The sequence below is a fragment of the Podarcis gaigeae genome, assembly GCF_964106915.1.
Source record: "Podarcis gaigeae genome assembly, chromosome: 4".
NCBI lineage: Eukaryota > Metazoa > Chordata > Lepidosauria > Squamata > Lacertidae > Podarcis > Podarcis gaigeae.
In genome coordinates, this window is record NC_139677.1 from 87,678,219 (window position 1) to 87,937,226 (window position 259,008).

Consider the following 259,008-nt stretch of genomic DNA (forward strand, 5'->3'; position numbering starts at 1 on the left):
CATCTTGGAGACCGTTTCAATAAAAGAGATGCGCTTAATCCGAAAGGTGCAGATATGAATATTGCACTTGGACTGAAATACAGACACTGCTAGCTGTAATGAGATTTAAGAAAGTGCTTGTGGGGCATGCAACAAAAGGATGGAGTGTGCAGTGCTCCTGGTCAGAATTCTAGCAAACCTGTTTCATTCTCCCTCTCTCCCCAGCCTGGTTTTCCATTCCTTATCCCAGGCCAGCCTGAGGCCAAGAACAAGATGGCGTCACCACCATTCCTTGTACAGAAGCCAACTAGACTAGGAGCTGAGTCTTACTTTAATACTGGTGAGTGAATTGTCAATACCCTCCAACATTCCTCTGATGGAAAATAGGGACTTTTCTCCCTTCCCCCCAAAAGTGACCCTCATTGGCTGCCCATTTTTCTTCCTTTCCCCCTGCAGAACACTTCCTGTCAGAAGAAGGATGAGAAGTACCACCGCTACCCCAAAAAGACACAGCACACACACTCTCCACCGTCTTGAGAAAACCCCTTAATCCCTGGCGGAAATGACTGGCAGAATCCGAGACCAGGGAGAAGAGTCGGTGGAGGAAGATTGGAAGAAATTTAAAGATTATTTACAGAAACATTGTAAAATTAATGAATGTTAGAAGGATGTTGGAATGAAGTTATTTGGCTTTAGCAGAAATGTTATAAAGGATTAAGTAAAAAATAGATTGTTAATTGGCTAAATGAGGAAAAGTAAAGTTAGATTATGTCAAGACAAATTATAGGGCAAAAACTGAGAAAGATGGAAAGGATTTGCTGAAATAGCTAACTGAACTAGAATACAAAAAAGGGAGGTGTGAGAAGGTCAATGAAACAAGCAAATGAAAGATAAGTTATGGGAATATTCGTTGTGTTTTTAATTGTTTCTGTCTTTGTTTTTGTTTTGTTAAGATAAGTAGTGTTTTCTGTTTTTTTCTTTATTGTGATGTGTTTTTTTGTTTTGTTTAATTTTGCGTTTTATTTTTTTTCTTTCTGTAACCCTTAAACCTTTAATAAATATTACTTTAAAAAATAATTTTAAAAAAAGAGAAAACCCCTTAATCCCAATTTTATTTTATTTTTTATTTGGTAGATTTGCAAAAAGAAAAACCCATACCAATTTTATTTTATTTTTTTTAGAAAGGGGCAAGATTAGACGTGGATGCACAAAGCACCTCAATGACCCCCCCTCCGTGCAAAATAGCTCACTGAGCCATAGGTGGCTTCAAGGTCTTTCTCAATTATTTGCTGTTTATCATTCCAGGACATGTTGAAACCCTTTGCATTTATTTGACTACACTCTCAGAGTTCTTGCTTAGGCTGGCTCTGCTCCCCCTCCCTCCCCCCTTTTTGCTGGGGTTGTAAGATAATCTTACTGCTGCCAGCTCACCCTTACCCTCAAAACATGGGGTTGACATTCCTAGAAACTCAACTTTGCCAGGAATGGCAACCACAAAAATTGTCGCTGTCAGTACTTTGCAGTCAGGAAAGGCAAACCACACATTTCTGTCCTTCTCCAAGTGGGAAGTGGAAACGGTAGGCCTAGGCCACCTCAACCAAGAGGTAACTTGGCTTCTGTGTCATGCTGCAGGTGGGGAGAAAGACATCACCCACAGGAAATAACTGATTTCCCAGTTGCCAGGAAAGAGTGAATAGAGCATAGCTTCTTATCTGGATCATGGAACTAAGAGTTTTTCAAGCAAGGCACAGAAACCATTGGGGCATTTTGTGTACAAGTCCCCCGAAATCAAACAACGGGACCTGTGAGAGGCTTGGGTGGAAAATTGAGAACCTGTCAAATGATGTTCCTCTTTTTGAAGGGTTGTCCAGTCCATAAGAACATAAGAAGATCCCTTTTGGATTAGGCCAAAGGCTCATCTTTTCCAACACCCTGTTCTCACAACAGCCAGCTAGATGCCTGTGGGAAGCCCCCAAGCAGGAGCCCAGGCATTTTCAAGATGAAGAACCAAAAAATGGGAGAGCAGAGGCCTGGATGTTGCCCGTCAGCACCTAGGCAGCAGGCAGAGGCAGCACACGGGTTAGGTCACATGATCACAGCCTTCTTCACAAGGGCAAGATTTCTCTTTATTAAATCAGAGCCTATGACTTGCCAATCAGAAGGTTGGCGGTTCGAATCCCGGCGACGGGGTGAGCTTTACCTTTACTCCCGGGTCCTATTCTGCCTCTCTAACCACTACACCACCCTGGCTTTCTCAACATTTTACGGGATGATGATATCACTCCCCCTTCTATGGCCAAAGCTGTAAACACATTTTATTTTACTTGTGTAAAAATGTATGTTCTGAGTGGTGTTCCGCTTCCTCTATGCGGCATTGCAATAATATTATTTGTGTTTGTGGTTTTTGCTCCGGTTCTTATTTTCGTTTGGTGGCATTTCATGGCGGCTTGCCAATGTTGTCTCCGAAACATGAATGTGACTATTAGCCTGAGGTCACCATGAATTGAAGATGAGCCAGCCGTGCAGAAAGAAGATATCTGGGGGAGATTTTGTGCATGTTTATGTTATTATTTCCAACATCTGGCAAAAATGCAGAGTCAGAAAATATTCCCTGCTGGGAATTTCCAATGCATGGAAAAAGACTCCAGTCTTTCTACATCCATAGGAGAGATGCCAGCCAACTCCTATGCAGCAGAGCTGACTGGGTTTGACTGGGTGTCAGCTGACTCCCAGATGGCATTGTGGTTTTTGTATACAGAGAGAGGCAAGTTCCCACACATTTGCTCCTGGTCAGATTAGGCAGCAATTTAAGAGCTGCTGGAACATGTCAGTTGGTATTAACAAGCATGGCAGGCACCACTTTCTAACTAGGGATGCGGGTAGATCAATACGATTCATATCTGAAGGAAAACTTATCTACTGTATTTTTCTCTCTATAGGACGCACCGGACCACAAGACGCACCTAGTTTTTAGAGGGGGAAATCAAGAAAAAATATATATTATTTCCCCCCCAGCCCCAAAGAGCAGCGGAGAGGCTGCACGCAGCCTGTCCACTTCTCCCAGAGCTTCTTGGGGCTGTAGGGGAAGCCCAGGTTCCCCCCCCCCAGCCCGAAAGAGCAAAGAAGCCAAGACAGTGAGCGGGATCCATCCCGCTGCCTGTCGTGGCTTCTGCCATAGCCACACAACCTGTCCAGCCGGGAGCTAAACCTTTTCAGAAGTGTGGCTAAAGAAGCCAAGGCAGCAAGCGCGATCCATCCCACTCGCTGCCTTGGCTTCCTCTTTAGCCTTGCACAGCCTTCCCCGGCTGGAGAGGCTGTGCGCGGCTATTGCAATTCCCCCACCTCCCGCAAAAGCCCATAGGAGCCCCGCACCCTTTAAAGAGTGTGCGGCTCCTGCGGGCTTTTCTACGAGGAGGGAGAAGGGACTGACTGGCCACGTCAGTCCCTTCTCCCTCCTGGGGAAAAGCCTGCAAGAGCCGCGCGAAACTTGTGTTGGGGGCTTTTCCTGCCTGCCTCCCCCCTGCATTCGCTCCATAGGACGCACAGACTTCCCCCCTTAGTTTTTAAGAGGGAAAAAGTGCGTCCTATGGAGCAAAAAATACAGTAATTAGTAAAATGAGAAATATGTTGCAGCCCTGGCAGCATACCTCTATTTTCTCGCATCAAGAAACACAAGAAGGGCCTTTACTCTAGCCAGAAGCTTGGCCTTGCCTTCGCTAGTTTTGAAAGGAATATTTGGAAAAGTCCCGTATGCTGAGAGACTTTGTACCTGCCCATTAGTGGAAATAGGAAGCCCCGAGAATTTATTCTTTAGATGTACCTTTTATGACAAGATATGCAGCGATACCATTGACCCTCAGCTGGAGAGGCTTGCTAACCTTTGGATAAGTCTAAACTCAATTTTCTCCTCTTAGGTAAAGACCACAAGACAACCTGGATGGTCGCCAGATTCTGCACGCAGATTTGCAGGCGCAGACCACCCCCTGAAACAAATTAGTTCACTAGGAAAACAGTCCAAGTCGGCCTCCATGGTGGCAGGGCCAATTTGTATGGTAGCCCAAATTTTAGGTCTTTATGTGTATATGCGTTTATCTCAAATTTTAATCTTTAAGCTGTTGTTGTACAATGTTTTAAATGTATATTTTATTTTTGTGAAAGCTGTCCTAGTTGTGCTTTTCGAGCTGGTCTTTGACCGTAATAAAATTATGAAATTACCTAATAAGTACTTTCCGAAACAATAGGTGAAGCAAAACACAACCATCCTTTGACATTCATCTGAATGGTGCAATGCAGTTTTGCAGCAAAGTAATGTCTACGAAAAGGCATACACTAAATAAGGTGTGCATAAAAGAGCACATATTCGTGAACATACTATAACAACTGCTTATATTGGAGAAAACTGCTTTGAAAAATAGGTGTATTGGGCTATATTTGGATACAAGATATTGTACCTTAAGAGAAATTTGCTTTGAAATGAATTTTCACAAACCAGTGTGAAAATGTGGAGAGCTGAACTGAAAACTGGAAGAAAGGGAAACTGGAAGAAGCTGAAATTGGCACATGTGCCCACCCTTGTCTGAAGCGTAGGTGAAAAGTATTCTTTCCCCTTTCCTTCTCCTTCTGAAATCTATCTGCAACACATCAAAGGACAGGAGTTTTTTAACCTCACACTGGGGCAGTATTAAAAACTGAGATAGAAAAACTAGGAGCCAAATAGCTTCTGGTTGTGGGTGCCAAAACAGAATGTCTAGGTGCCACTGGGGGGGTGGGTCAGTGACACATTTAATTAATTATTTTGATAAGCATGAAATAATATGCATTTCACATAAGTCACACATAGTTAATATCACATTTTTTTAACAGAAATTGTTAATACAAGTTTAATTTGGTGTTGACAATAAAAATATTGGTACCATACTTCAGTTTTCAAAACACTCTTTATTGTTGAACTCCTTAACATATTGTCTGTTCTTAGCATATTCTCTGAGGCTTCAAAGCAAATACATTTCAGTAATCCTTCAGTGTCAGTCAGGCACACACAAATGGCACCCAGACTTTTAGAGGTGTTCGCAAATGGAAAATCTTTAGGCACAAAATGCATCCAGCGCCCTGCTAATTTTGAACCCTGCTCCAGGGATATTTGAGGAATTTATTTTTTTGTAAATTGAGATGGGAACTGACCTGACTCATCCCTCCCAGACTAATGAGTGGATTGGAATGTATTTATCCTTCAGATTTTGCACATCTCCACATTTTGCAATTTTATTTATTCCTTGGAATTTAAACAGTCCAGAGTTGTCCTCTCCTACCAGTATGAGTGGTAAGAAAAGCCCAGCATAAATAGCAGCAGAGGCAATAAGGAGACAGGTACGCATTCTATTTAAAGGCTGTGGTGTAACAGTAGACAAGCCACTGCCCCACAAAGCAGCCTTTCAGGAAGAAACGAAAACAGCTGAGGCTTGGCATTCAGCTCTTGCTCAGAGCATGACCTTGTTCCTTGACCATCCTAGCCTTCTCGACATAGGTGATGGTGTGTGACCTACATAGGCCATCTCTGCTGGGAAGCAATGATTTTTATCAGCTACGCTTGCCACAGACCAGAGATGGCCGGCTGGTGATCCCTGAAGCCAGACTTGACCCCTGAAGCAATGATTCTGATCGATGGGATAGAGAGGTTTGTGAGCATCTTATGCGGCTTATTAAAACCAGATTATGGGACACGGGTGGCACTGTGGGTTAAACCAAAGAGCCTAGGGCTTGCCAATCAGAAGGCTGCGGTTCGAATCCCTGCAACGGGGTGAGCTCCCGTTGCTCGGTCCCTGCTCCTGCCAACCTAGCAGTTCGAAAGCCTGTCAAAGTGCAAGTAGATAAATAGGTACCACTCAGGCAGGAAGGTAAACGGCGGAAGGTAAACTTGAAAATCATAAATCTTTTTTTTAAAAAAGACAAAATGTTTGCATCTATTTTGGGATGGGACAGGTTGGTGCAATGGGGCAGCATTAAATGGCTACTCTCCCAACACACCAGGTTGGGGCGGGCGTGGTGCAGGGTGGTTTTGGCTCAGTTCAAAAGTTTTGGTTTTGGTGCCATCAGTGAGTTATTTTTAGCTGTGGAAAGCCCAGTAGTGAATCACAGATAAATGACCACGTGGGAGAGGTATCTCACATACTTCTTTTCCCCTCAGGGAATATTAGAAGAGGGAGTTTCAGGTTCCATTGGACTTCCTGTTGTTTGACAAGATTAGCCGAGCATGGTCTGACTTGATTCAAGATCTTACATGACTCAGGTTTCCTTGTAGTACGGCCTTATCAGTTCGCAAGAGATTAGATGCAATGAATGCTAGGTCAGCATAAGTGAAAACAAAATAATGGCTGTGGTGCTGAACTGGGTACCTCACAAAGGTTTGATTTTAGGTCTCAGTTAGACAGCATCTTAAAAAGCAAAGACATCACTTTGCTGATAAAGGTCCATATAGTTAAAGCTATGGTTTTCCCAGTAGTGATTTATGGAATGAGAGCTGGACTATAAAGAAGGCTGATCGCCGAAGAATTGATGCTTTTGAATTATGGTGTGGGAGGATACCCTTGAGAGTCCCATGGACTGCAAGAAGATCAAACCTATCCATTCTGAAGGAAATCAGCCCTGAGCCCTGAGTGCTCACTGGAAGAACAGATCCTGAAGCTGAGGCTCCAATACTTTGGGCGCCTCATGAGAAGAGTGGACTCTCTGGAAAATACCCTGATGTTGGGAAAGGTGGAGGGCACAAGGAGAAGGGGACGACAGAGGACGAGATGGTTGGACAGTGTTCTCGAAGCTACCAGCATGAGTTTGACCAAACTGTGGGAGGCAGTGGAAGACAGACGTGCCTGGCATGCTCTGTTCCATGGGGTCATGAAGAGTTGGACACGACTAAACAACTAAAAAAACAAGCAGTTTCTTTGAGAATTTTAATTTGTTTAAAATATTTTTACAGCATGATTTAGGAAAAAAACTATTAGTGTGGCATATAGAGTTGAAATGAAATACCGTATTTTTCCTTCTATAACACGCAGATTTTTTCTTCTAAAAAGGAAGGGGAAATGTCTGTGCGTGTTATAGAGCGAATGTGTGGTCCCTGGAGCCGAAAAATCATGCAAAAATCAAATCGTGGCGCTGCACGCTGCACGGAGAAGCGAAACCTGAAAAGAGGAAGCGGCTGCTTTCCTGCATTCTGCCTCAGGGTCTTACTGCCCACCCTCCTCTGTTTCGTTGCTGTGTTTGCTGAAACGGAACAAAGAGCAGGGAAAGCCCCTCCCCTCCAGGCAAGCTCCAGTGCTGCTGGGGGAGAGGGAGAGAGAGGGGGGAAGGGAGAGAGAGAGGGGGGAGGGAGAGAGAGAGGGGGAGGGAGGGAGGGAGGGAGGGAGAGAGAGAGAGAGAGAGAGAGAGAGAGAGAGAGAGAGATGGCTGGCTTGGGTGGGGGGAAACTTTTGCCTTTCTCTCCTCCCTCCCGTTAAAACCCTCTCCTGCATTCTTAGCCAGCTGCTTCTCTGCAAACCCCTCTAATGTCCCTTCTTTGTTTTTCCTTCGCTCCCCACTTAAAATGTGGTTACAAAGCATGGATCCTCAGGATCTTTGCATTGGGTCACCCCAAATTCACCATCAGATCACATAGCATGTCCATGGCTACAGCCTGCACCAAAAAAATAACGCACCCACTGTTGCCTGGGGCTGCAATGGTGCAAAAATGTGGTTAAAAAGCATGGATCCACAGGGATTCTCAGGATCCTTGCATTGGGTCACCCCAAATTCACCATCAGATCACATAGCATGTCCATGGCTACAGCCTGCACCCCCAAAAATCACACACCCACTGTTGCCTGGGGCTGCAATGGTGCAAAAATGTGGTTAAAAAGCATGGATCCACAGGAATTCTCAGGATTTTGGCATTGGGTCACCCCAAATTCACCATCAGATCACATAGCATGTCCATGGCTACAGCCTGCCCCCCCAAAATCACGCACCCACTGTTGCCCGGGGTTGCAATGGTGCAAAAATGTGGTTAAAAAGCATGGATCCACAGGAATTCTCAGGATTTTGGCATTGGGTCACCCCAAATTCACCATCAGATCACATAGCATGTCCATGGCTACAGCCTGCCCCCCCCCCAAATCACATACCCACTGTTGCCTGGGGCTGCAATGGTGCAAAAACGTGGTTACAAACCATGGATCCACATGGATCCTCAGGATCTTTGCATTGGGTCAGCCCAAATTCACCATCAGAGCACATAGCATGTCCATGGCTACAGCCTGCCCCCCAAAAATCACGCACCCACTGTTGCCTGGGGCTGCAATGGTGCAAAAACGTGGTTACAAACCATGGATCCACAGGAATTCTCAGGATTTTGGCATTGGGTCACCCCAAATTCACCATCAGATCACATAGCATGTCCATGGCTACAGCCTGCCCCCCCCCAAATCACATACCCACTGTTGCCTGGGGCTGCAATGGTGCAAAAAAGTGGTTACAAACCATGGATCCACATGGATCCTCAGGGTCTTTGCATTGGGTCAGCCCAAATTCACCATCAGAGCACATAGCATGTCCATGGCTACAGCCTGCCCCCCAAAAATCACGCACCCACTGTTGCCTGGGGCTACAATGGTGCAAAAACGTGGTTACAAACCATGGATGCACAGGGATTCTCAGGATTTTTGCATTGGGTCAGCCCAAATTCACCATCAGATCACATGTCTGTGGCCACAGCATGAAGCACAAAAATGATACATCCACTGTTTCATTCAGAATGTTTTTTCCCTTGTTTTCCTCCTCTAAAAACTATGTGCGTGTTATGGTCAGGTGCGTGTTATAGAGCGAAAAATACGGTAAAATAATGATTTAAAACAGAAAGCAGTGCAAAAGCAACAGCATAAAAACACAATGTTAAATTGAAAGCAACGTTAAAACCACTTGGCATAACATGCTGGATGTCGGGTGAGATACAAGCTCCTCTTTACCTTGCCCTAGAGTGACATCAGAATTGGTGCCAGGTGAGCGTCTCTGGGATGGGCAATCCATTAATGGGATGCCGTGGCTGAAAGGGACCTCTCTCCAGTCACCTGATTTCTTTTTTTGGGGAGGGGAAAATCCAGAGTAGAGCCTCTGGATGAACAGAGTGTTTGGCAGTACCAGTCCAGCCAAGAGGCAAGGTGAGGTGGCTGCCTCAGGTGCCAGAATCCACCAGGGCAACAGATCCCGATGTCCATATTTCTTTCTCCCCTTGTTCCTAATGTCGATCCTCCCTTGCCCCTTCTTCCCTGGTAGGAAGGGGGATGCCATTTTGATGTCCACTTTAGGTGCCAAAATGTATTGGGCCATCCCTGGTGCTTGGGTTAGGCTTATGCAATAGATCATTGGTAGGCAAACTAAGGCCCAAGGGCCGGATCCAGCCCAATTGCCTTCTAAATCCAGCCTGTGGATGGTCCAGGAATCAGCATGTTTTTACATGAGTAGAATGTGTCATTTTATTTAAAATGCATCTCTGGGTTATTTGTGGGGCATAGGAATTTGTTCATTTTTTTCCCCAAACTATACTCCGGCCCCCCACAACTTCTGAGGGACAGTGGACCAGCCCCCTGCTGAAAAAGTTTGCTGACCCCTGCAATAGATCATGGAGATCTAATGCTGCATGTTTGGGAAGTGCTTGTGGTTGATCAAATTGTAAGGACAATTTTATATAGGACATGTAGCTTGATTCATCTCTTATCTGCAAGAAAACAGCACAATCTTTTTCCAGGCCTAGGCATTGTATCACATTGTTTAACAAAAAAAACCCCATGCCTGTGGTTAAGAGATTATTATTCAAGGCCAGTTGCTGACACTACAGCAAGATACTTTTGCAAGACCGAGCTTCAAATAAAATATCTTACCTTAGGTGCATGTAGTTTTTGTGACATTTTTAAATGTCATGTCTATTTTTACTTAGGGAGATTTAACTACTCAATTTCAGGCCTTTTCTCTCACCAGGTTATGAGTTGCCCACACAAATGGGAATTGTTTATTGTAAAAAATAGTTTCACAAAGCACTCTAAGAAGTTCATCATCTGTCCTAAACCCAGATTCAAACTGTCCTCTTTGCTATCTCATCACTCAACCATACACCTGGATGGGACAAGGCAAATCCATTCGCCTCCTAAACAGTAAAGGATTTGTTGTACCATACTGCATAGCAATAAATCACATAAAGATAGTTGTAATCCTAATATGTCTTTCTTGGCATATATGTTCTGTCAAGAAATAGCAACAAATGAGTCAAAAAGCTAAGACATACAGAGATTTGTCCTAACCTGAAATCTGTCTCGAATCTTCCAACATTCAGCTTTATACTAATATTATAAGAGGGCATCAAAACATTTCCCTTGTGCTTTGTGAATGGCAGTCATGCCGATTAAGTTTCTCTCAGCTTTCCATTTTTCCAGCCTACATTTCCACATCAACTTGCACTATTTTTTTTAAAGTCCTTATTACAATTCACCAGCATTTTAGTGGATATTTCTCCTTATACTCTTTTGAAAATGCAATTTCCCCTAAAATGCACATTTTTGCAAGCAATTTCCCCTAACATAATGCCTTAATGTGTGTGTTTTGTGCACACCTTATGTATGCATTATGTGCCTCTTATTTGCTTGGAGAACTGCACCACAAAATTCAAAGAGTGAATTTCAAAGGATAGCTGTGTTTCGGTTCACACCTTGTTTCAGGAACTGTGCATAAGGCCGTTTCACGTTAAAATGTGAACTGAACCGGATTTCTCCCCTATCCCAAATAACTGGAAGATTAAAGGATGTGGTTTCTTTAATCTGCAGCCATGTGTGAACTGCAGTAAAACAAAATGACCATTTTGCCATAAGCGCTTTCAAAACCAGAGTATAACAAACCACCCAAATGTGGTTTCTCTGCCATGACAGTGCATCATATTTACACCATTGCAGCACAGCACCGTGTTACTCATGATTGTGTGGCTAATGTGGAGCTCAGATCTCTGCCTGGATCTTTGGCAATACATATCTGTCCCAGACTTCTTTAACCTAAGGCTGACCAGTCTTCCTTTCTTCCAACTTTGCATCATGACCATCTGCTTTGAAGTATCAACTCTACTTTTTCTCTCTCTCAGCAAGACAGAGTCATTTTCAGAAGTTCTTAGAGCAGCTGCAGGGACACTGCCCCAGGGCCTAGACCAGGGGTAGGCAACCTAAGGCCCGTGGGCCGGATGCGTCCCAATAGCCTTCTCAAGCCAGCCTGCGGACGGTCCGGGAATCAGCGTGTTTTTACATGAGTAGAATGTGTGCTTTTTTAAAAAATGCATCTCTGGGTTATTTGTGGGGCATAGGATTTTGTTCATCCCCCCCCCCATATAGTCTGGCCCACCACATGGTCTGAGGGATGGTGTACCGGCCCATGGCTGAAAAAGGTTGCTGACCCGAGGCCTAGACATATACAAAGAAGGTGGCTTCCATTGCATTTTCTCCAACCAGATACCAGCAATGGTTCCCCTCTTATAACCTGCATGGAATTATGGAATTGTAGACTTGGAAGGGACCCCAGGGGTCATCCAGTCCAACTCCTTGCAATGCAGGAATCTCAGCTAAAGCATCAATGACAGATGGCCATCCAACCTTTGCTTGAAAACCTCCAAGGAAGGAGAGTCCACAACCTCCCAAGCAAGACTGTTTTAATGTTGCACAGCTCTTCACATCAGAATGTTCTTCGTATTATTTAGTCAGAATCTCCTTTCTTGTAACTTGGACCCATGGATTCAGGTTCTACAACCTACTGAGGAAGTCCATTCTACTGTTGGAAAGCTCTTACTGTCAAAACATTCTTCCTGATGTTTAGCTAGCATCACCCTTCTTGTAACTTGGAGCCATTGGTTTGAGTCCTACTCCTCCAGAGGAGGAGAAAACAAGCTTGTTCCCTCTTTCATGGGATAGCCCTTGAGATAGCCCTTGAGATATCTGAAGATGGTTCTCATATCTCCTTCCAGTCTTCTCTTTTCCAGGCTAATCATAGCCAACTCCTCCAACTGTTCATCAATACAGCTTTTTTAAATCCCAGTTTCAATCAACTCAAATGTGGCACAGGTGATAGTTCTTTGTGGGAATTTTGTAATTACTTTTTGGATCTGACTTTTTTCTTTTAATAACTAGTACTAATACAGCAACTTAGGATTTTCCTCCTTTCCACCATCCTCTCACAGACCTCTTTTGGGGACAAAACATTGAGTAGTGCCCAGTGATATGTTTTCCCTCCGGAAAAATGCTCTCCTCCCCGTTCTCTCAGATATTTCCCATCAATCCAGCTGACCGCACACACGTTCCAAATACTACAGCTGCATCAATATTTTGCTTACCCAGATTTTGGGAACTTCCAGTTTTTCGTAATGTAAGATGTGTGGCTTTCTTTTTCACCCTGGGTAATGTTAACCGGTTTAGAAAGACCCAATGTGTAGTATATGGACAAGAATTACTGGTATGCTTAATGCGTACTGAAGCTCCATCTCTGAGTTCCAACAGACATGATCCAAAAAATGCATTGATATGTGGGTTGACCCCAAAACAGCCTTAGGCTAGGCTAGGCTAGGCTGTTAACTAAAAAGAAAAAGACAGAACTGCATTAAAATTCCATATGATAACTTATATGTATAAATGCAAGTTTAGAAATAGTGACTACAAATTAAATGGAAATGCAATAGATCTCACCATAGTAGGAAATGCAAGAAGTGGTCAACCAGCTGCCTGTGGGAAACCAAGGAGCAGAACATGAGCACAAGGGCACCCTCTCTTCCCATGGTTTTCAACACGTGGTATTCAGAAGCGGGATGCGGGTGGCGCTGTGGGCTAAACCACTGAGACTCTTGGGCTTGCCGATTGGCAGTTCAAATCCGAGCTCCCGTTGCTCTGTCCCAGCTACTGCCAACCTAGCAGTATGAAAGCATGCCAGTGCAAGTAGATAAGTAGGTACCTCTGTGGTGGGAATGTAAACAGTGTTTCTGTGCGCTCTGGTTTCTGTCACGGTGTCCTGTTGCACCAGAAGTGGTTTAGTCATGCTGACCACATGACCCAGAATGCTGTCTGTGGACAAACACCAGCTCCCTCGGCCTGAAAGCGAGATGAGCCCCGCAAGCCCATAGTCACCTTTGACTGGACTAAACCATCCAGGCACCCTTTACCTTTACCTATTCATAAGCACTGCTGCCTCCTGCCATTGATGACCTTCCCCACGAATTTGTCTAATCCTTCTTGGAGAACTTTAACTTTATACTGGACTTAAATTGGTGGGAAGACTGTCCTCTGTAAAGCAGGACACACAGCCACCCTAGCTTAGGTAAACGAGCTATATGGGCCATCTAGGTATGCAATTGTTGCAGGATTACTTGCACCAAAAGTACATGAAAATGGATGAAGAATTGCAGGCTGGGACACCTGAGGCTGTTCTGCACCTGAGGCGGTTGCTGCCTCATGGGCTGGCCAGCCCTGAAAATGATGCCGTGTCCCGGTTGTTTATTTGTGTGCAGACTTGCTCTTTGGCAATGTCTAAACAAACTGAGGCTCTTAATCTCAGGGTTGGGGGTTCAAGTCCCATGTTGGGCAAAAGATTCCTGCATTGCAGAGGGCTAGATGCCCCTCATTGTCCCTTCCAACGCTACAATTCTATGATTCATGAGGACTGCCTTGAGCAGGTTGCCTGACTGCACTTACAGAAATAATTCCACAGCAATACCCCAGAAATGCAGTACAAAACCCACACAGAGATTGCGATCGCAGACAGGAAAATGACACTCCTTCTGAAACCTTAAGCCTGATACAACTGCTTCCCATTACTTTACGCTAAGGCAGACCCTCCCAAAGGTTAATGTAGTGTAATGAATAAATATAAACACCTATGACTCAAGCAAATGTGGAGTGATAAAAGAGGGAGTGAGCACACAACCACTCTGTAAATCTCCTATATTGTCCAAATTCCTTCCCTCTGCAAACATATGGAGGGGAAATTCATGATATGATTGGTGATTTCCCTGTATAACTGCTATACGTAATGCTGAACGAAACTAGAAAATTAGCCCGTTGATTAATTCTATTCCCCTTCCATTGTTTTTGCTCTTTTGGCATGACTTCATATAAGGCTGTTATTATCCAAAAAGTTGGTTGAAGTTTAACCACTACTGTTTCCTGTCTGACTATGGTTTTGTCAACAGTCTGGATGTATAGCGGGCAGCAAAATACTTAGTGACTAAATGGGGAATAATGGACAAAGTCCGGAAGTAATAAAAACAATCTTGATGTAATATACACAGACCAACAGGTTCAGCCTTTGATAGGAAATCTTAATTCTCAAAAGAACATCATTGAACAGAAGTGACTATTTTCACTGTATTGGAAGTTTTGTATGCAAAAAAGGGCCACACACAAAAACATTCAAAGTATTATGGGAAGAAGCATTAAATTTGCTTCATCTTCTGACTTATAGTCAAAACAAAATTTTTACAGGTTTATTCATTTCGTTTATTTATTAATTTCACTTTTGCATTGCTCATCCTCAAAAGGAGCACAGTTTTGTAAAAGAAAATAGCCAACACAAGGGAACTCAAACAAAATAACTTGAAGCACACACACAAGCACATGATATCTTGGAAACCTTCCCATAGCGCAGTCACAAAATCAGCCCATGCTGTTATGCATTAGCAGGCCTTAAATTTGTAATAGCCCAGGAAAGGGTCTCACAGTCCAACCCAGTCACACTGACATCTACCACCCTCTCTCCTGCCACCTCCTGAAGGCGCTTAACCAGCGCCACTTTTGAATGGGAGCCAAAAGTGCAATTAATAAAACAGCGAAACAAACAAACAAATTTGTAAATATGTTATTCTGACTGTAAGGCAGAAGGTAAAGGTACGTGAAGAAGTCCTTTATTTTATCTGTCTTGAATCTTCAAATATTCAGCTTCATTGAAGGTCCATGAGTTCTAATGTTACAAGAGAAAAGGAACCTTTTCTCTACCATTTCTCTACTTCTATCCAGTGCTAAAAGGGATGCAGGTGGCGCTGTGGTCTAAACCACTGAGCCTCTTGGGCTTGCCAATTGGAAGGTTGGCGGTTCAAATCCCCGTGATGGGTAAGCTCCTGTTGCTCTGTCCTAGCTCCTGCCAACCTAGCAGTTCGAAAGCACGCCAGTGCAAGTAGATAAATAGGTAGCGCTCCGGGGGGAAGGTAAACAGAGTTTCTGTGCACTCTGGTTTCCGTCATGGTGTCCTGTTGTGCCAGAAGTGGTTTAGTCATGCTGATCACATGACCCGGAAAGGTGTCTGTGGACAAACACCATTTCCCTTGGCCTGAAAGCGAGATGAGCGCCACAACCCCATAGTCGCATTTGACTGGACTTAATCATCCATGGGTTCTTTACCTTTTACCTTTTATCCAGTGCTATTTTTCTAGAAAAAGAGGTGCCGGAACTCACCATCAACACCTCCCTTGTTCTCTTATAATGACAATGGCACCTGCCTGAGAGGTGCTGGAACCGAGTTCCTGTGAATTCTGATTGAAAAAAGCCCTGCTTCTGTCAAGCCACTTTTCTCTAAACTTAAATGTCCCAAACGCTGCAACTTTTCCTGCTAGTGGGGAGCTGCTCCATCCCCTGGATTATATAGGTTGTCCTTTTCTGAAAGGTTTTTCAGCTCTACAATATACGTTTTGAGGCAAGGCCACCAGTGCTGACTGAGAGGCTAGGGGCATTTGGAGTTTATGATCACACGAGAAAATCCCCGTGCCCAGATGTGGAAGTCAGAAATGTGGTGAAAAATCCTTTAAGCCAAGCTTCTGGCTCCCATATTGCTTGCAATGCAGTTGTCTATTGAAAACAAAAGGGAAGAAGGATGGTTTCAAGAGAGAGAGAGAGGTCAAATAAAGTTATTGCAACATAATCAAAAATGCTGTTTGCCCCACTCAACTCTTCCCACAGCACCTGGGAATATGCTGAGACTGTGTTTATGTGAAGTCATGGTTTCTGCACCACCAGTAGGTCAACAGATTCCTCAAACCAAGACTTCTTGGGAGGGAGGTGGTGGTGGAGGAGGAGAAGAGCAGGGAAAGAGTCTTGCAAGCATGTTTATTTTACAGTCACTCGGAAGTTGTAACCTGTCCCTGAGAGATGATGAATCACCAGTGCAGCTCTATAAAAGCCAAAGCACGTTATAAGCTGAACCATCAGAGCTCCAAAACCTTGGCATTCATCATGAAGCATCCAAGCGCTGCAGCGGCCTTCTTTCTCTTGCTGGGCATATCATGGTGTTTGGCCCTGCCGATATCCATATCAGACGAAGACGACAGCGATGAATTCACAAGGGAGAAATTCGAGTTAGCAGAGGTATGACGTAGGACCTAGAATAGGCTCTGTTCTCTCTGTTGTCTTCTCTTCTATTAAAACTGAGATTCTGAGCTCTTCAGAGCAGGGGCTTGTCCTTTTCCCTTATGTGAGTCTGTAAAATTAATAAATAGCAGTGAATTAGAAGTCTAACTGGTTCTCTCTCCCCCTCTTTCTTCCCAGCGCTATCTAAAGAGGCATTACAACCTCCAGTCCAACCCAGCTGGGATACAGAGGAAGACAGGTGATACAGTCACATCCAAACTTCGAGAAATGCAGGCGTTTTTTGGACTGGAAGTAACGGGCAAGCTCAACGAAGAGACGTACGAACTAATGCAACAGCCACGGTGCGGCGTTCCTGATATTGGGGAATACAACTTCTTCCCTCGAAAGCTGAAGTGGTCTCACACTAATATAACATACAGGTAATGAACCTGGCTCTGGGTCCAGATCCATTTGCGCTGATGCTTGACAGTATCTTCATGTGGCACAAGTGGTTATGAGTGGTAGTCTCGTAATCTGGGGAACTGGGTTCGCGTCTCCGCTCCTCCACATGCAGCTGCTGGGTGACCTTGGGCTAGTCACACTTCTCTGAAGTCTCTCAGCCCCACTCACCTCACAGAGTGTTTGTTGTGGGGGAGGAAGGGAAAGGAGAATGTTAGCCACTTTGGGACTCCTTAGGGTAGTGATAAAGCGGGATATCAAATCCAAACTCCAAACCTCTGCCATGGTATTTTTTAGAGACTTTGGTTTGGCACACTCGTCACTTGAGTGCTCTGCAGGATCTCGGGGGGTTTGCTAATTCTGATCTGATATGTGAGACTTATAGCAGGAATGGGGAACATGTGACCTTCAAGGTGCTGGTAGACTCTGGCTCCCATCAGCCCCAGCCAGCCTGGCCCATAGTCAGGGATGATGGGAATTGTAGTCCAATGCTACCTGCAGAGCCTCAGGTTTCTTATTCCTGGATTTTAGCCTACCATGGGGCTACAGCTAATCTCCTAAACAGAATATAAACTAATGTGGAAGTAAGGCCCATTAAAATCAGCTGAGTCAGTACATAAAGGATTTATTTTTGTAATATGTTTAATAGCATGACACTTTGCAACATGGAATCACAGAAACATAGAGGGTCGTCTGTTCTACCCCCTGCAGTCTGGGAATCCTGCCCACAGCTAACCCTGAATGGACTTGAACCACCAACCTTCTGGTTATAGCCAGATGCACTACATTTATTTATTTTTTTACAGCAGGGTTAGGCATTTAGCATGTATTTTGTGTCATGAAGTCAACCTGGTGTGCTGCTTTTTGCAGACTAACAAGATGTGGAATAAGGTTATGTGCAATGTTTGGAAATCTCATGCCCTGTTTTACTGTCTCTAGAACATCAAAGCCTATAAGGTTCAAGTTCATTTAATTTGCCCCACACAATTTCCTTTCAATTTCCTTTTCCAAACAGCGGGTGAGGAATCAGACAAGAGAAACACAGTACAGTACCTTTTGTGAATGAGGTGCTCAGATGTATCTAATAAAAGCAGGAATGGAAGTAAAGTTTTAAATATCTAGCTGAACCAGCAATATGTCTGACTTTATTTTTATTGTTTAATACCCTACCTTCTTAACATAGAATGAAAGTTACACATTTAAATGCTTGCGTTCTAAAGCAAGTCGAAATAAACCTATTTTGCATTGGGCCCCTGTTTAAGTAGAATCAAAAGGCTGGAGAAACTATCATTATGTCTCGGTCATTGTCCTTTATCAGTACTTCCAAAAAAGAAGGTGAATTTATTATAACTCAGCAATAAAAACTACACATTCTCTAACAGGAAAGGGGCATATATCTGTATGCTTGCTATATTTGCTAAATTGGCAGTGGAGAGAGATGTGTAACGTTTGAAATATTGTGATAGGGGATGTTTTGCAACATGTTTTGAGTTTGCAGAGAACCATCTGAAGGTATTTGGATTTTTTTTTGTTGCGTTTCTCCTAGGATTCTAAATTACACCCCTGATCTGAAAAAGTCTGAAGTCGACAGAGCATTCAGGAAAGCATTCAAGGTCTGGTCTGATGTGACGCCACTCAACTTTACTAGAATTCGCAATGGTACTGCTGATATCATGATTTCTTTTGGAAGGAAAGGTAACTAGAGTGAAATTGCTGTCTTAATGGCTGTGTTACTTGTTTCCTTGATTTGCAATTAAGCATGCTGATAATATTTATTCCTGTTTCAAACATTTACAGAGCATGGTGATTTCTATCCCTTTGATGGACCTTCTGGATTATTAGCCCATGCTTTTCCTCCTGGGCCAAATTTTGGAGGAGATGCTCATTTTGATGAAGACGAGCTGTGGTCAACAGATTCCAAAGGTAATGTATGATTTGAAGATAATTTTTATTACCACTGTGTGGGTTGTTAGTTCTAAATAGCATCCACTATTTATGTTTGACCAGTGAATTACTTAGCAAGCAGATTCTCCTGTCTTGTTTTGCTGCGTGATTCATAATGATTGAAATTAACAATTTCACAAATAGTAAATAATGACTGAACAGGTTGTTTTGAATATTGCTTCTTCTGCCATTCCTTACCCATATTGCCTGTGCCATACCTTAAGCAACCCAGGCACTCCGAGCCTTCCATATTAACTTGGAAGTGTGCTTCACTGAATTCAGTGGAACTTACTCCCAAGCAAAGATACATAGGGTTGCAGCCCAAGGCTAAAGGCGGATAAAGCAAAGCTGGGAAACTTGTGACTCTCAAAATGTTGCTGTTGAACTACAGCTCGCATCAGCCTCAGCCAGTTTGGCCAATGCCCAGTGATTCTGGGAGTTGTAGTCCTATAACATCTGAAGGGATGCAGATTCCACAACCCTGGACTAAACCAGGGATGTGCTACCTTGCTGTTCATTTAATTAACATATGACAGATACTATTTCTGTTCTCTCTGTAATGCAAAGAAAAGAGTAGTAAATACTATCAGGTGTAATATTTTAATACATTGCAAAAGGAGGTATTAAACAAAAGAATCAGGCTAAAGCAGCCTAGTGATATAAGCTTTGTAGCTTTCATAACAAGATGCACATGCTGTTTTCTAGGATATAATTTGTTTCTTGTGGCTGCCCACGAGTTTGGTCATTCGCTGGGACTTGAGCATTCCAGAGACCCAGGAGCTTTGATGTTTCCAATTTACACATACACGGGAAATAAAGGCTTATTGCTTCCAGATGATGACGTACAAGGGATCCAGATTCTATATGGTATGCCTGCATCCCCCCCCCGTTTCCCCCCTATGTGTACATATGCAATGAAAGATATGAGTAATAAATTTCCCTGTTGTTTCTGTTCGCCAGCCTGACGCGGCAAGATCTGTCACCGTATGACTTTACATTGCACATATAAAATCACAATTTTCTACAACCATTCCATATATTAGATCCCATGAAATGCTGCGTACCAGTTCAGATGTTAAAATAAAGGAAGGACCATTGCTCAATGATAGAGCTTCTGCTTTGCATACAGAAAGCCTCAGGTTCAATCCTCATTTCATGCAGGTAGAGACTGAAACCTGGGAAGCTGCTGCCAATCGGTGTGGAAAATGCTAAGCTATATGAACCCATGATCATCTCTGTGTTACTAACTACAGTCAACAGGCTTATAGTTTCCTGCATAACACATGTACTTTTCTGGACAGGTGCAGGAGACCACGACCCCCATCCCGATCACCCCAAAACACCTGAGAAGTGTGATGCAAACTTGACACTAGATGCTATCACGGAGCTTCGAGGAGAAATGGTGATCTTCAAGGACAGGTGAGGCACAACTGAAATACGTGCATCCATAAACTTTTTTGTCTAGGGACAGAGCAGGCCTGTGCAACTTGAAGCACACCCAGTCAGATGCACTCTGCCAGCCACACACATCCTCCAAATATTGCAAAGGTTGAATAGGGCCACCTTTGTAAAAACAACCCAGTTCTCATCTTAAGGGTCATTTATTCATTCTATTATATCCGTGACTGCAGACAGTTTTGTAGGCATTGTACAAATAAAAGGAGAATAACAGCACTGCAAGGCAACCACAGTGAGGTTAAGAAACAACATATAAGCACTACTCTGTTTTCTCTTGTTTTGAGTTCTCTTCACTTTAATCCCTACTGAAAATTTTCAATTATATATATATATATAGAGAGAGAGAGAGAGAGAGAGAGAACATACAAAGCCACATTCAAAAACCAGTATAATATGTTGCAGTGAATAGCATACGACTGAGTAGCCAATCCCCAACATAAGTCCTGGGAAAAGAGGAAAGTCTGGTGGTGTTGGTGCAAGGCTAAGGAGAGCATTAACACCCAAGTACTCCCATTACCCAGCGCTGAAGCCATGATGACTGTGCTCTACCTCCACTGCCAGAGAGTGTATGCCAGTTGCTGGGGAAAACAAGGGAGGAGAGCACTGTTGCACTTAAGTCCTACTTGGAGGCATCTCAGAGACATCTGTGGTTGACCACTGTGAGAGCAAAATGCTGAACTAGATGGGTCATTGGCCTGTTCTAGCAGGCTCTTCTTACAGGATGAATCTGGTTCTCCTGTGGTACTGAGATTTCTTAGGAGGCCCTATTCCCCTCACAGAGCTACAGTTTCCAGAATGGTTTAACAAACAATTCCTCTTCACAGGGAACAGTAGCTCCATGAGATGAGTAGGGTCTCCTAACAACTACCCTTAATAGTGCCCATGATTCTTTGGGGGTAGCCACGACTGTTTAACATTTTATGATACTACTTTAAATGTATAGTGCAGAGGGAGCCCTTATTAGTGGGCTGCATTTGGCTTGGTGCCTCACAAATTACTTTGCAAAAAGGAATGTTGTGAAGACCTGCTCCAAAACACTGAAGATGAGCCAGATTAGTGAATCTGTTAACACAAGCTCTTGGGAATAGCTTCCAGGCAAGAAACATGCTTTGTACCTTGAATGATTGACTTTAGAATTATTCGTCAACTATTATATTTGTATATTATTTGTGTTGTCTGAGAAATGGCTCCAGCAAATTAATTTCTGAAGCACTTTAAGGACTATTCAATATCTTTCACTTCAGTAAAAATGCTAGCCTACCATGTTAAAACATCCCTCTTCCTATCATAGGTTCTTTTGGCGCCTACATCCTCAGATGGTTGAGGCGGATTTGGTACAAATTAAGTCGTTTTGGCCAGAAATCCCAAGCAAGATTGACGCGGCTTATGAGCATCCTACCAACGACCATGTGCTGCTTTTCAGGGGTAGGTCTTCTGCAGAAATCTCTCTGCCTGATCCTCAAGACTCTTCTCACACCACACACCCTTCCCCCCCCCCCACCGGCCTCAGTGAGAGGGGCATGGGAGTCTGTGCAGAAACAAGCCTATTTGTTGTTCTTTCCTCCTCTGACTTGGGCCCCCAGAAGTTTTCTCGGAAAGGAATGCCACCGACAAGGCTTTATAATTGTGTGAGTGTACCAATCCCACCCATCCTAACTTCATTCCAGTTAATTAAATCCTCCTCAGTCTAATTTTTACAGAAGGGGAACTAAGGGTGAGACATCAACATGCCTAAGACAATCACATGGTTGAATCCTAATACATTACTTCATACTTATCCACAGGGAAGAAAGTCTGGGCTTTGAATGCCTACGACATAGTAGAGGGCTACCCTAAAAAGATTTATGAACTGGGCTTTCCAAGATCAGTGAAGGGAGTCGATGCTGCTGTCCACATCAAAGACACTGGCAAGACTCTCTTTTTCGCTGGAGAAAAATACTGGAGGTATGTTGAAAATTCTTATCTTCCCCATAGTTTCTCTCTCATTCTTCCCCACTATTCCAATGATGTAAGAACGACGTTTTGCTTATAGTACCAAACAACTTTCAATGTACAATGAACATTTCAATGTACTCATGTGTTAGACCAGGAGCCCTCCGTATGTTGCTGGACTCCAGCTCCCATGAGCCCAAGCCAGCATGGTTCATAGTAAGGGATGATGGGAGTTGAAGTCCAATAGTAATTGGAGGCACCACACTGACTAGCGCTGTAGTAGACCAATGGGCAAACAAGGGAGGACCCACACTGAGGCAACTTTTTTCCACTTTCACAGCATTTCCTTACCCAATGTTCCCAAGTTTTATGTGATTTTTCACATTAGGTAAAAGCCACTTCTGAAAAACTAGCAGAGCCTAGTGGACATTTAGCACACATTTCCAGGTTATTTGCTTCTGGGGGGAAATTCGTTGGCATCCCGGTTAACCCAGAAAATTGTAGTTTTTCATTTTAATTTCACATGACAAAATTGGGGCAGTATTCCAGCATACAGTATTTAAAATTTAGCACAACATGGAGGTATATTGATCCCGATCCATAATGTAACAAGTAGTGCTGTGTGAAAGCAATGTCAGAACCCAGGATTGAAGCCCTAGCATTATGGTCAGGAAAACTAACACAATTATCCCCACGTAGGATTGCGCCATTAATAGTTGCATCCTTGATATTGCACATGCTAGCTAGCTTGAGCTTCTGGCATCCGCACTACGTAACATTTCTGAATAGGGCAGAACAATGTCCTTCAACCTTGGGTCCCCAGATGTTGTTTGACCACAACTCCTATCATCCCCAGCCAACTTAGCACAGGTCATGGATGGTGGGAGTTGGTCCAGCAACAACTGGGAACCCAAGGATGAAGACCCCTGGGGTTGGCCATGTGTCTCCTACCTGTTCTGGAGTGCGAGGCATTGTGGGGAAGAATTCTCTTGCAAAGCAGCACCTGCTTCAAGGAACTTCCCTCCATTTCATGCTCAATATTGTATAGAGATAGATGATGCGCCCTCAGCCATTTTCAGTATGTTTTTGTTCTAGCAAGAATTTATAGGTTTCTGCTAGAAATGCTGACCCTTTTTGTATCCTGTCTTTTTAGTTCTATGGTATCATTTATTGGTCTAGATTTTAGACTTGTTATGTTTGTGTTTTGTCGTCAGCTGCATTGAATTGGAACAGAATTGCAATGCATAATGCTATACATAAATAAAACACTTGCTTATTTACTTTATTTCCCCCTCAAATGAAGTTATGACGAACAGAACCAAGTTATGGAGAAAGGCTACCCTAGATATATTGAGGAGGATTTCCCTGGGATCGGTCACCGAGTGGATGCAGCTTATGAGAAGAATGGTATGCATTTTATTTGTGTTGACACCTGGCATTTTGGGGTGAAAAACCAGAGTCCCAGATTGGCCTCTAAAGTACTACAATACCACTTTAAGGACAACTGCTTTCCCCAAAATTATTCCAGGAGCTGATCTTTGTTAAAGGTGCTGAGAGTTGTGAGCAGACCCCTATTTCCCCTCACAGAGCTACAGTTCTCAGAGATCCCAGTGAAGAGAGATTTAATGCTAATCCTCTCTCAGAACTGTAATCCTGTGAGGGGAACAGGGTTCTCCCATCAACTCTCAGCACCCTTAACAAACTACAGCTCCCAGAATCCTTTGGGTGGCGGCAGGGGAGCCATTGCACTTGGCACCCGGTTTGGGGTCTCTGAAGTTTCATCACAAAGTGTTATTGTGGACACTTAGATTGCAAACAGGCAAGAGTGGGCATAGAGCTGAATAAAACGTACATATGTTAATTTATATGTATATATTAAAATTTAGAAATTGTTATGATGACGACATCTTGCCATGGTGGGAAACGCTGTTAGCAGGTGCCTTGTGAGCCTGCTCGGTCTACAAGCCAGGTGTGCCCAGGTCTTCCTCTCCTCGCCCCCCATTTTACTGCCTTATAATAATAATATTATTATATTATATTATATTATATTATATTATATTATATTATATTATATTATATTATATTATATTATATTATATTATATTATATTATATTATATTATTTATTAATATATAATACAATATAATTATTATTATATTATATATTATATTATATATTATAATTATTATAATGATTAAAATAATTATTATAATTATTTATTATTTATACCCCACCCATCTGGCTGGGTTTCCCCAGCCACTCTGGGTGGCTTCCGACAGAATATTAAAATACAATAGTCTCAGTGCCTAGGACTTGCTGATCATAAGGTCGGCGGTTCGAATCCCCGCGGTGGGGTGAGCTCCCGTCGTTCGGTCCCAGCTCCTGCCCACCTAGCAGTTCGAAAGCACCCTTAAGTGCAAGTAGATAAATAGGTACCGCTTTATAGCGGGAAGGTAAACGGTGTTTCCGTGTGCTGCGCTGGTGCTGACTCGCGAGCTGCAGCTTCGTCACGCTGGCCACGTGACCCAGAAGTGTCTTCGGACAGCGCCGGCTCCCGGCCTCTTGAGCGAGATGAGCGCGCAACCCTAGAGTCGGTCAATACTGGCCCGTACGGGCAGGGGTACCTTTACCTTTTTATTAAACATTAAATGCTTCCCTAAACAGGGCTACCTTCAGATGTATTCTAAAAGTCTGGTAGTTGTTTTTCTCTTTGACATCTGGTGGGAGGGCGTTCCACAGGGCTGGTGCCACTACCAAGAAGGCCCTCTATTTGTGCATCTATTTGTGAGGCATGCATTGTACTAATTGGAGTTGAGCAATTTAATCTTGGACATAACAGTGGGTCTTCATTTGGGGCTCCTGGAGTGCAGGGGAGCATTAAATAAACTTCCTATAGATGGTTGATAGTAAAGGGAAACCCTCCAAGCCCTTGCTTCCTAACGCAGGGCACACGCCCCACAGAGGGGCAATTTGATTTGGGGGGGGGGCAATTCAAGAATGAATTATTAATAGTGAGTGGCCTTTTAGGCTTCTTCCACATGAATAGGAGTTCACTTTCTGAATAATAAGAATTATATGTCACTGGGGGTGTGCATGAGGATTTTAGATATGTTTAGGTGGGGCATGGCCAAAAAAAGTGTCGATGGGCAACATCAAGGTACCTGCCTCTCTCTGTCCTAAGGGTTCCTTATCATTAAAACCAACTTGAACACAATAGAGGATATCTTCAAAGAGAATATTGTCTTCCAAACAGAACTGCTTCCTGTAAAGTGGGACAGGTGATCACCTTACAGTTGTACATGCCTGCCTCACAATGCAGTCCTCAACTTGTCTGCTCATAAGTAAATCATATTCGATTCAGTGGGGCTTGTTAGCATCCATCTCAAGAGACAATGGAGTTTGCTTCTCAGGGTGAAGTCAATCCAAGGCTCGGAGTGCAGCCTTAATCAACAAATTGCTTTGTGAGCAGGGGGTGGGGAATGATTTTTGATTTACTGTTTTTAAAAAGAAGTAACATAAACCAAAATAAATAGCAGCAACATGAAGCAGGAATCTTATCTGAATGGTTTCCTTCTTCTGCAGGTTACATATATTTTTTCAATGGACCACTGCAGTTCGAATTCAACATCTGGAGTGAAAGAATTATGCGGGTCTTGACCACCACCTCCATTTTCTGGTGCTGATTGCTCTGGATCAGGTTCTGAACTGTGGGGAAAATGCATTCCATGAAAAATTATACTGCAGATGTTTGATTTTATATGTGTGTGTGTGTGTGTGTGTGTGTGTGTGTGAGAGAGAGAGAGAGAGAGAGAGAGAGAGAGAGAGAGAGAGAGGCAAGGTAAAGGTAAAGGACCCCTGGAGTGTTAAGTCCAGTCAAAGGCGACTATGGGGTGCGGCACTCGTATTGCTTTTCAGGCCGAGGTGAGTGGGCTCAACTACATTAGTCAAAAACAATGATTTGAATGCATTATAAACATGCAACACCAGATGGCACCAGAGAGCAGATTTTTTTTTTCTACGCGATTTTCCATAGGTTTTTTTTTCCTTTTGTTATAACAATCTAATTTCTGACTTATTTATAGCGGGGGTTTTCCCTGTGTGTAGATCCACCTAGTGAGTGTGAGAGTCTTTGTGTGTGTGTGTTTTAACCAGTCAGCTTGATTCTGTGAACAAGCTCTTTGCCATTCTTCCTTTGACTTTGTTTTGTGTATATGAGGCTGTATAGCACTATGTCCATCAGTCTGGAACTGAAATAAAAAAATGTTTTTAAACGAGAGCATTCATATCTTGTGGGACATTACAGTTCATAAAAGATGACAGAAGAAGCAGGCAACATTCCAGTTACGTGCTGATCAAAAAACTGGCCCTGTAGAATTATACTACTCGAAAACTCAACGTGAACGAGCAACTTTCTGTTTGTTTATTTGTGGCATTTGCATCCTGCCCTTAAGTCAAACAGGCTCTCAAAGCGGCTTGCCAAAAATCAGTACTTAGATGGTCCCTGGACTCAAGCTTACTGTCAGGGGCTCAGGAGCAGAGGCAAAGGGAAGAGAGGAAATGGAGAGCGAAGGGGAAGAATCCGAGGGGAGCGTAGGAGAAGAGGACAGTGGCCCGAGGGATTCCATGAGCCTCTCCAGCGAATCGGAAGATTCACAGAAGGGGGCGCCAGTGGCCAGGGGCAGGGGGTTCCCAAGGGGAACGCCCCAGGAGCAAGGGGGCAGCAGGGACTCCCAGAGCAGTAGTTGGAAATCAGGACCAGCTTCCCCACCAGAGCAGAGTGGGGGGGGAAGAGTCCCAAGTATCGGGGCCAGTGCATTCCCCACCAGGGAGAGAAGACGAGGCAGGGCTGACCACGCCTCCATCAGAGAGTCAGACAACGGAGGGGAGGTCAGATCCAGCCAGTATCACGGAAGAGGGAAGCAGTGACAGAAGTAGTGTAACGGTTAGGAGAAAGGTCACTGGGTTGGCGCGAGAGGCAAGTTCAAATGTACAGGAGCGCGGGACAGCAGAGAATGGGGATTGGGAACCGGGTCCTAAAGCCCGCCGGAGGCAGGGGGAGGAGCTAAGCGACTCAGCGTCGGAAGAGTCCAGAAAGGGCAATGCCCCAGCGGGCAGGAGGACCCAGAGGAGGAGAGAGCAGCGGAAAAGGTGGAGCAGGGCTAGGATCTTAAACTGGTGTCAGAGGGGAGGAGACTCAGACGGGACTTCGCCGATCTAGGGTTTAAGACGTAGGGCTGCACGCTGCGGCTTTGAAATGGAAACTGAACTTCAATAAAGACTTTTGTACATTACGACAGCCTAGCGTTGGTCCTCTGTGAGCTGGGACCTAGAGGCAGCTCTGACACTTACGAAATACAAAAAGACACAGCACACAAGGAAAAGGGAATGGGCAGGAGAAGGGAAGGGCAAGCTCAGGTACACATAACAGTTCTTACAGTGCAGCTGAGGGCATCAACACTTGACTGATGCCAGTGGTGGTTCTGGGTGTCTTGCCCCGATAAAGAGTGGATCTCCACAGAAGCACCATTTCCTCCCAGTACAGATCTTGAAGCAGGCCAGGAATTGTGGGCTGCTCCTGTCATGTTGCTATTCTCTCAGGCAGCTTGTGAAAGAGACTTGGCAGCTTTCAGGATGAAGTCCTGAAATGCGATAGACAAAGGCAGAGCTTCCAACTCCAGGATGGTTTTAACCCATGGTTTTAAAGATGCAGTGCACAGGGATGCTACCCTGCGGAAGTGGTCCATTTTGTCAGCCTCCTGTCCATTGGGGAGATACCCTTCAGTCATGACTTCCAGGGCAGCGTACAGATAAAACACTCGCAATTCCCCTACAATTCTCAGAGTGGTTTAACAACCAATACCTCTTCAGAGGGAACTCTAGGAACTGTAGCTATGTGAGAAGAACAGGAGGTCTCCTAGCAACTCTCAGCACCCTTAACAAACTACAACTCACAGTACTGTACATTTGTGGCAGTACATTTCTTTTTGCCTTTAACCTCATGCTGTTCACGGTCAATTTCTCTTGCCCCATTCTCAGTTAGAATCTTAACCGCTGACGACATTGCGAGGACAGTTGTGGTTACGAAGGGATATTATTTTGCTAGGAGGTTTATTCCAAGGATGTGGTGTCAGAGTTTTGATGACAACATTATTTTCTCAGAGTTTAGAGAGAGAAGGTTGTGTCATAACATTTCTCCCTCCTGCTGTCCCCATATGCTCTTGAAAGGAAGAGGAGATATGTGCTTTACAAAGAAATTTGTTGGGGCAGACAATTTCACAATATAGCTTTTCATAGGCAAATCCCTTCCTCAATGTCTCAGCAACTAATGATGCCCATTTCACTGTTCCCATGCGCAGTCTTCATTTCTCCATTTTCTTTTTCTTTTTCTAAAATCATTTTTTATAAATCCATAACATCACAGCATCATACAATATACAATTCTAAGAAGAACTTTAGCGTAAGCACAACAATAACTATACAGTGCCCATCAATTCACAACATGTTAAAAGAGAAAAATCGCAAACACACAATATCTATCCCCTTAGCAACGGCCATAAGGGGCTGCTTATCCAGGGAGGTGTCTCAGTAATAGATCTAATCCAAAAGATTTCTGGAAAAGTGGAGGTTGCATTGCACCTCTCAGACTGGCCACATAATACAAAAAGGGGCCCACATTTCTGCAAACTTTTCTCAGTTTTCAGCTCCTGGTTTGAAGTACACTTGCAAACATTCATGCCACCCAAAGGGCCTAGACTGTGTGAAGGAGTCATGTTTTAATTCCATTCATTCATTTCTACATTTATATCCTACACAACCTTCAAGGAGCTCAAGAAGGTGTCCACGATTCTCCCCCTCCCTATTTTTGCCTCACAATAACTCTATGAGGTAGGTAAGACAGGCATTGCCAAACTTGGCCCTCCAGCTGTTTTGGGACTACAACTCCCATCCTCCCTAGCTAACAGGACCAGTGGTCAGGGATGATGGGAACTGTAGTCCCAAAACAGCTGGAGGGCCAAGTTTGGCCATGCCTGCTCTAAGAGGATGTGTCTGCCCCGAGGTTACTCTGTGAGCTTTGTGGCTGAACCCTCCTAGCTCATAGTCTGACACTTTAACCTCTATACCACACAGTTAGCACTCATGCCCTCCCCATAGCCATGACTGTCCAGACCTTTTCGCTTGGGATGGGGGAGATACCAGAAAAGCAAGGGGCAAGGTTGGATCTCACCTCCCAGCTATTAATTTTGCACTGGGCGCCATCACACACACTCAAAATGTTTGGTTTTTCTTGTAGGCGCCCAAAAACAGGACCAAAAGCCTTTGCTTCTGGCTTGTTCTGAGCTCCACCCTCTGGTCTCTTTGCTCAATAGGTTCCCAGGCTGTAGGGTTTCAAGAGCTGCCTGTTCTACTCCTAACACACAAGTACAGAAAGCTCAGGCACTCCTGCATCCTTTGCACCTGAATAAACTACCAAAGCCACCGAGTCTGCCATTGCTCTCTGCACATTAAGTTGTGTGTATGCTTTGGGTGTGTGGGGGAGGGACCTTGCCAGACAATTCAGGGTGCGGCTGGCAAAAGTGTCAGAGCTGAGTGAGGGCTCCCCATTTCTGTGTCAGGAGCATAGAAAGCTGCCTCATACTCAGTCCATCCAGGTCAGTATTACCTAACCTGCCAGGGGCTCTCCAGGGTTCAGACAGGAGCATGCCTAATCCTACGTCGAGATTTGGGGTACGGAACCTGTGACCTTCTGCATGCAAAGCAGATGTTCTACCATTGAGCTAATGCCAGTACAGTGGTACCTCAGGTTAAGAACTTAATTCGTTCTGGAGGTCCGTTCTCAACCTGAAACTGTTCTTAACCTGAAGCACCACTTTAGCTAATGGGGCCTCGATTTCTGTTCTCATCCTGAAGCAAAGTTCTTAACCCGAGGTACTATTTCTGGGTTAGCGGAGTCTGTAACCTGAAGCGTATGTAACCTGAAGCGTATGTAACCTGAGGTACCACTGTATTCCCTCCTCTCACATTTACCAGCAATCTGAGGGCAGCACACATGCGCACACACACCACAATCCGACACCCAACATGTTTTGCAGGTATTGCAGGAGATGAGGATTTTAAAAAGCAGGATTTTCCTGCATATTTCAGTGCCTCCTCCCTTCCTTGGGGTCCCCCACCCCTTCCTTTCCTCACCCCCCATTTTACTGCCTAGTGCATCTATTTGTGAGGCGTGCATTATACTAATTAGAGTTGAGCGATTTAATCTTGGACATAACAGTGGGTCTTTGTTTGTGGCTCCTGGAGTGCAGGGGAGCATTAAATAAACTTCCTATAGATGGTTGATAGTAAAGGGAAAGCCTCCAAGCCAACACTAGGTGTCACTTTCCACTTCTTAGTTAACTTGCAACCAGAAGATGTGCTGTAACAACAGCCACACCATGAACAACCACAAAAAGGGCAGGCAGGCATCGTTAGATGCCTGCTAAAACCTTTCTTTCTTTCAGAAGGTCTCTCCAGACATATCATTTCTCCTTTACTGCCCTCCATTGGTGCAGCACAGAATTCACTTCTCCACCTGCCAAACATGCAGGTGGATAGGATCCTTGTTAGTGGCAGCCCATGAAAAGTCCCCATACCGGCCATCCCAGGACAGAGGAGGGGAATCAGCCAGCCCTAGGCGGGCACAATAATTTGCCAGCTCCTGCCTTCTGCCTCAGCCGGAATGAGTGGCAAGGCTGCTGATAAAGTAATGGCTCTGTCACTTGCTAAACTCCACCAGTCTCTGGCTGGGGACTGGATCGCAGCCTTAGTCATGCACCCTGGTTTTCAAAGCCTGCTGATTTTATCTGTATGCTATTAAAAATTACCTTGTAGTTTAATGTACAGAGTTCGATTGTCTACGGGCAGCATAATGGTTCAGGTTTGTACATTTGGAGTTAAGTCGCCGCAATCGCAGCAAGGCAGACTGAGCTTAATTCATCAGCATGGTAAACATTGGTTTGCCAAGTTTTAAAATTGGTAATATCCGAAGGCAACACGATGACCAAGTGCAACAATGCGATGTCAATATAAACTATTTATATAATCTATACATTGAACAATATGAAATATATGAAATATGCACTCTCTGCAAAACCAAATAGGTAAAGGTAAAGGGACCCCTGACCATTAGGTGCAGTCGTGACCAACTCTGGGGTTACGGCGCTCATCTCGCTTTATTGGTCGAGGGAGCTGGTGTACACCTTCCCGCCACAGCGGTACCTATTTATCTACTTGCACTTTGACGTGCTTTCGAACTGCTAGGTTGGCAGGAGCAGGGACCAAGCAACGGGAGCTCACCCCATCGTGGGGATTCGAACCACCAATCTTCTGTTCGGCAAGTCCTAGGCTCTGTGGTTTAACCCACAGCACACCCGCATCCCTCTGCAAAACCAAATAAATTCTTCTAAATCTCTGAAAGTCACAGAATATCCACTCTTGAAAACATAGAACCAAATAAACATAAATCTTATAGGTCTCTGAAAGTCTTTGTGGGCTATGCAAGTCTCTGAAAGAAGCAATGGGTCAGATTCTTACCTGGAGGAAACAAGCCAACGCTGCCGAAGTGGTCCACAAACAGACATAGTGAACAGTGATTCTGGATATACCCATTGTTTTGTGGAATTCTTCAGCACAGCAGAAGGATTCAGAAATGCTTCATCTATATGGTGAATGAAATTGCATAACAACAATTGCTGTGGATCAGTGGTCATAAAGTTACGCAGCAAGGCAAACTGAGCTTAATCCATCTGCAAGGTAAACATTGGTTTGCCAAGTTTTAAAATTGAACATAAGAAGAAACTGCTGGGTCAGGTCAGTGGCCCATCTGGTCCAGTACCCTGTTCCCACAGTGGCTGAACAGTTGCCCTATGGAAACCGGCAAGCAGGATTTGGGCACAAGAGCACTTTGCCCCTCTGTGTTTCCCAGCAACTGGTATTCAGAAGCATTGTTCCCTCCAAGAGAATAGCCATAGTGGACAATAGCCATCAATAACTTTTTCCTCCATAAAACCTCTCCTCCATTCTTGTACCTGAGCGACTCCTGAATTTGGAGCATAAAGGGCAATCCTATGGCAAGATCTGCTGAGATGAGTAGCTTAGGATGCAGCAGATTTCTCTCGTAGTATTATGTCTCTGTCCCTGTCTCAGGTAAAGATAAAGGGACCCCTGACCATTAGGTCCAGTCGTGGCCGACTCTGGGGTTGCGGCGCTCATCTCGCTTTACTGGCCAAGGGAGCTGGCGTACAGCTTCTGGGTCATGGGGCCAGCATGACTAAGCCACTTCTGGCGAACCAGAGCAGCGCACAGAAACGCCGTTTACCTTCCCGCCGGAGTGGTACCTATTTATCTACTTGCACTTTGACATGTTTTTTGAACTGCTAGGTTGGCAGGAGCATGGACCGAACAACGGGAGCTCACCCCGTCGCGGGGATTCGAACCGCTGACCTTCCGATCTGCAAGTCCTAGGCTCTGTGGTTTAACCCACAGCGCCACCCGCATCCCTCAGCCGAAGATAACACACCATAATTTGCTAATTCTGGTTCACCTAGGGCTCAGCCAAAACTGGCTGAGCCAAGGCTACCGTAAATCACAAACCAGGGACGTGGCAGTGGTGCAGTGTGGTGAAACAAGAGTAGAGGGACTTAGGCTGGAGCCTATGCCCATTCAGCTTGGCCATGTGCCCTGGCAACCCAGCACAGAACACTGTTTTAAAGGCTTGATTTCCCTCCACCAGCTCCGTTGCTGAATGGGACTTGGATCTTATGCAACTTTATCCTGCCTCAACTGACAGTGGCTTGCTTTACAACAACCTTAGAGTAGTTCTGGAGACAGAAGCAGAGTCCTATGTTGTATGCTGATGATTCAGTGGGTGGAGTCCAGCACAAAATCTGTCTGTTCACCTAAAGTGAACATTCCTTTGGAGTGGCGAGTGTCCTGGGCCCTTGCTATTCTGACAATAATCCCCAAAGCAAACAAATAGGAGCCAGGCTTGTCAGTTGGCATGATGTCTAGCTAACTAGGTGAAGAGGGTAGTTGTCGGAAGAACATAGGCTATTGTCAGGGGTTCAGAAGGAGAGACACAGGAGGGGGAGCAAATGGAGAGTGAGGAGGAGGAGTACGAGGGGGGCGCAGGCAGTGACAGTGGCCAGAGTTATTCCACAAGCCTCTCTAGCGAATCGGAGGACTCACAGAAGGGAGCGCCGGTGGCCAGAGCAAGGGAGATTCCAAGGGAGAAACCTCAAGAGGGAGGGGCCAGCGGGGAGTCTCTGAACAGCAGCTGGAGATCAGGGCCAGCGTCTCCACCAGAGCGCAGTGGGGAGGGGGAGTCCCAGGAGTCGGGACCAGTGTCCTCACCACCAGAGGGAGGAGAGGAGTCAGGTTTGGCAACACCCACATCAGGAAGCGGGGAAACGGTCAGAAGGAAAGTCACCGGCTGGGCGCGCGCGCCAAGTTCAAATGTACAGGAGCGCGGCACAGCGGGGAGCCCGGGAAGGGAGCCAGGTCCTAAAGCCCGCCGGAGGGAGGGGCAAGACTCAGGAGGCTCCGCGTCAGAGGAGTCCAGGAAGGAGGGAACCCCAGAGGGCAGAAGGACCCAACGCAGGAAAGAGCAGCGCAAGAGGTGGAGCCGGGCTAGAATCTTAAACTGGTGTGGGTGGAGCAGTGAGTCAGAGGGGACTTAGCCGGTCTAGCGTTAAGACGTGGGCCTGCGCGCCCAGAGCTTGGAAATGGAAACTAAACTTCAATAAAGACTTTTGTATATAATATCCACTGGGCGTTGGTCCTCTGTGAGCTGGGACCTAGCGGCAGTCCTGACAGTAAGTCCCCTCACTATTTTCACCAATTTTGCAACCTCGTGGAGTGCGGGAAAGCAGCGAGGGGTGAAGATTGGTGCTTCGCGAGCTCACGAAAAACAGGGAAATGACTACCGAAGAGAGGATAGCGAGTTTGCAAAACGCAGTGACGCAGTTGACTGCAGAAATTGCGGCTTCCAGAAAGAAAGAACAGGAAGCAGCTGCTGCCTGCCAGGATCTGCGAACCAGGTTAGAAGTGCTAAGTACACAGAGGCTACCAGCCACCAGACCAGAAGGGATTGGGCTGGGAAACAGAGGAGGGAGCCTGGTATCTCACTTCAATGGGGACCTGCAGGAGTATCCTAACTTCAGAGCAGATGTGATTTATACATTGCAGCTGCTTGACAAAGACTTTAAAAATGAGGGAGAGAAAGTGGGATTTATTATTTCGCATTTGCGGGGGGAGGCAAAATCGTGGCTGCGCAATCTATGGAGAGACAAGGATCCAGCCCTCCAAAATGCGGCTGCCTTCATTAAAGTGATGGATGCGTGTTTTTTATCTGAGATTGATGTGGATATCGCTAGGAGGGAGATTCACGGACTAAGACAAGGTAAAGCCACTGTGAGGCAATATCATGCACGTTTTTTCGGATTGGTGAATGTACTAGCCTGGGAGAAAGAATCGCCTGCCGTCAGAGACCTGTTCTGGGAGGGGTTGAGCGGAGCTGTGAAAGATGAGATCGCAAGGGGGGGAAGACCCCAAACCACCAAGGAAGTGGTGGAACGGGCACTCTCCATTGGGGTTCGGTTGGAAGGACGCCCTTGGGGCAGGGAGGAAGGGCATTTGGGACGCACGCCAGCGAGAGGACTGCCTCCCTTCCCCAAGGAGGCGGCGCGCGCTCGATCCATGCCTCCGCTGGGAGGGGGAGAGGAGCCGATGGAGATAGGTGGTGCTAAGGCTCACTCCACAGTCGGAGCCCTAACTCCGGGAGCAGTCAAGATGAAGCCTCCTAGAGGAACCAGGAAGTGCTACATCTGCGACAGTGCTCAGCATATGGCAAAAGAGTGTCCCCAGCGGTTTCACAAGCATACTGCAGCCGCAGCGACAGTAACAGACGCAATTCAGCAGAGGGAGTCGCAGCAGGAAAACTCCACTGTCTGGCTGGAGATGGCGTCTCTGGGGACCAGCCAGACAAGTCAGTGAAGCAATCCCCAGGGATCTTACAGCCCACCGACCCCCTCCCACCCAAACCAGTAGTGCAGCTCACCGCATCCCTTCAGCTCCCCAATGGGCTACTGGTGGAAATTCCCATCACCGTCGACTCGGGGAGCAATGCAGATTTTATAGACATGCAGTTCCTCCAGCAACATGGCATAGCCCTTCTGCCAGCGGCGGTACCTCTGAAAGTCGTCACAGTGGACGGCAGGGAGCTACTGGGAGGGCAAGTGCTACAGCAGACGCCGCCAATGGTGATGCGCATTGGAAACCACCGTGAGGTCATCAGCTTCAACGTCACCCGCCTGTCAGACACGCCCATAGTGTTGGGAATGAGTTGGCTGGATAGGCACAGCCCGGCATTAGCTTGGTACCAGCGGCAACTGACCTTCGGCTCCTCTTACTGCGCAGAACACTGCATCCTGGCGGACTTGGAAGATGAGGGGCACGAGGATGGACCACAGCTGAACTTGGGCATGTTGCAAGCGGTGCCTAACAAATACAAGGAGTTTTTGGAGGTCTTCTGCGAGAAAGAGGCGGATAAGCTGCCACCCCACAGACCCTACGACTGCAAGATCGACCTCCTGCCCGGGGCGACGCTCCCGACGGGGAAACTGTACTCCATGTCTGAGGATGAATTGCAAGAGCTCAGGGAGTTCATAGATCACAACCTGAAGCGGGGATTCATCCGGGAGTCCAAGGCGGCAGGAGGCAGTCCCGTGTTCTTTGTAAAGAAGCGGGACACGCCCCAAAAGAGGCTGGTCGTTGATTTCCGCTTCTTGAACCTCAAGACCAAGCCCTCAGCATTCCCTATGCCCAAGATCGATGACCTGCTGGCGACGGTGAGGAAGGGTCGCATCTTTACCAAGTTGGATCTGCGCGGAGCGTACAATCTCATTCGCGTACGGGAAGGCGACGAGTGGAAAACAACCATGTTTACGCCGCTGGGCACTTATGAATACAGAGTTATGCCTTTTGGATTAAAAAATGGTTCCCACTGCTTTCAAGCCTTCATGCATCATGTCTTGGCGGGTCTCCTCTACAAGAAGTGCGTCTGCTTCCTGGATGACATCCTAATCTTCTCGGAATCGCCGGAGGCTCACGAGAGAGATGTTAGGGAAGTTCTGCAGAGGCTGCGGGAGCACAGGCTGTACGCCAAGCTGGAGAAGTGCCAGTTCGACAAGACGGAGGTGGATTTCTTGGGCTACAAACTGTCCGACAAGGGACTGGCTATGGACGGTGCCAAGGTACGTGCAGTACTGGATTGGAAGAGCCCACGCAATAGGAAGGAAGTACAGAGGTTTGTCGGTTTTGCCAACTTTTATCGCAAGTTCATCAAGGGTTTCGCCATGCAGACAGCGGCCATCACCGACACCCTCAGTTCCAAGAAGAAGAGGTTCATCTGGACGGAGCAGGCAGAGCAGTCCTTTCAGAAGCTCAAGCAGCTCTTCGCTTCCGAAGAGAACCTACTGCACGTAAATCCCAGCAGGCCCATGAGAGTGGAGACGGACGCCTCAGACAGGGCCTTGGGAGCCGTTCTGTTGCAGCAAGACCACCAGGGGGACTGGAGGCCGTGCGCTTTCTACTCCAGAAAACTCAGCAAAGCGGAGCAGAACTACACCATTTGGGACAGGGAGTTGCTGGCCATACATGCAGCCTTCAAGGCGTGGCGGCACTTCCTCGTCGGAGCCAAGCACACGGTGCAGGTCCGCACAGACCATAAGAACTTGGAGTACTGGTGCACGGCGAGGTTCCTGAACCAGCGACACATCCGCTGGGCGGAGTTCTTTGCAGATTTCGACTTCAGAATTGAGTACATCCCAGGAAACAGCAACGTCTTGGCGGACGCGCTGTCCAGAAAACCGCAGTATCTGGAGGCAGAGGCACCGGCGGCGGCCAAGCACATTTTCACACCACAGGCGTGGGCATGCGCGTCAGCCACGGTGGACCTGGACGCGGTGCGCCGCGTGCTGCAAACGGACTCGTTCGCCCGAGCCAAGATGGAGGAGGTGTGCAGTGGCAAGGCGAGGGGCGACGAATTCCAAGTGCGAGACGGCCTGCTCCTACGCAAGGGAGTCCTCTACGTACCAGGAGACAGCCTCCGCGCGAAGGTCCTGCAACAGCTGCACGACGCGCCCAGCGCGGGGCACTTCGGCAAGGAGAAGACGGTGGACTTAGTAGCCAGAGACTTTTGGTGGCCTAAGATGCGGGGGGATGTCGCGGACTATGTCAATAGGTGCGACACCTGCCAAAGGGCTAAGCCTGTGCACCAGCCGCCGGCGGGCCTGTTGGAACCGCTACAGACACCGTTCGTACCGTGGGAGAGGGTAGCCCTGGACTTTGTCACAGATCTACCCAGCTCAAGGGGCAAGACGGCAGTGCTCGTGGTAGTGGACCTGTTCACCAAGATGGCCCACTTCATTCCGTGCGCGAAGGTGGCCACGGCCGAGCAGACCGCTAAGATGTTCATAGACCACGTGTTCAAGGTGCACGGCCTACCACGGTCTATTTTGTCCGACCGGGGGCGCCAGTTCATCTCCAACTTCTGGCAAAAGCTGATGGGATTCCTGAACGTCAAGGTCAGCCTGGCGTCGGCGAGACACCCGCAAACTAACGGGCAGGCGGAAAGGGTCAACGCCATCATGCAGCAGTACCTGAGATGCTACGCGAACCAGCAGCCATCGACCTGGGTGGACTATCTACCGTTGGCCGAGTTTGCCTACAACAACACGAAGCACGGGTCCACGGGGGTGACCCCATTTTTTGCCAACTACGGGAGGCATCCCAGAACCTTCCCGGGTCTGGACACAGTGCGGGAGGGGGAGCCACAGGGAGCAGAGGAAGTGGCAGCGGAGTTGCAGGAGATCCACGAGCAGCTCAGGAGGCAGTTAGAGTTGGCAAAACAGGCTTACAAAGTGCAGGCAGATCGACGCAGGAGGGTTGGGGAGGACATCCAGGTGGGAGACTGGGTCTGGTTGGCAGCACAAGCAGTTCCAGCCAGATCGTTAGCCAAGAAGAAACTAGGGCACAAGCAGCTAGGGCCTTACCAAGTAGAGGCGCAGATCAACCCAGTGGCCTTCCGGTTGACACTCCCGGAGGGTTCCAGAATGCACCCGGTCTTTCATAGATCAGTGCTCACGCCCTACAGAGAGCCCCACAGGTTTCAAGCACCGGGGAAGGCGCCAGACCCGCTCAGAGAAGCGCCCAAAAAAGGGGGGTCGCCGAAAGGGGAGCCACTTAATGAAGCCACTGAGATTTTAGACTCAAGGTGGGGGGAGGACGGGATTGAATATCTTCTCGCCACGGAGGACACCCCGGCCAGCGCCAACAGGTGGGTGCCGGATTACGCAGTGGAAGAGCAGTTGCTCAAGGAAGAATTCCACACACTTTTCCCGCACAAGCCTATGCCGGCGGGCTTTTTCGAGGATTGTTTGTTCACACCCACACTCTCGGCCAGCACTTTCCGGGGTTTCTCGTCAGCTGAGGACTCGGCTCCGGGAGGCAGCTCTCCGGAGGGATCACTTTCAGGTTTTGGCACGGGGGGATCTTATTGGTGGGAGGACCAACCCGAGGTGGGCTGGCGCAGAGACATGCCGAAGGGGCCCTGGGAGGTGGACCCCCATCAAACAACAGGGGGAGGAGGGCTCTTGGGTGATTTGGGGTCGAGCGCAGATTTCGAGCACACCGCGCAGGAGATGGAAGCGGAGGAGGTCGTCGTCGACGAGCCCATGGGGGACTTCCCGGACTTATCTCGATGGTTGCAAGCCTCAGGGGACGAGCTGTATCCTGGACTCACCCCTACAACAATGGAGCACCCGGAACCCGCACCGGAAGAGGGGGAGGGGGGAAGGGGGGCTTCGAGGGGGGGATGGATGTCAGGGGTTCAGAAGGAGAGACACAGGAGGGGGAGCAAATGGAGAGTGAGGAGGAGGAGTACGAGGGGGGCGCAGGCAGTGACAGTGGCCAGAGTTATTCCACAAGCCTCTCTAGCGAATCGGAGGACTCACAGAAGGGAGCGCCGGTGGCCAGAGCAAGGGAGATTCCAAGGGAGAAACCTCAAGAGGGAGGGGCCAGCGGGGAGTCTCTGAACAGCAGCTGGAGATCAGGGCCAGCGTCTCCACCAGAGCGCAGTGGGGAGGGGGAGTCCCAGGAGTCGGGACCAGTGTCCTCACCACCAGAGGGAGGAGAGGAGTCAGGTTTGGCAACACCCACATCAGGAAGCGGGGAAACGGTCAGAAGGAAAGTCACCGGCTGGGCGCGCGCGCCAAGTTCAAATGTACAGGAGCGCGGCACAGCGGGGAGCCCGGGAAGGGAGCCAGGTCCTAAAGCCCGCCGGAGGGAGGGGCAAGACTCAGGAGGCTCCGCGTCAGAGGAGTCCAGGAAGGAGGGAACCCCAGAGGGCAGAAGGACCCAACGCAGGAAAGAGCAGCGCAAGAGGTGGAGCCGGGCTAGAATCTTAAACTGGTGTGGGTGGAGCAGTGAGTCAGAGGGGACTTAGCCGGTCTAGCGTTAAGACGTGGGCCTGCGCGCCCAGAGCTTGGAAATGGAAACTAAACTTCAATAAAGACTTTTGTATATAATATCCACTGGGCGTTGGTCCTCTGTGAGCTGGGACCTAGCGGCAGTCCTGACAGCTATGCTTTAAAAATAAACAAATGCATTTTATTTTATTAATAAACCAAATAAATCAAAGATAAAGAACATAAATACATACTATTACAGCAGGTTGAAAGCAGCTTTGAACATGTTGTTCCAAAATATTACAAAAAATGCCTATTTTCCTATAAACCTATTAGGCTGATTTATATGAATTATTTTGTAATAAATTAGCTGAATCATAATTACTATGGACCAAATTTTCTCAATCCATTCAGCTACAGCAGGAGATATGCTCACCTGCTCAACCATTTTTAGCTATTACAATCTTTGCAGCAGTTATAAGGTTAAACAAGATTGCTTGGCCATTTCCCAGAGTAACATATTTTAGATAATCAAGTAGAAATATTCTAGGTCCCATACGTATATGACATCCTAACATATTGGAGATATTAGCCTAAACAGATTTCCAGAATATTTCTACCTGAGAACAATTCTCAAAGGTAATCTGCTTTATTTAATCCACATCTCCAGCATTTATCCGATCCTAATATATATTAAATTTGATTTATAAGGTGTTAAATTTCATTGATAGAGGCCTTTTTGTGTGACAGTACTCACTGGTATAGAGAACTACCACTTCTTCCTTTTCGGTCTCTGGGAGCCATTTTGTGCTGCCACTTTTGCCAATGTCTGAGTACCAGCATCTCGTGTGTGTTTTTACCTCCAAACTCACTGAACATATGGTTGTATCCAAAGCTAGCACAATGCAACTTCTATTTCCTTTTCTCCCCCTGAACCCTCACCCTCTGAAGCTGGAGGGCTCAGGAGGGGAGAGGAACTCCTATTGTGTGCATGAAAGTCCTTTGCACCAGCAAAGCTGCAGCACTGGATATGTCTCAAAACCAGTAGCCTAGGGCAGGGATGTCCAACTCCCAATAGACAATGATCTATCCATTGTCGCTGGATGGACCAAAGTGGTTGAGCTTTTTTTTTTTAGGAAGCCAAAATTCTTGAACTTTTGGGGGAAAGGCAAAGTTGAGTTGTCCAGCTTTTTTAAGGAAGCCACAGATGTTATTTTCCCCCTTTTTGGGGGGATGGGGGAGGAGATCACTAAGGGGCCAAAGATCTAACAGGATCAACCAGGAACAACCTGCAATCTACTAGGAAATCACTATCTACCTGTTGGACATGCCTGGCCGAGGATGTATTACAAATACAGATACCCAGCATCTTCTGGAATGTTAGCAGTGTCCTTAAAGTACCCATAGCAGAAGCTACGGGTGAGAAAAATAAACACATTGTCCTTGTCATATCAAGAGTTATGGCCATATTAAGACTGCACATGGCAACAGATTGATAATATTACGCAGCGACTTGCTCGGTTTATGAGGAAGGGATTTTGTCATGAAATCTTTCATAAATCATCAAAACACACACTTAGTAAAAATTTCCTTTTTGTAACCACAGTTTCCCTCTTTCTCAGTATACAAGATAGGTTATGGGGGGAATGAAACATTGTAAGCCGTTTTTGAGCCTTTGAGGAAATCAGTTATTCTTCCTCTCATGGGCATATGAGGACAAGGCATTGTGATATACTGCAATCTGTTCCTGAGAGACTTTGAGGAAAGAATGTTGTCATCGACAGCTAGTTTCCTTCTAGGGTCATTCTCACAACAAAATGAAAATTTCCTTTCTTGACCACAGTTTCATCTTTCTCTCAAGAGCTTATGAGGATATGTATAGAGCGGTAATGACATAGGGACAAATTTACCACAAACAGGAATCATCTGAAGGCAGACAAATCTCCCGTTGTGTTTCGCCATATTGACTCATGTTGTTGGCATCCATCTGTCTTGAGAGACAATGGAGTGTGCCTCCAGGGTTGAAGTCAAACCGCTGGAGAATCACAGCGCCTGCAGTGGCTGCAGAGGGTCCTTTTCCTGAAACATACATGTGGTTGCCTGTGGAGAAATTCCAGTGTGCAGCCTCCAGACCACCATCACTCAACGGAGTGCTTCCCAGGAAGTCCGGCTCCAGCGGTGGGGAACCTATTTCAGCCCAAATCACCCTGGTGGAATAGGAAACCATCTTTAATCAATATAAACTGTCTTGAGAACAAAAAGCCACAGAGGGGTTAATATATCTGGAGGCTGGGTAGCTTTCTCAAGTTGTGAGCCACATTTTTTTCTTTCCTCTTCTTCTTTTTTAAAAAAATATTATTTATACTTTTCAGATATATATATTTCACTGATTTTACAATTATTTTGTAAACTTGACTTCCTTCCCCCTCTTTCTGCGGTTCCTTAAATTTATTTTTAAGATCTCCTGCATATCCAAATTCACTTAACTTATATAACTGCAAGTTATTACAATAATCCTGCCAGTGTTTCTATCTGTTTACAATTTATCTGCAAATATTCGATAAACCATTTCCATTCTTTTATAAAAAGTTTGTTATCTTAATTTCTTATTCTTCTGGTAAGTTCTGCCGTTTCTGCATATCCCATAAGTTTTTGTATCCATTCTTCCTTTGCTGTGACTTCTTCTTCTTTCCATTTTGGGTGAGTAACATTCTTGCCACTGTAGTTGTATACATGAATAAGTTTCTATGCAATTTAGATACAGCGGTACCTCAGTTACATACGCTTCAGGTTACAGACTCCGCTAACCCAGAAATAGTGCTTCAGGTTAAGAACTTTGCTTCAGGATGAAAACAGAAATCGGGCTCCGGCGGCACGGCAGCAGCAGGAGGCCCCATTAGCTAAAGTGGTGCTTCAGGTTAAGAACAGTTTCAGGTTAAGTACGGACCTCAGGAACAAATTAAGTACTTAACCTGAGGTACCACTGTAGTTCTGTCCCTATAATTCCCAAGCGAATGGCTTCTGGGTGTTTTCTTTTTACAAACTTTATTTTAAACATCTTTTTAATTTCATTGTATATCATTTCCCAGTAAGCCCTAACCTTACTACAAGACCACAACATGTGATAAAAAGAACCTTCTTTCTCTTTACGTTTCCAACACTTATTGTTTCCCCTTCCGTGCTCGCTTCTGTTTGAGACCTGTCATGGCTGCCCATCTTAAGTAAAAGAAGCTGTTAAAACCTTGTCACTGTGTCTGTCTTTCCTAACAATAAGACAAAAGTTCTGCTCTGCGACGTACATAATACCATAGCTGTCAAGCGTCCCTTATTTGGTGGGACAGTCCCTTATCCCAGCGCCATGTCCCGCTGCTCTCCCTTATTGATGATGTCCCTTAGATAAGCTACTGAAGGTAATGGGGCCCTTTTCTATGTCCAGCTGTCCTTTGTCAACAACAAATTGTTGCTTTTTTTTGGTATTGAATATATGCTATACGGTAATTTATGGACCTAATAGGTATCTAAAGCCATTTGCACGCAACAAAATATGTATTTTATTAAAGTATTTGCTAATCCATTATTTTCGAGGCTGCTGGTCCCTTATTTTCAACTCTGTAAGTTGACAGCTATGCATAATACCCCAGTCTATATGTACCTAAGCAATAACATGCCAGGTTATTAAATAACAGGAAGCCATGCTTGCTGCTACATGCAATCTGATTAGGATGGTGTGCCAGCTGAAGTGAGCATGGCCTGGAGATAAGCAAATGATGATGAGCCTTTTTAATCTCACATTCCTAGCATTTGGACCACACTGCATTCTGTCAATCTTCCTTTTCCCCTCTCAAGGCCTTGGGCAGTTCAAATGAAGCTCCAAAGCAAGACAGGAGCTCAAAGTGCCATACCTGGTTCTCGCACACCCAGTTTTAACCCCACAACAACCCTGGGAGAGGGTTCAGCTACAAGACTGTGACTGGCCCTAACATTATCCAGTCAGCTTCATGGCTAAGTGTGGCATTTAAGAAACTTGCAGGTACGTGAAGAAGCTCATTCCATCACAAACTCCTTCTTTCAGTACAATATTTCTACTTACTAGAATTCTGTCCACAACCTCTCTAAGACGATCTGTTGAACAGGAAGATAAGAAAAATTAGGAAAAAACTTATTTTTGGTACAGTGGTACCTCGGGTTACAGACACTTCAGGTTACAAATGCTTCAGGTTACAGACACCGCTAACCCAGAAATTGTACCTCTGGTTAAGAACTTTGCTTCAGGATGAGAACAGAAATCACGCAGCGGCAGCGCAGTAGCAGTGAAAGGCCCCATTAGCTAAAGTGGTGCTTCAGGTTAAGAACAGTTTCAGGTTAAAAACAGACCTCCAGAACGAATTAAGTTCTTAACCTGAGGTACCACTGTAATTTGCTTTCTAAAAAGTTTGCTTATTTCCTCTTTTCAAGTACATCTAGCAAAGGAATAAGTATTAAGCCGTCATTTGAAAATGGGTATCTTGGAATGTGCTATTTCATACAATATTGGTGGTTGTGAGGTTTTGTGGTTTGTTTGTTTGTTTTTAAACAACTTAATGCAGACCAGCAACAGAAGCGCTTGTCAGTTTCGGTTCTCTCACTTCCTCATGTTTCCATCATAAAGCTGGTTCTCCACATCTCTGTAACGATCTGAAAATTCTCTTTTTAAAAATCCTCATGGAAACTATTCAGTGTTTTGGTGCAAATTTCTCCTCATAAACACATTTTTGTGTACAGTTTTGACTGACGTGCACATGCTTGCAAGCAATTTATCCTAATATCATTCATTTTCACGCATTGTTTTCACTACTATATTCACTTTTATGAACCCCCCCACCCAATATATCCATTTTTGTAAACGTTGATTTGTCAGAGAACTGCGATACAAAATTCGGATAAGTGAAAATTTAGAATAGCTGTCCTCATAATGTTTCAGAAAGTGCAATATTGATGGATTTGACTTTAAATGTGAACTAATCCCCAATGCCTAATACTGACCAAGGTCTTCCAAGATTTGACATCTACTGTGATTGCAAGTGTAATGTGGATTGTGCTTCAAGGGATGCCAGGCCCACATATTGGGTAGGCCAGAGCCTGAGGAATGGACTGATATGGTAGCAGATGGCCCAACAGATATCTGGGTTCTAAGTTGTGTAGAGCTTTAAAGGTTTCAAGTCAATTCAGAAATATACTGGGAGCAAATACAATTGCATAAGCGTAGGTGAGGTGTTAAGCAGCCCGCCATCTTGAAACTGAATAGTCAGAAATTTCTCCACTCTTTTACCATCATGTCAGGAAAAGCTGACCACCCAAACAACGAATCTGTTTGGTCTGAACACCTCGCAAACGCGTCCTGATTTTGTTGTTCAGAAACCAGAGTATGAAGCATCCCCTCTGAAAGCAACAGGCAGAGCCTATAAAAAATATCTAGCTTCCTTTCAATAAATAACCATGGGCTGCCTTCTCAGGCAGGACAAACCATTAGGAGTGCACCAAGCATTCATTTGTTTCAGTGGCGCCAGTATTGAGAAAGGGAGCATTTGGTCAAAAAGCTTTCCCATCCCACCTCACTTGCTGGGAAAGCCACACCCGAGCTCAGGAGGGGGGGGTTGCGGGGCTCACGCCCACAACCCACGTTCTCGCGGAGCCGCGTCAGCTCCGCGTGACTTTAGGGATTCCCTTTAGCGTCCGCCCAGCTACAGCATTACCAGCCAATGGGCTGGGTCTAGGGGCGGGCTTAACTGGGGGCACTTAAGGTCGGGGCAGCCCGGTCTCGCCCCTCTTTCCTCTTCTCCAGCAGCGAGGTTTCCCCGCCCACCCGCCCTTTAGGTTTGCGTTCGGACTTTGCTATGGGCTTCGGCTGGTCGCCGCAAGGGGCCTGGTAGGAGTTTTTCCACTTGGCTAATTGGCTGAATTTGGAAGCCACTTGGTTTTTTCGCCTACCTCATAGCAAAACGTCACAACTCCTTGGTTTTTGGCGGTAGGCATCGGCAGGGGTATTGTCATGCAAATGAGGCTGGGGGGGAGGTTCGCCATCACCTCCCCCAATTCATGAAGGGTGGTTCGTTAAAGGACTCCGGGGGGCGTCGCCTTGTCCGAAACCTACGGAGGCTAGGGCCTAAAGCGCGCCCCCGAGCGGTAACCCCTCGGGGAGCGCTCAGGGATGTGCATTTCGGGGGCTCCCCCTGTTGGTGATTAACCCTTCCTGGTTAGACTGGTTCCTCTGTTAGGGCCGATGCCTATAGCCAATACCGCTCTTACCTGTAATCAATAAAGTTGTGGCCATTTACGCCCATTAAACTAAATTCTGTTGTCCTGTGTCTTTATTTCTCCTTCTCTGAAGCTTTGTGTCTCTTTTTTGCTCAGTGGTGCTGTTCAGACAAGACTTTAGGGCAGAATCCCAGAGCCCCACTCGGAAGAATGAGCAGGAAGCTCCCACCCCCAGGCCTGGTATAAACAGTGTGATGCTTTGCTTGAACCAAAGATGCAAATATTTCCCCAGCACATGATGTTTGATACCATCAAAGTACAAATGAGTCACTTCAGCAATCTATTCCTCTAGATTTCTGCAGGGCATTGAAACCGTCTGTAGGACAAGATATGCCAAGGAAAATAAAGAATTTATTTATGTATGCTACAACAGCGGCAAGAGTCTTGATAGCACAAGGATGGAAGAATGAGGAAACCCTGACAAAAGAACAGTGGCGAGAGAAATTGATGAACTATGCCGAACTGGCGAAATTGACATACAAATTGCGAGATAAGGACAACTGTGACTTCAGAGAAGAATGGGAACTTTTTTACAAATTACTTAAAAAGACAACAAAATGTACTGGACTCCTTGGCAGGTTTTCAATAAACATACACAAATTTATCGAGGGTTAATGTGGTAGAGAGATAATAAAAGGATATATACAATTTTACAGTATGCAGAGAACAACATGAGAAATCAGAGAGAGGAGCTGAGGGAAGCCTTGGGGGGGGGGACTTTTTTTAAAAAATAAAATTTTTAAATTTTAAATTTTAATTTTTTTAAAAAAAAAATAAACCATCTGTGGAGCAAAAATGTAACAAAGCACGTTCCACGTAGGGCTTGTCGGTGAAGTATGCTGGAGAAGGAGGTGGAGAACACAGAAGGAGAGCCTGCGAGGAACTTGAAACGACCATTTCTTGACCACTAAGGGAGGGCTGCTTTCCACTAGTGAGTTGCTGGAAGAACCTTATGCATAGCTGTCAAGTGTCCCTTATTTGAAGGGACAGTCCCTTATTCCAGCGCCATGTCCCGCTGCTGTCCCTTATTGATAAATGTCCCTTAAATGTCCCTTAAATGATGTCCCTTAAATTTCAAATTTCCAGGGAGGAGGGAGGCTCCAACTGTGTTGCTTGGCTGTGTTGCTCACCCAATAAGAAGTCTAAGAACGACTGGGTGGGTGGAGCTTGAATGCCTTGTGTGTGGCTAGTTAATGCAAGCTGAGGGAGTTTTTGAATGCTGGACGCTATTTTGTTGCACGTGCTGCTGAAAACTTTGCAGTGCAATGCCAGGCCGGGGAGCCATCTTAAGTTGAGGCTGCATAGGCCTTGTGGTACATGTGATTCAGATTCTATTCAGTTGAACCTCTGGTTACAAAGTTGGTTGGACAGTGTTCTCGAAGCTACCAGCATGAGTTTGACCAGAATGCAGGAGGACAGGAAGACTGGAGTGCCTGGAACAGGTGAGGCTGTAGGTCCCTTATTTTGGCTGCTGGTCCCTTATTTTCAAGGCTGCTGGTCCCTTATTTTCAAATCTGTAGGTTCACAGCTATGACCTTATGCTGGTTCACCAGAGTTATAGCAGGGGGCACTGGAAACATCATAGAACCAGAGAATTGGAAGGGACCTCAAATATCATGAAGTCCATCCTCTGCTGATGTAGCAAACCCATGGCTGCAGCATCCCTGATAATTGGCCACCCAGTGGTCATGAGCTGAGATGGCTGAAGAGCTGTAATGAGCTTAGGAGAGATGTGACTTCCAAGTCAGCTGGTTCCCTTAGTAAAAACACACATGTATCATTTATTTCTCTTTATAAAAACATGTATATCTCAGTTTTCTCAATGTGCCCAGAGAATCTCCCTCTCTTTAGATCAGAACTTAAAACAGCAATGAGCTGCCACGGTGTTTGACTGGCTCTGCTGCTGCACCTGCACTGCGCCAACCTCCCTGTCCCGTCTCCATGTTCCTCTTGGTTACTGGCAGTAGGTGAGCGATGCAAAACCAGGTGAGCGATGAAATTCCACCCCACTCTGCTCCACTAGCTGCTGCTGGAGAGCAGAAGACTAAATCCGTCCGCTTGCACTAGTTTTCCATTTCGAATGGTTCTCTCCTGTTGTGTTTATTTTGGAGCTCTGCATGTGTCCTGATGAATGTGTTTGGTCACGATGACTGGCTAGAAGCCGCCTGATGACTGAATCTTCCTTTTCATTGGGTGGTGATTGGAAGGTTTAAGATTTCCATGGGTGGTGCAAAGGGACTAGTGAATCCATTTAAGAGAAAGAGGATTAGAAAAGAACACATTCCTGAATAGCATATGCACAAACATAAAACAACACAAAGTTTTGAAGTGTACAGATTTTCCAACTGCATTTTATGAAATTTCTACGTTTTTATACAACCCAATAGACAATTTCATTTTTTCCTTTATTTTGTGTTGACCCCACCCCACCCCATTTTCCATGGAGTTGTTTCTCCTCTTCTGCTGCCCCCTGTAAGAGACTGTTTGTTAAATCATAACCACAGTTCTATCATCTAGTTACAGTGGTACCTCAGGTTACATACGCTTCAGGTTACATACGCTTCAGGTTACAGACTCCGCTAACCCAGAAATAGTACCTCAGGTTAAGAACTTTGCTTCAGGATGAGAACAGAAATCGAGGCCCCATTAGCTAAAGTGGTGCTTCATGTTAAGAACAGTTTCAGGTTAAGAACGGACCTCCAGAACGAATTAAGTTCTTAACCCGAGGCACCACTGTACTTCTGTTGCTCATAGTTCAAATCCTGATCGCAAATTCATCCTAACTATAGTATTTCTTTAATTATCAGTTTTGAAGTGTACAGCTAGTTAGGCATTGACGAATATCTGATAAAAATTCTGTCAATTAGCTACAAGGTGAAGTTTAAGGTGCTGGTATCAGTGTACAAAGCCCTAGAAAGCTTGGAACCAGGCTACCTCAAAGATCGCCTCATCCACATCATCTTCTTTTTATATGCAAATGTTTAAACTGTTTTTTAATATGTGGAATTGTTTTATATATCTATTTATGTTACTTAATTCACAAAATGTATACACCACTTAACTGTTAAATCCTCAAAGCAGGTTACCGTCCTCAAAACGGTAAAATAAGCAAAAATTCACAACCATCCTTTAAAATATACATGTTAAAATATTAAAACAAATTCATCTTTTGAAGCATCTGGGGAGACTTGTCGAAGCAAGAATGTTTTTAGCAGGCACCAAAGATATATGTCATTATATTGTACATCACAGGTGGCTTCATGAAATGAAATGAAGTTATTGTTGTTGTTGTTGTTAGCCAAGTGTAGGTACCTCATAATGCATTCTTTGTATGCACAATGGGGCTGAGAATACCATGTATTCCCAGCAGCAAATATTTTAGCATGGGAGATGTCCACATGAAGCCTTAGAATCACATTCAGAAATGAAAAATCTGCTTTTTCCTGGTGATCCCATCTTGCTGATTCAGCTTAGGCACTTGAGTTAAGTCCTTGGTTATGCTGTGCAACTCTCCAGGAAAACAAGCAACTGATATTTAACAGAACGTAACAGAGGTTGTGGGTAGCTATAGAAAAAATGCCCTGCAAAATAACTATAATTTGGTTTTGTTTATTTGGAACAAACTTTTGACTAAGTGCTAAAGTCCACCGTAACAACAGAGGTCATGAGGTGAAGGCCTACCTTCTGTGAATGTTGCTTACATGAAAGTGGCAGGAACAGAGAGACTGAAAACATTTCTGTTGTCTCTCAAATACGGTACCCTTCAGTCAGCTCTTCAAAAGCCATGTGAATCCAAGCGAAATCTATGCGACCGTCAGCCCACTATTACACAAATATGTGTTCTCAGTTGCCTGCATTTGCTTGGCAACATAGATTGCAGAAGTGGAAAAAGAAAAAACCAGCAACACCCCACCCCTAAGCATTGGTGCAAAATGTCTCAGTGAGCGCTGAGCATGCTCACTGGACACAGAATGCCATTTCTCTATTGGCAGGGGGACATAAATGGAGGCAGCACTCAACTCTGCACTAGTGTGGATAATTCAAAGAATACAGAGCAACACCACCACCAAGGCAACAACAACAACAACAATTTATTATTTATACCACGCCCATCTGGCTGGGTTTCCCCATCTACTCTGGGCATCCCTGAGCCTGCACCCCTGGTAGGGGACCACCTAGCCCACCTCTAGGTATCCCTCTGATTGTCTCCTGCCTATTTCTCCTTCCCTACCCGCCCTCCAGCTCAGTCATGTTTTCCTTGCATCCAATTTCCGAGATTGCCTGCAGGGAAATGGCAGGCCTTACAGGGGGTGGTCAGCAGAGGGGAAGATTTAAGCACATCCCACCCAGCCAAGTAAAGGTGAGCTCCTTTACTTCAGCCTTCCGCATCCTGGTGCATTCCAAATGTTTGGACTACAACTCCCATCAGCCCCAGCCATCATGACCAACAGCCAGGGATGGTGGGATCTACATCCCAAAACATGTGGAGGACGCCAAGCTGATCAAAGGTGCCTTGCAGGGGAAATACAGGATTGAGAAACTCTTGTTTGCATCATAATATGCTGTATATATAGTGCCACCCTAAATTAAGTGGGGGATTTCTTTTTGAGTAAATGACTGGTGATCGTCTCTGCCAAATCTAAACACAGTGACAGGGTGTTGTGCTTTTAGTGAACTTCTGACACATGAAGGAAGGCTGGAAATTCCATGACTAGACGCCAGGACTTCCACTGTCAGGATTCTACCCTTTCCTTTAAAGCCCTCTAGTGCCTGCCATCTTGTGCCTTCCAGTTCCTTGTGCTATTTCTTTCGAGGTTTGGGAAAGATACTTGATTCAGTTCATATTTAAATGTGAATCTGCTGAATCCTTACTTTCTGAAGCAATACATGAATTGAAACAGCCACCCTTTGAAATTTGCGCTTCTCCGAATATGTTGCACTTTTCCGAGTGTGTGTGTGTGTGTAAAAATAACATACAAAAATGCATTCTATTGGGGAAATCACTTTGCAAAAATGTGTATATTAGGAAACCCACATTAAAATGCTGACAATTTTTCACGAGATTTCAAAATAATAAATAAATCGCATACAGTGGTACCTCGGGTTAGGTACTTAATTCGTTCCGTAGGTCCGTTCTTAACCTGAAACTGTTCTTAACCTGAAGCAGCACTTTAGCTAATGGGGCCTCCCGCTACTGCTGCACCGCCACTGCACGATTTCTGTTCTCATCTTGAAGCAAAGTTCTTAACCCGAGGTAATATTTCTGGGTTAGCGGAGTCTGTAACCTGAAGCGTCTGTAACCTGAAGCGTCTGTAACCCGAGGTACCACTGTACTAATATGGAAATGTGAAGAACTGAACTGATCCCTAATCACTTTGGGGATGAGACTAATGTTTAATTATGCTCTCTAAAACCCCAATTAAACATACGGTCAGGATGAGAAAGACAGAGAGCAGGAGGCACCATGGTAAAACATCTGCCTTTTGTCCTGGTAGTCTTGGGTTCAATCCCTGGCATCTGCAGATGGGGCTGGGAGAGACCTGATGTAAGTGGCCTAATTCAGTGTAAGAGAGCTTCCTATATTCCCAATCCCACTCATAAACAGCCACAACCAGGAAGCATCCTAATTCGTCAGAATTACATTTCAATTTTTCATTTAGCCTAAATCCAGGACAGCACTACATTCCATGTGGCTGTGGTAAACGCCAATGCTTTCTCGAGGTGCCCACTGCAATTCTTTATCTGTATTTAGGCGGTCAGTTGAATAAAAGGGAGCTGGGATATACTGTACACCATCCTGATTTCAAAAGGTCATCCCAACTGCTGGGTGGGATCACCCAGAGTTCTGGAGTGTGTTGCCAGCGATACGCTGATGATTCACGGCTCTGCTTCTCCTCTACATCTGCAGGTGTGGCAGTGGACGTGCTAGACCAAAGTCCTGCCCCAGTCATGGGCTGGATTACAGTCATTCAGCTGAAGCTAATTCTAGATAAGGCTGAAGTGCTGTTAGCGGGTGCTTCCCTTGGCTGGCTGGTGCACGGCCTGCCTTGAATGGGGTTACCTACCCTCTGAAGGAGCATGTGCCAGTGTAACTGGATATCCAAGCTGCTTCAGTCGCAAAGTGCCTTCCATCAGCTTCAGCTGGTGGTGCAGCTACTTCCCTATCTGGCCAGGGATAGCCTAAGTTCTGTTGTCCATGCCCTGATAGGATAGATTACCGCAATGGATGATATATGGGATTGCCTTCAAAGATACGTTCGGAAACTGCAGGTGGTGCAGAATTTGACAGTCAGGCTCTTGAACAGGGCAAAACAGTCCAAGCATAGAAATCCAATTCTGGCACAACTGCGCCCAATTCAAAGTGCTGGTTTTGACTTCTTCTTCTTCTTTAGTTCTTTTCATCAGTTTGTTTGTAAATTTTATTTTCTGTTTTTTCATTTTACAATTGATGTAGTCATGACAGTTTTTGTCTTTTACAATCTAAAGAGAGAGAAAAGAAGAGAAAAAGAACCCCTCCCACCTCGACTTCCTTCCCCTCCCTTCTGTGGTTCCATGTAATATATCTTATTCCTACCACACCTCCAAGTTTACCCTATTTATCATTTATTCTTTTAATTTTATAAAACAAATAATTACTGCGAATGTTTGCATCAGTCCTGCTAATGTTTTTAGTTGTGTCCAACAGATTTTCAATTGTTCAATAAAGCATTTCCATTCCAAATCAAAATGTCTGTTTTCTTGATTTCTTAATAATTTCTTCTCATAAGTTTTGCCATTACTGCATATTCCAATAGTTTCTGTTGCCAGTCTTCTTTTGTTGGGTCTGTTTCTTCTTTCCATATCTGGGCAAACACCATTCGAGCAGCTGTGGTCGCGTACATAAATAAAACCTTTTTTTCTTTTGGCATCTCTATTCCTAAAAGGAAAGCTTCTGGCTTCTTTACAAAAGTTATTTTTATTTTTTTTTCAATTCATAAACCATTTCCCAGAATGCTTTCTTCCTCTTACATAGGAAAAAATGTATCTTCTTTCACCTTACATTCCCAACAAGTATCTGATTGCAATTTATATTTTTTTGCTAGCTTACTAGATGTCAGGTACCATCTATACATCATCTTCATATAATTTTCCTTTATTCCAAAACAAGCTGTAAATTTTAAGTCTACATTCCACAATCGCTCCTATGCTGACAATTCTATATAGTGTCCTATATCCATTGCCCAATGTATCATTGTTGACTTTTGTTTGTCACACCATTTTATACATTTTTGACATTACCTTCTTATTGTTATCTAGTAGATCTCTTTCTCTCTGTGTGTCTTATAAAGCCTCTCCCCCTTTTTTCTTTTTTAACTGGTGGCACTGGTGCTATGGAATTCACTCCCGACTGGAATATGAGATAAGCCGTCTGTACTAGCATTCTGCCAGCTTTTAAGCTTCAATGCACATGTATTCCCTTAATCACTCAAGTTGAGTCTCCTGTTTTAATTGCTTTGTTGTTTTAATGGGATTGTTTTATTGCATCTTTTACTTCTAGAGCTTTATATTTTAAGATTTTAATGGGACAGTTTTATTGTACATTCTAATTATGGATGTTTATAATTTAATACATGTCTGGTTGATTTTTTACACATTTAAGCGTGCGCTTTGTGTGTGAGGATGCTGTCAGTGGCTCCCGGCTGGTTGCCCAGGAAAGCATAAAGACAAGGAAAAGTTTCTTACCATCCTTTTTTATCCAATAATTACAGAAAGAGGCTATAGAACCCAGCCTCTTGGACGATGGCAATCGTCCCAAGTGAATCTCCAGCCACCCGTCTCTCCCACTTCCTCATTCGCCAATCTCAGCATCTCTTCTATGGGTGCTGCTACATGCTCTCTGTCTTTGAGCTCTTTGCTCTCCTACTTCTAAGGCTCACCAGGTTCTGGGAGATGGAGGGTCTGGAATGCTTTCTAAAGACACTGTATCAGTCAGTTGCTGTTCCGGTCCTGCCTCCTCTTCTCCAACTATTTCCCAACTTTCTCCCTCATCTCTCCTCTGAGTTGTAACCTCCCTCAAACCCCTGATGTAAATCTATACTGTCTTCCTCTTCCTCCTCCCTGGAAGGGTCAGGATGGGGAGGCGGTCTCCACCATGCCTCCTCTGCCCAGTCCTTAACAATATATATAATTTATTATATGGGGTTCTGGTTTGAATGGAGTGCACCTCTTAACCCAGCTTAGGTAGGCTTAAGCCCCACTTAGTTCCTTCTAGGCACAGTTAGAATTTCATTGTAAATCTCCCCACCCTGCTCTAATCAACCTTCTCTTCTTTCTCTTGACTGGCCTTCTTATTATCTTCACTGTGCCAATACATTTCTCGTCACTAAACCTATCATAGTTACTTATTCAACTGTCCTGAAAAAACCAGCACATCCTGTTTTTTCTCGTGAGAGGACAGTGGCCATTTTGGGTGCCTCAATCTCTCGTGATTTCGCACCGTGACACCCCCCTCCCCCGGAAAAAGTGATTTTTCAGGGCTGCAATCTTGCACAACATCCCAAAATGTGCATTTTAAGGCACTGTGACACAAAACTCTCACTTTTTGAGGGTGAGGGGAATCAGGTGAAATTTACATGAGACTATGGCACCCCAAATGGCTGCTGTTACCTCGTGAAGAAAAAATGGGAAAATGTTGTCCCAAAAGATGGCGTCCTGATTTTTCCCTTCGGCATGTTGGAGGATATATTCTAAGTTTCACACCTGCCCCAACCCCATGTTTTCAATTTTGCTGCCCTTTCTCTCTGGGGCTTACTGCTTCCCAGCATCCATACCTCTCTCTCCTGGCACTTGCCTAAACTGGCCAGTATTTCTTCAATTTAATCTAATACCTACGCAGATGTTACCTGTTGATGCATGTAAATATGATGATGATGGAGATGTTTCAAAGCTTTGGATATTTGGTTTAAATCAGCTATTGTTATCTGCTAATCCACCTTGGGCACTGTGACCAAAATCTGAGCATGAGTTGAATTGAATTAACGAATTAATGGAACCAAACAAAACACACCACGATACCTGAGGCACATGGGTATTTCCAAGCATGGAATTATTTTAATGAATGAATGTTTCCAGGCCTTTTCTGGCATTTCCCAAACCCAGCATCATAGATCAGATGTCTTCTTTGGAAAGGATTTTGGCAGAAAAGACCCTGTCTGGCAACCCTTCTGGAACTTGACATGTTACTCAGATGCTGATGACAAAGATCGGTTCTCATTAATAACGGCTTACTGGATCTCTAAAATTCTGTCGATTACTAAATTGTCTGGATTTTTTATCCTGCAGCAATCATGTGTCCTTCACCTGGGACCTACAGGAAATATTTTCCTTTTTCTCAGCTGGTAGAGCATGAGGCTTCATCTTAGGGTCGTGGTTCAACCCCAAATTGGACGAAAAGATTCCTGCATCCATTGAAGGGAGAGTTGAACTACATGACTCTTGTGGTCTCTTCCAACTCTATGAAATAGAGTTGCCATCCAGCTCAGAGCTGGTGAAGCTGAATGCTGAAAGACCTAGGGCTGGCAAGAGAAAGTACTTTTTTGAACAGTGCATAAACAAGGGGTAGTGCTGATGGCCAACAGTTTGGAGGGCTTTAAAAGAAGATTAGAAAATTCGTGGATGTGAAAGCTATCAATAGCTACAAGCCAAAATGGCCTATTCTATCTCCAGCACTAGAAGCAATACGATTCTAAATATCAGTCACTGGAAACTGCAGGAGGGGAGGCTGGTGTGGCATTCAGATCCTGTTGCGTGTCGAGGTCCCCAAGCCACCCCAATAAAGCACAATTCACACAGAATTTTTGTTTAAGGCTTTTGGCATAATTTTGGCCACAACTTTATTAAAATACAAAAAATGTGAGTGGTTGCTTAGGCATTGGTTGTGACTATCTGACCCCGCATGGGGACAGACAGACATTCTCACGCCCATGAAGTCAGAAAGGGAAAACATTTTGGGGAGAAAGATGGAGCTGGGTACCATGCCCTCACCTCTCCCCAAATGCTCCCAGGGGCTCTTGCGAGGCCCTAGCCACTTGACAGGGGTTTGAACAAAAGCATGGTGAGCCCCTGGATTCCTTTAATGGAATACCCTTGCAGCAGCAGCATTGGAGGGGCAGGCACATCCAATCCATGCCCCTCCAACAACCAATTCATAAAGCCAATGCCTAACCACAGCCTTACAAGTTGTGACAATTTTCTACACAGTAGGCAAAAACCAAATGGCACCAGCCAATCAGCCAAATGGACAAAATTCCTACTGGGCTCCTGCCCCCAAAGCAGACGACCCCATGAAAGGCATAGCAAGGTCAATGTGAACAACCCTAAATATAGGGAGGGTGGGCAGGGGATCCGATGCACGCAGCGAAAAGAAGAAGCTCAATGCTCTGCGCAGGGAATAAAAGCCTTCTTGGCTGTCAATCGGAAAATGGCAACATCAAATTCTCCCCAACGACAAGAGGAGCCCAATCGCAAAGGTGGCCAACTACTTTTTCCCGCCCAGCAACAGTGAGGTGTCTTGTTAGACCCCACTGCAACACGCGCTCTCCATGAAGGAGAACACGCTTTGTGAGAAAGGTCCCCATTTCCCACAAACCTGGCAGGGCTGGACACCAAGAGCTGTGAAAAGGGCAGAGGCACCAACTTTCTGCTGGGTAGGGCAGAGTTTAGGCTAAAAGCAAGGGCTTGGTGCCTGCTTCTTTGGAGCCCAGACCCTGAAGGGGGACAGAGTTGGTCTGAAAAAAGTGTCCCCACACAGTTAAAAGTTATAGAATTATAGAACCATATAATTGTAGAATTCTAGAGTAGCTAGAGCATCCATGACAGATGGCCATCCAACCTCTGCTTAAAAAGCTCCAAGGAAGGAGAGCCCACAACCTCCTGAGGGAGACCCTTCCAGTGTCGAATGGCTCTTACTGTCAGAACATTCTTCCTAATTTTTATTCAGCATCTCCTTTCTTTAACTTGAAGCCGTTGGTTCGAGTCCTACCCTCCAGAGCAGGAGAAAACAAGCTGGTTTCTCTTCCATGTGACAGCCCTTAAGATATTTGAAGATGGCTATCGGGGTGCCAACTTGAATAAAATATTGGCAGGGGGATGGACAGGTAAGTCCCACCCCACATAATCAATCACATGATGCAGTGCATGCACACCATTTGAATGGCAATGCCCCGGCCCCCTCAATTTTTTTATTGGTGGGGCAAAGACCCCTAGGAGTTGGCTCCTATGATGGCTATCGTATCTCCTCTCATCCTCTTTTGCAGACTAAACACACCCAGCTCCTTCAACTGTTCCTCAAGTCTTTAGGGGAGAGAAATAGTCTTGAATTTCTTTAGTTACTTTAAGGAATTTCAGGGAGAAGCACCCATCTTCCAAGGCGCTGTTGAACGTGGTGAGATACTGTGCTTCAGTACTTATTTCCATTGTCTTAGTAAGGTACCTCTCTCTGTCCCTTTCTTTACATGACTACCGGCAAATTAAGATTGCCAGCTTCTGAAGGGGTGTGTGTGAGGAAGAGTCAAGGCTGCGTTTTCCAGTCCTCCACACCTTGCAAACTGCCTCACCTGCTCCCTCGCTGACTCCCTCCTTGGCACCACAGGTGTGCCAGGAAGAGGCGTGAGGGGATTTCTGGCCCTATCCGAGCCTCCTGAGCAGTCAGAAAGGGGTTCCTCTGAGTCAGTTCCTGCATGAAGAGGCCTGTGTTTACATGCTGCCATCTGTGAAATGCTGCAGGCAGCCACAACTATGCTGACTGTAAACTGTGAGGCTCTATGTGTGTATTTGTGTGTGCCTCTTCATGAGTATGTTGTCATCTTTAGGTGACCTTTTCATGTACGAAATGGATGTGTAGAGTGTGGGCACGCACTTCTGGTGTCCTCTTGGACTGCTGCTTGAAAGGCTTGCCAATTGTACATTATCTATTGGGGGGGGGGGGGTAAATTACATTTGATAGGCTTCAGCTTGTACCCTTCTAGACAAAAACAAAGGGCGAGATCCAGAGCTTTGTCTCAGCTGGAACTCAGTTCTGGCACCTCTCAGGTGGGAGCCATTGCCATTATAAGAGAACAAGGGAGGTGTTCGTGGTGAGTTCTGGCAACTCTTTTTCTAGAATAATAGCACTGGCAAGATCCAATGTCAAGCGAGTGCCTAAAGCAAGAGAGTTGGCGTTGTTGTGCAAAGTACTTTCATTGCGCCATCAGTGGCACAAGAGGAAGTAGTGGAAGACTACAAAACAGTACAGATGTTTACACTGGTCCAATCTGTCCAATGGATTTGGCTGTTTCGCCACACTAGGAGAATAACTCCGGCTAGTATAATGGCTGTTGCATTAGTGGACTGTCCCAATTGGTTCTCCATTATTTCACAAGGTAAACACACACACAGAGACACAGACACACCTCATAAGGGGGCCTAATTTGACCCAAGGCTCAGCTCTAGAACGCAGGAAGTATTTTTCTTTTTAAGTCTTCATCTGAGCATGTGCAGAGCGCATGCCCTTCCCCATTTTCTCATCTTCATGAATTTGGCATTAAGGGGCTTCTAGCTGGTTCTGAGTGCTCATACTTTTCTTTTTACCGATTCATCTTTGCCACACAATCTTTCTACAGTGATGTTTGGAAGGACATGTGTAGGGAGACTAGCTGGGAATGACAGACAGCTGCTATGCTCAGGTCCGGCTTGTCGGTTTCCCATAGGCATCTGGTTGGCGACTGTGAGCACAGGATGCTGTTCTAGAGAGATGTTTGACCTGATTTAGTTCAGCTCTTTCTTGGGTTCTTATCTCCCAGTCGGAAGTTTCTATACTGCCTGTGTCTGGAATTAGTCAGATCCTCTCCTGATACTCTTTACAAAGTGCAACCTGTGGGTGTTGCCAAAGCCTTTTCAGCCTTGGGATGGGCGCATTCAGGTTACTGGATTGCTGGACATGAGGCTCTCCATGAAAGGTCTCCAGAAACAGCCTGAGGGCAAAGTACATATTCCACAGAATGAGTTAATGGAAAGCAGCCAAAATGATAAATGGGTTGGAGCGGCACTCTTATCAGGAAATATTTGTGGCCTTTTAGTTTAGAGAAAAAGGGACGCGGGTGGTGCTGTGGGTAAAAGCCTCAGCGCCTAGGGCTTGCCGATCGAAAGGTCAGTGGTTCGAATCCCCGCGGCGGGGTGCGCTCCCGTTGCTCGGTCCCAGCGCCTGCCAACCTAGCAGTTCGAAAGCACCCTTAAGTGCAAGTAGATAAATAGGGACCGCTTACTGGCGGGAAGGTAAACGGCGTTTCCGTGTGCTGCGCTGGCTCGCCAGATGCAGCTTGTCACGCTGGCCACGTGACCCGGAAGTGTCTCCAGACAGCGCTGGCCCCTGGCCTCTTAAGTGAGATGGGCGCACAACCCCAGAGTCTGTCAAGACTGGCCCGTATGGGCAGGGGTACCTTTACCTTTACCTAGTTTAGAGAAAAAGCAAGTAAGAGGGGACATGGTATGGATGAATAAAATTATGCCAAAGATTAAAGTGTGTGTGTGTGAAGTGATAGAGTCCAAAATCAAAGAAAATATTTGCCCCCAAACTATGTCATGACTGTCTATAATACCTTTCAAGACAACTGAGTATTATTTTCATGAAACCGTAGCGGGTTGCCTCCAGACTAAGAGAGACAGTGTTGTGCCACAGTTAAGTTGTTGGACTAGTCCCTGTTAGACCAGGAGTCAAATCACCACATGAAGCTTACTTGGGACTCAGCTAGATTGGTAAAGAAAAAGTGTTTATATGTGTTGTATATGCATTCTAACACTAGTCACAGTGCCTCAGTCTAACCTAGGTTGTTGTGAGGATAATATGCAGAGGGGCAGAATCATGTATGCCACCTTGAGCTCTGTGGAGGAAAGCTGGGATATAATTGTAACAACATCAACAGGTCAGTTGGAATTCAGTCCCATTGAAACCCATGTGAAAAGTGAGTCGTGATGTATGCTGAGGTCCATGAATTTCAATGGGAAACGAATATTTACAACTTCCACATAATGCAACTGATTTAGCCTGACCTCTCCCCACCAACCTACTCTGTTACTTACTGGTAAAATGGGGGAATGAAGGAGGAATTGGCTCATTTACAAAGCATACCTAAAGTTTCTTGCCTTCTTCAGCTGAACCAGGTGTCTTATTGTGGTAAACGGCAAATCCTGTTCTGTACTGGGAAATGGTAAACAAGGCCACCTGTTTGGCCTTCAGATCCATGGGTCAGTGTTAAAATTACTCTAACTATCTCTGCTTGTTTCCTAAGAAGATTGTCCAAAATTTCCAGAACCTGCTGCAACGGAAAGGCCTATGTTATTTATTTCAGCATATCTTATATTTACAAATTAATGTTTTGTTCAGTTCTGCATACAATTGCTCTAATGATTTCTAATTTATATAGATCATAAGAATTCAGTCTTTTGGTCAAATGTGAGCCTGTCAAATACTAAATAGCAAATGGATGGGTGGTATTCAATCCTAGTTATACTCAGAGTGGATCTATTGATGGATCTATTGATCTGACTAATTCCTTAATTTCAGTGGGTCTATTCTGAGTAGGACTTAGTTGAATGCAACCGAATGTCTAGGGAGGATTGATAATACAAATAAGCATAGTATTTGAGTCGTGGAAGGGCTTGTCCTTATATTTTGTTTATCTTTTAAAAAGAACTATTTCCCCTCCCTTTGGTGAAAAAGTCCCACTTGACGAATCTCAGCCACCTTCATAGTAATTGCCAAATCAGGGTTTTCACACTTGGCAGCTCCTGCTGTGTGTCACACTGCTAAAAGGAGCATTTTCTGTGTTTGGCTAGTCAACGGATGTTATAATGTTGTGAGTCATGCTTCTGTTGATTTTATAGAACAAACACGGAGTATATATAGAGGTCAATTGGGAGCACACAGGCAGATCCATTGACAGAGGGACCAAAGTGTTCTAAGGCTCCAAGGCTGGGACGCAGAAGCGAGAGAGACAATGAAGAGCTTCCTACTGGCGATTGCGCTCTGTGGAGCACTTTCTTGTGCTTTGCCCTTAACCCAAGAAGCTGATCAAGTTGCAGAAGCGGACCTGAACTTTGCCAAGGTAATGGCTGATGGTAGCACAGAGGGGAAACAGAATTCTGCTGGTAGATTGACTAGCAGAAAAAAGTAGACAGTTGCTAAATGCCTTGTGCAAAGTGGAATTCAATGTGATGCTTGTAGCCTGGGGAAATGTAGATTCAGTCCTCTCCTCCTCAGAGCTGCTGGATGGGTTAATTCTTCATGCATAAATACACCTTGGAGCAACTTCCATTCAGCTGAAGAGGCATGCCTAGGACTGCATTGTTAATGTCTGTGAGCTTCAGTTCCTTTGTCGGTAACATGGGTGCAATGGTGAATGACCTTCTTCGTTGCAAACGAAGGCAGAAAGTATGAATGGCTAATTCTAAAATGTGAATGGATATATGTGAAAGTAGTTCTATAAGCAATCAAATATATCTTTTCTTCCAATCAGAAATACATAGAAAACTACTATCCTGATTCCGCATCGACGCCTGTCATAAGAAGCAAAGGAAGTGACGATATTCCTGCTGACAAAATAAGGCTGATGCAGGAACGCTTTGGGCTGAAAGTGACAGGCAGATTGGATTCAAACACTTTGGCTTTAATGAGGAAGCCCAGGTGTGGGGTTCCTGATGTAGCAGAATACAGCACCTTTCCTGGGGATCCAGCATGGAAGAAAACAAAACTGACATATAGGTAAGGTTTCAGTACACTTAATTGATTGGAAGATGCCATTGGAAGATGCTAGAAATGTTGGCATTCCTCAGTAAGAACAGTAAGGGTCTTTCCTCAAAATTGTCTAGTCCATCATGATTGATCTTCCTGCATAATGAAGAGTTGGGGCACAATTAATTACCGTGCTCCCTTGGTTCTCAAATGACTTGGAACTCAAACACCTTGGTTCTCAAATGCCGAAAACCCGGAAGTAAGTGTTCCGGTTTTCAAACGTTTTTCAGAAGTCAAACATGGCTGTAGCTATTGTTTCCAGGGCACCTGCACCAATCAGAAGCTGTGCCTTGGTTTTCGGACATTTTGGAAGTCAAATGGACTTCCAGAACGGATAAAGTTTGGCGGTTTTGTTTTTGCTACTTAATTTGCTTTTTTATTTTTGAAGCTTTTTTGGTTAATTTGTTTTTGTGACTGTGTGGAACCCAGTTCAGCTATTGATTGATTGATTGACTGATTGTGTGACTGTGGAAATAGATAAAAGCCCCCCATCCAAACAATGACTATCATCAGTGCAGGTAAGAAAAAATAAAAATTTTAATTTTAATCATCTACAATACTATCTTATTTATTTTATAGTACAGGACATTGTTGATTGCTTTCATTTTATGGATCAATGGTCTTGTTAGATAATAAAATTCATGTTAAATTGCTGTTTTAGGTGTTGTTTTTAAAAATCTGGAATGGATTAATCCATTTTGCATTACTTTCTATGAGGAAAGCGCTCCTTGGTTTTGGAACGTTTTGGTTTGGGAACAGACTTCCGGAAGGGATTAAGTTTGAGAACCAATGTACCACTGTAGTTCATAGTTTGCAAGAAGCATAAAAGCCTGCTCATCATTTCATCGCTTTGATGCACCTAGAAATAGAAGGAGCATGGATTTTGTGTCAGATGTGCTGATATGTAGAAAGCTGTCTCTCTTTCACCAGAGACTTCGAAAGCTGTGTGGTGCCATTTCTTTCATACGTCCATTTTCTTTACAACTCTGTGTTTCACAGCGTTCTGAATTACACGCCAGACATGGACCGCGCTGATGTGGATGTTGCGATCGAGAGAGCTTGGAAAGTTTGGAGCGATGTGACTCCCCTGACCTTCACCAGGGTTTATGGGAAACCTGCAGATATTGAGATCTCTTTTGCTGCTAGATGTAAGTAAACCACACACAAACAGATACAGGTAGTTTTACTCAGGCTCCTGGCCGGGCGACTTATCCACATGTTCTTTGATTTATTTATTTTTAAAGCTCATGGTGACTATATCCCGTTCGATGGACCAGGTGGGCAATTGGCTCATGCATTTTCACCTGCTTACGGTGGAAATGCCCATTTCGATGAGGATGAATCCTGGGTGCGGGATTTAACAGGTAATTTGTTTACAGTACTTTTGTCTCAATATATTCAGCTGTACACTTGCTTGTAATGGCTTTCAGTGTGACTCTTAGTTACATATGCTGCAAAGTAGTGAGACACCGATACCATTCTAATCCTAGGGTATAAAAATGCTTACCGTATTTTTCTGTGTATAAGATGCCCCCATGTATAAGACGACCCCTATTTTTTAAACCCAAAATTAAGAAATTAAGTTGTTTAGCTTTTTGGGGGGTGGGGAGGTCACTTCTGCCAATCGCTCACCCACCTGCCTGCCACTGCCAATCGCTTGCCACAGCCACTGCCGATCACACACCTCACTGCAGCCGCCAATTGTCTGCCCTCTTGCAGCCCACCCGCCCACTTGCCGCAGCTGCCAATCGCCTGCCCGCCTTGCCACAGCCAATCACCAGCAGGCCTTGCCGCAGCCACCAATCACCCACCCAATCACCACTGCCAATCTCCTGCTTGCTGTCACCATTAATCGCACGTCCCCCCTCTGCATTCACTATCAGTGTATAAGACGACACCCAATTTTTGCTGGATTTTTAAAGCAAAAAGCATCACCTTATACATGGGAAAATATGGTGTGTGTTTAGGGGCCTTCCTCTATGTTTCTGACATACAAAAGCAACCTGTCTTCAGATGGCCAAGTTATGGAAGTCACTGCTACAAGATGCTACAATGGCCCCCGTGTGGGTGGCCTTAAAGGGGATTAGACAAATTCATGGGGGATGAGCCTATTAATGGCTTCTAGTGCATCCCAACTTCATGACTCTAATAGCAGTTGCTAAGAATTGCAAGTGGAAAAGGCACTGTTGCTCTCAGATCATGTTTGAGGCTTCTAAAGGCTGCTCCATTAGGACAAATGGAGGGCTGCCTCCTTCGGGGCCAACCTTCCTTCCTTTTGACTTGCAACCATTCTGACGGGCGGCCCTGCCTTTCAGCTTCCCGCTCCTTAATCTCAGTGCCCTTGCAGAACTCAGCAGGGAGGTGGGTGGGGACAACCCTGGGATTAGTGAGCTCTGACTGTCATTGGCGCTGGCCGCGTCTGCTGCTTGCCCTTCTGACTCCCACTTTACCAGTCCCAAGGAGTGACAGTCACCACTGCCACTGTGAGCACAGCATGTGAGTTTAGATGGGTCTTGGGTGCTTATCTAGCAGGACTCTTCTGGTGTTCATGGTGTTTATTACTTCAAAAACTATGTCTGATAGGAGCTTTTTCTTCAGAAGCCTAATATGTAAGGATGGAGAAATGTATTCTGGTCCATGTCACTTACACATTTGTTCACTCATGGGGCTGTTCCATCCAATATTTCTGTTCTTCTCAAAAAATATTAAAGCTACAAATATATATATATACACACACACGCTTAAATGCATATATTTGAATGCGCTGGTAGCGGTTTAGTCATGCTGGCCACATGCCCCGGAAAGCTGTCTGTGAACAAACACCAGCTCCCTGGGCCTGAAAGCGAGATGAGCACCGCAACCCCATACTCACCTTTCACTGGACTTAACCGTTCCGTGGTCCTTTACCTTTAAGGTAAAGGTAAAGGTACCCCTGCCCGTACGGGCCAGTCTTGACAGACTCTGGGGTTGTGCGCCCATCTCACTTAAGAGGCCAGGGGCCAGCGCTGTCCAGAGACACTTCCGGGTTACGTGGCCAGCGTGACATCGCTGCTCTGGCGAGCCAGAGCCGCGCACGGAAACGCCGTTTACCTTCCCGCTGGTAAGCGGTCCCTATTTATCAACTTGCACCCGGAGGTGCTTTCGAACTGCTAGGTTGGCAGGCGCTGGGACCGAGCAGCGGGAGCGCACCCCGCCACAGGGATTTTAACCGCCGACCTTTCGTTCGGCAAGTCCTAGGCACTGAGGCTTTAACCCACAGCGCCACCTGCGTCCACACCTTTACCTTTACCTTACCCCTAAATATATGTTGCAGAACATATTACCTCTCAATAAAACACAATTTAAAATGCAGAAAGGCATCACATTAGAAACACAAAATCTGCTGGCTATATACATTCTGCCACACATGAAACCAGAAGAGGGTGAACTGGGTCATTCCCTAGTGGAATTTGCCAAAATCAAATCCCTAAAGTCCCCCGAGTGATAGATATTTTCCTATCTTATACCCAGGTGAGCTTCACAAGTACTCACAATCTTCCTGTTTCTTTTTAGGAGTCAACCTTTTCCTTGTTGCTGCTCATGAGTTTGGCCACTCACTGGGTCTCAGGCATTCTGGCATTTGGGGGGCTCTGATGTTTCCAACTTATCAAGCTACAGATCCGCAAAACTTCCAGCTTCACCAAGATGACATTGAAGGCATCCAGTCCCTTTATGGTAAGTACAGGCTCCCAGATGATTGTGTGGATTTATTCCATGCAAGAAGAGCACTGGCCTGGACATTCCCAGAAGGGAAATTGCCCATCACTTTCTCCTGCCTGCTCTTCCAGCAGAAGAAACTCTGGAGAGTGGCCTTCTGAACAATATGGTATGGAGAGACTGTGGAAGACAGTGGCAGGAAACTTGACTTCCATGAAATTCTTTAAAGTAACTTAGAGTCTGAGGACAATTCCTCCTCTTCCTCCCAGCACCCCCCACATGCTCTTTCTCATTTATTTATTTTTAGGAAGGCCCTTTAAACCTCAAGAGAGGCTTTTCAGGGGCACCGGTGGCTGGGCAAGAGAAGGGATTGGGAACTCTCCTTCTGTGAATTTCCTTAGTTTAGGATTCTAGTTCAGCTCACCACCTGATGTGAATTGGCAGAGCCAACCTGTTATTTCATCCATTATCAGGTTTGGCCATCATCCAGTGAAGCCTCTTGTTCTGAGCTGCATCTTGCAAATCTTGCTTGTTCTTCAGTTCTTCTCTTTAACCCCTTTTCAAGGACCCCCTGAAGGTGGTGAGGATGGTGATGGTGATGGTGATGGTGATGACAGTTCGTCAGGAAACCCAGAGCCAGCAACAGAGGCACCATCCACAGACTTGTGTGACCCTCGCCTGGCTTTTGATGCTGTTTGCTCTCTCCGAGGGGAAACCATGTTCTTTAAAAACAAGTAAGTTACCTACAAGGGACGCTGGTGGCGCTGTGGGTTAAACCACAGAGCCTAGTACTTGCCGATCAGAAGGTCGGCAGTTCGAATCTCCGCAACAGGGTGAGCTCCTATTGCCCGGTCCCTGCTCCTGCCAACCTAGCAGTTCAAAAGCACATCAAAGTGCAAGTAGATAAATAGGTACCAATCTGGCGGGAAGGTAAATGGTGTTTCCGTGCGCTGCTCTGGTTCGCCAGAAGTGGCTTAGTCATGCTGGCCACATCACCCAGAAGTTGTACACCGGCTCCCTCGGCCAATAAAGCGAGATGAGCGCCGCAACCCCAGAGTCAGCCACAACTGGAACTAATGGTCAGGGTTAAGTTACCTACAAAGCACTGATATCTTTCATTTCTAATTCAAAGTCATGCCCAACCCCTCCAGCTACATTTCAACCCAAAGCACTGGAAGATGATATCTGGATGTTCCCTTTCGTTTTGTTGGGCTTTACTGCTACTTCAGATGGGTTTAATTGTTGGCCTGTCATCTTGGTGTGCCATTCCTTGTCTTCTTTCAATCTCCGGGCTACTAGCATCCGGGCGGCTGTTGTTCCGTACATAAAAAGTCTATGCCGAAATGACAAAACTGACCGGAATACTCAGAAACCAAGAGGATAAAAACTTTATGAAAGAACGGGGGGGGGGGGGATTATAAATTATCTAGGAGACCACTCTAAGCAGATGGGACCACATGGGGGAGGGGTTCCAAAATTCGGAGTAATCTCTGTTTATGGATATATATTTGAATTTTTAAAAAATCTATAATTTTGTATTTGTAAAATCAAATAAAAATGATTTCAAAATAACAGTTAAAAAATAATAATTGTTGACATGTCAGTAGCCCAGTGAATTTTACATATTTGTAGAGCTTGCTACAAATATGTGTAATAAACAGAGAAAACCACCTTATACTGAGTCGGACCACTGGGTGACCTAGTTCAGTACTGTCTACACTGCTGAGTAAAAGCTTTCCTGGGTTTAAGACTGGGCAACTCTCCCAGACCTATCTGGTGATGGCAGGGGTTGGATCTGGGAGCTCCTGCATGCTAAACTGGTGATATACCACTGAGGTTCCTGCATTGCAGGGGTCAGACTAGATGACCCTCGGGATCCCTTCCAACTCTACAATTCTATGATTCTGTGTTTCTAAACATCCACATTGTCTCCCCCAGCTTTTTCTGGAGAAAGAATCCCCAGAGAAGAGATGTTGAAAAGGTTCCTATTTCTGCTTTCTGGCCAACTTTGAGCAAGGGCATAGACGCAGCGTATGAAGTTAAGGCTGATGACACAGTGTTTCTCTTCAAAGGTAAATGTTCCGGGTCCCTTGTGAGTGTTGGTGAATGGCAAGTAAAGAAGCTAAGAAGGAGTTGAGTGGAGGGTGTCATGTTATTAAGCAGAAATAGCTCTGTAAGAGGCTATAGAATGTTACTTACCAAATCCTAAGCTACAAAGTGTGGCTGTTAGAAGGCTGTAACCTTGGGAGGCTAGAGTTGAAGTCCTAACCTATTTTACAGGATTACTGTCAGGGTTTTAAATCTCTTTGAAGGAAAAGGTGGGATAGAAACACAATAATACTGTATATAAATAAAATAAATTCTGGGCTGCTGTTACTGAAACTACTTCATGTTTCTTAGGAAATCAGTCCCAGATGTTGTTGTTGTTGTTGTTGTTGTTGTTATTTCTACCACACCTATCTGACTGGTTCGCTCCAGCCATTTATTTATTTATTTACTAAAACCACATCAATGCTATTTTTGACATACCCATCATGAGGTTTTAAAGAAACATTATGACAATATGACCTCAATATGTAACTTGCAAAATAAATAGATGAGCAGCCAGCATTAGGCCAAAAGAGACATATTATTATAGTCAAGTGGTATCAATATCCTGGAAAGGCCTAAGGAAATCAATAAGTTTCTTACCAAGGTACACAAATACCACCTGTATTGCCTTGATTCAGAGGAAGGATGATTCCAAACAGGATCTTTCTTGTGTAAGCCAATAAAGGCTAGTAGATTATAACAAAGGGGATTATTATTATTATTATTATTATTATTATTATTATTATTATTATTTGTATACTGCCCTATACCCATAGATCGCAGGGTGCTTCACAACATTCAGGAATCCTTGACTTCCTCATTCAGATTTGTTCCATCTTCATGCAAAGCTCTCTCAATCATTTTTCTTTCTGTCTGTCTTTTGCTTAACAGGACACAAGTATTGGGCCACCAAGGGAAATATTATACAGAGAGGCTTCCCCAAGAATATTCACAGCCTGGGCCTCCCGAAAAGTGTTAAGAGCATTGATGCAGCTGCTCATGACAGCAACTCAAAGAAGACATATTTCTTCTCTGGAAACAGTTACTGGAAGTAAGGGGAACTAACCTAGCTCACGTGGAGCAATCCGGAAAGTTCATTGAGAAGCTCTTTAATTCAGAAATGAGGAACTGGTGGTCCTCAAGATGCCATTGGACTCCAAAACCCATCAGCCCCAGCAAAAGTTGCCAATGGGCAGGGATGTTGAGAGCTGTAGTCTCAGTAACATCTGGAGGACCAGCCCTCCTTTAAATCCTTTGCAACTGAAATGCAAATAATGTACAGTGGTACCTCAAGTTACATACGCTTCAGGTTACAGACTCTGCTAACCCAGAAATAGTTCCTCGGGTTAAGAACTTTGCTTCAGGATGAGAACAGAAATCGTGCTCTGGAGGCGTGGCAGCAGCAGGAGGCCCCATTAGCTAAAGTGGTGCTTCAGGTTAAGAACAGTTTCAGGTTAAGTACGGACCTCAGGAATGAATTAAGTACTTAACCCGAGGTACCACTGTATCACGTTGTTCTTGCTGCTTTGCCACACATCCCAGAACCCTGCAAGACACCTTTGTTTAAAAACTCCCAGTGTAGGAAAGTCCTTACACTTTACATATGTAGGTTCACGTATAAGGAGTTTTCAACGTAGCTGTTTCTGCTGGTGCAAAGAGCAATGAATTCTCAACCCATTCATTTCTTTAGATATGATGAAGCCCAGAAGTCCATGGAAAAAGGCTACCCAAGAAAGATATCAGCTGACTTCCATCAGGTTGGCTCCAAGGTGGATGCTGCTTTTTTGAACCATGGTGAGCAGATGACCATCTTCATGGTTGTTGTTGTTTAGTCATTTAGTCGTATCCGACTCTTCGTGACCCCATGAACCAGAGCACACCAGACACTCCTGTCTTCCACTGCCTCCCGCAGTTTGGTCAAACTCATGCTGGTAGCTTCAAGAACACTGTCCAACCATCTTGGCCTCTGTCGCCCCCTTCTCCTTGTGCCCTCCATCTTTCCCAACATCCTTGTATTTTCCAAGGAGTCTTCACTTCTCATGAGGTGGCCAAAGTACTGGAGCCTCAGCTTCACGATCTGTCCTTCCAGTGAGCACTCAGGACTGATTTCCTTTAGAATGGATAGGTTTGATCTTCTTGCAGTCCATGGTACTCTCAAGAGTCTCCTCCAGCACCATAATTCAAAAGCATCAATTCTTTGGCAATCAGCCGTCTTTATGGTCCAGCGCTTACTTCCATACATCACTACTGGGAAAACCATAGCTTTAACTATACAGATCTTTGTTGGCAAGGTGATGTCTCTGCTTTTTAAAATGCTGTTTAGGTTTGTCATTGCTTTTCTCCCAAGAATCAGGCATCTTTTAAACAATATTTTCTTCAGTGTGGTGGTGAGATCATAGGAGGACTTGACCACATCTGCGAATGTGGCAAGTTGCTCAATGACCTGAGCATCTCAGGACTGCTCCCTTGGCCGTGGTCCATGTCAGGATCTAAAAAGGATCTAAAAAGCAGGTCTTAGCTCAGAGCCAGGTTGGTAGCTGAGTACCAAAGTTCCTAGGGTCAATCCCTAGTGTCTCCTGTTCAGCCTGGGAAAACCTTCTGTCTGAGACTGATAATTTTCTGTCTGAGACTGATAACTTTCAACGTAACAGGAAAGAAATGGGGGGAGGGACATTCTTTTTTAAGACCATTTCACAGATCCCCTGTAGCCCATCCATGGACCCTCTGGAGGTCCACAAAACACAGGTTAAGAACCACTGTCATAGATGACTCTGTGCAGACTACAGTGCTTGCTTGGCATGTGTGCTATTGCAACTGAGTGTGAAAGTTCCCCAGAGGCAGTACATTTCCGAGCACAATTCAAAGTGTTGGTGCTGACCTTTAAAGCCCTAAATGGCCTTGGCTCAGTATACCTGAAGGAGCGTCTCCACCCCCATTGTTCAGCCCAGACACTGAGGTCCAGCGCTGAGGGCCTTCTGGCAGTTCCCTCACTACAAGAAGTGAAGCTAAAGGGAACCAGGCAGAGGGCCTTCTCGGTAGTGGCACCCGCCCTGTGGAAAGCCCTCCCATCAGATGTCAAGGAAATAAACAACTATCTGAGTTTTAGAAGACATCTGAAGGCTACCCTATTTAGGGAAGTTTTTAATGACTGATGTTTTAATGTATTTTTAATCTTTTGTTGGAAGCCACCCACAGTGGCTGGGGAAACCCAGCCAGAGGGGCGGGGTATAAATAATAAATTATTATAAAATTATTATTATTATTTTGAAAACGACTGATCAGGCACTGACTCTACTCAGTGGATCTGAATCCTCTTGGTCCTACAATTGGAAACTACTTTGCTGTTTATGTTGGTATCCATTGACAAAGAAATAATCAATAGCAGAAAGCCACTGAGAATATTGCTGCTGGGTATGGTCCCAAAGGGAGGTATTTCCAAGCACAGGGGAAACTCAAGGTTTGTAGAAGTACGAAGGAATTGTTGGAGGAGGATGCAGAACAGCTGAAGGCTGACGTAGGAAAGAAGGAGAAAAGGAAATTGGCAGGGGGAGGTTGGGTCGGAATGGAGCATTGTGGTGGAGGAGAGAGATCGGGAAGCAAGTCTTACTGGAAAAGTGAGTACAGTGGTACCTCAGGTTACAGACGCTTCAGGTTACAGACTCTGCTAACTCAGAAATAGTACCTCAGGTTAAGAACTTTGCTTCAGGATGAGAACAGAAATCGTGCTCCAGCGGCGCAGCAGGAGGCCCCATTAGCTAAAGTGGTGCTTCAGGTTAAGAACGGACCTTCGGAATGAATTAAGTACTTAACCTGTGGTACCACTGTAGGCTCATTCTACACTGAGGTGTTTTGTAGGGTTTTGAGAGCTTCCGTCATCCATTAGATCCACAGTTTTCACTCTCCCTCATTTTTCTTTTCAGGTCATTTCTATTTATTCATTGGCTCAGAGCAATATGAGTTTGACAGTGGAACCAAAAGATTTATCGGCATCAAGAAGAGCAACAGCTGGTTCGGGTGCCAATGACACGGGACAAAGAGTGATGGAACCCAGAAGAAGGGAATCTCCTGGGCATTGTGTTTGTTGGCCTGTCCTGTGGTTGCATGAGCCACGGAACAAGCTGCGTTTTGAATAAGGAGCTTCTAAAATGGAAATTCCCCACTGTTTTTAAACTTACGATAGATCTTAATTTTTTTAAAAAAATAATAATAATCCTGTTTCTATCTTTGTCTTTTATTTCAACGTTCATTTTACTTTTTGTAAACTGTTTATAGGGTTTTTTTAAAAATCAAGCAGTATATAACTTTTGTTACATAAATTAATAGATATTTAATATAAATTATTGCAGCAAAGAATATGTATGTTGTATGCTACTTTGTAATAAAGTGAATTTTTATTATTATTGTTGTTGTTGGTATATGATTACTATTGTTATCGTTAATCGTGGTTCATCATGAGGTCTTAGGGCAAATTACAAGTATTTAAAAATACAATTTGAAAATCAGTTAAAATGATTTCATTTATGAGAATACGGTGGATTCTAAAATACATATCCCATGTGTAAAGGGTCAGGGTTAGGTGGGTCTTCAGCAAAAGACAAACTACATAATGAAGGTGTCAGGAAGAGTTCTGCCCAAATGGCCAGCGCTGGCTCTCCTCAATCTCTTCATGGGATCGAAAACTAACTCAGATTTCTAATCTTAAATTTAGTCCTCCACATTCCTCATATTAACTTGACTGTGTGACTTCTCCTTCCCTGTAGGGTCGTGGGTGAGCTTTTCCTGAATCATCACTTTATCTTTTTGCCAAAAGAAGAAACTTTCTTTTCAAGAAAAAAAGGGAAATGTCTTTAAGTTAAAGAAGTAACCCATGAGACCATACCATTTATGGATGTATGAAATGTATTACACAGAACAGCCCATAGGCTGTACCAACAGCTACCAGTTATACATATTTTTTACATTGGAGAAAAAGATGTTTTTCATAATAAAATTTCATAAATGTCATTTCATGCAGATGCTCTACCACTGAGCTATAAGCAGCTAGGAAAAACGGATTAAAACTACGTCAACTTTCTAAACAGCTGGTTAGGCTTATTTAGAGCATAATATTTTTCTCAAGTGCCGACAAGAGGTGCCTGCTTGATCTCAATAAGCAGGAAGTTCCAAAGTCTGGGCACTGCGACACTAAGCCATCAAGCTCTTACAATGCAGAACGGGTATTATTTGGCACCAACTCTACCGATCAAAGTGATCAAGAGTGGCACATGGGGGGGGGGGTAAAAGCCTTGCTTTCCGGACCAGTGACAACACATGGCTACCCCACTTACCAACCTAGCAGCCCCACAATACAGTAATTCAGATGGGAGGTCGCCATAACATGAACATCAGCATCAGAATTTGTGCATATATGTTTCTATTCTTTATGTTTTCATAGTTTTTTTTTTAAATTCATTATTCCAATATATATTACATGAGCAGAAAATGTGTATATATAATGTGGACTATGGGGTGGTGCTGTGGGTTAAACCACAGAGCCTAGGACTTGCCAGTCAGAAGGTTGGCAGTTCGAATCCCCGCAATGGGGTGAGCTCCTGTTGCTCAGTCCCTGCTCCTGCCAACCTAGCAGTTCGAAAGCACGTCAAAGTGCAAGTAGATAAATAGGTACTGCTCTGGCGGGATGGTTAATGGTTTTCCGTGTGCTGCTCTGGTTCGCCAGAAGCGGCTTAGTCATGCTGGCCACATGACCCGGAAGCTGTACGCCGGCTCCCTCGGCCAATAAAGCCAGATGAGCGTCGCAACCCCAGAGTTGGCCATGACTGGACCTATTGGTCAGGGGTCACCTTTACCTTTACCTTTTACTGTAGTATTGACAAAATAACCAGTAAAATAGAAAATAGAAGAAAAGAAAACCAGTGCCTCTACCTAGTCCTCTGCTACGTCACTTGCTGGAGTCAATCCTTCCTCCCAAGGAGGCCCCTGCTCCTCAGAAGACCCCTGTCAATAGTGCTGTGTAGCGGCCAACACAGTGCTCCACCTGCAACTTTGGACTTCCTGTCTGGTCCACCACCATCTTTGATTCCTGAGCCTTGGGCATCATGGGGGTGAATCAGGGATCAAAGCAAGGCTTAAGAAGGGGTCACTGGAGGAGAGGCTTCTCTAAAATGAAGTTCCTCAGCCTTTGGACCAGTGTGGGTTTCTCCACGTCTTCAGTGGGAGTTGGGTGTTGTGTGAAGCCCCAAGTCTCTCTCTCTGAAGAGGTCTCTCCAAGGTCTGGATCACTACAATGCATTAAATGTAAGTCTGCCTTTTTAAGACAGTTTGGAAACTTCAGTTAACACAAAATATGCCTCGAATGTGGGAGATGATACCCATCTTCAAATATCTAAAGGGCTGTCACATGGAGGATGGAACAAGCTTGTTTTCTCCTGCTCCAGAGTGTGGGATTTGAACCAATGGATCCAAGTTACAAGAAAGTAGATTTTTGACTAAACATCAGGAAGAACTTTCTGACAGTAAGAGCTGTTGGACAGTGGAACAGACTCCCACAAGAGGTGGTGGACTCTCCTTTCTTGGGGGTTTTAAAGCAGAGGTTGGAAGGCCACCTGTCATGTATGGTTTAGTTGAGATTCCTGCATCGCAAGGGGTGGACTAGATGGCTCTTAGTGTCCCTTGCAACTCTACAATTTTATATTTATTTGAAGCCCCTCTTCTCAGGGCACCCTAAGTCAGTGCCATTTTTTTCAAAGTTGGACTGTGTTGTCTGTCAGTATTGCTGAGGCAACTTCCAAGTGTATACGCCTCCCTGCAAAAAATGGGCCTGGTGTTGGCATTATACACTCAGTCTCATAACCTAGGGCTACAAGGTTGTTAACAAAGAACCATTATGTTTTCATTGTTCAGTCACATTCGGCTATCTTGTATGTAATGGTTATAGGGGTTGCTCGTGCGTAAGTTGCCGCCACTCCTGGCTAGGTTGCCTGGTTAAACCTTTTCTGTCTGGACAGCCCTTCACTTTGTGGCTGTCTCAGTCGCTAGCAGAATCCGTCAGTGGGCGTTTCTTGAACCTTTTCCAGCAAAGAAGTTCTTTGACGCCAAGTCTCCGTCTACTCTCCCTGCGCGGAAGTCTTCTGCGCAGGAAGGGTGTGGGCAGCAGAGGACCCGTGCTCTCCCCGCTGGTCTCCGGCGAGGAGTCCTGGAGCCCCTTCGCCGATTCCCCCATCTGCCCCCCTTTCTCCCTGGTGTTACGCTGATTTCCTTCCCCAGCCGACGAGCTTCCTCTCTTCCTGCTGGGCCCTTCTCCAGCATCGCTTTGGAGCCTTGCCTCCACCTCTAGCTCCGATGGCAGTTCCCTGACATTGTAGGAAGTGATTCATTAACAAATTAAAGTAAACTTCTGCATCCTTTCATTACATCATTTTCTTCTAGTTTACTATGAGTCTGAATTTGTCCTTGTTTCTGTTGAGTTTTTCTTCAATTAAAATTGCTACAGATTTTTTTTTTTTTTTTTTGTCATCCCACCACCAGCTTCTGTTTCTAGGAGGGATCATTCCAAATCGTCCATTCTTGGCAACTGCAAAGTTTCCTGCTGGACATGGTGTTTTACCCACCAACAGACTCATTTTCTGTATTCAAATAACAGATGAATGAACTAGGAATCCAAGTTAGGTTGTTTCCCTGCAGTAAAGCATTTATGCATTTGTGTGTGCAGAGGGAAAGCCATAAATTGTAAGTGTTTGAAACTTGAGAGCAATGTTTACTCCTGTGCTGTTGACAAAATCCCAGAAGAGCAGCATTATAGGTCTACTTCTGTGTAAATTCTGCAAAGGAAAGAACCCCAGGCAAAGGTGGACTTTGGGCTTTAAAATTTCAGCTGCACCCTGTGAGACCCCAAAATTTCTTTTCTTATGCTGTAGTGGGAGAAGGCAAATACTGTTCTGTACCCAAAAATGATAAACAACGTCACTTCTCAGACTTAGATGTGCTGATCAATGTCAGAATTATTCTAACAATTTCTGCTGATTTCCTAGTAAAATTGTCTAGAATTTCCAGAACTTGCTGCATTGAAAAGATCTGCGTTATTCATTTCATCATATCTTATGGTTAATGTTTCATTCAGATAATGCCACAATTGCTATAATTATTTCTAATTTATATAGATAATAAGATTTCAGTCTATTAATTGACATGATCCTAATATAATGGGATTCTTTCAACTAAAAAGAAAAAGTTCAGTGGTGTTCACCGCCAGTCCTACACAGAGTAAACACTTTGAGGTTAAAGGATATAGCTAATTTGGGCTCATTAATTTTAGGGAGTCATTCTAATTAATTAATTACTTGGAGGCAAAACCCTATGCAATGAACCCCACTCACCTTCTCAGTAATTGCCAAATTAGGGCTTTTGAATTTAGCAGACTCTGCCGCGTGTGTCACTCTGCTAAAAAGGACACCAGGCTCCACCTCTATTGAATAAACTGAGAATGATGCCATTCTAATTATTTAATTATTTGGAGGAAATGTCCAAGTCACTTTCTTGGTAGTGGCCAAATCAGGGCTTTTGAACTTAACAAACTTTGTGCGTGTCACTCTGCTAAAAGGGACATTTTCTGTGTTTGGCAACTCAACAGATGTTATAATGTTGTGAGTCATGCTTCTGTTGATTCTATAGAAAACCATGAAGTACCAGTATATATAGAGGTCCATTGGAGCACATAGACACATCCATTGACAGAGAGACTGAACAGTTCTGGGACTCTAAGACTGGGACGCAGAAGCGAAAGAGACAATGAAGAGTTTCCTACTGACAATTGCTCTCTATGGAGCACTTTCTTGTGCTTTGCCCCTAATCCACGAAGCTGATCAAGTTGGAGAAGCGGACCTGAATTTTGCAAAGGTAATGTTCGATGGTAGCACAGAGGGGAAGCAGAATTCCACTAGCAGAAAAAGTAGTCAGTCACTAATTGCCTAGTGCAAAGTGGCACTCAGTGTAATGTTGTGCATGCTTATAGACTGGGAAAATGCAGATTCCGACCTCTGCTCCTCCATAGCTGTGCTGAATGGGTTTGGGTAAAATAGACTGCAATTCTACATACAACCCTACATCCATACATCTTGGAGTAAGTCCCGCTGAACTGAGAAGACGTGCATAGGATTCACTGTTAATGTCCGTTAGCTTCAGTTCTTATGTCTGTAAAATGGGTGCAATTAGACAAATGACTTTCCTCACTGGGGGGAAAAGGTAGAAAGATCAAAATCCTACAATGTGAAATATTATATGTGAAAATAATTCTGCAACACTCAAATGCATCTGTTCATCCCCTTCAGACGTACATAGAAAACTACTACCCTGATTCCACATCAACACCAGTCGCAAGAAGCAAAAGGAGTGATGAGATTCCTGTTGACAAGTTACAACAAATGCAGAAACACTTTGGGCTGAGAGTGACGGGCAGACTGGATTCACACACCTTGGCTGCAATGAAGAATCCCAGGTGTGGGGTTCCTGATGTAGCAGAATACAGCACCTTTCCCGAGTCACCAAAATGGGGACGAAAAAACCTGACATATAGGTAAAGTTTCAAAACACATGCCTGAATCGAAGATGTAACTTGATAATGCTTATTATTGGCTCCTGGCTGAGGAAGAAAACTTCTATCTGGGGAGATAATGGAATGGATGATCTTAAAGAGGGTATGTCTGGCCGGCTGTCTGGAAGCCTGATCAGGAACACACCAGACTGCAGATTTTGGGTAGTACAGATCCCACTTGCAAGCTACTGTTTTCAGCTTGTATTCATAGGAATGCTGGAATTCCTTTGTCAGATCAGTAATGGTCTTTTCTATAAGTTGGCTAGTCTACCATTATTGATTTTCCTGTGCAACACAGAGTTTAATTCTAGTCATCGTTGCATAATTTTAACGCATTTAGAAATACAAGGGGCAGGTATGTGGAGATGCTTTGAGATGTCTCGTCTTGCACACACACTTTGAAAGCTCTATGAACATTCTTTCAAACATGCATTCTTTCTACCGTGTGTTTCACAGTGTTCTGAATTACACGCCAGACATGGACTGCACTGACGTAGATGTTGCAATCGAGAGAGCTTGGAAAGTTTGGAGTGATGTGACTCCCCTGACCTTCACCAGGGTTTATGGGAAACCTGCAGATATCAAGATCTCTTTCGCTGCTAGATGTAAGTAAATCACATGCAAGGAATTATAGTAGGTTTACCCAAGTTCCTGGCTGGGTGATTTATATATATATATGTTCTTTGATTATTATTTTTTAAAGCTCATGGTGACAATATACCCTTTGATGGACCAGGTGGGCAGTTGGCTCATGCATTTTCACCTGCCTTCGGCGGAAGTGTCCATTTTGATGAGAATGAACCCTGGGCACGGGATTTAAAAGGTATTTTCATTGTTTTGTCTCAATATATTTTATTCACTTGCTTGTGATGACTGTCAAGGAAGCTTAATTACTTTTGCTGACAAACATTGAAACCCCAGCACCATTCATGTCCCAGGGGACTTACTCTAGAGTTTTAAAATAGTATCATTGTTATTAAGAATGACATGAAAAAATACGAACAAAAAACAAATGTTGGTCACCAGCTACAAAGCAAAATATCGTCATGATGTGTACAAGGCAGAAAATAATAGCAGCATGTTTAGTAAAACAACCAAGCCAAAAATATGCATGAGGTACTGGGGGTCTGGGTTCCTCCATATGACAGTTAATAAAAGAAATAAATATAAACTAATCCACATAATATATATATATTTTTATTTCTCCATGCATCGCTCTACAGTGTTGCTAAAGTTTATCTGGCACACAAAGCAAGTCTTTTTCACACAGCTCAGCTATAGAATTTGCTGCCGCAAGATGCCACAATGGCCATCAGTATGGCTGGCAAATTCATGGGTGTTAGATGATTGGTGGCTACTAGTCTTCATGACTATGTTGCATCCCAACTTCATGCCTCTAATAGCAGTTGCTGGGAATCACAAGTGCCAAAGGCACCGTTGCTCTTGAATCATACTCGGGGCTTCTGGAGGGCTGCCTCTTCCAGGGCCAACATGCCTTCCCTTTGACTTACAACCAGGCCAGTGGGCGCCCCTGCTTTTCAGCTTCCTGTTCCTTCTCTCAGTGCCCTTGCAGAACTCAGCAGGGAGATGGATGGGGACAACCCTAGAATTAGTTGGCTCTGCCTGCCATTGGCCCTAGATCCTTCTACTCTTGGCCTTTCTGCCTTCCAACCCACCACTGGGAGCATAGGATGTGGGTCTTCGGTCCTTATCCAATAGGACACTTCTTGTGTTCATGACATTCATTTATTACACTCCACTTGTATATCATATTGCTCTCTGTCACATTACTGGTCTATTTGATTGTGGTTCTTGTATTTGCATTCTTTCTATGAGCTGCTTGGAGCACTGTTCGGTGGGATACAAACCTAACAAACAAATAATCAGGACTTGCATTGAAAGCAGTCATTGCTGTAAGGAAATCAGTGATAATGATCATGTTTGCTAGGACCACTTATGACCAGGAGAGTGATCTTTTAGCCCCTTCTGACTGCAAAGAACAGGAATGTGGCTGATGAAATTTAATTATGAAAAGCACCATTTTTGTCAACGTTAAAATAATAATAATAATAATAATAATAATAATAATAATAATAATAATACCCCACAATGCTCATTGGTACATCCTATGGACAGTTCTGTACATCCATAAATGGTATTAGTAAACTCACTCGGGTTATTCATAAGATTAGATTACATTTCCTTGTTTCTGGCGAAAGGGCAAGTGTGCTCTTTTTTTTAGCATGTAGTTGAAATGGTTTGACACAGAAGGTTCCATGTGAAATCCCCAGCATCTCCAGAAAGGGATTGCAAAGACCCATCTGAAATCCCAAAGAATTGCTGTCCTCCTCCTCCTCCTCCTCCTCCTCCTCCTCCTCCTCCTCCTCCTCCTTCTTCTTCTTCTTCTTTGGCGATCACTCATAGCTGAGTAAGATTGTGCCAGTGTGGTGTAGTGGTTAAGAGTGGTAGTCTCGTAATCTGGGGAACCGGGTTCACGTCTCCGCTCCTCCACATGCAGCTGCTGGGTGACCTTGGGCTAGTCACACTTCTCTGAAGTCTCTCAGCCCCACTCACCTCACAGAGTGTTTGTTGTGGGGGGGGGAGGGAAAGGAGAATGTTAGCAGCTTTGAGACTCCTTAAAGCGAGTGAAAGGCGGGATATCAAATCCAAACTCCTCCTCCTCCTCCTCCTCCTCCTCCTCTTCTTCTTCTTCTTCTTCTTCTTCTTCTTCTTCTTCTTTGTCTTCCATAAACACGGTTTTAACAATGAGTCCATAAGTGACTGTGGAGGCCAATTCTGGATCCACACGTCCTTCCACAATGGGGACATTGGTTTCTGGATGGGAGTTGATCACGGTGTGGATTTGTCAAGCATGCCTTCCTCCTAGCATGTTTCTCCCTTGCGTCCTGAGTTCGGGTGTCTTCAAAGCTCATGACACCTTTGGTAAAGGCTGTTCTCCAACTGGAGCACTTGCAGGCCAGTGTTTCCCAGTTGTCAGTGTTCATACTACATTTTTTTTTATTTTTAGATTTGCTAAACCCATTCCTGTTTCCTTTATAGGCACCAACCTTTTTCTTGTAGCTGCTCATGAGTTTGGCCATGTACTGGGCCTCAGGCATTCCAACAATCCAGAGGCTCTGATGTTTCCAACCTACAGAAATACAGACCTTAAAAATTTTGGTCTTCACACGGATGACATTGAGGGCATCCAGCAGCTTTATGGTAAGTACAGACTCCCAGATGATTATATGGAATGAGGCCATGTAAGAGCACTGGCTTGGATCCTAAGGTCAGTTAGCTTAAGAATGTTCACAATGAAGACTCAAATAGATTCTCTGGAGGATTTGGGTCGACCTTCAGAACAAGGTAGGACGTAGTAACAGGAAACTTTATTTCCATGAACTCCCTAAAGTAGTCTAAGATTCTGAGGGGAATATTAACTGATGCGAAAGAAAGAGGGGGATTTGCCCTGCCAGACTTGAGGTTATATTATGAATCTGCAGCCTTCTGCTGGTTGAAAGATTGGATTTTACTGGAGAACACTGACGTCCTAGATCTGGAAGGGTTTGACAATGCGTTTGGGTGGCATGCATATTTGTGGTATGACAAGGTTAAAGTGCACAAATTGTTTAAAAATCATATCATCAGAAGAGCAATTTTGATGGTCTGGACAAAATATAAAGACTTACTGGAGAGTAAGACTCCGAGGTGGCTCTCACCGGTGGAGGCCAAGGCACGTAAGAGACTTAACATGGAGGCCCATTGGCCTAAATATTGGGAAATAATTGAAAAAATTGGAGACAATTGGAGGTTGCTGAGCTTGGAAAAACTGAAAACCAAGGTGCGAGATTGGCTGCACTATGCGCAAATTCAGGAGGTCTTTAAAATAGATAAAAAGGTTGGATTCCAGGTGGAAAAATCGAAACTAGAGACTGAATTGTTAGAGCCAAAAAATAAATTACTTTCGAGAATGTATAACTTGCTGCTTAAGTGGAATACACAGGATGAGACAGTCAAATCCGCCATGATAAAATGGGCGCAGGATGTGGGGCACAACATTATGTTTGTAGACTGGGAAAGGTTATGGAACACCGGTTTGAAATTTACGGCATGCACTGCCTTGAAGGAAAATATTATGAAAATGGTATACCGGTGGTACATGACCCCAGTCAAGCTAGCTAAGATATACCATCTGTCTGACAACAAATGTTGGAAATGTAGAGAGACGGAAGGGACATTCTTTCATCTCTGGTGGACCTGCCCGAAAGTGAAGGCCTTCTGGGAAATGATCCATAATGAACTAAAAAAGGTACTGAGATTTACCTTACCTAAGAAACCAGAGGCCTTCCTTCTGGGCATGGTGGACCAGAGAGTGTTTAAGAAGGACAGAACCTTTTTCATGTATGCTACCACAGCAGCAAGGATCCTGATTGCAAAATATTGGAAGACACAAGATTTACCCACGCTGGAGGAATGGCAATCACAGTTGATGGACTATATGGAATTGGCTGAAATGACTGGCAGAATCCGAGACTTGGGAGAAGAAACAATTGAGGAGGACTGGAAAAAGTTTAAGGACTATTTGAAAAAACACTATAAGCTGTATGAATGTTAAAAAAAAATGCACCTTTTAGGAAACTCTAGCTTCAGCAAATGTAAGTTAATGAAATGAAAATTAAGACACAATAATTTAGAGGTAAAATAATGAAACAACTTTATTGTGTTTAATACAAAGCATACAAGAATTGGGTTACAGTAAAATTGAAATCAGGGAACATGATAAAATGGAAGATACAATAAGTTTTGAAATAAGTTAACAAATTGCTGATGTTTTATATGACAGAGAATGCAGGGTTTGGAGGATGTGGGGAAGTCCTTTAGATTTGATGGAAAAAGAACATGGAAATTTGTTATTCTTCTATTCTATTTTCTTATAACTATCCTTTATTCTTTTTTCTGTATTTCTTAAAATCAATAAAAATATTATATATAAAAAAAATTAAGATTCTGAGGGGAATTCCAGCCCTCCCTGCAGGAACACCCCCCATGCCCCATCTATTTTAGATGCCCCCTCAACCCTCCAGAGAGATTTTTCAGGGGGTACCATGGCTGTGGAATGGGTGGGTGAGAAAAACAACTGAAAATCTTTCTGTGAACTTTCTTATTTGGGGAGCAAATGATCGTCCAGACCACCTGATGTGAATTCGCAGAGCCAATCTATTATTCCATCTATTGTTGTATTTCATTGTCTTCCAATAAATTATTACTCATTATTATTATTATTACCATTTATTACCCAGCCTTCACCCTAAAGTCCCAGGATGGGTTTCAACAATTAATACACAACATCAATATTAAAACACAATATTACATGATATATTTTTAAAAACAGTTTAAATCAACTTAAAATGAAGTCTCTTGCAATGCCTCTGAACTGCCTATTCTAAATCCTGCTTGTTCTTCAGTTCTTCTCTTTACCTCTTTTTCAAGGACCCCCTGAAGGTGGTGACAATGAATCAATTAACCTCACACCCACAACAGAGGCACCACCCACAAAATGGTGTGACCCTCACCTGGCTTTTGATGCTGTTACTTCTCTCCAAGGGGAAATCCTGTTCTTTAAAGACAGGTAAATAATATCTAAACACTGAACTTTTTACGTTCTACTGTAATTCAAAGTCATGCCCTACCTCCAAGAACATTTCTACTCAAAGAGTACTCTGCAAACACAATGAATCAGCAATGACTTTTCCCTTATGATGCAAATAACCATCCATACTAAGCTCAACATACTGCTCATTAAATTCATTCAACATGCCCTCCTTGGTACGTAAGGTAAGAACAATTGCAAATAGTACTAGTCAGTATTGACAAGGCATCCTGTAGTTTTTTGTGATGGTTCTGGAGATGGCTTTGTCTAGGGTGGCTCCCGGGTTATTGAATGCTCTCCTTTCCATGGTGCATTTGACTCCATTTTTGGCTCTCTTTCTACAGTGGGCCAAGATGCATCCTTTTTTACCCAGGTCCTTGAGGCTGGAAGATCATCTCTAGGTGCTCCTTCTTCCTTTGCTGGTCTTTCTTTTTTCTATTTAAAATAGTTTTAATGGCTGTCTTAGTCATAATAAGCATTGTATGGCTTCTTGTGGGTAACCTTCCCTGGGACTGCTAAAATATGCACAATAAATAAATAGGCCGACAGGTAGGACTTAAACCTTATACACAAAACATTACCCAGAAAGAATTTTGATACAGTGAAAATAAGGAAACAGAGGAAATTGTCTTATACTGATTCCAGCCACTGGTCCACATAGCTCAGTACAGTGGTACCTCGGGTTACATACACTTCAGGTTACATACGCTTCAGGTTACACACTCCGCTAACCCAGAAATAGTACCTCAGGTTAAGAACTTTGCTTCAGGATGAGAACAGAAATCGTGCTCCGGCGGTGCAGCGGCAGCAGGAGGCCCCATTAGCTAAAGTGGTGCTTCAGGTTAAGAACAGTTTCAGGTTAAGAACGGACCTCCAGAACAAATTAAGTATTTAACCCGGGTACCAATGTATTGTCTACATTGACCAGCAACTGCTCTCCTGGGTTTTATACTGGGGGAGGGACTTTTCCAGCCCTACCTGCATGCAAAGCTGATGATCTACCATGGAGCCACAGCCCTTCTTCTGTAAACATTCATATTGTCTTCCCCAGCTTTTACTGGAGAAAGAATCCCCAGAGAAGAGATGTTGAAAAGGTTCCTATTTCTGCTTTCTGGCCAGCTTTGAGCAAAGGCATAGATGCTGCTTATGAAGTTAAGGCTGATGACACAGTATTTCTCTTCAAAGGTAAATATTCCAAATGTGAATAAACAGCAAGTGAAGGAGCTAAGAATGAGCATCTTGTTATTAAGCAAAACGACCTGTGCAAGAGGCTGGAGTTACAGAATGTTAATGACCAAATCCTAGCTGTTCAATAAGTTACACAGTATAGCTACAAAGACTTTATTATTATTATTATTATTATTATTATTATTATTATTATTGGTGGTGGTGGTGTAATATTGAAAACTGATGCTACAAGGGGGGATGGGATGTGAAACTGGACAGATTCTCTCATCTCTACCCAAGCAGATTTTTTTATTTCCTTTATCTCTTTTTTCTTCCTTCATAGAACTCAAAGTTCTTTAAATAAGGTTGCCAGGTAGTTCCCCATCAAGGCACTGACCAGACCTCAACTTGCTTAGCAGGAGCAAAGGGATCACATCATGTGCCCTCAGTGTGCAGGATATTGCTTCCAAATCCCCATTGCCCTAAGCAGAAGGAATAAAATGGATTAGGAATGGCCCTGCCCAACAATTGTCTCTCCAAGTTTGTTCCATCTTGATGGATTGGGCCACCAAAGGAAATACAATACAACTTTGGTGGCAAGTATTGGGCCACCAAAGGAAATATAATACAGATTGGTTTCCCCAAGAAAATTCACAGCCTGGGCCTCCCGAAAAGTGTTAAGACCATTGATGCAGCTGCTCATGACAGCAACTCAAAGAAGACATATTTCTTCTCGGGAAACCGCTACTGGAAGTAAGGGGAACTTACCTATCTCATGTGGGACAATTCTGAAAGTTCATTGAAAAGCTCTTTAAATCAATGAATTCTCAACCCATTCATTTCTCTAGATATGATGAAGCCAAGAAGTCCATGGAAAAAGGCTACCCAAGAAAGATAGCAGCCGACTTCCAAATAATTAGCTCCAAGGTGAACGCTGCTTTTCTGCATCATGGTAGGTGGATAACCATCTTCATTAAACAAACCCCCTAATCCAGTATGACCATACAGTGGTACCTCGGGTTAAGTACTTAATTCATTCCAGAGGTCCATTCTTAACCTGAAACTGTTCTTAACCAGAAGCACTACTTTAGCTAATGGGGCCTCCTGCTGCTGCCGTGCCACCGTAGCACAATTTCTGTTCTCATCCTGAAGCAAAGTTCTTAACCCGAGGTACTATTTCTGGGTTAGCGGAATCTGTAACCTGAAGCGCGTGTAACCTGTAGCGTCTGTAACCCGAGGTACCACTATATATAGTTGTAATGGTGAGATAGAAGGACTTGACCACAGATGTGAATGTGGCAGGTTGCTCAACCACCTGAGCATCTCAGGACTGCTACCATAGCCATGGTCCAGAAGATGGAACAAACCTTAACCCCTGCCACAGCTCTGTTCAGAGAACATATAGGTTTGCAGAAGCAGAAAGGAAAATGTGAGGGAGGGGGTGCAGAACAGACCAATGAGGACTGAGCATGCTCAGTGGCTTACTTCAGTAGTTGAGGAATAGGATATCTGGTGTGGGTGGGTGTGGAATGAACCATTGTGGGAGAGCAGGGGTGCTTGACTTAATGGAACGGTGACTAGGAGCATTCCACACTGAGGTATTTTGTAGGTTTTTGAGTTTCCTTCATGCATTCGATTCACAATTTTTACTCTTACTTTCTGTTCTTTTTAGGACATTTCTATCTATTCAGTGGATCCAATCAATATGAGTTTGACAGCAAAACCAAAAAATTCCTTAGCATCAAGAAGAGTGACAGCTGGTTTGGGTGCCAGTGACACAAGACAAAGGAAAAAGTGATGAGGCCCAGAGGAAGGATATCTCTCTTGTTCTGGGCATCAGGCAATGCTCACTGGACACCATCTTAGTTGGCATGACTTGGTCTCTCCTGTGGTTTCATGAGCCATGGAACAAGCTGCATTTTGAATAAGGAAGTTCTAGTATATATTTGTTTTTAACCTATGGTAGATTGCAACTATTTAATGATTCTATGATTCTATTTTTATATTTTAAATTATTTTAAATATAATTTTTAACTCTGCCTTCATTTACAGTCTTAACGTTTGCTTTACTTTTTTGTAAACTACTTGAGTATTTTATTTAAAACTGAGCAGGACACCATTTTTTAAAACAAGAAAATAAATAGATATATTTAATATAAATTATTAAAGAAAACCATATATTTTTGTACAATACTGTGCAATAAAGTGATTTATTACTATTATGGTCAAAGTTGCTGTTGCTATTATTGTTGTTGCTATCATTATCCACACTTCACCATGAGGCCCCAGGACAGGTTGCAACCGTTTAAAAATACAATATTTAAATCAGTAAAAACAAACAACAATCAAAGAAATAGGGTGGTTCCTGAAATATATCATGTGTAAAATATATACCTCATGGGCAAAAGACCTGGGTAAAGTGTGCTTTGAGCATATGAGAAAACTACATAACGAAGGTGTCAGATGCACCTCCATGGGGGAACACAATCTGTGGGAGGAAACTCCACAATTTAGGGGCCACCACAGAGAATGCCCTCTCCCTGGCTGCCATCCTGTGAACTTCTGAGGGCTGTGGAACTGCCAAGAGGGCACCGGATGCTGATCTTAACACCTGAGAGGATCTAAAGGGAAGGAGGCAGTTTTTCAGATGGGGCTCCAACTCCAGGGGGCTGGTTGCTTTTTGGGGGCCCCTCCATAATTCTGGGGGGAGGATTCCCCAGTGTTCCTTACCATCAGTGAGTGGAGGAGGCTGAGCGTGGAGCTGCCAAGCACAAGAGAGGAGGGCCCCCTACCCACAGCATTTGACTTCATTCCTGACTTCTCCCAAAATGTCATGTGACATCGCATGCTGCACACATGACATCACCCGGTCACCTCACTCTTCGGCGCAAGTTGGCGCTTTCAGATATGTGGGGCCGAAGTCATTTAGGCCTTCAAACAATAACATAAGCACCTTGAGTCGTGCCCAGAAATGACAATCAAACACTGTAACTGTTTTAGAGCAGGTATTATATGAGTTCTAGATGGAACCCAAGGCAGCAATGTGGCTGCTGCATTTTGGGCAAGTCATCTCAAGGGTAGTCCCATCTAAAGTGTTTGTAGCAATAATCCAGTATGGAAGTTACTAGAGTACAATGGCAGCTATACAGTGATATAGTTTACAACCATAATCCGTTCCGAAGGTCCGGTTGTAAACCAAAACAGGTTGTAACCCAAGGGACACACACTTCAGGGTTTGACGTGGTTGTAATCCCAAACGGTTGCAAACCAAGGTACTACTGTAATTGGAACTAGGCACTCCAAGACACCAAGACCACCTGAGTCTGGATCCAGGAGTTTTCCCAAGCTGCGATCTTCCCAAGGGAGTGCAACTCATAATCCTCCCAGGGAAGTAGTATACCTCTACTGTACATGGGGGGGGGGTCGGTCCATTTAGCAAGCATGGATGGCACTGTGGGTTAAACCACAGAGCCTAGGGCTTGCTGATCAGAAGGTCAGTGGTTCGAATCCCCGCTGCGGGGGTGAGCTCCCTTTGCTCAGTCCCTGCTCCTGCGAACCTAGCAGTTCAAAAGCACATCAAAGTGCAAGTAGATAAGTGGCAGGAAGGTAAACAGTGTTTCTGTGCGCTGCTCTGGTTTCGCCAGAAGCGGCTTAGTCATGCTGGCCACATGACCCAGAAGCTGTACGCCAGCTCCCTCAGCCAATAAAGCGAGATGAGCGCTGCAACCCCAGAGTCGTCCGCGACTGGACCTAATGGTCAGGGGCCCCTTTACCTTTACACATTATCACACTGAGTAGTACTGAATTCGGCAATTGCTCATTTCATGTTCACAACCTACCATCAACATCTTCCACTGCGTCTGAAGGAACCCAACCATGGGGACATAAATGAAGAAGAGTGTAAGCAAAAACAACTCTGGATTTTTTTTTTTATTGTCAGCGAGGATTCTGAGATCAAGTTCTTCCATGCCTGTTTTCTCTTATTTTGCAGTTACCTTCTGGTTGCATTTCGGTCTCTGTTTACTGATCTTAGGTTAAAGTCTAACAGATCATGCTTCAATGCATAGAATAATCAGTTGCTCCTGTAAGATAGGAGTATCATCCTGCATGAATGAGTTTCACCACTGGAAAGAAAGAACTACATCTGGTTTGGTTATGAGCAAAGGGAAAGGGAAAGAGTAGTCAAGAACAACAGGTTCTGTATTTTACTTTGCATCAAACATTGGTCCTTTGGCTGTCCACAAAAAGCTAAAACTTTCAGTGGAAAATATTATTTTGAACTATATACCTATTGTATAGAAGTTAAAAACAGGGCAACGAAAATGGATTCTACGGATTCTAATGGTAGACAAGAGACTGATATTGATGAATTGGAAGAATAAAGATATGATCCCCTTTAATAAATGGATTAACCATATGATAACACACACAACTTATGAATGGACAGCTTACAGATGTAGACTTTGACTAGATAAATATGACAATATTTTGAATGCGTTTATACAAAATGTAGCAGGCTATCAATATTTACAAGTGTATTAGGATAATAATATGAAATTTATATGAGAATGTATGGGTTAGGGGATTTTTCGTATTTTGTGCATCGTTTCTTTCCGCACAATTTGTGCCTTTTAATTCTTCTTTTCTTTCTCTTTTTTTTCTTTGCATGACTTCATTTCTTTAGAATTGAAACCTTTTGAATAAAATATAAATGGCAAAACAAGAACATTGGTCATTTTGTTGCCTCAAGGAATAACTGGGTTCCCTGAGTTCTCCTGAACTACAGGAGAGCTGCATTGTACATTAGAGTGCATTGACGTGCTAGCTTAATGGATAGGTTAAAAACAAGATATGTAAATATATATAATGATTTATTTATTTTTGCTGTGTTTACTGTATAAATATTTAGAAGTGCACTTAGTCCTTCACAGGACTGGAAAACTGAAGAGACATCTTTCTAAAGCTGTTTGGTGCTTGGCAGCTATAGAATTGGTTATTGGTGGAAGGGCAGGGGCTTTGTCCTTCAAATTTGGTTCCCTGATAAGCTGTTTGGCTCTGTGTAGTGCCTTCCACACTAAACATGCTTTTTATTGGTCTTAATTTTATTGGTCCTGTTCAGGCATTTGGGGTACGATGATACCCACGCCTGCATCAGGGTGACAGGTTAGACCCTTTTATGTCATTACACTGGAAGGTCAACACTTTTAGTCAATTAATGCTCTTTTATCTTTTCACTGTATAAGCAAACATGATGCAGAATTTAAAATATAAGTCACTTTGAGATATTTTGTAGTAAGTGCCAAATAAATACTACTACAGTGGTACCTCAGGTTAAGTATTTAATTCGTTCCGGAGATCCATTCTTAACCTGAAACTGTTCTTAACCTGGGGTCTCCTGCTGCCACCACTCCGCTGGAGCATGATTTCTGTTCTCATCCTGAAGCAAAGTTCTTAACCTGAAGCACTATTTCTGGGTTAGCGGAGTCTGTAACCTGAAGCGTATGTAACCCGAGGTACTACTGTACTACTACTACTACTAATAATAATAATAATTTTTTACATTAGTAGCAGGGCAGGGATATCAAATCACTGGAAGACCCAGATGTATGAACTATGGCTCCTTTGCTATCACATTGACCTATAATTGTTATTGTGACATCACCACTTAGAGACAGCAATGTGGATGGAAAATGCACCCCTTTGTGATTGGGCTACATGGAGCATGAGGCCTTGCACCATTCCTTGAGGATGGCAAGTCATTTTCATAGAGAGGGTCACATGCCCCTTCTTCAGAGAGGCCACAATATCCACCCACATGACCGCCTCTGATTGGAGAAGGGACTCACCCCCCTTCTCCAATCAGAGGCGGTCATGTGGGGGATTGAGGAAGACAAGGATTTCAAAATTGTGACGGCTTTTAGACTGGGAAAATCGATAAAGAAAGACAAGTCCAGAGACTGTTTGGTTATTTTGAGATCAAGAGAGGAAAGAGACAAGATACTAGGCCTACATTTTAAAAAATCTTTGGAGATAGAAGGTAAAAAGGCTGAAATTTATAGAGACATACCCAAACATCTTTTTGGATCTTTTGGATCTTAGGACCACTTACACAGATCTGACCAAACTGCTGAGATATAACGCAATCCCTTATAGGTGGGAGTTCCCGCAAGGACTATCATTTACTTACAAAGGAAGGAAAGTAAGAATTAAAACACCTGAGGACCAGCAGAAGTTCCTACACAACCACGAGGAGGACCTCCAGAAAGGAGCTGCAGCTTCTTGGCCACCACCACCACCGGGACCATCTCCAAAACCTACACCGTCTGGATCTGGACCAGCACTACCACCTCCGGGATCGGAGGGAAACCTAGACACCCCATTGTAGGACCCACCAATTAGACCAGGATGTCTTTGCAGCTTCTTAGTTGGAATATAAATGGCGGAAATTCTCCGGAAAAAAGAAGAAAAGTATTTCATATTTTGAAAAAAGAACAATTGGACATTATTTGCCTGCAAGAAACACATGTGACAAGGCTCCACAGAAAAGTGCTAATTAACAAAAGATTAGGCCAAGAATTTATTTCTTCGGATAAAGTCAAGAAAAGAGGAGTGGTGATATATGCAAAGGAGAGCCTGTCACCGAAATTTTTATTTAAAGATGAACACGGCAGAATTTTGGCGATTGAAATCCAGACACAAGGAGAAAATTTTTTGATATTAGGAATATATGCCCCAAATGAAGGAAAATCGGATTTTTTTAGGAAGCTGCATGAGATTATGCTGGACTACTTAGATTACAACAACATCATAATGTTGGGCGACATGAATGGGGTTGTGTCTGTAAATATGGATAAGTCGCAAAGCGCTAACATAACGAAAGATGGTAGACTACCTAAAACTTTTTTTGAAATGACTGACAATGTGGACTTAATTGACATATGGAGGGTTAAGAACCCCCTAGGAAAAGAAGGAACTTTCTTTTCTGAAGCTCATCTGACATGGACACGAATCGACCAAATATGGATAACTAGAGGACTGGCACCCAAGACTAGAAAGGTGGAAATCTGCCCAAAAACCTGCTCCGACCATAATGCTTTGAAAATGGAACTGAGACTAAATACAACCGGATCCTTTAGATGGAAAATGAATGACACCTTACTAAGGGACGAGAAGATTGTTAAGAAGGCCCAAAAAACCTTAAAGGACTATTTTGAGATAAATTTAAATACCACTGTGGAAAAAAGAACAATCTGGGACGCAAGTAAAGCAGTCATGAGAGGGTTTCTAATACAACAAAATACGATCAAGAAAAAGCTCTGGATTGAAAAGAAGGAGAAGATATTGGAAAAAATAAGAGATGGAGAGAAAAAATTAAGATCCAGGCCCAAGTCGAAGGAAGTGCTGAGAGAAGTGAAATTTTTCCAAGCACAATATTTGAAATTGATAAATCAAGAGGTGGAATGGAAAATTAAACAAATGAAACAAAGATCTTTTGAATCAGCAAATAAGTGTGGGAAACTGCTAGCATGGCAGTTGAAAAAGAGACAAAAACTCAATACAGTTACAAATCTAGAGATTGAAGGGAGAATGGTTCAGAAACCCGAGGAAATTAGAAAGTGCTTCCAGAGATATTTCAAAGAACTTTATTCACAAGGGCCGCAGAAAGATTCGGAGGTGGACCAATTTCTTAAAACCAACGGATTACAGAAAATACCTCAGGAAATGAGAACAACCCTGAATAGTAATATCACACAGCAAGAAATTGAAAGTGCCATTCAGAACCTTCAATTAGGCAAATCTCCAGGCCCCGATGGACTTACCTCCAAATATTATAAGGTTCTGAAGGACTATTTGATACAACCTTTGTTGGAGGTCTGTAACCAGATTATGGAGGGGAGGAAGGCACCGGAAACGTGGAAAGAAGCTTTCATCACATTGATACCCAAACTAGAAACTGAAAAGACCCAGCTTAAGAACTACCGCCCCATCTCACTCCTAAATGTGGATTACAAAATTTTTGCAGACATTTTGGCAAGTAGGTTTAAAAAAGTGCTTAATGAAGTGATCCATAAGGACCAGGCCGGCTTTCTCCCTGGTAGGCATTTGTTTGATAACACAAGAAACATTATCGACATTTTGGAACTTCTACAAACAAATCTTAACACTTTGTTGTTGTTGTTGTTTAGTCGTTTAGTCGTGTCCGACTCTTCGTGACCCCATGGACCAGAGAACGCCAGGCACCTCTGTCCTCCACTGCCTCCCGCAGTTTGCTCAAACTCATGCTGGTAACCTCGAAAACACTATCCAACCATCTCGTCCTCTGCCGTCCCCTTCTCCTTGTGCCCTCCATCTTTCCCAACATCAGGGTCTTCTCCAGGGAGTCTTCTCTTCTCATGAGGTGGCCAAAGTACTGGAGCCTCAGCTTCACAATCTGTCCTTCCAGTGAGCACTCAGGGTTGATTTCCTTCAGTATGGAGAGGTTTGATCTTCTTGCAGTCCATGGGACTCTCAAGAGTCTCCTCCAGCACCATAATTCAAAAGCATCAATTCTTCGGCGATCAGCCTTCTTTATGGTCCAGCTCTCACTTCCATACATCACTACTGGGAAAACCATAGCTTTAACTATACGAACCTTTGTTGGCAAGGTGATGTCTCTACTTCTCAAGATGCTGTCTAGGCCTGTCATTGCCCTTCTCCCAAGAAGCAGGCGTCTTTTAATTTCGTGGCTGCTGTCACCATCTGCAGTGATCATTGAGCCCAAGAAAGTAAAATCTCTCACTACCTCCATTTCTTCCCCTTCTATTTGCCAGGAGGTGATGGGACCAGTGGCCATGATCTTCGTTTTTTTGATGTTGAGCTTCAGGCCATATTTTGCGCTCTCCTCTTTCACCCTCATTAAAAGGTTCTTTAATTCCTCCTCACTTTCTGCCATCAAGGTTGTGTCATCTGCATATCTGAGGTTGTTGATATTTCTTCCGGCAATCTTAATTCCGGCTAGGGATTCATCCAGCCCAGCCTTTCGCATGATGAATTCTGCATATAAGTTAAATAAGCAGGGAGACAAAATACAGCCTTGTCGTACTCCTTTCCCAATTTTGAACCAATCAGTTGTTCCATATCCAGTTCTAACTGTAGCTTCTTGTCCCACATAGAGATTTCTCAGGAGACAGATGAGGTGATCTGGCACTCCCATTTCTTTAAGAACTTGCCATAGTTTGCCGTGGTCGACACAGTCAAAAGCTTTTGCATAGTCAATGAAGCAGAAGTAGATGTCTTTCTGGAACTCTCTAGCTTTCTCCATAATCCAGCGCATGTTTGCAATTTGGTCTCTGGTTCCTCTGCCTCTTCTAAATCCAGCTTGCACTTCTGAGAGTTCTCGGTCCACATACTGCTTGAGCCTTCCTTGTAGAATTTTAAGCATAACCTTGCTAGCATGTGAAATGAGTGCAATGTTAATTTTTATTGATGCGGAGAAAGCCTTTGACAATATCTCTTGGATGTTTATGAAGAGAAACTTGGAAGGGATGGGAGTGGGGCAGGGGTTTGAAAATGGAATAGAAGCAATATATTCAGAACAAAAAGCCAAATTGATAGTAAACAATGTGGTGACAGAGGAGTTTAAAATTGAAAAAGGGACACGGCAGGGGTGCCCTCTATCCCCCCTATTGTTTATTTCAGTTCTGGAGATGCTATTGAACATGATTAGAAAGGACCGGTTGGTACAGGGAATTGAAGTCGGAGTGAAACAATATAAATTGAAAGCATTTGCAGATGACCTGGTATTAACATTACAGGAGCCAGTCTCTAGTACTAAAAGAGTGTTAGAATTAATTTCTGACTTTGGTCGGGTGGCGGGATTTAAGCTGAACAAGCAAAAAACTAAGGTTTTAGCAAAAAATTTGACAACTACAGAAACAGATGAGTTCCTGAAAGAGACAGAACTAAATGTGGTTAAAAAAGTAAAATACCTAGGGGTGTATCTGACCTCCAAAAATTTGAATTTGTTTAAAGACAACTACGAGAAATGTTGGTCAGAAATCAAAAGAGATTTGGAAACATGATCAAGATTGAAACTTTCCTTGTTGGGCCGAATAGCAGCTATAAAGATGAATGTATTGCCAAAAATGTTATTTTTGTTTCAGGCCCTACAGATCGTGGACAAGGTGGAATGTTTTGGAAAGTGGCAAAAGGATATTTCTAAGTTTGTTTGGCAGGGCAAAAAGCCCCGAATAAAGTTTAAAATATTAACTGATGCGAAAGAAAGAGGGGGATTTGCCCTGCCAGACTTGAGGTTATATTATGAATCTGCAGCCTTCTGCTGGTTGAAAGATTGGATCTTACTGGAAAACACTGATGTCCTAGATCTGGAAGGGTTTGACAATGCTTTTGGGTGGCATGCATATTTGTGGTATGACAAGGTTAAAGTGCACAAATTGTTTAAAAACCACATTGTTAGGAGAGCAATTTTGATGGTCTGGACAAAATATAAAGACTTATTGGAGAGTAAGACTCCGAGGTGGCTCTCACCGGTGGAGGCCAAGGCACGTAAGAGACTTAACATGGAGGCCAATTGGCCTAAATATGGGGAAATAATTGAAAAAATTGGAGACAATTGGAGGTTGCAGAGCTTGGAAAAATTAAAAAACAAGGTGCGAGATTGGTTGCACTATGCCCAAATTCAAGAGGTTTTTAAAGTGGACAAGAAGGTTGGATTCCAGGTGGAAAAATCGAAACTAGAGACAGAACTGCTAGAGCCAAAAAGTAAACTACTTTCGAGAATGTAGAACTTGCTGCTTAAATGGAATACTCAGGATGAGACAGTCAAATCCACCATGATAAAATGGGCGCAGGATTTGGGGCATAACATTATGTTTGAAGACTGGGAAAGGTTATGGAACACCGGAATGAAATTTACGGCATGTAGTGCCTTGAAGGAAAACATTATGAAAATGATATACCGGTGGTACATGACCCCAGTCAAGCTTGCTAAGATATATCACCTGTCTGACAATAAATGTTGGAAATGTAATGAGGCGGAAGGGACATTCTTTCACCTCTGGTGGACCTGCCCGAAAGTGAAGGCCTTTTGGGAGATGATTCATAATGAACTAAAAAAGGTACTTAGATTTACCTTACCTAAGAAACCGGAGGCCTTTCTCCTGGGCATGGTGGACCAGAGAGTGCTTAAGAAAGATAGAACTTTTTTTATGTACGCCACTACAGCAGCAAGGATCCTGATTGCAAAGCATTGGAAGACACAAGATCTACCCACGCTGGAGGAATGGCACACGCAGTTGATGGACTATATGGAACTGGCCGAAATGACTGGCAGAATCCGAGACTTGGGAGAAGAAACAATCGAGGAGGACTGGAAAAAATTTAAGGACTATTTGAAAAAACATTATAAGCTGTACGAATGTTAAAAGATGCACCTTTTAGGAAATTCTAGCTTCAGCAATGATAAATTAATGAAATGGAAATTAAGGCACAAGAAGTCAGAGGTAGAATAATGAAATAACTTTATTGTGTTTAAATGAAAATGTACATGATTTGGGTTATAACACATTTGAAATTAGGTAACATGATAAAATGAAGGATACAATAAGTATTGAAACAAGGTAACAAATTGCTGATGTTCTGTACTACAGAGAATGCAGGGTTGGGAGGATGTGGGGAAGTCCATTAGATTTGATGGAAAAAAGAACACGGAAATCTGTAACTTTTCTATTTTATTCCTATAATCTGTTTTCTATTCTTTTTTCTGTATTTCATAAACTCAATAAAAAATATTATTAAAAAAAAAATGATTGGAGAAGGGACTCACAGAGCCAATCCCAGGTCAGCAGAGGAATTCTAACTCCGGCACATGGGTTCATGGGTGGGCTTTCTGGTGTCACAAGGTCCATGACTCATCCTTTAAGGTTGATGTTCCAGTAGTTGGCCGTACAGTAAATTATCCCATATCTGCTATTCAGATTCTATCCCTTCTTCATGCTCTTCTGTGTATAAACAAATATTATTTATATGCTATACGCAATCTCTTGTCTTTTCTTCCCCTCACCCTTTTTTGTTGTTGTTGGCAAAATTAAATTACAAATAAATTCCAGTGGTGCAAGTCATTAACACCTTGTTGCACCACAAACCTGGATGATATTCCTGTTTTAAATGAGAAAAATGGCTGTTCCATGTCTGGAAGCATAAACCTTCCGTCTTTATCCCAAGATCAGTTACTTAGTCATAGAAGATAAAGATATACAACCTAAGGGCAATTGTATTGCAAAATACAAGGAAGCAGGTATAAAGCCAATGGTCTCCAGCCCTGCAGCTTATCTTCGCGTTAATTAAATCTGAGGTCCCTGACACACTTTTTAAAAACAAACCTCTGAGCCATGTGCTAACATTTCAGTCTGTTGTGGCGGTGTGTTTGATGCTCAGCTCGCCATTTTGATTTGCCAGAAATCAGCACATAGCTCCTGGTTCCTACTATGAAAAGTGAGTCTGTTGTTTTAGCTGAACATTGACTTTCATGTGCATCCACTCAGCTGCTAATTTGGCCTGGTCTGCTGGGTGACTGCTTTCAAGCCAGCTGTGGGATATGGGGGCCACAAGAGTCAGCCTGATGTGTAAAGGTAAAGGGACTCCTGACCATTAGGCCCAGTCGTGGACGACTCTGGGGTTGTGGCGCTCATCTCGCTTTATTGGCTGAGGGAGCTTCCGAGTCATGTGGCCAGCATGACTAAGCCGCTTCTGGCAAACCAGAGCAGCACACGGAAATGCTGTTTACCTTCCCGCCGGAGTGGTACCTATTTATCTACTTGCACTTTGATGTGGTTTTGAACTGCTAGGTTGACAGGAGCTGGGACAGAGCAACGGGAGCTCACCCCGTCGCGGGGATTCAAACCGCTGACCTTCTGATCGGCAAGCCCTAGGCTCTGTAGTTTAACCCACAGTGCCACCCATGCCATATTTGTAGTGTATGTGTAAATCTACCACATCCTGGATCCATGTAGCTCAGTATTGGGCTGACCATCTACACTGGTGTGGAGTCAAGGGGCACTGAGCGGTGGTTCAAAATCTCACTTTGATCAGGAACACTGATTGTACAGAAGAGCCAGTGTGGTGTAGTGGTTAAGAGCGGTAGACTTGTAATCTGGTGAACCGGGTTCGTGTCTCCGCTCCTCCACATGCGGCTGCTGGGTGACCTTGGGCTAGTCACACTTCTCTGAAGTCTCTCAGCCCCACTCACCTCACAGAGTGTTTGTTGTGGGGGAGGAAGGGAAAGGAAAACGTTAGCTGCTTTGAGACTCCTGAAGGGGAGTGATAAAACGGGATATCATATCCAAACTCCTCCTCCTCCTCGTCTTCTTCTATTTCTTCTTCTCATTATTATTATTCTTCTCGACTATGGGGAACCCCTGCTCCTAAAAAGTTTGACCTCTCACCCTTGGAATGCCTGTGCAGGGAACACTCTGGGTTTTTTAAGACCTTTCTTCTCTTACACATCAAATGGCAATGCTAGAGTGCCCTCCCAGCCTTCACACAAACGTGCACACACAAAAACCTTACATTGGCCAGTGCTAGTTTTCACCAGCTATATTGTGCAAATGCTTTCTGAAGAAGCAAATATGGAGGGCAGGTGAGGGAAAAGCACAAATCTGCTTAGTCATAGCCCAATGCACAAGCAGTGCATTCCAGAGGCCTGAGGCTGACCATCTCTTTAGGGAACAGATATTCTTTTCAATGGGGGCCGAGGCAGAGATGAAAGAGGGTTTGGTTTGGTTTGGTTGTTATGCCCTACCTCGTCATTTATAACCCTGGGATTTCTAACCGTACTGCAAAAAAATGGTATTTAAAAATACTTTTGACTTTTTTATCCCAATATACATCTAAGAAGTTCAAGGTAGCAAACCTGGTCCCTCCAGGCATCCACAAATTCACTCATTTGATTACAAGGAATGAGTGGCCCCAGGCCTCTGGAAAACAGGGCAGCCACACAAGCCCCTACCCCCCAGAAGGCTCATTTTCACTACTGTTTTCATGTCGGCAGAAAACAGCAGAGTCCCTTCTGAGAAACTCCTGTTGTTTCTTACCTTCTCCAAATCCTCCCATCAGATGTCAAGGAGATAAAGAACTACACAACTTGCAGAAGGTATCTGAAGGCAGGAAGTTTTTAATGTTTGAAATTTTATTATGTTTTTATATGTACTGGAAACTGCCCAGAATACATATGGGCGGGGAATAAATTATCATCATCATCATCATTATCCAAGGAGAGAGGACTGCTATCTTAGCAGCAGGGCCTCAAGTGCTTGTCAAGGATTTGGAGCACAAACTCAGTGGTGATGACCACAAATAATGCTTGGCTAGGAAGCCAACTCCTAGACCCGTGGACCCCTGGTTATTCCGCCTTTTCTCCACTCAACAACAACCCTTTAAGCTTTCGAGGATCTACACCAAAAGCACAGTCAACACACATTTAAAGAGCATAGCTTCCACAAAGAATCCTGGGAACTGTAGTCCGTTAAGAGTGATAGGAATTGTAGCCCTGAGAGGCGGGATTGCAGTTCCCAGGATTATTGGGGCGGGGGCAATTGTATGCTTTAAATTTATGGACCTGCCCTTAGGTTAGTGCCGAGGAAGTGTGACTGACCTGAAGTCACTCAGTAAGCTTTGTGGGGATATGGGGATATGTACCCGGATCTAAATCTGAACCTCGAATCAATACACAACAGTGCGTCTCAGTTTTAAAAGAAATGCTTAACAATGCAGTATTAAATACAAAGAAAAAAACTGTCCAGTAGCACCCTCAAGACCAACTAAGTAGTTGGTCTCAAAGGTGCTACTGGATAGATAGATGATAGATAGATGATAGATAGATAGATGATAGATAGATAGATAGATAGATAGATAGATAGATAGATAGATAGATAGATATAGATAGATGATAGAGATAGATGATAGATAGATAGATAGATGATAGATAGATAGATAGATAGATAGATAGATAGATAGATAGATAGATGATAGATAGAGAGATGATAGATATAGATAGATAGATGATAGATAGATGATAGATAGATAGATAGATAGATAGATAGATAGATAGATAATAGGTAGATAGATAGATAGATGATAGATGATATAGATAGATAGATAGATAGATAGATAGATGATAGATAGATAGATAGATAGATAGATAGATAGATAGATAGATAGATGATAGATAGATAGATGATAGATAGATAGATAGATGGATGGATGATAGGTAGATAGATAGATAGATAGATAGATAGATAGATAGATGATAGATAGATAGATGATAGATAGATAGATAATGATAGATAGAGAGATGATAGATATAGATGATAGATAGATAGATAGATAGATAGATAGATAGATAGATAGATAGATAGATAGATAGATAGATATAGATGACAGATAGATAGATGATAGATAGATGATAGATAGATAGATAGATAGATAGATAGATAGATGATAGATAGATGATAGATAGATGATAGATAGAGATAGATAGATGATGATAGATAGATAGATAGATAGATAGATAGATAGATAGATAGAGATAGATAGATAGATAGATAGATAGATAGATAGATAGATAGATAGATAGATGATAGATGATAGATAGATAGATAGATGATAGATAGATAGATAGATGATAGATAGATAGATGATAGATAGATGATAGATAGATGATAGATAGATAGATAGATGATAGATAGATAGATGATAGATATATCGACTGCGTCAGACCAACATGGCTACCTATCTGAATCTAAAAACAAGGAGACAGCTAGTTCCAGCTACATACAAGCTATATCCTGCCTCATGTGGATGTTGTTAAATATAAGCATCATAAAATGGAGTGCATAATACTTTCTCTACCACTCCCATCCTGCGTATGATTGCAGATGTGTACTTACATAGACTGGCCTCAGGGTCTGGCAGAAACAGTCCAAATTATCAGGTGATGTCAACCACTCTAAGGCCAAAATCACCCCTGGCAGTAATGTGTTCACATTCAGAAGTAACATAGATATTATTCATTTTCCTCCTGAAATTTCTTCTGCATTTTACTGCAAGTGTATCCTGATAAACACTTTTTTGCAGTTTCAACACATTTTTGCAAGCAATTTCATCTAATAAAATGCATTCCTGTTTGTTGTTTGTTGAATAACAGCATCATTCTGTATCATTTGATAAAGGTATCAGACACCCTTGTAAGCTTTGAAATGTGCTCTTTCTGAGCAAGAAGCCATCTGAACAGGATCCCATCCTACCAAAGTAACAGAAATGCCTGCTCCATCTTTCCATCCCCCCAAAACAGGAGATGTTCAGAGGAGGTAAAAGCACAGACACTCCCTGTGACCAGGACCTTGCAGGGTCAGGGGTTGTGAGTGTATGGACTGTCTCTGCTCTTTGACTTTCCCATAAGAATGTAAGAATTGCCCTGCTGACTAAGCCCCAAGGCCCAAGAAAAGTGGCAGCTATGTGAATCAGAGAAATGACAGGATGCAATCAGTACTTGAGATTTCGAAGGAATGATTTTGTAATCAAAAGCTCCCTCCCGGAAAAGTCTCTTGAAAACCATAGTGAAATAGCCTTTTGAAAACCACAAATTTCCTCTTTCTCTCATGAGAAATGAAGGGACATAACAACAGGGAGATAATACGATTCAATTTGTTTCCTACACTTGGAAGAAACAATTTTGTCACCAAGAGCAAGACACTTTCTAAATAAGATCTCCCACTTTATTTAAGCAGTTAAAGGTAAAGGGACCCCTGACCATTAGGTCCAGTCGAGGCCGACTCTGGGGTCGCAGCACTCATCTCGCTTTATTGGCCGAGGGAGCCGGTGTACAGCTTCCGAGTCATGTGGCCAGCATGACTAAGCCGCTTCTGGTGAACCAGAGCAGTGCACGGAAACGCTGTTTACCTTCCCGCCGGAGTGGTACCTATTTATCTACTTGCACTTTGAGGTGCTTTCGAACTGCTAGGTTGGCAGGAGCAGGGACTGAGCAACGGGAGCTCACCCCGTCACGGGGATTCAAATCGCTGACCTTCTGATCGGCAAGTCCTAGGCTCTGTGGTTAACCCACAGCGCCACCCGCATCCCATTTAAACAGTTATATGACACCTTTTTCCAACAAGGTCAAGACGCACCTAACAGCATACAGTGGAAATGAAACAGTAATATAAGAAATGCAACAACCATTTTTTAAAAGCAACCTCAGCAGTTAAAGCATATTCAAAAAGAGAGTAAACATTTAGGGCTTGAAAGCGTTCCTAACATGGAAGGTTTTTGCCATCTTCTGGAAGGCCTTTAGAGAAATCCAGTGAATATATCCTCTTCCTGGTACTAACTAGCCATATTTCTTAGGACGTTGGGACATAGAGGAGGACCTCAGTAGGACAGGTGCATTCAGGAGGTGATATTCTTGTGATAACCTATTAAAATGGGCTTTGAGGGTCATTACTAGCCCCTTGAATTGAGCGTGGAAACAAAAACGAGTTTAATGATGTAGAATCATGAAGCGAGTTCTTCCTAGGTATGTTGTGTGTGTGTGTGTGTGTGTGTGTGTGTGTTTCTTTGTGTGTGTTGGGCAGTGCAGTCCTGTGCATTTTTACTTGCCGGATCAACCCAAAGGTCCATCTCATGTAACCTTGTTTTCCACAGTGGTCAACCAGCTGTTTCCCAACCCACATACAGGACATAAAGGAAATAGCCTTCTTCTCTTGCCATTCCATAGAAAATGGTGATGAGAAAGAAGACCTTCTTGGTGGTGTCCCCCCCCCCCAAAAAAAAACCTTTGGAATACTTTGGAAGCTTCTCTGGCTGTAGCAACGGGCAGATCTTGTCAATATCCATTTCTCTCTCTCATTTTTCCCGAGTCTTCAGTTCGACACAGCAAATGGTGCTTTTTAAAAAGTTTTAAGTTTGAATTTCAGTGCAACATAAGAAGAGTCTGCTGGATCAGGCCAATGGACTTTTTAGTCCAGTATCCTGTTCTCACAGTGACCAACCAGATGCCTAGAGGAAGCCCACAAGCAGAACCTGGGTACAATAGCAGTCTACCTACCTGCAGCTCCCAGCAATTGTGGAGTGGAGGAAGTGACTAGGAGCTGCTGATAGTCATGTCCTTCATGAATTTATCCAATCCTCTTCTACAAGCCATGCATTTTTAAATTTTTATTTTTAAATTCAATTTATTTCTTACACACCCTTTAGCAGGACAGGTTTTATACAAGTACAGAACAAATGAAACCGTTGCAACCATAAAACAAAAAAGTGAAAACAATTAGAGGCAGTTTATTTATAAAAATATTTCTATACTGCTGTATCATAGAAATGTGTTCCAGTGGTTTGCAGCAACATAAAAACACAAAGTTCCATATATAAAACAGCTAAAGGCAATGTCATCCTTTAAAGACGCAACACAAACGCTTCCATATATATATTTTTTAAAAGAAACTGTTTAAAAATATTTCCAGTACAGGTGCAGACTGGGATAAAGATCTCCACTTAAAGGTCTTGGTGACTCCAGCGGGCGCCAATGAGGAACAGAGACGCTACCTGTAAATATTGATCCTGCAAATATGTGGATATATTTTTTTACTGTAGTGGTTGCAAGCTGCTCTGTAGAGGGATTTTCAATAAAATAAAATCAACAAAGGCAAGGACGAGGGAAAACAATTTACGTCAAGTTCACTGTAAATACACCAGGTATTATTAATGGTGCAAAGCAGAGTATGGAGAGGAGAAGTGGGGAGCAGAGATCAGAGAATTTCCCCAACAGATTGAAGAAAAAAATTAAACAGGGTTGCCATGCAAGTAATAAAGAAACCATATAGAAACTTGGCACAGTGTTGGGTTGTGGTTACAGTGTCAGACTTGGAGCTGGAAGACCAGGGTTCAAATCCCCACACAGGTATGAAGCTTACTGGGTGAAACTGCCTCTCAGCCTAACCTACTTCACAGGGTTGTGGGGATTAAATGGGGAGGAGGAGAACCACGTAGGCCACCTTGAGTTCCTTGGAGAAAAAGATAGGATATAAATGAAATAAGTAATAAATAAACAATTAACTTGGAGGAAAAACAAACTCATGGCACATTTCGCACGGTACATTTATATCCCACTGGGCTTCCATCAGAAGAACTCACTGAGTCCCAGTTGGGCACTTATACAGGCACTGACAAACCCAAACCAGCCTGGCTTGTGCAAGCATCATGAGCACTTCTGCCATGTTCCAGAGGGTAGGATTCAAGTTACCAGAAAGGAGATTCTGACTAAACATCAGGACATAAGAGCTGTTTGACATTGGAGGTTTTTAAGCAGAGGTGGGGTGGCCTTCTGTCGTGGATGCTTTAGTTGAGATTCCTGCATTGCAGGGGGTTGGACTAGAGGACCCTCAGGGTCCCTAGCTTCTGCCAACCTAGTAGTTCAAAAGCATGCCAGTGCAAGTAGATAAATAGGTACCGCTGCGGCGGGAAGGTAAACGGTGTTCTCGTGCGCTCTGGCACTCATCACGGTCTTCCTTGCACCAGTAGCAGTTTAGTCATTCTGGCCACATGACCCAGAAAGCTGTCTGTGGACAAACTCTGGCTCCCTCAGCGTGAAAAGTGAGATGAGCAATGTGTTAGAATTCCTGCTCCATGATTGCAGTCATGGGATTTTTGTCTATCACATGGCGTGGTATGTTTTGACTCCACAAAGTGGGAAGTGACAGAGACAGGATGTTTGTGTTACTGTGTTCTGTGAAGTGGGACTATTGTCCTTTGTTCTTTCTCTTTGCTGTCGGATGCTAGACAGAGAGGGAGCCATGTTGCAGTGTGTGTTTATATGTAAATAAAGTAGATTAGCCAAAATGCTGAGTTGCTGAGGTCTGTCACATAAGCTGCAAAGACTCTGCGGATCCCTAAGGGTGCCGATGTCTGTTGGCTGTGATGTTCAGGTAGAAGAAAGCTTTTGAAGCTCCCAAACGATCGACCAGGAGGGAGAGAACATGCCAGTCGGGCATGTGTCTCTGCCAGGGTCCTACTTGAGTGTAGGATGAGCTCCTGACACACTGCACCCCATAGTCACCTTTGACTGGACTTAACCATCCAGGGGTCTTTCACCTTTACCTTTTTATCAGGGTCCCTTCCAAGTCTACAGTTCTATGATTCCACGCCATTGACAAAGCATGCAGTATGCCTTTACTGTGGAGGCTGGTTCGTTGGAAAGAACAGGACACAGCCACCACCAACCTCAATCTGCCCACAGTTAAGTCCCCAACTACCTGTCTTCTTATTTGCATCCAGTAAGTGGTGACTCGTCTGTCATTGGCTCTGGCTCCACCTGCTGTCCCCTTCTCTGCTTCACAGCCTATCAGTCCCTATGGGTACCAGCCTTAGCTGCATGCTAAAAATAATAATAATAAACATTTTTTAAAAATCCAACCCGTGCCATCAAAGTGCTGAACACATAATTAATTTTTACTTCAGCAATTTTATAGATGTTGCTTGATGTTGCTCATCCAAACTCATTATCTGGAAGAACAGCTTGTGCCAGACGAATCAATGTTTAAATTATTGTTGGGTAGGTGGGTTGAATCAGAGAACATCAAAAGGTGTTACAAGAAGCTCGTGGCATGGAGCAGGTCCCTGCTTGCTAGTAATTATTCGGCATGCCCTGTTGTGTAACTAAGCCACAAGTTCTTCGCTCTGTTGCAATTTTTGTAAGCAGGCATTAAAAAAAATTTTGGCACAAATGTCCCATGTGAATGAATAACAGATTTACTTGGAATGTTCACAACGCAAAATGTTTGTTTTGGGGACATAGATGGGAACATCATCAAACTATGACATGTCGGTTACTTCCAGCCTCTGTCATGGAGGGGGTCCACATTGCTTGGAAATTCAGAAATGATCAAGTTGCTAATTTTCATGATTGAAAGGACAAATTCTATAATGAGTCACCCGAAGCCCCTCTTAGCTATGATTGTGCTATGAATCATGGCCATCGATGATGCTTCTCATGGATCACTGAGTCTCAGCAACAGCTTCCTAGTTCTTTTAAGTGGTAAGGAGAAATCGAAAGGAGCAAGCAAGCAAAAACAACAAAAACATCTGAAGATGGCAAATCCATTTATAAGGAAACATTTCCTGAAGATTCATATTCTATCACATTCATTCTGCATCTATTCACATGATGATCCATGGTAGAGAAGTGTCCTTTTTTCTGGGGGGAAAGTGGGGGAGCTCACCATGAAGTAAGTTAGTTTTTTGCGGGCCCAGTTGCAGTGCCACACCCACACAACCATGGGCAGTGCCTAAATGTAATATGTGATTAATAAACTCAGGCAGACAATGATCTGGATTAGAAATGGCCACAACTTTATTGATTACAGATATAGGTGGGTTTTTGGCTCAGGTGTTGGGTATATGGCCATTCCAGCCTCCCCCCCCCCATAGCACACAAATAATAATAATTCCATTTTTAAAAGGTTTAAAAACCCTGTAGATTGTCAGATCAGTTGTTTACCCACCTCACATTTTGCCATTCAACAGAGAATTGAAGTCTCCAAAGAAGGCAAGAGGACTTAACGTAATATAGCTATTAAGTTATATAAGCAGAGCATGGTGCAGTGTCTAGACTAGAGTGTCAGACTTAAGACTCAGGAGGCCAGGGTTCAAATCCCCACTCACATACCCCCCAACATTTCTCCATTGAAAATAGGGACGTCCCATTCCATAATGATAATTTTACTATTTATGCCCCACACATCTTATTGTGTTACTCCAACCACCCTGGGCAGCTCCCAACCTATATAAAAACATTAAACATGTTTTGTTCTGTTTTGAACTTCCCTATACAGGATTGCCTTCAGACGGCTGAGGGGTTGGATAACTCCACACCCTCCAACATTTCTCTAATGAAAATAGGGGCATCCTAAGGAAAAGCGGGACATTCTGAGATCAAATCAGAAACTGGGACGACTTCTCTAAATCAGGGACATCCCTGGAAAATAAGGACACTGGGGTGGGGGAGGGCGGGTTCTGCACTCATCCAGAAAACCCAGTCACTGTAGTAATAATAATAATAATAATAATACAGTGGTACCTCTGGTTATGAACTTAATTCATTCCAGAGGTCCGTTCTTAACCTTAAACCGTTCTTAACCTGAGGTACCACTTTAGGTAATGCGGCCTCCTACTCCTGCCGCTGCGCAATTTCTGTTCTCATCCTGAAGCAAAGTTCTTAACCTGAGGTACTATTTCTGGGTTAGCAGAGTCTGTAACCTGAAGCATCTGTAATCTGAAGCGTATATAACCCGAGGTACCACTGTAATGATAATTTATTATTTATACCTCGCCTTTCTGGGTGGGTTTCCCCAGCCACTCTGGGTGGCTCCCAACAGAATATTAAAAACACAATAAAACATCAAACATTAGAAACTTCCCTAAAAACTTCTCTCAGCCTAACCAGCCTCACCGGACAGAACAGAGGGCGGCGGGGAGTGTGTGCTTGAGCTCCTTTGCAAAAAAAGCAGGATATAAATAAAACATAAATAAATAAATATAAACAGACATTCCCACTGCAGTCAGAAGATTCCTCAGAGAGTAAGAAACAATCTTCCTGCCTCTCAATTCATCTCTCTCTCACTCTCTCTCTCACACACACAACTTTCTTTCACATACACAAAAACCCACACACTGCCTATTCCAGCAATCTCTCAGTCTGCTCTCACTCAAGTGCTTTGCCTCTGCATCGTTGATTATTTTTTAAAAAATAAATAGCCATTTGGAGGAGGGTAGTAAAGTTGGACTGTTGCGTGACCAAGGGAGATTTTATCCACTTGCCCCCACTGAGATCCATTTGGAATTAACTGTCTTTGCTCCCTGTCTGCAACTTATCATGGGAGGAAAGCTCTCCCCACCTCCACATCTGACACACAAATCTGCAGAGCATTTGCCAAAATTCTACTCTGGTGGTTGAAAGGGTCATTTAGAGCATGGGTAGGCAAACTAAGGTCTGGGGGCCGGATCCGGCCCAATCGCCTTCTCAATCCTGCCCATGGACGGCCCGGAAATCAGCGTGTTTTTACATGAGTAGAATGTGTCCTTTTATTTAAAATGTATCTCTGGGTTATTTATGGGGCATAGGAATTCGTTCTCCCCCCCCAAAAAAGGGGGGTCTGAGGGACAGTGGACCAGCCCCCTGCTGAAAAAGTTTGCTGACCCCTGGTTTAGAGAATGGGTAAAAAAAAAATTTTTTTTTCATTCTGAGGGCCACCTTCCAAAGCCCTTGTGGGCAGGAAGGCCAAGGGGACAGGACAATGAAAGCAGATTTCCTCTTTGCACAGTGGACTAATTTCATCACACACTGACAGAACCCTCTCAATCCTCCGTCCAGGAACAAATCCTGGCCAGGCAAAAACACTCAAGGCAAAGCAAGGCCCATGAGGGGGGTGGCCTGGAGAGACTTCCAAGAGCCATATAGCAAAGCTTGGAGGGCTACATGCAACCCCCCTGAGATTCCCCACTTCTTGTTTAGGTGAACTAAATCAGTAATCAGAGTAGTAGTCCTATTCACACTTATTTGGGAATAAACACAAACTGAACCCAGTGAGACTTGCCTCTGTGTAAACAGGTACAGGATTGGCCTGGAGAAAATCTCACCATTCTTTTTCCAAAACACTTTAAGGCAGAAGCACTATGCCCCATTCACAGGCACAGTAATCATGCAGCAAACATATAACACTATTTTCTCTCTCTCTCATTTATGAATTCAACTCAATATTTTGGTGTTATTTTGACAGTCCTTTTGAGCTGGAAATGCATTTGTTCCAGCAGTCTGGATTCATCTGATCATTTTAAAATAGCCAGTCGTTTCAAGCTAGGAATTGGTCCAAAATGAATAGAATCAAATAAATTTGTGGGCCTGTTTCTGGATTATTAACAAGAGCCACTTTGTCTGTGCCCCATGAAATAAAATCAATCGAGTCTCGGATGAAAAACGAAGACAGATTCGTCACCCTGGAGCATGCTGTCAGCATCCTTGCGGCTAATTGACGGACAAACGTAGGCAAACATTTCCTAAAACAAAATTATTTAAGATTGCAACATCTGCCAAGGTGAAGAGTGAAGCAACTATCTCCAGGCCAAAACATAACTCTCTCTTTTTCCATGCCCTCTCCTCCTGCTGATTGGGTAATATTCTTAACTGAGTCAGAACGCAGCTTATTTTATGAAGCCCCAAAAGTGCTATATAAGCAGGCACAGATAGTAAACAGGAGCAAAGACTGAGCTTTGGAAACGGAAGCGTGCGTAAAGGAGCAACTGGATCCAGAATGAAAACCATCTGCTTTATGTTGCTGTGCCTGGCCGTGGCAAATGCAGCGCCAGTCCGTCCACAAGGAAGAGAAGAAGAAAACTTGCGGTTCGTTCAGGTAATGGTGGTTACGTGATGGGTAGAAACAGTGTTTTTTTCTGGCGGGACGTGGAGATACGCATACCCCTAAACATTCTGTGAATCTTTGTACTTTTGTCCATTTACCGTATTTATTTTCCCTGATTTGAACTATAAAATGGTGATTTTCTTGAGTCAAAATGAGACTACCCCTAAACATCTTTTTTAAGGGAAAAAAGCACTGGATAGAAATCATTTGTCCATGAATAGCAAGGAGGCTCAAATTAAAAGTGATTGCTGGTTCTGCAGCTTATTGGTTTGGTCTGCATTATTTGGAGACAAATGAGTCTCCCCAGAATCCTATGCATTGTGTGCTCTGTTGGACTTAGGGTGGTTTTTAACAAAATTTTATTAAGAACAAACCCACTGAAATTAATGAACATGGCCCCATTAATTTTAATGTCTACTCTAAGTAAAACTTCATTGTTTATTGTTTAGCGTTATGTATTTACTTTACAATCAACAACAAACTTTATTATGGTCGCAGACCAGCATAAGATACTTTAGAATCTAGACTGCAGAATTTTAAGGGATTTTCTGCATTCGTGATTTCTTTTTAGGTATACTGGAACTGAGAATTTTACCTGATCTCACTGCATAGAATTGGTATGTTGCAAAAATGAAATTGACCACACTTGCAGTAAAGTCAGGCAATGGCAGGTGGCTTAAGCGGTGGTGAGCTTGGAACACATATATATGTATGTAGATACTTCAAAGGCTGTTTTAACAATCTATGTGGTTGAGCCTGGAAGAAAATAGCATGTAAAACCTAGCAATGGAGAAATATGTCAGTTTCAGATTTCTCTCAGTGCATTTCTTTCTTTCTTTCTTTCTTTCTTTCTTTCTTTCTTTCTTTCTTTCTTTTCCAGTCTTAAATTCCCCTTCTCCACATTTTCGCAACAATTGATGACACTTTTTTTAAAAAAAATCATCAAAATTTAACATTCCAGTGTGAATTTCACATACTACGGTACAGTCAAGCCTTGGTTGTCAAACGTAATCCATTCCGGAAGACCATTTGACTTCCGAAACGTTCGATAACCAAGGATCAAAGGGTGGTTGGCAATGGAGAAAAAAGAAGAAAACTCCCCGGAAGCCGTTCAGCTTCCAAAAATCGTTCGAAAACCAGAGCAGTTACTTCTGGGTTTTTGGCATTTGAGAGCCGAAACGTTCCAAAACAGAGGTGTTCGGGAGCCAAGGTTTGACAGTATACACATCTTAGTATGCAGTTTTGAACAATGTGCACATCAATCAATTAGCAGCCAAAATTAGAAAGTCGCCTGGCATCATGTATGGAACTTTAATTTTATATCTGCAGAAGCTGTTTGTTCCTAGCATTTCTTAAAATGGTTTTTATTGTTTTTGTGTTTCATTCTGTGTATCTTGTACACCACACCAGTGGCTTTATGCTATCAAGCAGACTATACATTTGTTAATTTAAATAAATGTGCTCGTTTCTCTTTCTTTATCAGAAGTACTTGGAAAAATATTACAACTTCACATCAGATGGGCAACCAGTTTTTAGACAGAAAGCCAACAGCCCTTTGGTTAAAAAAATCAAAGAAATGCAAAAATTCATGGGGCTCCAGGTGACGGGAAACCTGGATTCTAATACGCTGGAGGCGATTCAGAAACCCAGGTGTGGGAACCCAGATGTTGGGGATTTTGGCTTCTTTCCGGGACAACCCAAATGGGAGAAGAAAGACCTGACCTACAGGTAATCTTTCAGCACCTGGTCTTAAGGGTGAAATCCACACATTTTATAGTGATTAACCACAGCCTGATAACCCACTTCTGTTTTGATTTGTGCTGCCTTCTTTTTCGAAGGATCGTGAACCATACGCCAGATATGGACTCAAGCGATGTGTACGAAGAGATTGCGAAAGCATTTAAAGTGTGGAGCCGAGTTACACCCTTGACATTCAAACGCGTTTCAGCCGGCGATGCAGATATTATGATCACTTTTGCTGAAAGAGGTAAAAAAAGGGGGGAACAGGTTGAACCATTAAATATATTAAGGGCAACCTAGAAACGCTGGACGCATATGACAATAATAATAATAATAATAATAATAATAATAATAATAATAATTTATACCCTGCCAATCTGGGTGACTCCCAACAGAATATTAAAAACACGATAAAACATCAAACATTAAAAACTTCCCTAAACAGGGCTGCCTTCAGATGTCTTCTGAAAGTCAGATAGTTGTTTAATTCCTTGACATCTGGTGGGAGGGCATTCCACAGGGCAGGTGCCACTACCGAGAAGGCCCTCTGCCTGGTTCCCTGTAACCTCACTTCTCGCAGTGAGGGAACCTCCAGAAGGTGCTAGACCTCAGTGTCCGGGCAGAATGATGGGGGTGGAGACGCTCCTTCAGTTATACTGGGCCAAGGCTGTTTAGAAAGGAAGCTGCCGTATACTGAGTCTGACCATTGGTCCATCTAGCTCAGTGCTGCTACACTAACTGGCAGCCCCTTTCCAGGGTTTCAGGAAAGAGTTTTTCCATGCCCTACTGGGAGCTGTCACAGATCGATTCTGGGAGCTTCTGCATGCAAACCCGCTGCTCTATTGCTGAGCTACGGCCCTTCCTCCTAAACCAATTGCTAACAGTACTTCTGGACAACTTGTGATGCCCCAAACTGAAGAATCTTCCAGTGTAGCTTTTCTAGCAATTGGGCATCAAGTACAACACCTTGTTTTTGCTGTGCTGGGGGGGGGGGCGGGCAGGGAGAAGGCAGGAAAAACTGGAGATACCTGGTGCTCCATGATGCATTAGTGTTATATGATATCTGGTTTCATGGGTTACATGTCAGTTTCTTTATGTATAATTTTTATTAAATTTTCTGTTTTACAATTTAGAGTATTCATTTAAACAACCTAAAAATATCAATGACTTCCCTTCTTCCCTTTCCGTGGTTCATTTTAAATAGCATAAATCCCTGCAAATTTTATATAAACTACATCATTCAGTATTCCATTATTACATCCATCAAAACTTATTTACACTATTGAATTTACCTTAATGCTGTCACGATCCACCACCCCACCCCACCCCGCATATATTCAATAAACATTTTCCAATCTTCTTTAAACGTATGTTCTTCTTGTTCTCTTATTCTATAAGTTAGGTCCACAAGCTTCACATATTCCATCAGTTTAAGTTGCCATTCTTCTTTAGCTGGGACCTCGCTCATTTTCCATTTTTGGGCTAATGAAACATGGGGCTGCAGTAGTGACATACATAAATAACCTTCTTCGACATGTTTACTAGCACGCTAGAAATAGTTACGGCATATTTCACACATTCTTGTTTTGTAAAAACTTGCTTCATGTTTTGTGAAGCTTCTGCAGCATTTTATGAAGGAAGGGGAGAAAGCAGGGCTAGGTGTTATCAGTGAGTTGATGGTGTTGCAATTGGAAACTCTGGGATGAAGGCACAACTGCTGAGTAGTATCTGTAAGTGCAGCTCAGCAACTATGGCCTGCAAATGGGCAACCAACTGTTTCTTCTTGTGTACTTAGAGCATGGCGATTTCAATCCCTTTGATGGTCCTGGCGGGACTGTTGCCCACGCCTATGCTCCCAGTAGAGGTATTGGAGGAGATGCTCATTTTGACGAGGACGAAAAGTGGACCAACAGCTTGGAAGGTAATTTTAAAGAATGGAAAACAAACAAAATCACACAGATTTGCCATGTTGTATTGGAGATCTAGTGTGATGTCCCTATCTCCAGTTGCAAACACAAAAGTATGCATATACTAATACAGGGGGAATTACGTGGTGTCAGCTGACTCAGACATGTTCATTTGCTCCTAAGTAAGCGGGTGGTGCTGTGGGTTAAACCACAGAGCCTAGGACTTGCTGATCAGAAGGTCAGTGGTTTGAATCCCTGCAACGGGGTGAGCTCCCGTTGCTCGGTCCCTGCTCCTGCCAACCTAGCAGTTCAAAAGCACGTCAAAGTGCAAGAAGATAAATAGGTACCGCTGCGGCGGGAAGGTAAACGGCATTTCTGTGTGCTGCTCTGGTTCTCCAGAAGTGGCTTAGTCATGCTGGCCACATGACCCAGAAGCTGTACGCCGGCTCCCTCGGCCAATATAGCGAGATGAGCGCTGCAACCCCAGAGTCGGCCTCGACTGGACCTAATGGTCAGGGGTCCCTTTACCTTTAAGTTCATAAAGGAGAGAGAGTCCACTGTCTTATTTTCAAATCTATGTGCACCAAACAAGGTCCAGAAGGCAGGCAATCAGTCTGCCTCTATGCTCTATACAGTGTGCTTATAGATAACTCTGTGGTTTGCATAGGGACGGGGGATTTTTATCACATCTTACTTTTGCCATCTGCTTGCAGAAATGCAAAGTTACTACAGCGGACAATATTCAAATCTGTATTTCCCTGAGAGCTCTCAGTTGTTATAAGATACCTTCTGAGCAACACTGGGAGATAGAGTTTGCTTAGACAGATGATAACTGTTAGAGGGTTGTTGTTTTAAAAAGCAACCATGTTTATTATTTTAACATTTTAATCTACAGAGGAGTGTTGATTGCTGCAGTAGGTGCTGTTGCTACCAGATCCTGCTTGCATGCTTCCCACAGGAACCTGATTGGCTACTGGGCTATGATGGGCCTTTGGCCTGATGCAGCAGGACTTTCCTTATGTTAAACCTTGGAGATGCAAATTCATGACATGATACATTTCTCTTCTGCCTTTCAGGTTCCAACCTGTTTTTTGTTGCGGCTCATGAATTTGGCCACTCGCTTGGGCTCTACCATTCCCAGGACCCCCAAGCCGTGATGTTCCCAGTGTATAGCTACCCCCAGCTCACTCAAGAAGTTCTCTCCCAGGACGATATCAAAGGCATTCAGTTCCTCTATGGTAATTTATGTTCAGTTTATTAACTAATTAAGGAATTTGTAATACCTCTTTCGAAAGGCCACAGGATGATTGACAACGTAATAACCTTAAAACACACACACAAACTTCAAGTGATTATTTCAGTACAACTAGTAAAAGCATCATCATCAAACTATTCATAAGTTACGAATCACAGTTCCCTTCACTCAGCCTGCTGGAAAAGGTGCATCCTTACCTGTTTCCTAACAGAAAACAATTATATGAGTATATGCAAGCATCACACATACAACACAGGGCTGTGCCCTGCTCACTTCATGTGTGAACCCCATATATCCCCTTTCCCACCCTTTACACCTCACCAATTCCACCACCATAACCTTGTGGTTTGTATGGAAGACCCACCTGCTTGTGTCTCCATCCTCTGTTCCCCTCCTTCTCACCTTGCCTGAGCCTGCTGGTCCATCTTCTAGAACTCTCCTCCCCTTCTCTCTTTGGCTGGGCTGCCTGCCCATCTACTGTCCCAGCTGCTCGACATGCTGTAGTTCTCAGTGCCACCTGTCTGTGGCTAAGTGAACTGCAATGTGACAGTATCCTTACAATTTCATATACGAGAGAGAGAATCTAAAATAGTGTAATCTCTAATAACTTTTGGGAAATGAAAGTTGACAGATGTTTATATTAGTCTTTGTAAAAGCCACTCTTTAATGATATGTTACAAAGAAATACATTCTTCTTGGTCCTGCTAGTTAAAAACTTTGTTTACACATGCTCTGTGTAAATTAATGTCAGCATATAATTAAGGAAGTGTTCTTTGTGCAATTGTTTGAGTATTCTTATATTCAGAAAAAGAAGGCTGTGCTCTACTAATTTCAGACTATTCAATATTTTTAAGGATCAACAACTAACCCACCTGAGGAGGACCCAGTGGAAGACGACATACCAAGAGTACCTGCCAGACCAACCCAACCTGCAATACCAACTGCCTGTGATCCTCATTTGACGTTTGATGCTGTCGCTAACTTTCGGGGAGAAATGTTGTTTTTTAAAGACAAGTAAGACAGTAATCTTTAAGCCCCCCTACCATCCAAACAAAGTAAGCTGTGCCCAAGTCCCATAGAAATGAATGGGGCTTAGGGCAGCCATAATGATCCTGGCCCATTAATTACAAATAAGATCTAAACATAGATTTGTTCAGTTGGAAGGGTCATCTCGTCCAGCCCCCTGCAATGCAGGAACATGACTCATAGTTCAATCCTAACCATGTCTCTCAGAAGTAAGTCAATGTGGCTCACTCCCAGATTAGTGTTGTTAGGAGTGCAGCCTAACAGTACAATCTTATACATGTCTACTCAGAAGTAATTTCAATGGGACTTACTCCCTGGCAACTGGGTTCTTCTGCCACACACACAAACCCCTTTCTTTTTCCTTTCCTCTCCTTAAGCCCCTCTCCTCACTTACCGGAGAAAAGTTGCCACCATCATCATGCTGTCTAGATGGTAGAAGTACAAAAATAGAGTGTCCCCAGGGACATTATATAAAATAAATGTATATGTTTCTTACAGGTATTTCTGGAGAAAGCACCCCCGTTATGCACAGCTTGACTTTAGTTTAATTTCCACATTCTGGCCATTTTTAACATCTGGAGTTGATGCAGTTTTTGAAAACAGTGATAAAGATGTGGCGTTTCTTTTTAAAGGTAAGGATGCAGAAAATAATGATGAGGCTGTTACACTTTTACTATTTAGAGCTTTCAGCCCAGACCACTGTAAGCAGATGAAAACATTGGCAGGATTTTAATTGCACTTGTAATGTAAAAAAACAAAACAATGGATAATATGGATAGATTTAAAACATAGACTATGATATAATACACAGTTGAAAACATTGACATTAGGACCCACTGAGGGGATGGGGGGGGGGAGTCAGAAGATTCAGAGAAATCTCTATATATGTAAATGTATTTGGTTTTGTTATAAAGCTATATTTGAAAAAACAGGGCCAGATTTAGGTTTGATGAGGCCCTAAGCTACTGAAGGTAATGGGGCCCTTTATATGTCCAGCTGTCCTTTGTGATCATCAAATTGTCACTTTTTTGTGTTGAATATATGCTATATGGTAATTTATCGACCTAATAGGCACCCTATATATAGAAACGAGCAAACCAGTGATATTTTAGGGAGCAGGCTAGCAGGCGGGGTCCATTATTTACATCATAGGAGCCTACACAACACAAAACACTGTTGTTGTATTGCAGGTTTTATTTTATTTGTTTTTATCTTATATTTTGGAAATGTACGTCCAGGTTTTTTTCTTTAATTTTTTTTGGGGGGGCAAGAGAGTGGGGCCCTAAGCTATAGTTTGTTTAGTTTATACATAAATCTGGCACTGTATAGACAAAGTTTGACTCAGAATTTCCCTCTGGTCCTAATTACTTTTTCTACACAACTACTAAAGGCATGGGAGCCTTGTCTCCTTTGGCATCCGACCCCCCCTATTTCTTCCACATATGTAAGTGGTATGAGCAATATCAGAGGGGTACAGGGGTGGGTGCTAATTCAGTCCCCCCCCCCCAGTCTGCCCACCCCATTGCTGAACCCCTGCAGTTATTGAAAGGAAAGGCACATCTCGCTCACGCACTGTCCGCCACCCTAAAAATCACTTTGCACCCCCCCCCCCGTGCTGTCCTCAGCATTGTTTTTCTTCTATTGAAACCACTGAGAAGCATTGGCTAAAATATGTCTCCCCACCTGCTTCATCTCAGGCAACCAATTTTGGGCCGTGAAAGGAGACTCCAGGCTTCCTGGCTACCCCAAGCGCATCCATACATTGGGCTTCCCGAAAGACGTCAAGAAAATCGATGCAGCGTTTTACAATAGCAATGAAAGAACGACATACTATTTTTCATCTGACAGATACTGGAGGTAAGAAATCGTGTCAGATGCGATTGGTAAATACTTGTCACTGGTTTGAAAAGATCTCCAGAAGAACCACATAATCAAGCATTTAGATGACAGGTGATGATAGATAGATGATAGATAGATAGATAGATAGATAGATAGATAGATAGATAGATGATAGATAGATAGATAGATAGATAGATAGATAGATAGATAGATGATAGATAGATAGATAGATAGATAGATGATAGATTAGATAGATAGATGATAGATAGGTAGATAGATAATAGATAGATGATAGATAGATAGATAGATAGATAGATAGATAGATAGATAATAGATAGACAGATAGATAGATAGATAGATAGATAGATAGATAGATAGATAGATGATAATAGACAGATAGATAGAGAGAGATGATAGATAGATGATGATAGATAGATAGATAGATAGATAGATAGATAGATAGATAGATAATAGATAGATAGATAGATAGATAGATAGATAGATAGATAGATGATAGATAGATAGATATAGATAGATAGATGATAGATAGATAGATAGATAGATAGATAGATAGATAGATAGATGATAGATAGATAGATAGATATAGATAGATAGATAGATAGATGATAGATAGATAGATATAGATACATAGATGATAGATAGATGATAGATAGATGATAGATAGATAGATAGATAGATAGATAGATAGATAGATAGATAGATAGATGATAGATAGATAGATAGAGATAGATAGATAGATAGATGATAGATGATAGATAGATAGATAGATAGATAGATAGATAGATAGATGATAGATAGATGATAGATAGATGATAGATATAGATAGATAGATAGATAGATAGATAGATGATAGATAGATAGATAGATGATAGATAGATAGATAGATAGATAGATAGATAGATAGATAATAGATAGATAGATAGATAGATGATAGATAGATAGATAGATGATAGATGATAGATAGATAGATAGATGATAGATAGATAGATAGATAGATAGATAGATAGATAGATAGATAGATAGATAGAGATGATAGATAGATAGATAGATAGATAGATAGATAGATAGATAGATAGATAGATAGAGATAGATAGATAGATAGATAGATAGATATAGATAGATAGATAGATATAGGTGATAGATAGATAATAGATGATATAGATAGATAGATGATAGATAGATAGAGATGATAGATAGATAGATGATAGATATAGATAGATAGATAGATAGATAGATAGATAGATAGATAGATGATAGATAGATAGATAGATAGATAGATAGATAGATATAGATATAGATAGAGATAGATAGATATAGATAGATAGATAGATAGATAGATAGATAGATAGATAGATAGATGATAGATAGATAGATAGATGATAGATAGATGATAGATGATAGATGATAGATGATAGATAGATAGATAGATAGATAGATAGATGATACATGATACATGATAGATTCAAATATATGGCTCTGTTTTATTGTTCAAATCCCATTCGTTTTGGGAAGATTGACAGAATTGAATGTTCCCCATGGACTGTCCCCAGGATTAAGTTCCACACATTTATTTGAGCTGGTTTAGACCCTTGGGGTGCCTTCATGAGCTATGGCCTGCGGAGGAAGTAGCATTGAATGAGACCCACCCACAAATACAGACAGTGCTTTCTAGCAGTGATTTGCATGGTTGTGACAGTCACTTGGCTTCTTCCCACATGGCTGTAAGAAGGAGCAGTTCTAAGATGGGTGTTGTTCAGGGATTCACAAATCCCCTCCCCTCAGAAAAGAATATTAGTAGATGATGGGCAAAAAGTATTGCTATCTCAAATAGTGCTTTGTTCGTGTACAAATGGCTTCCTTATTATTATTATTTTTAACTCAGATATGATGAAGCTAGCCAAACTATAGACAAGAAACCCACGAAAATAAGAGACGGCATCCCAGGTGTTAATGGGAAGGTTGATGCTGCCTTTCAGCATAATGGTAAGTTGCCTCTGACATGAGGACATATGAAGTGATTCCAGCCTGGTGTGAACCTTGTGATGTGTACAAACAGGAAATTCCCATGGTCTGGGTCAAAGTACCCATATTTTATTATTCATTTTTTTAAAAGGGGGCAAGCCCATCCAGGGGTGTAGGAAGCTGATTCAATGATATACCCATTGCATCTGGGCAATCCAGTCAGATGGGTGGGGTACAAATATAATAATAATAATAATAATAATAATAATAATAATAATAATAATAATATATTTATACCCAGCCTATCTGGCTGGGTTTCCAACAGGGTTTCCAACAGGATATTAAAAACATAGTATAAGATCAAACACTAACAACTTCCCTAAACAGGTCTGCCTTCAGATGTCTTCTAAAAGTCAGATAGTTATTTATTTCTTTGACATCTGGTGGGAGGGTGTTCCACAGGGTGGGCACCACTATCGAGAAGGCCCTCTGCCTGGTTCCCTGTAACTTGGCTTCTCACAGTGAGGGAACCACCAGAAGGCCCTCGGTGCTGGACCTTAGTGTCTGGGCTGAACAATGGGGGTAGAGATGCTCCTTCAGGTATACTGGGCCGAAGCTGTTTAGGTCTTTAAAGGTCAGTACCAGCACTTTGAATTGTGCCAGAAAATACTGAGAACGTATTGAGAAAATACTGAGAATGTATTGTTGTTGTTGTTGTTGTTGTTGTTGTTGTTGTTATTATTATTATTATTATTATTATTATTAAGATAAAAGTTCTTCACTCTCCCTCCTCTGTCTATATCCAAATCCAGAAGTTCCAAACCACTTCTGGTTGTCTCTGTACCCCTTTATCTGATTCTGATGGGTGCCGCATTCCCAAGAGTTACTGTGACATTAAACACAATTAAAATGCTTTTTTGAAACATCCCTGACCCTGATGGCCACTCAATCTTCCCATAACTCAAAAGTGGAGTATCTGTCTTGCATGCAAAAGATCAGCATAGGATTGGGGAAAACTCCTACTGAGCTGGATGGACCAAAGTTCTGACTCTGTATAAGGCAACTTCCTCTTTTCCCAAAAAACCATAGAATAGGCCCAGAGTTGCTAATCAAGGTCTAAAGGGCACCATAATAATGAGTAACTCCCAAGGCTGGATCTCCAAAATACAGTATTTTTCGCTCTATAGGGCGCACCGGACGATAGGGCGCACCTAATTTGGGGGGGGGGGGAATAAAGAAAAAAAAATATTCCCAGCCCCAAAGAGCAAGACAGCCAGCGGGATCCATCCCCGGGCTTTGGGCTGCAGGCTGCTATCCGCAAGGCTTCGGAGCCCGGCGATAATTCCCGCCGGGCTCTGAAGGCTTGTGGATAGCTGCCTGAAGCCTGGAGAGTGAGAGGGGTCGGTGCGCACTGAACCCTCTCGCTCTCCAGGCTTCAGCGAAAGCCTGCATTCGCTCCATAGGATGCACACACATTTCCCCTTCATTTTTGGAGGGGAAATAGTGCGTCCTATAGAGCAAAAAATACGGTATATGTATGAAATTTTAATGCTTATCTAGATCATGATGTCGTTTGCTGTGCATATAAGTTGCAGCAGATCTATAAATGTTGTGCCTATAAGATAGCCTTCCAGGAGGCTGCTTTGAGTTGTCACCCAGTGCTATGCAGACATAGCAGTTAGTTTGACAGCAAACAGGGTCAATAGCAGGAAATTAACCCTTTTGCGTTCACCATCTCTCCACCCTCTGCAGGACTATTATGCCCCGTGAAGCCAGTGTCCCAGCCATTGCCTTTTGCACTAGCCAGAGTTTCCCAATACCTCAGCATGTTTTCCTTTTCATATTTCCTTGCTGCATGTAACTTATAGTAACTTGACTCTGTTTCATTTTATAGGATTCTTTTACCTCTTCAGCGGAACAAATCAACATGAGTTTGACCCTAATAGCAAGAGAGTTACTCGGATCACAAGGGCAAACAGCTGGTTTCCATGCAGAGGTTAAACCACTGACGGTACAGAAAACAACTGTTCAGTAATAATCATATTAGCACTGGTCCACTGAAACTGGTTATATGTTTATAACGCATACAAAAGGCAGCTACTTTTTATGGCTACATGTGCAGGAGATCCAAACAGATGCAACCAGAGCTGTCCTTGAAATTTCAAACTTGGAAGCTAGCATACCAATTAACGTGACCTCCGTTATCCATATTCTGGTCACTTCCAAGTGGCTTAGACTACTGTAAAGTGCTTTCTGTGGGGCTGTCTTTGAAGACTGTTTAGAAACTGCAGTTAGTACAGGACCCAGATGCCATATTACTAACTTGAGAATGTGTGTTGAGGTGATATTATACCTGTATTGGGCCAATTGCACTGGCTCCCAGACTCCCAGTGCTGAAATGTATATCAGTACTGTCTTTTCTGTATTTTTGTGATGACCAGTGTTTTTTAGCAGATAAACTTGACTGACTGACTTTCACCAATGTTAAGTGCCACTTTTTGATGACTGCAGCATAAATGTTCAGTCTGTGAACTTTGTGCCTGACACTTGCATAAAATTCTCTTTTTTTTTATTCCATATGTTGACCGCTGGCGTTCACATATACACATATCTAACCTTCACCACCTTGACATAAATGACAGCTGGCTGCGGCTGATGGGAGTTGTGGTCCAAAAAATCTGGGTTGATGAAGGCTGATCTATACTAATAGCAATTTCAGTTCTCTACATAGCCAGAACAGTACCATCCATACAGCAGAATGGTGAGGTTTTAAACAAGTTAGAGTTAACCAACTTGAAGATCCTTGGATAGGGAGCAGTCTGTACATTAGTTGAGCTACTAAATAAAAGCAATAAACCCAAAGTTCTGCAAAAGGACAAAAAAGTTTTAGGGAGGAAAGTTGAAGGGGAGAGAAACCCCCTAAACGAAGACTGAGCAAGTTCAGTAGCCACAAAATGGGGGAAATGGAAATCTAGGTTGAGATGGTAAACAGTAGCCTGGAACCAAGAGCAATCCATACTGCAACATTTTGTTGCAGCCCCCATTTCTTTGTTTATCAGTGGACATGTGGATTTAGCCCAGCAGTTTGTATGTACTTCTTTCTCACATGATGTTTGATAATTCATGAATAAAGTATTTTTTGTTTCCACATATGCGGACTACGTTTTTGTTGCTGTTCTTCAACATGGCCATTTTTGCATATATTTCGGAGTCTATCAAAACAACTGAATATGTTACCCTAAAGAGCTGGGGCCTCACGGGCTGTTTAAACTATTTAAACTCAAAGCATTAAAAAGCATGAGTTATTTTCAGACACATCGATTATGAAAACCAGAAGGAACCACTAAGGCCATCTGGTGTGATGTTCTTTTTAACATAGTCATAACATTTTGCCCACTGTTTCCTGCAGCGAATAGAGATTAGTGATTTCCCCCCCAAATTATTTCAGACCCAATAAACTTGGGTGGAAAGCTAGGACATATAATGTGGAAAGGTGTCCTAACTTCAGCTGACAATTTCAAGTGAGATAAAATGACCACTTCCGTAGTAGAAGTAATCCAGTAAATAATTCTTCTTCCTTAGTAAACAATGTTTAATACCTACATACTGCCAGAGTCACAAAACATTATACCAAGCAGAACTTTCCATTCGTCAGTTGTGTTTGTTTGTGCTGACAATTAAATGTGTATGTTATTACTGGCTTGGTTACCTTCTTAATCTCACTTACTGGGAAAATGAATATATAACATTCATAAGGAATCCTGGGAACTGTAGTTTGTTAAGGGCACTGGGAATTGTAACTCTGCAGTCAGCACTCTTAACGAACTACAGCTCCCATGATTACTGTATTTGGGAGACTCCATGACTATGATAGCAGTCTAGTTTTAAATGTATTGTGTCAGAAACAAATTGAATCGTATTATCTTCCCCATTTCTATGTCCCATCATTTCTCATGAGAGAAAGAGGAAATGTGTGGTTTACAAAAAGGCTATCTCACTATATGTTTTGACTGTTTCTCAGAGCAGCTTTTGATGAGAAGATTATTTCCTCAAAGTCTCAAGAACAGATTGCATTCTGTCATTTCTCTGATTCACATAGCAGCGAAGTGGGTTAAAGTATGGATAATGAGTTCATTTCTCACACTTGGGCCTTGGATGAGAAAGTCAAAGTGCAAAGCCAATCCACGCACCCAGATCTGGGGACATTTCATTCTAAAAGCAAAAAGGTAAAGGGACCCCTGACCATTAGGTCCAATCGTGACTGACTCTGGGGTTGCGGCACTCATCTCGCTTTATTGGCCGAGGGAGCCGGCGTACGGCTCATGTGGCCAGCATGACTAAGCCGCTTCTGGCGAACCAGAGCAGCTCACGGAAACGCCGTTTACCTTCCCGCCGGAGCGATACCTCTTTATCTACTTGCACTTTGACGTGCTTTTGAACTGCTAGGTTGGCAGGAGCAGGGACCAAGCAACGGGAGCTCACCCCGTTGCGGGGATTCGAACTGCCGACCTTCTGATCGGCAAGTCCTAGGCTCTGTGGTTTAACCCACTGTGCCACCCGTGTCCCTTTTAAAAGCATAGGATGTCCCTATTTTCATGCAGAATGTTGGAGGGTGAGCCCTTACCCTGCAGGGTTCCAATCACAGCGAGTGTCTTATGCGCTTTCATCACCTCTCGACATTTTTTGGGTTTTGGAATGAAAAGACGCATCAGGCACTTCTGTTACTTTGGCAGGATGGAAGCCAATGCAAAATGGCTTCTTGCGCAGAAAGAGATAAATAAAAGTAGCATTTTACGGCTTACAAGGAGCTGATTATTGGGAGTCAGAGACCTTTATCAATTGATACAGAATGATGCTGTTGGTCAAGGCTGTCTAGGAAAAGAAAGAGTGTAACAAAATGGGTCCTTGCAACACAATCTTGCAACGTAGAAAGCTATATATAGCTATACCACCAAATTAAAAAAATTGTCCAGTAACACCTTAGAGACCAACTAAGTTTGTTCTTGGTGTAAGCTTTCGTGTGCATGCACACTTCTTCAGATAAGTGTCCATGCACACAAAAGCTTATACCAAGAACAAACTTAGTTGGTCTCTAAGGTGCCACAGGACAATTTTTTTATTTTTATATATATTTCGACTGTGTCAGACCAATACGGCTACCTACCTGAATCACTAAATTAAAATGTGCATGTTAAGACATTGGCCACTAGATTCATTCAGAGCTTGTCTTCTTAGTTTTATAGCAGCAGCCCAGAATTTAGCCACTTTTAAGGTAATCTCTGGTTCCCTTTCTTCTATTAGATATTTTAATCTGCTTGGTTATTGTGTGTGACATGAATGCTTCAAATAAATAAGAAATTTGTTTTGAAGAAGAAGAAGAAGAGTTTGGATTTGATATCCCGCCTTTCACTCCCTTTAAGGAGTCTCAAAGTGGCTAACATTCTCCTTTCCCTTCCTCCCCCACAACAAACACTCTGTGAGGTGAGTGGGGCTGAGAGACTTCAGAGAAGTGTGACTGGCCCAAGGTCACCCAGCAGCTGCATGTGGAGGAATGGGGAATCAAACCCGGTTCACCAGATTACGAGTCCACCACTCCTAATCACTACACCACACTGGCTCTTTGAGATTATTTCAGGCGGGCAACGTTATTTTCTCAATGTTTCAGAACCAGATGGATACATATCATCTCTTCCATAGCATGTCCCATCAAATTCTGCTCATGAGAGAAAGAGGAAATTTGTGGTTTACACAAAGGCTATTTCACTATATGTTTTGACTGTTTCTCAGAGCAGCTTTTGATGAGAAGATTATTTCCTCAAAGTCTCAGGAACAGATTGCATTCTGTCATTTCTCTGATTCACATAGCCGCGAAGTGGGTTAAAGTATGGATAATGAGTTCATTTCTCACACTTGGGTCTACGGTCTGATTCAGCAGGGCTGTCCTTACATTCTTAGGAGAAGGTCAAAGTGCCTAGGCAGTGCACACTCTCGTGACCCTTGACCCTGCAGGGTCTGATCACAAGGAGTGCCTAAGTGCAATCACCATGTCTTGTGTAGGTGCATTTGTGTAACGTATGGAGATCAAAGGACATACCAACGGTAACATGCGATGATGGAGGAAGAGCCACGAACATGGCCTCATTTCTAATTACATGCATGGAACCTCTCATGTGGAGAACACATAGTAGAGACTTAGTTTGGTCCTTGAATTATTGACTCAGCCAGTTTGCCCAACTTCCAGTTCTTTAGTCCTCCATTTTTCTTTCTCCAGAGGTAGAAATGAAAGGTAACCATAGAAACAATGGAGAAATCTAGACTTTTGATTTATCTGTGATTGGGCCCTAGCATGCTTAAACAAACAAAGCACACATAGTAACCACTTTTGTTTGCTAGTGACACAAGATCCATTCCCAGAAAACGAAATGGGTCTGAAAATTTCAGGTTCTCTCTGTTTCTCATTATTCCAATATTAAGTTTTGTTGTCCGTGTTTCCACATTGGTTTGCGAATTTTAAAAAAGCAAGTCCCCATAAAAATTCATTTTATGTGAATTTCTCCTAATATTCATATTTTTGCAAAGTAATTTCGCCTAATATAATGAAATTTTGAATTTCAGTCTCTCTCTTTCACTCTCTCTCTCTTAGCAGTGTGTCTGAAGGTGACTGTAGAGGCCAATTCTGGATCCGCACATCTTTCCACATTGGGGACATAGGTTTCTGGGTGGGAGTTGATCCCGGTGAGGATTTGCCAAACGTGCCTTCCTCTTAGCTTGTTATTCCCTTTGATCTTGAATTTGTGCTACTTCAAAATCCACAATGCCTTTGTAGAGGCTATTATCATTACTATATGCATTCCTATGCACACTGTACCACAGTATATGCATTTTTGTACTCTAAACAATCCAGTTTCTTTCAGTTAATGATGCCATGTCTGGATGCAAGTGACGGTGTGTGACATGTCAGAAGATGGTCGGGTGTTTTGTTTTTCTCTGACTACAGCAGATTAATTATGTTGATAACAGTTTGTATAATAATTCAGTGGTGTATTCTTTGCCCACAGGCAATACTGTCTCAGTGTAAAGGTGTGACTACTCTTAAGATGAACATCAAAAGCAATAGTGCCTTGTTTTAAAAAAGAAAGTACCCAATTAATCATTTTCCTAAAAATAGAATCATTGGTGTGATTCGTTTGGAAACATAATGAATCATTTCTTTGCACAAAGGTACCCAAGGTTTACTACGACAAATTAAATTAAATAACCCTTTTCTATTGAGGAAAAAAAAAGAGCAAAGGAAAAACCCTCCCAGATCATGCCCATCTAGACCATCATCCTGCTCTCATGGTGGCCAATCAGATGCTTGTGGGAAACCTGCAAGCAGGACTTGAACACAAGAGCCATCTCCCCTCCTGCACTTTCCAGAAACTGGCATCAGAAGCCAGAGATGCCAACATCACTGCCTCCAACTGTGAAGGCAGAGCATAGCCATCATGGCTAGTGGCCTTTGACAGCCTGGTCTGCATGATTAACCAAACAATTTAAACCCCTGCGTTGCAAACAATTATCAGTAATATCCAAGGCAACACGATGACCAAGTACAACAATGTGATGTCAATATAAACTCTTTATATAATCTATACAAAACACTGAATAGTATGAAATGCACTCTCTGCAAAACCAAATAAACAGAAATCTTATAAATCACAAAATATGCACTCTTGAAAACATAGAACCAAATGAAAGTCTTATAAGTCTCTGAAAGTCTTTGTAGACTATGCAAGTCTCTGAAAGAAGCAATGGGTCAGATTCTTATCTGGTGAAAACAAGCCATAAAGCTTTGTTTTATGACGTCCAACGCTGCCGAAGTGGTTCGCAAACAGACGTAGTGGACAGTGATTCCGGATATACCCACAGTTTTGTGGAATTCTTCTTCAGCACAGCAGAAGGATACAGAAATGCTTCACAAACTGCAAATGAATTATTGAAACAATGACCCGCATATGCATGGTAACTTACAATAACTCAGATTATTATAAAACTGTACACATGAATCCATCAAGAGTGCATATTTTGTGACTTTCAGAGATTTATAAGATTTCTGTTTATTTGGCTTTGCAGAGAGTGCATTTCATATATTTCATACTGTTCAATGTTCTGTATAGCTTATATAAAGCGTTAATAGTGACATCACATTGTTGTACTTGGTCATCGTGTTGCCTTTGTATATTACTGGTCTGCATGGTTGAAATCCGTCTGTCTCAGGAGACAATGGAGGAGTGCAGCTTTGGGGCTGAATTCAAACTATGGGAAGGTTGCAGCACCTGCTGTGGCAGGAGAGACCAATGCGGGAGAGACATGTTTTGTTGCAGCTGGGGCAGGTGAAGGCGTTTGGTTGTGCTGCTGCAGATGCACCATGGAGTTTCTTCTCACTGCACTCCTCTCAGTGGTCATTCCTCCTCTGGTCACACAACCTGACTGTCTCTCTCCAGACACTGTGGTCATCTGCAAGGGATTCCCACATGGTTGGTGTTGCCAGCCTTCATGCCACATTTGAAGACATCTTTGTAATGCAGAGTTGGTCCGCCAACAGGCCTAGCGTCTGATTTGTCGTTCAAGTTGGTTGGCATCATTGCCTCCGATGGAAGTGAGTTCCGTAGCTTAACTATGGGCTGACGCTCACACATTATTATTACATTTCTATGCTAGCTTTCTTCCAAGGAGCTGGATCAGGCCAAAGATATTCCAATGTAAACCTCCAGCTTTGCTTGTGATGGTGCATTGTGAAGCACATTTAGCTGTGTGGCAGGATTTGCACTGGGATATAGAAATGATGTTCATCTTAGCAAGGGAAGACTGCTTGTCTCTGCTCTTCTTGCGCCTATGAGAACATAAGGTTTGCTCTTGCCTGAATCAGACCAAGGGTCTACCTAGTCCAGCCTTTTGTTTTGAACCATAGTCAGCCAAATGTGTCTCTAGAAATCTCTGGAAATGGAAAAGCAACTCCTATTGTCTGCTCCCAGCGGCAGCTGCTTTTGAGAAAAGCTCATCATCCTATAATGCCTTACCCAATAATGAATGCTTCAGTTTCTCCCACTTTACTATCTTTTAAAATCCAGCCTCAGCCTGAACTGATCTTTCCAATGGACGCTAGCACTGGACTTTCCCACAAGTCTGGGATATGTCACAATGATGTGTTAATGCCTCCTAAGATAAATAGCACATATTTCAGTTCATCCGTCCCGTGCTGTCTGTTCATGCTTTACAAAAGCACAAAGGGCTTATATATTGGCCTGTTGCGGATGGTGGTTCAAGACTTCATAAGCCATGATTTATGAAACCTTAGACATTAGGGCAGAGTTGCTCCCTTTCCCCCTCCTTCCTCAGGATTTTCCTCCCACCATGTGCTGGATTCCATGCCAAGAAACTGGCATGGGGAACTGCAGTTAACAAACTAGGAAAATAAGTCAAGACATGACCCTGGCTTACTTTCTTTGTTTCTTAGCCAATATTAAGGCAGAGTTCCACAGATCAGACATAACTGGGAACTTTGGCTTAAGTCAATCCAGAATATCATACATAGGAAAGGTACGACACTGGAAGAAGGCAGTGTACTGGAAGAAGCAAAGATCACCAGTGTCGAAGCAATGATTCTTCAACATCAACTTCGTTGGACTGGTCATGTGGTTCGGATGCCTGATTATCGCCTCCCAAAGCAATGACTCTGTTCCAAATTTAAAAATGGAAAGCGTAATGCTGGTGATCAACAAATGAGGCTTAAAGGCTCTCTCAAGGTCTTTAAATGTAGTATGAACACTGACAACCGGGAAACACTGGCCTGCGAGTGCTCCAATTGGAGAACAGCCTCTACAAAAGCTGTCATGGACTTTGAAGATGCTTGAACACAGGGCGAAATGGAGAAATGTACTAAGAGGAAGGCACGCTTGGCAAACCCTCACAGTGATCAACTCCTGCCCAGAAACCTATGTCCCCACTGTGGAAGGATGCATGGATCTAGATTTGGCCTCCACAGTCATTTACAGAGTAACTGTTAAAATCGTAATCATGGCAAAGCTGGTGCAAAACAGGAATACAGTGTAGGGTTAAAGAAGAATATAGCACTCTGCGGAAGAAGGATTAGGAGAGGAGTGCTTACTCTGTTGCCTGTTGGGGAAATGATTTTTCCAAACTGTGATGTTCTGTTGTGGGTGTAGATGTGCACTCTGAGATTGTTGGCTAGAAAAGAACACATGGCTTTGGAACATCTTATGTAGTTGTAATAACACCAGTGACGTTTAGTGTAACTGCACTTACTTTACAACTTCCAGATCTCTAGGGAGAAAGAGGCCTGCTTAGGGGCATGTGAGGCAAAAATGTTTTCTGGAAAACGAAAAACACTTCCTTGTGCGATTACCAGATTGTAGATTGAGGTGGGGAAACTGAGACCTGGGGCCAAATACGTCCTTCCAGACCTCTCTATCATTCCCCCCCCCCAACATGCCGAAGAAGAAAATTAGGATGTGCTTCTCTGGGGACAACACTCCTGCCGAAGCTAAGAAACTTGTGAGAGATTGCGGCCCCCCCCAAAAAAAAAAACCAGGTATCTTTATGAGGCACGCTCTTGTGGCAGCCAAAACAGGACATCCCAGGATCCAGTTGGAAGCTTCTGTAATTCTGGAAGGTCATCATCATCATCATCATCATCATCAGAACGATTTCCGCCTGGCTTTCAATTTGAACTTAGCCTGATCTTTTATTCCCCTTCCTTCCCTCCCCCTCCCCTTTTTATGAAGATTACCCACTCTGGGATCCCACAGCTAATTCTCCCCTGGTCTCCTTGCTGGCCCAAATAGGACTAATTTAGCCAGCTAGCCCTGGTGATCATCTAATGTTTATTGGATGGCTTTCCCCCCTAAATTGATTTCTGATTTTATTGTTATTCACGTTTCATACTGTATTTTATGCTGTTTTTTTGTAGCATTAATTAAGTGTTTTAAATTTGTTGTTAGTCCCCCTGAGCCCAGTTTTCTGAACCAGGAAGGGCGGGGTATAAATTTAAAAAAATATATTATTTATTTTTATTATTATTATTATCAACATCATTTATTTATATGGCACCCATCTGACTGGGTTGCCCCAGCCGCTCTTGGCTTAAAGCGGAACAGTTGAGGGGTATGTACTATCTGTCCCATGGAGCTCAAGTGAAGCCACACCCACACCCCAGGCCACACCCCTCACTTGGCACCTTCCATGAGCATTTCTCCCTGGCTGGTATTTGGTGATGAGCTCTGCTCAAGTCTCTTGCTTGCACGGATGGAGGATCGAAAGGGCTATGTGAATTTACAATCTTTGCTCTGCTCACTTTTGTCTCTACTGTAGGCTTTCCCAAACTTGGGTCTCCAGATGTTGTTGGACTACAACTCCCATCATCCCTAGCTAGCAGGACCAGGGGTCAGGGATGATGGGAGTTGCAGTCCAAAACCCACTGGAGACCCACGTTTGGGAAACCCTGCTCTACTGGCAGGTGGCCCCAAGAAGGTTGCAACAGAATGAAAATTCGCCCCTGGGTTTTACAAAGTTCTCTCCCCTCCCCTTGCATATAGTTTGGGGGGGGGTTTGCTGAGTCAGAAAGAACAGTGATGTGTTCCAGTGCACGTAGACCTATTTTTATTGATTCATAAAGTGTCACTGAACGAAGAGGGGATTTAAAGAGCTTTTTGGGGAAATGGAGGGTATTCAAGGCCATGATGCGAACATACATAATCATCTATTTCTGCTTGGTCCCGGAAATTTAAACACAAGGTTGTCATGGCTGTTTCCCAGGCATCCTTTCCTCTTGTTATTGCTCAGAGGAAAAGTGATGAAATAAATCAGGATACTCGCAGAAATTTGTCACCCTCATTTATGGTTGTAATGACTGATGATGAAGTCTGGAGGAAGCTGAGTTTGTATAGTCCTTGTGTGGTCCAGTAATGGGGATGCTGTACCCAGGGTGACCCAGGTTCAAATCTCCCTTCAGCCACAAAGGGCTCCTGCAGATAAGCAATCAATTGAACATTCGCCCTGATTTGCTTACACAAAACTTGCGCAGAGGTAAGATTATATTCAGACTTCATTGAGCATTTGCTCTGATTGCTTTTGCAGGGACATTATGTGGCAATGAACATGCATCCTGAATTACTTGAGGGTGTTGGTACATTTCCTGTTAATCACTGTTTCTTCCCACACTTTTCAATGCATTGCCCCATCTCTTGCCTAACCACAAAATGTCTGTTGCTTTTTTAAAAAGTGGATTTGTGATGGCACAGAATGTCTTGATACAACCCAAAATTTCCTAGTACTGTATGTGCTTGAATCCTACAAGACACCAACAGTTTAGATGTACAGTGGTACTTCAGGTTAAGAACTTACCGTATTTTTCGCTCCATAAGACACACTTGTGTCCTCTTAAAATCTAAGGGGAAATGTCTGTGCGTCTGATGGAGCTAATGTGTGGTCCCTGGGGCTTATGGGGGGGAACCCGGGCTTCCCCCACCGCCAGCCCCACAAGCTCTGGGAGCAGCAGGAAGGCTGCGCACAGCCTTTCTGCTGCTCCCTGACCTGCTTTTCCCCCGCTCCCTTTAAAGAGCATGCGGCTCTTGCAGGAGGTGGGGAAAGGGACAGAGCGAGGCTCTCTCACTTCCCCCACCTTCCGCAAAACCCCCCAAGAGCCGCGCTCCCTTTAAATAGCTGCACGGAGTGTGTTGTGTGGCTCTTGGGGGCTTTTCCCCGAGGAGGGAGAATGACAGCCCGTCAGTGAAGGGCTGCCCTTCTCCCTCCTCGAGAAAAAGCCTGCAAGTGCCGCACATGCTCCACACTCCACGCGGCTCATGAAAGGGAGTGCTGAGCAGAGCCTGGGATGCATACAGGCTCTGCTCAGGGCTCCCTTTAAATAATATTTTTTCTTGAATACCCCCCCCCCCAAAAAGTAGGTGCGCCTTATGGTCAGGTGCTCCTTATAGAGCGAAAAATACAGTGGTGCCTCGCAAGACGAAATTAATCCGTTCCGTGAGGCTCTTCATCTTGCGAAGCAAGCCCATTGACAGCTTAGCGGATTAGCGCTATTAGCGGTTTAGCGGCTTTTAGCGATCAGCTGTTAAGCGGCTTATCAGCGGATCATCTGATAAGCGGCTTAGCGGCTTAGGAAAAGGGGGGAAGGGGGGAAAGCCCGCAGGAACTCGCAAGACATTTTTGTCTTGCGAAGCAAGCCCATAGGGAAATTCGTTTTACGAAGCACCTCCAAAACAGAAAACCCTTTCGTCTAGCGGGTTTTCCGTCTTGCGAGGCGTTCGTCTTGCGGGGCACCACTGTACGGTAATTCATTCCAGAGGTCCGTTCTTAACCTGAAACTGTTCTTAACCTGAGGTACCATTTTAGCTAATGGGGCCACACAATTTCTGTTCCCATCCTGAAGCAAAGTTCTTAACCTGAGGTACTATTTCTGGGATAGCGGAGTCTGTAACCTGAAGTGTCTGCAACCCGTGGTACCAATGTACTCAAAGTTTACTGCTGATTTGGGACCTGTCACTATCTTTCAGCCTGACCTACTCCACAGGGTGGTTTTGTGGATAAGCAGGGCAGATCCTGACCTCACTAGCAGAAAGGCAGAGTTAAAATATGAATATTTATTTATACAAAATTTAGACAACGCTTGATTGGTTTGTTTGTTTTTTAAAAAACAAAACCAACAACTTCTAAGCAGTATACCAAAATATATAGATACATTATTTGCCATACATCAAATCTGAAAAAACATTTGCAAGAAAGTGTCATGAGAGAGAGATTGCTGGTGGCTTGACTTATCCTTAGCTGTGATTTCTGCATTAGACTAGATGATAATTAATTATTATTTATTCAATTTCTTTGCCACCCTTCACGTGAGGATTACAGAGCAGTTTACAATATAAAAACACAAAAATACATAAGACCAAAACAATATCCCCCTGCAACTTTAAAAAGCCATAAATTGCTTAATCAGCAAAAAGGCCTGGGAGAAGAGGAATGTTTTTGCCTAGTGACTAAAAATATGTAATGAAGGTGCCAGGCGAGCCTCCCTGGGGAGGGCATTCCACAAACAGGGAGCCACTGCAGAAAAGGCCCATTCCCACATTGCCACCTTCAGAGCATTTGTGGAGGAGGCAGGCAAAGAAGGGCCTCAAATGATGACTGAGGGTCCAGCTCAGTTCCTAAGTCAAGGATGTTAAGTGTTATAGCTCACATCACGCGGGTGGCACTGTGGGTTAAACCACAAAGCCTAGGACTTGCCGATCAGAAGGTCAGCGGTTTGAATCCCCGCGACAGTGTGAGCTCCCATTGCTTTTCCCTGCTCCTGCCAACCTAGCAGTTCGAAAGCACATCAAGTGCAAGTAGATAAATAGGTACCACTCTGGCGGGAAGGTAAACGGTGTTTCCGTGTGCTGCTCTGGTTCCCCAGAAGCGGCTTAGTCATGCTGGCCACATGACCCGGAAGCTGTACGTCAGCTTCCTTGGCCAGTAAAGCGAGATGAGCACCACAACCCCAGAGTCGGCCACGACTGGACCTAATGGTCAAGGGTCCCTTTACCTTTAAGTACTCAAGAGCATAGATAAAGTGTATTCTCAAAGTTTTCTAAGATCATTTCCCCCAATTACTTGTTAGGTAAAATGCATTTTTCCACACTATAATTTCAGCAGATGACCAATGAAGATCCCCCACATCGGCATATGTTGAATGGTCTTCATGACATAGGAAAGCAATTAAATTTACATACTTATTTCAACAAACTATCTTTATGGGTGACAAGCTTTTCCAAGTCAGATAGCAGAAATCAAAGCTTTTTAAAGAAAGCCATGCTAGCCTAGGAAAAAGACGGAAATAATATATTGGATGGTGTGATCAGTTATATTTTAGCTGCTCACAAAGAAATGTTTTATCCTTGAGTTACTGCAGAGGAATGGGTTTGGAGCCTAACTTTTCATTCTCTAACTTGGAGGAAAGTTGAGCTCATGGAAGGATGTCTTCCACGAAAGAAACTCTACTTCTTGGAACGGAGCAAAATGTTGTCTGGAAAAACAGCCACGCAAACAGTTTTCTAAATAAAGGAGACATCAATCTGTGGGGATATAATTTCTGGGTGTGATTTTTTCTTTTCTTCAAATAGATGGTGCTATTTTGTAAAAGGCAAATGTTGCTTGAATGCTCCCCAAATCTTGAAAGCTGTCTTTGCCAAAGTATCTGTCTTTCATTAGTTTTCCAACTGTCTAATTTCCTGCATCAAGCAACATTTCAACTGTCTCATTATACTCTAACAACCATGCCTCTCGATTGCATGATCAGCAATTGTTGCTTCCACAGAGGGGCTTTTTAAATGGAGGGAATAACAGTATTACAATAATCTCCATAGTTTTAACTGGTAAAAGAAGAATAATTGGTGATAGGAATGGAAGGATCTGTCAATTCCAGTTCTCTCAGTTTTCTTCTCATTTTTTTCCAATCTTAAATTCAATTATCCACATTCCAGCAGCAATCTGATTTTTAAACAAAAATCCTTGTAAAAATTAATCAGCATCTTAGTATGAATTTTACCTAATAAACACATATTTATACACAGTTTTGGGGTGGAAATATACACAGTTTCACAAGCAATTTCACCTAGTTCAGTGCATTTTAGATGTTATTTCCACTAATACCTTCATTTTTATGCACCCTAGTACAGTTGTACAAGTTATTTGGCTGGAGAACTACATTGCAAAATTCAGATAAGCACAAATTTCAAAGGATGGTCATGTTTCAGTTTGTGTGTTGTTTTGGAAAGGGCAAATTTGATAGCTTTGCCTTTAAATGCACCCACCCCTTCCTAGAAGGCTGATGTACTGTCCTTCATTAAGGGTTTCAAGGAGAAACTGCACTAGAAGATGCTTAGATCTGGATTTCCTTCATCATTCAGGGTGCTGGAGTAGATGGCTATGCAAGGCCTCCTGTAACTCTTCATATATTTTTGCCTACTCTAGTTAAAAGGTCCACTTTGCAGGTCACTGGATGAGTGCTCTTTTAAATGAGAACTGAATTGAAATTCCCTCCCACCTTCGCTTGTGGACACATGACTGCATTGTAGCTGCTGCTCTTCAGGGCGGACACAGGAGAAGAGTCCTTAAAATAAAACAGGGGGGAGTCAACATGCTGCCCTACAGATGCTGTGGTCTCCCACCAATTCTAGCCACCACTGGCAATGCTAGAGTAGGCTGACAGCTAATGGCAATGTCTGATGGACCACAGATTCCCCATCTCTGGCATACAGGATGTCAACCAAGAACAAAAGTTATCTATCAAGATTTGCATCAAAAAATAATAATAATGCACAATTATACCCGAAATCAAAGGCAAGGAGATGTCAGGCCTATAAATGCCACAAAAACTAGTTGGCCAATTGTGTGTGTGTGTGTGTGTATCAAAGGACATTTGTTGAAAAATTGGCTTACAATGCATTTTTTCCCTTTTTGGAAACTAGCTTGCTCTTCAGCTGATATTCAGCCAATCTAACTAACAGAAACCAACTGGATGAAGTTTAGTTGCTATTTCTAAGAAAACTTACTGATCTTTTTTAAACGCACACACATACACACAAACTTTTTTTGCTCTTTTTATATATTGGAATTATCATGCTCTGTTCCAATTCTCTTAAATCAGGGTGTTATTCAGGATTATTACTCCAGTTTACCAGGGGTGGGGGAGGCAGAGGGATAGCAAGTTTTGGGTTCTCTGGAAAATCTGGTGCCAACCAAGGAAGCTGCAGCGATTATGCTTTTGGATGAGTGGCTCCATGGCTTTTCCCGGCAACACCAGCCACTATGGCATTTAAAAACAGTGAGGCCTGCAGCTTACTGTTGCATGGACTGTAGGTGGCTTCTAAAGACTTCTTTCCCACATGCTCTCAATCCGTGTTTCCTCCTCAATACCAAATGAGGCTATGCAGAATGAGCTCACATCTGCCATGCAATCTGATTGCCTAAGAGATGACATCATAGCTATGTTTTGGGGAAGAAGGCTGATTTGGGGGTGGGAAACAGTGCTGAAACATTAACTTTTTAGGGTTTCAAGAAGGCCAACCTGGTCAACCTCACTAACCCCCTACCCCACCCCCCAATATAGGCCAGCCTTGTCACTGAGGTCATTTGATGAGGCCCTCTGAACGGTATTTCTTTATAGATCTTTCATATTTATATACCGTTTTAATTCTATTAATGTTTAATTGTCTTTTTAATGATTGTTCTTAGCTGTTCCTTTTTTATCGGTATGCCACCTTGAGTCTCTGTCAGGGAAAAAGTGGGGTATAAATAAATATATAACAATAATTATGGAACTTTCCGTTGCTGATGTTCACCTGGCAGTGGCATGGCCCTTAGTGCTGCAGAACTCCCCATGCAGAATGCTTTTCCTGCCAACAACAGATATATGCCATAAACTTGTTGCATGCTGAAGATTAGGACTGTTGAACTGCTCTTTTCCCCCAATTTTTTTTATTAACTTTCCAAAATTTTAAACTAACAAACAAACATACATAATAACTGTGCTTAATCCAATCTTAATATCATCATTGTATATATTAATATATCATTGTAACGGTTTTCCAAAACAAAATCTCATAAAATTTACTTAATCCTCTTAACATCTTTGTTTCTTTTCATCTTTGCTTTAAACATAATATTCTATAACTTCACATATTTAAATCCTTAGCCTATCTAATTTTTTTGCAAGTATTTCTAATTAATTTATCTTAGCATATTTCAGTAAATAATCTTTGAAGTTCTTCCATTCTTCCTGGTGCTCCTCCTCCTTCTGGTCACGGACTCTTCCGGTCAGGTCGGCTAGCTCCAAAAAGTCCATCATCTTCATCTGCCATTCCTCCACGGTTGGTACTTCTTGTATTAGGACTGTGCAGCTGCTCTGGCTGAATCTTGAAAAGAATTGGGTCAAGTCAGGTCAACTCAAGATTTACCCAGAATAGGTTGCAGCAGGTCAGATCAGGTCCACCTGGAGAGTTGGCAAGGGCAGGGAGAGAAGGAAACCCTGATTAAACTTGCATTCAGAGAAAGAGACATTTAAAATCTTAATAAGACACTGTGGAAGGTCCCTGGTTCAGTTTGGGGCCCAAATCCAGGTTGTGTCACTCCTGGGCAATGCTATTTTTCTAGAAGAAGAAGAAGAAAGCTGCCCAAGCTCACCATAAACAACTCCCTCATTCTCTTAGAATGACAATGGCGTCCACCCGAGTGGTGACAGAACTGGGCTCTGGCAAGTTCCAGTTGAAAAAAGGCCCTGCTCCTAGGTCAGGGCAGCTCCAAAACACCCAAAACAAATCTGGGAACTCTCCCTGCCATCTTGCACTGAAATGAATGGGGTGGAATAACAAATATATATCCTAAGAACAAACCAGTTTAAAACCAAACGTGTTTCTGCAGCTTCACTTTTAATTGTTAAATGTACTGGTGAGGTAACTTTTCATCATCATAATCTTCCTAGCAGCTACATCTGCACAGCAGTGGCTTGGCTTGGCTGTCGAAATACGATTTGTTGGAAGAAACTCTCCCCACTTCCTTTCATTTAAGTCTCTTTCTATTACAAGGTTGCGTCTTATTTCCTCCACTGAGCAAGGCTGATCCACTGTGACTCTTGCAATGAAATAATTGTTTGGGATGGTGCAACTGTCTGGACGGAGAAAACTTCCAATTAATAGTTTTCTTGGGTGTTCAAAGATGACGCATGGCATTGTTTGCTCACCCACGTTTTCAGACATTTTGGCGGAATAGCACCCAAGTGCTAAAACAAGCATTTGTAATTTTCTGTGTTGAAACTAGTTCAGATCTGCCTGCTCAAGAAAGTACTTTTTAAAATTACTGGTGACAGGATAGTGTCTGCTTCTTTTATTATTACTTTTGTGCTAGGCTCCATTGCCCAGGCAGGTGCAATCTGTGGCCCTGTGTTGGCTAAGACTTAGTCCAAATCTTTATTGTCTTCATTGGAAAGCAGGGCTGGCATGGCAACGGGACAAGGATCCTGTTTCACAATCCACCCACCCTTGCTGATGGAATGGTCCTCCGCCAGGGTTCAGAAGAGAGCCAGTGTGGTAGTCTCGTAATCTGGTGAACCGGGTTCGCGTCTCCGCTCCTCCACATGCAGCTGCTGGGTGACCTTGGGCTGGTCACACTTCTCTGAAGTCTCTCAGCCTCACTCACCTTACAGAGTGTTTGTTGTGGGGGAGGAAGGGAAAGGAGAATTTTAGCCGCTTTGAGACTCCTTTGGGTAGTGATAAAGCAGGATATCAAATCCAAATTCTTCTTCTTCTTCTTCTTCTTCTTCTTCTTCTTCTTCTTCTTCTCCTTCTTCTTCGTCTTCAGAAGTGCCCAAAACCCCTTTCATGGAAATCAGCCAGTGCTGAGTATTGGCATGGTGCAAGTCAGGTCTCCAGGGTCTCAATGGATGATCAGAGTGAGAGATTCAAGCTATACAAGAGCTCGAACCCAAGCTTAGGACATGCTGTGGTCAATCCTTCCCTCAGGTCCCTTGTGGGGTGTGAGCTTTACAAACCCGCCTAAAGGAATTTCCTGGACATAGCTGGCAGTCTGAAGGCAGTGTCAGCCGTTTTGCAAAAAAAAAAAAAAAACCTCCAGAACTTTGCCAAAAAAAGCTCAACCAATTGGGACTAAGGGACCAGTTAAGGTTGGGAGAGAAAAATATTTTCCAGCTCTGACTACCAATAGCCCAGTGAGGTTCTAATACTGACGGGGGATGGTTGGGATGCCACATGGATGAGGCATTTTAGAGGCCTCACGCCTCCCTCCTCTCACAAGATCTTGCAGAAAATGCCACCCCACATGAGAAGATGCAACTGCACCTCCTCACAACTCTCTGGGCCCCACTCTGCCAGACCAAGTCGCCCCACACCTAAGTAGCACCTAGAGCAAGGCTAATCACAGTCACCTTGGATGTGTTGAAAGAATGAAAAACATCCATCTTTTGCCACTCATTTTGCCAGTACAGTGGTACCTCGGGTTACATACACGTCAGGTTACATACGCTTCAGGTTACAGAAGCCGCTAACCCAAAAATAGTGCTTCAGGTTAAGAACTTTGCTTCAGGGTGAGAACAGAAATCGTGCTCCGGCAGTGCAGTGGCAGCGAGAGGCCCCATTAGCTAAAGTGGTGCTTCAGGTTAAGAACAGTTTCAGGTTAAGAACGGACCTCTGGAACGAATTGAGTACTTAACCCGAGGTACCACTGTACATTTATTCCTTTGTTTGTAGAGTTCTTTCCGTTTCTATGTTCTCCAAGTAGGATTAGCATTGGATACAGCCCAATATTTTAAAGGGGGTGATGTTCTTATCTTCTCTCATACGTATATTTTTATACTAGAATGAAGAACAGAACAGTAATAAGTCATGTCCTTAAGTGCCCCTTAGACTATCTCCCTACAGCCACATCCCACTGCTTGTCCCTATTTAGTTAAACATCCTCTTTAGTTCTGCTCTTCAGGCAGGGGTGGCGTTGCTTACGTAGGCAAAATTGCACAACCCCACACAAAGGAGGCATCTAAAGACTTAGGAGAATGCCAAGGATCTTGTATATATTTACAATTCTTTTTTAAGGAAAAGAAAACTGATGGGGGAAACTTCAAAATAGCCCACTGCGGACTGAGCATGCTTACTAAATACAGTGGTACCTCGGGTTACAGGTGCTTCAGGTTACAGACTCCGCTAACCCAGAAATAGTACCTCGGGTTAAGAACTTTGCTTCAGGATGAGAACGGAAATCATACTCTGGTGGTGCAGCGGCAGCAGCGGGAGGCCCCATTAGCTAAAGTGGTGCTTCAGGTTAAGAACAGTTTCAGGTTAAGAACGGACTTCCGGAACGAATTAAGTACTTAACCTGAGGTACCACTGTACTGTTGTAGGCAGGGGGAGGGAATATCATGAAGGACACCTCGGCACAGCAGCGTTTTGTTGCAGGCCGCAGTTGCAGCCAGATCCTATGCATTGATTCGTCTTGCTTTCTCTGCACATAGAAAGCAAGCATGTTAAAGCAGGGCTGGCCCAGGACATTTTGGCACCTGAGGCTACCCACAAAATTCCTCAGGGAAGAAGGGATGAGTAAAGATCCACATCAGGAACAAGGGGTGGAATCAAATCAGCTTTACCAGATGGTTGCAGTGGGAATCAAAGGCTGCTGTGGAGGCGAAAGGGCCCCACTCTGGATCATAATGTGTGGATACAGACCCCACAAGACTCCAGAGGTCAGTCCCGTCCCCCCCACACACTTCCTCCCTAGGGTTGGGATTAGACCAGCAGCATCTCCCATTCACCAAGAGGCCTTTGTAGACGTGGAATTGGTGGGGCTGCTGAGCAGGCAGCATATCCAACCTCCAAGGGATGAGAGCCAGTGTGGTGTAGTGGTTAAGAGCAGTGGACTCGTGGACTTCCGGGTCGGCGCCATCGCCGAATGGCGGGCTCCCTCCGAGCTCCGGAGGGAGCCGGCTTGGCAGGGGCTGGGTCCTACCGCACCGGCGATGCGGGGACCCTTAAAAACCACGGCCAGATTGAGGCCGTGGACATGGAGACTCGGCTGGCACCGTTAGCGCCCTCCCGAATCGTGAAGGAGCCTTTTTAAAGGCTACGGATCGGGTGCCGGGGAGAAGCGTGGTGCTTTGAGTTCTCTGCTATCCCTGCCGAGCGCAGCCGCATGCCATCCGGCGGAGAGCGCTGACTTCTTCTATTGAAAATTCGGCTCTAAAGAAGAACCTGTGAGTAATTGGAATATGGACTAAAAAAAGGGGGATAAATTTTTAAAATTCGGAGCGAACGGGGGAGGTGGAAAAAAGGAAGTCAGCCTACCCCTAAATTGTAGAAGAGCCAAAACAAAGGACTGGACAACTAAGATCGAGTGTAACCTTATCTTGCCGAATCAGCAACTTCGCGAGGGAAAATTATAAGATTGAGCTGGAGGAGAAAAGTGGAATTGTTTTAAAAGCAACCCCCCCGGAATCCCTGGAGCGATTCGTGAAACTGCCTGGAGAAAAGTGATGGAGGTTTTGACAGCTGTCAAAGAGCTGTCAAAAAGGAAGATTAAAATAGAGACTTTGTTATGAGGACTTTGCCGGTTATATTTGTTACAAATTGAATACAAACTGTTTTAAATATTGGTCAACAAGCTACTTGGTCTGGTGGATGTGATTCTGGAAGGGAACTTTGTTACTGCAATCCACCTAGAGGAGCCGAGGGACATTGCATGTGTTTTTCACAGGAAATGTGAACAGTTGAATGGAACTTTCAATCTCCTGGGAAACTGCAGGAATGGAACACTATTTTGTCTACAGAGGTCTACACACTACAGGAAACAATGGAACTATTTGTTGGAAAATGCAAGGAATATGATGTAATGCTTTGCTTCATGAATAACAAACCTCTGCAGAGACACTAGAAACTTCTGGAAAAAGAACATTTCTGTGGGAGAACAGAGAAATAAAAAGGAGGAGAATGATTGATAAGAACAAGGAAACAACAAGAACTGGACAGAACTGGGGGAACATTTGGGATATTCAGGTTTGACAAGCTTATGGATACAAAATTGGAGTTTTTACTCCTGGATATAAAAACCTGGATAGAAGAAATGGGCCCTTATTTGATAGACTCCTTCTACGATTGGACATCCGTAATTAAAGACTGGCAAAGAACCGGAGGGACATAGTGTAATGTGGGAACTCCAGGAAGATATTAGAAGTGGAGGGATAGGTGAAACGCAAAGGGGAAAGAGGGGAGGGAAAATTGGAATCCAAAGGCTGTAAAATTATTATTTATATTTATCTTATTTTTATCTGTACTATGTTTGAAAGGGGAAAACCCGTGGAAGGGTATAGATCGATCTTAGGGGATGAGAATTTGGATAAATTGGGTTATTGACGAAGAGTGTAATTTGGGGATAAGAATTTGTTGAATTTAATTGCTTATTTGGAAGATTTGGAACACAAGAGGGGGTAGGGAGGGGAAGTCCTAGTTATTGGCAATAGATTGGATTTAATTTGTTATGATTTGTTCTAATTTGGAAAACCTTAATAAAAATTATTATAAAAAAAAAAAAGAGCAGTGGACTCGTAATCTGGTGAACCGGGTTCGCTTCCCCGCTCCTCCACCTGCAGCTGCTGGGTGACCTTGAGCTGGTCACACTTCTTTGAAGTCTCTCAGCCCCACTCACCTCACAGAGTGTTTGTTGTGGGGGAGGAAGGGAAAGGAGATTGTTAGCCGCTTTGAGACTCCTTAGGGTAGTGATAAAGCGGGATATCAAAATCCAAACTCAAAGCCATCGCTGCTACCACAGCGGCAGCAGGAGAACCAGGCAAAGCATTCCTTGGAGGCTGGATTGGCTGGCGCTGTGGAGCCTGCCGCCTGAGGCAGCTGCTTCACCTTGCCTCACGGGTGTGCCGGCCCTATGTCAAAGATGAAAGATGAGGCATGCCAATTCCTGTCATTAAACCTTCCTATGGGGGATGGGGAATTTAATGCAGATTTTTCTAATTCATGCCTCCTGAAACTGAAATGCAACTGGGTTTTTTAAAATCTGTACTCGTCCGAATTCTTCAATGCAGTTTCTCCAACAATGAAAACCTACACAAAAATGCATTGTCAAAGTGTGATATGCACCTGCAATGAACATAATGTGCAAACGTGCATTCTGTTAGGAACCATATTAGGAAAAATGTTGGTTAAAATGCAGTCAAATATCTGTGGTGACCTCTTTTTTTTTAATGCAAACTGATGCAGAAAGAGTCAAAATGACCTTGGCCGGAAAAATGAGGAGTAAAATGCAACAGAAATATCTGATCATCACAGCATGTTCTGACACTGAGCAAAACATCTTCCCTTTTCTTTTTCTTTTTCTTTTTAAATTACCCAGTAAGGCATTGTGAAAACAGCCATGATGGTACCATTGCTCAATGATGAGCCCTTCTCCGGTTGCTAATCAGAGGATGTTGTAGCAGACGATGAGTCAGAGCAGAGGGAAGTTGTGAACTGCTATATAAATCGGGGAGATCCCGCTAATAATACAAACAAACAAAGGGAAACCATTTACTCTACAGGCAAGGAAGACACCACCATGGCTGTAAGGATGAAGAATCTCCTTGTTCTTCCATTCCTGCTGTTCATCATTAGATCTTCCACTTTTGCTGCTTTACTGGGTCAAGGCAACGAGGATGAGAACACCAGGCTTGTTAAGGTAAATATTCGCTTCAAAAGTTTCATGGAGCAAAAGCACACTTTTCTATGCTATTGCTTCTTGTTGTCGTGCCAGGACTAATTGAAAAAGGAGGGCTCTTTGGCGCTCCTATTTTATTGAGAGCCAGTGTGGTGCAGTGGTTAAGAGCGATAGACTCGTAATCTGGTGAACCGGGTTCACGTCTCCGCTCCTCCACATGCAGCTGCTGGGTGACGTTGGGCTAGCCACACTTCTTTGAAGTCTCTCTGCCCCACTCACCTCACAGAGTGTTTGTTGTGGGGGAAGAAGGGAAAGGAGAATGTTAGCCGCTTTGAGACTCGTTCAGGTAGATAAAGCGGGATATCAAATCCAAACTCTTCTTATGTTCAAATCTAGCCCTTCTTCTAAGGCTTTCAGGACAATATGCACACAGTTTCCTCCCTGTGCATGGAATCATAAGCTGGAAGGGGGTCTTGACAGTCATCTAGACCACCTGTTGCTCAATCTGGAGTGCCAGATGCAACAACAGCATCCCTGACAGATTGCCACCTTACATTCCCCCAGTGATGGGGGCATTTTGCCCTTACATCCAACCCTCCCCTAATGCTAATGATAGACATCAGGGATTTGGGGGCCTTGTCATTGTTGTCACCAGCAGAAGGACCACTGGCAGTAATTTGTCACCTACTTGGGTGGGTCTGCAACACCCACAATAGTAGAGTGCACACACACACACACACACACACACACACACACACACTACACAGCATCTGACACTCCCATCAACATACTTCTTGGAAAAGTCAGGTATTGGTTGATTCTAAGAGTCATACCTATTTAGCTGGCTTGGATTTTCACTGTGCATTTAAAAAATAAATCTCTGGGCTTAAAAGGTGACCTTGTGATATCTTGTGTGCCTGTGATATCAGGAAATATTCTGTTGTCTGCATAAAAGGCCAAGATTGTGCGCCACTCCCATTCCACATCTAGAACCTGACTGAATTGGCTGCTGAATATTACTTCCACTCTGTTTATCTCACATTTTTATCTCACATTGGAAACACAAAGGGTCTAAAAGCCCCTCTCTCCCTTCCTTCCTTCCCTCCCTCCTTCCCTCCTTCCCTGCCTCCTTTTCTCTGTTTCCCCCCGGCAGTCCTATTTAAGTAAATTCTACAGCCCTGAAGGTGAGGCCGTGGCCACAATCAATATGGATGATGATGTCGCTGTAACAGAAAAGCTCAAGAAAATGCAGAAATTTCATGGGCTACGAGTGACCGGGAAGATTGATGCCGAAACAATAGCAATGATGAAAAGGGACAGGTGTGGTGTCCCTGATGTGGAGCAATTCACCCTCAACCCAGGGGAGCCCAAATGGGACAGGAAGAACATCACATACAGGTAAAGGTTTGTGAGTTTCCCTTAGGAGTGGGCGGCTTCAATAAGGAAATGCTCTAGTCCTCAATGTACTTGCTCAGGAGTAAACTTAGGACATTCTGCCTACTGTTCTATGCAGAGTTCAGCATGCCTAAGGTTATAGATTTCACTGGGCTCAGCAAGACCTGATTTTTCATAGAACCATTGCAGCACATGTATTAGGATGATAGCCTATGGCCATGGTTGTGAGAGCTATGCAACGAGGCTTACACACACACACACACACACACCGCAAAAACAGCATGAATGCATGAAAGTACACACTCACTCACACTACCACTGCAATTGAGAGCGGGGTGTGTGTGTTAGGGATGTGCATGTACCCTCCTCACACAGCAAATCAGGGAGATTTGGGCTCTGCTGCCTGCAAATTTCATCCACTTGTGTGAAAAGCAGGGGAAGGTTACAGCCATTCTTAGATGCATCATTGCAGTCAGTGGGGACAAAACTCCTTCAGATTAACAGATCAAGTTGGGTTCCAAATAATGAGTCAAATCTAAATGACACAGAGTGGATTTGAAAAAAGATTGGGATGCTTCCAAAGGCTACAGGTATAGATACAAGGTGACTCTTGTGTTCACTGCATGTCCCTAGTATATGCAATTAGCAGACAGGTGATAAATCTTTTCTTTTTACTTTAAAGACATGCCTGTCTTGGGGCCAAAGTAGAAAGGCATGTCTTTGCACTTAGTGTGTGTGTGTGTGTGTGTGTGTGTGTGTGTGTGTGTGTGTGTGTTTATAACCAGACTCCACTCGCTTGACTCATCCACCGGGCTGCTATTTGTATTTGCTTTGCTTTCTTTTGATGTACAAGTCAAATGGAAAGATATATTCAAATGTGTCTCTACACCAGCCTTCCCCAATCTGATGCCCTCCAGATGTGGCTGGACTCCAATTCCCATCAGTACCAGACAGCATGATCAGGGGTGATGGGAGTTGTAATCCGAAACCACTGGATGGCACCTGGTTGGGGATTGTGGTCTGTCTGTCCAACATACCATTTCGTTCTATATTCCGGTTGCCTAAGCAGTGCTTCCCAAACTTGGGTCTCCAGCTGTTTTTGGACTACAACTCGCATCATCCCTAGCTAGCAGCTGGAGACCCACATTTGGGAAACACTGGCCTAAAGGAATGACCTTGCGCCTTTGTTTGTTTGTTTGTTTTGAAAGGATTGTAAGCTATACTCCAGATATGCACGAATTCTATGTGGAGAAGGCAATCGAGGCAGCATTTAAAGTTTGGAGCAAGGCAGCACCTTTGGAATTCAAAAGAGTCACGGATAAAGTGGCAGATATAGAGCTCTCTTTTCAACGTGGAGGTAACCCTACAGTGCAAGAACAAAGTCACCATATGTCCAATTTTAATGATGATGATGATGATGATGTATTGTTTTATATTCAGACCACTATGATAATTCTCCTTTTGATGGGCCTGGTGGGACACTGGCACATGCCTTTCAGCCAGGGAGCAACATTGGAGGAGATGTCCATTTTGATGAGGATGAAACCTGGACCGCAGGGGGCCCACAAGGTACCATTTTACAACACTTCCTTTCTCAGCACTGAACTGAATAAAAAGACTACGCAGCGCATAGGTGACGCAAGGATATAAGCAGCTGATTTATGCTAGGTCCCCAAAGGCAGGCAAAGGTGATTGGCGGAATAGATTATATCCTTCCAGAGCACGGTGTGTCCTCATTCTGAACTCTTCACTACATAAAGCATTTCTACGAATGAGAGCAGCAACATAGGTGCAAATGGAGGCAGTCCATAGTAGCTGAAGGGCAGGGAGTCGGGTGAAGTCAGGAACAGGCTTGCAAGCAGGGAACCAGGGCGTGTCAGGAGCTCTGGCAGGAAAGCAGGACAGGGTTTAGGCAGGAACTAGCAACCAACAATGTTGCTCCCGCAACTTGGGACTGGGGCTAGCTAGCTTTTATCTGCCCCAAGGCATAGGGCGGCCCCGATCCTCTGGTGACTCGCCCCTCCTGGCCTGGAGGCGAGCACTCCTCCTGCGGGAACTTAGTTCCCTCCGCCTCTCTGCCCTGAGCCTCTGCAGCTCAGGAGAGGCTGGAGGGTTACCGGACCCAGAGGCAACCTCAGCTTCCTCTGACAGGGCTGAGAGTGGAGCACCTGCAGGCAATGGGTCCTCCATCACCTCCGGAGCCAGAGCAGACTCAGCTGGTGTCTGCACCTGAGGATCCAGCACAGGTGAGGACCCTTCAGGCTCAGGCCCCAGCCCCAGCTCAGCTGGTTCTGGAAGCGGGGAATCCTGTGCAGGCTGGGATCCCTCAGGTTCAGCATCCGAGTCCGAATCCCAGGCCATCACACTGAGGCTCTAGCCCAGCCCTTTCCCTCCTATGCAACTTACCTATCCGCAGCAGTGAGAGTCCCATTGAAAGCAATGCAAACGGGACTTAGCCACACTAATTCACATCCCAATAGGACTTGAGGCTAAATTACATACAATGTTAAATGCATTCATGAATGTAATGTGTTAAGGACTTGGCTTTCTCTTCTTCCTAAAAACAAACCCCCAGAGGGATATCAGGATTAGTGCTGGGGCATGCTGGAAATTAAAGTTCCCCACTTACCCCATCCCACCCTCAGCATTCTGATGAATATTTCCTCCCTGTAAACTGTCCTACAATCAAATTTTCCTTTGGATCAAACACAATATTTTTTTATTTTATTTATTAAATGCATCCACCACCCTTCCTCCAAAGATCATAGAGCAGTTTGCAGCAGGAGATTCCCTCTTCTGCCAAATAGCAAGGGGGTGGAGTGATTTTCATCAGGACTGCAGAGCAGGGAAAGGGTCAAAAAGCATCTCTATGCATCATGGTCCCAATCCTGAGTAGTGTCCACCTCACTGGGGAAGCCAGACGTGTTAAATGTAGCTTGACCTGTCCTTCCTTCCTTCCTTCCTTCCTTCCTTCCTTCCTTCCTTCCTTCCTTCCTTCCTTCCTTTATTTTTCTACAAGGAGCTCAAGGTACTTTACGCGAATCTCCCCCTCCTCATTTAATGCCCAAAGTGACCCTGGGTTGGGGTGACTGGCCTAAGGACTCCAACTCCCATCAGCCTATCAGTGAGCTTCCTGGCCAAGTGGGCATTTGAACCTTAGTCTCCCAGGTCCTGGTCCGACACTAGCCCAGAGTTTCCCAACAACCTCCAGCTGTTTTGGACTACAACTCCCATCATCCCTAGCTAGCAGGACCAGTGGTCAGGGATGATGGGAATTGTAGTCTGAAAAAAGCTGGAGACCCCCAAGGTTGGGAAACACTGCTCTAGCCGCTAGACCCCAGTGGCTTGGTCACATTCTGCAACCCTGATATGCAGAGCCTGCACTCATCCTCTGAGCAGCAGCCCCTAGTGAAAGCATGCCTGGAGTCTATATTCTGACCCTTTTTCTACTAGTTTCCCCCCTAATGGAACTATGACCTCCTTTTCAGGGCACAACTTGTTCATCGTTGCTGCCCATGAGATCGGACATGCTCTGGGTCTGTCTCACTCCACTGACCAGGGGGCACTGATGTACCCCTCCTACACATACTCGGACCCCCGCACATTTCAGCTCAACCAGGACGATATTGATGGCATCCAAACCCTCTATGGTAAGGCTAAGAGAAATCACCATAAAGTTGAAACGCATGTGTTCTTAAACAAAGGAATTGGTTTTGCCTGCCCGTACCTTAAGATGGGAGTGGGGAACATTTGCCACTCCAAGAACGACATTTCCTTCATGGCAACCTTTTTTGGGGGGGCAGCATGGCACTGGTGGCCAGAGGTGAAAGAATGTAAATTTTCACTTGGTGAAGTAGAATTGGTCCTCTCTATCTTCTCATCTTGGCAAGCATGAGTCCCTGTTGCTCAAGGAAGATGTGACGCAATCTCAGAGGAGGTTCTGGTCTAGGGAGAGAGGAGATGGCTTGGAAGGGGTGTAGCTTGTGGGGGGGGGGGAGTCCCAAGAGTGGGCTGGAAGGCTGTCTTTGGCCTTCAGGACTGAGGTTACCCATCCCTGTCTTCTGGTCTTCTGGAGAGGCACTGCTGCTCTCCTTTGTGAAAGTGTGACATAATTCTCTCTGCAAAAGAGGGAAGAATAATCGAATCATAAAATTGTAGAGTCGGAAGAAGAAGAAGAGCTTGGATTTGATATCCTGCTTTATCACTACCCGAAGGAGTCTCAAAGCGGCTAACATTCTCCTATCCCTTCCTCCCCCACAACAAACACTCTGTGAGGTGAGTGAGGCTGAGAGACTTCAGAGAAGTGTGACTAGCCCAAGGTCACCCAGCAGCTGCATGTGGAGGAGCGGGGAAGCGAACCCAGTTCACCAGATTATGAGTCTTCTGCTCTTAACCACTACACCACACTGGAAGGGATCCAAGGGCCATCTAGTCCAACACTTTGCAATGCAGGAATCTCAGGGAAGGCATCCATGACAGGTGGCCATCCATCCTGTCTTGATGTTGTGCTTCTACAAAGGAGAAGGCCTTTCCCACTCTTATTTTGGAATGACTTCTGGCATGGGGGCACATTTGCTGCCAACGCTTCAAGTTTCTCGGTGCTGCATGAAGATTTTTGTAGGCACATAGGCTTTTGAGTTTTGGAATTGTGCTATGTTTTTTAAAATCTTTTTTTTGTGAGGGGTTAAAAAACAGCAACCTTGAAGTTTGCCATTTTGGGGGTCAGTGATGGTTTAAAATTGGATCTATATGTTGCACGAGTTAATTTCATTCACCCTTCCGTAGATCGCCCCTGGGATGTTTTGATGAAGGGTGGTTGCAAACCTATTTTAAATAAATAAATAAAGCTGATGGGTGGACCACAACCTACTAGAATATGGATGCATCTTTCAAGGGAAATGGAATGCAATTCAGAGGTGTTTTGCCATAGGTCCTCTTCATTTCAATAGGGTTTGCATAGATTGGGCCCACATCTGAAATATGCCTTGTTGCATCAAAATGAGACTTGCTTTGCCAAAAAATAATAATATTTACATTGTAGCAAAAGGCTTTTTTTTTAGTTTAACCTTCACTGAATGCTGCTGCTCTGAACATCACCTTGCTTGCTTGTTTGCTTGCTTGTTTGCTTAATTACTTACTTACTGTATTTCCATATGCTTAAGATTGCTTAAATTATCCACTTGACATGAGGCTTCCTTTATTTTTCTTTCCATTTAGGAAAACCTGATATCCCAGTAAAAGGACCCAAAACACCGGAAGCTTGTGCCCCCAGCACCACTTTTGATGCTGTCACCACCTTACGTGGAGAAATGTTGTTCTTTAAGGGCAGGTAAGTTGCTTTCTTAAAACACCACTTTGAACAAAATTTCCATCTCCAAACAGGACTTGCATCTCTAATGCCTTGCTCCAGCACCCCACCTGTGCCAAAGCATGCACTCAGACTCTCGGCCCTGCATTTCGAGGCGAGGTAACAACAAAATGAGCCATAAGAAGCCATAAACAAATGACATTAAAAACAGCAACACCACATACCTATCGGTTCAATTGTATGTGCCATGATGGAACAATTCAGTGTTGTGTGACTCTCTCTTACACAGACAGATGACAGATCAGTCTATGGCGGCTTCACCCCACAACTCACAAAATCAGGCTAATAGTCTGGATTCATTTCACCATTTTGTCACAAAAACAGAATCACAGAATTATGCAATCATAGAATGCAGAGAAAAGCATCAGACTGAAGTCAGAGCCCTGGACCACGTAGTTCAGTACTGTCCACATTAACTAGCTCTCTTGGGTTTGAGACTGGAGTCTTTCTCTTTGGAGATGCCACTCACATGTTTCCATCAATGTTTTCAAATTAGGTATTTCTGGCGCAAACACTTCCAGTCAGGTGTTCAGCTCGAATTCATCGGTACCTTCTGGCCGAATCTGCCATCTGGAATACAAGCCGCCTATGAAAATTATGAAACTGATAACTTCATTGTTTTTAAAGGTGAGTGGCGAACTTCGATTCCCTTGCAAAATTGCTGGGACTAGCTTATGCTGCAGAATAAGTACAGTGGTACCTCGGGCTACATATGCTTCAGGTTACATACGCTTCAGGTTACAGACTCCGCTAACCCCGAAATAGTACCTCAGGTTAAGAACTTTGCTTCAGGATGAGAACAGAAATCGGGCTCCGGCAGCGCGGCAGCAGCAGGAGGCCCCATTAGCTTAAGTGGTGCTTCAGGTTAAGAACAGTTTCAGGTTAAGTACGGACGTCCGGAACGAATTAAGTACTTAACCTGAGGTACCACTGTACTGAAATGCATTTGGTCAGTGTTCCTCAGCCAGCATGGCCTCTTCAGGGTGCTATGTGAAAGCCTAGGGTATGTAGGCAGTATTTATTTAATTGGCTGCCTTATCCTACGTACCGTATACTTATCTGAAGTAAGTTCTGTTGGGTTCTGTGGAACTGAACCCCAAGAAATATTGCAGCCTGACCAAGCGAAACTCGCTCATAGAATTTGGACTTCACGTTCTAAGTTCTGCCACATTGCTGTCCTTCAGACTTAGCCAAGGCTTAGCAAAGGTTTCACACACTCTCAGCGACATTGCAGAATGGAAGCTAGAAAGGCCTTCGTTTTTGTAATACTAGCTTCTTCCATCTATCAAAGCTAGCATTCCCAAAAACCTTTTCGAACAGTACAATACTTTTGGGGGATGAACCTTTGCACATTCCAGTCAGGAGTTACATGTTTCACTTGTGTGTTGTTTGTATCTGCATTTTAGGGAGGTTAAATAGCTGCTGTTTGTCTTCATCCACCACTGAGAAGAAAGGCAATATTTACCCCTGTGTTCCTTTGAACCGAATAAAGGGAAATGTCGTTTCCAAGCCCAGTGTAAGGCAGGGGGTTGGAGTGTTTTGCTGTTAGGAAAACATTATTTAAGAAGCAGATAAAAGTTCCTAAAAGCTTTAAAGAGGGTTCCAGAATTTTCTTTCATGTGTAGGAGTGGCACTCTAGGCTCAATTGGTGTCAGATGGAGGTGCAAATAAAGGGAGGAAGTTGCAGGCTGCAATTTTCGGAAAAGGAAAACACACACACACACACATGCTGTCAGCACACATTCTGACAACAAGTTTGGAAGTAAGACAATGTGTGCTGCTGATACTGTGAGTTTTGCTGTGTCAGGATTGTTAATTACTGGATTGAGATTATACCATGCTGGAGAGATAAAGAAGGAATGTAAATGGTTTGTATATACAGTGGTCCCTCAGGTTACATACCCTTCAAGTTACCATACATACGCTTCAGGTTACAGACTCCGCTAACCCAGAAATAGTACCTTGGGTTAAGACCTTTTCTTCAGGATGAGAACAGAAATCATGCTCCAGCAGCACGGCAGCAGCGGGAGGCCCCATTAGCTAAAGTGGTGCTTCAAGTTAAGAAGAGTTTCAGGTTAAGAACGGACCTCCGGAACGAATTAAGTACTTGACCCGAGGTACCACTGTAATAGTAACAGAAAATGCTTGTGCAGCCAGTCAAGCTCTTGACTGTGAATTTGAGTATGACTCCTCTTCTTGTCCTCTGTCTCCAGGGAAAACTCTGCTACAAACAGTGAGAAGTGGTTTTACCGAGGTGCCACCACACAAGCACAAAACGCAGCAGAAGTGTGTGGGCGGTAACCTCTAATATTTTACTACATCTGCTTAGTAGGACAGAAGAGTCCATGCAATCTCTCTCACACAGGGAGAAAGCAATAATTTAGCACTCGATCTTCAGATCACCTTTTAATACCAAGCCACTTTGGATACAATCATATGAGCATAGCCAGCAGTAACCATTAATTCATTCATTCTTAAAATATTTATATACCCTAACTCTCTATCAAACCTTCCTGAGGCATCTAACATAAAATGGTTTCCCTATAAAAAAAATTTATTTAAACAAAACTGTTTTCCTTGAATTACATGGAATGTTATCCCCCTCTCTTTCCCCCCCAGGAAACAAATATTGGGCTCTAAATGGATATACCATTGAATCCGGCTACCCTAAGAGCATCTACCAGCTGGGCTTCCCAAATACTGTGAAGAGAATTGATGCCGCGTTTAGCGATCCAGAATCTGGGAAGACATATTTCTTTGTAAATGAGAAGTATTGGAGGTATGGCTTGACTATTCTGAAGTTCCAAATGAGGGATGGAACAGTCTGTTTTCAGTCTGGTCGATTTTGCCAACATTTATTCATAAGTCTGTCCTGCCCCATTTCCACACCTGTCTGTGATTTTTTTTAAAAAATGCATAGATACAAAAAATATTCAACTGCAAACTAAAATATGTATTTTATCACAAAATGCCTATTAAATGCATATTTAAATAAGTATTTGATAATAACACACATATTTATTTATGGATTTAAAACAAATTGTAGAAATGGGAATTTCAGTGTACACTTTTCTAACCCCATTTTGTCCTAAAACATGCATTTTAATGCATTTTTTGAGCTGAAACTATTGAAAAATTTGGAGAAGTGTGGAATATGAAGGATAACAATATTCAGATCTGTATATCAGTCCAGGATGTACAAATTAGGTTGGGGTCTGCTTAAAATACAAACGGAAAACTCTCTTTTCCTAATGTGTCACTCTTAAACTATGGCCACTATATATTAATTTACTTGCATATATATTTTTTCTTGCTTTCATTGAGGAAACCCAAGGTTACAGATTCGATCTGTGAGAACATATCCTAGTATTCAGGAGGAAGCAATAGAGGCTGCATACATGCCATATATTTAAACACATATAAAACACATGATGCTGTTGTTGTTTGTTATTTAGTAGTTTAGTCGTGTCCGACTCTTCGTGACCCCATGGACCAGAGCACGCCAGGCACTTCTGTCTTCCACTCCCTCCCACAGTTTCGTCAAACTCATGCTGGTAGCTTTGTTCATGGCTTTGAGAACACTGTCCAACCATCTCGTCCTCTGCTGTCCCCTTCTCCTTGTGCCCTCCATCTTTCCCAACATCAGGGTCTTTTTCAGGGAGTCTTCTCTTCTCATGAGATGGCCAAAGTATTGGAGCCTCAGCTTCAGGATCTGTTCTTCCAGTGATCACTCAGGGCTGATTTCCTTCAGATGGATAGGTTTGATCTTCTTGCAGTCCATGGGACTCTCAAGAGGCTCCTCCAGCACCATAATTCAAAAGCATCAATTCTTTGCCGATCAGCCTTCTTTATGGTCCAGCTCTCACTTCCATACATCACTACTGGGAAAACCATAGCTTTAACTATACGGACCTTTGTTGGCAAGTTGATGTCTCTGCTTTTTAAGATGCTGTCTAGGTTTGTCATCACCTTTCTCCCAAGGAGCAGGCGTCTTTTAATTTCATGACTACTGTCACCATGTGCAGTGATCATGGAGCCCAAGAAAGTAAAATCTCTCACTGCCTCCATTTCTTGCCCTTCTATTTGCCAGGAGGTGATGGGACCAGTGGCCATGATCTTCGGTTTTTTGATGTTGAGCTTCAGACCATATTTTGCACTCTCCTCTTTCACCTTCATTAAAAGGTTCTTTAATTCCTCCTCAGTTTCTACCATCAAGGTTGTGTCATCTGCATATCTGAGGTTGTTGATATTTCTTCTGGCAATCTTAATTCCGGTTTGGGATTCATCTAGTCCAGCCTTTCACATGATGAATTCTGCATATAAGTTAAATAAGCAGAGAGACAATATACAGCCTTGTCATACTCCTTTCCCAATTTTGAATCAATCAGTTGTTTCATATCCAGTTCCAACTGTAGCTTCTTGTCCCACATAGAGATTTCTCAGGAGACCGATGAGGTGATCAGGCACGCCCATTTCTTTAAGAACTTGCCATAGTTTGCTGTGGTCGACACAGTCAAATGCTTTTGCGTAGTCAATGAAACAGAAGTAGATGTTTTTTCTGGAACTCTCTAGCTTTCTCCATAATCCTGCGCATGTTTGCAATTTGGTCTCTGGTTCCTCTGCCCCTTCGAAATCCAGCTTGCACTTCTGGGAGTTCTCGGTCCACATACTGCTTAAGCCTGCCTTGTAGAATTTTAAGCATAACCTTGCTAGCATGTGAAATGAGTGCAATTGTGTGGTAGTTGGAGCATTCTTTGGCACTGCCCTTCTTTGGGATTGGGATGTAGACTGATCTTCTCCAATCCTCTGGCCACTGCTGAGCTTGATTCCCCCAAAGAATCCCAGGAACTATAGTTTGCTAAGGGTGCTGGGAATCATAGCCTATTTTCATAGTCACAATGTTTTCCGAGACATTATTTTTGTACGTCATTCCATTTTTTAATGGTTCTTTCCATCAATCTAGCTGATGGCCTTGTTTATAGAAGTGAGAAGTTTCCTTAGCTTTCCGTGAATTGTAAATAAAACCTATTTAGGTTGTTTTAGCTTCAAGTAACAATGCTTGTCTTTGATCAGGTATGATGAAATTAGACAATCCATGGAAACAGGTTACCCAAGGCTGATAGCCCAAGATTTCAAAGGAGTTGGCAAAAAGATTGATGCTGCCATACAGCAAAATGGTAAGTAAAGGAATAAATTGGTGCCTTTTTTAATTGTAGAAATAAGATTCACCTGGAACTCAGCAAGGCTTAAAGAATAGTCCAGGATCTCATATATTGTGTTATTAAAATGTATTAATTGCTGTGTTGTTTTAATGGATTTGTTTTGATGCATATTTTAAAGTTGGTTGAGCTTTTTTGGGTAAAATCACTGCTGACGTCCAGATTTTCCCGGATATTTTTAGTGATTTCTACTTTGGCAACCTCATACTTACTCAGCTACTGATTCAGGCATTAAGCACTACATTAATTTAATAACAGCAGGAACCATTGTAGACATACCCTAAGACTGGACTTACTCCAGTTTTACAATTTTGCCTGAACTTCGATACAGTCATGAAATCATAACTTTCTTTTTTTCTTTCCTTTGCAAGCACATCTCACTTCTTCTGAAAGAGATTTGTTATCCCACCTTTTCATTTATCCCTATCTCTTTTCTCCTTTTTTAGGGTACATCTATTTCTTCCGGGGAAGACGGGTGACTCAGTTTGATCCTCGGAGTAAAAGCGTTGTTCCGCCCATTCGAAAGAGCAACAGCTGGCTGAACTGTTAAAACATTTAACGAGTGCTTTCTAATTATTAGTTAGCACTCCTGTTGTGCCTAACCTTAATTTATAAACAGCAAATCCTCCTTTATCTACTGTCAACTGATGAATCAACAATGGCACGTGGAATTATCTTCTCACCCAAACGTACAGAAATTTTGGCTGAGTAAAACGTGCCCTAAATGTGCTTATGCAATCCACTGTGTTGTAACAGATGTGACTCTGCTTCTTCTATAAAAGACTTGTTATGAGGAACATCACTGTGTGTGTTTCCTTTGTGATTTTCTGAACCGAACACCACATATAGATTCACAACCAACCTACTAAAACCAGTGCTAACTCTCTGAAGTCAGAGAGGAAGAAGTTCACCCTTTTGTAACTCTTTGGCCTGATTCACACATTTATGTGCCTCATTGGATTGGTCATCACTTGATCATCACTGGATAAGTCAGTATGGAATTGCCATCTGTAGTTTTATCTCTTTGATGGCTCATTCACTCGTGAATAATAATAATAATAATAATAATAATAATAATTTATTTATACCCTGCCCATCTGGCTGGGTTTCCCCAACCACTCTGAGTGGCTTCCAACAGAATATTAAAAAAACAATAGCCTATTAAACATTAAAAGCTTCCCTAAACAGGGCTGCCTTCAGATGTCTTCTAAAAGTCTGGTAGTTGTTTTTCTCTTTGACATCTGGTGGGAAGGCGTTCCACAGGGCGGGTGCCACTCCTGAGAAGGCCCTCTGCCTGCTTCCCTGTAACTTGGCTTCTCGCAGTGAGGGAACCGCTAGAAGGCCCTCGGCACTGGACCTCAGCATCTGGGCAGAATGATGGGGGTGGAGACGCTCCTTCAGGTCTACTGGACCGAGGCCATTTAGGGCTTTTTAAAGGTCAGCACCAGCACTTTGAATTGTGCTCGGAAACATACTGGGAGCTAGTGTAGGTCTTTCAAGACCGGTGTTATGTGGTCATAGGGATGGGGGATAAATTCAATTCAGTTCACATTTAAAGAGGAACCTACCTAATTTGCACTTTGTGAAATTCACAGTTCACTGGATTTTGCAACACAGTTCTCCAACCAAGTAATGTGTACAAAAATGCATACACTGAGGTAAAGTGTGCAAAAAAGAATTTGCATACAGGTGGAAATGTGCATTTTTGTCCAAACTGCATACAAAAAAATGCTTATTAGGAGAAATTTGTGTGACTGCGGGATACATCAGGCTTCTCCACAACTGAGCAAAATGTGGATTCACACCTGCCTGTCTCCCCATTGATGTAGAAGTATCCATATGATTTTCTCTTCATCCCATTGTTTCTTCCTTTAAATGTGGGGTTTCTCCATTCTTGCAGCGTCCAGAATCCAGAGTTGCAGAATCAAAAACCAACAACCCTACATATAAAGGAGGAGAAATCTGGGACAGCAATAGAGCGAAACCCACATTTTTCTCCAGTTTGATCAAGGCCATCTCCTTCTTGAAGCCTTTCTCCTTAAGCCCTTTGGAACTTTGGTAGGCCCTCAAGCATGTTCACTTCATCAAATCTGGCCCTCTTTGAAAAAAGTTTGGGCACCCCTGAACTATGTGATCTTCAGGGTTGATTCCTCATACTGAAAAAGACAGCATGGTTAACTGGCACAAATTAACACATGGTCATCCCCACACACATAGTTTTTTTTCTTCAGCAGCCTTCATGAATTGTTGGCTGAACTCTCCCTATTATCGAAGTACTATTTAATATACCCATTTTCCACAGACCCAGAGGCTCTGGGAGAAGGGAGATGAACCAGTCATACAACACTTCCCAGTTTAGCTGCTCTATCTCACTGGGGTACAAAGGATTGGTTTCCCCAAAGCGCACCATGGTTGTGTATGGTGCATGCCATTCAACCCAGGACAGCACTTGGTAATCCCAGACTGCACACACTGTGCCATATGTTTGTGTGTGTGTGTTCAGATCCTGATAACTCTTTTTTTTAAATTACCCGCCAAACCAATTTTTATTTATTTATTTTTTGCATATGAAATTACTATAACAAACAACAACATCATTTTGAAGTTCAGGGTAGAGGGACAAACATTTGACGGGGGAAAGCCGGAATATGAATTCACCTCAGGAATGGGGTAGGGTTGCCATATTTCAAAAAATGAAAATCTCCTCCCAAAATGAAGCTTTTAAGCTATTTTTAATGAAATTTGCCCCCCAAAATCAACACTTCTAATATGGTCTGCCTTACACCCAGGTTCTCCCACACATTTAAACCGATTTCCGAAAATTTCACCCGAACGCCATTTTTGATGGACGAATCCCGGCTATGTCCTGGAGATTCCGATTGTATGGCAGCCCTAGAATAGGGTGGATCCAATTCAAATCTAGTAAAGCTCCCTTCGTCCATAACCAGATTCAAATTAGGGTTCTCACTCTGCTTCCACCGTCTCGGGGCGGGGGGTGTGTTAAAAATTATTACCTTAAAGAGGCAGGTAAGAGGTGACAGTATGCTCTCACCCTGTGAAGAAGAAGAAGAAGAGTAGTTTGGATTTGATATCCCACTTTATCACTACCCTAAGGAGTCTCAAAGCAGCTAACAATCTCCTTTCCCTTCCTCCCCCACAACAAACACTCTTTGAGGTGAGTGAGGCTGAGAGACTTCAGAGAAGTGTGACTAGCCCAAGGTCACCCAGCAGCTGCATGTGGAGGAGTGGGGAAGCGAACCCAGTTCACCAGATTACGAATCCACCACTCTTAACTACTACACCACACTGGCTATCCTGAGGGATCTTTTCTCAGCTGCAGATAACAAGCAGAACATAATTTGTAGCTGGATTGCTTTGGAAAGGGAAGGGGGAAAGAGGAAGAAGAAACCCGTGGGCAAATCATGAATTTCAGGTGTTCCAGCTGAGCACTAAAAATTCATCCACACCCACAAAGGATTTCATATGTTTCACCAAACATCCCGAGGGAGGGGGATGAAGACATTGCTCAGTCCCAGTCCAGCAATTCTTAAAATAATGGAAATGTAGGGCATAGGAGATGCTTACAGGGGACCATTTGAAGGTGGGCAAAGGAGGCCTCACATCTCCTATATCCACTAGATCTACTTTGCAAATGCTCTCCCAGGACCCTGATCTCCCAGTTACGTTCATTTCCAGACAGATTTGGAGACTGACTCAGCTTCTTAGAAAAGAACCTGTGGGCAGAGGGAGAGAATAAGAAGGAAGAACAGTGCGGAAGGGAATTTGGTAACGTGAATTGTGTCTTTCTGCATTTCAGTAGGAAGACGATGTCACAACACGAAACACTGATGTGTAATCTTTTCTCGTTTACAAGCAGCAATTATGACATCGCTCCATGTCAGTGGTTTACATTCTTTACTAGTTTCCACTGTGGGATAAAGATCAGTATGGAGAGCACACCTCCTCTTGAGGCTATGTGCTTTTCAACATGCCTCTTTGGTGACCTGAAACTAATGAAAAATTGCAAGAGTGGATACCTACCTTGAGAAGAGAAAAGCAGAGGAGGAGTCTTCATGGAAGAGAAGGCTATCAGTCACTACAAGTCATGGTGGCTATGCTCTGCCTCTGTGGCTGGAGGCAATAATGCTTCTCAGCACCAGTTGCAAGGGAACACAGGGCTGTTGTGCTCATTTTTTGCTTGGTTTCCCACAAGCATCTGGTTGGCTGTTGTGAGAACAGGATGCTAGACTAGATGGACCATAGGCCTGATCTGGCAGGTTCTTCGTATGCTCTTATGGAAGAACCAGTGGAGAATGAAAGGTTGGCCAGGGCCAAGCCCAGAAACCCTAACAAAATATGATGACACTGTAGCAAGAGCTGCCATAGGATCAGGGAACACACACAAAGACATATATTTCAGAGCACTTTTAGTCTGAAAATGTTCATGGACAAACGCAATGTTCTTATGCACTTAAAGGCCAGTATAATAACAATAATAAATTTTTATTTATACCCCGCCCTCCCCAGCCAAGACCGGGCTCAGGGCGGCTAACAACCAATAATAAAAACAAGTTGATTAAAATACAGTTTAAAAGATTAAGATACAACATTAAAACATTAGGGTACAATCTCTTCATAGGAGGAGAAAGGAAAAAGAAAGAGGGGGAGGGAATCAAATTGGCTCCAAGCCAAAGGCCAGGTGGAACAACTCTGTCTTACAGGCCCTGCGGAAAGAAATCAGATCCTGCAGGGCCCTGGTCTCATGAGACAGAGCGTTCCACCAGGCCGGAGCCAGTGTTGAAAAGGCCCTGGCTCTGGTTGAGGCTAATCTAACTTCTTTAGGGCCCAGGACCTCTAGGGTGTTGCTATATATGGACCTTAAGGTCCTCCGTGGGGCATACCAGGAGAGGCAGTCCCGTAGGTACGAGGGTCCTAGGCCGTGAAGGGCTTGATATATAATATGATATAATAAGATGTACATTTTGTAATGTTCTAGAGGGGCCTTTCCAAAAAGAGGTCTGCAGGGTGGCAACATAGGAATGGGCATTTTAAGCTGTGGCTTTCCATTTGTGGAATGCTCTCCCTGAGGAAGCTCTCCTGACGCCTTCATTACATATCTTTAGGCATCAGGCAAAAACGTTTCTCTTCAACCAGACGTTGGGCTGATTAACATTCTACGACACTTTAAATGTGTCTCTGGGAGGGGAGTTATTGCTTTGTTTTGTTTTGTTTTGTTTTGTTACGTATTTTGTGTTTTCATTTTGCATTTTTATGTTGTGAACAGCCCTGTGGTCTTCGGACGAAGTAAAACAAAACAAAAGTCACACCAAAATGACTTGCTCATTGCACCATCTTGATTCAAAATGGCGCTGGGAATCCAAAGGGTGAGGAAGTCTGCCACTCCAACCTCAGGACCCCTTGTGCTGAGTTTGGCAATGATATCTCAAGAGATGTCCAAAGCTATGGAGAACAAATGGAGAAACCAGTTCCCAAAATACGTTACTGCATATAAACAACAAGTCACATTCTGCTGATAAATTTGTGTTCTACTCCATGGGAACAGGATGGTGGTGAAGCAAGAAGCTTAAAACAGAGCACAGATGTTGCCTCATGGTGATGAAAGTTGCAGCAAGGGAATTTAGTAACAGGCTATTTTGCAGATGATGGTGAACCTCCTCATCTTTTTGAGGTTCTGAGAACTTCATCTCCTCCTAGTACCTATGGGACCTTGAGAGGAGGCAGGGGTGGGGAACGTATGGCTCACTAGAAGTTGTTGGATTACACCTCCGATCAGCCCCAGTCAGCATTGCCAATGGTCTGGTCTGATGGGAGTTGTAGTCTAACATCAAGTGGTAGGTCCTCTGCGTGGGGAAGATGGAGAAATGCTATTGGGTGACAGAGAAAAGGCAGGACTACTCAACAGCTACTTTGCCTCTGTCTTCACCCAAAAGAAAAGTGATGCCCAACCTGGTGATAAAAGAATAAATGATGTAAGGAGGGAGCTGCAGCCCAAGATAGGAAAAGGGGTAGTAAGGGAACACCTAGCTACTTTAAATGAATTCAGATTTTCGAACCGGTGGCTTCAAGGTGCAAGAATGGAAATTCCGACTAAAAATTCGGATAAACTTTCTGACAATCAGAGCTATTTAACAGTGGAATGATCTCCCTTGAGAAGATGGTGGACTCTCCTTCCTTGGAGGTTTTGAAGCAGAGGTTGGACAGCCATCTGTCATGGGTGCTTGAGTTGAGATTCCTGCATTGCAGGGGGTTGGACTAGATGACTCTTGGGGTCCCTTCCAACTCTGAGATTCTATGATCATTTGGAGGGCCTCAGGTTCCCCATCCCTGCTGTACATGAACAGACAACCTCCTGCTGACAACAACTTGTTTTGGAATATATGAGTTTTGAAACATGTTTTGCAAACTTACTCAACAGAGGAAATGTCAGCAATTTGTGGTTGATGGAGGATTTCCAGAAAATTAGTACCAGCTCCTGAAGTGGGAGGTGAGCTGAACAAAGGTCTTCTCCTCCAAGGGGCACACTGAGGACACCTAGTTAGCTTCTGTGGGATTAGATGGACTTCTGGTCTAATCCAACATGTCTCCTATGTAAAATTAGCTACCTTTGTCATATTCCTTCCCTCCCTCTTTTGGTCTCAGACCACATACAGCCTGGGTGTGGAACAGCATTCGGGGACCTTTTTCTTATGGTGCACAGGCACATTCTCAGGGGATAATCCTTTAAAGGACATGTACTGACAGCGGACCTTCTCTCTCTCTCTCTCTCTCTCTCTCTCTCTCTCTCTCTCTCTCTCTCTCTTCTACCAGTCCTTTCCCACTGTTTTCCCTTTCCTTGCCACCTATAGGAAATTAAGCTGAACTGGGGCCCCAGGTTGACCACCTCTGGTGAACAGGATACATGGTAGGGCACAGGAACAAGCAATGGGTGAGGAAAAGCTGGGATGACGACTCATTCTTGGGTGCTATGCTATTTTGTATGCCCTTCCATTGGCTGGCCTTGAATACAAGGTGCACGTTTTCATGTGTGAGAGAGAGAGTACATTGTTTCAGAAGTGAGTCTGCAGCAGAAATTCACCTTATTTTAGACACACATACTATCTTCTTCCCCATATCAGCTTCACCAGAAACCTGTTTTTTCTTGGTTTGCTTCAGAAGACATTTGTGCAGAGCACTGATCGTCTGGCCAATCTGTCAATCTTGAAGCCACTTAACATTCTCACAGCAAGTTTGTATGTAATGCTGATTGTCTGACCTTTGTATCAATCATGAGATCTGTACTCAAAGTAGATCTTCAAGTGGAGGAAAAACATTTGCTTTTGTGGCAGCGTCTAGTCTCAGCTTCAGGACAAAGAGGCTTGCTTCCTTGGTCGTTTTGTGGTTTTATTTTATGACTTGGATTTAAATTGTACTTGTTTTAATTGTGACATTTGGGGAGGCCATTTCACGATGATGACGTAGGAACAGGAGGAGGACAAAGTGTGCTTAGATTGCTTATGGGTTAAAACAGCCACTCTAGAGTTGCAAAAACATTTCCTGTTTTACATCTTCATCCCAAGCATACCTTCTTGTTAGCAAGTGTCACAAAAGTTGGACTCAGTTCTTTCATTGCAGATATGTTTGTCAATATGGTGTCAGGCTGCTAAAGAAGCTTATCAGCAAGTCGGTTGTTTTGTGTGTGTGTGTGTGTGTGTGTGTGTTTGTGTGTTGGGGGTTTTTGGTGGGTGGGGGAGTTTGCAGAACATCATTTATTAGCTGCAACAAAGGGTTACAAAATCAGGCTTTTTGAGTTTACTTGCATTGTGACACCCTCTAGTGAGCCTTATGTTTTCTGTTGCTAATCAGAGCATGATAAACTGTGAGTCAGTCCACAGCTGGCTTTATGAAACCTAAAGCAGAAAGAAGCCTGAAAGTCCGAATTACTGCAGGAGCAGAATATGCCACCGACCTGTCTCACAAAGCAAGACCACCCAGCTTTAAGATGACGAGTCTCCTGCTTGTCCTACTGTCGGTCACGTTTTCGTACGGATTGCCCATTTTTTCAGGGAAGCAAAGTGAAGAACAAAAAAGACAGCTCGCACAGGTAACAAATGTGATCAGCCCCTGAGAAACTCTAAGGTCATTGCTAGTGCATGCCTTTCCGATTCTAATTCCAGGGCCCTTCCTGCAGAGGCAAGGCTTGAGCCTAAGGATACTTCTGGCAGGTCTTTGGGGGAAGGGGCTAAGACTTGTCTGGCCGATCAGGAACGGCAGTTCTTCTGAGGTAGCGTGGTGTCTAAGAAACGGAGCTGCGAATAAGGAGGTCGCTGCTTCAAACCTCACCTTTGTGATGAAGGTGATCTGCAGCAAGCCACTATCACCCAATCTCACTCCCTACATCTGCAATATGGCAATTATACTGGATTAATTTGTTGCAGAGTTGTTGTAAGAGATTGTACTGGAAGCACTGTGAGTCCCTGAAAGTGCTCAGCATTGTAATCTGTTGATGTTGATTTGAAGAAATTATTGAAGGACTTTCTTTACTTGCGCCTAAATGCTGAAAGGTGATGCGTGGGCTGGTTCAAATTCACCTGAGCTTCTTTAGCTAAATATCTTAAGATAATATAATTAAAATTACTTGCGAGCACCAAATAGGCTTAGGGTTTGAAAATGTGATGTGTAAAATATTGTGTTAAAGTTAAAAATGAAAAGAAAGTAAGATGTTAATTGACCGAGTAAATTTTATGGGAAAATGGTTTGGGAAAACTGTTACAATGATTTATATGGAAACTCAGACAGGGGGATTCGAGGAAGTCACCTAACAATATTAACAAAAGTGGAATTATTATAATCAGGTTAAATGTTTGTTGTTTTGTTGGTTTGTTTTATTTTCTTTTTTCTATCTGTTATAAATTTGGAAAATTAATTTTTAAAAATGGGGAAAAAACCAACAAATGTCAACTGAGCCTCGTGATCTCGGTAGATCATAGAATCATTAAGTTGGAAGGGACCACAAGGATCAACTAATCCAACCTCCTGCAATGAAGGAATTTTTTGCCCGACGTGGGGTTCAAACCTGCAACCCTGAGATTAAGAGTCTCATGCTCTACTGACTGAGCTATCCAGCCAATGTTCAGTCCACTGTAATCTCCATCCTTCTTTTGCGCTAGATGATCATCTATACTACAACCACTTCTAAGTAGAGCCATTATTTTCACCCTCTCTCCTTTCCTCATTCTTTCCCTTCTTTTTCTTTGTGCTTTTTGTTCGGGGACGATGAGGGCTAGATTCAGGTCTTTCAGATTTTCTCAATGTTGCACCTAGATTAAATGATTGGCGGGGGGGGGGGGAGAGGAATGCCTAAATAAAATGCAACTGGGGGATTATTCTTACGGGACCCTTTCTGGTATTATTGCCTACCCTGAGACTTTGGAGATAGAAAAGGTTAAAAATGAAATAATTACTGTATAATAAATTCCCCCGTTTTGGCAATCCTGCTCACTCACCTGCAAAGAATTCCTAGTCCAGGCAGGTGATTGATTGATTGATTGATTGATTGAGTAAATGACTGATGTGAGCCATTAACCACCTTGCTGGTGGCTTCTGTCACCCACCCTTTGTGATCATGGAAAGACAGACTCCCAACCGTTTAGGCTATAGCCCATTTTTGTGCCCATTTGCAAGGCTGGTATAATAGACCAAAAACCAAACTTTTTTACATGATTTTTATTGTAGAGTTTTATGTACCATTCCTGTAAACCACTTTGATTTTTTTTAAAAATAATTGAAATAAAATATATAAATATGTTTATAAATAATAAATGGATCCTAAACAACCATGCGGTTATTGTTGGTTTTATGCTGTATTTTTTTCTTAACATTAGCAGTACAGAAATTTTTTCCAGTTAAATAAATTATAGACACTCATGGTTCATAATAATAATAATAATAATAATAATAATAATAATAATAATGTAAAATCAGCAGAGGTGATCAAATAATAGCTAGAGAGGATTTTTTAAATTTATTTAATATTCCTAAGAAATTGTTATTTGTTCCTTGGAAAATGCAAAACTCTTCATATTCTAATGCAGAAATCACAACAGGTGGTGGTGGTGGTTGTTTTTAGAAGGCCCCTTCCCAATCCTGTAGCAAATTTACTATTATCTCTTTTTATCAGGAATATCTAAATCAGTTTTATGAGCAGGAAAATGAACCACAACAACGAGGCTGGAAAAGCAATAAATCTTCCTTTGTGGAGAAAATCCAACAAATGCAAGAATTTTTTGGACTGAACGTAACTGGAATGATAGACACTGACACCATGAAAGTGATGGAGCAATCCAGATGTGGCGTACCTGATATTGGACAGTACGTCCTGGCCCTTCCTGGGTGGGAGAAAACCAAGCTTACATACAGGTAACAAAGAATTTTGGGTGGCAGTTGGGATGAATCATGGGAGGTGTGGGAGATTCCTTATTCCAAATGGTAACACGCACACCTAGGGTGGATCAAGACCACGCATCCCCAAACTCGGCCCTCCAGCTGTTTTGGGACCACAACTCCCATCATCCCTAGCTAACAGGATCAGTGGTCAGGGATGATGGGAGTTGTAGTTCCAAAACATCTGGAGGGCTGAGTTTGGGGGTGCCTGATCTAGAAACATAAAAAAAAACGTGATTCAGTTAAATGCATTGTAAACTTCATACAGGGAAATCCCATTGGCGAAAGACAGGACTCCACAGCGCCATCTGGTGTCATGGTGTTATAATACATATAAAGGGCTTTATCTTATGAATGTAGCTGAGTCCAGAGTAAAGAACAATAGCCAAAGGAACATGGGGAGTTGACTTATACTGAGTCAGACCATCAACCCATCTAGTTCAAGATCATCCACACTGGCTGGCAGTGACTTTCCTGGTTTCCAGGGGCGCATCTACACTTGTGGTTTATAACGTTAAAAATGTGTTATTAAAATGGGACACCAGAGGGTGCTGCAGAGCAGCGAGCCACCGGCAAAGGGAAACGGCATTAAACGTTATAAGAATGTTATATCTACAGTCCTATATGGAGATGCTGGGGATTGAACCTGTGAATTTTGTATGCAAGGCAAATGCTCTTACCACTGAGCCACAGCCCTTACCCAGTCTGTGTATTTAAGATGCCCTTCAGTGCCCTTCTTAAACTGCTTCTGAATGATTTTTAGACAACTTGTCTTAGTCTTGCTTTCCATGACCATTGCTTCCATAGTGGAATCAATGCAGGAGGAGGGCTCGGTTTCAGTGGATTTTGACAGGCTAACCTGGCCTTGTGAATACACCTACATAGACTAATTATCTACCTGTTCCTATTAGTTAGAAGTAACTTCTGCTGAATTTGATGAGTTTTACTCTCCAGTAAGTGTTTACAAAGCAGGGATGGCCCAAGACATTTTGGCATCTGAGACAAAGTACAAAAGGGCTCCCCTTCCTCCCCCACCAGGGAAGAAGGGATGAGTGGAGATCCACATTGGCAACAAGGATGGAATAAAGAGCCAGTGTGGTGTAGTGGTTAAGAGCGATAGACTCGTAATCTGGGGAACTGGGTTCGTGTCTCTTCTCTTCCACATGCAGCTGCTGGATGACCTTGGGCCAGTCACACTTCTTTGAAGTCTCTCAGCCCCACTCACCTCACAGAGTGTTTATTGTGAGGGAGGAAGGGAAAGGAGAATGTTAGCAGCTTTGAGACTCCTTTGGGTAGTGATAAAGTGGGATATCAAATCCAAACTCTTCTCTTCTTCTTCTATATTGAGATCTGCTGCCCTGGGGTTGCTTGACTTTGCCTCCTGGTGGGCCAGTCCTGTTACAAAGCTAAAATCCTAAGCACACAACTGCTTGGGTAGCCTAGGGCTTGCCAATCAAAAGGTCGGTGGTTCGAATCCCCGCGACGGGGTGAGCTCCCATTGTTCGGTCCCAGCTCCTGCCAACCTAGCAGTTCGAAAGCACGTCCAAGTGCAAGTAGATAAATAGGTACCACTCTGGCGGGAAGGTAAACAGTGTTTCCGTGAGCTGCTCTGGTTTTGCCAGTAGCGGCTTAGTCATGCTGGCCACATGACCCAGAAAAACTGTCTGTGGACAAACATCAGCTCCCTCAGCCAGTAAAGCAAAATGAGTGCCGCAACCCCAGAGTCATTCGTGACTGGACCTAACTGTCAGGGGTCCTTTACCTTTTAAAAAAATAATGCATAAGATTGATTAGTAATACTGCAATAATTAAACACATTTACTTGCATATGTGGACTTTCATCTGATTAAAAATGCATAGGAACAGATGGTTAATCCTGCTGGCTGCATCAGGACATAGTCAACAGAAAGCTGGAACATGTACAAAACCAGTTAATTGCAACAAAATGTTGGGGGGGATCACGGAGATCAGCTTAAATTCATCACATTTGATTCATCAACAACAACAGCAACAACAACAACAACAACAACAACAAGTTATGTGAATTGGGCCCATATTCTGGAACTGATCAAAAGTGAAAAAGTGAAATCTGGCAGAAATCAAAAGCTGCTTGGCAACTTCTCCAGCCTAACTCTGAACTTAATTAAAATCTTCAGTTCTTAAAAGCTCGTCGTGGATTGTGACAGCAACGATAAAGATGAGGGTGAAACCATTTCTTGCATTTTACTCCTTTAGGATTGTGAATTACACTCCTGATATGAAACAAGCTGATGTGGACACATCCATCCAAAAGGCGTTTGAAATTTGGAGTGCAGTGACTCCTCTGACTTTCAGGAGGGTTTACGAAGAGACAGCAGACTTCTATATTGTGTTTGTAACTGGAGGTAGTATATGAGATTCATTGAACTCTTTCCATTGCTATAGCAGTACATGAATAATGACTCCTCCCTATGCTTTCGATCAGCACATGGCAACTGTCCTCGGCACTTTGACGGTCCTCTGGGAGTCCTTGGTCATGCATTCCCCCCCAGCGACCCCTTCCGTGGAAACGTCCACTTGGATGACGACGAAAATTGGACCGCCAGCTTAGTCCGTAAGTTGAACAAGGGTCCCGTGCAGAAATGATGGCTCCACGTGGGGTTGATTGGGGTAAGGTGGGGAACTTCAGGTCTGGAGGCCCCGTGTAGCCTTCCATGCCTCTCTGTCTGTACCACAGGGCTCTTTCTTCAATCCTTGAGAGAAAACATAAAGTGAAACTTAAATGAGAAAAATGGAGATTTTGTTGGGCAGCCAAGCACAGCCTTCAAATAGGAACCTTTAGAATTTTCATTCCCTCCTTAGTTCAGGTTAAAGGTTATAAAAGGTAAAGGTAAAGGGACCCCTGACCATTAGGTCCAGTCATGACCGACTCTGGGGTTGTGGCGCTCATCTCGCTTTATTGGCTGAGGGAGCCGGTGTACAGCTTCCGGGTCATGTGGCCAGCATGACTAAGCCGCTTGTGGCAAACCAGAGCAGCACACGGAAAAGCCGTTTCCCTTCCCACCGGAGCAGTACCTATTTATCTACTTGCAGTTTAGATGCTTTCGAACTGCTAGGTTGGCAAGAGCAGGGACCGAGCAATGGGAGCTCACCCCATTGCGGGGATTCGAACCGCCGGCCTTCTGATAGGCATGTCCTAGGCTCTGTGGTTTAACCCACAGTTCCACCTGTGTCCCTGTTAAAGATTATACTGAAATGCAAATCCATAGCAAGTTATGGTATGCATTATAAATACATTTTAAATATTTGCTATATTTTCCATCTTCATCCAAGCAATTGTGGACACACTTACTTGAGAGTAAGACCCATGGAATTTAGCGGGAGGCAGAACACACGTCAGGCTGCACATGTAACTTGTCTTTGCGCACTTGTTTCGTCATTTAGAATTCAACCTGATGCTTGTTGCTACTCATGAGATTGGCCACGCCCTCGGCCTTGCACATTCTGGCGACCCAAGAGCACTGATGTTCCCCAATTACAAACTCATGGAGCCAATCGATTTCCCACTCACCCAAGATGATATTGATGGCATTCAGGCCATCTATGGTAAGACAAGAGAAGAAGTCCAAAACACGTGGTAATAACCAAGAATCCTAAGTTGTGTGTACAAATGTTTTTTCTCCAGTGAGTTGAAAAGGACAGTCGTGTGTGTTTGTGTGTATTTGTATGTATGTGCTTGTGTGTTGGTGTACACACAAACAGAGGGTAGGGCATATGGGTACACTTGCCCAGGTCTTGGAAGAAGAAGAATAATTTGGATTTGATATCCCGCTTTATCACTACCCGAAGGAGTCTCAAAGCGGCTAACATTCTCCTTTCCCTTCCTCCCCCACAACAAACACTCTGTGAGGTGAGTGGGGCTGAAAGACTTCAGAGAAGTGTGACTGGCCCAAGGTCACCCAGCAGCTGCATGTGGAGGAGCGGGGAAGAGAACCCAGTTCACCAGATTACGGGTCTACTGCTCTTAACCACTACACCACGCTGGGTCCCTGCTTTAGCTCTTGGAGGGCTAAACAATCCGGGGCACCCTCCCAGGGGCCTGCTGGATTTACGCTGTCATGTCAAGAACAAGACTCCCACCCTGGGCTCTGCACAGCCTGCTTCCACTATTGGAAGAAAACTTGTGGGTTAAGGTGGATGGCTTCTGCAGTCACTGCAGTAGCAAGTAGCCTGTTTGAGCCAAATGGTCAGGGGCAGACTCCAATCTTTCAAATTTTAGCGGCACCCTGTGCAAGGCCAGAATCCAGTGCCCCCACCCTCCCATTCTTCTCAATTCACTATGCCATGTGTCAGGGAACTGACATCGGAGCCAGAAATGGAGGCAAAGCTCCCCAGCGATGCCGGAGAAGGGCCAAGCAGGGAGAGAGGGAACTCATTGGCTGGGGAAGGAAATCAGTGTAACACCAAGGATAAAGGGGGGCGGATGGGGGAATCGGAGAGGGGGCTCCTGGACTCTTCACCGGAGACCAGCTGGGAGAGCACAGGTCCTCCGCTACCCACACCCACCCTGCGCAGAAGACTTCCGCGCAGGGAGAGTAGGAGGAGACTTGGCGTCAAAGAACTTCTTTGCTGGAAGAAGATCAAGAAACGCCCACTGACGGATTCTGCTAGCGACTGAACAGCCACGAAGTGAAGGGCTGTCCAGCCAGGAAAGGTTTAACCAGGCTACCTAGCCAGGAGTGGCGGCAACTTACGCATGAGCAACCCCATATAACCATTACACCATGGTTGTGGTGTCCTGTGGCACCCCCTAGGCTCTGAGCCCAGTGTGGCAGAACTGGCCAAAATGCCCTAAATCTGCCTCTGCAAATGGTGAAATTCCAACATGTGAGGCTGAGTCACATGGCCACATGCACACTGTAACTTTAAAGCACAGTTTGAACAGTCTCCGTCGGAAGGTTGTAGACTCTCCTTTCGTGGAGGTTTTTAAGCAGAGGTTGGATGGTCATCCGTCATGGATGCTTTAGCTGAGATTTCTGCATCGCAGGGGGTTGGGCCCTTGGGGTCCCCTTCCATCTCTATGGTTCTATGAAGCACATTCTTTCCCTCAGAGAATTCTGGGTGCGGCAGTTTGTTAAGGGTTACTGGGAATCACAACTCTCTGAGGTATAAACTACGGCGCCCAGAATTCTTTGAGCTAGAAAATGTGCTCTAAAGTATGTGCGTAGCCTATGAATTATTTGAAGAGCAACTGTAATCAACAAATTACGCTAGTAGGACCACAAGAAGTTTTGTAAGGAGAAATATATACAAAGTGTTACAAAGTAGAAAAAGATAGAGATATTGGTTATGAGTTTGAAATGTAATAGGGAAGATGAGAAACACATACTGAGAGATTAGATTGGAAAATTTTCAGACAGGATTGATGGAAGTCAAAAATTTGAATAAGATGTAAAAGTATGTTTAATTATGGTTGAAAATGATATGTTAAAAAAACTAATAAAAAATTATATATATATAAATATAAAGTATGCGCATAGCCACAATGCATCTGAGAGGAGGAGCTGCTGGTGGTCCAGCATGTGAGCTAGAAACACCTTATAAAGGTAAAGGTAAAGGGACCCCTGACCATTAGGTCCAGTCGTGGGCGACTGGGGTTATGGTGCTTATCTTGCTTTATTGGCCAAGGGAGCCGGCATACAGGTCATGTGGCCAGCATGACTAAGCCGCTTCTGGCGAACCAGAGCAGCGGACGGAAGTGCCATTTACCTTCCCGCCAGCGTGGTACCTATTTATCTACTTGCACTTTGACGTGCTTTCGAACTACTAGGTTGGCAGGAGCAAGGACCGAGCAACGGGAGCTCACCCCGTTGCGGGGATTCGAACCACTGACCTTCTGATCAGCAAGTCCTAGGCTCTGTGGTTTAACCCATAGCGCCATCCGCATCCCATAGAAACACCTTGTGCAAAACCTCAAATTCTGTTAGTCACGATGCTGCAACTGTCCAGCCTCCTGCACTTATTTGCCTGCTTGAGAGGTGACAGGATAAGCCCAAGTTCAAATCTCCATGACGAAGCTCCCTGGAGAGCCTCAGGCCAGGTACAATCTCTCAGCATAACCTACTTCACAAGATTGTTGTGCAGATAAAATGAAGAAGGACCACGTCTATCACCTTGAACTTAGGGGAGGAGAGGTAAATATTGTTGGCAAGAAGTTGAAATGCTCCTTATTTGTAGGACCATCGCGAAATCCACCCCAAAAGCCAGTGAAGCCATCAATCCCTAAGGCCTGTGATCCAAAAATGACGTTTGATGCCATCACTACGATGAGAAGAGAAATCATTTTCCTACGGGGCAAGTAAGTACAAGCACCCTTAGTATCTGTTTGAAAACTGAAGTTTGCATTTGCCCCGCGGCCTGAATATGCAGACAAGTGTGTGGATGGACAGCTGTAGAGATTCTTTTTTTCCAATTTTTTAAATTAATTTTCACATTTATCATAGAAAGAAAAAATAACACAACGAAACACACAACAAAGAAAAACACACTACAACAAACACAAAAAGAGATAATTTCCTCCAATACCCAATTCTCATTCCATTGTCAGCTGACTTCCTCAAATCCCCTCTAACTGAATTTCCTTATATCTCCAAAATAGCAGTTCTCCAAATTCATATTTCTAATATTTTAACTACTTTCATTTACTAACCTCTTCTCCTTTATTAATATTCTAATCCTTAAAATTTACTACCACTTATTCTTATTCTACCCCTAAGCCTATTTATTACTTCCAAGAATTTTCTAATTATCTTATATCACAATATTTAGCTAAATATTCTTTAAATTTCTTCCAGTCCTCTTGTATCTCCTCTTCTTTCTGGTCACAGATTCCTCCAGTCAGGTCGGCCAGCTCCAAAAAAATCCATCATCTTCATCTGCCATTCCTCTATTGTTGGTATTTCTTGCGATTTCCAGTTTTTGGCTAATAAAAGTCTTGCCGCTGTAGTGGCATACAAAACAATCTAACATCTTTTTTGGGTAGTTCCAATCCTATTATTCCAAGTAGAAAGGCCTCTGGTTTCTTAATAAATGTATTTTTCAACATTTTTTTCAACTCATTATAAATCTTTTCCCAGAAGTCTTTCACCTTGGGACACATCCACCACATATGATAAAAAGTACCTTCATTTTCTTTACATTTCCAAGCTGTAGAGATTGTTCTAATTAATTAAAATCATCATTATAGAAATGCATGCAATTATGTTGAATGGAGTATGTGCGTATGAAGAAAAAGCACTTATAAATGACTCACACACACCCGGAAGATGCAACCCAGCAGGAACCTTGTCTGTGAGGGATGAGGTGGTAGTCTCACAGCAACTATGTCCCCGAGTGCTTTACTTTTTCCTTTTAGGAATAAGTTGTATCCATTCATTCATAAGAACTGAGTGGGGACTAGACCTCCTCCTTGCCCTTGATGAGCCCAATCCTATCTTGGTCACACTAGAGCGTGGACTTGGAATAGGAAGTTGACAGCTAATCTTGACAGCTACTTAGCATTCACAGAATGCATTTTTGGTGCCTCAGAGACTTCATGTGGTAGCTGGACTTGCTGAAATAGTTGATAATTCCATGTCCCCCGCCCAACCTCAAAGGACCAGATTCAAAGTGCTGGCACACATTCTAGAATGGACTTTAGGAAAAGGTGCAATGATGCAACACTCCATTGCTAAGAAGGATCCTTAAAAGGCCAATCTAGGAACCAGCCAGATGGGCTGCAGAAGCACCAAACATCTGTGTTGTCCTCCTCACAAGGAAAATATTATTATTATTATTATTATTATTATTATTATTATTATTATTATTATTATTATTATTATTATTATTTACAGTTGGGTAGGTAGCCATGTTGGTCTGACAAAGTCAAAATAAAAAATAAAAAAATAGTCCAGTACCACCTTAGAGACCAACTAAGTTTGTTCTTGGTATAAGCATGCACACGAAAGCTTATACCTAGAACAAACTTGGCTGGTCTCTAAGGTGCTACTGGACTATTTTTTAATTTATTATTTACAAGACAAACACAAAACAATCCTGTTCATTTCAGGCACCTCTGGAGAGTGTATCCCAGTCATTCAGAAGTTGATTTTGAATCAATTTCTACCTTTTGGCCTTCTTTACCATCTAACATCCAAGCTGCTTATGAAAATATGAAAGATCAGCTCCTCTTTTTTAAAGGTAAGCCACCCTGAAATTATCCTTATTTGTCTTGTTGAAAGTAGTTTCAGCAACTGACATTCAGAAGCCTCCAAGGTGTTGTCCACTGTTTCCCACAATGGCCAATCAGATGCCTGCGGGAGTTCTACACCAACAGGGTGCAGGGCATGTGGGCAATATCCCTTTCCTTACTTGTGATGTCCAACTGGACACATGCTGCCCTTGAACTTGGGAGTGGTATACAGCCATTGATTGGGAGAACTATTCTACACCGGTAAGGACTGTAGCTAAGCAGCAAAGCATCTGTTTAGTGTGCAGAAGATTCCAGCTTCAACCTCCCATCATCTCCAGGTTGAGTTGGGAAAGGATTTTCTGTCGGAATCACCACTCGGCCAAGCTGATAAAGCTCATCTTCTGGTTGAGTCCTTCAGAATCACCCTCCAACGAAGAATTAATGACCTGAGCCTTTGATAAGGCCTCAGGCACATTCCCCAATTCAGCAGAGTTTCCAAAGCAGCAGAAGTGATGAGGTTTATGGCTACATGCTATGCTTTATTACTAAGCTACACAGAGAGCAAAGAAAAATACATCCTCTCCCTGTGAGAGCAGAGAGCAACTGAACAAAGGAACAAAGGAACAGAGAAACCAGTACGTCACATCCGTCTCCCTTCTCCCGTGAGATTTCCAATAGCCTGGACTGTCTCTGGAATTTAAACAGAGCCTTGTGACTTTAAGCAGCTGCTCAGTGGCAAACAGAAACTAACATTTTCTGCCTGAAACCTAGAGAGTTAGGCCAGAGTTATTTTCACAGTAGCAGGACCACCTAAGGAGGAAAGCAAGAGATGGAGGTTTTATTCTCCTATGCCCCCTCTGTCCATCTTATTAGAAATGTGATTGGTAGGACTCGGGGGGGGGGGAGTTCTCCTGAGGTCTCCTGCTCTTTTTGGGACAAGCAGGGATTTTGCTAGGTAGGTGAGAAAAGGACTGTGAGCTTTGCATATGCTCATTTTAATGCATCATTGGAAAATTAAGATGGCAAGTGGCTGAGGTCTCCCTAGTGTGTGCCCAACACTCAATATATAAAGACCCAGACCCAGCACAAAATATCTGAGGTTGGGAGAGGAAGTACCTAGCTGGCGAGCTGGGAAGGGGGAGCTGGGAATCTCTCTACAGGCTGGATTTTTATCCAAGCTGGAGAAGAATTCTGGCCCTTGTAAATCTCAATTTTCATTGTGAGATGGGCTTTCCCATCTCCCATGTATGTTCTCCAGGCCATGTTCAGGAGAACTTTGCTTTTTCCTCAGCAGACCAACTGGTGTGTACGACATCCCCAGGAAAAAGAGATAGAATAAGCCTTGCTCTCTAGAAGATGTAAACCTTCTGGAACTGATTTACACTGTTTTGCAATGAGGACATTGACATCTATATGAGCTTTGTTAAATGAAACCAGAAACTCTTTCACACGACATTTTCCACCTTTTCGAACAGATAATCACTTCTGGGTCTTTAGCGGATTACAGATGCAGCCTGGCTACCCCCAAACCATTGACCATTTGGGCTTCCCACAAGGCATTAAGAAAATTGATGCGGCTGCTTTGGATAGAAATACTGGGAAAACCTATTTCTTCGTTGGTAACAAGTATTGGAGGTAAGATCTCTGGGGAATGTATTTTACAACAGTGCATGGACAGATGTTGCATTGGGCTATCACAGGGAATGTTCTCCAAAGTCCTAATAGAGGATACCAGTGATCTCACCATGTTTTCTGTGCTTGTGCTAAGAAGGATTTTAGGAAAGGGGAGTGGGGGGGGGGAAATAGCGGCCAAAACAGAAATGATAAAAACGCTATATCTTTACATACTATATGCCTTTCATTCAATTTTTTTAGGATGATGTGCTGAACTCACCTTGGTCAGGTTCCCTGCCTGATGTGAATGAACTCATTTTATCAAATTGTCTTCTTCAGATATGATGAAAACAATCGATCCATGGACAAGGGCTACCCGAGAAAAATAAGAGAAGATTTTCCTGCAATTGGCCAGAAGGTTGATGCTGCCTTTCAGCACAATGGTAAGGGAACTTTTCTGCATAACTTAACACGGGTTCGTGCATAGAATCATGGAGCTGGTTGATTTCATAGGGAGAGAGAGACCTGGCTGCTTCTCTGTAGTGACATTCATGTCATCAGTAAAAAACTAATGATACCAGGTTTGCTGATTCTGACAATTTGGTGGCAGCAAAGCCCATCAGCCTTGAATGTTTTCAGACACCTTCATGGGATAATTGCATAGCAAACATCACCACACAGTGGAGATGAAACTTGATTTTCTAAATCCTTCAACCTTCTCCAGTACTGGGAAATTGTGAAGACAAACAAAGGCTGGATCTAGACACATCAAGAAAGCATTTCAGGAAAATGCATTGTAAACTTTATTATGGGAAATCACGTTGGTGAAAGCCAGGACTCCACAGTGCCATCTGGTGTCCCAGTGTTATAACACATATAAAGCACTTTTTCTTTACTAATGTAGCTGAGTCCACAGTTACAGCCACATGAGCAATTTGCAAGGAGTTCAAAATTCTATTTTCTTGCATTTTAAACCCCACCTTTCTTCAGTCATGGTACCCAAAAATGTTTTGGAACATTGCCTCTGCTGTCTTGACACCAACCCTCCATAATATAAATCTGCTATAATAATACAATCTCCTTTTGGTTCTAGGATCCTTCTATTTGTTCCGCGGGTCGAAGCAGTGGCAGTTCGATCTGAATGCAAAAAGAGTGATTTGTGTCATGAACAGCAACAGCTGGTTTAGCTGTTAGCATTTTAAAAATCCATTTCCTATAAGGGAAGAAAACATTAACATTTCTGCCAGGACATCAAGAGTCGAGTACATCCAGAACTATGCAATCTTGAATTCTGTCTTCAAAACAAAATGCCTTTTTCAACAGTTTGTATTTAATCGCTATACATATAAAACAGTGGCAAGACTTTAACTGCCTTTTCATAACTGCGCTAATGTATCTTCCTGAGATGTGCTGTGCAATCCTTTACATATCTGCACAGGAGTAAACCCCATTGATTTCAAGTGTGTTTAGGCTTGCAACTTTAATGTGTTTACATTTTGAATGGGCTTTCAATAAAACCGGTTCACTGTTACAGTCTACATTTAATGTTTTTTGAATAAGAGGAAATCTAAAGTACTAAATTCTGAGGGGGGTTTTTTATTTAAAAAAATATAAAGCAATTTACGAAACTGCTCTGACATATTACACAACTTTTCAGATAAAGCACAGAATCCTTGCATTGCATAATGAGAAATGCAACTGTTCAAAGGGAAGAAAGGAAAGGTTATAGGAAATTAGAGGTTGGGGCAGCTTTCGGTCATAAGTGATTCAGTTTGTAATCGGAAAGCAGAGAAGACACACAAGGGAAAAATGAAAAGACAGTTCAGAACAAACACTGCGTATGTATCTGAAATATGCATGGTGTAGAATGATCCTCTAATCGCTTTCATATGCTTCAAGGAACAATTTTCAGGGGCTCATGGCTGGATCAGATGAACAAGAGTGCCTTTATCATCACGTTTCACTAAGGCAAGTACACCCATTCACACTTATTGACTGTGGATCAGTGGCTGCCACAAGCAGAAGCCATTCTAAGTGGCAGATATTGCAAAGCAGTGAGGTGTTTGCATACGTTAGGAAACTTTCAACACCTGAAAATGGGTTGCTGTAGTGAAAATTATCTAAACCCCATGGTAAACCAAACATTGTGTGGTTAACAGCTGTGTGTTGTGCAACAGTTTGGAACAAGGTCCCAATCCACCTAAACTTGCAGCAACTCATAGGAACATAGGGATGCTGCCTTATCCCTGCTTAGTCCATTGGTCCCTCTATCTACTTGGAGATGGCTGGGATTGAACCTGTGACCTTGTGCATCCAAAGCAGGGACTCTGCCACTGAGCTATGGCCCTACCCTTCCTCAGTCCTGCCCACATCTACCCAGAACCAAACCCTGTTGAGTTCAGTGGGGTTTGGGATTAGAGCCTTATTCCCCCTGGAACCAATGGAACAAAACTTAGCTTTCCTGCATTATTCCTATGTTAGAATGGCCCCGAGAGGTTCTCAAAACAGACTCCCAGGCTAAAACTGCACTCAAATCCGGCACAAGAGCAGAAGCTGCATGGTGTCCATATGGAACTGGGATTCTTCAGGCGCCTACCAAAGTCTTTTGAGTCAGCTGGATCTCGCTCAGCCTGCGATGGAACTGCCTTGCTGGCAATTAATGGTTGCCAATCAACACATCCCTCTGGGGTCTTCTGAGGCAAGGGAATAAGGCTAAACAGCTGGATCCTGCTCAGCCCATGATGGAAGCAGCTTCTGTTGCTGACAGCTGGCAGGTAACAATTCATCTGGGGTAAGGGAGTGTGGCTGAGCTGCTGGATCTCATTCATCCCCATAGTGTCATCATCCCCAGTTAAGTAGCTGTGGCTGCATTTGTTCATTTATCCCTCCATCTATTGTTTGCATCATTGTCTGTAAGCTCCTGGAGGGAAGGACCTCTGTCCTTTTGCCGGTGTACTTCTGGAAATGTGCTGGGTAATAATAAATCATAAAATAAGTTTCAAAGGCACTTTGTCGTAACCAATTGTAGTTGGGTTGGGACTGGTAGTTATAAGGAAGCTACAAGTGACGAGGAATGGTTGGAGGAGCTGGGTAGGATTAGCTTGGGGAAAAGGAGACTGGGAGAAGATACCATAGCCATCTTCAAATATCTCAATACAAGACAGAGCAGGCTTGTTTTCTTCTGCTTCAGAGAGGTTAGAGCTCAAACCAATGGCTTCAAGTTACAAGGGGATTCTGACTCAACTTCAGGAAGAACTTTCTTTTTTTAAAAAAAAATAATTTTTATTGAGAATTTCAACAAATTACCAAAACATATCATCTTCATCCCCCCCCATTTTCCCCCTCCCTATGAAAAACCCTCCCCAAAACTTCCCTCAGCTCCTCTCTCTGATTTTTCAGCACATGTTATTTTCTACATATTGTAAAATTGTAAAGATCCTTAAATTATCTGTCTATTATGTTAACAATCAATAAATTTGTGTATGTTTATTCAAAACCTGCCAAGGAGTTCAATTCATTTTGTTGTTTTTTTAAGTAGTTTATAAAAAGTTCCCATTCTTCTTTAAAGTCACAGTTGTCCTTGTCTCGCAGTTTGTATGTCAGTTTCACCAATTCTGCATAATCCATCAATTTCTCTTGCCACTGTTCCTTTGTCGGGGTTTCCTCATTCTTCCATCCTTGTGCTATTAAGACTCTTGCTGCTGTTGTCACATACATGAATAAATTCTTTATTTTCCTTGGCAGGTCTTTTCCTACAATCCCTAACAAAAATGCTTCTGGTTTTTTTAAAAAAATTAATTTAGACATTTTCTTCAATTCATTATATATCATAACTTCAGGGAGAACTTTCTGATGGTAAGAGCTGCTCTACAGTAGAATGGTCTCCCTCAGGAGGTTGTGGACTCACCTTCCTTGGAGGTTTTTAAGCAAAGGTTGGAAGGCTAATTGTCATGGATGCTTTAGCCGAGATTCCTGCATTGCAGGGGGTTGGACTAGAGGATGCCTGAGATCCCTTCCAAGTCCACAATTCTATGATAATAGGCAAGCTACCCACTTACTGGGTTTGAGACAGTGGAAGGTGCTGTGTTTCTTGTCACCTTCACTGAATTATCTTAACAGCATCTGCCTCTCCTGGTATGTCCCACAGAGGAACTTACGGTCTTCAAATAAAAACATCCTGAAGGTCCCAGGCCACAGAGAGGTTAGGCTGGCCTCAACTAGAGCCATGGCTTTTTCGGCTACAGCTCCAATCTGGTGGAATGCTCTGCCACAAGAGACTAGGGTCCTGTGGGACTTGACATCTTTCCGCAGGGCCTGCAAGACAGAACTGTTCCACCAGGCCTTTGGTCAGGGCGCAGCCTGACTCCCTCCTTTGGCAATCTTCACAGAACTTTAGCTTAATGGTTGCCATCAATTTGATTTTAATTAATTTTTATAATAAAATGTTTTTAGAATGTTGCACTATTTTATTGTTGTTAGCCGCCCTGAGCCCGGCTTCGGCTGGGGAGGGCGGGATATAAATAAATAAATAAAAAATTATTATTATTATTATTATTATTATTATTATTATTATTATTAAGACAGAGCTTAGAGAGCTGGGCTAATCTTTAGCCCTCTTCAGTTGTTAGCCTCCCACAACCCCTGGCGTCATGTCCTCGGCAGCCATGCCCTGTCATTGTAATCTTCCATAAATTTAAGGTGTAATTCTGCCTACTCCCAGATGAAACATCGTGTTTGATTAGCCAGATGAATCCTCTAAAAAAGAACAATTACAGCTCAGTCATGGCTTCTTATGAGTCACGGCTATTGCTATTTTCTGAAGGAAAAAAAATGTGTTTAGGAGCAACTTGGAGGGGGAGATTAAATAGCATTGTAAGCAATTGCTATTTAAACAACCCTCTCACTCTGCAAATGGCTTGCTTCTATTCGTGACCAAACATGTAGGTTGATGTCAAAAGAGTGAAGCAACCAACAAGATGAAGGAGTCCGTCGTCACTTTGACTGCTCCGGGCTAGGAAAGACGTGTTTCATGTGCATGTTGAAGCCAACTTTGCGCTCAGGTGGATGAGGAACTTGCACGACAAACTTCAGTCTGTCTGTTGGGGCCCAACAAAACTGCAAGTGCGTGCAGTTAAACTATGGAACTGCCTTCCACAAGGAGGCAGTGATGGTTACCAAATTTGTTGTTGTTTAGTCATTTAGTCATGTCCAACTCTTTGTGACCCCATGGACCAGAGCACGCCAGGCACTCCTGTCTTTCACTGCCTCCCGCAGTTTGGTAAAACTCATGCTGGTAGCTTCAAGAACACTGTCCAACCATCTCGTCCTCTGTTGTCCCCTTCTCCTTGTGCCCTCAATCTTTCCCAACATCAGGGTCTTTTCCTGGGAGTCTTCTCTTCTCATGAAGTGGCCAGAGTATTGGAGCCTCAGCTTCAGGATCTGTCCTTCCAGTGAGCACTCAGGGCTGATTTCCTTAAGAATGGATACGTTTGATCTTTGTTGTTGTTGTTTAGTCGTTTAGTCGTGTCCGACTCTTCTTGACCCCATGGACCAGAGCATACCAGGCACTCCTGTCTTCCACTGCCTCCCACAGTTTGGTCAGACTCATGTTTGTAGCTTCGAGAACACTGTCCAACCATCTTGTCCTCTGTCGTTCCCTTCTCCTTGTGCCCTCCATCTTTCCCAACATCAGGGAAAGAAAACGCACCTTTCCCAAACATTTGTTGTTTGTTGTTTAGTCGTGTCCAACTCTTCGTGACCCCATGGACCAGAGCACGCCAGGCACTACTGTCTTCCACTGCCAAGCGCAGTTTGGTAAAACTCATGCTGGTAGCCTCGAGAACACCGTCCAACCATCTCGTCCTCTGTCGTTCCCTTCTCCTTGTGCCCTCCATCTTTCCCAACATCAGGGTTTTTTCCAGGGAGACTTCTCTTCTCATGAAGTGGCCAGAGTATTGGAGCCTCAGCTTCAGGATCTGTCCTTCCAGTGAGCACTCAGGGCTGATTTCCTTAAGAATGGATACGTTTGATCTTCTTGCAGTCCATGGGACTCTCAAGAGTCTTCTCCAGCACCATAATTCGAAAGCATCAATTCTTCGGCGATCAGCCTTCTTTATGGTCCAGCTCTCACTTCCATACATCACTACTGGGAAAACCATAGCTTTAACTATACGGACCTTTGTTTCCAAGCATATGGAGGGCTAAAGGTTTCTCATCCCTGGGCCTGATCCAGCAGGGCTCTTAATTTTTTCAAGGCTTGGTGGCTCATTGTAATGTGCATTGTTTGGATTTGAAATACTTTATTTCCTTGGCACATCTCTGACTTACGGTACATAGCAGACCAGGCCACACATGCTTAGCTCTATAGAAGCAGCTGTGGCACAACCAGTTGGAGGCTTGGAGAGCAGCCGGGTGCGATGGTACTGCATCCGGCGTCCTGTTCCCTCTCCTAGACAGCTAATCAGTACATAAGAACATAATAAGAGTCTGCTGGATCAGGCCAGTAGCCCATCTAGTCCAGCATCCTATTTTCATAGGAGGCCACCAGATGCCTGTGGGTGCCTGGCGTGCTCTGGTCCATGGGGTCACGAAGAGTTGGACACGACTAAACAACAAACAACAAATGTTGGGGAAAGGTGTGTTTTGTTTGCTTTGTTTGCTTGCTTGCAGAAACAGAGGCAACCCAGCTACTTTGGAGGTTGGGGGTTCCATGATCCACCTTGACACACCTTGTTAATGGTGCGATCCAACTCAGGAACATGAGAGCCAACCCTGATTCACCACACTGTTCAAGATAACATGCCGAGCTTATACATACCTTCCAACATTTCTCCGATCCGATGAAAATAGGGGCATCCCATTCCATAATGATCATTTTACTATTTATACCCCACACATCTTATTTGGGTTGCTACAGCCACTCTGAGCAGCTTCCAACATATATTAAAACATTAAACGTTTAAAAAAAATTTAAAAAAACCTTCACTATACACTATGCCTTCGGACGGCTCGAGGGTTGGATAACTGCATACCCTCCAACATTTATCCAATGAAAATAGGGACATCCTAAGGAAACGTGGGACATTCTGGGATCAAATCAGAAACCAGGACGGCTTCTCCAAATCAGGGACATCCCTGGAAAATTGGGACACTTGGAGGGTCTGCTGATGCACACTCCAAATTCTCACTGAATGGCCCTGTCCAGTGAACTTCATAACTAAGAGAGAAAAGGTGCTTCCATAACAGTGAAGGGGTGCAGCAGGTGGAATTTCAGAAGGTGCAAATGGCCATATCACAACACTGAGGGTGGGGGGAGTCAGTTCTCATGCTTTTCATAGCTGCCAGTGTCATAAATTTGGGCTCTTTGGGGGGGAAGGATGCAATATCATCATCAACAACAACATAAAGATTTTTAATGGAGAGTACAGATGGGACGCGCGGGGGGGGGTGGCGCTGTGGGTTAAACCACAGAGCCTAGGACTTGCCAATCAGAAGGTCGGTGGTTGAAATCCCCGTGATGGGGTGAGCTCCCGTTGCTCAGTCCCTGCTCCTGCCAACCTAGCAGTTCGAAAGCACATCAAGGTGCAATAGATAAATAGGTACCGCTCCGGCAGGAAGGTAAATGGCGTTTCCATGCTTAGTCATGCTGGCCACCTGACCTGGAAGCTGTACACCGGCTCCCTCAGCCAATAAAGCGAGATGAGCGCCACAACCCCAAACTCGGCCACGACTGGACCTAATGGTCCTTTACCTTTTACAGTTGCTCTGCCTCCCTTTACATTTAGCCTTCCTAGCTGAATGGATGACAAAACTGAAAAAGTTGCAAAAAAAGTTATATAAGCTATACCAGTGATGAAGTCTTTCAGACATTGTTCGACTCCAATTGTCATCAGCCCTAGCTAGCATTCCCAGTAGCCAGGAATTGTTCAACAGCTTCTGGAAAGCACCAGATTCCCTATCTATCATCTACATGACTAGGGGAAATATTTAACTACTGCTGCATCCGTTATATGTGGTGTGTTGTTCTCAGTGATGCTGATCACTGGATCCATGTTTTTGTTTTTTTAATGAGTATGTAAAATAAACTCTTAAAAAGTAAAGGAAAGCTGTGCAACAAATGTCTTGATGGAAAGCCATGTTCTTTTTTGGACATAAATGCCTGACTAGACAATGACTACAAAAATATAGCATGCAAAAATATTAGAAGCGGATGGTGTCATCGCTGAGCATTTTAGCATGCAAAAGAATAAACAGGTAGATTTTCAGAAAGCACTGTGGACATCATCAGTGCCAATAAGAATTTCCTCCGGTTCGGTGTGTTATATGAAGATCTTCCTCTGCCACCTAGTGGGCTTGTCTGTTCCAAAATTCTTTCATCATTTGGCCAGTCTAAGCTACTGAAATGTGTTCCGTACAAAGGCAGGAATTCGATACTTCTGAATCTCCCCTTTCTCGACCTTTGATTCTTAAAACCTGCACTCTGTGATCAGAAAAAAGAATGCAGTCTGGGTGTATTTGCAAATATATAATTTTGCTAATGCATTCTGATTGCAAACATTGAAGTAGGGTTGATCGGACATGTTGTTGCATAGGAATAGAAACAAACAAACGAAAAATCATAGAACTGTAGAACTGTCCAACCCCCTGCATTGAATAGGGACATTGTATTATGACTTTGTCTTCTTCAGATTTTTTGCCCATCCTTCACCATGAGGTCCCAAGGTGAATAACAATCATTTACTTCTATTTATTTTGTTTTTTTAAAAAAGACTTGCCCACTGCAATTTCATTAAAAAAGGATCAAATCGGTTTACAACTGTTATATCTGTACAATAAAAACCACATAACAATTTGAAATCACATGTTATCAAACAACTATTACAGATGTTTTCTTATGTGGAAAAAGTCCATGTCAAGAGAGATGAAGGTACAGGATCAGCATTCTCTTTAAGTAAACATGCCAACAGGGGGGAAAAGAGAAGAGATAGCAAAAATCCAACACTGTAATTAAGTTATGGGAATGAGGTTCTCTGCTGTGAATGTTTTCGTGTCAAGTGCTTTTAAGGGAACATAGGCAAGTTTTTTCTTTATTTTGCAAAATAAAGAACTTTTTGTACATTCAAGAGCAAGTGGCCAGACAGGTGGCATATCCACCCCATCTTTCCCCCCTCTGTGCTGAGAATGGGCATTATTTAAATCTCTTGTTCCTGCTCTGCAAATAGTTTCATGGAGGACTATGTAATCCTTGGGTCAGCCCCCAGGTCTGGGGTCAGTGTCTAGAACAGCCTTTCTCAACCTGTGGGTCCCCAGATGTTGTTGTACTACAACTCCTATCACCCCTAGCTAGCAAGGCCAGAGCTCAGGGATGATGGGAATTGTCATCCAACATCTGGGGACCCATAGGTTGAGAATCAGTAGTCTAGAGGGTATTCATATTATATTAATTTCTGGCTCAAGCCCCACCCAAGAAACTTCAGACTCCAATATTAATGTCAGAGGAGCAGCCTTCCCTCAGAGCACACACGTACCTTAAGCTATGTGCATGCAATGACTTTATTCAGCTAACAAGCAACAGGGGCTCAACAAGAGATTAGCTCAATAGGGAATAGTACCAAAACATATTTGAGTCCCCCAAGGCCCAGCTGTGCCAAAGCAAATCTGTGTTCTTAGGGGGCACAGTCAGTTTGGTGATGCAACCGAGGAGTCGATGCAAAATTCAAGAGCATTGCAATTTGAGAGGCTGCCGCAGCATGCGTGGCAATAAGGAACTCCAGGCAGCAGGTGGCAGCAGTGAAGTTTCTGCAGCTCCAAGCCAGGTCCAAGATCCTAGGGTCCAAGGTACTAGCAAGGCCTGGCAAAGGCCCACGGCAGCTGCAGCGAGGCTTGGTGAGGCCCGTCCCCTCAAAGTTTTTTGGGGGGGAGCCTCAGCCCTGTCCCATGGGGGGGTGAGGGTTGGTGCCTATGATGGCTGTGCATCGGATTTCATTTTATCCTACTCTGCAGTTTCAATATGTTGTTTTTCTTGTGGTTTTTTGCTCCTCCATTTTATGTGAGCGCCTCTGAAAGTCCAGGGGATGAAGACTAGGATTCAAGCATTCGAAGTAAATAAATAAATAATGGCCTTGTGCCTGTGTCGTTTATTCTCTCTAATATAAAGGTACCTGATCTAATGAAAAGTGTGTAGCATAAAGGGGGGAAAGCACATCACTGAATCATTTTGATCTATGCCTGCATTTCTGGAAGGGCACGTGACCATGACTAAACCTGTGGTTCAGAAACGCAAACATGCCCCAAGGTATAATTACAAGGCCTAAAATGGACCGCTGCGAAGGATAGCCTGTCAATTTGTTTGCTTTTTTAGATGCACTACCAGAAAACAGCTGAGATGGTACATCAAGTGCTAGGATGCGGATGAAAGAATGATACCCGCATCTGGAATGTCAAAATATGCCCTTGGGTGTCATCAAGAGAGTTTCAGGCTATAAGCAACAAATGCATCTTGATGCTGTGGATTCTTCTCATAGATCCTGAACCAGTTGGAATATTCCCAACAGAGGAAAAATATATATTTTGAGTGGGGGGTGAGGATGTTTCACCCCTCCCATTGCAAGAATCTGCTGACAATGTTTCAGAAAGGAGGGGGCGGATTTTGCTCATCCCTTCTTCCGCTCCAGCCTGTGGGAGTCTGAATGCTATCTGTATCTATATACAGATAAGGTGACTGCTCAAGCAGCTGTAACACTCATGCAGTCCAGCGTCTCTGATTAGTCTTTAGTTAGTTTATGCAGCAGCTGTAGAGAATAAAAGAAGTTATACTTCAGAGCTGTCATTCGTGTGGTTCATACTCTGCTGTGCTCCGCTGACTTTTGGAACTGAGTTTGGTGCTCACAGCTCTCAGTTGTGAGTCCACAGCACTTAGACCTGCTTCCCTGCAGTGAAAGGTCTCTGGAACTGCTTTCCCAGCTCGCCTGGCCCAGTCGGGGCTGAAGAGGTTGAGCCCAGTCGTTGGCACTGGCTCAAAGGCGAAGCTGACATCGGGAGCTGAAGTCTCTGACTTGGATCCAAATAATCCGAGGAGAAAATGCATGCACGATCCTTCACGAATTCGTGCAGGTGTGCTAACTACAGCTCAGCACGAATAGCCTCTGGAAATGCTCCACCTATTGCTGCACAGTTGATGAAAAAAGGGGAATTGATGTCATTCTGAAGTAACGTTTACCTCTGGAGTCTGTCACAGGAGCAGGGGTGAGAGAGGCCTGTATGACTGACCTCTCTTCGGCCTATTTAGTTCAGTATAGTGTAAACTGGCTGACAGTGATTCTCTAGGGTTTGGTGCAGGAACATTCCCAGCCATACCTAGAGACGCCAGGTATTGAACCTGTGACCTTCTGCGTGCAGAGCAAATGTTCTATCACTGAGCTACAAGCCCATGGCGAGTGAAATTGTGGTTGGAAGAATATTCAGATTCCCTCCCCAGTGGCAATATCATCATCAAACAAGTCTGCCCGAATCATCATAATACTTTTAGGACACAATTCAGGCTATCCCTTTTCTGCAGTTCTTCCATTTGTGTATCTCTGTGTGAGGTGCCAACAGGAGACTGGGGAAACCTAACAGGACAGATATAAAAGACCAGAGAGTAACAGGAGAGGGAAGGAATCAGCAAGGCACTGAATTGTGTCCTAAATACTCACAACATGCTTGACAAACACTACCTCAGTAATTCTTAAAACAACCCCCTACGGTGCCCTGGTGTTATTGTATTCCTACAACAGGATTTCTTTGTTTCTGAGGTACTCAGAAGAAAAGTGCTTAAACAACAAACCCCAACCTTCCTCTCCACGCTGAGATAGTGGGGATTGTAACCTTGGCATGCAGGGCTTTCGAGACCCCACAAAGAGCTATTGCAAAATAGTTTCTTCTAGCAGGGTGCTGAAACTCAACTGGAGAGATGTCAACTTCACTTAGAGAAAATGCTGATTTACATGCCAAAGTACCCTATAATTTAGGAGACTGGTAACAGTGCAATGAACCGACAGCTTGCCAATGCATCCAGTATGTGATGTCTTTCATAGCACACCCAAACCCGGCTATAATTGTAATGGTTGTTCATGGGCATCTTTCAGAATATAACCCAGTAAACTTACATTTAGGATAATTAACAGTAACGGGAGTTTAACAGACTTCAGATTTCTTAAAGAGCAAACACACTTTACCACCCTTCTCCGCAAAGGCAAGTGCTATTTGGAATATTGTTGAGTAACTGATAGCTGAAATTCCAACGCAGCAGACATGTGTAGATGCAATGTCATGCAGTGAAAGCAATCTTTTATTTTACCAAACTTGACTATGTGTTGTGATCGTGAAGTGTCTCTCAGCCATGTGTCATGGGCAGATCACTCTGTCCAACACCGATGTCTCCATTTTGGGTGAAATGCTTGCAGAATGCCACACACAAAGGTCATCTGTTTACCCATTAGGGATGGGGGAGGGATTTGGTTTAGTTCATATTTAAAATCGGACCTACCTAATATGCACTTTCCAGAACAATATGCAAACCAGAACACTGGTTTCACATCTTTCAAAATCTGCTTTTCTCTGAATTTTTGAAATACAATTCTGCAGTCATGTAATAGTTACAAAAATGCATATATTGGGGCAAAGTGTTTATTATAAAGTGCATATATTAGCAAAAATATACAGTCGCGCCTTGGAAGCTGAACGCCTTGGCACTTGGATGTTTTGGCTCCCAAAGGCTGCAAACCTGGCAGTGAGTGTTCCGGTTTGCGAATATTCTTTGGAAGCCGAATGTCCAGCGTGGCTTCCGCAGCTTCTGATTGTGTGCAGGAAGCTCCTGCAACCAATCGGAAGCCGCACCTTGGTTGCAGAACGTTTTGGAAGACGAACAGACTTCTGGAACGGCTTCCGTTCGGCTTCCAAGGTATGACTGTACAGAATCTATTTGGGAAAATTGCTTTGCAAAATGGTGTGTTTTAGGCAAGACACCTATAACAACAGATAGTTGCTTCTTCACATTTGGCAAGTGCATTATCTGAAGAATATAGGAAGCTGCCTTTCCCAAATAGTGACTGGTAGCAGCTTGCCAGAGTTTCACACAGAGCTCTTCACCAGCCTTACCTGGATATACTAGAGGTTGAACCTTCAAGCACCTACATTTAATTTCATTTGCCTCCATGCAGGCAGGAAAAAGTCAACATCAAAGTTTCTTTTTTTTAAAGTTTTTCTTTATAGAATCATAGAATCATAGAGTTGGAAGAGAGCACAAGGGCCATCGAGTCCAACCCCCTGCCAAGCAGGAAACACCATCAGAGCACTCCTGACATATGGTTGTGTCAGGGAACTGCCATCGGAAAGGCAGGCGGTGGAAGGGCTCTCAGACGCTAAGGGAGACTCAGCAGCAGAGGAAGGCACCAGCAGGGGGAGGGAAAGAGCTCAGAGAGAAAGTGAGTCGGAGGGAGGGCTCCGAGAGACTGCCAGCGAAAACAGTGGAGAAGTCTCAGGACCCCCCATAGGTACACGCACTCCTCACCGGAAACTGTCTCGCCGAGAATCCCGAAGACGTGTTTCCGTTAAGGAACTTTTATGTTGGAGCAGATTCCGCAAACGCCCACTGTCGGATTCTGCTAGCGATTGAGGGAGTCATGTTTAAGGGGGCTCCGCTTAAGGCAGAGTTTGAGGAACAGGCCCAAGCTCTGAGGGACTAAGCTTTAACGCACAAGCAGCTCATCATCCCATCACATGTTGTCAAGCCTCTGCTTAAAGACCTCCAAAGAAGGAGACTCCACCACACTCCTTGGCAGCAAATTCCACTGTTGAACTTTTCAACTTTATACTTTTCAACTTTATACGTTTCAAGTTTATGCATTTCATTAGTTTTACAATCAATTTAAGATTTCAAAGTTTGACTTCCTTCCCCCTCTTTCTGCGGTTCCTTAAATTTATTTTTTTAATATCTTCAGCATATCGAAATTCATTTAATTATCTACTTTAAATATATACTCTTGTGAAACTGCAGGTTATTACGATAATCCTGCCAATGTTTTTATCTTTTTGTAATTTATCTGTAAATATTCAATAAACCATTTCCATTCTTTTATAAAAAGTTTGTTATCTTGATTTCTTATTCTTCCGGTAAGTTTTGCCATTTCTGCATACAGTTGTACCTCAGGTTAAATACTTAATTCGTTCCAGAGGTCCGTTCTTAACCTGAAACTGTTCTTAACCTGAAGCACCACTTTAGCTAATGGGGCCTCCTGCTGCTGCCGCACCACCGGAGCACAATTTCTGTTCTCATCCTGAAGCAAAGTTCTTAACCTGAAGCACTATTTCTGGGTTAGCGGAGTCTGTAACCTGAAGCGTATGTAACCCGAGGTACCACTGTACTTCATAAGTTTTTGTATTCATCAATATCAGAGTTCCAGGGCACATTCCGGGGAAAACATTCATGGAGGGAGTGGCCTACAGAAAGCAGGTGTGACTGGGAAGAGTTCAAAAGACCAGGGCCTGAGGTTCACCACACCTGTAGTTCAGGAAGACCCTCAGGAGCAGCTGTTTGGGAGGGGCCAAAGTGGCTGTTTCAGGAACAGAGAGGTGGAAAAACCCCATTGTGGAAGCGCTGCTCTTGACTCCAGCTGCTGCATCTCCCTGGCTACTATACAATGTTTCTTTCTTGCTGGTCCTCTTGATAAGTTCGAGAGGAATCCAGCTTTCCCCCCTGTTTAAGTGCTATTGTGTTACCCCTTCATCAAAACACTGAGCTGTGTAATTACCTTCTGAGACATGAGTCACCTTGGCTCTGAGCGCCCAGAGCTGCTTCCCTCTATAAAAGGGGCTGCAGGGTCCCTCTACCTGCTCTTCTCAAGCCACCCGTTGCACATTTAGGAAGAAATGGAGCTCTGTTGGATGCTGTGCCCACTTTGGTTTCTCGTGCTTTCGTTGACGTATTCAGCTGCCGCCCCTGCTCTTTTTGCACTGCCACGGACAGCCGGTTGGAAAGACTTCTACCTGGCCCAGGTTGGTGGTGCTTTGCACATCTTAATGGCTTGGCGAGTGATGCTAAGTCCCTCCTAGGATAGCAAGGCTTTGCAGAGCAGCAGCCAGGGTGGGAGATGTTCGGGTACACAGGCAAACCACTGCATTAGCCTAGATCTGGCGCAGCAGTTAGGTCCAGCTCATGGACCACACTCCTGGAGAGCATCTCCTCCTGAGGAAAGGTTGCAACGTCAGATGCTTTTCCGTTTAGAGAAAAGGCAAGTAGAATCATAGTAGAGTTGGAAGGGACCCTGCGGATTATTTTCTCCAACCTACTGAAATGCAGGAATATGCAGCTGTCCCTTACAGGGATTGAACCTGCAGCCTTGCCGTGATCAGCACCACACTCTAACCAGCTGAGCTATTCCGGGCAGAGTAGAAATGCTAGGAATGGTGGGGTTTTTATTTTCTGCACTACACTGAGTGGAATATCACCCCTCACTTTTTATGCGTGGGTGGTGAAAGGTGTCCCTATTCCCCCAATGTCATGGAATTCATGGGCACCCAGTGAAATTGAACGCCAAAGATTTGGTACAGACAGACAACAGTCCTTCTTCACAAAGCACAGTTATACTATGGCTGGTGGGTGGGGAGTCCCATGATGCAGGCAGAAGTCAATTCATTTGTGCATTGAGTTAGTTGAATACAAAGTTGGTGTTGTTTTCCTTTTAACCTGAGACGGAGAAGGCAAAATATGGACTTTCCTTGTCATGTGCCAAACATCTCAGCCGTGCCCTGCCTTCCATAGGTATGGATATCAAAGCAAAAAAAAAAAAAGGTGGGGATAAAATATCTTCCTTACCCCTTTCTCTCTCTCTCTCTCTCTCAATCTCTCTCTCTCTCTCTCTCTGTGCCAGGAATACCTGGACAAATATTACACACCGAAAGGAGAACATCACGTTGGAGAAATGACCAGCGGTAGCAATTCCATGACCAGGAAGGTCCAGCAGATGCAGGCGTTCTTTGGCTTACGTGTCACAGGGAAACTGGACTACAGCACCATGGGAGTCATGAAGAGGCCTCGGTGTGGCGTCCCTGACGTAGCAAACTATCGCCTTTTCCCAGGGGAACCAAAGTGGAAAAAGAGCACATTGACATACAGGTAACAGGCTGACATCAAGCATACAGTGAACGCTCAGGTTGTGAACGTGATCCATGCAGGAGGCAACCCACAGCGTTCGCAACCCGCAGTGCCGCATCTGCAAATGCGCGGGTCACAATTTGGTGCTTTGTGAATGTGCAAAGCACGATTTGGTGCTTCTGCGCATGCATGAGAAGTAACCCATTCCAGTACTTCTGGGTTCAGCGCAGTGCACAACCCGAAAACACACAACCTGAAGCGTCTGTAACGCAAGGTATGACTGTGCTTGAAATGTTTTAGATTGTCCCCTCTCCCCAGGAGTTTTCTTCTTGTTGTCTGGCAATCTGCGTAAGATGCAGCAATGGCCACCAACTTGGTCGGCTTTGAAAGACGATGGTGATTAGGTAGTGTGTAGCATATTTCATTAGGGTGTGCACCCAGGGCCTTTTTTTGTTGGTTGGCTTGTTTCAACAAAGGAAGAAGGGAGGGGGGGTGACATGGCAAACAAATAAGGAAGAGGTAAAGAGGCAAAGGGCTAATGAAACAACCACAACAAGTGGTCAAGAAGCCAAAACAGGAGATTTATTTCCTGCAGAGGCAGGGTTGAATGGGAGGGCCAAGGGCAGGATAGCTCCACCTTTGGGTTCTTCCTGGCGTATCCAATTTATGTGCCATCTCCAATGCATGGGTCCTTTGGGACCTGGAAGAAGGTAAAACTGGGGCGAGATGGGGCAGGGCACGCTCCACTGACACACGTGTCGGCCGCAAACCGAATCTCTGCACTAAATGCTTGTCACCTGTGTACACCATTCATTTTCTACTGGCAAAATTATGCAACTGACTCTGGGCTTATCTTATCAGAATTCGCCTTGTGGGTTGCCTGTTTGAACTACATGAAACTATCCAGGTGGCATGTCAGTTTTCTTGTAACTAAAACCCACATTTTGCCTAACCGCTAGCAGTGCAAAAAGGTTTTCTAAAACAATTACATTCATGCATTTGGCATATTGCGGTTTTTGGATTACATTGGGTTTGTCTGTTTTCAGACCCTGCCTCCTCATTGGTGCCCATAACCATGTCATGCAGTCCTCTCTCACACACACCCTCCCGCCTTCTTTTTCAGCCACTGCAATTCTTTTCTGGGTGCACCTTCATCTCTTTTTTGGGTGTATTTACCTGAGAGGAAGTTCCTTTGCACTGAATAGGGCTCACATCTGAGTAGGAATGCCCGAGATTGTGCTGTGAGTTGTGTTAGTCAATAAAGAATGCAGGCTGGATTTTCCTTTATTCACTGGATGGCAGCTGTTGTAAGACACATATTTCCCCCACCCCAAAAAATAAAAATGATGTGCTATTCTCCTATGAATGTACTCAGAGCAAATGTAGAGCTGATAGCAGGGTGATATAGCAATTCTGACTGCTGAAACACATTGTTAGGGAGTTGCGGGGATGAAAGTCAGAGCGTAGTAGCAACCTAAGAATGTCTCAAAAATATGTGGTGATGGGGAGAGAGAGACGCAAACAGAGTGCGTGTGTTTTCCTTATTTTGTCTGGAAACACAAGACAGAAGGCTGTTTCAACAGTGCTGATGGGCTGCTTATGAAGGGTCCATGGTTGGGTTTTTAAAAATCATCAACATGACACTTGATCTGGAATAGAAATTGGCAGAATGTGTAAAGTAAAAAGGTAAAGGACCCCGGACGAATAAGTTCAGTCAAAGGCAATTTTGAGGTGCGGTGCTCATCTTGCTTTTTAGGCCAAGGGAGCCGGTGTTTGTCCACAGACAGCTTTCTCGGTCATGTGGACAGCATGATGAACTGCTTCTGGTGCAACAGGACACTGTGATGAGTGCCAGAGCACACGGAAATGCTGTTTACCTTCCCACCGCAGTGGTACCTATTTATCTACTTGCACTGGTGTGCTTTCCAATGGCTAGGTTGGCAGGAGCTGGGACAGAGCAACGGGAGCTCACCCTGTAGCTTGGATTTCAGTTGCTGACCATCTGATCGGCAAGCCCAAGAGCCTCACTGGTTTGACCACAGCGCCACCCGCGTCCCTTAAATGTGGGTAGTCCTAGTACAATGCAATATGAGAACAGTGAACAACCAGCCTTGGTATGGAACCATGGAGGGCTGCAATCAACAAAACAGATTTAGAAAATGTGGATTTTCAACAGCAGTGCAAAAGAGTCATCAGTCATGTTTGGAATGAGATAGAGGGCTGACCACAAAGTTACTCCCTTTTCTTATTAATGACAATGGCCCCACCTGAAGGATGCTTGACAGAAAAGCAAAGTGTCCTCACCATCAGCCAACTCAATTATGGATCCTGCATAGACCTTCCTTGAGCTCCATGATCTACCTAATATCCTTGGAAGCAGCTTGCAGTACTAGGGAGGCAAATTGTATGGTGGGAGACCACTCTGTAGAATGCAGCTGGTACATGGGGGGTGGGATGACAACGTATTTATCAAGCGTTTGTCCTGATTTTCTCACACAAAGTTTCTGCAGCAGTTAGACTATGTCCAGTCTTTACGGAGCATTCATTCTGATTGCTATATGGAGTTGTTACACAACAAAGATTGCATTGTATTCTCAACAAATGTTCTTAAACCAAGATGAATTGAAAATATACCCAAGCACCACAGACCTTGTTGTCCGCTAACATTTTACATGGAAAGTGCCCTTTATTATAGCTGTTTTATGGGAGTGCTCATTTACCTTTACAAAGATTGCTATCAGACTAGGAAATTTAGTTTGGCTCACATTTTGCATTTTAAAAAGTACCTAATTCACACTTCCCAAAACAATACACCAGCCGTAACCTAGCTATCCATCAAAAATCACACTTCTCCAAATTTTGTTATGCATATATCTAAAGAAACTGTGAATTTAAGTGCAACATGCAAAAATGAATTACTTTAGGAGAAAATGTGTGTATTAGGCAAAATTGCATAAAATCCTGGTGAATTTTCATGAGATTTTTTTTTAAAAAAATGCAAACTAGTGCAGAAATGTGAGTGAAATTAGAAACTTAAATTGCAGGTTCCTCCATTCCTAGTTCAGATTATTACTCTTTCTTTACTGTATGTGTTGGATTTCCCTTTATCTTGATAACCTGGCTTTATCATTCCCATCATTCAAGAGCAGCTAGGGGCAGTAGGAGGTCCACTGTGGACCTAGGCTGCCAGCAGCCACATCGCTGCTGGCAAACCAGGAAGGGCTGAGGTAGGGCTGTGGTGAGGCCAGGATGGTTCAGGCATATTGGTAGGAGCACCAGGTTGGCTATGCCGGTACACCTGAACAACCCCATCGCCACTGCCACCCAGTCTCACCTTGCTCGCAATCCCAGTTCACAGCAACAGGTGAGAGGGGGGCAGCCTACTGCATCACTCTTCCCCTTTGGCCGCTCCTGCCATCGTTGCATATCTGCATCCTGAAATGTGTCATTTCCCTCCTCAGAGTAACAAAATATACATCAAGCCTGAGTCACGCAGATGTTGACAAGGCCGTGGAGATGGGGTTGAAAGCCTGGAGCGCGGCTGCCCCTCTGAATTTTGTAAAGGCCACCTCGGGAGAAGCGGATATCATGATATCGTTCCAAAGCGGAGGTAATTGTTATCGCTAAATTCTGCGACACTAGCTGCTCAACCTTTGCGCTATTGTGAAGAGGTTAAGCTAGGCAAAATAATAAGGCAATTTACTTATGCTTGTTTAGATGCACGGAACCGTCCCTTGGAAAGTGGCAAGTGTGAAAAACGGCTAGAGGATGAAAGGGCAGCCATAACAAAAAGGGAACATTTCTAAATATTTTTCAAAGCATGGGCAAACACATTGCACAGTTCTGCATGAGAGTGCTTCAGGAAGGCTGCCACAGAGCTCATATGGAAGTGCTGTTTGTGTGACATGGAAGTGCCTCCATGTGTACAAACTCCTAAATTCCTGTAGCGGTGCTACTCCCCCGCCCCCCCCCCCCCAAGTCTTCACTCAGTGTTAGGGCCAGAGTTCAGTTCTTAGCAACAGCAGCAGCAGTCACAACAACAGCAGCGTATCCATAGAGCATTATCAACGTAAGCTGCATTTTTTTAAGTAAAGGGAGAAGAACCTGCCCTGAGGAGCTTACAATCCAAAATTTGACATTAGGGAGAGAATTGAGGCAGGGAGTAGGGAAAGAGAGAGAAGTACAACAGGAATGATGTGGGTGTATACTGTACGGCTGACCTTGATTTTGTTGCTGTTGACCTGAGATTTTAACAGGGAATATTTGAAAGAAGTGCAACCAGTGTGCCGTGGCGCCCTGGGGTGCCTTGAACGATGCAGCAGGCAACACTGGCCTCTGTCCCTCATTCCTTTCCTCCCTCCTCTGATGCCCTCTCACGTCTCTGCCTCCCAAAGGCTTGCAAAGCTGTTTGTTGCAGCGGCCCTGGCTACAAGCTCCCCAGGCAAATGATGCCTTTGGGGCTGGCCAGGGGGGGCTGGTTGCCAGAAGCTGAGGTGGCCTCAGAGGAAGCAAGCAAGCAGGTGAGGGAGTCCAGCCAGCCAGTCCGCCAGCCCTTGCTGTTGGGAATGGACAGACAAGACCCAGGCCCCTGTGGGGCAGTGTGAGGAGGTAGGGGGCTCTCTTTGGGGTGGGGGGGCAGCTCAGAGACCAGGGGCGGCAGCTGCAGCTGCTCAGAGGACTCCCAAGGAGAGGGGAGAGGAGGCTGAGGGAACACTCCACAAGAGAGGGTGTTCAAAAAAGGGTGTTCAACAAAGGGTGAGAGGCTGCCAGCTCTACAGGCAAGGGGTGACATAACTGGGCTCCTGAGCCCCACAGGGGTGCCGCAGAAAGAATGTAGTTGGTCAAGGGAGCCATGGATTCAAAAAGGTTGAAAACCTCTGCATTAGGGGCATCAAAGCCTTGCATGTATTGTATATGAAAAATGACCATTTCAGGCAATCACATAGTAGCTTGGTCTTTGTACCCAGACACTGGCAGATTTGTAAGGGATTTTGCAATATGTTTCAGATTCCATTGAAATGTTCTTGTTTGTGGGAGCCGCTGAGACCACAACGGAACGCATTTTGCAACTTATGTCTCTCTGATCTAACCATTACACCACCTGCCATGATTGCAAAGTCACATGGTGTTCCTTGTACTCTGTGTTAGATCACGGGGACTCCTACCCATTTGACGGCCCGCGGGGGACTCTAGCCCATGCTTTCGCACCTGGGGAAGGACTGGGCGGAGACACTCATTTCGACAATGCGGAGAAGTGGACGATGGGAATGAATGGTAGGCGCAAAGCCACACAATGACCCCAAAGCACCCAAAAGAAGCAATTTGTCCCCAGCTAATAAAGTATGGCAGAATTCACAGACAACTGAATATGTATCAGAGAGAAACTCACCATTGCTTATATGAAATATATTGTTTTGTATCGTATAGGGTTTAATCTGTTCACCGTCGCGGCTCATGAATTTGGCCACGCCTTGGGCCTTGCCCATTCGGCCGACCCGTCAGCTCTGATGTATCCAACATATAGATACCAACATCCATATGGCTTCCATCTCCCCAAAGATGATGTGAAAGGGATCCAGGCCCTTTACGGTAATAACGTAGATGCTTGCTTTTATTTATTTCAAGAGTTCTTCCTCCAGATCAAACTAGAGGGCAGCGTACAGTATAAACAGCAAACGTTTGGTAATAAGTGGCTGAATTGCAACTTATTATCAAACTTAAAACCATGGAGAGACCTGGTCTCACTAGAGACATTGGATTCTTGTCTCATTATACATGATAAAGCTATTTTTAGTCATCTCACCCCTTCCTTTTTCCTGTAAGACCAATTGCAGTCGTTAACAGTTGTCAACAGGTTCACCACACATCACATCAGCCAATCCCCCATTCCCACCACCCTTCTGAGTAATACCCTTCCCCACCCTCTCACTAAATATAAGGGTCTGCTGACTTCTGCTTCAGTGTATCTGAAGAAGTGTGCATGCACACGAAAGCTCATACCAATAACAAACTTAGTTGGTCTCTAAGGTGCTACTGGAAGGAATTTTTAAATTTTGTTTTAAAAACAACAGAGAATAAAATCATATGTCAGTTACAAAAGCAGCAGCACTGAGGCGAAACTCCAACCTTTGCTGAAAAATCCAGCCACCGAGAGTGAGACGGGGCAGCGAAAACTTCTTGGCCATAGCAGTGCTGCCACTTGTCAGGACTAAGATGAAGCAGAGCGGTGGTGAAATCCGAATAAGGGAGCAGTGGCAGTGCTCACCTTCCCCTGCCCTTGCTGCCACCCTGCCCCGCCCCATTCCAGGAAGCAGCAGGACCACCACAAATCTGCTCACCTTTCCAAGGTCAGGCTGTGTTATGGGATGGCACCTTCTCCCAGCTGCATCCGTCAAGGGCACAGTTGTTTTGGAGTTTTCCCCGGTTGTCATGATTCCCTAGAGCAGGCATGGCCAAACTTGGCCCTCCAGATGTTTTGGGACTACAACTCCCATCATCCCTAGCTAACAGGTCCAGTGGTCAGGGATGATGGGAATTGTGGTCCAAAACATCTGGAGGGCCAAGTTTGCCTATGCCTGCCCTAGAGGAACCTCACATCAGCTAGGAAGCCAGACTGTAGCCTGCCCACAAATGGGCCAATTGCAAGCAGGCTGCTAGGCTGGCTCTGCCCTAGGGGCAGGCCCAGCCAAGTCAACAGGCTTCTCTTGGGTCCGCTCCTCAGGTATAAATTCCCACCAGCCTCAGCCCTTGGCATCAGAACCAGGAGGACAGCACAGCAGCAGCAGCCAACCTCATGAATTACAAGTTTTCCCATAATTATTTACACCCCTTAGGTGCCTTCTTCCTAGTTCACTTCCATCCTGCAACTAGTCCTTGTCGGCTGGGATTTATTGAATATTTTCTACCAACAGAACCACATTCAATGGGCCTCATAAGAAGGCGTACAATGAATACACTTCCAACACTTAGTTGCACAACTCATAACAGCTTTCAGCTAAATGTACAGAATTATCTCCACTTTAAGACAAGTGTTGGGTTAATCTGGGATGACCTATTCTTACAAACAAGTTATAATTTGATGTTATGGTCAGCGTGTGTGAACCAGCCCTCTTCCATGCAGTGTTTCATAAAATTCACAGCCTGACTATTCAAGTATCACAATCCACCAGAAGTTCCAGTTTTTTGTATTGTTACAGATATGGAGTTAGTGAATGTCAGAAAGTAATAAAATGGTAGAATTTAGATAATACTGGAGTACTGAAGGTAAGTAAAAATACAGGCTAAGCTTCCTTTCCACGTCAGGGATAGAGGCCTTAACATGACAAAAGATGTTGATATTGATTAAAGAAGAATCCTTGGGTCTGTGCCAATAGAAGTTGCCAAACAATTTTTTCTGTGCGAAGCAAAATTACTCTTTTGTACCCCGAAAAGCAAAAAAGGAGAATAGTTGGTACAGACCTTGGGTTAAGTACTTAATTCATTCTGGAGGTCTGTTCTTAACCTGAAACTGTTCTTAACCTGAAGCACCACTTTAGCTAATGGGGCCTCCAGCTACTGCCGCGCCACCGGAGCAAGATTTCTGTTCTTATCCTGAAGCAAAGTTCTTAACCCGAGGTACTATTTCTGGGTTAGTTGAGTCTGTAACCTGAAGCGTATGTAACCTGAAGCGTATGTAACCCAAGGTACCACTGTATTAAACATACTGCAGAAGATATAAAAATGTGTAGCAAGAACTGCAAATGATGTAGAGGGTAGAATCAATGGGTTGTATTCAGTTATGTTTTACTCAGGGTACACCCATTGAAATGAATGGACATGACTAACCTAGGTTCATCAATTGCATTGGGTCTACTCTGAGCAAACTTTAGTTGAATGCAACCCAATATATTGGATGGGGTAAAATGGGACTCACTCAGGATACATGGCCACAGGCAAGTCAATATATGTACTAAGTGCAGTTTTAACTTGGTTTGTGTGTCGTATTCTAGGGTCACGGCTATCTGGATCCAAAGTACCACAAGTTCCGCATCCGCCTCTTCCCAAACCACCATCTCCGGCGGATCCAGACCACTGTGACTCCACGTTTTCGTTTGATGCTGTTACGATGCTAGGGAAAGAACTTCTTTTCTTCAAGGATAGGTGAGATTCCTGCTTGATCTAACCTGCAAGAGGCTATATCAGTACTTGTGTTTTCCAAGCCTTTTTGGGATTGTTGCTTTTCTAAGGAAGCTCCCAACTCTGCTATCCAAATTGAGTTCAAAGTCCTTCCTTTGCAAAGAAAAATGAAATAATCCCTTGATTGCAGAACCAGGCATCGGACTTCCCATACCCCAACCTGTATAATAAGAGACCAATAAGACTGGGTTTTGGGTCAAAACAGGCCACAACTTTATTGAATACAGATGAAAGAGGTTTGGCTTGGGCATGGGGCAATATAAATACTTCCGGCTCACCCACCAGAAGTGACGCGTGGCCAATCCAGGCGGGGGTTCCTAAGACTTACATCCAATACGGTGACCTTCACATGAACCGCTGTCTGGGGGAGTGCCTTTGGCCCTGGCCCCCCTGGGCATGTGGACATGGCCACTCCCTCTGGATCCCTTTAACGGGATACCCCAGCATTTGGAGGAGCAGGCGGAGACTACAACCTCCCCTCCATCCAAAACAAAGGATTGCCCCAATGCCCAACCAGTTGTGACGATTGCTATGAGGTAGGCAAAACCACCAATTCAGTGCCAATTAGCCCTGTGGGCAAATTCCTACCTGACACCTTGAAGGATGGCGACCACCATAGCCACAGCAAAGTCATTGGCTATCAGCTTAAACTGAGGGTAGGTGCATGGCAGGAACAAACAGGTTGAGCCCCAGGTCTGGCTGCTAAAATGAGCAAGGGGCGGATCCGAGGGAAGCCCACCATTGGCTCCATCTGCCCACCGTTGGCTCCATCCACCCCTGCCACAGCCCAAGTCCCAGCCTGAAGCCCCATTTGTCAAAGCAGGGGGCAGGCTAGGATTTGGTTCCTGATAAACGGAGAGGGTTCATGCCCCCTCCACCTTTCAGGAAAGGCACAGCAGTTTGAATTCCCATGTTGGGGGCCCAGTGAAGCCTCCTCCGTCCCACAATGCCACCACATGCAAAAGGGGTGAGTGGGCTTGTTGTTGAAACTACAGTGGTACCTCAGGTTAAGAACTTAATTCATTCTGGAGATCCGTTCTTAACCTGAAACTGTTCTTAACCTGAGGTACTAATGGGGCCTCCCGCTGCCACCGCGATGCCGCCATGCAATTTCTGTTCTCATCCTGAAGCAAAGTTCTTAACCCGAGGTACTATTTCTGGGTTAGCAGAGTCTGTAACCTGAAGCATCTGTAACCCAAGGTACCACTGTACTCTCTCCCCCTGTGGTTTTCAGAGGCCTATTGCCTCCGACAGTGGAGCCCTCGTGTCTAGCAACCACTGGTAACCTTACTGTAACCTGAGGTACCACTGTACATTGCTTCATATACAGCTCTTGGTTTTGAAGAATGCATCTCATGTTTGCATTCCCTTGATCTGCTTCCTGTTGTCAAAATGACTACTCTCTTCTCCCACATTTGTTAGCTCAAGCCTAGGAATAGGGATGGATGAAATGTTTCAGCTTCTAACAGCAAAAAAAGCGCTATCTACTCACCTCAGGTCTCTCGCTTAAAAATCAACAAGAGGAGACTGAGAGGAAATATGGTAGCCATATTCAAATATCTAAAGGGCTGTCGCGTGGAGGAAGGAGCAAGCTTGCTTTCTCCTGCTCCTTAAGGTACTAGCTACAATAAAGGAGATTCTGACTATACACCAGGAAGAACTTTCTGAAAGTAAGAACTGTTCGACAGTGGAACAGACTTCCTTTAAAGATGGTGGATTCTCCTTCATTTGAGGTTTTTAGCAGAGGTTGGGTGGCCATCTCTCAGGTATGATCTAGTTGAGATTCCTGCATTGCAGAGGGTTGAACTAGATAGCCCTTGAGGTCCCTTCCAAGTCTATAATTCTATGAGTAGAACATAATCTGGTTTTGCCCCCTTGATTTGTCTGGCAAACAGCCTGTAAGCAAAAGCATTGTCCATGCTGGTAGCCGCACTTCTCGTTCTGGTTGACAAGCCAGAGAATTTTGACACTTAGAAACATCTTGAGATGCAAACGTTTTCTGTTCAGTTTGTTTTTTTTCTTCCTTCCTGAACAGGCTCTTCTGGAGAAGGCAGGCCCAGCTGAAGTCAAGCGTACAGCCACTTTCGATCACAAGCTCTTTCCCTCAGCTCATGTCGAATGTGGACGCTGCCTACGAAGTCGCTGACAGAGGAGTTGCTTATTTTTTCAAGGGTGAGTGACTCTCGAAAGCTGTTGCACTTTGGCTCCAGAATATTAAGTATACCAAGGATTATTGTGCATCATTTCCATATTGACAGCACTTACTAAGGTTCTTATTCATCCTGAAAACAGCATTGTGAGAAATACAGTATCATTATTGCATGGCGAGTTCCCGCCTCCCCCAGGTGGAAATAAAGACACATGACACAATTATTTAGGTTAATAGGCAAAAAATGGCCACAACTTTATTGGTTACAGGAATGAGCGGTATTGGCTTAGGAATTGGTCCTAATCGACTATCCGTCTTCAGCCCGTTTGCTTGGAGACCGGGAAGGGTTAACCACCAGTAGGGGGAGACCTACTGATGCACAACAACTAGGAACTCCCCCGGGGTCACCACTCAGGGGCGTGCCTTAGGCCCTCACCTCCATAGCTTCGGAAAGGGCCATGCCCCCCGGAATCCTTTACCGGACTACCCTTCAATATTTGGAGGAGGTGATGGCGTTTCCTCCCCCCCCCCCTTCATCTACATGACAATACCCCTACCAATGAGCTGAGGCAGCAAAAGAGGGAGATCCCCGGCCGCACCAGTGTGATATAGTGCAAGCCACGCCCCCTAGGTCAGCCGATTGGCTGGCCAGGGGATGACATGCCCAGGGATTCCCTCAATTGCGGGGAGGCTGAGAGCCAGCCCCCACACACGTGGAGAGGGCGTGAAGACCTGAAGACCGCAACTCCACCTCCTCTCAAGTTCGGAAATGGTTTTGTCAGTTTGTTAAGCCACTCAGAAATTGTCATGCCTAGCTGGGAGCAGCATTCAGCTTAGCAGACTGCATGGTGCAGCAGGGAGTAGCCAACAGGATGCCATACAGATGTTGGACTACAACTTCTATCCTCCATGAACACTGGCCGTGCTAGCTGGGGCTATCGGGAACTTGAGCCCCACAACATCTGGAAGGGGGCACTATGATGGATAACCTTGACATTACACCATTCTGAGAAGAGGGCTCTGGAAAAATAATGGCGGTCACCACCTCAGGACGCCATTTTGATTTCCCCAAGCCTCCTCAGAATGTGGTCAGCAATGGGAAAGGAAGGAAGCTTTCGGCAGTGCTCTTCCCCAAGCAAATTTAATGGGTTTCTATTGGTTGTGGTTTTCTTCACTTCCAGTGAGTGAACTCAATGGGTTCTTCTGTTGATGGAATTAGGTGCAAATCCAAACTCACTTTGTAGAATACTCTTCGCATTGACATCAGAAATGTGTCAGCAGTTTTGGTCTTTCAACACACATTAAAGCCATAATAATAATAATAATAATAATAATAATAATAATAATAAACAATTCCCAAGCATTCCTGGGTTAGCAACCTAGCCACATTTCAATCATATACTAGTTGTCCTGTTGTTCTAATTCACCTATGGGGAACCTAATTCGGTCTGTCAGGACTCCCCATAAGGCCAATTCAGCCAAACCACAACTACCTGACATCATATATTAGACAGAAGGATTGCAGGCTCCACAAATCAGCAAAGACCTGTGTCCCTATGATTATGATTATGATTATGATTATGATTATGATTATGATTACGATTATGATTATGATTATTAGTTGTTTTTATAATATTGCTAACACTGCTGGTTTTTGTATTCTACCATATACTGCTTTGAAATTTTTGTGGTTATGTGGTCTATAAGTACTGTACACAAGTAAACAAATCAAAGGTTAGATGTTGGGAGATTCAAGCTATAAATGTCCTCGAAGCAAATATATTGTTGTGTTGTTGTTGTTCTTGCTGTTGTTGATTGCTGTTTGCCAGGCCCCCATTACTGGACAACTCGCGGGTTCCAAATGCAGGGCTCTCCGCGAGCCATTGCAGACTTTGGATTTCCTAGGAATGTGCTACAAATAGATGCAGCTGTCTACCTGAGGGATGAAAAGAAGACACTCTTCTTTGTAGGAGATGACTATTACAGGTTCCTTTATTATTGCCTCTTAATACAAACATTTGGGGGGGGTCACTTGTGAAACCAGACATCATCGCTTGGTGCTGAAAAGGAGAGAGGGGAAAGAGGACATGCTTTCCTTTCTCATAATATTTGAACTTGGAGTCACCTAGTTAAGGTGATTGGTTCAGAACCAATTAAGTGTAAGGTCTGGTGGGTTCTTTTCAGCTGCCCCTCCGCAAAACAGGTCTATGCATGGAGGAGAATGCAATTGTAAGCATCCTTTTTTTCAAAAAAGAAAGCAAGAGGGAGAAATGCTCAGGAAGTTTATCTTTTGCATGCCCGTTCCCTGCCCTGGGGCTGTACTTTTAAGACGTTTACAGCTATGCTAGTCACCTTAAATTGTGTGAGAGTGTGTTTCGCTGCAGCTAAACAGACATTCAGATGGCAATCTTATACAGTAGTACCTCGGGTTAGGTACCTAATTCGTTCCGGAGGTCCGTACTTAACCTGAAACTGTTCTTAACCTGAAGCACCACTTTAGCTAATGGGGCCTCCCACTGCTGCCGCGCCGCCGGAGTACGATTTCTGTTCTCATCCTGAAGCAAAGTTCTTAACCTGAAGCACTATTTCTGGGTTAGCGGAGTCTGTAACCTGAAGCATATGTAACCTGAAGCGTATGTAACCCGAGGTACCACTGTACTCATGTAGGAACAAGCTCCACTGAACTCAGTGGGGCTTAGTTCTGAGTGGAAATGTCAGATACAGATTTCCATACCTTGATCAGGATGGAACCATGCAAGTGGCTTCCCCTTTTCTAGCATTAATTATTACATTATGTCCCCCCCTCCCCCAATCCACACTTCTCAGTGGAGAATTTGCAAGGAGAAGCATGTATTGGGGCTTCCGTTTAACAATTAAACCTTTGATTAGGTAAAAATTGCAAAGCACACTTTTTAATGTGCACAGTCACGAGAGAGAGAGAGAGAGAGAGAGAGAGAGAGAGAGAGAGAGAGAGACTGAGACTAGTGGAAGAACTAAATTGCACAAATTCCAGATTGACCCTAGACATTTTCCAAAAAAAATCCAAGGGCAGGTGGAATCAAAGGTGGGTTACCACTGATCTGCTGAAGACTAACAAGATGGAATGTGAGAAATCTGCCCCTTGCCTAGAACAAAGAGAAGTACTTTTTTGCATAATGCATAATTCTCTACCACAAGATACAGTGATGCCCATTGACACAGATGCTTCTGTCAGCAGCTATTAGTCACAGTACCTAATGGAACTTCCAAATACAGTACAGACACAGTATAGCTCTGTATATACCAGGCAACAGAAGGTAGATATCACTACCTCCATGTTCTGTTTATGAAGACCCAAAGCTATCTGGCTCACTGCTGTTAAAAACAGAATGGCAGGCTTGGGCTGCCATGGACCTTAGTCTATTTTGACAAACTAAGTGATCAGGCAATGATAAGCCTCAAGTCACAACAAAACAGCAAAGTAGATGAGACCTGGCTAGGCAATTCTTTCACGCAATTAAAAGCACTTTTGACTCAAAGCTTGCTGTCCCGTTGCAATCATTACAGCGAAACTGCTTTTCCAAGAATGTCTTGCATATGGTATAAAAATAAACCTTCTAAAGCGTGGGTTGAAATCTATTTATATCTTGATAGACAAGAGCAACAAGTTTGAATTTCTCCTTTTATGGCATTCCTTTCTCTCAAAAGCTATGATGAAGCCAAAAGAAAAATGGAAAAGGATTTCCCAAAGAGCATCGAGGACGAGTTCTCGGGAATCAGCGGCAGGATTGATGCAGCAGTAGAAGTAAATGGTAAGTAGTTACTCCATCATGCTGCATCACTGATAAAGGTAAAGGGACCCCTGACCGTTAGGTCCAGTCGTGGCCGACTCTGGGGTTGCAGCGTTCATCTCGCTTTACTGGCCAAGGGAGCCGGCGTACAGCTTCCGGGTCATGTGGCCAGCATGACTAAGCGCTTCTGGCGAACCAGAGCAGCGCACGGAAACACCGTTTACCTTCCCGCTGGAGTGGTACCTATTTATCTACTTGCACTTTGACGGGCTTTCAAACTGCTAAGTTGGCAGGAGCAGGGACCGAGCAATGGGAGCTCACCCCGTAATGGGGATTCGAACCGCCGACCTTCTGATTGGCAAGTCCTAGGCTTTGTGGTTTACCCCACAGTGCCACCTGTGCCCCTTGCATCATCAATACAGGGTAGCTAATGTTGCCCTGCAGACTACAACTGGGTGACAGCTCACATTATCCCTGGGCAATGGCCAAGGTGGCTTGGGCTGATGGGAACTGGAGTCCAACAGCAAAGGGTACCACATTAGCAGCCCCATCTTGGACAAAAGCAGGACTTCCTGGAAAGGCATCACTGCCACTTACAAGGATGCAGTGGGGTAGGACAGAGGTACCATCCCAGTAGGTGGCAGGGAGGCATGCCAACTGCTCCTAGGAGTGTCAGACACATGGCCTTGGTGTTCCAGAGGCCACAGCCCACCCATCACATAGTTGGCTGAACTATCTTTTAGGCTAAGGACCAAGGCACCCATAGCCTACTAACGCATGGCTGACTCATCCATCTTACTACCCCTACAATTCCTTCTCAGGCCCAGTTAAAATGTGGCATTGGGGGCCATGGTTTGGCCATGTAATAATTCCATATGGTTTATATAATTTCAGTGCACCTACCCCATTTGGTGTGGGTGCAGAATTGATGTCATCTCAAGTGGCTTTCCTCAGGGAACCCGTGTAAAGTACTCTGGTGAGCATCTGAAATCTGGTCTTTTCAGTGGTGGCACTGAAAAGCTGTGGAACCTCCATCCTCCTGGAGGCTTGTCAAGCCGCACCTCTACAGTTTTGCATAGCTTGTGACACACTTTTGGCATGAACATTTCCTTGCTGCTGTTGTGTTACCTTGATGGATGTTCTTACATAGTTTTCTTTTAAAGGTCGATTTTATCATTGCCTCTCCTTTTTTGTTATTGTTCACTGCTTGGTTTTTTTTTTATGGAAAATGGGTACATCAGCTGATTAAACAAAGAAAAGAAGGAACTTTGTGAGTGGGAATACAGAGGTCGTATTTCACAACTGTACAAAGAAGTCTATGGTATTGTTAGGTTTCTTGAATATTAAGCCCCCTGATTCGTAGTTCCTACTTTTGTTTCCTTTCCTTTTTAGGTCACATTTACTTCTTCTCAGGCCCCAAAGCCTATAAATACGACAAGGAAAAGGAAGATGTGGTTAATATTGTGAAATCCAGCTCCTGGGTGGGCTGCTGAACTGAAGTGGGAAGTGGATTATCACAGTGAGCTAGAAGATAACTGAAAACTTTGGAGCCTGTCAGTCAAAATCACATTCTGTGGATTTTATTCCAGAAGGACAATGGCAAAAGGATGTGCCGTTATTGCTCAAGCCCAGAAAAAAAAGAAGAGGGGGGAACTCATCGAAATAAATGACACAATAGCATTTCAAGATAGCTTGGGGAAATCCCTAGGGGGGAAAATTCCATGTACTCATCTTTTAAAAGTCTGGTATCTTCAGGGATAGAAAGGAAAGATGGACCCCAATGCTCTGCTGACACTTCTACCCCAACAATGTTTCCTCAGAACAACGGTCGCATTATGCCAGGGGATAGGGATAGGGGATGGTCGCCACCACTGAGGGGGTGCCATTTCCATCCCATAATGCCCCTGGAACCACACTAAGCACCACATAGCATGTGATGATGTGTTGAAGTGCAAATGATGGCAATTGGTTGTGTGTTTCAGTCAAGGATTACTGTTGTTAGCCGCTCTGAGCCCAGCTTCGGCTGGGGAGGACGGGATATAAATAAAAAAAAATTATTATTATTATTAAGGATGGGAGAGAAGTTCCATTCAGGCCCCACCTACACCATACATATAAAGCATTTTCATGCCACTTTAAACCATCATAGCTTTCCCCCAAAGAATCCTGGGAACTGTACGGGTGCTGAGAGCTGTTAGAAGGTCCCTTTCCCCACATGGTTCTACAATTCTTAGAATGGTTGTAAAATGCCTCTTCTTGGATTTTTTTTGCTCTGTGAGGGGAACTCCAAACAACTTTCACACACCACAGTCTGCAGGGAAGCTGTGGTTGTTTGAAGCTGTACGATAATACTTTAAATGGATAGTGCAGATGGCACTTCAGTTAATATTTAAAGACAGATTTGCCTAAGTCATGCTTTCTGAAACAATACACAAACCGGTAACAAAAGCCATCCTTGGAACATTGCCCTTCTCCTCCCAAGAAATGTATACAATAATACAAAAGTGTGCAATCAAATGCATATGTAAGGCTGGAATGTCCCTCTAAAATTTTGGAATGCAGTGAGGGGGCTTTTTATTTGCCTTGAAAATGAGGAAGAAAAATGTCTAGGGCAAACGAGGTGGGAGAGCAAACCAAATTGTTGCCCAGAGGAATGGATGCAAAACAATTCATGAGGGAAAGTATAGATTAACGACTTGCCTAATCCTTGGATTTTTATGTTGTGAACCGGCCTGTGATCTTCGGATGAAGGGTGGTATGCAAATTAATAAATAATAAATAATATATTGATGAAAACAACATATAGAAATGTATTATATTGGGGAAACTGCTTTGCAAAAATGTGTATACATATTAGGCAAAATGGCATAGAAAAGTACATTAAAATGCTGGAGAGTTTTCATGATGAAATAAATTTGCATAAAACTGACGAGAAAATGTGGGGAACTGGGCTTAGGATTGGGGGGGGGAATGAGAAATGGTCAGAGTCACCCATCCCAAGTCACAGCAGCTGCTTGCAACAGAAGTAACAAAAAAGAAAGCCTGCTGCCACCCCAAACGCCATCTCGAGAAAATAATCTCCCCACTTCCTCCTGCAAAAAGAAAATCAGCACATGACCCACATTCACTGCTTGCAAATGGGGCGACATGTCTGTGGTGGCCATTTTCACCCCACTCTAGTTTCAGATCACAGGTGAGTATTCATTCCAGAAGAAGAAGAAGAAGAAGAAGAAGAAGAAGAAGAAGAAGAGGAGGAGGAGGAGGAGGAGGAGGAGGAGGTGGAGGAGGAGTTTGGATTTGATATCCTGCTTTATCACTACCCTAAGGAGTCTCAAAGCGGCTAACATTCTCCTTTCCCTTCCTCCCCCACAACAAACACTCTGTGAGGTGAGTGGGGCTGAGAGACTTCAGAGAAGTGTGACTAGCCCAAGGTCACCCAGCAGCTGCATGTGGAGGAGCAGGAAAGCGAACCCAGTTCACCAAATTACGAGTCCACCGCTCTTAACCACTACACCACACTGAGGCCAGGTTGCACTCTACACCAGAGTAGAGAACATATTGTGTTGAGTCTAAGGGTGGCATTCGCTCCTGGGCAACCTTTCAGTGGCAGGTGGACATTAGTGGTGATTCTTGTACCCAGTGCTTTTTTTCTTCTAGAAAAACAAGTCTTGGTATTCACCAACAAGTGGGGGTGGGTGGGGTGCATGGCCTGACATCAAAGAAAGGAAGCATTTCTTCATGCTTTCCAGATTATTATAGCGGGGAAAGTAACCTAACACAATCTGTACTGAGAATCACAGTGATGATGACAAGCATGCTCACTGTCTCTGCCGTGATTGCAACCTCAATTACTGTGGGGGGTTTTCTAAGCTGCAGGGATGGCGGAAGTTGAGCAATCCTGATAAAGAACCCAAACACTTGAGGAGGGGAAACCACAACACTACATTGGATAGCCTTGCCCAAGCCACAGAGATGTACAAATTTTCCCCGCCTGCAGCTCTCTAAACCGTACCAGTGTTCAGGCACAGCAGCCCTGGTCCTAGGCATGTTTACTCAGAAGCAAGACCACCAAATTCAATGGGGCTCACTCAGTGACGGCTGGGGCCCATTGAGAACGGTAGGGCAAAATGCAGGGAGCCCAAACAGTAGGTGGGTGGAACTAAAAATATAAGGATGAGCAGGACGAGTGGCCCCCTTCTCTAATCGTTGCATGTTTGCAGGCAACGGATGGATGGTAGTTGGTGACATAGGAACCAGTTCTATAGGACTGAGGAATCTTCAGCCCCTGCAAAGTCTGTTGGGATGGGGCTGAGCCCCCTCAATCTTGAGGAGACAGGGGAGGCTGAGTGCAGAGTCAGGCTCTGTGCTTGGTCTCCTCTTGATGGTCAGCCTCTTCCACCCAAGCCCCTTTCTTGTGATGGGGCAGCCAGGACTGTTTGGAGTGTTCCGGAGGTGTTTCACCAGAAGCTTGTCCTACACTTGAGTAGGACCCTGGCAGAGAAACCTGCCCAACTGGCATGTTCTCTCCCTCCAGGTCGATCATTTGGGAGCTTCAAAAGCTTTCTTCAGCCCGAACATCACAGCGACCGATGCCAACAGACATCGGCACACTCAGGGATCCGCAGAGTCTGTGCAGTTTGCGTGACAAACCTCAGCAACTCAGCATTTTGGCTAATCTACTTTATTAACATATAAACACACACGGAGCACTGCAACATGGCTCCCTCTTTCTCAAGCATCAGACAGCAAAGAGAAAAAAACAAAGGACAATAGTCCCACTTCACGGAACACAGTAACACAAACATCCTGTCTCCGTCACTTCCCACTCTGTGGAGTCAAAACATACACCGTCATGTGAAAGACAACAATCCCATAACTGCAATCATGGAGCAGGAATTCTAACAGGGGGCATCACAAGATTGCTTGAAGTGGCAGTGAAAGGATGGCTCCCCTTTCCAGCCCTGTCGCTGCTCTGTCTCCCGATGGGTCACCAACTGCCTCTTCTGTGCCTCCCAGTCCAGGGCAGGGCAAGCGGGGACAATGAGACCCATGATGCCTCAGCCCCATCATCTTCATCCACCAAGCTCACTTCCGCTACAGGGCTAGGCGTGGTGAGGCCAGCAAGCCAGGAGCTGAGCACAACGCCATACATTGCAACCAGGGTCCACACTCAGCCTCCACTTGATGTGATAGTCATGCACATCACATGTGCGATGTGTATGATGTCACACATGCATGATGGGCCCCCCAATGTTGGGTGCAACTTGGCGCCTCCGGTTGGTGCAGCAGTACCCCATATTTCCTAATACCTAGCCTCCCCCTGGGCTTTTTTGGATGCAAGCATGTTTCGGATTGTAGCCTTAAAGGCCATTTTTGGTGAGCTTAATGTTTGTAAGATTCTGTTCTTAGGGAAATAGAAGGAAGAACTGGGCATGACCCAACATTTCATAATGAACAGGTGGTGCCTTTAAAAAAATGGTATTTAAATCTTTTTTAAAAAAAAGTATTTCCTGATCCTGGGGTTTAGTTTGAGCTATTCAGTATGAGCCTCTCATTAGTTAGTCAATTGCTTGGGTTGTGGAATGTTTAATCAGTTAATCAGTGGGCGACCTGCGTTTGTGTGCTGGTGTGCATGTCGACAAAGTGAGTCCAGGAAATGGCCAGGTGTGGAGAAAAGACATTCTCTTCCATGCCATGTCAGTGACTCATTTTTGAAAGCATCCTACTGCCATTTCCCATGCATGCTCACTACACATTTAAAGCACATTTTAAAGCTACCTTAAGAGTCATGCCCTCCCTCCCCTCACTAGAGGGGGAACTGCAGCTTGCCCCCGCAGAGATACGACCTGGAGCAACTTTAGCAAACTTACAGTTAAACCATGTCACTTCGATTGCTGGGAACAGGTGCAATCAGCCATTGCAGGATTTAACCCCAACCACCTGTTGGATGACACCACAAGTTATTACAGCTGATGGATTATGGATGACATCACAAGTTCTGACAAGCGTGGGTTGGGGAAAACAGCCTTGCAAGCAAATTTTGACCCTCTGGTAGAACAAAAGTCAACCATTGACTGGAAGTTTCCCACTCCTGTTTCATAGTATTACTGCCCAGGCCTGTTCTTCAGAATTTGCTTCCTAGAAGGACATGTTTAAATCCATTTTTGCTGGGTTTTTAGCCATCCGTTCTAATTTAGGACAGTTAGTTAAAACTCCAGTACACTTCTGTTTTGCTTGGTCCTTATTCCTTATTTTTCTCCCTTCTAATCTTTTTGTTGTTGTTGTTGACAGTGGCTTTGTGCTAATGAATTATTTTGAAGTGTGCTTAATGCATTCTTTAATAAATGAACACATGTACACACACACACACACACAAACACAAACACATTTGGCATTGTGTCAAAACGGGCTGCTTGATCAGCTGTCCCATGAGCTGTTACTTCTCATATAGTTCTTGGTAGACAAGGAGAACTGAGTGACGTCTTCCTTTAGGCAACTCTGGGTGCCTGAAATGGCTCATCAGTCTCTCTCTTGTGCAAGAGGAATAACAGAAATTCCTTCTTTTCCCCCTCTCGTGTATTTTTACAGACTTTGAATCATTTCTACCATCCCTATAATTTTCAGAATTTACACTGTTCTGACTGACAGCAGGGTCTGAGGCAAAGGTGTTTCATAACTATGTAAGAAGAGCCTGCTGGATAATAATCACAATCATAATCATTTAATATTTATACCTCAACCATCTGGCTGGTATCCCCAGCCACTCTGGGCAGCTCTTAACTGAATATTATGAACACGATAAGACATGAAACATTAAAAACTTCCCTAAAGAGGGCTGCCTTCAGATGTCTTATAAAAGGCAGATATTTGTTTATTTCCTTGACATCTGATGGGAGGGCATTCCACAGGGCAGGGGCCACTACCGAAAAGGCCCTCTGCCTGGTTCCCTGTAACTTCACACGGTGAGGGAACAGGCAGAAGGCCCCCGGAGCTGGACCTCAGTGTCCGGGCAGAACGATGGTGGTGGAGATGCTCCTTCAGGTATACAGAGCTGAGGCCATTTAGGGCTTTAAAGGTCAGCACCAACACTTTGAATTGTGCTCAGAAACATACTAGGAGCCAACATAGGTATTTCAGGACCGGTGTTATATGGTGTCGCTGGATGCTCCCAGTCACCAGTCTAGCTGCCGCATTCTGGATTACTTATAGTTTCCAGGTCACCTTCAAAGGTAGCCCCACATAGAGCACATTGCAGTAGTCCAAGCCAATACCCGATCTAGCCCAGCATCCTATTCTCACAGATGCTTGTGGGAAGCCTGCAAGATGGATAGGAGTGTAGCAGCCTCAGATCATCACTAACAACAGCACCATTTTAGCTGTGGGAGCCAAAGCAGTGTCCTCCAGATGTTTCAGCTCTACAAGATCCTATAATCCCTGACCATGTTGGAGGTCATTATGGTGGCTATCCCTGACCTGGGCTGCATGCAGAGTTTGGTGCACTCTGCAGCTGAGCAATGCTCCCTTTGTTTCTGTAAAGAGCCAGTGTGGTGTAGTGGTTAAGAGCGGTAGTCTCGTAATCTGGGGAACCGGGTTCGCGTCTCCGCTCCTCCACATGCAGCTGCTGGGTGACCTTGGGCCAGTCACACTTCTTTGAAGTCTCTCAGCCCCACTCACCTCACAGAGTGTTTGTTGTGGGGGAGGAAGGGAAAGGAGAATGTTAGCCGCTTTGAGACTCCTGAAGGGGAGTGAAAGGCGGGATATCAAATCCAAACTCCTCTTCTTCTTCTTCTTCTTCTTCTTCTTCTTGTTCTTCTTCTTCTTCTGTAAACAACAAAATTAACCCACATGTAGGTCACTGTAAAAGAATCAGACCAGGTGTGGAGCAACCTTTGGTCCTCCAGGTGTTGCTGGACTTCTCCCATGATCTCTGACCATTGGTTGTTGCTGGCTGGGGATGATGGGAGCTAAGAGTTCAGCAAATCTGTAAGGACACCAGTTCCCTATCCTTGAATTGGGTGTCTGCTTGGCGCTCATTGTCTTGCATTCATTAGAACTCTCTTCATCTGCTAGTTTCATGATACTTCAAGTCTACTCTTTCAAGTCTACTGAGGTCCTTTGAGGCTACTGGCAGTCCTTTCTACCTAAAATCTCTTGATCCTTTTTTTCTTGATCCTTCCCCCCCCCCCTTGTCATTCCCCTAATAGCCAGCTGCTCAGAAATGGATTTCAACATGCCTGAGAGATGCCTGAGTCACTCTTGGCAACAGCACATCAACTGCAGTAAAGCTGTGAGATACAATCAGAGAGATAAATTGTCACCAGAGGATGTGGGGTCTACTTGGGTACGTTTCTTCAGTCTATGAAACTCATTGTTTGCTCTTGCAAAACGGACTGGAATATAGGGCATGGTCTGGTTTCATTTTTGCAGACGTAGTAAAAATCTATCTTGCAGGCTGATAAATGAATAAGTGGCCAACTGATTTGTCCAAAGACTGCTTTACAAAATTCCATCTTATGTCATCAGTAGAACATTATTGAATGTACTTTTTATTTTAAATATCCACAATCCCACCAATGGCTGGAACTCTAGAAAAGTGCAACATTTTGTTTCAGGTCTCACTTGTTAAGAAATAATAGACATTTATCATAGGAGCCACTCCAGGCCTTAAATGTAACTGCTTTAGTACACAACTGTGATTAATGTGCACTCATTTGTCTGAGTATGTGCTTTGATTTAATTTCTGCATTTCGTGACTTTGTGGCCGGGGACTAAATTCTTCCAAAAATAAATTCTGGAAGTATGGAAACAGTCGACATAAACCTCAACTGCATGCGAACTGGTTTCTTCTATTTACAGTTTAGGATTTATTTAGGATCTGCGGTTTAGGTTTGATTTATTTCCAGTTTGAGCTGAGCTGCTGAATATTTCACATGCAGAAGAAGTTCAACAGCAACATTTATTATTATTATTATTAGACTAATCAATATAGTAAATAAATAAATCATGCAGAATAGCAAAAATTGAAGAATTAGGGGAAATGATTGTGCAACTTTCCATGGGCCACAAAATTCAGCTTCTTTTGTTGCAGATTTTTGATTTATTGGATGTTGACTTTTGAACTCCTGGTGCCCACAGATCATCTTATACTCTAGTCAGGGGCTCTAAAAATCAATAGTAAAAAGAAAGAAAGAAAATCACATGGGCTGCCGCATACTGGGCAGAAGAAAGTGCTTCCTTCCAGAGAAAAGCAAAGGACCCATAACCCAAAGCCTGCCTCGTGATTTTAACTCATCCATGCTGCAGAATATTTAACCACAAACTCAGTGTCTTCTGTAAAATTCTTTTCAGTGTGCTCTGTTTTGATGGAGCACTGGAAGACAAAAATTATACGTTTCCAGCTTAAAGGCATTTTAGAGACAAGTGTTTCAGCTTTTTTGCTCAGCGTGCAAATTCCAGAAAAACCTGAGAGCTACCCAACTGCATAGGCCCGTGCTGGGCATGAAAATGCACTGTGTACAGAGAAACGTCCCTCTTGGTTTGATCTTTCAACCTAGGTATTAAAAGCTGCCTTTATGAATGTTTATGTTCAGTTGAACTCTTATCTCTGGCGTTGCCCCTACAGGAATGGTCAGATTCTCTGGAGCTGGAGACATATAAACAGCAATTTACCAGGCGGAACCTCAAGAAAATGTCTACTGACCTCACTCTGAGTTGTTTTTTTTCTCATTCCTTTGAGTTTCAGACAAGCCATGACAAGGTGCTGAAATGAAGGAAATTGTTATTTTTCATTGGCAAGAAAACAAAACATTGCTGGGCTGTTTCTTGGGCCCTTTTAGAAAGGAAACAGCTGCTAGTATTATTATTAATTAAATCTGTACACCGCCCTTCATCCAAAAATCACAGGGCAGTTCACTACATAAAAATACAAAAAGAAAACACAAAATACATAATAAAAAACAAGAACAAACCAATAAACCCCCTCCCACAAACATATTTAAAAGGACATGTGCAGTTCTGTCTACTGAACTGCACAGCAAAATTTAGATGTGCAAATTTCAAAGGATAGCTGTGTTTTGGTTCGTGTGCTGCTTCAGAAAGTGCAGATTTGATAGATCTGGCTTTGGATGAGACCTGAACTGAATTTCTTCCCCATCCCTAATTAAAAAAAAAAGCTGAGATTAATTTTTCTGCACTGTAACATGTTATGTCCTAACAAGGACGTGTCTGCAGGAAAAATAGGCTTCCTTAATCTCCATCTGAGTGCTGTTTTCTTGAGCAAGTGGAGACTTCTCAGAAAAAATATGTTAAGGGCTGCTGAGTCATATTAACAGCCGTAACAAATGCAGAACAGCTTGGCTGCATGGGAAATTGACAAATTGTGACACATGTAGCTAAGTTCCTTCTGGGTGCTAGAGGCTTAGCGGTAGCTGATTACCGTGTTTGTTTGTTTGTTTGTTTGTTTGTTTGTTTGTTTGTTTTTAAAAAAAGCTGCTTTCTAGGGCTCAGTGTGGCCAAGGTGGCTTCCAACAATATATCGCCACTACAACTTAGTAAATTTAAAACAAAAATGAAACAAACCCACATTAGCAATGACACGAAAATAATAGTAGCAGTAGCATTAAAACAGGACTTACCTCAGAGATTCCATTGCAAAACAGAAGAATTTGTGCGCCGTAGTTCTTTACAGGGTGTGGAAATGCCAGTCAACATGTGGAGCTTCACTGACAACCAGAATTTCCCATTTTGCTTGCTATCGATGAGGCAGATCCTCAAGAACAAAAAGTCTGCAGACCTACATTGCTTTCCCTGTGCATATATGCAGGGCTGCCCCATTCCACAGTGGAAGAAAGGCAGATCTCTATGCAAGAAATATCAGACTACAGTGGTACCTCGGGTTACAGACGCTTCAGGCTACAGACTCCGCTAACCCAAAAATAGTACCTCAGGTTAAGAACTCTGCTTCAGGGTGAGAACAGAAATCGTGTGGTGGCAGCAGGAGGCCCCATTAGCTAAAGTGGTGCTTCAGGTTAAGAACAGTTTCAGGTTAAGAATGGACCTCCAGAACGAATTAAGTTCTTAACCCGAGGTACCACTGTACAAAAATAAGAAGCTGCCTCCTACAAGTCATGCTGTTGGGTGTGATGTAACTCAGTAACATTAATAATAATAATAATAATAATAATAATAATAATAATAATAATGGTTTGTATGCCACTCATCTGACTGGGTTGCACCAACCTCTCTGGGTGGCTCCCAAGAGAATATTAAAAATACGATAAAACACCAAACATTTGAAACTTCCCTAAAAGTCAAATAGTTGTCTGTTTCCTTGACATCTGATGGGAGGGCATTGCACAGGGCAGGGAGACAGCAATGGGCAACAGCTCTCCAGCGATGCAGACAGCAGCCTTTCCCAACCGCATCTGAAATTGGTGTATTCAAACCCCAGACGCATGTTGTCACAGGGCTGCGCCGCTGACCTGAGCACTCTTCAGCCACGTCAGCACTGCCTAGATGGAGAGGGGCTGGTACAAGATGGTGTTGAAGGCAGCGCAGTGCAAACACAGAAGCAAAACCCATCCAGAGCTCCAGCTGGCACATTTACACCACGCCTACCTCCATTCTGAAGTACATTAGGGAGGTCAAGTGAGTGGCACATGCTGTTTACTGCTTTAGAATACAATAAGGGTCTGCTGTATCAGGCCAGTGGCCCATCAAATTCAGCATTCTATCTGAAACCCACAAGCTGGATCCTAACACAATAACATCCTCTCCTCCTGTGATTTCAGAGGCATTGCTGCCTCCAGCTGTGGAGGCATCTGGAGTCATGGATAGTAACCACCAATAAATAGCCTTTTCCTCCATGTATTCATCTAATCTTCCTTGGAAGCCATCCAAGTTGGTGGCCATCAATGCCCTCTGTCAGGCAAGTTCCATAGTTTAGCTATGTACTGTATGAATCTTCCTGCTGAATCTTCCAATACAGTGGTAAAGGTAAAGGGACCCCTGACCATTAGGTCCAGTCGTGACTGACTCTGGGGTTATGGCACTCATCTCGCTTTATTGGCCAAGGGAGCCGGCGTACAGCTTCCGGGTCATGTGGCCAGCATGACTAAGCCGCTTCTGGCGAACCAGAGCAGCGCACCGAAACACCATTTACCTTCCCGCCAGAGCGGTACCTATTTATCTACTTGCACTTTATGTGCTTTCGAACTGCTAGGTTGGCAGGAGCAGGGACCGAGCAACAAGAGCTCACCCAGTTGCAGGGATTCGAGCCACTAACCTTCTGATCGGCAAGCCCTAGGCTCTATGGTTTAGACCACAGCGCCACCCGCGTCCCCCAATACAGTGGTAAAGGTAAAGGTACCCCTGCCCGTACGGGCCAGTCATGTCCGACTCTCGGGTTGTGCGCCCATCTCACTTAAGAGGCCGGGGGCCAGCGCTGTCCGGAGACACTTCCAGGTCACGTGGCCAGCGTGACAAAGCTGCTCTGGCAAGCCAGCACCATCGCAGCACACGGAAACGCCGTTTACCTTCCCGCTATAAAGCGGTACCTATTTATCTACTTGCACTTAGGGGTGCTTTCGAACTGCTAGGTGGGTAGGAGCTGGGACCGAAAGACGGAAGCTCACCCCGCCGCGGGGATTCGAACCGCCGACCATACGATTGGCAAGTCCTAGGCACTGAGGTTTTACCCACAGCACCACCCGCGTCCCTTAATACAGTGGTACCTCGGGTTAAATACTTAATTTGTTCCGGAGGTCCCTTCTTAACCTGAAACTGTTCTTAACCTGAAGCACCACTTTAGCTAATGGGGCCTCCTGCTGCTGCCGCGCAGCACAATTTCTGTTCTCATCCTGAAGCAAAGTTCTTAACCTGAAGCACTATTTCTGGGTTAGTGGAGTCTGTAACCTGAAGCGTATGTAACCTGAAGCGTATGTAACCTGAGGTACCACTGTATTCAGCTTCTTTGGATGCCCATGAATTCTAGTGTTAACAAGGGGGGGGACAGGACTTTTCGCCATACACTCTTTCCATTCCATGCATAATTTTATAAACTCCTGATCAGGTCTCGTCTTCCTTGCCTCTTCTCTAAACTAAAAAGTCCCAAACCCTGCAAGCTTTCTTCCTAGGGGAAGTAAGCCATGTGCTTCACCACTGAGCTATGGCCCTAAATGTTCACTGTCTGTCCAAGTGGGTGGGGAAAACCACCTTGTGGTGATACTCCCTCTGAGCAAATGCAGAGGCCTCAATAGGGAGGGTGCACAAAGCCCAGGCTCTTTCCCTGGACTCCCTCGGCTGAGACTTTGGGGAACAAAATGGCAGTCATTGGAGACAGTTCTGGGCTAGATGAACCAAGGGCTGACTCAGCAGTGTAGTATTTGTATGTTTCAGCATCCTCCAATGCAATTGTTGACGCATGTTTCCAGGTTATCCCTGAGGCTAGGATAAAAGGCATGCAGCACAAGGGTAGACAATGTGGTTACCATCCATGTGTCTTTGGACTCAATTTCCCATCATCCCTTGCCTGTATGGCCAATTGCCGGGGATGATGGGAGCTGCGGTTCATCAACATCTGAAGAGTACCGCATTGACTACTTCTAATGCAGCATATATCCAACCCACAATATCTCATGTCTGAGGGGTTGCCAATGTGGTCCACTCCAGATGGGCATGCTAGCAGGGTTTGTTGACAGATCAGTTCTGGATTCACATAGCTATGTTCAGCTCAGATTGAACATGGCAGCCCTAACTTGCGAATCATCTGACCTCACCTCAAGTACAATGCTTTTCAGTAGAAACAGTTCAGCTGTGATTCATCAAGCGAAAAACCAAAGGCAGCTGGACCAGCCCCAAGTATTGTGTGCACCATATTCAAACTTCTTGCTCACATTGCAAGAAAGATAAACTGCAGACCCGTCTCTCTCTCAAACACACCCTTCATTTCTCTCGTATGATCTCACTCAGTCCTGTGGTTTAAGGTGCTTTCATATTGCTTAATTTAACTAAGATTGTGCCACCAATCAACACTAATTGGCTAGAGAAAAGTCGCAGCAAGCACCTTAGGAAGCAACCCTGCAAAACCAACTTTTCAAGGAATCCTAGACGGAAGGCCTCATGGCCATTTTAACTGGAGCAGATTCAAAAAGTAGTTGCCTCATTTGGACTTAGCTGTTGTGATTGCTGGAAGAATCCATGGGAACATATAAAGGTGCCCTCAGGCTATTGGTTTGCCTAGCTCACATGGCCTATAGCAGCGGTGGCCAAACTTGGCCCTCCAGCTGTTTGGGGACTACAATTCCCATCATCCCTGACCACTGGTCCTGTTAGCTAGGGATGATGGGAATTGTAGTCCCAAAACAGCTGAAGGGCCAAGTTTAGCAACCACTGGCGTGCAATAACTGGAAGTGACTCTCCAAGGTTTTAGACAAGGTTCTCTCCCAGGCCTACCTGAAGATGCTGGGGATTGAACCTGAGACCTTCTGCATGCCAAGCATTTGCTGTTCAACTGAGCTACAGCCCTTCCCTGTTGGAGAAGGTAAGCCACTGAACTGCATTTGGAGGACTAATGGGCAAATAGGAGCAGAATGATCCTTCAGATTTTGCACAGCTCCAAATTTTGAGATACAGCCCTCACAAGAACATATTAAGAATCTGCTGGGTCAATCCAATGGACCATCTAGTCCAGCATCCTGTTCTCACAGTGGCCAACCAGATGCCCAGGGACCCTTGGAGGGTCCCTATTTTCCAGGGACAGTCCCAGATTTATAGAAGCCATTCCGGTTTCTGATGTGATCCCGGAATGTCCCACTTTTCCTTTGTTGTTGTTGTTTAGTCATGTCCGACTCTTCATGACCCCATGGACCAGAGCACGTCAGGCACTCCTGTCTTCCACTGCCTCCCACAGTTTGGTCAAACTCATGCTGGTAGCTTCAAGTACACTGTCCAACCATCTCATTCTCTGTCGTCCCCTTCTTCTTGTGCCCTCCATCTTTCCCAACATCAGGGTCTTTTCCAGGGAGTCTTCTCTTCTCATGAGGTGGCCAAAGTATTGGAGCCTCAGCTTCAGGATCTGTCCTTCCAGTGAGCACTCAAGGCTGATTTCCTTCAGAATGGATAGGTTTGATCTTCTTGCAGTCCATGGGACATCAGTTCCTTAGGACATCCCTATTTTCCTTGGAGAAATTTTGGTGGGTATGGAGTTGTGCGACCTCCAAGTCAAGGAGGAAGTAACCACAAGACCTTTAGAAGACATCTGTGGGAATGAGTTGTACAGTTTTAACTATGCACTGCTGAAGAGAAGGACTTTTTCATCACAAAAAGTGCCAAATGCATTAAAATGTTTATTTCATGATTAACTGTCTTTAAAAATGTGCACATTGAGTTTAAATACACATCCAAAAATCACTTCATAATATAATAAAGTATGATTTCATTATAAAATATGCAATTAAGTTCATATTTAGATATGAATTTTCATGTAGATTTTTTTTGTTGTTTAAATGACTTTAATGCAGGAATAGGATAGGTCAGACTTATGAACTATTATATGTGAAATTGACTTGGTTCAGAAAGAGACTCAGCTGCCCATCGCTTAGTCACACAGGGCTTTTGTTAGGATGGATCATGACTTTTTCACGCTTTTGCTAATTAATGTCTTTCCTCCATTTCAGTCAGCTACATGGGGCTACAAGGAAGGAATGAGAAATGTCATGAGGATCTGTGGAGAGGCTTGAGATGGTTATAAAATGAAGTGGTTTCTTGATGACGATGGAGCACGATGGCAGGAATCCACTCTAGACTTTGGTGGACAAAAGGCTAACTCATATCTATTTTTTCCTGGTTTGTGGCTAACAAATAGCTACAGTTTCTCAACATTGCACAAAGGGATCACGTACGGCTGATGTTTCAGTCATGATGAAATTCTTCATTTCAAATATCAAGGTATGTCGGCATCTGAAGTGTTTCTGACCTTATTGGTTTAGTGCATAAACCTGACAACTTTCCAAGATGACTCGCCAAAAATTCTTAGGTAAAGTTGACAATTTCAGTCAAATAAAATCACACCCAAAACAGGAAAGCGAGAAGAGCAGTCATTGAACAATCTGTTGTTGAACATCAGCACAGATTTAAAGTAACAGTTGCATCAAACAATGCTTAGAAAAAATTGAAAGTATTCATCTTCCTATAAAGTTCCTGTGTGGTGGGATGTGAATTGTTCAATTTGTTTGTTTCAACTATTATAATCTTTAATCTTGAAGGCCCAAAGAGTCTGAAAAAAGCAAGAATAGCAAACTTGTCACCATCCAGATTTTGTTGGACTACAACTCCCATCAGCCCCAGCCACCATGGCCAGTGGTCAGGGATGATGGGCGTTGTAGTCCAACTACATCTGGAGGGCCATAGGCTCCCCATTCCTAAAGAGTTTTTTAAAATGTAATTTGGATTTGAATGAATTCAAGTGAAGTAGACATCATTCAAAGTTCTACCCCAAAATGAACGCAATCTATGTTCAGTTCATCCAGCAATTATGGGAACTACTTCCAGCTGTCGTTCAGAGATTTTTGAACTAATTCGCTGAACTGCATGAACTGGGTCATTCCAAGCACTGAGAATAAGGAGTGTCGCCTGTCTGCCAGTGGTGATGCTGGAGCTGTATGTGCAGAGCGAAAATTATAAAGCTTCAGTTGCACCGATCAGCAGAAATGCACTATAGCCCACCCACTGTAATCTCCCTTTCCAAAAAGGAAGTGGACAGATAAGGAGAGCAGGATGCAGATCATTATTATTTATCCCTTATACAGTGGTACCTCGGGTTACAGACGCTTCAGGTTACAGACTCCGCTAACCCAGAAATAGTACCTTGGGTTAAGAACTTTGCTTCAGGATGAGAACAGAAATCACGCGGCAGCGGCAGCCCCCATTACCTAAAGTGGTACCTCAGGTTAAGAACAGTTTCAGGTTAAGAACAGACCTCCAGAATGAATGAAGTTCTTAACCCGAGGTACCACTGTATTATTTATCCTGTGTTGGGCTCTCAAAAAAACCTTGCTTTTGTCCCATAAATAATAAAACGGTTGAAGAAAGTGATTAGTCTACCCCTTCAATTTCCCCAGTCTTTTACAAGCATGTAAGTTTAGTCGTTTGTGTTTGTCACCATTTCCTTCCAACATTTTGCAACCAATTGTACATGCAGCGATGTGCCTTACAGTAACATGATCGCTCTACACTCTGCAAAGCTGCCTGTACTTGATTGCATCTACAGTTTATTTAGTCAGTTTATTTAGTTAGTTAGCTATTTCTCCAAAGGGACTGAAGGCAGATCAAAAGCAGGAACAGGAGAAAGCAAACATAATCTCATAAAAATCCAATATGGGCTCAAATTAATGGGTTGACAGTATCCAACCCATTGAACAAAATCCAGGAATACAGAAAGAGCACAGAACCAAATCAGCAAACAGTACATAACTGGCAAACACGGCATTGCTTTATTTTAAAGTAGTTTACCGTGAAATAAATCTGAGCTCAGAAGCAGAGAGGCAGGCAAAACTGATCTTTCAAAATAGATATAATATCAACAATTCTGGCTGTATCCATCAAAATTGCAGCAGATGAGTTCTGCATCTGTTGTTGTTGTTGTTGTTCAGACTTGGTGAATAAAGTCTCCCTCAAAGGTCTCCATCAAGTTTGAGAACCACGGATCTATTAGCAACTCACAAATTGCTTTTCCACGAAGTGGGGAGCCCAGCTCAGTGTCCTGTTCTCAGAGTGCCTGTAGGAAGTCCACAAGCAGGTTCTGGTGCATTTCCATCCACAAGCTCTGGTGGGTATCTTATTCAAACGCAAGGGAAAGATTACCAAAGATCTCCCACCCACCCATTAACTCCTATTGCTTGCATGGGCAAACTACTACCAGCATGTCACTCTCTTTGACGGATTTGCACTGGCTGCCAATATGCCACCAGGCTAAGTTCAAGGTGTTGGTAACAGATAAGGCCCTATACAGCTCAGGATCAGGTTATTTGAGAGACGGCCTTACCCCCTACATACCCAGTAGGTCACTGCAGTCTGCAGGGGAGTTTCTTTTGCAAGTTCCAATGATTTCAGAAGCCTGCTCTGCAGTAATTCAGAGCACGGATTTTAGTGCGGTTGCCCCTGTTCTGTAGAATATCAAGAGATGATAGCAGACCCTCCAAGTGTCCCTGTTTTCCAGGGACAGCCCCAGATTTACAGAAGCCATTTTGGTTTCTCATTTGATCCCGGAATGTCCTGCTTTTCCTTAGAACATCCCTATTTTCATGGGAGAAATATTGAAGGGTATGGAGTTATCTGACCCCCAAGCCAAGGAGATAAGTACAACCTCTAGAAGACATCTGAGGGCAGCTCTGTATAGAGAAGTTTTCTTAAATGTTTAATGTTCCGTTGTGTTTTTATATATGTTGGAAGCCTCCCAGAGTGGCTGGGGCAACTCAGTCAGATGGGTGCCATATAAATAGTAAAATTATTATTATTATTATTATTATTATTATTATTATTATTATTATTGAATAAGACATCCCTATTTTCATTGCAGAAATGTTGGAGGGTATGTGGCAGGTGCCCACAATCTGCACTTTCCAGAACCAAGTGAAGACATTTTTTCCCCGATGGACTTTCTCAGTTGGCTATATGGCTCTTTGCCACAATTGTTTGTTTTGTTTGGTTCTAGTTTTTTTAAAATATATTTCTGATTATATTTGTGTTTTCAGCTGTTATTTTGCTGTTTTTATAGAACATTATTTTCAGATGGTTGTATAATGATGATGATGATGGAAGGAGGAGGAGGAAGAGGAGGAGAAGAAGAAGAAGAAACAACCTCAGCTGACCATCTCTCTAGCAAAGAAATTGTCTGCAGATGGGTTTGGGGAAGTCTCCTTGTTACTCTGAGGTTTCAGCTGACAACGCAATAAAGAAGAATAAGGTAGGTTGCTTCCTATGTAAGACTGACACTTGATGAGCGGTGGGGGTTTTTCCTTTAGAGAGTTACCACTTCATGTTTCCCTCCCCCCCCCAAAAAAAATAAAAGTATGACAAAGCCACAGACAATGTGACAACATGGCATGAGTCAGTGGGGGCTACCACCAGATGTGCAATGTCTCTATATAAAGGTTCCATGTGCTGTTGGCAGACATCACAGACTGAAGATCTTCTCCTCTGATACGGGTCCTTCAATAAGATCCACAATGAACGGCGCCCTGATCTGCATTGCACTTTTTCTGCCTTACAGCTTGGCTGTCCCAATAGCTCACGACCCTGAAGCACAGAGCGTTGAGGATATGAAGTTTGTAGAGGTATGTGACGTCAAAGCTTTTATCGGCAGTAAAAAATAGCTGTCCTGCCACTATATTGTAGGGAAGGCTTTATTTTTAATCATGTATTGTGTTGCTGTGAAGGATGGGTGTAAATGTTTGTGAGTAGCACGTGACCTGTTGCTTCTAGGTGTACACCATCTCTTCCAACATAAAGCTGTAGCTCTCTGCTCCTTTGGGAGGAAGGGTGGGATGTAAATTCAATAAATAAATGTATAGTGGACTTTGTCACATGATCTCCCATCCAGGCACTGACCAGGGCCAGACCCACTTAATTACTGCAAGGCAGCAACAGCAGCTGCCTTCAGTCCACAGTCCTAGTCTGAAATTGAGATTTGCAATGGAATTGGTTGCATCCACAAACTTTAATTGCAAAGGATGTGGTGGTCTAATTTGTCCAAACTACAGCCAACCTAGATATGACTGCAGCAGCCATGCATCTACATATGTGTGATTATAGTGGGGGTCTGATCCTGCCATGATCATCGTCATTACATTATTCGAACAAATAGGCCATTTTTGCAGAGTTTGGACCAAAGTGGCAGGGGCAACAGAGCACGAAAGAGTTAAGCAGGGGAAGAAAGTTCAGCTCCTCTCACTGATAAGTCCCTTTTCGTGTTGAAATGGGACTCCTCTCCACCCCCTCCCACCCCGCTTTATATGCAAACGAGACAAACACATTAATCAAACATGATGATCACAACTGGATTGCTGCAATGCTCTTAAAGGCGACCAGGAAGCTGCAGCTGGTGCATAATGCTGCAGTCTGGTTGCTGTACAGTATCCCAAGCTGGAGCCATGTAACACCTAGCAGTGGCTGGTGCCCATTAGGGTTGGTAGGGCACAAGAGCCAGAGCCAGAGCCAATGGCAGGCAGAGCAGCCCCACAGCTGGTTGTAAATAAGGAGGCAGAAGATTGACCAAGGGCAGCCTGGGGATTGGTGGGGCAGCTCTCCATTTGCCTTAATGGGACAGCATCCTTCTGATAATACCAGTTGCCTTTATGCTACTGGACCTGATCTGAGGGTGTTACTCTGGTCTACAAAACCCCTGAATGTCATGGACCCAAATATTTGGTGGAGCCCCTTATCACCTTGAATGCTCAGGCTTTAAGAAGGATAGTCTGGTGGTACCAGAGATGGGCACTGCCTGTTACAAAATGATGTGAGGCTGTCCCAATGGTGGAATGCCATCCAACTGGAAGTACCATTGGTCCCCCTTAGTATCATATTTCCATCACCGTTCGAAAGGTGCAGAGTTTATTGAGATGATTGGTGGAGGCCACAACACAATGTGCTTTATAAAATTGCACCGTATTTATGTTCTTATTGTAGGCAGGATTTTATGTGTTGGTGTGCATATCATCCTGGGTTAGAGGACCTTCCAGAGAGGGTGAGAAGGGAGGGAGATTGCCAAAAGAAATCACTTCCCACACCGTTCTTCCAATGAAAACCTTTCACTTTCATGGAGGAAAGGAAACAACTCAAATGTCTGGCCCAGGTGCCTCCACCACACCATCAGTAAAATGCCATTTGCAAGGTGCAATAAATGCATGATGGCAGGCTCTTAATTTGGCTTTCTTGCTTCGTGGTACAGGCTTATCTCGATAAGTACTTCCCATCATCATCATCACATCTTAAAAGTGGTGGTCAAGGCATAGAGGAGAAGCTCAGACAAATGCAGAGTTTCTTTCATTTGACTGTCACTGGGAAAATGAACCAAGAAACGATGGCGACAATGGAGCAACCTCGGTGTGGAGTCTCAGATATCTCAGAAAAATCTGCAGTAAGATGGGGAAAGACATTGCTGACGTACAGGTTAGCCCCGCTAAAGTCTCCTCTCTCTTTCTCTCCCTTTGAAATATCATGTTAAGTTGTGGGTGAACATATCAGACGACACAGCGATTCTTCAAACAGCTCTTGTTTATTCACAGGCCAGGACAGAACTGAACTGAAGGGTTCAGTCAGCCTGCTTATATAGAGCTCCAGTACAACGTTACTGTAACAACTTTCTAAAACTATCCAATCACTGAATGTCACTTTCGATCCCTTATTTGCATAACTATCTACAGTATACCCCTGCTGGCCCAGGGTGAGAACTTCAGTACATAACATATCAGAAGTGACATTTCCTGGATACTAATATTTTGGTTTTCCCTGTTGCTCACAGGATTAATAACTACACCCCAGATATGCCACAGTCCAAGGTGGATGAGGCAATAGCAAAGGCATTCAAGGTGTGGAGCGATGTGACCCCATTGCAGTTCAGGAGAACTTCCAGACCTGCTGATATTGAAATCTGGTTTGCGATTGGTGGTAAGGGATGTTTATATTTATGAACTACCCAAATAAAACATGAACATTTTTTTTTTGACACATAGAGTGAGTGGGGCCTTTTCTGGAGCATTACTCGGGAACAGTCATCAGAAAATTGTCTCTGAGTTAACCATGGGGGGGGGGGAGAGATGCTTTCACTGATCAAATTCTAAGTAGCCTTCTTTGTCCATAAACAGGGGCAAATACATTTTGCAATGGTGCTCCCTGCCTCTGCTAGAGCTAACATTTTAGAAATTCTTGCTGCACCATTCAGACCTGAACTGATTGTTTCAACCTGAGGTATGGTCAAGTCGGCCCTATCTTTAACATTAGTGGTGTCCAGAACCTGTCAGTCCTTATGAAAAAAATTAAGCCCTAACTAGCTCAATTAGGAGGGACGTGGGTGGCGCTGTGGTCTAAACCACTGAGCCTAGGACTTGCCGATCAGAAGGTCGGCAGTTTGAATCCCCACGACAGGGTGATTTAACCACAGCGCTACCCGCGTCCCAACAGAGACAGTATAGTTCTGTTTAAAAAGGAAGTGGGTCTGTGAGGGGCAATATATATATATCCCAAAACCGCCACCGCAAAAAGCAACTACCACCACCTAGACCTGTGACCGTCCCAATGTTGTGGGACTCCAACACCCATCAGTCCCTTTCAGCAGCATCAGTGATCAGGGATGGCAGCAATTGCTTTCCAATGACACCTGGAGGACACGTTGACTTCTCCCCAGTCTAGTCCTATCACTCCCTTTACTCAGGCATTCCTAGTTCTTTGGAAACATGAGTCTGGAAGCACAACGAACAGTGCATTTCATCCAAAGATTTAATCGCTGCCGCCACTGCTGCCACTGATATGGAGCGCCTGCAGACAGCCTTTTTCATGTGCGCTCATGGTGATATTTGCTCATGATGCTATTGGTGTGGTCACACCTGAGTCTGCTTTCAAGACTGTTTGTACCTGAAAAAGTTTTGGGTTGTTCGTTCTGCTTTCTTTCGTGCTATGGCATACTCCATAACTTCCTTTTCATACTACAAATGTTCGGTTCTGCTTTTGTTGTGCTAGATCCCCTCTGAACAACCATAATGTGCTATGGCAGCATCTCAGGTCCTCCTAGTGGTGCAGCAATAAAACTGCTAGCATATTTGCAAAGCTAAGCAGGGTCCAGTATAGATTCAACTAATAAAGCTGAATGAATCCACCACTGATGCCTTGTTATTGTGACAAGAACATGCTGCAGAATATACCTACAATGAAATACCAATCAGGAGGGGAACCATATGGCGTCCATACATGGCCATTTGGAGAGCCAAATAGCCGCAGGGTGATTGGGGATACACGAGCAGGCGGAAAATGTCAGTGTCTGGTGACTGCTAACCTAACTGAAAGTTTTGCGCTGACAGTATCTGTTACTTCCTTTCAAATGCAGCCCATGGCGACGGTTCTCCTTTTGATGGAAGAGGAGGGACGTTGGCTCATGCCTATTTTCCTGGACGAGGCATAGGGGGAGATGCTCACTTTGATGACAGCGAGCGCTTTTCAGAATTCAACAGAGGTAAGTGATTTCCTGCTGAGCGTTTCTGTTGGTTGGTTGGTTTCATTTCTGTTCCGCCTTTCCCAACCCCCAGTGTAACAAGGCAGCTTGAAAGCACAAGCAACAATCAAATCGTTATAAAATAGACCTTACGGAGATAAAAGCACAGCAGTGACAAAATATTAGGCGAAGCAACAAAAGTCAGTTGAGAAAAGCGGTAACCTGAAAATGCCTGCTGGAATAATACCCTTTTCACTGCTTGTCCAAAAGTGAGCAGTGATGGGGTCAGGCATGCCCCTCTAGGGAGGTTGTTCCAGGTTCTAGGTGCCCCTAGGGATGATTCAGAAAACCTTTATTTCTGAATTCTGATATGAGGATCAGAACCAACAACTCAATCCTAGTCATAGCTTCCCCAGTAAGTTCCATTGAATTGAATGGGGCTCCCTCCTGGTTGGCCACCGTGAGAACAGGATACTGGACTAAATGAGCTTTTGAGTTGATCTAGCAGGCTATTGTTATGTCCCTATGACAGTTTTCTATGTGCAGTATTTTCATTTTTCAACATGTGCCATGGAGAATGTGTCCGTGGGCTGGAGGTGGACACATGCCACCATATATCCCCTTGGAATATGTACTCGACACTCACCTTCCCTGTTTTTCTTCTTCTATCTTTTAGAAATCAACCTATTCCTTGTTGCTGCACACGAATTTGGCCATTCCTTGGGACTGAGCCATTCGAATGTCCGTGGTTCTTTGATGTTCCCTTCCTATTCCTTTGTGAACCCAAATAACTTCAACCTCCCAAACAACGACAGGCAAAGGATTCAGAGATTGTACGGTAAGTTCCCTGCGAATAATCTTGTTTCCCACAATTAATTCCATATTAATCGGACTCCCCTCCCAACCTTATAACCTCAAGCTAATTTCAGTGGCTCCCATCAAGCAAAGGAGATCTATGCAAAGCTGTAAGAATATGTTAGAATACGGATCTTCTTTTTGGTCCATGGAAATTGACCATCATCTAACTTTCCATTGTTACATATAGTGCCCACCATGCAATAATGTATTGGCTAGGGAGCATGACTGGCTTGCACATTATCACTGGAAGAGGCACTAATCCCACTTGCTCATGTTGGACCATTTAGTCTCCACCCCCATCGTTCAGCGCGAGGGACTTCTGGCGGTTCCCTCACTGTGAGAAGTGAGGTTACAGGGAACCAGGCAGAGGGCCTTCTCGGTAGTAGCGCCCGTCCTGTGGAACGCCCTCCCACCAGATGTCAAGGAAATAAACAACTACCTGACTTTTAGAAAGCATCTGAAGGCAGCCCTGTTTAGTGAAGTTTTTAATGTTTGAGGTTTTATTGTGTTTTTAATATTCTGTTGGGAGCCACCCAGAATATTAATAAAATTAATTTATTTATTACTAATAATGGAAATATTTGTAGTAGTAGTAGTAGTATACTTAGTGGTACCACACACTTCAAAACTGAATACAGGGTAAAAGAGAAATTTTTCATACTGCGTACAGAAGTCTTATGACTGTGTCCACCAGACTTAAAACCAAACATAAAATATAGTAAGTCTGCAATCCTATACATCTATACAGCCCCATTGATATGTATGAGAAATAAGGGTGGAAACCTATATTTCCTTACTGAGCAAATTTTGTCTGAAGATACTTGTGTAGATATTGGTAGTATTTCCTTGGATATTTTAACTTAATTGCATAATTTATTTATTGTCTCTTAAATATCCTTATTTTTCTTCCTCAGGACTGCCAAAGTGAAACCCTCAAAACATCACGGATAAAATTCATCTTGTATCTTTAAACATCTTTGGCAACCCTAACAAGAAGTAGCACTAGGGCCAACTTAGAGACATTTATGTTTACGATATATTCACATATAGGGGAATTTCTTCACTCTAGTCTCTATTCCCCTTTTCCAAGGCTTCCCTTTACAAGGGAGAAAAAGTCCTAAAATCTGCAATACTTAATTAGGTGATGAAGCTTTGAACTTTCATTTTCTGTCTGGTTATTTATCTATGTATTCGCATACAAAGGAAGACTCCGGGTTATGGTTGCTTGTCCTGATATCATTGTGTTACCTTTTGCAAAGAAAACATTGTGCTGTGTGTCTCAGGCCTGATCAACTTTGACACACACAGCATGGCTGTTTTTTTAAAGTTCTCTGTGCAGTTCGACCCACAAACTGGGTTGTAACGGACGAACCAATTACGTGTTTCAACACCATGAACTATTTCCACCTTGTTTAGTTCACATTTGTTTTAGGGCAGGAAAGCCCTTTTTAATAATAAAGCAAAATATCTTAAATTTGTGCTATTTATTTACATAATTTTTTTTCTGCAGAAATTTCTACCTCACTATTCCAGGAAATTTGTGGCACAGCTTACAAAACAGAACTAAAGCAAAGGGCCAGAGTTCCTTCTGGAGAACCTTCCAAGGGCCACATTCCAGTGGTGGGCAGGGCCAGAACTAACAGTGGGCGGAGCAATGAATGTAGACTTTATTGGGCTAGTTTCATCACACTTTATCCTCCATAAGCAAGAGGCATTGTTGGAGTTTAAGGACGTATTCCAGTTATGTAAAACCATTTGGCCCAATGAGGAGCAAAGACTGGAGAAAGTTTCACAGGCCAGACCGAGAGGCCTGGAGACCCACATTCTGCCCTCTGGCCAGTGGTTGCCCAGCCACTGTGAAGACCTTTTACCAATAATTGTTGGGGTGCGTCCTGGGAGACAGGAGCAATTGGCAGCCCCAGCTGGCTCCAGCCCACCGGCCGGCAGCTGGGCAAACTCCGGTTCTCGGAACAGCATCAAAACTGTGACTCAAGCCTCAGAAACCTTTAGAGACTGAGCACACGAACCTGCAGAGATAAGAACTCTTTGCAACGGAAAGGCAGACAGAGGCATATGTAAGCATATTTACAAGCATTTTATTCAGCATCAGGACAAAGGAAAAACATGTCTGCTCCCCTTCGTGTCTAAGCAAAACCAGGAAGCACAAAGCAAAAGCAATACACAAACAGAAGTTCCCAGCAAGCTATGCTGGAATGTAAGCAGACATGTGACATACAACAGCTCCACACATCCGTTTAGGTGGAACGGAACATCATAATCCTAGCAATAACTTCCAACACCTTCAAAGATGGAGGGACTCAAAGAGGGAGCTCTGCTGAAAACCTTGGTGTTTTTTTGCTACCTGTCAGGGACTGGGCAGAGGAGGAATGGTGGAGACTGCCTCTCTATTCTGACCCTTCCAAGGAGGAGGAAAAGGAAGACAGTGTAGATTTACAACAGTGGTTTAAGGGAGGTTGCAGCTCAGAGGCAGATGAGGGGGAAAGTTGGGGAATCATGGGAGATCCAGAGCAACATCAGGCTGACACGTTATCATTAGAAGGTATTCTAGACCCTCCAGCTCCCAGAACCAGGCGAGCCTTAAAAGTAGGAGAGCAAAGAGCTCAAAGACAGAGGGCACTTAGTGGCACCCGTAGAAGTGATGAATGAGGAAGTGGGAGAGATGGGGGGGTGGAGATTCACTCGGAACAACGCCATTATCCAAGAGGCTGGGTTCTATAGCCTGTCTCTGGAAATATTGAAATAAAAAAGGACTGTAAAAAACTTTTCCTTGTCTTTATACAGTGGACGCTCGGGTTGCAAATGTGATCTGTGCGTGACCCGCAGCGTTCACAACCCACGTCTGCGAGTTGTGATTTGGCCTTCTGCGCATGCGCAAAAAGTGATTTAGCACTTCTGCTAAATTATAAGTTATAAGGGTTAATGTGGTTCCTGCTGCTTTGTTGGAAAAACAAAACCCTCAGATGCAATGAAATTAATGAGCTGTTACTGCATTGTGATCATAAAGTCACCCAGGGAATATTTCTATCCATGCAAGAAAATTGCAACACCTCTATTTCACCTATTTACTACTTTTGAAAGACAGATTATACAATGACTACAAATACTTCCAGCCTCAAAGGCAACATGCCGCTGCTGGGATTGACCAATAGGGACAGTGCTTGTTGCACGTGGGTACTGCTTGTGAACTTTCCATTAGGTTAGGGCATCTAGTTGGCCAATGGACTAAATGGCCAGAACCTTTGGCCTGAGCCAGCAGAGATCTTCCTGTATTCTTATATAGCTGCATGCCGTAATGTTGTGCAATGTCCAGAGAGAAGGGGTCATCTGAGAGCCAGCCAAGACCAAGAACAAACATCTTGTTTCCTTCAGGCAAGGCACCACAACTTCCTGGATAAACCTCAAAGCCTTATGTTTGCTTGCAGACAGAACAATGGACAGCCACCAAGATCTGGTGTGAAGCATTAAGCACAAAATAAGAGTGCGGATCATTTTCATCTGAGATCAAGGAAATGTGCTAATGCCTAATAGTTAATGCAAGAGCAAATATGATGGATACAGACTGTGCTGGTTATAAACAGGAAGGGCAAGGCAGGAACCATTATTATTATTATTATTTCTGATTCATCAGTATTTACACAGGGCATCCCACTAGGGGCTAGGCATCAGAGTCCAGTGCAATATAGCCTAGGGCCTCCCCCAAAATCATAGAATTCTAGAGTTGGAAGGGACCACGAGGGTCATCTAGTCCAACCCCCTGCAATCCTGGAGTCTTTTTGCCCAATGTGGGTATTGACCCTTGAGATTAAGAGTCTCATGCTCTGCTGACTGAGCTATCCCAAATGACCATCCAGAGAGTAGCAAATGATGGGGGAAGCAACAAAGAGGTCAGAAATCATCACCAGAATCAGCCTGGGCGTGCCAGCACCCAGATACACCAACGCTGGTTGCCGCAACATCCTTCTTTTAAAAACAAATGTTATGTTCAGGAGGCAGCCAGCTAGGTGTGTTCATAGTTGCAGGTGCTCACTTTAATATCTTCGCTTAGATAATATAAAATCATTTTCTACCAGAAGGTGGTGCTTTATCTCAAATCAATGTGGGCAACAGAAGCACAATCAATTTTCGGGTCAAGATGGTGCCGTGATTTAAGCTACAGTGGCTCATGGTTGGAGATGGGGCAGAAGAAGAGGCGGTGCTGTTCTCCTGATAGGTAGCAGTGAGGAAAGGCCTGTTTTGGTGGCACCAGTCCAGAATTCTCCCAACCTTGCTGCCTTGCCTCATCTGTGCCCTGGCAAGCACATTGTGACCAGGAGGATGTCACTGGCCCAGAAGAAGAAGAAGAAGAAGAAGAAGAAGAAGAAGAAGAAGAAGAAGAAGATGATGATGAAGATGATTAGAGAACTGGGCCAAAACAAACAAGATGAATTTTAACAGGGAGAAATGTAAAGTATTGCACTTGGGCAAAAAAAATGAGAGGCACAAATACAAGATGGGTGACACCTGGCTTGAGAGCAGTACATGTGAAAAGGATCTAAGAGTCTTGGTTGACCACAAACTTGACATGAGCCAACAGTGTGACGCGGCAGCTAAAAAAGCCAATGCAATTCTGGGCTGCATCAATAGGAGTATAGCATCTAGATCAAGGGAAGTAATAGTGCCACTGTATTCTGCTCTGGTCAGACCTCACCTGGAGTACTGTGTCCAGTTTTGGGCACCACAGTTCAAGAAGGACACTGACAAACTGGAACGTGTCCAGAGGAGGGCAACCAAAATGGCCAAAGGCCTGGAAACGATGCCTTATGAGGAACGGCTAAAGGAGCTGGGCATGTTTAGCCTGGAGAAGAGGAGGTTAAGGGGTGATATGATAGCCATGTTCAAATATATAAAAGGATGTCACATAGAGGAGGGAGAAAGGTTGTTTTCTGCTGCTCCAGAGAAGGGGACACGGAGCAATGGTTCCAAACTACAAGAAAGAAGATTCCACCTAAGCATTAGGAAGAACTTCCTGACAGTAAGAGCTGTTTGACAGTGGAATTTGCTGCCAAGGAGTGTGGTGGAGTCTCCTTCTTTGGAGGTCTTTAAGCAGAGGCTTGAGAGCCATATGTCAGGAGTGCTCTGATGGTGTTTCCTGCTTGGCAGGGGGTTGGACTCGATGGCCCTTGTGGTCTCTTCCAACTCTATGATTCTATGATTCTATTCGAAGAAGAAGAAGAAGAAGAAGAAGAAGAAGAAGAAGAAGAAGAAGAAGAAGAAGAAGAAGAAGAAGAAGAATTAATTTATTTATAACCCACCCATCTGACTGAGTTTCCCCAGCCACTCTGGGAGGGTCCCAACAGAAAATTAAAAACATGATAAAACATCAGACATTAAAAGCTTCCCTAAACAGGGCTGCCTTCAGATGTCTTCTAAAAGTCAGGTAGTTCTTTATTTCTTTGACATCTGATGGGAGGGCGTTCCATAGGGCAGGCGCCACTACCAAGAAGGCCCTCTGCCTGGTTCCCTGTAACTTCACTTCTCACAGTGAGGGAACTGCCAGAAGGCCCTCGGCACTGGTCCTCGGCTGACCAATGGACGTGGAGACGTTCCTTCAGGTATTCTTGGGCCGAGGTCATTTAGGTCTTTAAAGGTCAGCACCAACACTTGGAATTGTGCTGGGAAACGTGCTGGGAGCCAATGTAGGTCTTTCAGGCCCTACCTCTCCTCACAAATCACACCACTAATAAAATGCACATCGTCCTCTAAGATCATTGTCAAGGATCTAACTGGACCACTGCATGAAAAAAGAACATAAGGAGAGTCTGCTGGATCACTCTGCCTTCCTGCAGTTTCCAGTAACTGGTACAGTGGTATCTCGGGTTACATACGCTTCAGGTTACAGACTCCACTAACCCAGAAATAGTGCTCCAGGTTAAGAACTTCGCTTCAGGATGAGAACAGAAATCATGTTCCGGGGGCGCGGCAGCAGCAGGAGGCCTCATTAGCTAAAGTGGTGCTTCAGGTTAAGAACAGTTTCGGTTAAGAACGGACCTCTGGAACGAATTAAGTACTTAACTCAAGGTACCACTGTATTCAGAAGCATTGCTGCCTCTGACCATGGAGGCAAAACATAGCCATCATGTCTAGTAGCCATCAATAGCCCTATCCTCCAAGAATTTGTCTAATTGACTTTTAAAGCCATCCAAGTCAGTGACCCTCACTGCCTCCTGGGGGAGCGAGTTCTATAATTTAACAATGCTCTGCATGGAGGAATACTTTTTTTAATCTGTCCTGAGTCTTCCAACAATCAGCTTAGTTGGATGTCCACGAGGTCTAGTGTTATGAGAGAGTGAGAAAACATTTCTCTATCCACTTTCTCCAAGACCTGCATGGTTTTATAAACTTCTGTCATGTCACCTTCTCTAAATCTTTTCCATCTCCACAATATCCTTTCCGAGGTGAGGCAACCAGAACTGTTTCTGGTAACATTTGTTCTGTGAGGTGAGAAGGTGCTAGCCATCTTAAAGAGAGGTTTTTCACCATGCTCACCAAAATGCTGTTCCCCGGCCTAAACACAGAGGTAACTGACGTGATGCCCTTCAGATTTTGTTAGACTACAACACCTCATGCTTTCTTAGCTAATTTTAGTAGTCATCTTGTTCTCTCATGCTCCTCCTAATATTTGAAATGCCTTTTAGTTTCCCACTGTGCTGGTTCTCTCTCTCTCTCTCTCTCTCTCTCTCTCTTTCTGTGTGTGTATGTGAGTGAGTTATTTTAGGGTTGCCAAACATCCGGAATTTCCCAGACATAGCCAGGATTCAGCCATTGGAAACAACGTCCGGGGAAAATCCAGACGTATGGCAACCCATGTCGGAAGTGTATATTTTGGCAAATTTCGTTTTAAGAAAAGCTCAAAAACTTCTTCCTTTTGAGATTTCCTCCCAAAAAGGTTCAACAACTTGTGTCCGGATCTTCACTTTTTGAAATATGGCAACCCTAGCTATTTGCTGGTGCAACTGTTTTGCCTACCATTCTTAGTAGGCTTATTGTTCTTTTTATAGCATTTTAATGCTGTACTAGTGCCTCTAGGCCATTTGGAAAAAGGCACAATATAAATAAATGAATGAATGAATGAATGAATGAATGAATGAATGAATGAATATTCGCTCCATGTTTAACTCAGCTGTTAACCTGTGATCACTTGCTGTTTCCCAGAGTGAACTGCATATTTCTACAACCACCCTAAGATGAAAACCTACACATTCCTGCCTACTCTCATTCCTACACAGAAGCGTTCTTTGTAAATCAGACTTGTCGTTTCCAAAGTGATCATAAGCACATCACTGCTTAGAATGAAATGCCAGAATAATTAGTCATTGTGGTATTTTAAAACAAATTAATTAAAAAATCAATTTCTTCGCATTGTTGAAAGGTATTCCACAGCATACAAATCAATGGATGAAACAATGCAACTGTTAATAATTTAAAGTTTAAGCATGAACATTTAGCTTTCCCAAAACAAATAAAGCTGAAGGGCACATTGTTCTTTTTGAAGTAACTTAATCCCCAGCACTTCCTTGTGAGGAAAGGATTTTCCAAGTCTCATTCAGACGGTAGGTAATTAAAACAGTCTGGTTCCCACAAGATGGTTCAGAGATTGTTTAGACACCAGATACAGACACTCACCATTTGGCTTTATCTAAATTATGAGCTTGCCTTGAGTCAGAATGCCACCAAAGCTGACCAAACGAAACCCTGAAATGTCTAATCTCTATCACTTGCCTTCAACTCTTTAAGGCCTGTAGTCCACCATTGAGACTAGGGAAACTGCCACATTGGAACAACTTATAGTGGGGTCCATGGCCCCAGAAAATTCAAAATGCTTAAGAGCCCTTGAAATCAAGGGGATAAATTAAGTCTTTGCTAAATTAAGCCTCCTTATGCTCTCCATAATTCTGTTTCTTTCCCTTTTTAAAAAAATAAAAATGGCAGCTGTGGCACTGGTGCTTTCCACCATTCACAACCACCAGCTGAAGGTCAATCATCTAAATGGAAAATATTAGGAAATCAATACCATCTATGTTTAATTTCCAGAAGGACAAATGCTGAAGATAGAGACAAACCATTGACCCCTCTAATGCAGAATTAAGAACATAAGAGCTCTCTCTGTCTCTTTCTGTTCCAGAGGTATCGTAAAAAGTACTGGAAGGCACATAGACACCCGCAGATCCCTGTCCTAAGGCATCGACTTGGTCTTTGCAGAAATCATGATGCTAGATCAATCTTTGATCTGATCTAGTAGGGATCTTCTGAGGCTCTTGTGTGCTTTAGGTCCAGTGCTTTTAGCTCCCTCTCAAAGAATATTTGAAGGGGGTGTTGTGGAAAAGAAGATGAGCATGTCCTAAATATGACAGCAGCAGCAATAATAGTAACAAGAAGCTGTAGCCATTTTCATGGTGAGTATGTCCCAGATACAAAGGCAGGAATAAGAATACAAGCGTCCAATTTAATTGTGAGCACTGCATGGAAAGTGCAATGGATAGTGGCACAACTCATTTGGAAAACTAATAGAAATTTTTTGGCCAAAAAAAAAAGGAAATAGCACAACTCAAGGGACACCCCTATCCTTGGCACTAAAGCTGACATATACAGTAAGGCTACCAGTGGTTGCTAGCCACGAAGGCTCCACTGTCGGAGGCAATAGGCCTCTGAAAACCACAGGAGGAGGGAGTACAGTGGCACCTCAGGTTACAGACGCTTCAGGTTACAGACTCCACTAACCCAGAAATAGTACCTCGGGTTAAGAACATTGCTTCAGGATGAGAACAGAAATTGCGCGGCGGCAGCAGGAGGTCCCATTACCTAAAGTGGTACCTCAGGTTAAGAACAGTTTCAGGTTAAGAACGGACCCCCAGAATGAATTAAGTTCTTAACCCAAGGTACCACTGTATACCTGAAAGAGCGTCTTCACCCCCATCATTCTGCCCAGACACTGAGGTTTAGCGTCAAGGGCCTTCTGGTGTTTCCCTCACTGTGAGAGGTGAGGTTACAGGAAACCAGGCAGAGGGCCTTCTCGGTAAGTGGCGCCCGCCCTGTGGAACACCCTCCCAACAGATGTCAAGGAAATAAACAACTACCTGACTTTTAGAAGACATCTCAAGGCAGCCCTGTTTAGAGAAGTTTTTAATGTTTTAATGTTTGATCGTAATGTTTTAGCGTGTTTTTAATATTCTGTTGGGAGCCACCCAGAGTGACTGGGGAAACCCAGCCAGATGGGCTGGGTATAATTAATTAATTAATTAATTAATTAATTAATTAATTAATTAATTAGTGCCATTGAGCTCATGTCCTTCTTGTGAACATCCCACAGGCATCTAGCTGGCCACTGTGAGAACAGAATACTGGACAAGATGGGCCTTTGGCCTGTTCTTGTGCTCTGGGAGGAAGCACGTTACAACAACCATTTCAGCCAGCCTCTTCTAGATTTCCAGCGGTTCGACTGACAGCGGATCCTCAGACGGAACCCCTTCGACAGAAACCTTTCCGAAAGTGCAGAATTCTAACCACACAGCCTAAGCTGTGGACGAGTCACCTGCTTTTCAGTGCTCCACCTGGAAAGCTAGACAACGCAGAAGACAATGTCGCAATGCGTCTCAGCGGCAAACAAAGAAGATTGGGCAAGCCAAAGAGGGTGGGGTCGTACAGTAGATGCTTTGGGTGGATTTAGAAGAGCCAACTTCCCTATGTCCTGTGGTTTTAGAGAGTGAAAGGAAAGATGGGATGGGGACAAAGCGAAATGACATCAGTGGAAATGTCAACAACGAGGAGGAGGGGAGGAAAGACATGCCTTTAATGTTTCCTCGTAATCATTTTGGAGTTGTGACATTTGACCATCCAGAGCCATTCACACACAAAAAGCAGGCGAGCGCCATAAAGTGAGTCACCTGGATTTTTACAACATGCCACACTGGTCAGGCATATATAAGCTTGCCCATTTGGGCTCCAAGATGAGATACACCAAAGGCTTTCTTCTTTTGGTGCAGGCAACCTTTCAACAACCTCCACTATGAGGCATGTGGTGCTCCTGTGGGCTGTGATGCTTCTGCCTTGCAGCTCCACCTTTCCAGTTCAAAAGCCAGAATTGAAAATCAAGGATCTGAAATTCATTGAGGTATGTAGCCATCGCAGCGTTAACAGATAATGCCATAGAACTATAGAGCAAGGGCTCTGCTACTGTTATGTGGAGTAGAGAGATGGGCAAATCTGTCAATTTAGGTTTCTCATTTTTCCAGTCTTTAATCTAGTTCTCCACATTTCCACATAAGTTTGCAAATTTTCAAGTCTTCACGGAGATTCATCAGCATGTTATTGCTGATTCCTCCTAATGTACACATTTTAAAAAATAATAATATTCCATACTAGACATGAATTTGCAAAGAATTTTTTCCTAATATAATGTCTTTTTGCATAGTCTTTTTACTAATATATGCTTTTTTGTATTTGACTGAAGAACTGCATTGCAAAATTCAGAGAATAGCAAATTGTATCTTCTCTCTCTCTCTCTCTCTCTCTCTCTCTCTCTCTCCCCCCCCCCATCTAATCTATCACATGTATATCCCACCTTTTTCTCCAAAGAGCTCAAAGTGGCATACATTGGTCTCCCCCTCCTCATTTACCCCCCACAACAACCCTGTGAGGTAGGTGAGGCTGAGAGGCAGCAACTAGCCCAAGGTCACCCAGTTATCTACATGGCTGAGTGGGAAATTTGAACCCTAGCCTCCCATATCTTAGTCCACCCTTTCTAACCACTACACCACACTGGCTCTCATACTTGGGTTTTGGGTCGCATATTGTTTGGGAAACTGTGAATTAGGTAGGTTCACCTTTAAAGGCAAAGTGAATTGAATTTCTCCTCCATCCCTAATTTTGAGGAACGTTTTCATTACTGGACTTCTTTCCATAGCTTCTGTACACAGAATGCAACGAATGGTTTCTCTCTGTTCTGTGCTTTTTTCGAAAATCACTGCAGGTGCGGTATTCTTTTTTTAGGCAATAGATGGAGGAGGGTGATTGGAATGTAGATTAGACTTAAAAATAAATGCCAGTGAGAGAACTGGCATGTTCAGAGGATAAACAATGAGCAAGCAATGAGCCAGAATGGGAAGAAGTTGAGAGAATGCTGTTTGCCTGCTTACCATAGGCATCTAGCTGTCCACTGTGAGACCAGGCTCTTCACATGTTCTTAAAGATCCAAACTAAATGGTCCCTTTTTTATTCCAGGCTTACCTGAACAGGTTTTTCCCAGCTGTGAAAAAAGTATTGAAGCATACCCTGGAAGAACAAATCAGACAAATGCAGGAATTCTTTCACTTGAAGGTAACAGGAAAGATCGACACAGAGACTGTGCAGGTAATGGATCAGCCCAGATGTGGTGTGCCAGATGTCTTGGAGTATCGTACTTTCGGAACTGAGAGATGGAATAAAAACTTACTGACTTACAGGTTAGCTGAGCTTCACCTTTCTGAAAAATGCAAAAAATAAATAAATTGGCTAGGTACTAATATTGCATTTTCCTCCACTGCTCAAAGGATTAATAACTACACCCCCGATATGACTCGAAGCAAGGTAGACGCGGCCATAGCAAAGGCATTTAAGGTGTGGAGCGATGTGACCCCCCTGCAGTTCAGGAAAACAACAGGACCTGCTGATATTGAAATTTCTTTTGCATATAATGGTAAGGCTGCCTTGGCTGATGTGTTTTGTTCATGTCTATGTCTCATACCTCTTCAGAGAACCTGATATTTATTTATTTTTACAGGGGGGAATGCAATTAAAAAAATATCCCCAACCGTTAAAAACTTGCTCAAGCCTTTGAAACTCTGTGTGTGTGTGTGTGTGTGTGTGTGTGTGTGTATTGGGGAAATATCTGAAATTTGGTATGAAGGACCTTCAGAGGAAGGTGTTTCGTAGCTAAGTAGCCGCCGTCAGCTTTGCCTTTATATACGTTCACCCTATTTATCTTTCATTTAATTTCATGTCACTTTTAGTTCATATAACACCTTTCTGCATTACTATACACAAGGCACTAGATTCAGGTAGGTAGCCGTGTTGGTCTGACACAGTCAAAATATATTTAAAAAATTGTGCAGTAGCATCTTAGAGACCAACTAAGTTTGTTCTTGGTATAAGCTTTCGTGTGTATGCACATTTCTTCAGTGTATAGCACTGTGTATAGCACTGCCAAGAAGCCTCTGCAGATTGCAGTGACCATGATGGATAGGAGGCAATGCCTTGTTTATGCAGTGTTCACCTTTTAAAGCCTTTTATGGGACAAAGAATCATGCCCTAAAGGAGCATGGTGTCAGTCTCCAAACAATCTCCAAGGACAGCCCCATCCTGGGATCGTTGCAGGAATCTGTCCTCAAGATGGTTGAGGCCACTCCCCCATGATGCAATCCTACAGCGCTGGGGCGGGGGTGCATGAACGAAGAAGAGCCACATGGGCAGGGTCAATTGTATAGCCATTCACACCTGTTTGATGCCCTATAGCTACACTACCAGTGCTGGATTTACATATAAGCTAAACAAGCTATAGCTTAGGGCCCCATTCTCTTGGGGGGCGCCAAAAAAATTAAAGGGGAAAAACTGGGTGTACATTTCCAAAATACAATGGTACCTCTGGTTGCAGATGGGATCCATTCCGGAGGTCCGGTCAGATCCCGAGGTTTCTGCAACCTGAGGACCACTTCTGCGCATGCACAGTAGGGCGGTTCATTAAAAACTTTGGTGGGGGGAATGCCTGCTCCAAAGGTCTTGTCTTACTACAATAGGGATTGTATAGCTATATCTGAAATTTCATGCATACCTTGACCCTGCTCCACTGAATTGAAATTTCAGCCTTCCCGACATAGGGAAATGGCCAAGTAAACAGCTATTTTCATGGAGCAGGGTCAAGATATTAACCGATATGCATGAAATTTCAGATATAGCTATATAATTCCTAGATAAGACCTTTGGAGGAGGAATTATCCAAAAAAAAGTTTTTTATGAACCGCTCTAATGTGCAGATTGCTTCTGCACAAGCGGTAAAATACTTCCAGGTTTGTCGCACGAGCATCCCGAAGTTTATATAACCAGAGGGTTACGTAAATGGAGGTATGACTGTGTAAGATAAAAAACAAATAAAATATAACCTACATACAGCAACAGTGTTTTGTGTTGTGTAGGCTCCTGTGATGTACATACTTTGTTATGTGCAAATGGCTTTAGATACCTATTAAAAAGGTAAAGGTAAAGGTACCCCTGCCCGTACAGGCCAGTCTTGCCAGACTCTAGGGTTGTGCGCTCATCTCACTCTATAGGCCGGGAGCCAGCACTGTCCACAGACACTTCCGGGTCACGTGGCCAGCGTGACAAGCTGCATCTGGCGAGCCAGCGCAGCACACAGAACGCCGTTTACCTTCCCGCTGGTAAGTGGTCCCTATTTATCTACTTGCACCCGGAGGTGCTTTCGAACTGCTAGGTTGGCAGGTGCTGGGACCGAACGATGGGAGCGCACCCCACCGCGGGGATTCGAACCGCCGACCATGCGATCGGCAAGTCCTAGGCGCTGAGGTTTTACCCACAGCGCCACCCGCATCCCAGATACCTATTAGGTCCATACATTACCATATAGCATATATTCAACACAAAAAACAGCGAAAAACACAAAAAAATTGCTGTTGACAAAATATAAGCTGGACTTATAAAGGGCCCCATTACCTTCAGCAGCTTAGGGCCTCATCAAACCTAAATCCGGCCCTGTACACTACCATTCAGCGGTGCTACCTAACTAGCAGATCCCGGGGCACTCCAAAGCTTGTTGCATCTTAACTCTACCCGTGACAACTGCCCCCAAACGCTGGACCTGCCAGCCACAATTCTTCTCTGTACTGAGTTGCACCAGACTCATTCATACCAATTTCCCGACTGCAGGATGAGGTCGTATGTTACCATCTGCTGACATTCACAGTGGAAGCAGCCATGTGAATCTTTCTCCCCACACTTCTCCTCTGTCAACACTACTGGAGTGACATAGGACAAGGGCATGGGGAAGTGGCTGCCGTGATGTTGATAGAGCATGACTAAGCTTTCTAAATTATCTGAGAGTGTCAACAAGCTTGTGGATAGGGATGATCCAGTAGACACCGTGTACTTGGACTTTCGAAAAGCTTTTGCCGAAACCCCCGACAAGCATAGCAGTTGTGGAATAAAAGGGCACATCCTCTTCTAAATCAGTAATTGGTGTAGGGGCAGGAAGTAGAGGCTAAGACTAAATGGACAGTGGTTGGATGTATAAAAAAAAATGGATCCCAGGATCTGGACAGGACAGGTGTTTTCGAACTTGTTCATAAATGACTTGGAGGTAGGGTTAAGCTATAAGGCAGCCAGGGTTACTGATGTATCCAAATTATACAGGGTGATATTAAGAACAAAAATGGAGTACAAAGAACTGCAGGGTTATGGCAGGTGGCCATTTTGGAAAACGGCTTCTATAGGTTTATGCCAATCTTCACATGATGTCTACCCTTCCCTTCCCCCCATTATATATGATCCAAGTTTAAATTGCCATCAGTAACAACTTTTCTATGGAAATCTATTAGAAAGGCAAGTCTATAGTAGGAGCTAGCTGATTTTACCCATGCTTAGTTGCTTAATGGGCATGATAAACTGTGACTATGTGGACTATTGTTCCATTTCATTTTTTAAAAAATAATAATAATCCTGTAAATTCCAACTGGACGAGCTGTGCTTTTAACATCTATAACTCCACAAGCAAATAAGCCACACACAGCAATCCCAAAAACCAAAAGACTTTTTTGAGATTGGGTGTAGTAAGTCTAAGTTGTTGCTGCTGCTGCTGCTGCTGCTGCTGCTGTTCTTTTAACTGTTTCTTAACTGCAATTTAATGTAATGGCTCTGAGCAGCATACCTAAGCATTATTAAAATACAGTATAAATAATAATAATAATAATAATAATAATAATAATACAATTACATTATAAAACTCATCATGGCAGGGCAACTGAACACAAATAGCGCAGACAGATCTTGAAGTTACAACAAACTCGGAAGTTGCCATAGTTGAATGAGTCTGAGCTAAGGAATAAGGCTGAGAATTCAGAGCCAGGAAGAGTTTGTTGGTGGAGGCTGTCCTTGCAACCTGTGTACTTCAAGACTAATGGGTGAGACTGAACTGCTGGTAATACCTCGTTTTCCCTTTCCAACTCAGAGCATGGTGACAACATCCCTTTCGATGGGAGGAGCGGAGTTCTGGCTCATGCTTTTGCCCCTGGGCTAGGCCTTGGTGGAGATGCCCACTTCGATGAGGCCGAACGCTGGTCAGAAACCAACAGAGGTAAATATATATATATATTCAAAATGTGTGAGCCAGGTCCCGTTGGGGCATCAGTGTGTTGTGCGCAAATACAACCCCTCAAAAACAACAACTCTGCACTGTTTTATACAATTCATGCATGGAATTCGCTGTCACGTGCAGGTAACAGCACCTATAGGTAAATGGGCCCTTAACCATTAGGTCCAGTCATGACCGACTCTGGGGTTGCAGCACTCATCTCGCTTTATTGGCAGAGAGAGCCGGTGTACAGCTTCCAGGTCATGTGGCCAGCACCACTAAGCCGCTTCTGGCGAACCAGAGCAGCGCACAGAAACGCCGTTTACCTTCCTGCCGGAGCGATATCTATTTATCTACTTGCACTTTGACGTGCTTTTGAACTGCTAGGTTGGCAGGAGCAGGGACCGAGCAACGGGAGCTCACCCCATCGCGGGGATTTGAACTGCCGACCTTCTGATCAGCAAGTCCTAGGCTCTGTGGTTTAACCCATAGCGCCACCCGCATCCCTAGAACAGCACCTATTATAGACAGCTAAAGAAGAACTGGGCAAATTCATGGAGGATCAGTCTATCAATGGCTTCTAGACATGATTCAGAAATCACTGGATAGCAGTTGGCAGGGAGCAACAGGAAAAGGGGGTTTTATTGACTACACTCCCTATCTGTATGCTTTCCAGAAGCACTTGCTAGCAACTGTAGGGAGCAGGATGAGCCCAGGGGTCATCTAGTCCCACCCCCGCAATGCAGGAATCACATCTAAAGAATCCCTGACAGCAACTTTGACATACGTGGGTCTCCTTCAGTAGCACTGTGCTTATAAAATGCTCTGTGGAATGTCACCAGCTCCCTACATGCCATACATTTAAAGCACATCCCTTCCCAATCCCCCAAAAGTCCTGAGAATTGCAGTAGGTTCAGAGTGCTGGGAATTGTAGCTCTGTGAAGGGTAAACTACAGCTTCCAAGATTCTTTTGGGGGAGGCTGCTTTAAATGTATGGTGTGTACACAGCCTTAGTCCAGGGGAATGCTGCCTCTCCCAGCATAAGATGCCCAAGGCAGTTGCCTCACTTTGACTAATGATAGGACCGGCCCTGCTAATACGCACTGCTCATCTGAGTTGTTTTCTGTGTTTTAGAAGTCAACCTGTTCCTTGTGGCTGCACATGAATTTGGTCATTCTTTGGGGCTGGCTCATTCAAATGTCCGTGGCGCTTTGATGTATCCTACCTATTCCTATGTGAACCCAATTAACTTCCGTCTCTCAGATGACGACAGGGACGGAATCCAGAGTTTATACGGTAAATTCACTGTCTAAAGTTCCTTCCCTATGTTAAATTAGTTATAACAAAATCTGCAATTAGTGTGGTTTCATAGAGAAATTGAAGTCTGATATATATAGATATATAGATACTGTATATATATGAATTAATTATGTGACATTTAAAAAATGCAACTATTGATGAGCACAGGAACTGCTCAAGAAATGGAAGGATCAGACAGGAAGAAGTCAAAGCTCAATTTGAGCAAAGGTATATGTGATGAAGAAATTTTATTTGGTTGTTATAAAGGAAAAAAGAAAGAAAATAATAAATATTATATTAAAAAAGAAAGAAATGGAAGGATCACAAACACACGTGTTGAATGTATGCTAAAAGCAGCTATTTCAGGAACAGGCTTTGCTTAGGAAGTTCATGACTTGTTCTTACTCACTCTAGCAGTAAAATGAATTAACAACCTGGGACAAAAAATAACCAATCTCCCCGAGTTCAGAAATACTCAAACGAAATCTACGTTTCGTGAAATGATACCTGGAGGGCTCAAAAATTCATTTATAGCCAGTTTTTCCAGCTGAACACACTGGTGATTAGGCTTGCATTTTATTTCCTTCAAATGTGGGTCTGTGCAGCAATCGGAGGTGCTACCAAAATGATAAAGGAACAATAACATCGACATAACAATCAATATCCATCCAAATTGCACATGTGAACAGCAGCACAGGAACCCTTCCTGCAAATTTCAAATTACATAAAACGCATAGCAGTTCATTTGACTAATGGCTTGGTGGAACAAAAACCTTCCAGAAGAAATGGACTTGGAACCTAGTAAAGAAGACCAAACACTGGTCAGTAACAGATTGTATGGTGGGGCAGCTGTGCTCGCCTGACCTCCCGACGGGTTAGTCACTGCTGCTTACCAGGAAGGAGGGCAAGGCGGTGGGCAGGTCAGCGCAGCGCAAACACACCAGCAATGCTCTTGCACTGCACCAAACTTTCTGCAACCTTTCCCTTTCTTTCCCAATAAGCTGTAGCAACTCAGCTGTTGGGAGGTCAGGTCAGTGACACCACCCCAACATGCTGTCCACTGTGTTTATATCGCCCATTCCCAGTTAGCAATCTCACAGGTCTGTCCTGAACTAACTGAAATTTCTGGACGGCTTTTAAAGGCAGCCTGCACCCTATACAGGCTCCTTGGAGGAGAATAGAATATAAATTCTATTGTGTTTGTTTGTTTGTTTGTTTGTTTGTTTGTTTGTTTGTTTGTCCAAAGTTGCTCTAAGAAAGTCCTGCTGCAAGAGGGCTAGGATTGGGGGAGAAATGCTCTTGCAAAACAAAATAAAAGAAAAAAATTCCTTCCAGTAGCACCTTAAAGACCAACTAAGTTAGTTCTAGGTATGAGCTTTCGTGTGCATGCACACTTCTTCAGATACCTGGTATCTGAAGGTATCTGAAGAAGTGTGCATGCACACGAAAGCTCATACCTAGAACTAACTTAGTTGGTCTTTAAGGTGCTACTGGAAGGAATTTTTTTTCTTTTATTTTGTTTTGACTATGGCAGACCAACACGGCTACCTACCTGTAACTTGCAAAAGAAGTAAGGGTCTGCAATCTTATACCCACTCAGCTGAGAGCAAGCCCCACTGAACTCACTGAGATTTCCTTTTGAGCACTGAGTAAGATTACATCAATCGTCTTACATTTGAGAGTACTTTTTTTAAATTCTATAATCTTTATTGAAAAATACCGTAAAAAGCGCAAAATTGCTAGTGCACAGTGTAAGATAACACACAGAAAGAAGAAACAAGAAATAGTACCCATGTAGAAAACATAACAGGGGGGAAAATATATTGTGTATTTTTATGAATACCCTATTAGGTAAAAGTCTGGTTAACTACAATACCAATTTCCTCCCTTTTTTGTAATGTACACAATGTATGCATTTGATAGTATCTTGTCCATTGTGATCTATATGGATTTTTAAAAATACCTCTTTCTGAATTTCTATTTAATTTTGTTTATATTGCTTCCACACAGGTAAAAGAAAATGAATCCCCTCACAACATGTTCCAGAAGAAACAAAATGTCCATATTTTGCTCTTACGTTTCTTTTTTCAAATTGTTATTTTAATGAAGCAAAACTGCAGAATAGGGAAGTGTGAAATCTTTTTTTAAAAATCACTTAAGCTTTGTAAGTTAAGTATGTATATTGCTTACAGCAGACAGAATATATATGCAAATTTGCAGACCTTTTTCTACCCTGATTTGAAGGATAAGTTCTAAGGGAATTGGTTCCTGTTTCTGATTACCCTAAAAGGCCAATGACTTCTGCTAGACTTAATCCAACCGATTATATCTAACTAAATTGTACTCAGAGTAGACTCGTTGAAATGAACGTGCCTAAGTTACTCACGCCCGACAATTTCAGTAGGTCTGCGTTGAGTAGACAACTGGAGACAACTTAATATTTACAGTGTCTTGTGATTCTGGCCTCGACATCCTTGCTCTTTTAATAAAATTAAGGAAATTGGTGGAAATGATGCAAATGTGAATATTATATGATCCTTTCAACAAATTTAATCTCTAGTAACTCTAAAAAGAGAATGCACAAGTGAAATTTTGCTGTTATGTTTCAAAGGAGTGGCTAAGGAACGGTTGGTTAATGTATTGCTCTTTTGGGATCGGAAAAAAGCTTCAAATAAAGCAGTTTAATTTATTTAAAATGTCTGTAAGCATTTTTAAGGGTTAGTTTGTTATCTGGCACAGGAGCTAGGTGTTTGGGGAACAGGAAACTGCCTTATACCGAGTTAGACCATTAGTCTACCTAGGTCAGTATTGTCTACACTGAATGCCAGCAGCTCTCCAGGATTTCAGCCTGACCCCAAAATGCTAGGAATTGAACCTGAGATCTTCTGCATGCAAAACTAAACTACAGTCCTTCCTTCATACATAGGTAAAGGTAAAGGGACCCCTGACCATTAGATCCAGTCATGGCCGACTCTGGGGTTGCGGCGCTCATCTCGCTTTACTGGCCGAGGAAGCCGGCATACAGCTTCCAGGTCATGTGGACTAAGCCGCTTCTGGTCAACCAGAGCAGCCCACGGAAATGCTGTTAACTCTGGCGGGAGCCAGAGCAGTACCTATTTATCTACTTGTACTGGCGTGCTTTCGAACTGTTAGGTTGGCAGGAGCAGGGATTGAGCAATGGGATCCCCCCGTCGCGGGGATTCGAACCGCCGACCTTCTGATCGGTTTAACCCACAGCGCCACCTGTGTCCCTTTCCTTCATACATACACACAGTCCAGCAATAAATCACACTGTGTAAGTCTATTAACTCTTTATTAGAAGACACAAAGACAGCTCAGGATTGCCAGGCCTAAAGAGCACAGCAACTCTTCTCGGTAGGTCTTGCCGCATAAGGCTGTTGTGGAGACTGAAGGTCCCCGACTTCCCACAGCTAAGTGCCCTCCTCTCCTGGATCCCTCCCATGCAATCTGAGACTATGCCAGTGCACCTGTCTTTGGTCTTCTCACTTCATGCCTCTCCTGGCCCTGGGAGAAAGGGGGAAGAGGAGCTTGTTGCAGCAGGAGGGGAAGGTTCCCTGGCTTCTTCACCAGCCTGACTCATCTCTGCCTCGTGGTCTCCCTCCTCAGCTGCTTCCACTTCAGACTCCCCTTGCTTACTAAGCTGTGTTACCTCTTTAGCTCCTGAGACCTCCTCCTCCCAGCCTGCTCCCTCTAACCACTCACAGTTGTCCCACCACCAATCCCAGGCTCTGAGCCTTCTTCCCTGAGGGATCCTTTGCATACAGCTGGTCCCTGCAGCAGAAGGTTTTAGAATGCTGAACAAAATGGAGGAGGAGGAGGCATTTGGATTTGATATCCCGCTTTATCACTACCCTAAGGAGTCTCAAAGAGGCTAACATTCTCCTTTCCCTTCCCCCCCCCACAACAAACACTCTGTGAGGTGAGTGAGGCTGAGAGACTTCAGAGAAGTGTGACTAGCTCAAGGTCACCCAGCAGCTGCATGTGGAGGAGCGGGGAAGCGAACCCAGTTCACCAGACTACGAGTCCACCGCTCTTAACCACTACACCACACTGGCTCTCATTGAGTGCATTCAATTCTGTAATAAACTATAGTTCCCAAGATTCTTTGGGGGAAGTCATGACTTTGGAGGTTTGTTTTGTTTTTATGATACAATGCATATATATACATATAGTATGCATGTATTGCTATATATATATACTTGCAGACCTTCAGATGACAAGCAACTAACAGGTCTGAATAACAACAGCAGCAGCATCAACAGAAAATGCCCAGCAAATTTCCCCATTGTTCCCACATCCTGCCTCGTACATCCCCAGCTTCTACTACAAATGTCTCAGTCATCTGGAAGGACTGGTGTGATGCCTTCCAGTACTGACAAACAGAAAATACCAGGAAATTAGTAGATCCACATAGAGCTTTAGGATTTAAGCATTTGGCAGCAGGTCTCTCCCTCTATTTGTCAAGCTGCTGCACTGTACTGCTTTGTGCAGGGTGGAAAACGGTTGCATAAGGCGTACTATCTTATAGGACAATGCATGTCTGTGCATCGTGGGATTTCACAGGACAGTACTGTGATGCAATGGAGGAGTTCAGATAACCACAGGCTAGATGGCCCTGCTTCTCTTTATGTCTGCTTTCTGCCTTACCGGGAAACAGGAACAATACAATTCTAGGTAGCAGCCATGCTTTATGTTTCCAAAAATGGAAACCAGCCATTAGGGATGAGTGAATCTGTCCATTTCAGTTTCCTTCAGTTTCTCATTTTTCAACTCTTACAGTTCTGCTATATTTCAACATCAGTTTGTGATTTATTTTCATTAATATATGCACTTTTATGCATGCTTTACTTTGGTATATACATTTTATGCATACCTTACTTGGCTGAATTGCAAAACCTGGAGAAGTGCAAATTTCAGAGGCGTGAATTTCCCATCAGCTGTGTTTCGATTCACGTATTATTTTAGAAGGTATGAATTAGATAGAGCTTCCTTTTAATGAGAACTAGATCAATGACCCTCGGACTCCCTTCCAGCTCTATAATGCTATGAAATGTTTCCCACATGGCTATCATTATTCTTCCACCGCAGAATCCCAGATGCAACCTGCCACCTGCATTGGCTCCCAGTACATTTCCGGGCACTATTCAAAGTGTTGGTGCTGACCTTTAAAGCCCTAAATGGCCTGGGCCCAGTATACCTGAAGGTGTGTCTCCACCCCTATCATTCTGCCTGGACGCTGAGGTCCAGCTCCGAGGGCCTTCTGGCAGTTCCCTCATTACGAGAAGCCAAGTTACAGGGAACCAGGCAGAGGGCCTTCTCGGTAGTGGCGCCCGCCCTGTGGAATGCCCTCCCGTCAGATGTCAAGGAAATAAACAACTATCTGACATTTAGAAGACATCTGAAGGCAGCCCTATTTAGGGAAGTTTTTAATGTTTGATGTTTTATCATGTTTTTAATATTCTGTTGGGACCCACCCAGAGTGACTGGGGAAACACAGCCAGATGGGAGGGGTATAAATATATTATTATTATTATTATTATTATTATTATTATTATTATTATTATGGGTCTGAGTATGAGTCTGTAATTTTCATCTTCAGACTAAGTCTAAACGCAAATCTCACGCCTTCAAAATCCAGCCTTATTTATTTTTACCCCCGTCGTTCTCCCACCCCCTAAACTCTTCCTTCCTGAAACACCTTGCCTGATGAAGCATTCTGGAGGACTCGAAAGCTTGCATGCTCAATTTTGGTCCTGAGAAAGGTACTGCTCACATTGTAAAGATTTGTATAATGGCATTATATTCTCAGTTTTATTTTCAAGTCCTTTCCTAATGATCCTAAGCATGGAATTTGCATTTTTCATTGCTGCCGCACACTCAGTCAACATCTTCATTGAGCTATCTACTATAACCCCCAGCTCCACTTCTTTTACCTGCCTGAGAACTGTAGTTTATTAGGGTGTTGAGAGTTGTTAGGAGACCTCGTTCCCTCAGGGAACTACAATTCCCATACAGGTTTAACAATCAATTGCTTTTCCCAGGGAACTCTGGGAAACTGTAGCTCTCCGAGGGGAATAGCAATCTCCTAACAACTCTCAGCACCCTTAACAAACCGCAGTTCCTAGGATACTTTGGGGAAAGTGATATGATACTGCTTTAAGTGTACAGTGCGGATGGAGCCTTAAATAGTTGTCCAGAACTGCAAGCCATAGGGAAAAAACTGCCCTCCTGGATATAGAAAAACAGCAATCTACTATGTTTTGCCTAGATAGAGATTTCTTAGTCTCAGTCTGCCATCTGATGGACAACGCAGTCCTTGTCTCATAAGCATTTTACCTAGATTCTCAAGCTTTTGTTTTCTTCAATGACAGCCTGAAAATTGCGAACCATGTATTAGACCTTTTTGGTTCTACAAACCAAAGTGCATAATTCATATTTTAATTGCTGACATCTTCCATTTTTAATGTAATGAGTCTCCCTGCTTTGGGTGAGCAAAGTTCTGCAAAATTTGTTGTCCGAATAAATCAACCAAATGCAGATATACTCAGCTGCTCCACAACCTTTCTATGGACCACCTAAGTGGGCTTTTTCTCACCAAATACAACAGTGGTCCACATCTGTTAAGAATTTCTGAGAGACACCAGACATAACTACTTTAAGGACCTCCTTTTCTCCCAGAACATGATCCCTCATTTCTTGTATTAAGACCACTATGTTCATAAATAGTATGTGTTGTCTGTTAAACCTTGACTATTGGATTCAGCCTTCACACAGATGGTGATAACAAAACTGACTCATTTTCAAGGTTATATACAGCTCTGTGGCCTTGTTCTAAAACACAGCCCTGAAGCAGGGACCTTCTAGTTCAAAGAACAAACAAACAAGGAAGAATCTGGGAATCAGCTGAACTTAGGGGTTGGGAAGAAATTTAATTCACTTTGCATTTAAAGGTAAACTTATTTAATTTACACTTTCCAAAACCATATTCTTGTTGTATGTTCCACCGCCCCCACTAATATATGCATTTATATGCACACTTTTCTCCAGTATACCATATTTGTACACATTACACGGAGGGAGAATTGCACTGTAAAAAATGTCTGTCTGTTCCACAAGAACCAAGTGGGATGGAATGTTATGCTTGGAATCTATTCCTAGAATGAAAAAGGATAAAAACACTATTGCACTAGGTGGCAGCAAAGCTGATGTTTACATCAAATCTGATTACTTACATGACTAAAACATTTCGATTACCTGAAGACCATTTCATACAAATCAGCAGAATTCATGGGCAAAGGTTCTCCCTGGATGAACAAGTTCAGAATTCGGGTTGGGGGTTCTCTGCATTGAATTGTGTTGTTGTATATCTTCTTATTGCTTTGTTCTCATTGGTACTTAAAACATCCTGAGATAAATACTATGAAGGAAGCTATATAAATGCCACAGATAAGTAAATCAAGGCACATTCCCCTCGCACCACTGCCTCAGGAAAAAAAAACCCCTGAGAATACTATCTGTGCAAAGATGTACCAAGTATACTTGGTGTACCAAGATGAAATTAGGCTTGTCACTTCACACACACACACACACACACACAGCACTTAAAGAACAGGAAATACAGAATACATACAACAAAAGCAAAGAGGACATCTAGACATTCAGTCCCTGAGCCCCTCCAGGGCGATAGCTGTAAAATGGGTGTGTGTGGTTAAAAAATGAAAAGCGAGCCTTCTGTTGCAAGTGGTAATGGTCTGCTTGAGTTTATTAATCACATCTTACATTCAGCCTCTGCCTGAGGTGGAGAGAGGGTGGCACTGTGAGAGGGCCAGCAGCAACAACAATAACAACTTCATGATGAGTCCCCACAACATTTTTTCCAGAAAAAAGGCATTGTGAGAATCATTGTATTTTCTCAGGTCTTTCAGTCTTTAAAAAAGCTGTATTATTATTACTGTTATTGTTATTATTGAATTACCTTCTGAACCACAATCTCAAGGTGATTTGCACGAGATAATTAAAACAGCTAAAACACTAAAACAGCAAACCCATATAAAACAAGACTAATAACCTAATATATGGACCCTTCTTGTAAAGACCTAGTTTCCGGGGGGGGGGGGGGGGAAGCCTGTCAGAACAAAAATGTCTTCAATTGTTTCCAGAAAGTGATGCCTGTTGCATCTTGACAGGTATTCCAGAGATCAGGGACAACCACATGAAAAGCCCTGCTCCAAGTTACTGTGGAGAGGACCCCCTGAAGATCTTTGGAACTTACAGGAAAAACTGTAACACAGCTTGCAGCAATCTACTGGGTGTAGGAGACAAAACAGTCTCTCAAGTAACCTGGTCCTTAGCTCTATAGGGCTGTATATGTTAGTACAAATACCTTGGGCTTGGCCCAGGAACAGGTTGGCAGCCAGGGTAAACCCCACAGGGTGTTACGTTCTGAAAATAGTTCCCCCTCCCCACAAGCAAGCTAGCAGCCACATTCTGCACCAACCCTCTACCCTTGCCGGTTTTACTTCGCTTTTGCGGCTGTGTTTATAGTTCTAGATTTTTAATGTTCTGTTTGCAACCTTTTATGGTTCTGCAATTGACTGTAAACCACCCGGCGAACTTTTTGTCCTTGGGCAGTGCACAAATATTGTCAGTAAATCAATAGCCGCTCAGCCCCGCTCCCTCCCTTCAGAGGACCTGCCAACTCCCAGAAAAAGCAATACTGCTTCCATCACGGGCTGCGTGAGGTCCAGCTCCTCAGCTCTAAGATTTTGGCAAGGGCAGGGATGAAACTTAGCAGAGCAGATGCTCAGCACACAAAAAGGTCCTGGTTCAGTACCTAGTGATTCCAGGTAATGGCAGAAGAGACCCATGCTGGAAACAGTGGAGAGCAGGCGCCGGTCAGGGTTAAAAATAGTAAGCTAGATAGACCAATGGACTGGCTCAGTCTAAGGCAGCTTCCTACATTCCTATAGGATGCTGTCTGGCATGAGAACTTGAAGTATTTTGAAGATGAAGATGATGGAGTTTATGGAGCTGGCTGATCTCACCGGAAGAATCCGCGACCAGAAAGAAGAGGAACATCAAGAAGACTGGAAGAAATTTAAAGACTATTTGAATATTGTAATATTAAAGATATGGAACCACTTGAAAGAAACAATTAGGCCTAGGATTAAACTGGAATTAAATTTATAAATAAGAAAATGTACGATAAGGAAAGTTATGTCATATGATTAGGACTGTGATATGGTCTTTTGAAACGCTGATATTGGAAACTGCTACATATAATTACTAAGAAATTCAGATGGAAGAGATTCGAGGAAGTCAAATACTATGTTTATGAAGATGGGTGGTACTTAATTTTAATTAATTAAGTGGTAATGTACTGTATGTATCTTTTTTCTTTTTCTCTTTTTCTTTTATTCTTTGTTTGTTTTTATTATTGTTAATCTTTTTTTTAACTATGTTTATCTACTGAAAATAATAAATATTATTGGGGGGGGGGAGAGAACATGAAGTATCTTGGCTCTCTATTCACACCACGCAATGCAATTTCTGCCCATTTTAGATTGTGCGTGCGATTTTCAAGACTCTTTGAAAACTGCTTTGGCAGCCCCTTAGGACTACAAAGTGAAACACAAGTATTTTAAATGCTCCTATGTTGAACTCCTTGCCCCAAAGTTTTAGGTATCATCCCCTCTATTTGTGTCTTGCTGGCATTTGGAGACATTTCAACTTTTTTAAAAAAAAAAATTATTAATGCATAAAACACATACATATACATTTACACAATACACGTACACAACACACTACCTTATCTTCATAACATAAAACATACCTACATTACTCTATATAATACCTACCTATACTATACATATCAACATACTTACACACCTACCCCACACAAACACGGGAAAATATCTGTCGTTGCTGAACTTCATGAACTGATTAGTAATAGTACTACTCTATTCTGCCTTGGTAAGACCACACCTGGAATATGGTGTCCAGTTCTGGGTGCCATAATTAAAGAAGGATTTTGACAAACTGGAATGTGTGCAGAGGAGGAAAAAAGTAAGATATACATTTTTGTAACACAGAAATCAATAAATGTGAAGGGAGAAGAAACGCCATGGTGCATCTGCAGCAGCAAAAGTGGGCACCTTCATCTGCCCCAGTTGCAATAAAATATGTCTCTCCCGTATCGGTCTCTACAGCCACAGCAGGTGCTGTAACTCTCTAATAGTTTGACTTTACCCCAAAGGAGCACTCCTCCACTGTCTCCTGAGACAGACAAATGCCAATGAATGAGTGCACATGTGGGCATTAGGCTACTCTGGGCAAGTGTGGCTGAGGCCAGGACCTACTGAGCCCTCAACTTACTTCTACGGTGGTCCCCCTGGCCTTTATATACAGAGGGCACCGCTCTATTGAAAGAAATGTCTGAGGTCAACAACACCTCAGAGCACAATCATGGGAGGGGTTTCCCCTGCTCTCTCCACCGCTGCTTTTGGAAGCCTTGCGAGTTGCTGCAGGAGAGGGAGTGGGAGCAACATCATGAGTGGGGTGTTTCCAGGGTTCGAAATTAGCAGGGCGCCAGACACATTTTGCGCCTCGAGATTCTCCATTTGCAAGCTCCTCAAAAAGCCTGGCACCGTTTTTTGCGCCTGGCTGACACTCAAGGATTACTGAAACGTATGTGCTTTGAAGCCTCAGGGTATAAGCTAAGGATAGACAATATGTGAAAGAGTTTAACAATAAAGAGTGCTTTGAAAACCCAAGTATGGTACCAATATTTTTACTGCAAACACCAAATTAAACATGTATCAACAATTTCTGCTAAAAGTGTGATATTAACAATGAAGCTCAGCATCAAAAAAAAACTGGTCCTATCTGGTCCCATCATGGCAACTGGTCCCATCACCTCCTGGCAAATAGAAGGGGAAGAAATGGAGGCAGTGAGAGATTTTACTTTCTTGGGCTCCATGATCACTGCAGATGGTGACAGCAGCCACGAAAATAAAAGACGCCTGCTTCTTGGGAGAAAAGCAATGACAAACCTAGACAGCATCTTATAAACCAGAGACATCACCTTGCCAACAAAGGTCCGTATAGTAAAAGCTATGATTTTCCCAGTAGTGATGTATGGAAGTGAAAGCTGGACCATAAAGAAGGCTGATCGCCGAAGAATTGATGCTTTTGAATTATGGTGCTGGAGGAGACTCTTGAGAGTCCCATGGACTGCAAGAAGATCAAACCTATCCATTCTGAAGGAAATCAGCCCCGAGTGCTCACTGGAAGGACAGATCCTGAAGCTGAGGCTCCAATACTTTGGCCACCTCATGAGAAGAGAAGACTCCCTGGAAAAGACCCGGTTGTTGGGAAAGATGGAGGGCACAAGGAGAAGGGGACGACAGAGGACGAGATGGTTGGACAGTGTTCTCGAAGCTACTGACATGAGTTTGACCAAACTGTGGTCAAAGCTACTAACATGAGTTTGACCAAACTGTGGGAGGCAGTGAAAGACAGGAGGGCCTGGTGTGCTCTGGTCCATGGGGTCACGAAGAGTCGGACACAACTAAACAACAACAAAAAACAATGTTTCACTTCTGTGAATTGTGTATTAATTCATGCTCATCAAAATAATAAATGAAAAGTGTTGCCGACCACCCCACCCCAGTGGCAACTAGACATTCTGTTTTGGCACCCATAACTCATTTGGCTCCTAGCTTTTCTATCCCAGTTTCTAACACTGGCTGTTTCTAGGACCAAGGTGATACCGTCCAGCTGTTTTGCTGTTACCAGGAGGTGCAATGTTGTGAGTGTAATCTTGCTGTATTTATAGTACCGAAATGTTTTCTTGCATGTTGCTATTTTCACTATCAAGTTCCTGTTTTATTATGTTATTACAAAACTCCTCTTGCAACCGTTGGTTTTGAGGCGTATTCCTTTTTTTCTTTGCTGTAAACTGCTTAGAGCATGTTCCTTTTCGTGGACTGGTGACATGCAAATACTATAATCATGATGTTGATGATGTCGGCCCTCTCATTTCATGGGCCTTCAGCAGATGTGATGGTACCCACTGCTAGGCCTGGCCGAAGGTGTATTGCAATAGCACTACCACCAAACAGATACAGGGGTCAAAAAAAAAAAAAAAACAAGAACAAGAAATGAGTCCCCAAACCCTTGTTTGGGTTAAAGATGGGCCTGAAAAGTATAATGACTACGGGTCTATTTCAAGTAGTCCACATCCAGTTTAAAGATTTTATTTTCAAGAAACTGTAGAGAGGCCATCTTTGTTGCAAGTCCATGGAATGTCTTTCGTTTTGTAGCTGTGTGATTTGTGCTCATCCTGTATTGTGATGGCCATTGGCTATAAACAATAAAATTGATGGATTGATGGACTGATACAAGACCTGCTCCCTGCCTTGCTAGTCTGTTTCCACCAGGCCTGGTCAGGCCTGACTGACTCCAGCTACAAAAATGCTGCAGAAGCGAGCGGTCATCCTTGTTGTGAGGCCTGCAGGATCTGCTACAGAGGATGCTTACAGACTCTTGGGGGTGGGGGTGGGATGTTGTTTAAGGGTTTAAAGTTGGGGGTCAATGTTTAATTTTCAAGGAGCTTACTTTCTGCTGCTCTTGGTATTAAATTTTTGCAAAAAATATATTTAGTGCCAGACTTTTTTTTATGTTGGGCTTGTTTCATTTTATCGTTTACTTCTTGATACGATTTTCTCTATTGCTTAGGACCACTTGTGACATTTCTGTAATGATGAGAAAAGGTGAGTTAGCAGCTTATACAATGGCATGGAGAAAGTGGAAAGAGAGTGGCTGGGGAAACCCAGCCAGATGGGTGGGGCGCTGTGGGTTAAAACACAGAGCCTAGAACTTGCTGATCAGAAGGTTGGCAGTTCGAATCCCCACAATGGGGGGAGCTCCCGTTGCTCAATCCCTGCTCCTGCCAACCTAGCAGTTCGAAAGCACGTCAAAGTGCAAGTAGATAAATAGGTACCACTCCAGCGGGAAGGTAAACAGCGTTTCCGTGCGCTGCTCTGGTTCATCAGAAGCGGCTTAGTCATGCTGGCCCCATGACCCGGAAGCTGTACGCTTGGCCAGTAAAGTGAGATGAGCGCCGCAACCCCAGAGTCGGCCACGACTGGACCTAACGGTCAGGGGTCCCTTTACCTTTCATATTATTATTATTCTCCCTCCCTCATAATGCTAGAACTCATGGGCAGGCAACGAAGCCGAATGATGGAAGATTTAGGACACCCAGCCATTGTTTTATTATTATTCCACCACCACCGGTCACAGGGATTCATAGTTTTCCTCCCACACTTTTGACCCTGTTGCTCTTCATCAACAATAGCCGC

General features: G+C 43.8%; 6 protein-coding genes and 1 long non-coding RNA gene across 7 annotated transcripts; all 7 read left to right on the forward strand.

The window, feature by feature from the left end:
* Positions 1–16,132: 16,132 nt before the first annotated feature.
* LOC310843461 (collagenase 3-like) lies at positions 16,133–26,422 on the forward strand. Its single transcript, XM_083736901.1, has 11 exons — positions 16,133–16,376; positions 16,557–16,798; positions 18,364–18,512; positions 18,615–18,740; positions 19,467–19,628; positions 20,063–20,180; positions 21,511–21,644; positions 22,004–22,163; positions 23,455–23,558; positions 25,734–25,937; positions 25,983–26,422. Exons 1-10 carry the CDS (start codon positions 16,161–16,163, stop codon positions 25,832–25,834), a joined length of 1,512 nt encoding a protein of 503 aa, XP_083593027.1. The 5' UTR covers positions 16,133–16,160; the 3' UTR covers positions 25,835–25,937; positions 25,983–26,422.
* Positions 26,423–60,719: 34,297 nt separating this feature from the next.
* On the forward strand, positions 60,720–86,047 carry LOC310842817 (stromelysin-1-like). Its single transcript, XM_083734955.1, has 19 exons — positions 60,720–61,065; positions 61,477–61,721; positions 62,751–62,899; positions 62,996–63,115; positions 65,304–65,465; positions 66,013–66,181; positions 67,386–67,519; positions 68,430–68,589; positions 69,229–69,332; positions 71,459–71,560; positions 76,297–76,430; positions 76,862–77,106; positions 77,581–77,729; positions 77,828–77,947; positions 80,185–80,346; positions 82,615–82,753; positions 83,826–83,959; positions 84,790–84,893; positions 85,614–86,047. Exons 1-18 carry the CDS (start codon positions 60,958–60,960, stop codon positions 84,837–84,839), a joined length of 2,586 nt encoding a protein of 861 aa, XP_083591081.1. The 5' UTR covers positions 60,720–60,957; the 3' UTR covers positions 84,840–84,893; positions 85,614–86,047.
* Positions 86,048–95,775: 9,728 nt separating this feature from the next.
* On the forward strand, positions 95,776–104,386 carry LOC310844006. Its single transcript, XR_014563874.1, has 2 exons — positions 95,776–96,433; positions 100,168–104,386. It is a non-coding gene; the product is annotated as an uncharacterized lncRNA (long non-coding RNA).
* A 2,470-nt stretch (positions 104,387–106,856) lies between these two features.
* LOC310842773 (uncharacterized protein) lies at positions 106,857–176,182 on the forward strand. The gene is made up of 31 exons (XM_083734910.1): positions 106,857–108,393; positions 109,886–110,130; positions 110,241–110,389; positions 111,938–112,063; positions 113,126–113,287; positions 114,159–114,318; positions 114,829–114,962; positions 116,028–116,187; positions 118,073–118,173; positions 120,047–120,148; positions 142,175–142,425; positions 143,558–143,802; positions 145,008–145,156; positions 145,240–145,368; positions 147,288–147,449; positions 149,017–149,128; positions 149,664–149,794; positions 151,787–151,946; positions 154,241–154,344; positions 154,833–154,931; positions 159,671–159,770; positions 162,259–162,487; positions 164,564–164,802; positions 167,062–167,210; positions 167,291–167,419; positions 168,250–168,411; positions 171,043–171,163; positions 172,913–173,043; positions 174,511–174,670; positions 174,989–175,092; positions 175,743–176,182. Exons 1-31 carry the CDS (start codon positions 108,295–108,297, stop codon positions 175,841–175,843), a joined length of 4,605 nt encoding a protein of 1,534 aa, XP_083591036.1. The 5' UTR covers positions 106,857–108,294; the 3' UTR covers positions 175,844–176,182.
* Positions 176,183–189,545: 13,363 nt separating this feature from the next.
* Positions 189,546–207,624, forward strand: LOC310843474 (matrix metalloproteinase-20-like). Its single transcript, XM_083736924.1, has 10 exons — positions 189,546–189,682; positions 190,558–190,802; positions 194,243–194,391; positions 195,930–196,055; positions 196,209–196,370; positions 198,770–198,920; positions 200,992–201,128; positions 202,935–203,091; positions 204,793–204,896; positions 206,268–207,624. Exons 1-10 carry the CDS (start codon positions 189,557–189,559, stop codon positions 206,366–206,368), a joined length of 1,458 nt encoding a protein of 485 aa, XP_083593050.1. The 5' UTR covers positions 189,546–189,556; the 3' UTR covers positions 206,369–207,624.
* A 16,403-nt stretch (positions 207,625–224,027) lies between these two features.
* Positions 224,028–230,407, forward strand: LOC310843680 (collagenase 3-like). The gene is made up of 6 exons (XM_083737327.1): positions 224,028–224,206; positions 225,820–226,040; positions 226,393–226,538; positions 227,971–228,096; positions 228,752–228,913; positions 229,848–230,407. Exons 1-6 carry the CDS (start codon positions 224,099–224,101, stop codon positions 229,859–229,861), a joined length of 777 nt encoding a protein of 258 aa, XP_083593453.1. The 5' UTR covers positions 224,028–224,098; the 3' UTR covers positions 229,862–230,407.
* An 8,482-nt stretch (positions 230,408–238,889) lies between these two features.
* LOC310843710 (collagenase 3-like) lies at positions 238,890–248,319 on the forward strand. Its single transcript, XM_083737393.1, has 6 exons — positions 238,890–239,101; positions 240,211–240,431; positions 240,519–240,664; positions 244,202–244,327; positions 245,459–245,620; positions 247,634–248,319. The coding sequence occupies exons 1-6, from the start codon at positions 238,997–238,999 to the stop codon at positions 247,645–247,647; spliced, it is 774 nt and encodes a 257-aa protein (XP_083593519.1). The 5' UTR covers positions 238,890–238,996; the 3' UTR covers positions 247,648–248,319.
* The last annotated feature ends 10,689 nt before the right edge of the window (positions 248,320–259,008 follow it).

What these genes read in the sequence shown, in the direction of transcription:
- LOC310843461 (XM_083736901.1), top strand. Translation starts at nt 16,161, where the DNA reads ATGATGAATCACCAGTGCAGCTCTATAAAAGCCAAAGCACGTTATAAG. An exon ending in AGAAATTCGAGTTAGCAGAG is followed by an intron (nt 16,377 to 16,556) that starts GTATGACGTAGG and finishes CTTTCTTCCCAG; the next exon opens with CGCTATCTAAAGAGGCATTA. An exon ending in CACACTAATATAACATACAG is followed by an intron (nt 16,799 to 18,363) that starts GTAATGAACCTG and finishes CGTTTCTCCTAG; the next exon opens with GATTCTAAATTACACCCCTG.
- LOC310842817 (XM_083734955.1), top strand. Translation starts at nt 60,958, where the DNA reads ATGAAGAGCTTCCTACTGGCGATTGCGCTCTGTGGAGCACTTTCTTGT. An exon ending in CGAAAAAACCTGACATATAG is followed by an intron (nt 77,107 to 77,580) that starts GTAAAGTTTCAA and finishes TGTGTTTCACAG; the next exon opens with TGTTCTGAATTACACGCCAG. An exon ending in CTGGGCACGGGATTTAAAAG is followed by an intron (nt 77,948 to 80,184) that starts GTATTTTCATTG and finishes TTTCCTTTATAG; the next exon opens with GCACCAACCTTTTTCTTGTA.
- LOC310842773 (XM_083734910.1), top strand. Translation starts at nt 108,295, where the DNA reads ATGAAAACCATCTGCTTTATGTTGCTGTGCCTGGCCGTGGCAAATGCA. An exon ending in AAGAAAGACCTGACCTACAG is followed by an intron (nt 110,131 to 110,240) that starts GTAATCTTTCAG and finishes TCTTTTTCGAAG; the next exon opens with GATCGTGAACCATACGCCAG. An exon ending in GATCACTTTTGCTGAAAGAG is followed by an intron (nt 110,390 to 111,937) that starts GTAAAAAAAGGG and finishes TTGTGTACTTAG; the next exon opens with AGCATGGCGATTTCAATCCC.
- LOC310843474 (XM_083736924.1), top strand. Translation starts at nt 189,557, where the DNA reads ATGGAGCTCTGTTGGATGCTGTGCCCACTTTGGTTTCTCGTGCTTTCG. An exon ending in AGGGATCCAGGCCCTTTACG is followed by an intron (nt 196,371 to 198,769) that starts GTAATAACGTAG and finishes GTCGTATTCTAG; the next exon opens with GGTCACGGCTATCTGGATCC. An exon ending in TGCAGCAGTAGAAGTAAATG is followed by an intron (nt 204,897 to 206,267) that starts GTAAGTAGTTAC and finishes TTTCCTTTTTAG; the next exon opens with GTCACATTTACTTCTTCTCA.
- LOC310843680 (XM_083737327.1), top strand. Translation starts at nt 224,099, where the DNA reads ATGAACGGCGCCCTGATCTGCATTGCACTTTTTCTGCCTTACAGCTTG. An exon ending in AGGATATGAAGTTTGTAGAG is followed by an intron (nt 224,207 to 225,819) that starts GTATGTGACGTC and finishes TTCGTGGTACAG; the next exon opens with GCTTATCTCGATAAGTACTT. An exon ending in CTTTTCAGAATTCAACAGAG is followed by an intron (nt 228,097 to 228,751) that starts GTAAGTGATTTC and finishes TCTATCTTTTAG; the next exon opens with AAATCAACCTATTCCTTGTT.
- LOC310843710 (XM_083737393.1), top strand. Translation starts at nt 238,997, where the DNA reads ATGAGGCATGTGGTGCTCCTGTGGGCTGTGATGCTTCTGCCTTGCAGC. An exon ending in AATTTCTTTTGCATATAATG is followed by an intron (nt 240,665 to 244,201) that starts GTAAGGCTGCCT and finishes TTTCCAACTCAG; the next exon opens with AGCATGGTGACAACATCCCT. An exon ending in CTGGTCAGAAACCAACAGAG is followed by an intron (nt 244,328 to 245,458) that starts GTAAATATATAT and finishes TCTGTGTTTTAG; the next exon opens with AAGTCAACCTGTTCCTTGTG.